The sequence below is a fragment of the Paramormyrops kingsleyae genome, chromosome 1 (genome assembly GCF_048594095.1).
Source record: "Paramormyrops kingsleyae isolate MSU_618 chromosome 1, PKINGS_0.4, whole genome shotgun sequence".
NCBI classification, from domain to species: Eukaryota; Metazoa; Chordata; class Actinopteri; order Osteoglossiformes; family Mormyridae; genus Paramormyrops; species Paramormyrops kingsleyae.
In genome coordinates this window covers 56284763-56573120 of record NC_132797.1, presented here as the reverse complement: position 1 = coordinate 56573120, position 288358 = coordinate 56284763, and the positions used below count along the sequence as shown (strand labels likewise).

Sequence of the window (288358 nt, the reverse complement as noted above, 5' to 3'; positions counted from 1 at the left end):
TTAACACGAAATGAAGATTTCATTATAACTTGAAATTCTGAGGTCATTTCATGAAACCTGAGCTTCCCCCATAAGAGTTCGACCTACCATTATAGGAAAATGTGTTTTCGTGAAGAAATCATGACAAACTAACACGAAATGAAGATTTCATTATAACTTGAAATTCTGAGTTCATTTCATGAAACCTGCGCTTCCCCTAAAGAGTTCGACCTACCATTATAGGAAAATGTGTTTACGTGAAGAAATCATGACAAACTAATACGAAATGAAGATTTCATTATAATTTGAAATTCTGAGTTCATTTCATGAAACCTGCGCTTCCCCTATAAGAGTTCGACCTACCATTATAGGAAAATGTGTTTACGTGAAGAAATCATGACAAACTAACACGAAATGAAGATTTCATTATAACTTGAAATTCTGAGTTCATTTCATGAAACCTGCGCTTCCCCTATAAGAGTTCGACCTACCATTATAGGAAAATGTGTTTACGTGAAGAAATCATGACAAACTAACACGAAATGAAGATTTCATTATAACTTGAAATTCTGAGTTCATTTCATGAAACCTGCGCTTCCCCCACAAGAGTTCGACCTACCATTATAGGAAAATGTGTTTTCGTGAAGAAATCATGACAAATTAACACGAAATGAAGATTTCATTATAACTTGAAATTCTGAGGTCATTTCATGAAACCTGAGCTTCCCCCATAAGAGTTCGACCTACCATTATAGGAAAATGTGTTTTCGTGAAGAAATCATGACAAACTAACACGAAATGAAGATTTCATTATAACATGAAATTCTGAGTTCATCTCATGAAACCTGCGCTTCCCCTATAATAGTTCGACCTACCATTATAGGAAAATGTGTTTACGTGAAGAAATCATGACAAACTAATACGAAATGAAAATTTCATTATAACTTGAAATTCTGAGTTCATTTCATGAAACCTGCGCTTCCCCCATAAGAGTTCGACCTACCATTATAGGAAAATGTGTTTTCGTGAAGAAATCATGACAAACTAACACGAAATGAAGATTTCACTATAACTTGAAATTCTGAGTTCATTTCATGAAACCTGCGCTTCCCCCATAAGAGTTCGACCTACCATTATAGGAAAATGTGTTTTCGTGAAGAAATCATGACAAACTAACACGAAATGAAGATTTCATTGTAACTTGAAATTCTGAGTTCATTTCATGAAACCTGCGCTTCCCCCATAAGAGTTCGACCTACCATTATAGGAAAATGTGTTTTCGTGAAGAAATCATGACAAACTAACACGAAATGAAGATTTCATTGTAACTTGAAATTCTGAGTTCATTTCATGAAACCTGCGCTTCCCCCATAAGAGTTCGACCTACCATTATAGGAAAATGTGTTTTCGTGAAGAAATCATGACAAACTAACACGAAATGAAGATTTCATTATAACTTGAAATTCTGAGTTCATTTCATGAAACCTGCGCTTCCCCTAAAGAGTTCGACCTACCATTATAGGAAAATGTGTTTACGTGAAGAAATCATGACAAACTAACACGAAATGAAGATTTCATTATAACTTGAAATTCTGAGTTCATTTCATGAAACCTGCGCTTCCCCTATAAGAGTTCGACCTTCCATTATAGGAAAATGTGTTTACGTGAAGAAATCATGACAAACTAACACGAAATGAAGATTTCATTATAACTTGAAATTCTGAGTTCATTTCATGAAACCTGCGCTTCCCCCACAAGAGTTCGACCTACCATTATAGGAAAATGTGTTTTCGTGAAGAAATCATGACAAATTAACACGAAATGAAGATTTCATTATAACTTGAAATTCTGAGGTCATTTCATGAAACCTGAGCTTCCCCCATAAGAGTTCGACCTACCATTATAGGAAAATGTGTTTTCGTGAAGAAATCATGACAAACTAACACGAAATGAAGATTTCATTATAACTTGAAATTCTGAGTTCATTTCATGAAACCTGCGCTTCCCCTAAAGAGTTCGACCTACCATTATAGGAAAATGTGTTTACGTGAAGAAATCATGACAAACTAATACGAAATGAAGATTTCATTATAACTTGAAATTCTGAGTTCATTTCATGAAACCTGCGCTTCCCCTATAAGAGTTCGACCTACCATTATAGGAAAATGTGTTTACGTGAAGAAATCATGACAAACTAACACGAAATGAAGATTTCATTATAACTTGAAATTCTGAGTTCATTTCATGAAACCTGCGCTTCCCCTATAAGAGTTCGACCTACCATTATAGGAAAATGTGTTTACGTGAAGAAATCATGACAAACTAACACGAAATGAAGATTTCATTATAACTTGAAATTCTGAGTTCATTTCATGAAACCTGCGCTTCCCCCACAAGAGTTCGACCTACCATTATAGGAAAATGTGTTTTCGTGAAGAAATCATGACAAATTAACACGAAATGAAGATTTCATTATAACTTGAAATTCTGAGGTCATTTCATGAAACCTGAGCTTCCCCCATAAGAGTTCGACCTACCATTATAGGAAAATGTGTTTTCGTGAAGAAATCATGACAAACTAACACGAAATGAAGATTTCATTATAACATGAAATTCTGAGTTCATCTCATGAAACCTGCGCTTCCCCTATAATAGTTCGACCTACCATTATAGGAAAAATGTGTTTACGTGAAGAAATCATGACAAACTAACACGAAATGAAGATTTCATTATAACTTGAAATTCTGAGTTCATCTCATGAAACCTGCGCTTCCCCTATAAGAGTTCAACCTACCATTATAGGAAAATGTGTTTACGTGAAGAAATCATGACAAACTAACACGAAATGAAGATTTCATTATAACTTGAAATTCTGAGTTCATTTCATGAAACCTGCGCTTCCCCCATAAGAGTTCGACCTACCATTATAGGAAAATGTGTTTACGTGAAGAAATCATGACAAACTAATACGAAATGAAAATTTCATTATAACTTGAAATTCTGAGTTCATTTCATGAAACCTGCGCTTCCCCCATAAGAGTTCGACCTACCATTATAGGAAAATGTGTTTACGTGAAGAAATCATGACAAACTAACACGAAATGAAGATTTCATTATAACTTGAAATTCTGAGTTCATTTCATGAAACCTGCGCTTCCCCTATAAGAGTTCGACCTACCATTATAGGAAAATGTGTTTTCGTGAAGAAATCATAACAGACTAATACGAAATGAAGATTTCATTATAACTTGAAATTCTGAGTTCATTTCATGAAACCTGCGCTTCGCCTATAAGAGTTCGACCTACCATTATAGGAAAATGTGTTTTCGTGAAGAAATCATGACAAACTAACACGAAATGAAGATTTCATTATAACATGAAATTCTGAGTTCATCTCATGAAACCTGCGCTTCCACTATAAGAGTTCGACCTACCATTATAGGAAAATGTGTTTACGTGAAGAAATCATGACAAACTAATACGAAATGAAAATTTCATTATAACTTGAAATTCTGAGTTCATTTCATGAAACCTGCGCTTCCCCCATAAGAGTTCGACCTACCATTATAGGAAAATGTGTTTACGTGAAGAAATCATGACAAACTAATACGAAATGAAGATTTCATTATAACTTGAAATTCTGAGTTCATTTCATGAAACCTGCGCTTCGCCTATAAGAGTTCGACCTACCATTATAGGAAAATGTGTTTTCGTGAAGAAATCATGACAAACTAACACGAAATGAAGATTTCATTATAACATGAAATTCTGAGTTCATTTCATGAAACCTGCGCTTCCCCTATAAGAGTTCGACCTACCATTATAGGAAAATGTGTTTACGTGAAGAAATCATGACAAACTAATACGAAATGAAAATTTCATTATAACTTGAAATTCTGAGTTCATTTCATGAAACCTGCGCTTCCCCCATAAGAGTTCGACCTACCATTATAGGAAAATGTGTTTACGTGAAGAAATCATGACAAACTAATACGAAATGAAAATTTCATTATAACTTGAAATTCTGAGTTCATTTCATGAAACCTGCGCTTCGCCTATAAGAGTTCGACCTACCATTATAGGAAAATGTGTTTTCGTGAAGAAATCATGACAGACTAAAACAAAATGAAGATATCATTATAACTTGAAATTCTGAGTTCATTTCATGAAACCTGCGCTTCGCCTATAAGAGTTCGACCAACCATTATAAGAAAATGTGTTTTCGTGAAGAAATCATGACAAACTAACACAAAATGAAGATTTCATTATAACATGAAATTCTGAGTTCATCTCATGAAACCTGCGCTTCCCCTATAAGAGTTCGACCTACCATTATAGGAAAATGTGTTTTCGTGAAGAAATCATGACAAACTGACACGAAATGAAGATTTCATTATAACTTGAAATTCTGACTTCATTTCATGAAACCTGCGCTTCCCCTATAAGAGTTCGACCTACCATTATAGGAAAATGTGTTTTCGTGAAGAAATCATGACAAACTAACACGAAATGAAGATTTCATTATAACATGAAATTCTGAGTTCATCTCATGAAACCTGCGCTTCCCCTATAACAGTTCGACCTACCATTATAGGAAAATGTGTTTTCGTGAAGAAATCATGACAAACTAACACGAAATGAAGATTTCATTATAACTTGAAATTCTGACTTCATTTCATGAAACCTGCGCTTCCCCTATAAGAGTTCGACCTACCATTATAGGAAAATGTGTTTTCGTGAAGAAATCATGACAAACTAACACGAAATGAAGATTTCATTATAACATGAAATTCTGAGTTCATCTCATGAAACCTGCGCTTCCCCTATAACAGTTCGACCTACCATTATAGGAAAATGTGTTTTCGTGAAGAAATCATGACAAACTAACACGAAATGAAGATTTCATTATAACTTGAAATTCTGACTTCATTTCATGAAACCTGCGCTTCCCCTATAAGAGTTCGACCTACCATTATAGGAAAATGTGTTTTCGTGAAGAAATCATGACAAACTAACACGAAATGAAGATTTCATTATAACATGAAATTCTGAGTTCATCTCATGAAACCTGCGCTTCCCCTATAAGAGTTCGACCTACCATTATAGGAAAATGTGTTTTCGTGAGGAAATCATGACAAACTAACACGAAATGAAGATTTCATTATAACTTGAAATTCTGACTTCATTTCATGAAACCTGCGCTTCCCCTATAAGAGTTCGACCTACCATTATAGGAAAATGTGTTTTCGTGAAGAAATCATAACAGACTAATACAAAATGAAGATTTCATTATAACTTGAAATTCTGAGTTCATTTCATGAAACCTGCGCTTCGCCTATAAGAGTTCGACCTACCATTATAGGAAAATGTGTTTTCGTGAAGAAATCATGACAAACTAATATGAAATGAAAATTTCATTATAACTTGAAATTATGAGTTCATTTCATGAAACCTGCGCTTCCCCTATAAGAGTTCGACCTACCATTATAGGAAAATGTGTTTTCGTGAAGAAATCATGACAGACTAAAACAAAATGAAGATATCATTATAACTTGAAATTCTGAGTTCATTTCATGAAACCTGCGCTTCGCCTATAAGAGTTCGACCTACCATTATAGGAAAATGTGTTTTCGTGAAGAAATCATGACAAACTAACACGAAATGAAGATTTCATTATAACTTGAAATTCTGACTTCATTTCATGAAACCTGCGCTTCCCCTATAAGAGTTCGACCTACCATTATAGGAAAATGTGTTTTCGTGAAGAAATCATGACAAACTAACACGAAATGAAGATTTCATTATAACATGAAATTCTGAGTTCATCTCATGAAACCTGCGCTTCCCCTATAAGAGTTCGACCTACCATTATAGGAAAATGTGTTTTCGTGAGGAAATCATGACAAACTAACACGAAATGAAGATTTCATTATAACTTGAAATTCTGACTTCATTTCATGAAACCTGCGCTTCCCCTATAAGAGTTCGACCTACCATTATAGGAAAATGTGTTTTCGTGAAGAAATCATAACAGACTAATACAAAATGAAGATTTCATTATAACTTGAAATTCTGAGTTCATTTCATGAAACCTGCGCTTCGCCTATAAGAGTTCGACCTACCATTATAGGAAAATGTGTTTTCGTGAAGAAATCATGACAAACTAATATGAAATGAAAATTTCATTATAACTTGAAATTCTGAGTTCATTTCATGAAACCTGCGCTTCCCCTATAAGAGTTCGACCTACCATTATAGGAAAATGTGTTTTCGTGAAGAAATCATGACAGACTAAAACAAAATGAAGATATCATTATAACTTGAAATTCTGAGTTCATTTCATGAAACCTGCGCTTCGCCTATAAGAGTTCGACCTACCATTATAGGAAAATGTGTTTTCGTGAAGAAATCATGACAAACTAACACGAAATGAAGATTTCATTATAACATGAAATTCTGAGTTCATCTCATGAAACCTGCGCTTCCCCTATAAGAGTTCGACCTACCATTATAGGAAAATGTGTTTTCGTGAAGAAATCATGACGAACTAACACGAAATGAAGATTTCATTATAACTTGAAATTCTGACTTCATTTCATGAAACCTGCGCTTCCCCTATAAGAGTTCGACCTACCATTATAGGAAACTGTGTTTACGTGATGAAATCATGACAAACTAATACGAAATGAAAAATTCATTATAACTTGAAATTCTGAGTTCATTTCATGAAACCTGCGCTTCCCCCATAAGAGTTCGACCAACCAATATAGGAAAATCTGTTTACGTGAAGAAATCATGACAAACTAACACGAAATGAAGATTTCATTATAACTTGAAATTCTGAGTTAATTTCATGAAACCTGCGCTTCCCCCATAAGAGTTCGACATACCATTATAGGAAATTGTGTTTACGTGAAGAAATCATGACAAACTAAAACGAAATGAAGATTTCATTATAACTTGAAATTCTGAGTTCATTTCATGAAACCTGCGCTTCCCCTATAAGAGTTCGACCTACCATTATTGGAAAATGTGTTTACGTGAAGAAATCATGACAAACTAACACGAAATGAAGATTTCATTATAACTTGAAATTCTGAGTTCATTTCATGAAACCTGCGCTTCCCCCATAAGAGTTCGACCTACCATTATAGGAAAATGTGTTTTCGTGAAGAAATCATGACAAACTAACACGAAATGAAGATTTCATTATAACTTGAAATTCTGAGTTCATTTCATGAAACCTGCGCTTCCCCTAAAGAGTTCGACCTACCATTATAGGAAAATGTGTTTACGTGAAGAAATCATGACAAACTAATACGAAATGAAGATTTCATTATAACTTGAACTTCTGAGTTCATTTCATGAAACCTGCGCTTCTTCCATAAGAGTTCGACCTACCAATATAGGAAAATGTGTTTACGTGAAGAAATCATGACAAACTAATATGAAATGAAAATTTCATTATAACTTGAAATTCTGAGTTCATTTCATGAAACCTGCGCTTCCCCTATAAGAGTTCGACCTACCATTATAGGAAAATGTGTTTACGTGATGAAATCATGACAAACTAATACGAAATGAAAATTTCATTATAACTTGAAATTCTGAGTTCATTTCATGAAACCTGCGCTTCCCCTATAAGAGATCGACCTACCATTATAGGAAAATGTGTTTACGTGAAGAAATCAAGACAAACTAATACGAAATGAAAATTTCATTATAACTTGAAATTCTGAGTTCATTTCATGAAACCTGCGCTTCCCCCATAAGAGTTCGACCTACCATTATAGGAAAATGTGTTTTCGTGAAGAAATCATGACAAACTAACACGAAATGAAGATTTCATTATAACTTGAAATTCTGAGTTCATTTCATGAAACCTGCGCTTCCCCTAAAGAGTTCGACCTACCATTATAGGAAAATGTGTTTACGTGAAGAAATCATGACAAACTAATACGAAATGAAGATTTCATTATAACTTGAACTTCTGAGTTCATTTCATGAAACCTGCGCTTCTTCCATAAGAGTTCGACCTACCAATATAGGAAAATGTGTTTACATGAAGAAATCATGACAAACTAATATGAAATGAAAATTTCATTATAACTTGAAATTCTGAGTTCATTTCATGAAACCTGCACTTCCCCTATAAGAGTTCGACCTACCATTATAGGAAAATGTGTTTATGTGATGAAATCATGACAAACTAATACGAAATGAAAATTTCATTATAACTTGAAATTCTGAGTTCATTTCATGAAACCTGCGCTTCCCCTATAAGAGATCGACCTACCATTATAGGAAAATGTGTTTACGTGAAGAAATCATGACAAACTAATACGAAATGAAAATTTCATTATAACTTGAAATTCTGAGTTCATTTCATGAAACCTGCGCTTCCCCCATAAGAGTTCGACCTACCATTATAGGAAAATGTGTTTTCGTGAAGAAATCATGACAAACTAACACGAAATGAAAATTTCATTATAACTTGAAATTCTGAGTTCATTTCATGAAACCTGCGCTTCCCCCATAAGAGTTCGACCTACCATTATAGGAAAATGTGTTTTCGTGAAGAAATCATGACAAACTAACACGAAATGAAGATTTCACTATAACTTGAAATTCTGAGTTCATTTCATGAAACCTGCGCTTCCCCCATAAGAGTTCGACCTACCATTATAGGAAAATGTGTTTTCGTGAAGAAATCATGACAAACTAACACGAAATGAAGATTTCATTGTAACTTGAAATTCTGAGTTCATTTCATGAAACCTGCGCTTCCCCCATAAGAGTTCGATCTACCTTTATAGGAAAATGTGTTTTCGTGAAGAAATCATAAGAAACTAACACGAAATGAAGATTTCATTATAACTTGAAATTCTGAGTTCATTTCATGAAACCTGCGCTTCCCCTAAAGAGTTCGACCTACCATTATAGGAAAATGTGTTTACGTGAAGAAATCATGACAAACTAACACGAAATGAAGATTTCATTATAACTTGAAATTCTGAGTTCATTTCATGAAACCTGCGCTTCCCCTATAATAGTTCGACCTACCATTATAGGAAAAATGTGTTTACGTGAAGAAATCATGACAAACTAACACGAAATGAAGATTTCATTATAACTTGAAATTCTGAGTTCATTTCATGAAACCTGCGCTTCCCCTATAAGAGATCGACCTACCTTTATAGGAAAATGTGTTTTCGTGAAGAAATCATGACAAACTAACACGAAATGAAGATTTCATTATAACTTGAAATTCTGAGTTCATTTCATGAAACCTGCACTTCCCCCATAAGAGTTCGACCTACCTTTATAGGAAAAATGTGTTTTCGTGAAGAAATCATAAGAAACTAACACGAAATGAAGATTTCATTATAACTTGAAATTCTGAGTTCATTTCATGAAACCTGCGCTTCCCCTATAAGAGTTCGACCTACCATTATAGGAAAATGTGTTTACGTGAAGAAATCATGACAAACTAACACGAAATGAAGATTTCATTATAACTTGAAATTCTGAGTTCATTTCATGAAACCTGCGCTTCCCCTATAATAGTTCGACCTACCATTATAGGAAAAATGTGTTTACGTGAAGAAATCATGACAAACTAACACGAAATGAAGATTTCATTATAACTTGAAATTCTGAGTTCATTTCATGAAACCTGCGCTTCCCCTATAAGAGATCGACCTACCTTTATAGGAAAATGTGTTTTCGTGAAGAAATCATGACAAACTAACACGAAATGAAGATTTCATTATAACTTGAAATTCTGAGTTCATTTCATGAAACCTGCACTTCCCCCATAAGAGTTCGACCTACCTTTATAGGAAAAATGTGTTTTCGTGAAGAAATCATAAGAAACTAACACGAAATGAAGATTTCATTATAACTTGAAATTCTGAGTTCATTTCATGAAACCTGCGCTTCCCCTATAAGAGTTCGACCTACCATTATAGGAAAATGTGTTTACGTGAAGAAATCATGACAAACTAACACGAAATGAAGACTTCATTATAACTTGAAATTCTGAGTTCATTAAATGAAACCTGCACTTCCCCTATAAGAGTTCAACCTACCATTATAGGAAAATGTGTTTACGTGAAGAAATCATGACAAACTAATACGAAATGAAAATTTCATTATAACTTGAAATTCTGAGTTCATTTCATGAAACCTGCCCTTCCCCCATAAGAGTTCGACCTACCATTATAGGAAAATGTGTTTTCGTGAAGAAATCATGACAAACTAACACGAAATGAAGATTTCACTATAACTTGAAATTCTGAGTTCATTTCATGAAACCTGCGCTTCCCCCATAAGAGTTCGACCTACCATTATAGGAAAATGTGTTTTCGTGAAGAAATCATGACAAACTAACACGAAATGAAGATTTCATTGTAACTTGAAATTCTGAGTTCATTTCATGAAACCTGCGCTTCCCCCATAAGAGTTCGACCTACCATTATAGGAAAATGTGTTTTCGTGAAGAAATCATGACAAACTAACACGAAATGAAGATTTCATTATAACTTGAAATTCTGAGTTCATTTCATGAAACCTGCGCTTCCCCTAAAGAGTTCGACCTACCATTATAGGAAAATGTGTTTACGTGAAGAAATCATGACAAACTAATACGAAATGAAGATTTCATTATAACTTGAAATTCTGAGTTCATTTCATGAAACCTGCGCTTCCCCTATAAGAGTTCGACCTACCATTATAGGAAAATGTGTTTACGTGAAGAAATCATGACAAACTAACACGAAATGAAGATTTCATTATAACTTGAAATTCTGAGTTCATTTCATGAAACCTGCGCTTCCCCTATAAGAGTTCGACCTACCATTATAGGAAAATGTGTTTACGTGAAGAAATCATGACAAACTAACACGAAATGAAGATTTCATTATAACTTGAAATTCTGAGTTCATTTCATGAAACCTGCGCTTCCCCCACAAGAGTTCGACCTACCATTATAGGAAAATGTGTTTTCGTGAAGAAATCATGACAAATTAACACGAAATGAAGATTTCATTATAACTTGAAATTCTGAGGTCATTTCATGAAACCTGAGCTTCCCCCATAAGAGTTCGACCTACCATTATAGGAAAATGTGTTTTCGTGAAGAAATCATGACAAACTAACACGAAATGAAGATTTCATTATAACATGAAATTCTGAGTTCATCTCATGAAACCTGCGCTTCCCCTATAATAGTTCGACCTACCATTATAGGAAAAATGTGTTTACGTGAAGAAATCATGACAAACTAACACGAAATGAAGATTTCATTATAACATGAAATTCTGAGTTCATCTCATGAAACCTGCGCTTCCCCTATAATAGTTCGACCTACCATTATAGGAAAAATGTGTTTACGTGAAGAAATCATGACAAACTAACACGAAATGAAGATTTCATTATAACTTGAAATTCTGAGTTCATCTCATGAAACCTGCGCTTCCCCTATAAGAGTTCAACCTACCATTATAGGAAAATGTGTTTACGTGAAGAAATCATGACAAACTAACACGAAATGAAGATTTCATTATAACTTGAAATTCTGAGTTCATTTCATGAAACCTGCGCTTCCCCCATAAGAGTTCGACCTACCATTATAGGAAAATGTGTTTACGTGAAGAAATCATGACAAACTAATACGAAATGAAAATTTCATTATAACTTGAAATTCTGAGTTCATTTCATGAAACCTGCGCTTCCCCCATAAGAGTTCGACCTACCATTATAGGAAAATGTGTTTACGTGAAGAAATCATGACAAACTAACACGAAATGAAGATTTCATTATAACTTGAAATTCTGAGTTCATTTCATGAAACCTGCGCTTCCCCTATAAGAGTTCGACCTACCATTATAGGAAAATGTGTTTTCGTGAAGAAATCATAACAGACTAATACGAAATGAAGATTTCATTATAACTTGAAATTCTGAGTTCATTTCATGAAACCTGCGCTTCGCCTATAAGAGTTCGACCTACCATTATAGGAAAATGTGTTTTCGTGAAGAAATCATGACAAACTAACACGAAATGAAGATTTCATTATAACATGAAATTCTGAGTTCATCTCATGAAACCTGCGCTTACACTATAAGAGTTCGACCTACCATTATAGGAAAATGTGTTTACGTGAAGAAATCATGACAAACTAATACGAAATGAAAATTTCATTATAACTTGAAATTCTGAGTTCATTTCATGAAACCTGCGCTTCCCCTATAAGAGTTCGACCTACCATTATAGGAAAATGTGTTTACGTGAAGAAATCATGACAAACTAATACGAAATGAAAATTTCCTTATAACTTGAAATTCTGAGTTCATTTCATGAAACCTGCGCTTCCCCCATAAGAGTTCGACCTACCATTATAGGAAAATGTGTTTTCGTGAAGAAATCATGACAAACTAACACGAAATGAAGATTTCATTATAACTTGAAATTCTGAGTTCATCTCATGAAACCTGCGCTTCCCCTATAAGAGTTCGACCTACCATTATAGGAAAATGTGTTTTCGTGAAGAAATCATAACAGACTAATACAAAATGAAGATTTCATTATAACTTGAAATTCTGAGTTCATTTCATGAAACCTGCGCTTCGCCTATAAGAGTTCGACCTACCATTATAGGAAAATGTGTTTTCGTGAAGAAATCATGACAAACTAACACGAAATGAAGATTTCATTATAACATGAAATTCTGAGTTCATCTCATGAAACCTGCGCTTCCCCTATAAGAGTTCGACCTACCATTATAGGAAAATGTGTTTACGTGAAGAAATCATGACAAACTAATATGAAATGAAAATTTCATTATAACTTGAAATTCTGAGTTCATTTCATGAAACCTGCGCTTCCCCTATAAGAGTTCGACCTAGCATTATAGGAAAATGTGTTTTCGTGAAGAAATCATGACAGACTAAAACAAAATGAAGATTTCATTATAACTTGAAATTCTGAGTTCATTTCATGAAACCTGCGCTTCGCCTATAAGAGTTCGACCTACCATTATAGGAAAATGTGTTTTCGTGAAGAAATCATGACAAACTAATACGAAATGAAGATTTCATTATAACTTGAAATTCTGAGTTCATTTCATGAAACCTGCGCTTCCCCCATAAGAGTTCGACCTACCTTTATAGGAAAATGTGTTTACGTGAAGAAATCATGACAAACTAACACGAAATGAAGGTTTCATTATAACTTGAAATTCTGAGTTCATTTCATGAAACCTGCGCTTCCCCCATAAGAGTTTGACCTACCTTTATAGGAAAATGTGTTTACGTGAAGAAATCATGACAAACTAACACGAAATGAAGATTTCATTATAACTTGAAATTCTGAGTTCATCTCATGAAACCTGCGCTTCCCCTATAAGAGTTCGACCTACCATTATAGGAAAATGTGTTTACGTGAAGAAATCATGACAAACTAACACGAAATGAAGATTTCATTATAACTTGAAATTCTGAGTTCATTTCATGAAACCTGCGCTTCCCCCATAAGAGTTCGACCTACCATTATAGGAAAATGTGTTTACGTGAAGAAATCATGACAAACTAATACGAAATGAAAATTTCATTATAACTTGAAATTCTGAGTTCATTTCATGAAACCTGCGCTTCCCCCATAAGAGTTCGACCTACCATTATAGGAAAATGTGTTTACGTGAAGAAATCATCACAAACTAATACGAAATGAAAATTTCATTATAACTTGAAATTCTGAGTTCATTTCATGAAACCTGCGCTTCGCCTATAAGAGTTCGACCTACCATTATAGGAAAATGTGTTTTCGTGAAAAAATCATGACAAACTAACACGAAATGAAGATTTCATTATAACATGAAATTCTGAGTTCATCTCATGAAACCTGCGCTTCCCCTATAAGAGTTCGACCTACCATTATAGGGAAATGTGTTTACGTGAAGAAATCATGACAAACTAATATGAAATGAAAATTTCATTATAACTTGAAATTCTGAGTTCATTTCATGAAACCTGCGCTTCGCCTATAAGAGTTCGACCTACCATTATAAGAAAATGTGTTTTCGTGAAGAAATCATGACAAACTAACACAAAATGAAGATTTCATTATAACATGAAATTCTGAGTTCATCTCATGAAACCTGCGCTTCCCCTATAAGAGTTCGACCTACCATTATAGGAAAATGTGTTTTCGTGAAGAAATCATGACAAACTAACACAAAATGAAGATTTCATTATAACTTGAAATTCTGACTTCATTTCATGAAACCTGCGCTTCCCCTATAAGAGTTCGACCTACCATTATAGGAAAATGTGTTTTCGTGAAGAAATCATGACAAACTAACACGAAATGAAGATTTCATTATAACATGAAATTCTGAGTTCATCTCATGAAACCTGCGCTTCCCCTATAACAGTTCGACCTACCATTATAGGAAAATGTGTTTTCGTGAAGAAATCATGACAAACTAACACGAAATGAAGATTTCATTATAACTTGAAATTCTGACTTCATTTCATGAAACCTGCGCTTCCCCTATAAGAGTTCGACCTACCATTATAGGAAAATGTGTTTTCGTGAAGAAATCATGACAAACTAACACGAAATGAAGATTTCATTATAACATGAAATTCTGAGTTCATCTCATGAAACCTGCGCTTCCCCTATAAGAGTTCGACCTACCATTATAGGAAAATGTGTTTTCGTGAGGAAATCATGACAAACTAACACGAAATGAAGATTTCATTATAACTTGAAATTCTGACTTCATTTCATGAAACCTGCGCTTCCCCTATAAGAGTTCGACCTAACATTATAGGAAATTGTGTTTTCGTGAAGAAATCATAACAGACTAATACAAAATGAAGATTTCATTATAACTTGAAATTCTGAGTTCATTTCATGAAACCTGCGCTTCGCCTATAAGAGTTCGACCTACCATTATAGGAAAATGTGTTTTCGTGAAGAAATCATGACAAACTAACACGAAATGAAGATTTCATTATAACATGAAATTCTGAGTTCATCTCATGAAACCTGCGCTTCCCCTATAAGAGTTCGACCTACCATTATAGGAAAATGTGTTTTCGTGAGGAAATCATGACAAACTAACACGAAATGAAGATTTCATTATAACTTGAAATTCTGACTTCATTTCATGAAACCTGCGCTTCCCCTATAAGAGTTCGACCTAACATTATAGGAAATTGTGTTTTCGTGAAGAAATCATAACAGACTAATACAAAATGAAGATTTCATTATAACTTGAAATTCTGAGTTCATTTCATGAAACCTGCGCTTCGCCTATAAGAGTTCGACCTACCATTATAGGAAAATGTGTTTTCGTGAAGAAATCATGACAAACTAACACGAAATGAAGACTTCATTATAACTTGAAATTCTGAGTTCATTAAATGAAACCTGCACTTCCCCTATAAGAGTTCAACCTACCATTATAGGAAAATGTGTTTACGTGAAGAAATCATGACAAACTAATACGAAATGAAAATTTCATTATAACTTGAAATTCTGAGTTCATTTCATGAAACCTGCCCTTCCCCCATAAGAGTTCGACCTACCATTATAGGAAAATGTGTTTTCGTGAAGAAATCATGACAAACTAACACGAAATGAAGATTTCACTATAACTTGAAATTCTGAGTTCATTTCATGAAACCTGCGCTTCCCCCATAAGAGTTCGACCTACCATTATAGGAAAATGTGTTTTCGTGAAGAAATCATGACAAACTAACACGAAATGAAGATTTCATTGTAACTTGAAATTCTGAGTTCATTTCATGAAACCTGCGCTTCCCCCATAAGAGTTCGACCTACCATTATAGGAAAATGTGTTTTCGTGAAGAAATCATGACAAACTAACACGAAATGAAGATTTCATTATAACTTGAAATTCTGAGTTCATTTCATGAAACCTGCGCTTCCCCTAAAGAGTTCGACCTACCATTATAGGAAAATGTGTTTACGTGAAGAAATCATGACAAACTAATACGAAATGAAGATTTCATTATAACTTGAAATTCTGAGTTCATTTCATGAAACCTGCGCTTCCCCTATAAGAGTTCGACCTACCATTATAGGAAAATGTGTTTACGTGAAGAAATCATGACAAACTAACACGAAATGAAGATTTCATTATAACTTGAAATTCTGAGTTCATTTCATGAAACCTGCGCTTCCCCTATAAGAGTTCGACCTACCATTATAGGAAAATGTGTTTACGTGAAGAAATCATGACAAACTAACACGAAATGAAGATTTCATTATAACTTGAAATTCTGAGTTCATTTCATGAAACCTGCGCTTCCCCCACAAGAGTTCGACCTACCATTATAGGAAAATGTGTTTTCGTGAAGAAATCATGACAAATTAACACGAAATGAAGATTTCATTATAACTTGAAATTCTGAGGTCATTTCATGAAACCTGAGCTTCCCCCATAAGAGTTCGACCTACCATTATAGGAAAATGTGTTTTCGTGAAGAAATCATGACAAACTAACACGAAATGAAGATTTCATTATAACATGAAATTCTGAGTTCATCTCATGAAACCTGCGCTTCCCCTATAATAGTTCGACCTACCATTATAGGAAAAATGTGTTTACGTGAAGAAATCATGACAAACTAACACGAAATGAAGATTTCATTATAACATGAAATTCTGAGTTCATCTCATGAAACCTGCGCTTCCCCTATAATAGTTCGACCTACCATTATAGGAAAAATGTGTTTACGTGAAGAAATCATGACAAACTAACACGAAATGAAGATTTCATTATAACTTGAAATTCTGAGTTCATCTCATGAAACCTGCGCTTCCCCTATAAGAGTTCAACCTACCATTATAGGAAAATGTGTTTACGTGAAGAAATCATGACAAACTAACACGAAATGAAGATTTCATTATAACTTGAAATTCTGAGTTCATTTCATGAAACCTGCGCTTCCCCCATAAGAGTTCGACCTACCATTATAGGAAAATGTGTTTACGTGAAGAAATCATGACAAACTAATACGAAATGAAAATTTCATTATAACTTGAAATTCTGAGTTCATTTCATGAAACCTGCGCTTCCCCCATAAGAGTTCGACCTACCATTATAGGAAAATGTGTTTACGTGAAGAAATCATGACAAACTAACACGAAATGAAGATTTCATTATAACTTGAAATTCTGAGTTCATTTCATGAAACCTGCGCTTCCCCTATAAGAGTTCGACCTACCATTATAGGAAAATGTGTTTTCGTGAAGAAATCATAACAGACTAATACGAAATGAAGATTTCATTATAACTTGAAATTCTGAGTTCATTTCATGAAACCTGCGCTTCGCCTATAAGAGTTCGACCTACCATTATAGGAAAATGTGTTTTCGTGAAGAAATCATGACAAACTAACACGAAATGAAGATTTCATTATAACATGAAATTCTGAGTTCATCTCATGAAACCTGCGCTTACACTATAAGAGTTCGACCTACCATTATAGGAAAATGTGTTTACGTGAAGAAATCATGACAAACTAATACGAAATGAAAATTTCATTATAACTTGAAATTCTGAGTTCATTTCATGAAACCTGCGCTTCCCCTATAAGAGTTCGACCTACCATTATAGGAAAATGTGTTTACGTGAAGAAATCATGACAAACTAATACGAAATGAAAATTTCCTTATAACTTGAAATTCTGAGTTCATTTCATGAAACCTGCGCTTCCCCCATAAGAGTTCGACCTACCATTATAGGAAAATGTGTTTTCGTGAAGAAATCATGACAAACTAACACGAAATGAAGATTTCATTATAACTTGAAATTCTGAGTTCATCTCATGAAACCTGCGCTTCCCCTATAAGAGTTCGACCTACCATTATAGGAAAATGTGTTTTCGTGAAGAAATCATAACAGACTAATACAAAATGAAGATTTCATTATAACTTGAAATTCTGAGTTCATTTCATGAAACCTGCGCTTCGCCTATAAGAGTTCGACCTACCATTATAGGAAAATGTGTTTTCGTGAAGAAATCATGACAAACTAACACGAAATGAAGATTTCATTATAACATGAAATTCTGAGTTCATCTCATGAAACCTGCGCTTCCCCTATAAGAGTTCGACCTACCATTATAGGAAAATGTGTTTACGTGAAGAAATCATGACAAACTAATATGAAATGAAAATTTCATTATAACTTGAAATTCTGAGTTCATTTCATGAAACCTGCGCTTCCCCTATAAGAGTTCGACCTAGCATTATAGGAAAATGTGTTTTCGTGAAGAAATCATGACAGACTAAAACAAAATGAAGATTTCATTATAACTTGAAATTCTGAGTTCATTTCATGAAACCTGCGCTTCGCCTATAAGAGTTCGACCTACCATTATAGGAAAATGTGTTTTCGTGAAGAAATCATGACAAACTAATACGAAATGAAGATTTCATTATAACTTGAAATTCTGAGTTCATTTCATGAAACCTGCGCTTCCCCCATAAGAGTTCGACCTACCTTTATAGGAAAATGTGTTTACGTGAAGAAATCATGACAAACTAACACGAAATGAAGGTTTCATTATAACTTGAAATTCTGAGTTCATTTCATGAAACCTGCGCTTCCCCCATAAGAGTTTGACCTACCTTTATAGGAAAATGTGTTTACGTGAAGAAATCATGACAAACTAACACGAAATGAAGATTTCATTATAACTTGAAATTCTGAGTTCATCTCATGAAACCTGCGCTTCCCCTATAAGAGTTCGACCTACCATTATAGGAAAATGTGTTTACGTGAAGAAATCATGACAAACTAACACGAAATGAAGATTTCATTATAACTTGAAATTCTGAGTTCATTTCATGAAACCTGCGCTTCCCCCATAAGAGTTCGACCTACCATTATAGGAAAATGTGTTTACGTGAAGAAATCATGACAAACTAATACGAAATGAAAATTTCATTATAACTTGAAATTCTGAGTTCATTTCATGAAACCTGCGCTTCCCCCATAAGAGTTCGACCTACCATTATAGGAAAATGTGTTTACGTGAAGAAATCATCACAAACTAATACGAAATGAAAATTTCATTATAACTTGAAATTCTGAGTTCATTTCATGAAACCTGCGCTTCGCCTATAAGAGTTCGACCTACCATTATAGGAAAATGTGTTTTCGTGAAAAAATCATGACAAACTAACACGAAATGAAGATTTCATTATAACATGAAATTCTGAGTTCATCTCATGAAACCTGCGCTTCCCCTATAAGAGTTCGACCTACCATTATAGGGAAATGTGTTTACGTGAAGAAATCATGACAAACTAATATGAAATGAAAATTTCATTATAACTTGAAATTCTGAGTTCATTTCATGAAACCTGCGCTTCGCCTATAAGAGTTCGACCTACCATTATAAGAAAATGTGTTTTCGTGAAGAAATCATGACAAACTAACACAAAATGAAGATTTCATTATAACATGAAATTCTGAGTTCATCTCATGAAACCTGCGCTTCCCCTATAAGAGTTCGACCTACCATTATAGGAAAATGTGTTTTCGTGAAGAAATCATGACAAACTAACACAAAATGAAGATTTCATTATAACTTGAAATTCTGACTTCATTTCATGAAACCTGCGCTTCCCCTATAAGAGTTCGACCTACCATTATAGGAAAATGTGTTTTCGTGAAGAAATCATGACAAACTAACACGAAATGAAGATTTCATTATAACATGAAATTCTGAGTTCATCTCATGAAACCTGCGCTTCCCCTATAACAGTTCGACCTACCATTATAGGAAAATGTGTTTTCGTGAAGAAATCATGACAAACTAACACGAAATGAAGATTTCATTATAACTTGAAATTCTGACTTCATTTCATGAAACCTGCGCTTCCCCTATAAGAGTTCGACCTACCATTATAGGAAAATGTGTTTTCGTGAAGAAATCATGACAAACTAACACGAAATGAAGATTTCATTATAACATGAAATTCTGAGTTCATCTCATGAAACCTGCGCTTCCCCTATAAGAGTTCGACCTACCATTATAGGAAAATGTGTTTTCGTGAGGAAATCATGACAAACTAACACGAAATGAAGATTTCATTATAACTTGAAATTCTGACTTCATTTCATGAAACCTGCGCTTCCCCTATAAGAGTTCGACCTAACATTATAGGAAATTGTGTTTTCGTGAAGAAATCATAACAGACTAATACAAAATGAAGATTTCATTATAACTTGAAATTCTGAGTTCATTTCATGAAACCTGCGCTTCGCCTATAAGAGTTCGACCTACCATTATAGGAAAATGTGTTTTCGTGAAGAAATCATGACAAACTAACACGAAATGAAGATTTCATTATAACATGAAATTCTGAGTTCATCTCATGAAACCTGCGCTTCCCCTATAAGAGTTCGACCTACCATTATAGGAAAATGTGTTTACGTGAAGAAATCATGACAAACTAATATGAAATGAAAATTTCATTATAACTTGAAATTCTGAGTTCATTTCATGAAACCTGCGCTTCCCCTATAAGAGTTCGACCTACCATTATAGGAAAATGTGTTTTCGTGAAGAAATCATGACAGACTAAAACAAAATGAAGATATCATTATAACTTGAAATTCTGAGTTCATTTCATGAAACCTGCGCTTCGCCTATAAGAGTTCGACCTACCATTATAGGAAAATGTGTTTTCGTGAAGAAATCATGACAAACTAACACGAAATGAAGATTTCATTATAACATGAAATTCTGAGTTCATCTCATGAAACCTGCGCTTCCCCTATAAGAGTTCGACCTACCATTATAGGAAAATGTGTTTTCGTGAAGAAATCATGACAAACTAACACGAAATGAAGATTTCATTATAACTTGAAATTCTGACTTCATTTCATGAAACCTGCGCTTCCCCTATAAGAGTTCGACCTACCATTATAGGAAACTGTGTTTACGTGATGAAATCATGACAAACAAATACGAAATGAAAAATTCATTATAACTTGAAATTCTGAGTTCATTTCATGAAACCTGCGCTTCCCCCATAAGAGTTCGACCTACCAATATAGGAAAATGTGTTTACGTGAAGAAATCATGACAAACTAACACGAAATGAAGATTTCATTATAACTTGAAATTCTGAGTTAATTTCATGAAACCTGCGCTTCCCCCATAAGAGTTCGACATACCATTATAGGAAATTGTGTTTACGTGAAGAAATCATGACAAACTAAAACGAAATGAAGATTTCATTATAACTTGAAATTCTGAGTTCATTTCATGAAACCTGCGCTTCCCCTATAAGAGTTCGACCTACCATTATAGGAAAATGTGTTTACGTGAAGAAATCATGACAAACTAACACGAAATGAAGATTTCATTATAACTTGAAATTCTGAGTTCATTTCATGAAACCTGCGCTTCCCCCATAAGAGTTCGACCTACCATTATAGGAAAATGTGTTTTTGTGAAGAAATCATGACAAACTAACACGAAATGAAGATTTCATTATAACTTGAAATTCTGAGTTCATTTCATGAAACCTGCGCTTCCCCTAAAGAGTTCGACCTACCATTATAGGAAAATGTGTTTACGTGAAGAAATCATGACAAACTAATACGAAATGAAGATTTCATTATAACTTGAACTTCTGAGTTCATTTCATGAAACCTGCGCTTCTTCCATAAGAGTTCGACCTACCAATATAGGAAAATGTGTTTACGTGAAGAAATCATGACAAACTAATATGAAATGAAAATTTCATTATAACTTGAAATTCTGAGTTCATTTCATGAAACCTGCGCTTCCCCTATAAGAGTTCGACCTACCATTATAGGAAAATGTGTTTACGTGATGAAATCATGACAAACTAATACGAAATGAAAATTTCATTATAACTTGAAATTCTGAGTTCATTTCATGAAACCTGCGCTTCCCCTATAAGACATCGACCTACCATTATAGGAAAATGTGTTTACGTGAAGAAATCATGACAAACTAATACGAAATGAAGATTTCATTATAACTTGAAATTCTGAGTTCATTTCATGAAACCTGCGCTTCTTCCATAAGAGTTCGACCTACCATTATAGGAAAATGTGTTTTCGTGAAGAAATCATGACAAACTAATATGAAATGAAAATTTCATTATAACTTGAAATTCTGAGTTCATTTCATGAAACCTGCGCTTCCCCTATAAGAGTTCGACCTACCATTATAGGAAAATGTGTTTACGTGATGAAATCATGACAAACTAATACGAAATGAAAATTTCATTATAACTTGAAATTCTGAGTTCATTTCATGAAACCTGCGCTTCCCCTATAAGAGATCGACCTACCATTATAGGAAAATGTGTTTACGTGAAGAAATCATGACAAACTAATACGAAATGAAAATTTCATTATAACTTGAAATTCTGAGTTCATTTCATGAAACCTGCGCTTCCCCCATAAGAGTTCGACCTACCATTATAGGAAAATGTGTTTTCGTGAAGAAATCATGACAAACTAACACGAAATGAAGATTTCATTATAACTTGAAATTCTGAGTTCATTTCATGAAACCTGCGCTTCCCCTAAAGAGTTCGACCTACCATTATAGGAAAATGTGTTTACGTGAAGAAATCATGACAAACTAATACGAAATGAAGATTTCATTATAACTTGAAATTCTGAGTTCATTTCATGAAACCTGCGCTTCTTCCATAAGAGTTCGACCTACCAATATAGGAAAATGTGTTTACATGAAGAAATCATGACAAACTAACACGAAATGAAGATTTCATTATAACCTGAAATTCTGAGTTCATTTCATGAAACCTGCGCTTCCCCCTAAAGAGTTCGACCTACCTTTATAGGAAAAATGTGTTTTCGTGAAGAAATCATAAGAAACTAACACGAAATGAAGATTTCATTATAACTTGAAATTCTGAGTTCATTTCATGAAACCTGCGCTTCCCCTATAAGAGTTCGACCTACCATTATAGGAAAATGTGTTTACGTGAAGAAATCATGACAAACTAACACGAAATGAAGACTTCATTATAACTTGAAATTCTGAGTTCATTAAATGAAACCTGCACTTCCCCTATAAGAGTTCGACCTACCATTATAGGAAAATGTGTTTACGTGAAGAAATCATGACAAACTAATACGAAATGAAAATTTCATTATAACTTGAAATTTTGAGTTCATTTCATGAAACCTGCGCTTCCCCCATAAGAGTTCGACCTACCATTATAGGAAAATGTGTTTTCGTGAAGAAATCATGACAAACTAACACGAAATGAAGATTTCACTATAACTTGAAATTCTGAGTTCATTTCATGAAACCTGCGCTTCCCCCATAAGAGTTCGACCTACCATTATAGGAAAATGTGTTTTCGTGAAGAAATCATGACAAACTAACACGAAATGAAGATTTCATTGTAACTTGAAATTCTGAGTTCATTTCATGAAACCTGCGCTTCCCCCATAAGAGTTCGACCTACCATTATAGGAAAATGTGTTTTCGTGAAGAAATCATGACAAACTAACACGAAATGAAGATTTCATTATAACTTGAAATTCTGAGTTCATTTCATGAAACCTGCGCTTCCCCTAAAGAGTTCGACCTACCATTATAGGAAAATGTGTTTACGTGAAGAAATCATGACAAACTAATACGAAATGAAGATTTCATTATAACTTGAAATTCTGAGTTCATTTCATGAAACCTGCGCTTCCCCTATAAGAGTTCGACCTACCATTATAGGAAAATGTGTTTACGTGAAGAAATCATGACAAACTAATACGAAATGAAGATTTCATTATAACTTGAAATTCTGAGTTCATTTCATGAAACCAGCGCTTCCCCTATAAGAGTTCGACCTACCATTATAGGAAAATGTGTTTACGTGAAGAAATCATGACAAACTAACACGAAATGAAGATTTCATTATAACTTGAAATTCTGAGTTCATTTCATGAAACCTGCGCTTCCCCTATAATAGTTCGACCTACCATTATAGGAAAAATGTGTTTACGTGAAGAAATCATGACAAACTAACACGACATGAAGATTTCATTATAACTTGAAATTCTGAGTTCATTTCATGAAACCTGCGCTTCCCCTATAAGAGATCGACCTACCTTTATAGGAAAATGTGTTTTCGTGAAGAAATCATGACAAACTAACACGAAATGAAGATTTCATTATAACTTGAAATTCTGAGTTCATTTCATGAAACCTGCACTTCCCCCATAAGAGTTCGACCTACCTTTATAGGAAAAATGTGTTTTCGTGAAGAAATCATAAGAAACTAACACGAAATGAAGATTTCATTATAACTTGAAATTCTGAGTTCATTTCATGAAACCTGCGCTTCCCCTATAAGAGTTCGACCTACCATTATAGGAAAATGTGTTTACGTGAAGAAATCATGACAAACTAACACGAAATGAAGACTTCATTATAACTTGAAATTCTGAGTTCATTTCATGAAACCTGCGCTTCCCCTATAAGAGATCGACCTACCTTTATAGGAAAATGTGTTTTCGTGAAGAAATCATGACAAACTAACACGAAATGAAGATTTCATTATAACTTGAAATTCTGAGTTCATTTCATGAAACCTGCACTTCCCCCATAAGAGTTCGACCTACCTTTATAGGAAAAATGTGTTTTCGTGAAGAAATCATAAGAAACTAACACGAAATGAAGATTTCATGAAACCTGCGCTTCCCCTATAAGAGTTCGACCTACCATTATAGGAAAATGTGTTTACGTGAAGAAATCATGACAAACTAACACGAAATGAAGACTTCATTATAACTTGAAATTCTGAGTTCATTAAATGAAACCTGCACTTCCCCTATAAGAGTTCAACCTACCATTATAGGAAAATGTGTTTACGTGAAGAAATCATGACAAACTAATACGAAATGAAAATTTCATTATAACTTGAAATTCTGAGTTCATTTCATGAACATTTCATGCGCTTCCCCTATAATAGTTCGACCTACCATTATAGGAAAAATGTGTTTACGTGAAGAAATCATGACAAACTAACACGAAATGAAGATTTCATTATAACTTGAAATTCTGAGTTCATCTCATGAAACCTGCGCTTCCCCTATAAGAGTTCAACCTACCATTATAGGAAAATGTGTTTTCGTGAAGAAATCATGACAAACTAACACGAAATGAAGATTTCATTATAACTTGAAATTCTGAGTTCATTTCATGAAACCTGCGCTTCCCCCATAAGAGTTCGACCTACCATTATAGGAAAATGTGTTTTCGTGAAGAAATCATGACAAACTAACACGAAATGAAGATTTCATTGTAACTTGAAATTCTGAGTTCATTTCATGAAACCTGCGCTTCCCCCATAAGAGTTCGACCTACCATTATAGGAAAATGTGTTTTCGTGAAGAAATCATGACAAACTAACACGAAATGAAGATTTCATTATAACTTGAAATTCTGAGTTCATTTCATGAAACCTGCGCTTCCCCTATAAGCGTTCGACCTACCATTATAGGAAAATGTGTTTTCGTGAAGAAATCATAACAGACTAATACGAAATGAAGATTTCATTATAACTTGAAATTCTGAGTTCATTTCATGAAACCTGCGCTTCGCCTATAAGAGTTCGACCTACCATTATAGGAAAATGTGTTTTCGTGAAGAAATCATGACAAACTAACACGAAATGAAGATTTCATTATAACATGAAATTCTGAGTTCATCTCATGAAACCTGCGCTTCCACTATAAGAGTTCGACCTACCATTATAGGAAAATGTGTTTACGTGAAGAAATCATGACAAACTAATACGAAATGAAAATTTCATTATAACTTGAAATTCTGAGTTCATTTCATGAAACCTGCGCTTCCCCTATAAGAGTTCGACCTACCATTATAGGAAAATGTGTTTACGTGAAGAAATCATGACAAATTAATACGAAATGAAAATTTCATTATAACTTGAAATTCTGAGTTCATTTCATGAAACCTGCGCTTCCCCCATAAGAGTTCGACCTACCATTATAGGAAAATGTGTTTACGTGAAGAAATCATGACAAACTAATACGAAATGAAAATTTCATTATAACTTGAAATTCTGAGTTCATTTCATGAAACCTGCGCTTCGCCTATAAGAGTTCGACCTACCATTATAGGAAAATGTGTTTTCGTGAAGAAATCATGACAAACTAACACGAAATGAAGATTTCATTATAACATGAAATTCTGAGTTCATCTCATGAAACCTGCGCTTCCCCTATAAGAGTTCGACCTACCATTATAGGAAAATGTGTTTACGTGAAGAAATCATGACAAACTAATATGAAATGAAAATTTCATTATAACTTGAAATTCTGAGTTCATTTCATGAAACCTGCGCTTCCCCTATAAGAGTTCGACCTACCATTATAGGAAAATGTGTTTTCGTGAAGAAATCATGACAGACTAAAACAAAATGAAGATATCATTATAACTTGAAATTCTGAGTTCATTTCATGAAACCTGCGCTTCGCCTATAAGAGTTCGACCTACCATTATAAGAAAATGTGTTTTCGTGAAGAAATCATGACAAACTAACACAAAATGAAGATTTCATTATAACATGAAATTCTGAGTTCATCTCATGAAACCTGCGCTTCCCCTATAAGAGTTCGACCTACCATTATAGGAAAATGTGTTTTCGTGAAGAAATCATGACAAACTAACACGAAATGAAGATTTCATTATAACTTGAAATTCTGACTTCATTTCATGAAACCTGCGCTTCCCCTATAAGAGTTCGACCTACCATTATAGGAAAATGTGTTTTCGTGAAGAAATCATGACAAACTAACACGAAATGAAGATTTCATTATAACATGAAATTCTGAGTTCATCTCATGAAACCTGCGCTTCCCCTATAACAGTTCGACCTACCATTATAGGAAAATGTGTTTTCGTGAAGAAATCATGACAAACTAACACGAAATGAAGATTTCATTATAACTTGAAATTCTGACTTCATTTCATGAAACCTGCGCTTCCCCTATAAGAGTTCGACCTACCATTATAGGAAAATGTGTTTTCGTGAAGAAATCATGACAAACTAACACGAAATGAAGATTTCATTATAACATGAAATTCTGAGTTCATCTCATGAAACCTGCGCTTCCCCTATAAGAGTTCGACCTACCATTATAGGAAAATGTGTTTTCGTGAGGAAATCATGACAAACTAACACGAAATGAAGATTTCATTATAACTTGAAATTCTGACTTCATTTCATGAAACCTGCGCTTCCCCTATAAGAGTTCGACCTACCATTATAGGAAAATGTGTTTTCGTGAAGAAATCATAACAGACTAATACAAAATGAAGATTTCATTATAACTTGAAATTCTGAGTTCATTTCATGAAACCTGCGCTTCGCCTATAAGAGTTCGACCTACCATTATAGGAAAATGTGTTTTCGTGAAGAAATCATGACAAACTAATATGAAATGAAAATTTCATTATAACTTGAAATTCTGAGTTCATTTCATGAAACCTGCGCTTCCCCTATAAGAGTTCGACCTACCATTATAGGAAAATGTGTTTTCGTGAAGAAATCATGACAGACTAAAACAAAATGAAGATATCATTATAACTTGAAATTCTGAGTTCATTTCATGAAACCTGCGCTTCGCCTATAAGAGTTCGACCTACCATTATAGGAAAATGTGTTTTCGTGAAGAAATCATGACAAACTAACACGAAATGAAGATTTCATTATAACATGAAATTCTGAGTTCATCTCATGAAACCTGCGCTTCCCCTATAAGAGTTCGACCTACCATTATAGGAAAATGTGTTTTCGTGAAGAAATCATGACAAACTAACACGAAATGAAGATTTCATTATAACTTGAAATTCTGACTTCATTTCATGAAACCTGCGCTTCCCCTATAAGAGTTCGACCTACCATTATAGGAAACTGTGTTTACGTGATGAAATCATGACAAACTAATACGAAATGAAAAATTCATTATAACTTGAAATTCTGAGTTCATTTCATGAAACCTGCGCTTCCCCCATAAGAGTTCGACCAACCAATATAGGAAAATCTGTTTACGTGAAGAAATCATGACAAACTAACACGAAATGAAGATTTCATTATAACTTGAAATTCTGAGTTAATTTCATGAAACCTGCGCTTCCCCCATAAGAGTTCGACATACCATTATAGGAAATTGTGTTTACGTGAAGAAATCATGACAAACTAAAACGAAATGAAGATTTCATTATAACTTGAAATTCTGAGTTCATTTCATGAAACCTGCGCTTCCCCTATAAGAGTTCGACCTACCATTATAGGAAAATGTGTTTACGTGAAGAAATCATGACAAACTAACACGAAATGAAGATTTCATTATAACTTGAAATTCTGAGTTCATTTCATGAAACCTGCGCTTCCCCCATAAGAGTTCGACCTACCATTATAGGAAAATGTGTTTTCGTGAAGAAATCATGACAAACTAACACGAAATGAAGATTTCATTATAACTTGAAATTCTGAGTTCATTTCATGAAACCTGCGCTTCCCCTAAAGAGTTCGACCTACCATTATAGGAAAATGTGTTTACGTGAAGAAATCATGACAAACTAATACGAAATGAAGATTTCATTATAACTTGAACTTCTGAGTTCATTTCATGAAACCTGCGCTTCTTCCATAAGAGTTCGACCTACCAATATAGGAAAATGTGTTTACGTGAAGAAATCATGACAAACTAATATGAAATGAAAATTTCATTATAACTTGAAATTCTGAGTTCATTTCATTAAACCTGCGCTTCCCCCATAAGAGTTCGACCTACCATTATAGGAAAATGTGTTTACGTGATGAAATCATGACAAACTAATACGAAATGAAAATTTCATTATAACTTGAAATTCTGAGTTCATTTCATGAAACCTGCGCTTCCCCTATAAGAGATCGACCTACCATTATAGGAAAATGTGTTTACGTGAAGAAATCATGACAAACTAATACGAAATGAAAATTTCATTATAACTTGAAATTCTGAGTTCATTTCATGAAACCTGCGCTTCCCCCATAAGAGTTCGACCTACCATTATAGGAAAATGTGTTTTCGTGAAGAAATCATGACAAACTAACACGAAATGAAGATTTCATTATAACTTGAAATTCTGAGTTCATTTCATGAAACCTGCGCTTCCCCTAAAGAGTTCGACCTACCATTATAGGAAAATGTGTTTACGTGAAGAAATCATGACAAACTAATACGAAATGAAGATTTCATTATAACTTGAACTTCTGAGTTCATTTCATGAAACCTGCGCTTCTTCCATAAGAGTTCGACCTACCAATATAGGAAAATGTGTTTACATGAAGAAATCATGACAAACTAATATGAAATGAAAATTTCATTATAACTTGAAATTCTGAGTTCATTTCATGAAACCTGCACTTCCCCTATAAGAGTTCGACCTACCATTATAGGAAAATGTGTTTATGTGATGAAATCATGACAAACTAATACGAAATGAAAATTTCATTATAACTTGAAATTCTGAGTTCATTTCATGAAACCTGCGCTTCCCCTATAAGAGATCGACCTACCATTATAGGAAAATGTGTTTACGTGAAGAAATCATGACAAACTAATACGAAATGAAAATTTCATTATAACTTGAAATTCTGAGTTCATTTCATGAAACCTGCGCTTCCCCCATAAGAGTTCGACCTACCATTATAGGAAAATGTGTTTTCGTGAAGAAATCATGACAAACTAACACGAAATGAAGATTTCACTATAACTTGAAATTCTGAGTTCATTTCATGAAACCTGCGCTTCCCCCATAAGAGTTCGACCTACCATTATAGGAAAATGTGTTTTCGTGAAGAAATCATGACAAACTAACACGAAATGAAGATTTCATTGTAACTTGAAATTCTGAGTTCATTTCATGAAACCTGCGCTTCCCCCATAAGAGTTCGATCTACCTTTATAGGAAAATGTGTTTTCGTGAAGAAATCATAAGAAACTAACACGAAATGAAGATTTCATTATAACTTGAAATTCTGAGTTCATTTCATGAAACCTGCGCTTCCCCTAAAGAGTTCGACCTACCATTATAGGAAAATGTGTTTACGTGAAGAAATCATGACAAACTAATACGAAATGAAGATTTCATTATAACTTGAAATTCTGAGTTCATTTCATGAAACCTGCGCTTCCCCTATAAGAGTTCGACCTACCATTATAGGAAAATGTGTTTACGTGAAGAAATCATGACAAACTAACACGAAATGAAGATTTCATTATAACTTGAAATTCTGAGTTCATTTCATGAAACCTGCACTTCCCCCATAAGAGTTCGACCTACCTTTATAGGAAAAATGTGTTTTCGTGAAGAAATCATAAGAAACTAACACGAAATGAAGATTTCATTATAACTTGAAATTCTGAGTTCATTTCATGAAACCTGCGCTTCCCCTATAAGAGTTCGACCTACCATTATAGGAAAATGTGTTTACGTGAAGAAATCATGACAAACTAACACGAAATGAAGACTTCATTATAACTTGAAATTCTGAGTTCATTAAATGAAACCTGCACTTCCCCTATAAGAGTTCGACCTACCATTATAGGAAAATGTGTTTACGTGAAGAAATCATGACAAACTAATACGAAATGAAAATTTCATTATAACTTGAAATTTTGAGTTCATTTCATGAAACCTGCGCTTCCCCCATAAGAGTTCGACCTACCATTATAGGAAGATGTGTTTTCGTGAAGAAATCATGACAAACTAACACGAAATGAAGATTTCACTATAACTTGAAATTCTGAGTTCATTTCATGAAACCTGCGCTTCCCCCATAAGAGTTCGACCTACCATTATAGGAAAATGTGTTTTCGTGAAGAAATCATGACAAACTAACACGAAATGAAGATTTCATTGTAACTTGAAATTCTGAGTTCATTTCATGAAACCTGCGCTTCCCCCATAAGAGTTCGACCTACCATTATAGGAAAATGTGTTTTCGTGAAGAAATCATGACAAACTAACACGAAATGAAGATTTCATTATAACTTGAAATTCTGAGTTCATTTCATGAAACCTGCGCTTCCCCTATAGAGTTCGACCTACCATTATAGGAAAATGTGTTTACGTGAAGAAATCATGACAAACTAATACGAAATGAAGATTTCATTATAACTTGAAATTCTGAGTTCATTTCATGAAACCTGCGCTTCCCCTATAAGAGTTCGACCTACCATTATAGGAAAATGTGTTTACGTGAAGAAATCATGACAAACTAATACGAAATGAAGATTTCATTATAACTTGAAATTCTGAGTTCATTTCATGAAACCTGCGCTTCCCCTATAAGAGTTCGACCTACCATTATAGGAAAATGTGTTTACGTGAAGAAATCATGACAAACTAACACGAAATGAAGATTTCATTATAACTTGAAATTCTGAGTTCATTTCATGAAACCTGCGCTTCCCCTATAAGAGTTCGACCTACCATTATAGGAAAATGTGTTTACGTGAAGAAATCATGACAAACTAACACGAAATGAAGATTTCATTATAACTTGAAATTCTGAGTTCATTTCATGAAACCTGCACTTCCCCCATAAGAGTTCGACCTACCTTTATAGGAAAAATGTGTTTTCGTGAAGAAATCATAAGAAACTAACACGAAATGAAGATTTCATTATAACTTGAAATTCTGAGTTCATTTCATGAAACCTGCGCTTCCCCTATAAGAGTTCGACCTACCATTATAGGAAAATGTGTTTACGTGAAGAAATCATGACAAACTAACACGAAATGAAGACTTCATTATAACTTGAAATTCTGAGTTCATTAAATGAAACCTGCACTTCCCCTATAAGAGTTCAACCTACCATTATAGGAAAATGTGTTTACGTGAAGAAATCATGACAAACTAATACGAAATGAAAATTTCATTATAACTTGAAATTCTGAGTTCATTTCATGAAACCTGCGCTTCCCCCATAAGAGTTCGACCTACCATTATAGGAAAATGTGTTTTCGTGAAGAAATCATGACAAACTAACACGAAATGAAGATTTCACTATAACTTGAAATTCTGAGTTCATTTCATGAAACCTGCGCTTCCCCCATAAGAGTTCGACCTACCATTATAGGAAAATGTGTTTTCGTGAAGAAATCATGACAAACTAACACGAAATGAAGATTTCATTATAACTTGAAATTCTGAGTTCATTTCATGAAACCTGCGCTTCCCCTAAAGAGTTCGACCTACCATTATAGGAAAATGTGTTTACGTGAAGAAATCATGACAAACTAATACGAAATGAAGATTTCATTATAACTTGAAATTCTGAGTTCATTTCATGAAACCTGCGCTTCCCCTATAAGAGTTCGACCTACCATTATAGGAAAATGTGTTTACGTGAAGAAATCATGACAAACTAACACGAAATGAAGATTTCATTATAACTTGAAATTCTGAGTTCATTTCATGAAACCTGCGCTTCCCCTATAAGAGTTCGACCTACCATTATAGGAAAATGTGTTTACGTGAAGAAATCATGACAAACTAACACGAAATGAAGATTTCATTATAACTTGAAATTCTGAGTTCATTTCATGAAACCTGCGCTTCCCCCACAAGAGTTCGACCTACCATTATAGGAAAATGTGTTTTCGTGAAGAAATCATGACAAATTAACACGAAATGAAGATTTCATTATAACTTGAAATTCTGAGGTCATTTCATGAAACCTGAGCTTCCCCCATAAGAGTTCGACCTACCATTATAGGAAAATGTGTTTTCGTGAAGAAATCATGACAAACTAACACGAAATGAAGATTTCATTATAACATGAAATTCTGAGTTCATCTCATGAAACCTGCGCTTCCCCTATAATAGTTCGACCTACCATTATAGGAAAAATGTGTTTACGTGAAGAAATCATGACAAACTAACACGAAATGAAGATTTCATTATAACTTGAAATTCTGAGTTCATCTCATGAAACCTGCGCTTCCCCTATAAGAGTTCAACCTACCATTATAGGAAAATGTGTTTACGTGAAGAAATCATGACAAACTAACACGAAATGAAGATTTCATTATAACTTGAAATTCTGAGTTCATTTCATGAAACCTGCGCTTCCCCCATAAGAGTTCGACCTACCATTATAGGAAAATGTGTTTACGTGAAGAAATCATGACAAACTAATACGAAATGAAAATTTCATTATAACTTGAAATTCTGAGTTCATTTCATGAAACCTGCGCTTCCCCCATAAGAGTTCGACCTACCATTATAGGAAAATGTGTTTACGTGAAGAAATCATGACAAACTAACACGAAATGAAGATTTCATTATAACTTGAAATTCTGAGTTCATTTCATGAAACCTGCGCTTCCCCTATAAGAGTTCGACCTACCATTATAGGAAAATGTGTTTTCGTGAAGAAATCATAACAGACTAATACGAAATGAAGATTTCATTATAACTTGAAATTCTGAGTTCATTTCATGAAACCTGCGCTTCGCCTATAAGAGTTCGACCTACCATTATAGGAAAATGTGTTTTCGTGAAGAAATCATGACAAACTAACACGAAATGAAGATTTCATTATAACATGAAATTCTGAGTTCATCTCATGAAACCTGCGCTTCCACTATAAGAGTTCGACCTACCATTATAGGAAAATGTGTTTACGTGAAGAAATCATGACAAACTAATACGAAATGAAAATTTCATTATAACTTGAAATTCTGAGTTCATTTCATGAAACCTGCGCTTCCCCTATAAGAGTTCGACCTACCATTATAGGAAAATGTGTTTACGTGAAGAAATCATGACAAACTAATACGAAATGAAAATTTCATTATAACTTGAAATTCTGAGTTCATTTCATGAAACCTGCGCTTCCCCCATAAGAGTTCGACCTACCATTATAGGAAAATGTGTTTTCGTGAAGAAATCATGACAAACTAACACGAAATGAAGATTTCATTATAACTTGAAATTCTGAGTTCATCTCATGAAACCTGCGCTTCCCCTATAAGAGTTCGACCTACCATTATAGGAAAATGTGTTTTCGTGAAGAAATCATAACAGACTAATACAAAATGAAGATTTCATTATAACTTGAAATTCTGAGTTCATTTCATGAAACCTGCGCTTCGCCTATAAGAGTTCGACCTACCATTATAGGAAAATGTGTTTTCGTGAAGAAATCATGACAAACTAACACGAAATGAAGATTTCATTATAACATGAAATTCTGAGTTCATCTCATGAAACCTGCGCTTCCCCTATAAGAGTTCGACCTACCATTATAGGAAAATGTGTTTACGTGAAGAAATCATGACAAACTAATATGAAATGAAAATTTCATTATAACTTGAAATTCTGAGTTCATTTCATGAAACCTGCGCTTCCCCTATAAGAGTTCGACCTAGCATTATAGGAAAATGTGTTTTCGTGAAGAAATCATGACAGACTAAAACAAAATGAAGATTTCATTATAACTTGAAATTCTGAGTTCATTTCATGAAACCTGCGCTTCCCCCATAAGAGTTCGACCTACCTTTATAGGAAAATGTGTTTACGTGAAGAAATCATGACAAACTAACACGAAATGAAGGTTTCATTATAACTTGAAATTCTGAGTTCATTTCATGAAACCTGCGCTTCCCCCATAAGAGTTTGACCTACCTTTATAGGAAAATGTGTTTACGTGAAGAAATCATGACAAACTAACACGAAATGAAGATTTCATTATAACTTGAAATTCTGAGTTCATCTCATGAAACCTGCGCTTCCCCTATAAGAGTTCGACCTACCATTATAGGAAAATGTGTTTACGTGAAGAAATCATGACAAACTAACACGAAATGAAGATTTCATTATAACTTGAAATTCTGAGTTCATTTCATGAAACCTGCGCTTCCCCCATAAGAGTTCGACCTACCATTATAGGAAAATGTGTTTACGTGAAGAAATCATGACAAACTAATACGAAATGAAAATTTCATTATAACTTGAAATTCTGAGTTCATTTCATGAAACCTGCGCTTCCCCCATAAGAGTTCGACCTACCATTATAGGAAAATGTGTTTACGTGAAGAAATCATCACAAACTAATACGAAATGAAAATTTCATTATAACTTGAAATTCTGAGTTCATTTCATGAAACCTGCGCTTCGCCTATAAGAGTTCGACCTACCATTATAGGAAAATGTGTTTTCGTGAAGAAATCATGACAAACTAACACGAAATGAAGATTTCATTATAACATGAAATTCTGAGTTCATCTCATGAAACCTGCGCTTCCCCTATAAGAGTTCGACCTACCATTATAGGGAAATGTGTTTACGTGAAGAAATCATGACAAACTAATATGAAATGAAAATTTCATTATAACTTGAAATTCTGAGTTCATTTCATGAAACCTGCGCTTCGCCTATAAGAGTTCGACCTACCATTATAAGAAAATGTGTTTTCGTGAAGAAATCATGACAAACTAACACAAAATGAAGATTTCATTATAACATGAAATTCTGAGTTCATCTCATGAAACCTGCGCTTCCCCTATAAGAGTTCGACCTACCATTATAGGAAAATGTGTTTTCGTGAAGAAATCATGACAAACTAACACGAAATGAAGATTTCATTATAACTTGAAATTCTGACTTCATTTCATGAAACCTGCGCTTCCCCTATAAGAGTTCGACCTACCATTATAGGAAAATGTGTTTTCGTGAAGAAATCATGACAAACTAACACGAAATGAAGATTTCATTATAACATGAAATTCTGAGTTCATCTCATGAAACCTGCGCTTCCCCTATAACAGTTCGACCTACCATTATAGGAAAATGTGTTTTCGTGAAGAAATCATGACAAACTAACACGAAATGAAGATTTCATTATAACTTGAAATTCTGAGTTCATTTCATGAAACCTGCACTTCCCCCATAAGAGTTCGACCTACCTTTATAGGAAAAATGTGTTTTCGTGAAGAAATCATAAGAAACTAACACGAAATGAAGATTTCATTATAACTTGAAATTCTGAGTTCATTTCATGAAACCTGCGCTTCCCCTATAAGAGTTCGACCTACCATTATAGGAAAATGTGTTTACGTGAAGAAATCATGACAAACTAACACGAAATGAAGACTTCATTATAACTTGAAATTCTGAGTTCATTAAATGAAACCTGCACTTCCCCTATAAGAGTTCAACCTACCATTATAGGAAAATGTGTTTACGTGAAGAAATCATGACAAACTAACACGAAATGAAGATTTCATTATAACTTGAAATTCTGAGTTCATTTCATGAAACCTGCGCTTCCCCTATAAGAGTTCGACCTACCATTATAGGAAAATGTGTTTACGTGAAGAAATCATGACAAACTAACACGAAATGAAGATTTCATTATAACTTGAAATTCTGAGTTCATTTCATGAAACCTGCGCTTCCCCCACAAGAGTTCGACCTACCATTATAGGAAAATGTGTTTTCGTGAAGAAATCATGACAAATTAACACGAAATGAAGATTTCATTATAACTTGAAATTCTGAGGTCATTTCATGAAACCTGAGCTTCCCCCATAAGAGTTCGACCTACCATTATAGGAAAATGTGTTTTCGTGAAGAAATCATGACAAACTAACACGAAATGAAGATTTCATTATAACATGAAATTCTGAGTTCATCTCATGAAACCTGCGCTTCCCCTATAAGAGTTCAACCTACCATTATAGGAAAATGTGTTTACGTGAAGAAATCATGACAAACTAACACGAAATGAAGATTTCATTATAACTTGAAATTCTGAGTTCATTTCATGAAACCTGCGCTTCCCCCATAAGAGTTCGACCTACCATTATAGGAAAATGTGTTTACGTGAAGAAATCATGACAAACTAATACGAAATGAAAATTTCATTATAACTTGAAATTCTGAGTTCATTTCATGAAACCTGCGCTTCCCCCATAAGAGTTCGACCTACCATTATAGGAAAATGTGTTTACGTGAAGAAATCATGACAAACAAACACGAAATGAAGATTTCATTATAACTTGAAATTCTGAGTTCATTTCATGAAACCTGCGCTTCCCCTATAAGAGTTCGACCTACCATTATAGGAAAATGTGTTTTCGTGAAGAAATCATAACAGACTAATACGAAATGAAGATTTCATTATAACTTGAAATTCTGAGTTCATTTCATGAAACCTGCGCTTCCCCCATAAGAGTTCGACCTACCATTATAGGAAAATGTGTTTTCGTGAAGAAATCATGACAAACTAACACGAAATGAAGATTTCATTATAACTTGAAATTCTGAGTTCATCTCATGAAACCTGCGCTTCCCCTATAAGAGTTCGACCTACCATTATAGGAAAATGTGTTTTCGTGAAGAAATCATAACAGACTAATACGAAATGAAGATTTCATTATAACTTGAAATTCTGAGTTCATTTCATGAAACCTGCGCTTCGCCTATAAGAGTTCGACCTACCATTATAGGAAAATGTGTTTTCGTGAAGAAATCATGACAAACTAATACGAAATGAAGATTTCATTATAACTTGAAATTCTGAGTTCATTTCATGAAACCTGCGCTTCCCCCATAAGAGTTCGACCTACCTTTATAGGAAAATGTGTTTTCGTGAAGAAATCATGACAAACTAACACGAAATGAAGATTTCATTATAACTTGAAATTCTGAGTTCATTTCATGAAACCTGCGCTTCCCCCATAAGAGTTCGACCTACCTTTATAGGAAAATGTGTTTACGTGAAGAAATCATGACAAACTAACACGAAATGAAGGTTTCATTATAACTTGAAATTCTGAGTTCATTTCATGAAACCTGCGCTTCCCCCATAAGAGTTTGACCTACCTTTATAGGAAAATGTGTTTACGTGAAGAAATCATGACAAACTAACACGAAATGAAGATTTCATTATAACTTGAAATTCTGAGTTCATCTCATGAAACCTGCGCTTCCCCTATAAGAGTTCGACCTACCATTATAGGAAAATGTGTTTACGTGAAGAAATCATGACAAACTAACACGAAATGAAGATTTCATTATAACTTGAAATTCTGAGTTCATTTCATGAAACCTGCGCTTCCCCCATAAGAGTTCGATCTACCATTATAGGAAAATGTGTTTACGTGAAGAAATCATGACAAACTAATACGAAATGAAAATTTCATTATAACTTGAAATTCTGAGTTCATTTCATGAAACCTGCGCTTCCCCCATAAGAGTTCGACCTACCATTATAGGAAAATGTGTTTACGTGAAGAAATCATGACAAACTAATACGAAATGAAAATTTCATTATAACTTGAAATTCTGAGTTCATTTCATGAAACCTGCGCTTCGCCTATAAGAGTTCGACCTACCATTATAGGAAACTGTGTTTACGTGATGAAATCATGACAAACTAATACGAAATGAAAAATTCATTATAACTTGAAATTCTGAGTTCATTTCATGAAACCTGCGCTTCCCCCATAAGAGTTCGACCTACCAATATAGGAAAATGTGTTTACGTGAAGAAATCATGACAAACTAACACGAAATGAAGATTTCATTATAACTTGAAATTCTGAGTTAATTTCATGAAACCTGCGCTTCCCCCATAAGAGTTCGACATACCATTATAGGAAATTGTGTTTACGTGAAGAAATCATGACAAACTAAAACGAAATGAAGATTTCATTATAACTTGAAATTCTGAGTTCATTTCATGAAACCTGCGCTTCCCCCATAAGAGTTCGACCTACCATTATAGGAAAATGTGTTTACGTGAAGAAATCATGACAAACTAACACGAAATGAAGATTTCATTATAACTTGAAATTCTGAGTTCATTTCATGAAACCTGCGCTTCCCCCATAAGAGTTCGACCTACCATTATAGGAAAATGTGTTTTCGTGAAGAAATCATGACAAACTAACACGAAATGAAGATTTCATTATAACTTTAAATTCTGAGTTCATTTCATGAAACCTGCGCTTCCCCCATAAGAGTTCGACCTACCTTTATAGGAAAATGTGTTTTCGTGAAGAAATCATAAGAAACTAACACGAAATGAAGATTTCATTATAACTTGAACTTCTGAGTTCATTTCATGAAACCTGCGCTTCTTCCATAAGAGTTCGACCTACCAATATAGGAAAATGTGTTTACGTGAAGAAATCATGACAAACTAATATGAAATGAAAATTTCATTATAACTTGAAATTCTGAGTTCATTTCATGAAACCTGCGCTTCCCCTATAAGAGTTCGACCTACCATTATAGGAAAATGTGTTTACGTGATGAAATCATGACAAACTAATACGAAATGAAAAATTCATTATAACTTGAAATTCTGAGTTTATTTCATGAAACCTGCGCTTCCCCTATAAGAGTTTGACCTACCATTATAGGAAAATGTGTTTACGTGAAGAAATCATGACAAACTAACACGAAATGAAGATTTCATTATAGCTTGAAATTCTGACTTCGTGTCATGAAACCTGCGCTTCCCCTATAAGAGTTCGACCTACCATTATAGGAAAATGTGTTTTCGTGAAGAAATCATGACAAACTAACACGAAATGAAGATTTCATTATAACATGAAATTCTGAGTTCATTTCATGAAACCTGCGCTTCCCCTATAAGAGTTCGACCTACCATTATAGGAAAATGTGTTTTCGTGAAGAAATCATGACAAACTAACACGAAATGAAGATTTCATTATAACTTGAAATTCTGAGTTCATTTCATGAAACCTGCGCTTCCCCCATAAGAGTTCGACCTACCATTATAGGAAAATGTGTTTACGTGAAGAAATCATGACAAAATTCTGCGCTTCCCCCATAAGAGTTCGACCTACCATTATAGGAAAATGTGTTTACGTGAAGAAATCAGGACAAACTAACAGAAAATGAAGATTTCATTATAACTTGATATTCTGAGTTCATTTCATGAAACCTGCGCTTCCCCCATAAGAGTTCGACCTACCATTATAGGAAAATGTGTTTTCGTGATGAAATCATGACAAACTAACACGAAATGAAGATTTCATTATAACTTGAAATTCTGAGTTAATTTCATGAAACCTGCGCTTCCCCCGTAAGAGTTCGATCTACCTTTATAGGAAAATGTGTTTTCGTGAAGAAATCATAAGAAACTAACACGAAATGAAGATTTCATTATAACTTGAAATTCTGAGATCATTTCATGAAACCTGCGCTTCTCCCATAATAGTTCGACCTACCAATATAGGAAAATGTGTTTACGTGAAGAAATCATGAAAAACTAACACGAAATGAAAATTTCATTATAACTTGAAATTCTGAGTTCATTTCATGAAACCTGCGCTTCCCCCATAAGAGTTCGACCTACCATTATAGGAAAATGTGTTTTCGTGAAGAAATCATGACAAACTAACACGAAATGAAGATTTCACTATAACTTGAAATTCTGAGTTCATTTCATGAAACCTGCGCTTCCCCCGTAAGAGTTCGATCTACCTTTATAGGAAAATGTGTTTTCGTGAAGAAATCATAAGAAACTAACACGAAATGAAGATTTCATTATAACTTGAAATTCTGAGATCATTTCATGGATCCTGCGCTTCTCCCATAATAGTTCGACCTACCAATATAGGAAAATGTGTTTACGTGAAGAAATCATGAAAAACTAACACGAAATGAAGATTTCATTATAACTTGAAATTCTGAGTTCATTTCATGAATCCTGCGCTTCCCCTATAATAGTTCGACCTACCAATATAGGAAAATGTGTTTACGTGAAGAAATCATGAAAAACTAACACGAAATGAAGATTTCATTATAACTTGAAATTCTGAGTTCATTTCATGAATCCTGCGCTTCCCCTATAAGAGTTCGACCTACCATTATAGGAAAATGTGTTTACGTGAAGAAATCATGACAAACTAATACGAAATGAAGATTTCATTATAACTTGAAATTCTGAGTTCATTTCATGAAACCTGCGCTTCCCCTATAAGAGTTCGACCTACCATTATAGGCAAATGTGTTTACGTGAAGAAATCATAACAAACTAACACGAAAGGAAGATTTCATTATAACTTGAAATTCTGAGTTTATTTCATGAAACCTGCGCTTCCCCCACAAGAGTTCGACCTACCATTATAGGAAAATGTGTTTACGTGAAGAAATCATGACAAACTAATACGAAATGAAGATTTCATTATAACTTGAAATTCTGAGTTCATTTCATGAAACCTGCGCTTCCCCTAAAAGAGTTCGACCTACCATTATAGGAAAATGTGTTTACGTGAAGAAATCATGACAAACTAATACGAAATGAAGATTTCATTATAACTTGAAATTCTGAGTTCATTTCATGAAACCTGCGCTTCCCCTATAAGAGTTCGACCTACCATTATAGGAAAATGTGTTTACGTGAAGAAATCATGACAAACTAACACGAAATGAAGATTTCATTATAACTTGAAATTCTGAGTTCATTTCATGAAACCTGCGCTTCCCCTATAAGAGTTCGACCTACCATTATAGGAAAATGTGTTTACGTGAAGAAATCATGACAAACCAACACGAAATGAAGATTTCATTATAACTTGAAATTCTGAGTTCATTTCATGAAACCTGCGCTTCCCCCACAAGAGTTCGACCTACCATTATAGGAAAATGTGTTTTCGTGAAGAAATCATGACAAATTAACACGAAATGAAGATTTCATTATAACTTGAAATTCTGAGGTCATTTCATGAAACCTGCGCTTCCCCCATAAGAGTTCGACCTACCATTATAGGAAAATGTGTTTTCGTGAAGAAATCATGACAAACTAACACGAAATGAAGATTTCATTGTAACTTGAAATTCTGAGTTCATTTCATGAAACCTGCGCTTCCCCCATAAGAGTTCGATCTACCTTTATAGGAAAATGTGTTTTCGTGAAGAAATCATAAGAAACTAACACGAAATGAAGATTTCATTATAACTTGAAATTCTGAGTTCATTTCATGAAACCTGCGCTTCCCCTAAAGAGTTCGACCTACCATTATAGGAAAATGTGTTTACGTGAAGAAATCATGACAAACTAATACGAAATGAAGATTTCATTATAACTTGAAATTCGGAGTTCATTTCATGAAACCTGCGCTTCCCCTATAAGAGTTCGACCTACCATTATAGGAAAATGTGTTTACGTGAAGAAATCATGACAAACTAACACGAAATGAAGATTTCATTATAACTTGAAATTCTGAGTTCATTTCATGAAACCTGCGCTTCCCCTATAAGAGTTCGACCTACCATTATAGGAAAATGTGTTTACGTAAAGAAATCATGACAAACTAATACGAAATGAAAATTTCATTATAACTTGAAATTCTGAGTTCATTTCATGAAACCTGCGCTTCCCCCATAAGAGTTCGACCTACCATTATAGGAAAATGTGTTTTCGTGAAGAAATCATGACAAACTAACACGAAATGAAGATTTCACTATAACTTGAAATTCTGAGTTCATTTCATGAAACCTGCGCTTCCCCCATAAGAGTTCGACCTACCATTATAGGAAAATGTGTTTTCGTGAAGAAATCATGACAAACTAACACGAAATGAAGATTTCATTGTAACTTGAAATTCTGAGTTCATTTCATGAAACCTGCGCTTCCCCCATAAGAGTTCGATCTACCTTTATAGGAAAATGTGTTTTCGTGAAGAAATCATAAGAAACTAACACGAAATGAAGATTTCATTATAACTTGAAATTCTGAGTTCATTTCATGAAACCTGCGCTTCCCCTAAAGAGTTCGACCTACCATTATAGGAAAATGTGTTTACGTGAAGAAATCATGACAAACTAATACGAAATGAAGATTTCATTATAACTTGAAATTCTGAGTTCATTTCATGAAACCTGCGCTTCCCCTATAAGAGTTCGACCTACCATTATAGGAAAATGTGTTTACGTGAAGAAATCATGACAAACTAACACGAAATGAAGATTTCATTATAACTTGAAATTCTGAGTTCATTTCATGAAACCTGCGCTTCCCCTATAAGAGTTCGACCTACCATTATAGGAAAATGTGTTTACGTAAAGAAATCATGACAAACTAATACGAAATGAAGATTTCATTATAACATGAAATTCTGAGTTCATCTCATGAAACCTGCGCTTCCCCTATAATAGTTCGACCTACCATTATAGGAAAAATGTGTTTTCGTGAAGAAATCATAAGAAACTAACACGAAATGAAGATTTCATTATAACTTGAACTTCTGAGTTCATTTCATGAAACCTGCCCTTCTCCCAGAAGAGTTCGACCTACCAATATAGGAAAATGTGTTTTCGTGAAGAAATCATGACAAACTAACACGAAATGAAGATTTCATTATAACATGAAATTCTGAGTTCATCTCATGAAACCTGCGCTTCCCCTATAAGAGTTCGACCTACCATTATAGGAAAATGTGTTTACGTGAAGAAATCATGACAAACTAACACGAAATGAAGATTTCATTATAACTTGAAATTCTGAGTTCATTTCATGAAACCTGCACTTCCCCCATAAGAGTTCGACCTACCAATATAGGAAAAATGTGTTTACGTGAAGAAATCATGACAAACTAACACGAAATGAAGATTTCATTATAACTTGAAATTCGGAGTTCATTTCATGAAACCTGCGCTTCCCCTATAAGAGATCGACCTACCATTATAGGAAAATGTGTTTACGTGAAGAAATCATGACAAACTAATACGAAATGAAAATTTCATTATAACTTGAAATTCTGAGTTCATTTCATGAAACCTGCGCTTCCCCCATAAGAGTTCGACCTACCATTATAGGAAAATGTGTTTTCGTGAAGAAATCATAAGAAACTAACACGAAATGAAGATTTCATTATAACTTGAAATTCTGAGTTCATTTCATGAAACCTGAGCTTCCCCCATAAGAGTTCGACCTACCATTATAGGAAAATGTGTTTTCGTGAAGAAATCATGACAAACTAACACGAAATGAAGATTTCATTATAACATGAAATTCTGAGTTCATTTCATGAAACCTGCGCTTCCCCCATAAGAGTTCGACCTACCATTATAGGAAAATGTGTTTACGTGAAGAAATCATGACAAACTAACACGAAATGAAGATTTCATTATAACATGAAATTCTGAGTTCATCTCATGAAACCTGCGCTTCCCCTATAATAGTTCGACCTACCATTATAGGAAAAATGTGTTTACGTGAAGAAATCATGACAAACTAACACGAAATGAAGATTTCATTATAACTTGAAATTCTGAGTTCATTTCATGAAACCTGCGCTTCCCCTATAAGAGATCGACCTACCTTTATAGGAAAATGTGTTTTCGTGAAGAAATCATGACAAACTAACACGAAATGAAGATTTCATTATAACTTGAAATTCTGAGTTCATCTCATGAAACCTGCGCTTCCCCTATAATAGTTCGACCTACCATTATAGGAAAAATGTGTTTACGTGAAGAAATCATGACAAACTAACACGAAATGAAGATTTCATTATAACTTGAAATTCTGAGTTCATTTCATGAAACCTGCGCTTCCCCTATAAGAGATCGACCTACCTTTATAGGAAAATGTGTTTTCGTGAAGAAATCATGACAAACTAACACGAAATGAAGATTTCATTATAACTTGAAATTCTGAGTTCATTTCATGAAACCTGCGCTTCCCCTATAAGAGATCGACCTACCTTTATAGGAAAATGTGTTTTCGTGAAGAAATCATAAGAAACTAACACGAAATGAAGATTTCATTATAACTTGAAATTCTGAGTTCATTTCATGAAACCTGCGCTTCCCCTATAAGAGTTCGACCTACCATTATAGGAAAATGTGTTTACGTGAAGAAATCATGACAAACTAACACGAAATGAAGATTTCATTATAACTTGAAATTCTGAGTTCATTTCATGAAACCTGCGCTTCCCCTATAAGAGTTCGACCTACCATTATAGGAAAATGTGTTTTCGTGAAGAAATCATGACAAACTAACACGAAATGAAGATTTCATTATAACATGAAATTCTGAGTTCATCTCATGAAACCTGCGCTTCCCCTTTAAGAGTTCGACCTACCATTATAGGAAAATATGTTTACGTGAAGAAATCATGACAAACTAACACGAAATGAAGATTTCATTATAACTTGAAATTCTGAGTTCATTTCATGAAACCTGCGCTTCCCCTATAAGAGTTCGACCTACCATTATAGGAAAATGTGTTTACGTGATGAAATCATGACAAACTATTACGAAATGAAAATTTCATTATAACTTGAAATTCTGAGTTCATTTCATGAAACCTGCGCTTCCCCCATAAGAGTTCGAACTACCTTTATAGGAAAATGTGTTTTCGTGAAGAAATCATAAGAAACTAACACGAAATGAAGATTTAATTATAACTTGAAATTCTGAGTTCATTTCATGAAACCTGCGCTTCCCCCATAAGAGTTCGACCTACCTTTATAGGAAAATGTGTTTTAGTGAAGAAATCATAAGAAACTAACACGAAATGAAGATTTAATTATAACTTGAAATTCTGAGTTCATTTCATGAAACCTGCGCTTCTCCCATAATAGTTCGACCTACCAATATAGGAAAATGTGTTTACGTGAAGAAATCATGACAAACTAACACGAAATGAAGATTTCATTATAACTTGAAATTCTGAGTTCATTTCATGAAACCTGCACTTCCCCCATAAGAGTTCGACCTACCTTTATAGGAAAAATGTGTTTACGTGAAGAAATCATAACAAACTAACAGGAAATGAAGATTTCATTATAACTTGAAATTCTGACTACATTTCATGAAACCTGCGCTTCCCCTATAAGAGTTCGACCTACCATTATAGGAAAATGTGTTTTCGTGAAGAAATCATGACAAACTAACACGAAATGAAGATTTCATTATAACATGAAATTCTGAGTTCATCTCATGAAACCTGCGCTTCCCCTATAAGAGTTCGACCTACCATTATAGGAAAATGTGTTTACGTGAAGAAATCATAAGAAACTAACACGAAATGAAGATTTCATTATAACTTGAAATTCTGAGTTCATTTCATGAAACCTGCGCTTCCCCTATAAGAGTTCGACCTACCATTATAGGAAAATGTGTTTTCGTGAAGAAATCATGACAAACTAACACGAAATGAAGATTTCATTATAACATGAAATTCTGAGTTCATCTCATGAAACCTGCGCTTCCCCTATAAGAGTTCGACCTACCATTATAGGAAAATGTGTTTACGTGAAGAAATCATGACAAACTAACACGAAATGAAGATTTCATTATAACTTGAAATTCTAAGTTCATTTCATGAAACCTGCGCTTCACCTATAACAGTTCGACCTACCATTATAGGAAAATGTGTTTACGTGATGAAATCATGACAAACTATTACGAAATGAAAATTTCATTATAACTTGAAATTCTGAGTTCATTTCATGAAACCTGCGCTTCCCCCATAAGAGTTCGACCTACCTTTATAGGAAAATGTGTTTTCGTGAAGAAATCATAGGAAACTAACACGAAATGAAGATTTAATTATAACTTGAAATTCTGAGTTCATTTCATGAAACCTGCGCTTCTCCCATAATAGTTCGACCTACCAATATAGGAAAATGTGTTTACGTGAAGAAATCATGACAAACTAACACGAAATGAAGATTTCATTATAACTTGAAATTCTGAGTTCATTTCATGAAACCTGCACTTCCCCCATAAGAGTTCGACCTACCTTTATAGGAAAAATGTGTTTACGTGAAGAAATCATAACAAACTAACACGAAATGAAGATTTCATTATAACTTGAAATTCTGAGTTCATTTCATGAAACCTGCGCTTCCCCTATAAGAGATCGACCTACCTTTATAGGAAAATGTGTTTTCGTGAAGAAATCATGACAAACTAACACGAAATGAAGATTTCATTATAACTTGAAATTCTGACTTCATTTCATGAAACCTGCGCTTCCCCTATAAGAGTTCGACCTACCATTATAGGAAAATGTGTTTTCGTGAAGAAATCATGACAAACTAACACGAAATGAAGATTTCATTATAACATGAAATTCTGAGTTCATCTCATGAAACCTGCGCTTCCCCTATAAGAGTTCGACCTACCATTATAGGAAAATGTGTTTACGTGAAGAAATCATGACAAACTAACACGAAATGAAGATTTCATTATAACTTGAAATTCTGAGTTCATTTCATGAAACCTGCGCTTCCCCTATAAGAGTTTGACCTACCATTATAGGAAAATGTGTTTACGTGATGAAATCATGACAAACTATTACGAAATGAAAATTTCATTATAACTTGAAATTCTGAGTTCATTTCATGAAACCTGCGCTTCCCCCATAAGAGTTCGAACTACCTTTATAGGAAAATGTGTTTTCGTGAAGAAATCATAAGAAACTAACACGAAATGAAGATTTAATTATAACTTGAAATTCTGAGTTCATTTCATGAAACCTGCGCTTCTCCCATAATAGTTCGACCTACCAATATAGGAAAATGTGTTTACGTGAAGAAATCATGACAAACTAACACGAAGTGAAGATTTCATTATAACTTGAAATTCTGAGTTCATTTCATGAAACCTGCGCTTCCCCCATAAGAGTTCGACCTACCTTTATAGGAAAAATGTGTTTACGTGAAGAAATCATAACAAACTAACACGAAATGAAGATTTCATTATAACTTGAAATTCTGAGTTCATCTCATGAAACCTGCGCTTCCCCTATAAGAGTTCGACCTACCATTATAGGAAAATGTGTTTACGTGAAGAAATCATGACAAACTAACACGAAATGAAGATTTCATTATAACTTGAAATTCTAAGTTCATTTCATGAAACCTGCGCTTCACCTATAACAGTTCGACCTACCATTATAGGAAAATGTGTTTACGTGATGAAATCATGACAAACTATTACGAAATGAAAATTTCATTATAACTTGAAATTCTGAGTTCATTTCATGAAACCTGCGCTTCCCCCATAAGAGTTCGACCTACCATTATAGGAAAATGTGTTTTCGTGAAGAAATCATAAGAAACTAACACGAAATGAAGATTTCATTATAACTTGAAATTCTGAGTTCATTTCATGAAACCTGAGCTTCCCCCATAAGAGTTCGACCTACCATTATAGGAAAATGTGTTTTCGTGAAGAAATCATGACAAACTAACACGAAATGAAGATTTCATTATAACATGAAATTCTGAGTTCATTTCATGAAACCTGCGCTTCCCCCATAAGAGTTCGACCTACCATTATAGGAAAATGTGTTTACGTGAAGAAATCATGACAAACTAACACGAAATGAAGATTTCATTATAACATGAAATTCTGAGTTCATCTCATGAAACCTGCGCTTCCCCTATAATAGTTCGACCTACCATTATAGGAAAAATGTGTTTACGTGAAGAAATCATGACAAACTAACACGAAATGAAGATTTCATTATAACTTGAAATTCTGAGTTCATTTCATGAAACCTGCGCTTCCCCTATAAGAGATCGACCTACCTTTATAGGAAAATGTGTTTTCGTGAAGAAATCATGACAAACTAACACGAAATGAAGATTTCATTATAACTTGAAATTCTGAGTTCATCTCATGAAACCTGCGCTTCCCCTATAATAGTTCGACCTACCATTATAGGAAAAATGTGTTTACGTGAAGAAATCATGACAAACTAACACGAAATGAAGATTTCATTATAACTTGAAATTCTGAGTTCATTTCATGAAACCTGCGCTTCCCCTATAAGAGTTCGACCTACCATTATAGGAAAATGTGTTTTCGTGAAGAAATCATGACAAACTAACACGAAATGAAGATTTCATTATAACATGAAATTCTGAGTTCATCTCATGAAACCTGCGCTTCCCCTTTAAGAGTTCGACCTACCATTATAGGAAAATATGTTTACGTGAAGAAATCATGACAAACTAACACGAAATGAAGATTTCATTATAACTTGAAATTCTGAGTTCATTTCATGAAACCTGCGCTTCCCCTATAAGAGTTCGACCTACCATTATAGGAAAATGTGTTTACGTGATGAAATCATGACAAACTATTACGAAATGAAAATTTCATTATAACTTGAAATTCTGAGTTCATTTCATGAAACCTGCGCTTCCCCCATAAGAGTTCGAACTACCTTTATAGGAAAATGTGTTTTCGTGAAGAAATCATAAGAAACTAACACGAAATGAAGATTTAATTATAACTTGAAATTCTGAGTTCATTTCATGAAACCTGCGCTTCTCCCATAATAGTTCGACCTACCAATATAGGAAAATGTGTTTACGTGAAGAAATCATGACAAACTAACACGAAATGAAGATTTAATTATAACTTGAAATTCTGAGTTCATTTCATGAAACCTGCGCTTCTCCCATAATAGTTCGACCTACCAATATAGGAAAATGTGTTTACGTGAAGAAATCATGACAAACTAACACGAAATGAAGATTTCATTATAACTTGAAATTCTGAGTTCATTTCATGAAACCTGCACTTCCCCCATAAGAGTTCGACCTACCTTTATAGGAAAAATGTGTTTACGTGAAGAAATCATAACAAACTAACAGGAAATGAAGATTTCATTATAACTTGAAATTCTGACTACATTTCATGAAACCTGCGCTTCCCCTATAAGAGTTCGACCTACCATTATAGGAAAATGTGTTTTCGTGAAGAAATCATGACAAACTAACACGAAATGAAGATTTCATTATAACATGAAATTCTGAGTTCATCTCATGAAACCTGCGCTTCCCCTATAAGAGTTCGACCTACCATTATAGGAAAATGTGTTTACGTGAAGAAATCATAAGAAACTAACACGAAATGAAGATTTCATTATAACTTGAAATTCTGAGTTCATTTCATGAAACCTGCGCTTCCCCTATAAGAGTTCGACCTACCATTATAGGAAAATGTGTTTTCGTGAAGAAATCATGACAAACTAACACGAAATGAAGATTTCATTATAACATGAAATTCTAAGTTCATTTCATGAAACCTGCGCTTCACCTATAACAGTTCGACCTACCATTATAGGAAAATGTGTTTACGTGATGAAATCATGACAAACTATTACGAAATGAAAATTTCATTATAACTTGAAATTCTGAGTTCATTTCATGAAACCTGCGCTTCCCCCATAAGAGTTCGACCTACCTTTATAGGAAAATGTGTTTTCGTGAAGAAATCATAGGAAACTAACACGAAATGAAGATTTAATTATAACTTGAAATTCTGAGTTCATTTCATGAAACCTGCGCTTCTCCCATAATAGTTCGACCTACCAATATAGGAAAATGTGTTTACGTGAAGAAATCATGACAAACTAACACGAAATGAAGATTTCATTATAACTTGAAATTCTGAGTTCATTTCATGAAACCTGCACTTCCCCCATAAGAGTTCGACCTACCTTTATAGGAAAAATGTGTTTACGTGAAGAAATCAGAAGAAACTAACACGAAATGAAGATTTCATTATAACTTGATATTCTGAGTTCATTTCATGAAACCTGCGCTTCCCCTATAAGAGTTCGACCTACCATTATAGGAAAATGTGTTTTCGTGAAGAAATCATGACAAATTAACACGAAATGAAGATTTCATTATAACATGAAATTCTGAGTTCATCTCATGAAACCTGCGCTTCCCCCATAAGAGTTCGACCTACCATTATAGGAAAATGTGTTTTCGTGAAGAAATCATGACAAACTAACACGAAATGAAGATTTCATTATAACATGAAATTCTGAGTTCATCTCATGAAACCTGCGCTTCCCCTATAATAGTTCGACCTACCATTATAGGAAAAATGTGTTTTCGTGAAGAAATCATGACAAACTAACACGAAATGAAGATTTCATTATAACATGAAATTCTGAGTTCAACTCATGAAACCTGCGCTTCCCCTATAAGAGTTCGACCTACCATTATAGGAAAATGTGTTTTCGTGAAGAAATCATAAGAAACTAACACGAAATGAAGATTTCATTATAACTTGAAATTCTGAGTTCATTTCATGAAACCTGCGCTTCCCCTATAAGAGTTCGACCTACCATTATAGGAAAATGTGTTTTCGTGAAGAAATCATAACAAACTAACAGGAAATGAAGATTTCATTATAACTTGAAATTCTGACTACATTTCATGAAACCTGCGCTTCCCCTATAAGAGTTCGACCTACCATTATAGGAAAATGTGTTTTCGTGAAGAAATCATGACAAACTAACACGAAATGAAGATTTCATTATAACATGAAATTCTGAGTTCATCTCATGAAACCTGCGCTTCCCCTATAAGAGTTCGACCTACCATTATAGGAAAATGTGTTTACGTGAAGAAATCATAAGAAACTAACACGAAATGAAGATTTCATTATAACTTGAAATTCTGAGTTCATTTCATGAAACCTGCGCTTCCCCTATAAGAGTTCGACCTACCATTATAGGAAAATGTGTTTTCGTGAAGAAATCATGACAAACTAACACGAAATGAAGATTTCATTATAACATGAAATTCTGAGTTCATCTCATGAAACCTGCGCTTCCCCTATAAGAGTTCGACCTACCATTATAGGAAAATGTGTTTACGTGAAGAAATCATGACAAACTAACACGAAATGAAGATTTCATTATAAATTGAAATTCTAAGTTCATTTCATGAAACCTGCGCTTCACCTATAACAGTTCGACCTACCATTATAGGAAAATGTGTTTACGTGATGAAATCATGACAAACTATTACGAAATGAAAATTTCATTATAACTTGAAATTCTGAGTTCATTTCATGAAACCTGCGCTTCCCCCATAAGAGTTCGACCTACCTTTATAGGAAAATGTGTTTTCGTGAAGAAATCATAGGAAACTAACACGAAATGAAGATTTAATTATAACTTGAAATTCTGAGTTCATTTCATGAAACCTGCGCTTCTCCCATAATAGTTCGACCTACCAATATAGGAAAATGTGTTTACGTGAAGAAATCATGACAAACTAACACGAAATGAAGATTTCATTATAACTTGAAATTCTGAGTTCATTTCATGAAACCTGCACTTCCCCCATAAGAGTTCGACCTACCTTTATAGGAAAAATGTGTTTACGTGAAGAAATCAGAAGAAACTAACACGAAATGAAGATTTCATTATAACTTGATATTCTGAGTTCATTTCATGAAACCTGCGCTTCCCCTATAAGAGTTCGACCTACCATTATAGGAAAATGTGTTTTCGTGAAGAAATCATGACAAATTAACACGAAATGAAGATTTCATTATAACATGAAATTCTGAGTTCATCTCATGAAACCTGCGCTTCCCCCATAAGAGTTCGACCTACCATTATAGGAAAATGTGTTTTCGTGAAGAAATCATGACAAACTAACACGAAATGAAGATTTCATTATAACATGAAATTCTGAGTTCATCTCATGAAACCTGCGCTTCCCCTATAATAGTTCGACCTACCATTATAGGAAAAATGTGTTTTCGTGAAGAAATCATGACAAACTAACACGAAATGAAGATTTCACTATAACTTGAAATTCTGAGTTCATTTCATGAAACCTGCGCTCCCCCCATAAGAGTTCGACCTACCATTATAGAAAAATGTGTTTACTTGAAGAAATCATGACAAACTAACACGAAATGAAGATTTCATTATAACTTGAAATTCTGAGTTCATTTCATGAAACCTGCGCTTCCCCCATAAGAGTTCGACCTACCTTTATAGGAAAATGTGTTTTCGTGAAGAAATCATAAGAAACTAACACGAAATGAAGATTTCATTATAACTTGAAATTCTGAGTTCATTTCATGAAACCTGCGCTTCCCCTATAAGAGTTCGACCTACCATTATAGGAAAATGTGTTTACGTGAAGAAATCATGACAAACTAACACGAAATGAAGACTTCATTATAACTTGAAATTCTGAGTTCATTAAATGAAACCTGCACTTCCCCTATAAGAGTTCGACCTACCATTATAGGAAAATGTGTTTACGTGAAGAAATCATGACAAACTAATACGAAATGAAAATTTCATTATAACTTGAAATTTTGAGTTCATTTCATGAAACCTGCGCTTCCCCCATAAGAGTTCGACCTACCATTATAGGAAGATGTGTTTTCGTGAAGAAATCATGACAAACTAACACGAAATGAAGATTTCACTATAACTTGAAATTCTGAGTTCATTTCATGAAACCTGCGCTTCCCCCATAAGAGTTCGACCTACCATTATAGGAAAATGTGTTTTCGTGAAGAAATCATGACAAACTAACACGAAATGAAGATTTCATTGTAACTTGAAATTCTGAGTTCATTTCATGAAACCTGCGCTTCCCCCATAAGAGTTCGACCTACCATTATAGGAAAATGTGTTTTCGTGAAGAAATCATGACAAACTAACACGAAATGAAGATTTCATTATAACTTGAAATTCTGAGTTCATTTCATGAAACCTGCGCTTCCCCTATAGAGTTCGACCTACCATTATAGGAAAATGTGTTTACGTGAAGAAATCATGACAAACTAATACGAAATGAAGATTTCATTATAACTTGAAATTCTGAGTTCATTTCATGAAACCTGCGCTTCCCCTATAAGAGTTCGACCTACCATTATAGGAAAATGTGTTTACGTGAAGAAATCATGACAAACTAATACGAAATGAAGATTTCATTATAACTTGAAATTCTGAGTTCATTTCATGAAACCTGCGCTTCCCCTATAAGAGTTCGACCTACCATTATAGGAAAATGTGTTTACGTGAAGAAATCATGACAAACTAACACGAAATGAAGATTTCATTATAACTTGAAATTCTGAGTTCATTTCATGAAACCTGCGCTTCCCCTATAAGAGTTCGACCTACCATTATAGGAAAATGTGTTTACGTGAAGAAATCATGACAAACTAACACGAAATGAAGATTTCATTATAACTTGAAATTCTGAGTTCATTTCATGAAACCTGCACTTCCCCCATAAGAGTTCGACCTACCTTTATAGGAAAAATGTGTTTTCGTGAAGAAATCATAAGAAACTAACACGAAATGAAGATTTCATTATAACTTGAAATTCTGAGTTCATTTCATGAAACCTGCGCTTCCCCTATAAGAGTTCGACCTACCATTATAGGAAAATGTGTTTACGTGAAGAAATCATGACAAACTAACACGAAATGAAGACTTCATTATAACTTGAAATTCTGAGTTCATTAAATGAAACCTGCACTTCCCCTATAAGAGTTCAACCTACCATTATAGGAAAATGTGTTTACGTGAAGAAATCATGACAAACTAATACGAAATGAAAATTTCATTATAACTTGAAATTCTGAGTTCATTTCATGAAACCTGCGCTTCCCCCATAAGAGTTCGACCTACCATTATAGGAAAATGTGTTTTCGTGAAGAAATCATGACAAACTAACACGAAATGAAGATTTCACTATAACTTGAAATTCTGAGTTCATTTCATGAAACCTGCGCTTCCCCCATAAGAGTTCGACCTACCATTATAGGAAAATGTGTTTTCGTGAAGAAATCATGACAAACTAACACGAAATGAAGATTTCATTATAACTTGAAATTCTGAGTTCATTTCATGAAACCTGCGCTTCCCCTAAAGAGTTCGACCTACCATTATAGGAAAATGTGTTTACGTGAAGAAATCATGACAAACTAATACGAAATGAAGATTTCATTATAACTTGAAATTCTGAGTTCATTTCATGAAACCTGCGCTTCCCCTATAAGAGTTCGACCTACCATTATAGGAAAATGTGTTTACGTGAAGAAATCATGACAAACTAACACGAAATGAAGATTTCATTATAACTTGAAATTCTGAGTTCATTTCATGAAACCTGCGCTTCCCCTATAAGAGTTCGACCTACCATTATAGGAAAATGTGTTTACGTGAAGAAATCATGACAAACTAACACGAAATGAAGATTTCATTATAACTTGAAATTCTGAGTTCATTTCATGAAACCTGCGCTTCCCCCACAAGAGTTCGACCTACCATTATAGGAAAATGTGTTTTCGTGAAGAAATCATGACAAATTAACACGAAATGAAGATTTCATTATAACTTGAAATTCTGAGGTCATTTCATGAAACCTGAGCTTCCCCCATAAGAGTTCGACCTACCATTATAGGAAAATGTGTTTTCGTGAAGAAATCATGACAAACTAACACGAAATGAAGATTTCATTATAACATGAAATTCTGAGTTCATCTCATGAAACCTGCGCTTCCCCTATAATAGTTCGACCTACCATTATAGGAAAAATGTGTTTACGTGAAGAAATCATGACAAACTAACACGAAATGAAGATTTCATTATAACTTGAAATTCTGAGTTCATCTCATGAAACCTGCGCTTCCCCTATAAGAGTTCAACCTACCATTATAGGAAAATGTGTTTACGTGAAGAAATCATGACAAACTAACACGAAATGAAGATTTCATTATAACTTGAAATTCTGAGTTCATTTCATGAAACCTGCGCTTCCCCCATAAGAGTTCGACCTACCATTATAGGAAAATGTGTTTACGTGAAGAAATCATGACAAACTAATACGAAATGAAAATTTCATTATAACTTGAAATTCTGAGTTCATTTCATGAAACCTGCGCTTCCCCCATAAGAGTTCGACCTACCATTATAGGAAAATGTGTTTACGTGAAGAAATCATGACAAACTAACACGAAATGAAGATTTCATTATAACTTGAAATTCTGAGTTCATTTCATGAAACCTGCGCTTCCCCTATAAGAGTTCGACCTACCATTATAGGAAAATGTGTTTTCGTGAAGAAATCATAACAGACTAATACGAAATGAAGATTTCATTATAACTTGAAATTCTGAGTTCATTTCATGAAACCTGCGCTTCGCCTATAAGAGTTCGACCTACCATTATAGGAAAATGTGTTTTCGTGAAGAAATCATGACAAACTAACACGAAATGAAGATTTCATTATAACATGAAATTCTGAGTTCATCTCATGAAACCTGCGCTTCCACTATAAGAGTTCGACCTACCATTATAGGAAAATGTGTTTACGTGAAGAAATCATGACAAACTAATACGAAATGAAAATTTCATTATAACTTGAAATTCTGAGTTCATTTCATGAAACCTGCGCTTCCCCTATAAGAGTTCGACCTACCATTATAGGAAAATGTGTTTACGTGAAGAAATCATGACAAACTAATACGAAATGAAAATTTCATTATAACTTGAAATTCTGAGTTCATTTCATGAAACCTGCGCTTCCCCCATAAGAGTTCGACCTACCATTATAGGAAAATGTGTTTTCGTGAAGAAATCATGACAAACTAACACGAAATGAAGATTTCATTATAACTTGAAATTCTGAGTTCATCTCATGAAACCTGCGCTTCCCCTATAAGAGTTCGACCTACCATTATAGGAAAATGTGTTTTCGTGAAGAAATCATAACAGACTAATACAAAATGAAGATTTCATTATAACTTGAAATTCTGAGTTCATTTCATGAAACCTGCGCTTCGCCTATAAGAGTTCGACCTACCATTATAGGAAAATGTGTTTTCGTGAAGAAATCATGACAAACTAACACGAAATGAAGATTTCATTATAACATGAAATTCTGAGTTCATCTCATGAAACCTGCGCTTCCCCTATAAGAGTTCGACCTACCATTATAGGAAAATGTGTTTACGTGAAGAAATCATGACAAACTAATATGAAATGAAAATTTCATTATAACTTGAAATTCTGAGTTCATTTCATGAAACCTGCGCTTCCCCTATAAGAGTTCGACCTAGCATTATAGGAAAATGTGTTTTCGTGAAGAAATCATGACAGACTAAAACAAAATGAAGATTTCATTATAACTTGAAATTCTGAGTTCATTTCATGAAACCTGCGCTTCCCCCATAAGAGTTCGACCTACCTTTATAGGAAAATGTGTTTACGTGAAGAAATCATGACAAACTAACACGAAATGAAGGTTTCATTATAACTTGAAATTCTGAGTTCATTTCATGAAACCTGCGCTTCCCCCATAAGAGTTTGACCTACCTTTATAGGAAAATGTGTTTACGTGAAGAAATCATGACAAACTAACACGAAATGAAGATTTCATTATAACTTGAAATTCTGAGTTCATCTCATGAAACCTGCGCTTCCCCTATAAGAGTTCGACCTACCATTATAGGAAAATGTGTTTACGTGAAGAAATCATGACAAACTAACACGAAATGAAGATTTCATTATAACTTGAAATTCTGAGTTCATTTCATGAAACCTGCGCTTCCCCCATAAGAGTTCGACCTACCATTATAGGAAAATGTGTTTACGTGAAGAAATCATGACAAACTAATACGAAATGAAAATTTCATTATAACTTGAAATTCTGAGTTCATTTCATGAAACCTGCGCTTCCCCCATAAGAGTTCGACCTACCATTATAGGAAAATGTGTTTACGTGAAGAAATCATCACAAACTAATACGAAATGAAAATTTCATTATAACTTGAAATTCTGAGTTCATTTCATGAAACCTGCGCTTCGCCTATAAGAGTTCGACCTACCATTATAGGAAAATGTGTTTTCGTGAAGAAATCATGACAAACTAACACGAAATGAAGATTTCATTATAACATGAAATTCTGAGTTCATCTCATGAAACCTGCGCTTCCCCTATAAGAGTTCGACCTACCATTATAGGGAAATGTGTTTACGTGAAGAAATCATGACAAACTAATATGAAATGAAAATTTCATTATAACTTGAAATTCTGAGTTCATTTCATGAAACCTGCGCTTCGCCTATAAGAGTTCGACCTACCATTATAAGAAAATGTGTTTTCGTGAAGAAATCATGACAAACTAACACAAAATGAAGATTTCATTATAACATGAAATTCTGAGTTCATCTCATGAAACCTGCGCTTCCCCTATAAGAGTTCGACCTACCATTATAGGAAAATGTGTTTTCGTGAAGAAATCATGACAAACTAACACGAAATGAAGATTTCATTATAACTTGAAATTCTGACTTCATTTCATGAAACCTGCGCTTCCCCTATAAGAGTTCGACCTACCATTATAGGAAAATGTGTTTTCGTGAAGAAATCATGACAAACTAACACGAAATGAAGATTTCATTATAACATGAAATTCTGAGTTCATCTCATGAAACCTGCGCTTCCCCTATAACAGTTCGACCTACCATTATAGGAAAATGTGTTTTCGTGAAGAAATCATGACAAACTAACACGAAATGAAGATTTCATTATAACTTGAAATTCTGAGTTCATTTCATGAAACCTGCGCTTCCCCTATAAGAGATCGACCTACCTTTATAGGAAAATGTGTTTTCGTGAAGAAATCATGACAAACTAACACGAAATGAAGATTTCATTATAACTTGAAATTCTGAGTTCATTTCATGAAACCTGCACTTCCCCCATAAGAGTTCGACCTACCTTTATAGGAAAAATGTGTTTTCGTGAAGAAATCATAAGAAACTAACACGAAATGAAGATTTCATTATAACTTGAAATTCTGAGTTCATTTCATGAAACCTGCACTTCCCCCATAAGAGTTCGACCTACCTTTATAGGAAAAATGTGTTTTCGTGAAGAAATCATAAGAAACTAACACGAAATGAAGATTTCATTATAACTTGAAATTCTGAGTTCATTTCATGAAACCTGCGCTTCCCCTATAAGAGTTCGACCTACCATTATAGGAAAATGTGTTTACGTGAAGAAATCATGACAAACTAACACGAAATGAAGACTTCATTATAACTTGAAATTCTGAGTTCATTAAATGAAACCTGCACTTCCCCTATAAGAGTTCAACCTACCATTATAGGAAAATGTGTTTACGTGAAGAAATCATGACAAACTAACACGAAATGAAGATTTCATTATAACTTGAAATTCTGAGTTCATTTCATGAAACCTGCGCTTCCCCTATAAGAGTTCGACCTACCATTATAGGAAAATGTGTTTACGTGAAGAAATCATGACAAACTAACACGAAATGAAGATTTCATTATAACTTGAAATTCTGAGTTCATTTCATGAAACCTGCGCTTCCCCCACAAGAGTTCGACCTACCATTATAGGAAAATGTGTTTTCGTGAAGAAATCATGACAAACTAACACGAAATGAAGATTTCATTATAACATGAAATTCTGAGTTCATCTCATGAAACCTGCGCTTCCCCTATAAGAGTTCAACCTACCATTATAGGAAAATGTGTTTACGTGAAGAAATCATGACAAACTAACACGAAATGAAGATTTCATTATAACTTGAAATTCTGAGTTCATTTCATGAAACCTGCGCTTCCCCCATAAGAGTTCGACCTACCATTATAGGAAAATGTGTTTACGTGAAGAAATCATGACAAACTAATACGAAATGAAAATTTCATTATAACTTGAAATTCTGAGTTCATTTCATGAAACCTGCGCTTCCCCCATAAGAGTTCGACCTACCATTATAGGAAAATGTGTTTACGTGAAGAAATCATGACAAACAAACACGAAATGAAGATTTCATTATAACTTGAAATTCTGAGTTCATTTCATGAAACCTGCGCTTCCCCTATAAGAGTTCGACCTACCATTATAGGAAAATGTGTTTTCGTGAAGAAATCATAACAGACTAATACGAAATGAAGATTTCATTATAACTTGAAATTCTGAGTTCATTTCATGAAACCTGCGCTTCGCCTATAAGAGTTCGACCTACCATTATAGGAAAATGTGTTTTCGTGAAGAAATCATGACAAACTAACACGAAATGAAGATTTCATTATAACATGAAATTCTGAGTTCATCTCATGAAACCTGCGCTTCCACTATAAGAGTTCGACCTACCATTATAGGAAAATGTGTTTACGTGAAGAAATCATGACAAACTAATACGAAATGAAAATTTCATTATAACTTGAAATTCTGAGTTCATTTCATGAAACCTGCGCTTCCCCTATAAGAGTTCGACCTACCATTATAGGAAAATGTGTTTACGTGAAGAAATCATGACAAACTAATACGAAATGAAAATTTCATTATAACTTGAAATTCTGAGTTCATTTCATGAAACCTGCGCTTCCCCCATAAGAGTTCGACCTACCATTATAGGAAAATGTGTTTTCGTGAAGAAATCATGACAAACTAACACGAAATGAAGATTTCATTATAACTTGAAATTCTGAGTTCATCTCATGAAACCTGCGCTTCCCCTATAAGAGTTCGACCTACCATTATAGGAAAATGTGTTTTCGTGAAGAAATCATAACAGACTAATACGAAATGAAGATTTCATTATAACTTGAAATTCTGAGTTCATTTCATGAAACCTGCGCTTCGCCTATAAGAGTTCGACCTACCATTATAGGAAAATGTGTTTTCGTGAAGAAATCATGACAAACTAATACGAAATGAAGATTTCATTATAACTTGAAATTCTGAGTTCATTTCATGAAACCTGCGCTTCCCCCATAAGAGTTCGACCTACCTTTATAGGAAAATGTGTTTTCGTGAAGAAATCATGACAAACTAACACGAAATGAAGATTTCATTATAACTTGAAATTCTGAGTTCATTTCATGAAACCTGCGCTTCCCCCATAAGAGTTCGACCTACCTTTATAGGAAAATGTGTTTACGTGAAGAAATCATGACAAACTAACACGAAATGAAGGTTTCATTATAACTTGAAATTCTGAGTTCATTTCATGAAACCTGCGCTTCCCCCATAAGAGTTTGACCTACCTTTATAGGAAAATGTGTTTACGTGAAGAAATCATGACAAACTAACACGAAATGAAGATTTCATTATAACTTGAAATTCTGAGTTCATCTCATGAAACCTGCGCTTCCCCTATAAGAGTTCGACCTACCATTATAGGAAAATGTGTTTACGTGAAGAAATCATGACAAACTAACACGAAATGAAGATTTCATTATAACTTGAAATTCTGAGTTCATTTCATGAAACCTGCGCTTCCCCCATAAGAGTTCGATCTACCATTATAGGAAAATGTGTTTACGTGAAGAAATCATGACAAACTAATACGAAATGAAAATTTCATTATAACTTGAAATTCTGAGTTCATTTCATGAAACCTGCGCTTCCCCCATAAGAGTTCGACCTACCATTATAGGAAAATGTGTTTACGTGAAGAAATCATGACAAACTAATACGAAATGAAAATTTCATTATAACTTGAAATTCTGAGTTCATTTCATGAAACCTGCGCTTCGCCTATAAGAGTTCGACCTACCATTATAGGAAACTGTGTTTACGTGATGAAATCATGACAAACTAATACGAAATGAAAAATTCATTATAACTTGAAATTCTGAGTTCATTTCATGAAACCTGCGCTTCCCCCATAAGAGTTCGACCTACCAATATAGGAAAATGTGTTTACGTGAAGAAATCATGACAAACTAACACGAAATGAAGATTTCATTATAACTTGAAATTCTGAGTTAATTTCATGAAACCTGCGCTTCCCCCATAAGAGTTCGACATACCATTATAGGAAATTGTGTTTACGTGAAGAAATCATGACAAACTAAAACGAAATGAAGATTTCATTATAACTTGAAATTCTGAGTTCATTTCATGAAACCTGCGCTTCCCCTATAAGAGTTCGACCTACCATTATAGGAAAATGTGTTTACGTGAAGAAATCATGACAAACTAACACGAAATGAAGATTTCATTATAACTTGAAATTCTGAGTTCATTTCATGAAACCTGCGCTTCCCCCATAAGAGTTCGACCTACCATTATAGGAAAATGTGTTTTCGTGAAGAAATCATGACAAACTAACACGAAATGAAGATTTCATTATAACTTTAAATTCTGAGTTCATTTCATGAAACCTGCGCTTCCCCCATAAGAGTTCGACCTACCTTTATAGGAAAATGTGTTTTCGTGAAGAAATCATAAGAAACTAACACGAAATGAAGATTTCATTATAACTTGAACTTCTGAGTTCATTTCATGAAACCTGCGCTTCTTCCATAAGAGTTCGACCTACCAATATAGGAAAATGTGTTTACGTGAAGAAATCATGACAAACTAATATGAAATGAAAATTTCATTATAACTTGAAATTCTGAGTTCATTTCATGAAACCTGCGCTTCCCCTATAAGAGTTCGACCTACCATTATAGGAAAATGTGTTTTCGTGAAGAAATCATGACAAACTAACACGAAATGAAGATTTCATTATAACTTGAAATTCTGAGTTCATTTCATGAAACCTGCGCTTCCCCCATAAGAGTTCGACCTACCATTATAGGAAAATGTGTTTACGTGAAGAAATCATGACAAAATTCTGCGCTTCCCCCATAAGAGTTCGACCTACCATTATAGGAAAATGTGTTTACGTGAAGAAATCAGGACAAACTAACAGAAAATGAAGATTTCATTATAACTTGATATTCTGAGTTCATTTCTTGAAACCTGCGCTTCCCCCATAAGAGTTCGACCTACCATTATAGGAAAATGTGTTTTCGTGATGAAATCATGACAAACTAACACGAAATGAAGATTTCATTATAACTTGAAATTCTGAGTTAATTTCATGAAACCTGCGCTTCCCCCGTAAGAGTTCGATCTACCTTTATAGGAAAATGTGTTTTCGTGAAGAAATCATAAGAAACTAACACGAAATGAAGATTTCATTATAACTTGAAATTCTGAGATCATTTCATGAAACCTGCGCTTCTCCCATAATAGTTCGACCTACCAATATAGGAAAATGTGTTTACGTGAAGAAATCATGAAAAACTAACACGAAATGAAAATTTCATTATAACTTGAAATTCTGAGTTCATTTCATGAAACCTGCGCTTCCCCCATAAGAGTTCGACCTACCATTATAGGAAAATGTGTTTTCGTGAAGAAATCATGACAAACTAACACGAAATGAAGATTTCACTATAACTTGAAATTCTGAGTTCATTTCATGAAACCTGCGCTTCCCCCGTAAGAGTTCGATCTACCTTTATAGGAAAATGTGTTTTCGTGAAGAAATCATAAGAAACTAACACGAAATGAAGATTTCATTATAACTTGAAATTCTGAGATCATTTCATGAAACCTGCGCTTCTCCCATAATAGTTCGACCTACCAATATAGGAAAATGTGTTTACGTGAAGAAATCATGAAAAACTAACACGAAATGAAGATTTCATTATAACTTGAAATTCTGAGTTCATTTCATGAATCCTGCGCTTCCCCTATAATAGTTCGACCTACCAATATAGGAAAATGTGTTTACGTGAAGAAATCATGAAAAACTAACACGAAATGAAGATTTCATTATAACTTGAAATTCTGAGTTCATTTCATGAATCCTGCGCTTCCCCTATAAGAGTTCGACCTACCATTATAGGAAAATGTGTTTACGTGAAGAAATCATGACAAACTAATACGAAATGAAGATTTCATTATAACTTGAAATTCTGAGTTCATTTCATGAAACCTGCGCTTCCCCTATAAGAGTTCGACCTACCATTATAGGCAAATGTGTTTACGTGAAGAAATCATAACAAACTAACACGAAAGGAAGATTTCATTATAACTTGAAATTCTGAGTTTATTTCATGAAACCTGCGCTTCCCCCACAAGAGTTCGACCTACCATTATAGGAAAATGTGTTTTCGTGAAGAAATCATGACAAACTAACATGAAATGAAGATTTCATTATAACTTGAAATTCTGAGTTCATTTCATGAAACCTGCGCTTCCCCTAAAAGAGTTCGACCTACCATTATAGGAAAATGTGTTTACGTGAAGAAATCATGACAAACTAATACGAAATGAAGATTTCATTATAACTTGAAATTCTGAGTTCATTTCATGAAACCTGCGCTTCCCCTAAAAGAGTTCGACCTACCATTATAGGAAAATGTGTTTACGTGAAGAAATCATGACAAACTAATACGAAATGAAGATTTCATTATAACTTGAAATTCTGAGTTCATTTCATGAAACCTGCGCTTCCCCTATAAGAGTTCGACCTACCATTATAGGAAAATGTGTTTACGTGAAGAAATCATGACAAACTAACACGAAATGAAGATTTCATTATAACTTGAAATTCTGAGTTCATTTCATGAAACCTGCGCTTCCCCTATAAGAGTTCGACCTACCATTATAGGAAAATGTGTTTACGTGAAGAAATCATGACAAACCAACACGAAATGAAGATTTCATTATAACTTGAAATTCTGAGTTCATTTCATGAAACCTGCGCTTCCCCCACAAGAGTTCGACCTACCATTATAGGAAAATGTGTTTTCGTGAAGAAATCATGACAAATTAACACGAAATGAAGATTTCATTATAACTTGAAATTCTGAGGTCATTTCATGAAACCTGCGCTTCCCCCATAAGAGTTCGACCTACCATTATAGGAAAATGTGTTTTCGTGAAGAAATCATGACAAACTAACACGAAATGAAGATTTCATTGTAACTTGAAATTCTGAGTTCATTTCATGAAACCTGCGCTTCCCCCATAAGAGTTCGATCTACCTTTATAGGAAAATGTGTTTTCGTGAAGAAATCATAAGAAACTAACACGAAATGAAGATTTCATTATAACTTGAAATTCTGAGTTCATTTCATGAAACCTGCGCTTCCCCTAAAGAGTTCGACCTACCATTATAGGAAAATGTGTTTACGTGAAGAAATCATGACAAACTAATACGAAATGAAGATTTCATTATAACTTGAAATTCGGAGTTCATTTCATGAAACCTGCGCTTCCCCTATAAGAGTTCGACCTACCATTATAGGAAAATGTGTTTACGTGAAGAAATCATGACAAACTAACACGAAATGAAGATTTCATTATAACTTGAAATTCTGAGTTCATTTCATGAAACCTGCGCTTCCCCTATAAGAGTTCGACCTACCATTATAGGAAAATGTGTTTACGTAAAGAAATCATGACAAACTAATACGAAATGAAAATTTCATTATAACTTGAAATTCTGAGTTCATTTCATGAAACCTGCGCTTCCCCCATAAGAGTTCGACCTACCATTATAGGAAAATGTGTTTTCGTGAAGAAATCATGACAAACTAACACGAAATGAAGATTTCACTATAACTTGAAATTCTGAGTTCATTTCATGAAACCTGCGCTTCCCCCATAAGAGTTCGACCTACCATTATAGGAAAATGTGTTTTCGTGAAGAAATCATGACAAACTAACACGAAATGAAGATTTCATTGTAACTTGAAATTCTGAGTTCATTTCATGAAACCTGCGCTTCCCCCATAAGAGTTCGATCTACCTTTATAGGAAAATGTGTTTTCGTGAAGAAATCATAAGAAACTAACACGAAATGAAGATTTCATTATAACTTGAAATTCTGAGTTCATTTCATGAAACCTGCGCTTCCCCTAAAGAGTTCGACCTACCATTATAGGAAAATGTGTTTACGTGAAGAAATCATGACAAACTAATACGAAATGAAGATTTCATTATAACTTGAAATTCTGAGTTCATTTCATGAAACCTGCGCTTCCCCTATAAGAGTTCGACCTACCATTATAGGAAAATGTGTTTACGTGAAGAAATCATGACAAACTAACACGAAATGAAGATTTCATTGTAACTTGAAATTCTGAGTTCATTTCATGAAACCTGCGCTTCCCCTATAAGAGTTCGACCTACCATTATAGGAAAATGTGTTTACGTAAAGAAATCATGACAAACTAATACGAAATGAAGATTTCATTATAACATGAAATTCTGAGTTCATCTCATGAAACCTGCGCTTCCCCTATAATAGTTCGACCTACCATTATAGGAAAAATGTGTTTTCGTGAAGAAATCATGACAAACTAACACGAAATGAAGATTTCACTATAACTTGAAATTCTGAGTTCATTTCATGAAACCTGCGCTCCCCCCATAAGAGTTCGACCTACCATTATAGAAAAATGTGTTTACTTGAAGAAATCATGACAAACTAACACGAAATGAAGATTTCATTATAACTTGAAATTCTGAGTTCATTTCATGAAACCTGCGCTTCCCCCATAAGAGTTCGACCTACCTTTATAGGAAAATGTGTTTTCGTGAAGAAATCATAAGAAACTAACACGAAATGAAGATTTCATTATAACTTGAACTTCTGAGTTCATTTCATGAAACCTGCCCTTCTCCCAGAAGAGTTCGACCTACCAATATAGGAAAATGTGTTTTCGTGAAGAAATCATGACAAACTAACACGAAATGAAGATTTCATTATAACATGAAATTCTGAGTTCATCTCATGAAACCTGCGCTTCCCCTATAAGAGTTCGACCTACCATTATAGGAAAATGTGTTTACGTGAAGAAATCATGACAAACTAACACGAAATGAAGATTTCATTATAACTTGAAATTCTGAGTTCATTTCATGAAACCTGCACTTCCCCCATAAGAGTTCGACCTACCAATATAGGAAAAATGTGTTTACGTGAAGAAATCATGACAAACTAACACGAAATGAAGATTTCATTATAACTTGAAATTCGGAGTTCATTTCATGAAACCTGCGCTTCCCCTATAAGAGATCGACCTACCATTATAGGAAAATGTGTTTACGTGAAGAAATCATGACAAACTAATACGAAATGAAAATTTCATTATAACTTGAAATTCTGAGTTCATTTCATGAAACCTGCGCTTCCCCCATAAGAGTTCGACCTACCATTATAGGAAAATGTGTTTTCGTGAAGAAATCATAAGAAACTAACACGAAATGAAGATTTCATTATAACTTGAAATTCTGAGTTCATTTCATGAAACCTGAGCTTCCCCCATAAGAGTTCGACCTACCATTATAGGAAAATGTGTTTTCGTGAAGAAATCATGACAAACTAACACGAAATGAAGATTTCATTATAACATGAAATTCTGAGTTCATTTCATGAAACCTGCGCTTCCCCCATAAGAGTTCGACCTACCATTATAGGAAAATGTGTTTACGTGAAGAAATCATGACAAACTAACACGAAATGAAGATTTCATTATAACATGAAATTCTGAGTTCATCTCATGAAACCTGCGCTTCCCCTATAATAGTTCGACCTACCATTATAGGAAAAATGTGTTTACGTGAAGAAATCATGACAAACTAACACGAAATGAAGATTTCATTATAACTTGAAATTCTGAGTTCATTTCATGAAACCTGCGCTTCCCCTATAAGAGATCGACCTACCTTTATAGGAAAATGTGTTTTCGTGAAGAAATCATGACAAACTAACACGAAATGAAGATTTCATTATAACTTGAAATTCTGAGTTCATCTCATGAAACCTGCGCTTCCCCTATAATAGTTCGACCTACCATTATAGGAAAAATGTGTTTACGTGAAGAAATCATGACAAACTAACACGAAATGAAGATTTCATTATAACTTGAAATTCTGAGTTCATTTCATGAAACCTGCGCTTCCCCTATAAGAGATCGACCTACCTTTATAGGAAAATGTGTTTTCGTGAAGAAATCATGACAAACTAACACGAAATGAAGATTTCATTATAACTTGAAATTCTGAGTTCATTTCATGAAACCTGCGCTTCCCCTATAAGAGATCGACCTACCTTTATAGGAAAATGTGTTTTCGTGAAGAAATCATAAGAAACTAACACGAAATGAAGATTTCATTATAACTTGAAATTCTGAGTTCATTTCATGAAACCTGCGCTTCCCCTATAAGAGTTCGACCTACCATTATAGGAAAATGTGTTTACGTGAAGAAATCATGACAAACTAACACGAAATGAAGATTTCATTATAACTTGAAATTCTGAGTTCATTTCATGAAACCTGCGCTTCCCCTATAAGAGTTCGACCTACCATTATAGGAAAATGTGTTTTCGTGAAGAAATCATGACAAACTAACACGAAATGAAGATTTCATTATAACATGAAATTCTGAGTTCATCTCATGAAACCTGCGCTTCCCCTTTAAGAGTTCGACCTACCATTATAGGAAAATATGTTTACGTGAAGAAATCATGACAAACTAACACGAAATGAAGATTTCATTATAACTTGAAATTCTGAGTTCATTTCATGAAACCTGCGCTTCCCCTATAAGAGTTCGACCTACCATTATAGGAAAATGTGTTTACGTGATGAAATCATGACAAACTATTACGAAATGAAAATTTCATTATAACTTGAAATTCTGAGTTCATTTCATGAAACCTGCGCTTCCCCCATAAGAGTTCGAACTACCTTTATAGGAAAATGTGTTTTCGTGAAGAAATCATAAGAAACTAACACGAAATGAAGATTTAATTATAACTTGAAATTCTGAGTTCATTTCATGAAACCTGCGCTTCCCCCATAAGAGTTCGACCTACCTTTATAGGAAAATGTGTTTTAGTGAAGAAATCATAAGAAACTAACACGAAATGAAGATTTAATTATAACTTGAAATTCTGAGTTCATTTCATGAAACCTGCGCTTCTCCCATAATAGTTCGACCTACCAATATAGGAAAATGTGTTTACGTGAAGAAATCATGACAAACTAACACGAAATGAAGATTTCATTATAACTTGAAATTCTGAGTTCATTTCATGAAACCTGCACTTCCCCCATAAGAGTTCGACCTACCTTTATAGGAAAAATGTGTTTACGTGAAGAAATCATAACAAACTAACAGGAAATGAAGATTTCATTATAACTTGAAATTCTGACTACATTTCATGAAACCTGCGCTTCCCCTATAAGAGTTCGACCTACCATTATAGGAAAATGTGTTTTCGTGAAGAAATCATGACAAACTAACACGAAATGAAGATTTCATTATAACATGAAATTCTGAGTTCATCTCATGAAACCTGCGCTTCCCCTATAAGAGTTCGACCTACCATTATAGGAAAATGTGTTTACGTGAAGAAATCATAAGAAACTAACACGAAATGAAGATTTCATTATAACTTGAAATTCTGAGTTCATTTCATGAAACCTGCGCTTCCCCTATAAGAGTTCGACCTACCATTATAGGAAAATGTGTTTTCGTGAAGAAATCATGACAAACTAACACGAAATGAAGATTTCATTATAACATGAAATTCTGAGTTCATCTCATGAAACCTGCGCTTCCCCTATAAGAGTTCGACCTACCATTATAGGAAAATGTGTTTACGTGAAGAAATCATGACAAACTAACACGAAATGAAGATTTCATTATAACTTGAAATTCTAAGTTCATTTCATGAAACCTGCGCTTCACCTATAACAGTTCGACCTACCATTATAGGAAAATGTGTTTACGTGATGAAATCATGACAAACTATTACGAAATGAAAATTTCATTATAACTTGAAATTCTGAGTTCATTTCATGAAACCTGCGCTTCCCCCATAAGAGTTCGACCTACCTTTATAGGAAAATGTGTTTTCGTGAAGAAATCATAGGAAACTAACACGAAATGAAGATTTAATTATAACTTGAAATTCTGAGTTCATTTCATGAAACCTGCGCTTCTCCCATAATAGTTCGACCTACCAATATAGGAAAATGTGTTTACGTGAAGAAATCATGACAAACTAACACGAAATGAAGATTTCATTATAACTTGAAATTCTGAGTTCATTTCATGAAACCTGCACTTCCCCCATAAGAGTTCGACCTACCTTTATAGGAAAAATGTGTTTACGTGAAGAAATCATAACAAACTAACACGAAATGAAGATTTCATTATAACTTGAAATTCTGAGTTCATTTCATGAAACCTGCGCTTCCCCTATAAGAGATCGACCTACCTTTATAGGAAAATGTGTTTTCGTGAAGAAATCATGACAAACTAACACGAAATGAAGATTTCATTATAACTTGAAATTCTGACTTCATTTCATGAAACCTGCGCTTCCCCTATAAGAGTTCGACCTACCATTATAGGAAAATGTGTTTTCGTGAAGAAATCATGACAAACTAACACGAAATGAAGATTTCATTATAACATGAAATTCTGAGTTCATCTCATGAAACCTGCGCTTCCCCTATAAGAGTTCGACCTACCATTATAGGAAAATGTGTTTACGTGAAGAAATCATGACAAACTAACACGAAATGAAGATTTCATTATAACTTGAAATTCTGAGTTCATTTCATGAAACCTGCGCTTCCCCTATAAGAGTTTGACCTACCATTATAGGAAAATGTGTTTACGTGATGAAATCATGACAAACTATTACGAAATGAAAATTTCATTATAACTTGAAATTCTGAGTTCATTTCATGAAACCTGCGCTTCCCCCATAAGAGTTCGAACTACCTTTATAGGAAAATGTGTTTTCGTGAAGAAATCATAAGAAACTAACACGAAATGAAGATTTAATTATAACTTGAAATTCTGAGTTCATTTCATGAAACCTGCGCTTCTCCCATAATAGTTCGACCTACCAATATAGGAAAATGTGTTTACGTGAAGAAATCATGACAAACTAACACGAAATGAAGATTTCATTATAACTTGAAATTCTGAGTTCATTTCATGAAACCTGCGCTTCCCCCATAAGAGTTCGACCTACCTTTATAGGAAAAATGTGTTTACGTGAAGAAATCATAACAAACTAACACGAAATGAAGATTTCATTATAACTTGAAATTCTGAGTTCATCTCATGAAACCTGCGCTTCCCCTATAAGAGTTCGACCTACCATTATAGGAAAATGTGTTTACGTGAAGAAATCATGACAAACTAACACGAAATGAAGATTTCATTATAACTTGAAATTCTAAGTTCATTTCATGAAACCTGCGCTTCACCTATAACAGTTCGACCTACCATTATAGGAAAATGTGTTTACGTGATGAAATCATGACAAACTATTACGAAATGAAAATTTCATTATAACTTGAAATTCTGAGTTCATTTCATGAAACCTGCGCTTCCCCCATAAGAGTTCGACCTACCATTATAGGAAAATGTGTTTTCGTGAAGAAATCATAAGAAACTAACACGAAATGAAGATTTCATTATAACTTGAAATTCTGAGTTCATTTCATGAAACCTGAGCTTCCCCCATAAGAGTTCGACCTACCATTATAGGAAAATGTGTTTTCGTGAAGAAATCATGACAAACTAACACGAAATGAAGATTTCATTATAACATGAAATTCTGAGTTCATTTCATGAAACCTGCGCTTCCCCCATAAGAGTTCGACCTACCATTATAGGAAAATGTGTTTACGTGAAGAAATCATGACAAACTAACACGAAATGAAGATTTCATTATAACATGAAATTCTGAGTTCATCTCATGAAACCTGCGCTTCCCCTATAATAGTTCGACCTACCATTATAGGAAAAATGTGTTTACGTGAAGAAATCATGACAAACTAACACGAAATGAAGATTTCATTATAACTTGAAATTCTGAGTTCATTTCATGAAACCTGCGCTTCCCCTATAAGAGATCGACCTACCTTTATAGGAAAATGTGTTTTCGTGAAGAAATCATGACAAACTAACACGAAATGAAGATTTCATTATAACTTGAAATTCTGAGTTCATCTCATGAAACCTGCGCTTCCCCTATAATAGTTCGACCTACCATTATAGGAAAAATGTGTTTACGTGAAGAAATCATGACAAACTAACACGAAATGAAGATTTCATTATAACTTGAAATTCTGAGTTCATTTCATGAAACCTGCGCTTCCCCTATAAGAGATCGACCTACCTTTATAGGAAAATGTGTTTTCGTGAAGAAATCATGACAAACTAACACGAAATGAAGATTTCATTATAACTTGAAATTCTGAGTTCATTTCATGAAACCTGCGCTTCCCCTATAAGAGTTCGACCTACCATTATAGGAAAATGTGTTTACGTGAAGAAATCATAAGAAACTAACACGAAATGAAGATTTCATTATAACTTGAAATTCTGAGTTCATTTCATGAAACCTGCGCTTCCCCTATAAGAGTTCGACCTACCATTATAGGAAAATGTGTTTTCGTGAAGAAATCATGACAAACTAACACGAAATGAAGATTTCATTATAACATGAAATTCTGAGTTCATCTCATGAAACCTGCGCTTCCCCTATAAGAGTTCGACCTACCATTATAGGAAAATGTGTTTACGTGAAGAAATCATGACAAACTAACACGAAATGAAGATTTCATTATAACTTGAAATTCTAAGTTCATTTCATGAAACCTGCGCTTCACCTATAACAGTTCGACCTACCATTATAGGAAAATGTGTTTACGTGATGAAATCATGACAAACTATTACGAAATGAAAATTTCATTATAACTTGAAATTCTGAGTTCATTTCATGAAACCTGCGCTTCCCCCATAAGAGTTCGACCTACCTTTATAGGAAAATGTGTTTTCGTGAATAAATCATAGGAAACTAACACGAAATGAAGATTTAATTATAACTTGAAATTCTGAGTTCATTTCATGAAACCTGCGCTTCTCCCATAATAGTTCGACCTACCAATATAGGAAAATGTGTTTACGTGAAGAAATCATGACAAACTAACACGAAATGAAGATTTCATTATAACTTGAAATTCTGAGTTCATTTCATGAAACCTGCACTTCCCCCATAAGAGTTCGACCTACCTTTATAGGAAAAATGTGTTTACGTGAAGAAATCATAACAAACTAACACGAAATGAAGATTTCATTATAACTTGAAATTCTGAGTTCATTTCATGAAACCTGCGCTTCCCCTATAAGAGATCGACCTACCTTTATAGGAAAATGTGTTTTCGTGAAGAAATCATGACAAACTAACACGAAATGAAGATTTCATTATAACTTGAAATTCTGACTTCATTTCATGAAACCTGCGCTTCCCCTATAAGAGTTCGACCTACCATTATAGGAAAATGTGTTTTCGTGAAGAAATCATGACAAACTAACACGAAATTAAGATTTCATTATAACATGAAATTCTGAGTTCATCTCATGAAACCTGCGCTTCCCCTATAAGAGTTCGACCTACCATTATAGGAAAATGTGTTTACGTGAAGAAATCATGACAAACTAACACGAAATGAAGATTTCATTATAACTTGAAATTCTGAGTTCATTTCATGAAACCTGCGCTTCCCCTATAAGAGTTTGACCTACCATTATAGGAAAATGTGTTTACGTGATGAAATCATGACAAACTATTACGAAATGAAAATTTCATTATAACTTGAAATTCTGAGTTCATTTCATGAAACCTGCGCTTCCCCCATAAGAGTTCGAACTACCTTTATAGGAAAATGTGTTTTCGTGAAGAAATCATAAGAAACTAACACGAAATGAAGATTTAATTATAACTTGAAATTCTGAGTTCATTTCATGAAACCTGCGCTTCTCCCATAATAGTTCGACCTACCAATATAGGAAAATGTGTTTACGTGAAGAAATCATGACAAACTAACACGAAATGAAGATTTCATTATAACTTGAAATTCTGAGTTCATTTCATGAAACCTGCGCTTCCCCCATAAGAGTTCGACCTACCTTTATAGGAAAAATGTGTTTACGTGAAGAAATCATAACAAACTAACACGAAATGAAGATTTCATTATAACTTGAAATTCTGAGTTCATCTCATGAAACCTGCGCTTCCCCTATAAGAGTTCGACCTACCATTATAGGAAAATGTGTTTACGTGAAGAAATCATGACAAACTAACACGAAATGAAGATTTCATTATAACTTGAAATTCTAAGTTCATTTCATGAAACCTGCGCTTCACCTATAACAGTTCGACCTACCATTATAGGAAAATGTGTTTACGTGATGAAATCATGACAAACTATTACGAAATGAAAATTTCATTATAACTTGAAATTCTGAGTTCATTTCATGAAACCTGCGCTTCCCCCATAAGAGTTCGACCTACCATTATAGGAAAATGTGTTTTCGTGAAGAAATCATAAGAAACTAACACGAAATGAAGATTTCATTATAACTTGAAATTCTGAGTTCATTTCATGAAACCTGAGCTTCCCCCATAAGAGTTCGACCTACCATTATAGGAAAATGTGTTTTCGTGAAGAAATCATGACAAACTAACACGAAATGAAGATTTCATTATAACATGAAATTCTGAGTTCATTTCATGAAACCTGCGCTTCCCCCATAAGAGTTCGACCTACCATTATAGGAAAATGTGTTTACGTGAAGAAATCATGACAAACTAACACGAAATGAAGATTTCATTATAACATGAAATTCTGAGTTCATCTCATGAAACCTGCGCTTCCCCTATAATAGTTCGACCTACCATTATAGGAAAAATGTGTTTACGTGAAGAAATCATGACAAACTAACACGAAATGAAGATTTCATTATAACTTGAAATTCTGAGTTCATTTCATGAAACCTGCGCTTCCCCTATAAGAGATCGACCTACCTTTATAGGAAAATGTGTTTTCGTGAAGAAATCATGACAAACTAACACGAAATGAAGATTTCATTATAACTTGAAATTCTGAGTTCATCTCATGAAACCTGCGCTTCCCCTATAATAGTTCGACCTACCATTATAGGAAAAATGTGTTTACGTGAAGAAATCATGACAAACTAACACGAAATGAAGATTTCATTATAACTTGAAATTCTGAGTTCATTTCATGAAACCTGCGCTTCCCCTATAAGAGATCGACCTACCTTTATAGGAAAATGTGTTTTCGTGAAGAAATCATGACAAACTAACACGAAATGAAGATTTCATTATAACTTGAAATTCTGAGTTCATTTCATGAAACCTGCGCTTCCCCTATAAGAGTTCGACCTACCATTATAGGAAAATGTGTTTACGTGATGAAATCATGACAAACTATTACGAAATGAAAATTTCATTATAACTTGAAATTCTGAGTTCATTTCATGAAACCTGCGCTTCCCCCATAAGAGTTCGAACTACCTTTATAGGAAAATGTGTTTTCGTGAAGAAATCATAAGAAACTAACACGAAATGAAGATTTAATTATAACTTGAAATTCTGAGTTCATTTCATGAAACCTGCGCTTCCCCCATAAGAGTTCGACCTACCTTTATAGGAAAATGTGTTTTAGTGAAGAAATCATAAGAAACTAACACGAAATGAAGATTTAATTATAACTTGAAATTCTGAGTTCATTTCATGAAACCTGCGCTTCTCCCATAATAGTTCGACCTACCAATATAGGAAAATGTGTTTACGTGAAGAAATCATGACAAACTAACACGAAATGAAGATTTCATTATAACTTGAAATTCTGAGTTCATTTCATGAAACCTGCACTTCCCCCATAAGAGTTCGACCTACCTTTATAGGAAAAATGTGTTTACGTGAAGAAATCATAACAAACTAACAGGAAATGAAGATTTCATTATAACTTGAAATTCTGACTACATTTCATGAAACCTGCGCTTCCCCTATAAGAGTTCGACCTACCATTATAGGAAAATGTGTTTTCGTGAAGAAATCATGACAAACTAACACGAAATGAAGATTTCATTATAACATGAAATTCTGAGTTCATCTCATGAAACCTGCGCTTCCCCTATAAGAGTTCGACCTACCATTATAGGAAAATGTGTTTACGTGAAGAAATCATAAGAAACTAACACGAAATGAAGATTTCATTATAACTTGAAATTCTGAGTTCATTTCATGAAACCTGCGCTTCCCCTATAAGAGTTCGACCTACCATTATAGGAAAATGTGTTTTCGTGAAGAAATCATGACAAACTAACACGAAATGAAGATTTCATTATAACATGAAATTCTAAGTTCATTTCATGAAACCTGCGCTTCACCTATAACAGTTCGACCTACCATTATAGGAAAATGTGTTTACGTGATGAAATCATGACAAACTATTACGAAATGAAAATTTCATTATAACTTGAAATTCTGAGTTCATTTCATGAAACCTGCGCTTCCCCCATAAGAGTTCGACCTACCTTTATAGGAAAATGTGTTTTCGTGAAGAAATCATAGGAAACTAACACGAAATGAAGATTTAATTATAACTTGAAATTCTGAGTTCATTTCATGAAACCTGCGCTTCTCCCATAATAGTTCGACCTACCAATATAGGAAAATGTGTTTACGTGAAGAAATCATGACAAACTAACACGAAATGAAGATTTCATTATAACTTGAAATTCTGAGTTCATTTCATGAAACCTGCACTTCCCCCATAAGAGTTCGACCTACCTTTATAGGAAAAATGTGTTTACGTGAAGAAATCAGAAGAAACTAACACGAAATGAAGATTTCATTATAACTTGATATTCTGAGTTCATTTCATGAAACCTGCGCTTCCCCTATAAGAGTTCGACCTACCATTATAGGAAAATGTGTTTTCGTGAAGAAATCATGACAAATTAACACGAAATGAAGATTTCATTATAACATGAAATTCTGAGTTCATCTCATGAAACCTGCGCTTCCCCCATAAGAGTTCGACCTACCATTATAGGAAAATGTGTTTTCGTGAAGAAATCATGACAAACTAACACGAAATGAAGATTTCATTATAACATGAAATTCTGAGTTCATCTCATGAAACCTGCGCTTCCCCTATAATAGTTCGACCTACCATTATAGGAAAAATGTGTTTTCGTGAAGAAATCATGACAAACTAACACGAAATGAAGATTTCACTATAACTTGAAATTCTGAGTTCATTTCATGAAACCTGCGCTCCCCCCATAAGAGTTCGACCTACCATTATAGAAAAATGTGTTTACTTGAAGAAATCATGACAAACTAACACGAAATGAAGATTTCATTATAACTTGAAATTCTGAGTTCATTTCATGAAACCTGCGCTTCTCCCATAAGAGTTCGACCTACCTTTATAGGAAAATGTGTTTTCGTGAAGAAATCATAAGAAACTAACACGAAATGAAGATTTCATTATAACTTGAACTTCTGAGTTCATTTCATGAAACCTGCCCTTCTCCCAGAAGAGTTCGACCTACCAATATAGGAAAATGTGTTTACGTGAAGAAATCATGACAAACTAACACGAAATGAAGATTTCATTATAACATGAAATTCTGAGTTCAACTCATGAAACCTGCGCTTCCCCTATAAGAGTTCGACCTACCATTATAGGAAAATGTGTTTTCGTGAAGAAATCATAAGAAACTAACACGAAATGAAGATTTCATTATAACTTGAAATTCTGAGTTCATTTCATGAAACCTGCGCTTCCCCTATAAGAGTTCGACCTACCATTATAGGAAAATGTGTTTTCGTGAAGAAATCATAACAAACTAACAGGAAATGAAGATTTCATTATAACTTGAAATTCTGACTACATTTCATGAAACCTGCGCTTCCCCTATAAGAGTTCGACCTACCATTATAGGAAAATGTGTTTTCGTGAAGAAATCATGACAAACTAACACGAAATGAAGATTTCATTATAACATGAAATTCTGAGTTCATCTCATGAAACCTGCGCTTCCCCTATAAGAGTTCGACCTACCATTATAGGAAAATGTGTTTACGTGAAGAAATCATAAGAAACTAACACGAAATGAAGATTTCATTATAACTTGAAATTCTGAGTTCATTTCATGAAACCTGCGCTTCCCCTATAAGAGTTCGACCTACCATTATAGGAAAATGTGTTTTCGTGAAGAAATCATGACAAACTAACACGAAATGAAGATTTCATTATAACATGAAATTCTGAGTTCATCTCATGAAACCTGCGCTTCCCCTATAAGAGTTCGACCTACCATTATAGGAAAATGTGTTTACGTGAAGAAATCATGACAAACTAACACGAAATGAAGATTTCATTATAACTTGAAATTCTAAGTTCATTTCATGAAACCTGCGCTTCACCTATAACAGTTCGACCTACCATTATAGGAAAATGTGTTTACGTGATGAAATCATGACAAACTATTACGAAATGAAAATTTCATTATAACTTGAAATTCTGAGTTCATTTCATAAAACCTGCGCTTCCCCCATAAGAGTTCGACCTACCTTTATAGGAAAATGTGTTTTCGTGAAGAAATCATAGGAAACTAACACGAAATGAAGATTTAATTATAACTTGAAATTCTGAGTTCATTTCATGAAACCTGCGCTTCTCCCATAATAGTTCGACCTACCAATATAGGAAAATGTGTTTACGTGAAGAAATCATGACAAACTAACACGAAATGAAGATTTCATTATAACTTGAAATTCTGAGTTCATTTCATGAAACCTGCACTTCCCCCATAAGAGTTCGACCTACCTTTATAGGAAAAATGTGTTTACGTGAAGAAATCAGAAGAAACTAACACGAAATGAAGATTTCATTATAACTTGATATTCTGAGTTCATTTCATGAAACCTGCGCTTCCCCTATAAGAGTTCGACCTACCATTATAGGAAAATGTGTTTTCGTGAAGAAATCATGACAAATTAACACGAAATGAAGATTTCATTATAACATGAAATTCTGAGTTCATCTCATGAAACCTGCGCTTCCCCCATAAGAGTTCGACCTACCATTATAGGAAAATGTGTTTTCGTGAAGAAATCATGACAAACTAACACGAAATGAAGATTTCATTATAACATGAAATTCTGAGTTCATCTCATGAAACCTGCGCTTCCCCTATAATAGTTCGACCTACCATTATAGGAAAAATGTGTTTTCGTGAAGAAATCATGACAAACTAACACGAAATGAAGATTTCACTATAACTTGAAATTCTGAGTTCATTTCATGAAACCTGCGCTCCCCCCATAAGAGTTCGACCTACCATTATAGAAAAATGTGTTTACTTGAAGAAATCATGACAAACTAACACGAAATGAAGATTTCATTATAACTTGAAATTCTGAGTTCATTTCATGAAACCTGCGCTTCCCCCATAAGAGTTCGACCTACCTTTATAGGAAAATGTGTTTTCGTGAAGAAATCATAAGAAACTAACACGAAATGAAGATTTCATTATAACTTGAACTTCTGAGTTCATTTCATGAAACCTGCCCTTCTCCCAGAAGAGTTCGACCTACCAATATAGGAAAATGTGTTTACGTGAAGAAATCATGACAAACTAACACGAAATGAAGATTTCATTATAACATGAAATTCTGAGTTCAACTCATGAAACCTGCGCTTCCCCTATAAGAGTTCGACCTACCATTATAGGAAAATGTGTTTTCGTGAAGAAATCATAAGAAACTAACACGAAATGAAGATTTCATTATAACTTGAAATTCTGAGTTCATTTCATGAAACCTGAGCTTCCCCCATAAGAGTTCGACCTACCATTATAGGAAAATGTGTTTTCGTGAAGAAATCATGACAAACTAACACGAAATGAAGATTTCATTATAACATGAAATTCTGAGTTCATTTCATGAAACCTGCGCTTCCCCCATAAGAGTTCGACCTACCATTATAGGAAAATGTGTTTACGTGAAGAAATCATGACAAACTAACACGAAATGAAGATTTCATTATAACATGAAATTCTGAGTTCATCTCATGAAACCTGCGCTTCCCCTATAATAGTTCGACCTACCATTATAGGAAAAATGTGTTTACGTGAAGAAATCATGACAAACTAACACGAAATGAAGATTTCATTATAACTTGAAATTCTGAGTTCATTTCATGAAACCTGCGCTTCCCCTATAAGAGATCGACCTACCTTTATAGGAAAATGTGTTTTCGTGAAGAAATCATGACAAACTAACACGAAATGAAGATTTCATTATAACTTGAAATTCTGAGTTCATCTCATGAAACCTGCGCTTCCCCTATAATAGTTCGACCTACCATTATAGGAAAAATGTGTTTACGTGAAGAAATCATGACAAACTAACACGAAATGAAGATTTCATTATAACTTGAAATTCTGAGTTCATTTCATGAAACCTGCGCTTCCCCTATAAGAGATCGACCTACCTTTATAGGAAAATGTGTTTTCGTGAAGAAATCATGACAAACTAACACGAAATGAAGATTTCATTATAACTTGAAATTCTGAGTTCATTTCATGAAACCTGCGCTTCCCCTATAAGAGATCGACCTACCTTTATAGGAAAATGTGTTTTCGTGAAGAAATCATAAGAAACTAACACGAAATGAAGATTTCATTATAACTTGAAATTCTGAGTTCATTTCATGAAACCTGCGCTTCCCCTATAAGAGTTCGACCTACCATTATAGGAAAATGTGTTTACGTGAAGAAATCATGACAAACTAACACGAAATGAAGATTTCATTATAACTTGAAATTCTGAGTTCATTTCATGAAACCTGCGCTTCCCCTATAAGAGTTCGACCTACCATTATAGGAAAATGTGTTTTCGTGAAGAAATCATGACAAACTAACACGAAATGAAGATTTCATTATAACATGAAATTCTGAGTTCATCTCATGAAACCTGCGCTTCCCCTTTAAGAGTTCGACCTACCATTATAGGAAAATATGTTTACGTGAAGAAATCATGACAAACTAACACGAAATGAAGATTTCATTATAACTTGAAATTCTGAGTTCATTTCATGAAACCTGCGCTTCCCCTATAAGAGTTCGACCTACCATTATAGGAAAATGTGTTTACGTGATGAAATCATGACAAACTATTACGAAATGAAGATTTCATTATAACTTGAAATTCTGACTACATTTCATGAAACCTGCGCTTCCCCTATAAGAGTTCGACCTACCATTATAGGAAAATGTGTTTTCGTGAAGAAATCATGACAAACTAACACGAAATGAAGATTTCATTATAACATGAAATTCTGAGTTCATCTCATGAAACCTGCGCTTCCCCTATAAGAGTTCGACCTACCATTATAGGAAAATGTGTTTACGTGAAGAAATCATAAGAAACTAACACGAAATGAAGATTTCATTATAACTTGAAATTCTGAGTTCATTTCATGAAACCTGCGCTTCCCCTATAAGAGTTCGACCTACCATTATAGGAAAATGTGTTTTCGTGAAGAAATCATGACAAACTAACACGAAATGAAGATTTCATTATAACATGAAATTCTGAGTTCATCTCATGAAACCTGCGCTTCCCCTATAAGAGTTCGACCTACCATTATAGGAAAATGTGTTTACGTGAAGAAATCATGACAAACTAACACGAAATGAAGATTTCATTATAACTTGAAATTCTAAGTTCATTTCATGAAACCTGCGCTTCACCTATAACAGTTCGACCTACCATTATAGGAAAATGTGTTTACGTGATGAAATCATGACAAACTATTACGAAATGAAAATTTCATTATAACTTGAAATTCTGAGTTCATTTCATGAAACCTGCGCTTCCCCCATAAGAGTTCGACCTACCTTTATAGGAAAATGTGTTTTCGTGAAGAAATCATAGGAAACTAACACGAAATGAAGATTTAATTATAACTTGAAATTCTGAGTTCATTTCATGAAACCTGCGCTTCCCCCATAAGAGTTCGACCTACCATTATAGGAAAATGTGTTTTCGTGAAGAAATCATAAGAAACTAACACAAAATGAAGATTTCATTATAACTTGAAATTCTGAGTTCATTTCATGAAACCTGAGCTTCCCCCATAAGAGTTCGACCTACCATTATAGGAAAATGTGTTTTCGTGAAGAAATCATGACAAACTAACACGAAATGAAGATTTCATTATAACATGAAATTCTGAGTTCATTTCATGAAACCTGCGCTTCCCCCATAAGAGTTCGACCTACCATTATAGGAAAATGTGTTTACGTGAAGAAATCATGACAAACTAACACGAAATGAAGATTTCATTATAACATGAAATTCTGAGTTCATTTCATGAAACCTGCGCTTCCCCCATAAGAGTTCGAACTACCTTTATAGGAAAATGTGTTTTCGTGAAGAAATCATAAGAAACTAACACGAAATGAAGATTTAATTATAACTTGAAATTCTGAGTTCATTTCATGAAACCTGCGCTTCCCCCATAAGAGTTCGACCTACCTTTATAGGAAAATGTGTTTTAGTGAAGAAATCATAAGAAACTAACACGAAATGAAGATTTAATTATAACTTGAAATTCTGAGTTCATTTCATGAAACCTGCGCTTCTCCCATAATAGTTCGACCTACCAATATAGGAAAATGTGTTTACGTGAAGAAATCATGACAAACTAACACGAAATGAAGATTTCATTATAACTTGAAATTCTGAGTTCATTTCATGAAACCTGCACTTCCCCCATAAGAGTTCGACCTACCTTTATAGGAAAAATGTGTTTACGTGAAGAAATCATAACAAACTAACAGGAAATGAAGATTTCATTATAACTTGAAATTCTGACTACATTTCATGAAACCTGCGCTTCCCCTATAAGAGTTCGACCTACCATTATAGGAAAATGTGTTTTCGTGAAGAAATCATGACAAACTAACACGAAATGAAGATTTCATTATAACATGAAATTCTGAGTTCATCTCATGAAACCTGCGCTTCCCCTATAAGAGTTCGACCTACCATTATAGGAAAATGTGTTTACGTGAAGAAATCATAAGAAACTAACACGAAATGAAGATTTCATTATAACTTGAAATTCTGAGTTCATTTCATGAAACCTGCGCTTCCCCTATAAGAGTTCGACCTACCATTATAGGAAAATGTGTTTTCGTGAAGAAATCATGACAAACTAACACGAAATGAAGATTTCATTATAACATGAAATTCTGAGTTCATCTCATGAAACCTGCGCTTCCCCTATAAGAGTTCGACCTACCATTATAGGAAAATGTGTTTACGTGAAGAAATCATGACAAACTAACACGAAATGAAGATTTCATTATAACTTGAAATTCTAAGTTCATTTCATGAAACCTGCGCTTCACCTATAACAGTTCGACCTACCATTATAGGAAAATGTGTTTACGTGATGAAATCATGACAAACTATTACGAAATGAAAATTTCATTATAACTTGAAATTCTGAGTTCATTTCATGAAACCTGCGCTTCCCCCATAAGAGTTCGACCTACCTTTATAGGAAAATGTGTTTTCGTGAAGAAATCATAGGAAACTAACACGAAATGAAGATTTAATTATAACTTGAAATTCTGAGTTCATTTCATGAAACCTGCGCTTCTCCCATAATAGTTCGACCTACCAATATAGGAAAATGTGTTTACGTGAAGAAATCATGACAAACTAACACGAAATGAAGATTTCATTATAACTTGAAATTCTGAGTTCATTTCATGAAACCTGCACTTCCCCCATAAGAGTTCGACCTACCTTTATAGGAAAAATGTGTTTACGTGAAGAAATCAGAAGAAACTAACACGAAATGAAGATTTCATTATAACTTGATATTCTGAGTTCATTTCATGAAACCTGCGCTTCCCCTATAAGAGTTCGACCTACCATTATAGGAAAATGTGTTTTCGTGAAGAAATCATGACAAATTAACACGAAATGAAGATTTCATTATAACATGAAATTCTGAGTTCATCTCATGAAACCTGCGCTTCCCCCATAAGAGTTCGACCTACCATTATAGGAAAATGTGTTTTCGTGAAGAAATCATGACAAACTAACACGAAATGAAGATTTCATTATAACATGAAATTCTGAGTTCATCTCATGAAACCTGCGCTTCCCCTATAATAGTTCGACCTACCATTATAGGAAAAATGTGTTTTCGTGAAGAAATCATGACAAACTAACACGAAATGAAGATTTCACTATAACTTGAAATTCTGAGTTCATTTCATGAAACCTGCGCTCCCCCCATAAGAGTTCGACCTACCATTATAGAAAAATGTGTTTACTTGAAGAAATCATGACAAACTAACACGAAATGAAGATTTCATTATAACTTGAAATTCTGAGTTCATTTCATGAAACCTGCGCTTCCCCCATAAGAGTTCGACCTACCTTTATAGGAAAATGTGTTTTCGTGAAGAAATCATAAGAAACTAACACGAAATGAAGATTTCATTATAACTTGAACTTCTGAGTTCATTTCATGAAACCTGCCCTTCTCCCAGAAGAGTTCGACCTACCAATATAGGAAAATGTGTTTACGTGAAGAAATCATGACAAACTAACACGAAATGAAGATTTCATTATAACATGAAATTCTGAGTTCAACTCATGAAACCTGCGCTTCCCCTATAAGAGTTCGACCTACCATTATAGGAAAATGTGTTTACGTGAAGAAATCATGACAAACTAACACGAAATGAAGATTTCATTATAACTTGAAATTCTGAGTTCATTTCATGAAACCTGCGCTTCCCCTATAAGAGTTCGACCTACCATTATAGGAAAATGTGTTTACGTGAAGAAATCATGACAAACTAATACGAAATGAAGATTTCATTATAACTTGAAATTCTGAGTTCATTTCATGAAACCTGGGCTTCCCCTATAAGAGTTCGACCTACCATTATAGGAAAATGTGTTTACGTGAAGAAATCATGACAAACTAATACGAAATGAAAATTTCATTATAACTTGAAATTCTGAGTTCATTTCATGAAACCTGCGCTTCCCCCATAAGAGTTCGACCTACCATTATAGGAAAATGTGTTTTCGTGAAGAAATCATGACAAACTAACACGAAATGAAGATTTCATTATAACATGAAATTCTGAGTTCATCTCATGAAACCTGCGCTTCCCCTATAAGAGTTCGACCTACCATTATAGGAAAATGTGTTTACGTGAAGAAATCATGACAAACTAACACGAAATGAAGATTTCATTATAACTTGAAATTCTGAGTTCATTTCATGAAACCTGCACTTCCCCCATAAGAGTTCGACCTACCAATATAGGAAAAATGTGTTTACGTGAAGAAATCATGACAAACTAACACGAAATGAAGATTTCATTATAACTTGAAATTCGGAGTTCATTTCATGAAACCTGCGCTTCCCCTATAAGAGATCGACCTACCATTATAGGAAAATGTGTTTACGTGAAGAAATCATGACAAACTAATACGAAATGAAAATTTCATTATAACTTGAAATTCTGAGTTCATTTCATGAAACCTGCGCTTCCCCCATAAGAGTTCGACCTACCATTATAGGAAAATGTGTTTTCGTGAAGAAATCATAAGAAACTAACACAAAATGAAGATTTCATTATAACTTGAAATTCTGAGTTCATTTCATGAAACCTGAGCTTCCCCCATAAGAGTTCGACCTACCATTATAGGAAAATGTGTTTTCGTGAAGAAATCATGACAAACTAACACGAAATGAAGATTTCATTATAACATGAAATTCTGAGTTCATTTCATGAAACCTGCGCTTCCCCCATAAGAGTTCGACCTACCATTATAGGAAAATGTGTTTACGTGAAGAAATCATGACAAACTAACACGAAATGAAGATTTCATTATAACATGAAATTCTGAGTTCATCTCATGAAACCTGCGCTTCCCCTATAATAGTTCGACCTACCATTATAGGAAAAATGTGTTTACGTGAAGAAATCATGACAAACTAACACGAAATGAAGATTTCATTATAACTTGAAATTCTGAGTTCATTTCATGAAACCTGCGCTTCCCCTATAAGAGATCGACCTACCTTTATAGGAAAATGTGTTTTCGTGAAGAAATCATGACAAACTAACACGAAATGAAGATTTCATTATAACTTGAAATTCTGAGTTCATCTCATGAAACCTGCGCTTCCCCTATAATAGTTCGACCTACCATTATAGGAAAAATGTGTTTACGTGAAGAAATCATGACAAACTAACACGAAATGAAGATTTCATTATAACTTGAAATTCTGAGTTCATTTCATGAAACCTGCGCTTCCCCTATAAGAGATCGACCTACCTTTATAGGAAAATGTGTTTTCGTGAAGAAATCATGACAAACTAACACGAAATGAAGATTTCATTATAACTTGAAATTCTGAGTTCATTTCATGAAACCTGCGCTTCCCCTATAAGAGATCGACCTACCTTTATAGGAAAATGTGTTTTCGTGAAGAAATCATAAGAAACTAACACGAAATGAAGATTTCATTATAACTTGAAATTCTGAGTTCATTTCATGAAACCTGCGCTTCCCCTATAAGAGTTCGACCTACCATTATAGGAAAATGTGTTTACGTGAAGAAATCATGACAAACTAACACGAAATGAAGATTTCATTATAACTTGAAATTCTGAGTTCATTTCATGAAACCTGCGCTTCCCCTATAAGAGTTCGACCTACCATTATAGGAAAATGTGTTTTCGTGAAGAAATCATGACAAACTAACACGAAATGAAGATTTCATTATAACATGAAATTCTGAGTTCATCTCATGAAACCTGCGCTTCCCCTTTAAGAGTTCGACCTACCATTATAGGAAAATATGTTTACGTGAAGAAATCATGACAAACTAACACGAAATGAAGATTTCATTATAACTTGAAATTCTGAGTTCATTTCATGAAACCTGCGCTTCCCCTATAAGAGTTCGACCTACCATTATAGGAAAATGTGTTTACGTGATGAAATCATGACAAACTATTACGAAATGAAAATTTCATTATAACTTGAAATTCTGAGTTCATTTCATGAAACCTGCGCTTCCCCCATAAGAGTTCGAACTACCTTTATAGGAAAATGTGTTTTCGTGAAGAAATCATAAGAAACTAACACGAAATGAAGATTTAATTATAACTTGAAATTCTGAGTTCATTTCATGAAACCTGCGCTTCCCCCATAAGAGTTCGACCTACCTTTATAGGAAAATGTGTTTTAGTGAAGAAATCATAAGAAACTAACACGAAATGAAGATTTAATTATAACTTGAAATTCTGAGTTCATTTCATGAAACCTGCGCTTCTCCCATAATAGTTCGACCTACCAATATAGGAAAATGTGTTTACGTGAAGAAATCATGACAAACTAACACGAAATGAAGATTTCATTATAACTTGAAATTCTGAGTTCATTTCATGAAACCTGCACTTCCCCCATAAGAGTTCGACCTACCTTTATAGGAAAAATGTGTTTACGTGAAGAAATCATAACAAACTAACAGGAAATGAAGATTTCATTATAACTTGAAATTCTGACTACATTTCATGAAACCTGCGCTTCCCCTATAAGAGTTCGACCTACCATTATAGGAAAATGTGTTTTCGTGAAGAAATCATGACAAACTAACACGAAATGAAGATTTCATTATAACATGAAATTCTGAGTTCATCTCATGAAACCTGCGCTTCCCCTATAAGAGTTCGACCTACCATTATAGGAAAATGTGTTTACGTGAAGAAATCATAAGAAACTAACACGAAATGAAGATTTCATTATAACTTGAAATTCTGAGTTCATTTCATGAAACCTGCGCTTCCCCTATAAGAGTTCGACCTACCATTATAGGAAAATGTGTTTTCGTGAAGAAATCATGACAAACTAACACGAAATGAAGATTTCATTATAACATGAAATTCTGAGTTCATCTCATGAAACCTGCGCTTCCCCTATAAGAGTTCGACCTACCATTATAGGAAAATGTGTTTACGTGAAGAAATCATGACAAACTAACACGAAATGAAGATTTCATTATAACTTGAAATTCTAAGTTCATTTCATGAAACCTGCGCTTCACCTATAACAGTTCGACCTACCATTATAGGAAAATGTGTTTACGTGATGAAATCATGACAAACTATTACGAAATGAAAATTTCATTATAACTTGAAATTCTGAGTTCATTTCATGAAACCTGCGCTTCCCCCATAAGAGTTCGACCTACCTTTATAGGAAAATGTGTTTTCGTGAAGAAATCATAGGAAACTAACACGAAATGAAGATTTAATTATAACTTGAAATTCTGAGTTCATTTCATGAAACCTGCGCTTCTCCCATAATAGTTCGACCTACCAATATAGGAAAATGTGTTTACGTGAAGAAATCATGACAAACTAACACGAAATGAAGATTTCATTATAACTTGAAATTCTGAGTTCATTTCATGAAACCTGCACTTCCCCCATAAGAGTTCGACCTACCTTTATAGGAAAAATGTGTTTACGTGAAGAAATCATAACAAACTAACACGAAATGAAGATTTCATTATAACTTGAAATTCTGAGTTCATTTCATGAAACCTGCGCTTCCCCTATAAGAGATCGACCTACCTTTATAGGAAAATGTGTTTTCGTGAAGAAATCATGACAAACTAACACGAAATGAAGATTTCATTATAACTTGAAATTCTGACTTCATTTCATGAAACCTGCGCTTCCCCTATAAGAGTTCGACCTACCATTATAGGAAAATGTGTTTTCGTGAAGAAATCATGACAAACTAACACGAAATGAAGATTTCATTATAACATGAAATTCTGAGTTCATCTCATGAAACCTGCGCTTCCCCTATAAGAGTTCGACCTACCATTATAGGAAAATGTGTTTACGTGAAGAAATCATGACAAACTAACACGAAATGAAGATTTCATTATAACTTGAAATTCTGAGTTCATTTCATGAAACCTGCGCTTCCCCTATAAGAGTTTGACCTACCATTATAGGAAAATGTGTTTACGTGATGAAATCATGACAAACTATTACGAAATGAAAATTTCATTATAACTTGAAATTCTGAGTTCATTTCATGAAACCTGCGCTTCCCCCATAAGAGTTCGAACTACCTTTATAGGAAAATGTGTTTTCGTGAAGAAATCATAAGAAACTAACACGAAATGAAGATTTAATTATAACTTGAAATTCTGAGTTCATTTCATGAAACCTGCGCTTCTCCCATAATAGTTCGACCTACCAATATAGGAAAATGTGTTTACGTGAAGAAATCATGACAAACTAACACGAAATGAAGATTTCATTATAACTTGAAATTCTGAGTTCATTTCATGAAACCTGCGCTTCCCCCATAAGAGTTCGACCTACCTTTATAGGAAAAATGTGTTTACGTGAAGAAATCATAACAAACTAACACGAAATGAAGATTTCATTATAACTTGAAATTCTGAGTTCATCTCATGAAACCTGCGCTTCCCCTATAAGAGTTCGACCTACCATTATAGGAAAATGTGTTTACGTGAAGAAATCATGACAAACTAACACGAAATGAAGATTTCATTATAACTTGAAATTCTAAGTTCATTTCATGAAACCTGCGCTTCACCTATAACAGTTCGACCTACCATTATAGGAAAATGTGTTTACGTGATGAAATCATGACAAACTATTACGAAATGAAAATTTCATTATAACTTGAAATTCTGAGTTCATTTCATGAAACCTGCGCTTCCCCCATAAGAGTTCGACCTACCATTATAGGAAAATGTGTTTTCGTGAAGAAATCATAAGAAACTAACACGAAATGAAGATTTCATTATAACTTGAAATTCTGAGTTCATTTCATGAAACCTGAGCTTCCCCCATAAGAGTTCGACCTACCATTATAGGAAAATGTGTTTTCGTGAAGAAATCATGACAAACTAACACGAAATGAAGATTTCATTATAACATGAAATTCTGAGTTCATTTCATGAAACCTGCGCTTCCCCCATAAGAGTTCGACCTACCATTATAGGAAAATGTGTTTACGTGAAGAAATCATGACAAACTAACACGAAATGAAGATTTCATTATAACATGAAATTCTGAGTTCATCTCATGAAACCTGCGCTTCCCCTATAATAGTTCGACCTACCATTATAGGAAAAATGTGTTTACGTGAAGAAATCATGACAAACTAACACGAAATGAAGATTTCATTATAACTTGAAATTCTGAGTTCATTTCATGAAACCTGCGCTTCCCCTATAAGAGATCGACCTACCTTTATAGGAAAATGTGTTTTCGTGAAGAAATCATGACAAACTAACACGAAATGAAGATTTCATTATAACTTGAAATTCTGAGTTCATCTCATGAAACCTGCGCTTCCCCTATAATAGTTCGACCTACCATTATAGGAAAAATGTGTTTACGTGAAGAAATCATGACAAACTAACACGAAATGAAGATTTCATTATAACTTGAAATTCTGAGTTCATTTCATGAAACCTGCGCTTCCCCTATAAGAGATCGACCTACCTTTATAGGAAAATGTGTTTTCGTGAAGAAATCATGACAAACTAACACGAAATGAAGATTTCATTATAACTTGAAATTCTGAGTTCATTTCATGAAACCTGCGCTTCCCCTATAAGAGATCGACCTACCTTTATAGGAAAATGTGTTTTCGTGAAGAAATCATAAGAAACTAACACGAAATGAAGATTTCATTATAACTTGAAATTCTGAGTTCATTTCATGAAACCTGCGCTTCCCCTATAAGAGTTCGACCTACCATTATAGGAAAATGTGTTTACGTGAAGAAATCATGACAAACTAACACGAAATGAAGATTTCATTATAACTTGAAATTCTGAGTTCATTTCATGAAACCTGCGCTTCCCCTATAAGAGTTCGACCTACCATTATAGGAAAATGTGTTTTCGTGAAGAAATCATGACAAACTAACACGAAATGAAGATTTCATTATAACATGAAATTCTGAGTTCATCTCATGAAACCTGCGCTTCCCCTTTAAGAGTTCGACCTACCATTATAGGAAAATATGTTTACGTGAAGAAATCATGACAAACTAACACGAAATGAAGATTTCATTATAACTTGAAATTCTGAGTTCATTTCATGAAACCTGCGCTTCCCCTATAAGAGTTCGACCTACCATTATAGGAAAATGTGTTTACGTGATGAAATCATGACAAACTATTACGAAATGAAAATTTCATTATAACTTGAAATTCTGAGTTCATTTCATGAAACCTGCGCTTCCCCCATAAGAGTTCGAACTACCTTTATAGGAAAATGTGTTTTCGTGAAGAAATCATAAGAAACTAACACGAAATGAAGATTTAATTATAACTTGAAATTCTGAGTTCATTTCATGAAACCTGCGCTTCCCCCATAAGAGTTCGACCTACCTTTATAGGAAAATGTGTTTTAGTGAAGAAATCATAAGAAACTAACACGAAATGAAGATTTAATTATAACTTGAAATTCTGAGTTCATTTCATGAAACCTGCGCTTCTCCCATAATAGTTCGACCTACCAATATAGGAAAATGTGTTTACGTGAAGAAATCATGACAAACTAACACGAAATGAAGATTTCATTATAACTTGAAATTCTGAGTTCATTTCATGAAACCTGCACTTCCCCCATAAGAGTTCGACCTACCTTTATAGGAAAAATATGTTTACGTGAAGAAATCATAACAAACTAACAGGAAATGAAGATTTCATTATAACTTGAAATTCTGACTACATTTCATGAAACCTGCGCTTCCCCTATAAGAGTTCGACCTACCATTATAGGAAAATGTGTTTACGTGAAGAAATCATAAGAAACTAACACGAAATGAAGATTTCATTATAACTTGAAATTCTGAGTTCATTTCATGAAACCTGCGCTTCCCCTATAAGAGTTCGACCTACCATTATAGGAAAATGTGTTTTCGTGAAGAAATCATGACAAACTAACACGAAATGAAGATTTCATTATAACATGAAATTCTGAGTTCATCTCATGAAACCTGCGCTTCCCCTATAAGAGTTCGACCTACCATTATAGGAAAATGTGTTTACGTGAAGAAATCATGACAAACTAACACGAAATGAAGATTTCATTATAACTTGAAATTCTAAGTTCATTTCATGAAACCTGCGCTTCACCTATAACAGTTCGACCTACCATTATAGGAAAATGTGTTTACGTGATGAAATCATGACAAACTATTACGAAATGAAAATTTCATTATAACTTGAAATTCTGAGTTCATTTCATGAAACCTGCGCTTCCCCCATAAGAGTTCGACCTACCTTTATAGGAAAATGTGTTTTCGTGAAGAAATCATAGGAAACTAACACGAAATGAAGATTTAATTATAACTTGAAATTCTGAGTTCATTTCATGAAACCTGCGCTTCTCCCATAATAGTTCGACCTACCAATATAGGAAAATGTGTTTACGTGAAGAAATCATGACAAACTAACACGAAATGAAGATTTCATTATAACTTGAAATTCTGAGTTCATTTCATGAAACCTGCACTTCCCCCATAAGAGTTCGACCTACCTTTATAGGAAAAATGTGTTTACGTGAAGAAATCATAACAAACTAACACGAAATGAAGATTTCATTATAACTTGAAATTCTGAGTTCATTTCATGAAACCTGCGCTTCCCCTATAAGAGATCGACCTACCTTTATAGGAAAATGTGTTTTCGTGAAGAAATCATGACAAACTAACACGAAATGAAGATTTCATTATAACTTGAAATTCTGACTTCATTTCATGAAACCTGCGCTTCCCCTATAAGAGTTCGACCTACCATTATAGGAAAATGTGTTTTCGTGAAGAAATCATGACAAACTAACACGAAATGAAGATTTCATTATAACATGAAATTCTGAGTTCATCTCATGAAACCTGCGCTTCCCCTATAAGAGTTCGACCTACCATTATAGGAAAATGTGTTTACGTGAAGAAATCATGACAAACTAACACGAAATGAAGATTTCATTATAACTTGAAATTCTGAGTTCATTTCATGAAACCTGCGCTTCCCCTATAAGAGTTTGACCTACCATTATAGGAAAATGTGTTTACGTGATGAAATCATGACAAACTATTACGAAATGAAAATTTCATTATAACTTGAAATTCTGAGTTCATTTCATGAAACCTGCGCTTCCCCCATAAGAGTTCGAACTACCTTTATAGGAAAATGTGTTTTCGTGAAGAAATCATAAGAAACTAACACGAAATGAAGATTTAATTATAACTTGAAATTCTGAGTTCATTTCATGAAACCTGCGCTTCTCCCATAATAGTTCGACCTACCAATATAGGAAAATGTGTTTACGTGAAGAAATCATGACAAACTAACACGAAATGAAGATTTCATTATAACTTGAAATTCTGAGTTCATTTCATGAAACCTGCGCTTCCCCCATAAGAGTTCGACCTACCTTTATAGGAAAAATGTGTTTACGTGAAGAAATCATAACAAACTAACACGAAATGAAGATTTCATTATAACTTGAAATTCTGAGTTCATCTCATGAAACCTGCGCTTCCCCTATAAGAGTTCGACCTACCATCATAGGAAAATGTGTTTACGTGATGAAATCATGACAAACTATTACGAAATGAAAATTTCATTATAACTTGAAATTCTGAGTTCATTTCATGAAACCTGCGCTTCCCCCATAAGAGTTCGACCTACCTTTATAGGAAAATGTGTTTTCGTGAAGAAATCATAGGAAACTAACACGAAATGAAGATTTAATTATAACTTGAAATTCTGAGTTCATTTCATGAAACCTGCGCTTCTCCCATAATAGTTCGACCTACCAATATAGGAAAATGTGTTTACGTGAAGAAATCATGACAAACTAACACGAAATGAAGATTTCATTATAACTTGAAATTCTGAGTTCATTTCATGAAACCTGCACTTCCCCCATAAGAGTTCGACCTACCTTTATAGGAAAAATGTGTTTTCGTGAAGAAATCATAAGAAACTAACACGAAATGAAGATTTCATCGTAACTTGAAATTCTGAGTTCATTTCATGAAACCGGCGCTTCCCCTATAAGAGATCGTCCTACCTTTAAGGAAAATGTGTTTTCGTGAAGAAATCATGACAAACTAACACGAAATGAAGATTTCATTATAACTTGAAATTCTGAGTTCATTTCATGAAACCTGCACTTCCCCCATAAGAGTTCGACCTACCAATATAGGAAAAATGTGTTTACGTGAAGAAATCATGACAAACTAACACGAAATGAAGATTTCAATATAACTTGAAATTCTGAGTTAATTTCATGAAACCTGCGCTTCCCCTATAAGAGATCGACCTACCATTATAGTAAAATGTGTTTACGTGAAGAAATCATGACAAACTAATACGAAATGAAAATTTCATTATAACTTGAAATTCTGAGTTCATTTCATGAAACCTGCGCTTCCCCCATATGAGTTCGACCTACCATTATAGGAAAATGTGTTTACGTGAAGAAATCAGGACAAACTAACTGAAAATGAAGATTTCATTATAACTTGAAATTCTGAGTTCATTTCATGAAACCTGCGCTTCCCCCATAAGAGTTCGACCTACCAATATAGGAAAAATGTGTTTACGTGAAGAAATCATGACAAACTAACACGAAATGAAGATTTCATTATAACTTGAAAATCTGACTTCATTTCATGAAACCTGCGCTTCCCCTATAAGAGATCGACCTACCATTATAGGAAAATGTGTTTACGTGAAGAAATCATGACAAACTAATACGAAATGAAAATTTCATTATAACTTGAAATTCTGAGTTCATTTCATGAAACCTGCGCTTCCCCCATAAGAGTTCGACCTACCATTATAGGAAAATGTGTTTTCGTGAAGAAATCATAAGAAACTAACACGAAATGAAGATTTCATTATAACTTGAAATTCTGAGTTCATTTCATGAAACCTGAGCTTCCCCCATAAGAGTTCGACCTACCATTATAGGAAAATGTGTTTTCGTGAAGAAATCATGACAAACTAACACGAAATGAAGATTTCATTATAACATGAAATTCTGAGTTCATCTCATGAAACCTGCGCTTCCCCTATAATAGTTCGACCTACCATTATAGGAAAAATGTGTTTACGTGAAGAAATCATGACAAACTAACACGAAATGAAGATTTCATTATAACTTGAAATTCTGAGTTCATTTCATGAAACCTGCGCTTCCCCCATAAGAGTTCGACCTACCTTTATAGGAAAAATGTGTTTACGTGAAGAAATCATAACAAACTAACACGAAATGAAGATTTCATTATAACTTGAAATTCTGAGTTCATTTCATGAAACCTGCGCTTCCCCTATAAGAGATTGACCTACCTTTATAGGAAAATGTGTTTTCGTGAAGAAATCATAAGAAACTAACACGAAATGAAGATTTCATTATAACTTGAAATTCTGAGTTCATTTCATGAAACCTGCGCTTCCCCCATAAGAGTTCGACCTACCATTATAGGAAAATGTGTTTTCGTGAAGAAATCATGACAAACTAACACGAAATGAAGATTTCATTATAACATGAAATTCTGAGTTCATCTCATGAAACCTGCGCTTCCCCTATAATAGTTCGACCTACCATTATAGGAAAAATGTGTTTACGTGAAGAAATCATGACAAACTAACACGAAATGAAGATTTCATTATAACTTGAAATTCTGAGTTCATTTCATGAAACCTGCGCTTCCCCTATAAGAGATCGACCTACCTTTATAGGAAAATGTGTTTTCGTGAAGAAATCATGACAAACTAACACGAAATGAAGATTTCATTATAACTTGAAATTCTGAGTTCATCTCATGAAACCTGCGCTTCCCCTATAATAGTTCGACCTACCATTATAGGAAAAATGTGTTTACGTGAAGAAATCATGACAAACTAACACGAAATGAAGATTTCATTATAACTTGAAATTCTGAGTTCATTTCATGAAACCTGCGCTTCCCCTATAAGAGATCGACCTACCTTTATAGGAAAATGTGTTTTCGTGAAGAAATCATGACAAACTAACACGAAATGAAGATTTCATTATAACTTGAAATTCTGAGTTCATTTCATGAAACCTGCACTTCCCCCATAAGAGTTCGACCTACCATTATAGGAAAAATGTGTTTTCGTGAAGAAATCATAACAAACTAACACGAAATGAAGATTTCATTATAACTTGAAATTCTGAGTTCATTTCATGAAACCTGCGCTTCCCCTATAAGAGTTCGACCTACCATTATAGGAAAATGTGTTTACGTGATGAAATCATGACAAACTATTACGAAATGAAAATTTCATTATAACTTGAAATTCTGAGTTCATTTCATGAAACCTGCGCTTCCCCCATAAGAGTTCGAACTACCTTTATAGGAAAATGTGTTTTCGTGAAGAAATCATAAGAAACTAACACGAAATGAAGATTTAATTATAACTTGAAATTCTGAGTTCATTTCATGAAACCTGCGCTTCTCCCATAATAGTTCGACCTACCAATATAGGAAAATGTGTTTACGTGAAGAAATCATGACAAACTAACACGAAATGAAGATTTCATTATAACATGAAATTCTGAGTTCAACTCATGAAACCTGCGCTTCCCCTATAAGAGTTCGACCTACCATTATAGGAAAATGTGTTTACGTGAAGAAATCATGACAAACTAACACGAAATGAAGATTTCATTATAACTTGAAATTCTGAGTTCATTTCATGAAACCTGCGCTTCCCCCATAAGAGTTCGACCTACCTTTATAGGAAAAATGTGTTTACGTGAAGAAATCATAACAAACTAACACGAAATGAAGATTTCATTATAACTTGAAATTCTGAGTTCATTTCATGAAACCTGCGCTTCCCCTATAAGAGATTGACCTACCTTTATAGGAAAATGTGTTTTCGTGAAGAAATCATAAGAAACTAACACGAAATGAAGATTTCATTATAACTTGAACTTCTGAGTTCATTTCATGAAACCTGCCCTTCTCCCAGAAGAGTTCGACCTACCAATATAGGAAAATGTGTTTACGTGAAGAAATCATGACAAACTAACACGAAATGAAGATTTCATTATAACATGAAATTCTGAGTTCAACTCATGAAACCTGCGCTTCCCCTATAAGAGTTCGACCTACCATTATAGGAAAATGTGTTTACGTGAAGAAATCATGACAAACTAACACGAAATGAAGATTTCATTATAACTTGAAATTCTGAGTTCATTTCATGAAACCTGCGCTTCCCCTATAAGAGTTCGACCTACCATTATAGGAAAATGTGTTTACGTGAAGAAATCATGACAAACTAATACGAAATGAAGATTTCATTATAACTTGAAATTCTGAGTTCATTTCATGAAACCTGGGCTTCCCCTATAAGAGTTCGACCTACCATTATAGGAAAATGTGTTTACGTGAAGAAATCATGACAAACTAATACGAAATGAAAATTTCATTATAACTTGAAATTCTGAGTTCATTTCATGAAACCTGCGCTTCCCCCATAAGAGTTCGACCTACCATTATAGGAAAATGTGTTTTCGTGAAGAAATCATGACAAACTAACACGAAATGAAGATTTCATTATAACATGAAATTCTGAGTTCATCTCATGAAACCTGCGCTTCCCCTATAAGAGTTCGACCTACCATTATAGGAAAATGTGTTTACGTGAAGAAATCATGACAAACTAACACGAAATGAAGATTTCATTATAACTTGAAATTCTGAGTTCATTTCATGAAACCTGCACTTCCCCCATAAGAGTTCGACCTACCAATATAGGAAAAATGTGTTTACGTGAAGAAATCATGACAAACTAACACGAAATGAAGATTTCATTATAACTTGAAATTCGGAGTTCATTTCATGAAACCTGCGCTTCCCCTATAAGAGATCGACCTACCATTATAGGAAAATGTGTTTACGTGAAGAAATCATGACAAACTAATACGAAATGAAAATTTCATTATAACTTGAAATTCTGAGTTCATTTCATGAAACCTGCGCTTCCCCCATAAGAGTTCGACCTACCATTATAGGAAAATGTGTTTTCGTGAAGAAATCATAAGAAACTAACACGAAATGAAGATTTCATTATAACTTGAAATTCTGAGTTCATTTCATGAAACCTGAGCTTCCCCCATAAGAGTTCGACCTACCATTATAGGAAAATGTGTTTTCGTGAAGAAATCATGACAAACTAACACGAAATGAAGATTTCATTATAACATGAAATTCTGAGTTCATTTCATGAAACCTGCGCTTCCCCCATAAGAGTTCGACCTACCATTATAGGAAAATGTGTTTACGTGAAGAAATCATGACAAACTAACACGAAATGAAGATTTCATTATAACATGAAATTCTGAGTTCATCTCATGAAACCTGCGCTTCCCCTATAATAGTTCGACCTACCATTATAGGAAAAATGTGTTTACGTGAAGAAATCATGACAAACTAACACGAAATGAAGATTTCATTATAACTTGAAATTCTGAGTTCATTTCATGAAACCTGCGCTTCCCCTATAAGAGATCGACCTACCTTTATAGGAAAATGTGTTTTCGTGAAGAAATCATGACAAACTAACACGAAATGAAGATTTCATTATAACTTGAAATTCTGAGTTCATCTCATGAAACCTGCGCTTCCCCTATAATAGTTCGACCTACCATTATAGGAAAAATGTGTTTACGTGAAGAAATCATGACAAACTAACACGAAATGAAGATTTCATTATAACTTGAAATTCTGAGTTCATTTCATGAAACCTGCGCTTCCCCTATAAGAGATCGACCTACCTTTATAGGAAAATGTGTTTTCGTGAAGAAATCATGACAAACTAACACGAAATGAAGATTTCATTATAACTTGAAATTCTGAGTTCATTTCATGAAACCTGCACTTCCCCCATAAGAGTTCGACCTACCATTATAGGAAAAATGTGATTTCGTGAAGAAATCATAACAAACTAACACGAAATGAAGATTTCATTATAACTTGAAATTCTGAGTTCATTTCATGAAACCTGCGCTTCCCCTATAAGAGTTCGACCTACCATTATAGGAAAATGTGTTTACGTGATGAAATCATGACAAACTATTACGAAATGAAGATTTCATTATAACTTGAAATTCTGAGTTCATTTCATGAAACCTGTGCTTCCCCCATAAGAGTTCGAACTACCTTTATAGGAAAATGTGTTTTCGTGAAGAAATCATAAGAAACTAACACGAAATGAAGATTTAATTATAACTTGAAATTCTGAGTTCATTTCATGAAACCTGCGCTTCTCCCATAATAGTTCGACCTACCAATATAGGAAAATGTGTTTACGTGAAGAAATCATGACAAACTAACACGAAATGAAGATTTCATTATAACATGAAATTCTGAGTTCAACTCATGAAACCTGCGCTTCCCCTATAAGAGTTCGACCTACCATTATAGGAAAATGTGTTTACGTGAAGAAATCATGACAAACTAACACGAAATGAAGATTTCATTATAACTTGAAATTCTGAGTTCATTTCATGAAACCTGCGCTTCCCCTATAAGAGTTCGACCTACCATTATAGGAAAATGTGTTTACGTGAAGAAATCATGACAAACTAATACGAAATGAAGATTTCATTATAACTTGAAATTCTGAGTTCATTTCATGAAACCTGCGCTTCCCCCATAAGAGTTCGACCTACCAATATAGGAAAAATGTGTTTACGTGAAGAAATCATGACAAACTAACACGAAATGAAGATTTCATTATAACTTGAAAATCTGACTTCATTTCATGAAACCTGCGCTTCCCCTATAAGAGATCGACCTACCATTATAGGAAAATGTGTTTACGTGAAGAAATCATGACAAACTAATACGAAATGAAAATTTCATTATAACTTGAAATTCTGAGATCATTTCATGAAACCTGCGCTTCCCCCATAAGAGTTCGACCTACCATTATAGGAAAATGTGTTTTCGTGAAGAAATCATAAGAAACTAACACGAAATGAAGATTTCATTATAACTTGAAATTCTGAGTTCATTTCATGAAACCTGAGCTTCCCCCATAAGAGTTCGACCTACCATTATAGGAAAATGTGTTTTCGTGAAGAAATCATGACAAACTAACACGAAATGAAGATTTCATTATAACATGAAATTCTGAGTTCATCTCATGAAACCTGCGCTTCCCCTATAATAGTTCGACCTACCATTATAGGAAAAATGTGTTTACGTGAAGAAATCATGACAAACTAACACGAAATGAAGATTTCATTATAACTTGAAATTCTGAGTTCATTTCATGAAACCTGCGCTTCCCCCATAAGAGTTCGACCTACCTTTATAGGAAAAATGTGTTTACGTGAAGAAATCATAACAAACTAACACGAAATGAAGATTTCATTATAACTTGAAATTCTGAGTTCATTTCATGAAACCTGCGCTTCCCCTATAAGAGTTCGACCTACCATTATAGGAAAATGTGTTTACGTGAAGAAATCATGACAAACTAACACGAAATGAAGATTTCATTATAACTTGAAATTCTGAGTTCATTTCATGAAACCTGCACTTCCCCCATAAGAGTTCGACCTACCAATATAGGAAAAATGTGTTTACGTGAAGAAATCATGACAAACTAACACGAAATGAAGATTTCATTATAACTTGAAATTCGGAGTTCATTTCATGAAACCTGCGCTTCCCCTATAAGAGATCGACCTACCATTATAGGAAAATGTGTTTACGTGAAGAAATCATGACAAACTAATACGAAATGAAAATTTCATTATAACTTGAAATTCTGAGTTCATTTCATGAAACCTGCGCTTCCCCCATAAGAGTTCGACCTACCATTATAGGAAAATGTGTTTTCGTGAAGAAATCATAAGAAACTAACACGAAATGAAGATTTCATTATAACTTGAAATTCTGAGTTCATTTCATGAAACCTGAGCTTCCCCCATAAGAGTTCGACCTACCATTATAGGAAAATGTGTTTTCGTGAAGAAATCATGACAAACTAACACGAAATGAAGATTTCATTATAACATGAAATTCTGAGTTCATTTCATGAAACCTGCGCTTCCCCCATAAGAGTTCGACCTACCATTATAGGAAAATGTGTTTACGTGAAGAAATCATGACAAACTAACACGAAATGAAGATTTCATTATAACTTGAAATTCTGAGTTCATTTCATGAAACCTGCGCTTCCCCTATAAGAGATCGACCTACCTTTATAGGAAAATGTGTTTTCGTGAAGAAATCATGACAAACTAACACGAAATGAAGATTTCATTATAACTTGAAATTCTGAGTTCATCTCATGAAACCTGCGCTTCCCCTATAATAGTTCGACCTACCATTATAGGAAAAATGTGTTTACGTGAAGAAATCATGACAAACTAACACGAAATGAAGATTTCATTATAACTTGAAATTCTGAGTTCATTTCATGAAACCTGCGCTTCCCCTATAAGAGATCGACCTACCTTTATAGGAAAATGTGTTTTCGTGAAGAAATCATGACAAACTAACACGAAATGAAGATTTCATTATAACTTGAAATTCTGAGTTCATTTCATGAAACCTGCACTTCCCCCATAAGAGTTCGACCTACCATTATAGGAAAAATGTGTTTTCGTGAAGAAATCATAACAAACTAACACGAAATGAAGATTTCATTATAACTTGAAATTCTGAGTTCATTTCATGAAACCTGCGCTTCCCCTATAAGAGTTCGACCTACCATTATAGGAAAATGTGTTTACGTGATGAAATCATGACAAACTATTACGAAATGAAAATTTCATTATAACTTGAAATTCTGAGTTCATTTCATGAAACCTGCGCTTCCCCCATAAGAGTTCGAACTACCTTTATAGGAAAATGTGTTTTCGTGAAGAAATCATAAGAAACTAACACGAAATGAAGATTTAATTATAACTTGAAATTCTGAGTTCATTTCATGAAACCTGCGCTTCTCCCATAATAGTTCGACCTACCAATATAGGAAAATGTGTTTACGTGAAGAAATCATGACAAACTAACACGAAATGAAGATTTCATTATAACATGAAATTCTGAGTTCAACTCATGAAACCTGCGCTTCCCCTATAAGAGTTCGACCTACCATTATAGGAAAATGTGTTTACGTGAAGAAATCATGACAAACTAACACGAAATGAAGATTTCATTATAACTTGAAATTCTGAGTTCATTTCATGAAACCTGCGCTTCCCCTATAAGAGTTCGACCTACCATTATAGGAAAATGTGTTTACGTGAAGAAATCATGACAAACTAATACGAAATGAAGATTTCATTATAACTTGAAATTCTGAGTTCATTTCATGAAACCTGCGCTTCCCCCATAAGAGTTCGACCTACCAATATAGGAAAAATGTGTTTACGTGAAGAAATCATGACAAACTAACACGAAATGAAGATTTCATTATAACTTGAAAATCTGACTTCATTTCATGAAACCTGCGCTTCCCCTATAAGAGATCGACCTACCATTATAGGAAAATGTGTTTACGTGAAGAAATCATGACAAACTAATACGAAATGAAAAATTCATTATAACTTGAAATTCTGAGTTCATTTCATGAAACCTGCGCTTCCCCCATAAGAGTTCGACCTACCATTATAGGAAAATGTGTTTTCGTGAAGAAATCATAAGAAACTAACACGAAATGAAGATTTCATTATAACTTGAAATTCTGAGTTCATTTCATGAAACCTGAGCTTCCCCCATAAGAGTTCGACCTACCATTATAGGAAAATGTGTTTTCGTGAAGAAATCATGACAAACTAACACGAAATGAAGATTTCATTATAACATGAAATTCTGAGTTCATCTCATGAAACCTGCGCTTCCCCTATAATAGTTCGACCTACCATTATAGGAAAAATGTGTTTACGTGAAGAAATCATGACAAACTAACACGAAATGAAGATTTCATTATAACTTGAAATTCTGAGTTCATTTCATGAAACCTGCGCTTCCCCCATAAGAGTTCGACCTACCTTTATAGGAAAAATGTGTTTACGTGAAGAAATCATAACAAACTAACACGAAATGAAGATTTCATTATAACTTGAAATTCTGAGTTCATTTCATGAAACCTGCACTTCCCCTATAAGAGATCGACCTACCATTATAGGAAAATGTGTCTACGTGAAGAAATCATGACAAACTAACACGAAATGAAGATTTCATTATAACATGAAATTCTGAGTTCATCTCATGAAACCTGCGCTTCCCCTATAATAGTTCGACCTACCATTATAGGAAAAATGTGTTTACGTGAAGAAATCATGACAAACTAACACGAAATGAAGATTTCATTATAACTTGAAATTCTGAGTTCATTTCATGAAACCTGCGCTTCCCCTATAAGAGATTGACCTACCTTTATAGGAAAATGTGTTTTCGTGAAGAAATCATAAGAAACTAACACGAAATGAAGATTTCATTATAACTTGAAATTCTGAGTTCATTTCATGAAACCTGCGCTTCCCCCATAAGAGTTCGACCTACCATTATAGGAAAATGTGTTTTCGTGAAGAAATCATGACAAACTAACACGAAATGAAGATTTCACTATAACTTGAAATTCTGAGTTCATTTCATGAAACCTGCGCTTCCCCCATAAGAGTTCGACCTACCATTATAGGAAAATGTGTTTTCGTGAAGAAATCATGACAAACTAACACGAAATGAAGATTTCATTATAACTTGAAATTCTGAGTTCATTTCATGAAACCTGCACTTCCCCCATAAGAGTTCGACCTACCTTTATAGGAAAAATGTGTTTACGTGAAGAAATCATAACAAACTAACACGAAATGAAGATTTCATTATAACTTGAAATTCTGAGTTCATTTCATGAAACCTGCGCTTCCCCTATAAGAGATCGACCTACCTTTATAGGAAAATGTGTTTTCGTAAAGAAATCAGAAGAAACTAACACGAAATGAAGATTTCATTATAACTTGAAATTCTGAGTTCATTTCATGAAACCTGCGCTTCCCCCATAAGAGTTCGACCTACCATTATAGGAAAATGTGTTTTCGTGAAGAAATCATGACAAATTAACACGAAATGAAGATTTCATTATAACATGAAATTCTGAGTTCATCTCATGAAACCTGCGCTTCCCCCATAAGAGTTCGACCTACCATTATAGGAAAATGTGTTTTCGTGAAGAAATCATGACAAACTAACACGAAATGAAGATTTCATTATAACATGAAATTCTGAGTTCATCTCATGAAACCTGCGCTTCCCCTATAATAGTTCGACCTACCATTATAGGAAAAATGTGTTTTCGTGAAGAAATCATGACAAACTAACACGAAATGAAGATTTCACTATAACTTGAAATTCTGAGTTCATTTCATGAAACCTGCGCTCCCCCCATAAGAGTTCGACCTACCATTATAGAAAAATGTGTTTACTTGAAGAAATCATGACAAACTAACACGAAATGAAGATTTCATTATAACTTGAAATTCTGAGTTCATTTCATGAAACCTGCGCTTCCCCCATAAGAGTTCGACCTACCTTTATAGGAAAATGTGTTTTCGTGAAGAAATCATAAGAAACTAACACGAAATGAAGATTTCATTATAACTTGAACTTCTGAGTTCATTTCATGAAACCTGCCCTTCTCCCAGAAGAGTTCGACCTACCAATATAGGAAAATGTGTTTACGTGAAGAAATCATGACAAACTAACACGAAATGAAGATTTCATTATAACATGAAATTCTGAGTTCAACTCATGAAACCTGCGCTTCCCCTATAAGAGTTCGACCTACCATTATAGGAAAATGTGTTTACGTGAAGAAATCATGACAAACTAACACGAAATGAAGATTTCATTATAACTTGAAATTCTGAGTTCATTTCATGAAACCTGCGCTTCCCCTATAAGAGTTCGACCTACCATTATAGGAAAAATGTGTTTACGTGAAGAAATCATGACAAACTAACACGAAATGAAGATTTCATTATAACTTGAAATTCTGAGTTCATTTCATGAAACCTGCGCTTCCCCTATAAGAGATCGACCTACCTTTATAGGAAAATGTGTTTTCGTGAAGAAATCATGACAAACTAACACGAAATGAAGATTTCATTATAACTTGAAATTCTGAGTTCATCTCATGAAACCTGCGCTTCCCCTATAATAGTTCGACCTACCATTATAGGAAAAATGTGTTTACGTGAAGAAATCATGACAAACTAACACGAAATGAAGATTTCATTATAACTTGAAATTCTGAGTTCATTTCATGAAACCTGCGCTTCCCCTATAAGAGATCGACCTACCTTTATAGGAAAATGTGTTTTCGTGAAGAAATCATGACAAACTAACACGAAATGAAGATTTCATTATAACTTGAAATTCTGAGTTCATTTCATGAAACCTGCGCTTCCCCTATAAGAGATCGACCTACCTTTATAGGAAAATGTGTTTTCGTGAAGAAATCATAAGAAACTAACACGAAATGAAGATTTCATTATAACTTGAAATTCTGAGTTCATTTCATGAAACCTGCGCTTCCCCTATAAGAGTTCGACCTACCATTATAGGAAAATGTGTTTACGTGAAGAAATCATGACAAACTAACACGAAATGAAGATTTCATTATAACTTGAAATTCTGAGTTCATTTCATGAAACCTGCGCTTCCCCTATAAGAGTTCGACCTACCATTATAGGAAAATGTGTTTTCGTGAAGAAATCATGACAAACTAACACGAAATGAAGATTTCATTATAACATGAAATTCTGAGTTCATCTCATGAAACCTGCGCTTCCCCTTTAAGAGTTCGACCTACCATTATAGGAAAATATGTTTACGTGAAGAAATCATGACAAACTAACACGAAATGAAGATTTCATTATAACTTGAAATTCTGAGTTCATTTCATGAAACCTGCGCTTCCCCTATAAGAGATCGACCTACCATTATAGGAAAATGTGTTTACGTGAAGAAATCATGACAAACTAATACGAAATGAAAATTTCATTATAACTTGAAATTCTGAGTTCATTTCATGAAACCTGCGCTTCCCCCATAAGAGTTCGACCTACCATTATAGGAAAATGTGTTTTCGTGAAGAAATCATAAGAAACTAACACAAAATGAAGATTTCATTATAACTTGAAATTCTGAGTTCATTTCATGAAACCTGAGCTTCCCCCATAAGAGTTCGACCTACCATTATAGGAAAATGTGTTTTCGTGAAGAAATCATGACAAACTAACACGAAATGAAGATTTCATTATAACATGAAATTCTGAGTTCATTTCATGAAACCTGCGCTTCCCCCATAAGAGTTCGACCTACCATTATAGGAAAATGTGTTTACGTGAAGAAATCATGACAAACTAACACGAAATGAAGATTTCATTATAACATGAAATTCTGAGTTCATCTCATGAAACCTGCGCTTCCCCTATAATAGTTCGACCTACCATTATAGGAAAAATGTGTTTACGTGAAGAAATCATGACAAACTAACACGAAATGAAGATTTCATTATAACTTGAAATTCTGAGTTCATTTCATGAAACCTGCGCTTCCCCTATAAGAGATCGACCTACCTTTATAGGAAAATGTGTTTTCGTGAAGAAATCATGACAAACTAACACGAAATGAAGATTTCATTATAACTTGAAATTCTGAGTTCATCTCATGAAACCTGCGCTTCCCCTATAATAGTTCGACCTACCATTATAGGAAAAATGTGTTTACGTGAAGAAATCATGACAAACTAACACGAAATGAAGATTTCATTATAACTTGAAATTCTGAGTTCATTTCATGAAACCTGCGCTTCCCCTATAAGAGATCGACCTACCTTTATAGGAAAATGTGTTTTCGTGAAGAAATCATGACAAACTAACACGAAATGAAGATTTCATTATAACTTGAAATTCTGAGTTCATTTCATGAAACCTGCGCTTCCCCTATAAGAGATCGACCTACCTTTATAGGAAAATGTGTTTTCGTGAAGAAATCATAAGAAACTAACACGAAATGAAGATTTCATTATAACTTGAAATTCTGAGTTCATTTCATGAAACCTGCGCTTCCCCTATAAGAGTTCGACCTACCATTATAGGAAAATGTGTTTACGTGAAGAAATCATGACAAACTAACACGAAATGAAGATTTCATTATAACTTGAAATTCTGAGTTCATTTCATGAAACCTGCGCTTCCCCTATAAGAGTTCGACCTACCATTATAGGAAAATGTGTTTTCGTGAAGAAATCATGACAAACTAACACGAAATGAAGATTTCATTATAACATGAAATTCTGAGTTCATCTCATGAAACCTGCGCTTCCCCTTTAAGAGTTCGACCTACCATTATAGGAAAATATGTTTACGTGAAGAAATCATGACAAACTAACACGAAATGAAGATTTCATTATAACTTGAAATTCTGAGTTCATTTCATGAAACCTGCGCTTCCCCTATAAGAGTTCGACCTACCATTATAGGAAAATGTGTTTACGTGATGAAATCATGACAAACTATTACGAAATGAAAATTTCATTATAACTTGAAATTCTGAGTTCATTTCATGAAACCTGCGCTTCCCCCATAAGAGTTCGAACTACCTTTATAGGAAAATGTGTTTTCGTGAAGAAATCATAAGAAACTAACACGAAATGAAGATTTAATTATAACTTGAAATTCTGAGTTCATTTCATGAAACCTGCGCTTCCCCCATAAGAGTTCGACCTACCTTTATAGGAAAATGTGTTTTAGTGAAGAAATCATAAGAAACTAACACGAAATGAAGATTTAATTATAACTTGAAATTCTGAGTTCATTTCATGAAACCTGCGCTTCTCCCATAATAGTTCGACCTACCAATATAGGAAAATGTGTTTACGTGAAGAAATCATGACAAACTAACACGAAATGAAGATTTCATTATAACTTGAAATTCTGAGTTCATTTCATGAAACCTGCACTTCCCCCATAAGAGTTCGACCTACCTTTATAGGAAAAATGTGTTTACGTGAAGAAATCATAACAAACTAACAGGAAATGAAGATTTCATTATAACTTGAAATTCTGACTACATTTCATGAAACCTGCGCTTCCCCTATAAGAGTTCGACCTACCATTATAGGAAAATGTGTTTTCGTGAAGAAATCATGACAAACTAACACGAAATGAAGATTTCATTATAACATGAAATTCTGAGTTCATCTCATGAAACCTGCGCTTCCCCTATAAGAGTTCGACCTACCATTATAGGAAAATGTGTTTACGTGAAGAAATCATAAGAAACTAACACGAAATGAAGATTTCATTATAACTTGAAATTCTGAGTTCATTTCATGAAACCTGCGCTTCCCCTATAAGAGTTCGACCTACCATTATAGGAAAATGTGTTTTCGTGAAGAAATCATGACAAACTAACACGAAATGAAGATTTCATTATAACATGAAATTCTGAGTTCATCTCATGAAACCTGCGCTTCCCCTATAAGAGTTCGACCTACCATTATAGGAAAATGTGTTTACGTGAAGAAATCATGACAAACTAACACGAAATGAAGATTTCATTATAACTTGAAATTCTAAGTTCATTTCATGAAACCTGCGCTTCACCTATAACAGTTCGACCTACCATTATAGGAAAATGTGTTTACGTGATGAAATCATGACAAACTATTACGAAATGAAAATTTCATTATAACTTGAAATTCTGAGTTCATTTCATGAAACCTGCGCTTCCCCCATAAGAGTTCGACCTACCTTTATAGGAAAATGTGTTTTCGTGAAGAAATCATAGGAAACTAACACGAAATGAAGATTTAATTATAACTTGAAATTCTGAGTTCATTTCATGAAACCTGCGCTTCTCCCATAATAGTTCGACCTACCAATATAGGAAAATGTGTTTACGTGAAGAAATCATGACAAACTAACACGAAATGAAGATTTCATTATAACTTGAAATTCTGAGTTCATTTCATGAAACCTGCACTTCCCCCATAAGAGTTCGACCTACCTTTATAGGAAAAATGTGTTTACGTGAAGAAATCATAACAAACTAACACGAAATGAAGATTTCATTATAACTTGAAATTCTGAGTTCATTTCATGAAACCTGCGCTTCCCCTATAAGAGATCGACCTACCTTTATAGGAAAATGTGTTTTCGTGAAGAAATCATGACAAACTAACACGAAATGAAGATTTCATTATAACTTGAAATTCTGACTTCATTTCATGAAACCTGCGCTTCCCCTATAAGAGTTCGACCTACCATTATAGGAAAATGTGTTTTCGTGAAGAAATCATGACAAACTAACACGAAATGAAGATTTCATTATAACATGAAATTCTGAGTTCATCTCATGAAACCTGCGCTTCCCCTATAAGAGTTCGACCTACCATTATAGGAAAATGTGTTTACGTGAAGAAATCATGACAAACTAACACGAAATGAAGATTTCATTATAACTTGAAATTCTGAGTTCATTTCATGAAACCTGCGCTTCCCCTATAAGAGTTTGACCTACCATTATAGGAAAATGTGTTTACGTGATGAAATCATGACAAACTATTACGAAATGAAAATTTCATTATAACTTGAAATTCTGAGTTCATTTCATGAAACCTGCGCTTCCCCCATAAGAGTTCGAACTACCTTTATAGGAAAATGTGTTTTCGTGAAGAAATCATAAGAAACTAACACGAAATGAAGATTTAATTATAACTTGAAATTCTGAGTTCATTTCATGAAACCTGCGCTTCTCCCATAATAGTTCGACCTACCAATATAGGAAAATGTGTTTACGTGAAGAAATCATGACAAACTAACACGAAATGAAGATTTCATTATAACTTGAAATTCTGAGTTCATTTCATGAAACCTGCGCTTCCCCCATAAGAGTTCGACCTACCTTTATAGGAAAAATGTGTTTACGTGAAGAAATCATAACAAACTAACACGAAATGAAGATTTCATTATAACTTGAAATTCTGAGTTCATCTCATGAAACCTGCGCTTCCCCTATAAGAGTTCGACCTACCATTATAGGAAAATGTGTTTACGTGAAGAAATCATGACAAACTAACACGAAATGAAGATTTCATTATAACTTGAAATTCTAAGTTCATTTCATGAAACCTGCGCTTCACCTATAACAGTTCGACCTACCATTATAGGAAAATGTGTTTACGTGATGAAATCATGACAAACTATTACGAAATGAAAATTTCATTATAACTTGAAATTCTGAGTTCATTTCATGAAACCTGCGCTTCCCCCATAAGAGTTCGACCTACCATTATAGGAAAATGTGTTTTCGTGAAGAAATCATAAGAAACTAACACGAAATGAAGATTTCATTATAACTTGAAATTCTGAGTTCATTTCATGAAACCTGAGCTTCCCCCATAAGAGTTCGACCTACCATTATAGGAAAATGTGTTTTCGTGAAGAAATCATGACAAACTAACACGAAATGAAGATTTCATTATAACATGAAATTCTGAGTTCATTTCATGAAACCTGCGCTTCCCCCATAAGAGTTCGACCTACCATTATAGGAAAATGTGTTTACGTGAAGAAATCATGACAAACTAACACGAAATGAAGATTTCATTATAACATGAAATTCTGAGTTCATCTCATGAAACCTGCGCTTCCCCTATAATAGTTCGACCTACCATTATAGGAAAAATGTGTTTACGTGAAGAAATCATGACAAACTAACACGAAATGAAGATTTCATTATAACTTGAAATTCTGAGTTCATTTCATGAAACCTGCGCTTCCCCTATAAGAGATCGACCTACCTTTATAGGAAAATGTGTTTTCGTGAAGAAATCATGACAAACTAACACGAAATGAAGATTTCATTATAACTTGAAATTCTGAGTTCATCTCATGAAACCTGCGCTTCCCCTATAATAGTTCGACCTACCATTATAGGAAAAATGTGTTTACGTGAAGAAATCATGACAAACTAACACGAAATGAAGATTTCATTATAACTTGAAATTCTGAGTTCATTTCATGAAACCTGCGCTTCCCCTATAAGAGATCGACCTACCTTTATAGGAAAATGTGTTTTCGTGAAGAAATCATGACAAACTAACACGAAATGAAGATTTCATTATAACTTGAAATTCTGAGTTCATTTCATGAAACCTGCGCTTCCCCTATAAGAGATCGACCTACCTTTATAGGAAAATGTGTTTTCGTGAAGAAATCATAAGAAACTAACACGAAATGAAGATTTCATTATAACTTGAAATTCTGAGTTCATTTCATGAAACCTGCGCTTCCCCTATAAGAGTTCGACCTACCATTATAGGAAAATGTGTTTACGTGAAGAAATCATGACAAACTAACACGAAATGAAGATTTCATTATAACTTGAAATTCTGAGTTCATTTCATGAAACCTGCGCTTCCCCTATAAGAGTTCGACCTACCATTATAGGAAAATGTGTTTTCGTGAAGAAATCATGACAAACTAACACGAAATGAAGATTTCATTATAACATGAAATTCTGAGTTCATCTCATGAAACCTGCGCTTCCCCTTTAAGAGTTCGACCTACCATTATAGGAAAATATGTTTACGTGAAGAAATCATGACAAACTAACACGAAATGAAGATTTCATTATAACTTGAAATTCTGAGTTCATTTCATGAAACCTGCGCTTCCCCTATAAGAGTTCGACCTACCATTATAGGAAAATGTGTTTACGTGATGAAATCATGACAAACTATTACGAAATGAAAATTTCATTATAACTTGAAATTCTGAGTTCATTTCATGAAACCTGCGCTTCCCCCATAAGAGTTCGAACTACCTTTATAGGAAAATGTGTTTTCGTGAAGAAATCATAAGAAACTAACACGAAATGAAGATTTAATTATAACTTGAAATTCTGAGTTCATTTCATGAAACCTGCGCTTCCCCCATAAGAGTTCGACCTACCTTTATAGGAAAATGTGTTTTAGTGAAGAAATCATAAGAAACTAACACGAAATGAAGATTTAATTATAACTTGAAATTCTGAGTTCATTTCATGAAACCTGCGCTTCTCCCATAATAGTTCGACCTACCAATATAGGAAAATGTGTTTACGTGAAGAAATCATGACAAACTAACACGAAATGAAGATTTCATTATAACTTGAAATTCTGAGTTCATTTCATGAAACCTGCACTTCCCCCATAAGAGTTCGACCTACCTTTATAGGAAAAATGTGTTTACGTGAAGAAATCATAACAAACTAACAGGAAATGAAGATTTCATTATAACTTGAAATTCTGACTACATTTCATGAAACCTGCGCTTCCCCTATAAGAGTTCGACCTACCATTATAGGAAAATGTGTTTTCGTGAAGAAATCATGACAAACTAACACGAAATGAAGATTTCATTATAACATGAAATTCTGAGTTCATCTCATGAAACCTGCGCTTCCCCTATAAGAGTTCGACCTACCATTATAGGAAAATGTGTTTACGTGAAGAAATCATAAGAAACTAACACGAAATGAAGATTTCATTATAACTTGAAATTCTGAGTTCATTTCATGAAACCTGCGCTTCCCCTATAAGAGTTCGACCTACCATTATAGGAAAATGTGTTTTCGTGAAGAAATCATGACAAACTAACACGAAATGAAGATTTCATTATAACATGAAATTCTGAGTTCATCTCATGAAACCTGCGCTTCCCCTATAAGAGTTCGACCTACCATTATAGGAAAATGTGTTTACGTGAAGAAATCATGACAAACTAACACGAAATGAAGATTTCATTATAACTTGAAATTCTAAGTTCATTTCATGAAACCTGCGCTTCACCTATAACAGTTCGACCTACCATTATAGGAAAATGTGTTTACGTGATGAAATCATGACAAACTATTACGAAATGAAAATTTCATTATAACTTGAAATTCTGAGTTCATTTCATGAAACCTGCGCTTCCCCCATAAGAGTTCGACCTACCTTTATAGGAAAATGTGTTTTCGTGAAGAAATCATAGGAAACTAACACGAAATGAAGATTTAATTATAACTTGAAATTCTGAGTTCATTTCATGAAACCTGCGCTTCTCCCATAATAGTTCGACCTACCAATATAGGAAAATGTGTTTACGTGAAGAAATCATGACAAACTAACACGAAATGAAGATTTCATTATAACTTGAAATTCTGAGTTCATTTCATGAAACCTGCACTTCCCCCATAAGAGTTCGACCTACCTTTATAGGAAAAATGTGTTTACGTGAAGAAATCATAACAAACTAACACGAAATGAAGATTTCATTATAACTTGAAATTCTGAGTTCATTTCATGAAACCTGCGCTTCCCCTATAAGAGATCGACCTACCTTTATAGGAAAATGTGTTTTCGTGAAGAAATCATGACAAACTAACACGAAATGAAGATTTCATTATAACTTGAAATTCTGACTTCATTTCATGAAACCTGCGCTTCCCCTATAAGAGTTCGACCTACCATTATAGGAAAATGTGTTTTCGTGAAGAAATCATGACAAACTAACACGAAATGAAGATTTCATTATAACATGAAATTCTGAGTTCATCTCATGAAACCTGCGCTTCCCCTATAAGAGTTCGACCTACCATTATAGGAAAATGTGTTTACGTGAAGAAATCATGACAAACTAACACGAAATGAAGATTTCATTATAACTTGAAATTCTGAGTTCATTTCATGAAACCTGCGCTTCCCCTATAAGAGTTTGACCTACCATTATAGGAAAATGTGTTTACGTGATGAAATCATGACAAACTATTACGAAATGAAAATTTCATTATAACTTGAAATTCTGAGTTCATTTCATGAAACCTGCGCTTCCCCCATAAGAGTTCGAACTACCTTTATAGGAAAATGTGTTTTCGTGAAGAAATCATAAGAAACTAACACGAAATGAAGATTTAATTATAACTTGAAATTCTGAGTTCATTTCATGAAACCTGCGCTTCTCCCATAATAGTTCGACCTACCAATATAGGAAAATGTGTTTACGTGAAGAAATCATGACAAACTAACACGAAATGAAGATTTCATTATAACTTGAAATTCTGAGTTCATTTCATGAAACCTGCGCTTCCCCCATAAGAGTTCGACCTACCTTTATAGGAAAAATGTGTTTACGTGAAGAAATCATAACAAACTAACACGAAATGAAGATTTCATTATAACTTGAAATTCTGAGTTCATCTCATGAAACCTGCGCTTCCCCTATAAGAGTTCGACCTACCATTATAGGAAAATGTGTTTACGTGATGAAATCATGACAAACTATTACGAAATGAAAATTTCATTATAACTTGAAATTCTGAGTTCATTTCATGAAACCTGCGCTTCCCCCATAAGAGTTCGACCTACCTTTATAGGAAAATGTGTTTTCGTGAAGAAATCATAGGAAACTAACACGAAATGAAGATTTAATTATAACTTGAAATTCTGAGTTCATTTCATGAAACCTGCGCTTCTCCCATAATAGTTCGACCTACCAATATAGGAAAATGTGTTTACGTGAAGAAATCATGACAAACTAACACGAAATGAAGATTTCATTATAACTTGAAATTCTGAGTTCATTTCATGAAACCTGCACTTCCCCCATAAGAGTTCGACCTACCTTTATAGGAAAAATGTGTTTTCGTGAAGAAATCATAAGAAACTAACACGAAATGAAGATTTCATCGTAACTTGAAATTCTGAGTTCATTTCATGAAACCGGCGCTTCCCCTATAAGAGATCGTCCTACCTTTAAGGAAAATGTGTTTTCGTGAAGAAATCATGACAAACTAACACGAAATGAAGATTTCATTATAACTTGAAATTCTGAGTTCATTTCATGAAACCTGCACTTCCCCCATAAGAGTTCGACCTACCAATATAGGAAAAATGTGTTTACGTGAAGAAATCATGACAAACTAACACGAAATGAAGATTTCAATATAACTTGAAATTCTGAGTTAATTTCATGAAACCTGCGCTTCCCCTATAAGAGATCGACCTACCATTATAGTAAAATGTGTTTACGTGAAGAAATCATGACAAACTAATACGAAATGAAAATTTCATTATAACTTGAAATTCTGAGTTCATTTCATGAAACCTGCGCTTCCCCCATATGAGTTCGACCTACCATTATAGGAAAATGTGTTTACGTGAAGAAATCAGGACAAACTAACTGAAAATGAAGATTTCATTATAACTTGAAATTCTGAGTTCATTTCATGAAACCTGCGCTTCCCCCATAAGAGTTCGACCTACCAATATAGGAAAAATGTGTTTACGTGAAGAAATCATGACAAACTAACACGAAATGAAGATTTCATTATAACTTGAAAATCTGACTTCATTTCATGAAACCTGCGCTTCCCCTATAAGAGATCGACCTACCATTATAGGAAAATGTGTTTACGTGAAGAAATCATGACAAACTAATACGAAATGAAAATTTCATTATAACTTGAAATTCTGAGTTCATTTCATGAAACCTGCGCTTCCCCCATAAGAGTTCGACCTACCATTATAGGAAAATGTGTTTTCGTGAAGAAATCATAAGAAACTAACACGAAATGAAGATTTCATTATAACTTGAAATTCTGAGTTCATTTCATGAAACCTGAGCTTCCCCCATAAGAGTTCGACCTACCATTATAGGAAAATGTGTTTTCGTGAAGAAATCATGACAAACTAACACGAAATGAAGATTTCATTATAACATGAAATTCTGAGTTCATCTCATGAAACCTGCGCTTCCCCTATAATAGTTCGACCTACCATTATAGGAAAAATGTGTTTACGTGAAGAAATCATGACAAACTAACACGAAATGAAGATTTCATTATAACTTGAAATTCTGAGTTCATTTCATGAAACCTGCGCTTCCCCCATAAGAGTTCGACCTACCTTTATAGGAAAAATGTGTTTACGTGAAGAAATCATAACAAACTAACACGAAATGAAGATTTCATTATAACTTGAAATTCTGAGTTCATTTCATGAAACCTGCGCTTCCCCTATAAGAGATTGACCTACCTTTATAGGAAAATGTGTTTTCGTGAAGAAATCATAAGAAACTAACACGAAATGAAGATTTCATTATAACTTGAAATTCTGAGTTCATTTCATGAAACCTGCGCTTCCCCCATAAGAGTTCGACCTACCATTATAGGAAAATGTGTTTTCGTGAAGAAATCATGACAAACTAACACGAAATGAAGATTTCATTATAACATGAAATTCTGAGTTCATCTCATGAAACCTGCGCTTCCCCTATAATAGTTCGACCTACCATTATAGGAAAAATGTGTTTACGTGAAGAAATCATGACAAACTAACACGAAATGAAGATTTCATTATAACTTGAAATTCTGAGTTCATTTCATGAAACCTGCGCTTCCCCTATAAGAGATCGACCTACCTTTATAGGAAAATGTGTTTTCGTGAAGAAATCATGACAAACTAACACGAAATGAAGATTTCATTATAACTTGAAATTCTGAGTTCATCTCATGAAACCTGCGCTTCCCCTATAATAGTTCGACCTACCATTATAGGAAAAATGTGTTTACGTGAAGAAATCATGACAAACTAACACGAAATGAAGATTTCATTATAACTTGAAATTCTGAGTTCATTTCATGAAACCTGCGCTTCCCCTATAAGAGATCGACCTACCTTTATAGGAAAATGTGTTTTCGTGAAGAAATCATGACAAACTAACACGAAATGAAGATTTCATTATAACTTGAAATTCTGAGTTCATTTCATGAAACCTGCACTTCCCCCATAAGAGTTCGACCTACCATTATAGGAAAAATGTGTTTTCGTGAAGAAATCATAACAAACTAACACGAAATGAAGATTTCATTATAACTTGAAATTCTGAGTTCATTTCATGAAACCTGCGCTTCCCCTATAAGAGTTCGACCTACCATTATAGGAAAATGTGTTTACGTGATGAAATCATGACAAACTATTACGAAATGAAAATTTCATTATAACTTGAAATTCTGAGTTCATTTCATGAAACCTGCGCTTCCCCCATAAGAGTTCGAACTACCTTTATAGGAAAATGTGTTTTCGTGAAGAAATCATAAGAAACTAACACGAAATGAAGATTTAATTATAACTTGAAATTCTGAGTTCATTTCATGAAACCTGCGCTTCTCCCATAATAGTTCGACCTACCAATATAGGAAAATGTGTTTACGTGAAGAAATCATGACAAACTAACACGAAATGAAGATTTCATTATAACATGAAATTCTGAGTTCAACTCATGAAACCTGCGCTTCCCCTATAAGAGTTCGACCTACCATTATAGGAAAATGTGTTTACGTGAAGAAATCATGACAAACTAACACGAAATGAAGATTTCATTATAACTTGAAATTCTGAGTTCATTTCATGAAACCTGCGCTTCCCCCATAAGAGTTCGACCTACCTTTATAGGAAAAATGTGTTTACGTGAAGAAATCATAACAAACTAACACGAAATGAAGATTTCATTATAACTTGAAATTCTGAGTTCATTTCATGAAACCTGCGCTTCCCCTATAAGAGATTGACCTACCTTTATAGGAAAATGTGTTTTCGTGAAGAAATCATAAGAAACTAACACGAAATGAAGATTTCATTATAACTTGAACTTCTGAGTTCATTTCATGAAACCTGCCCTTCTCCCAGAAGAGTTCGACCTACCAATATAGGAAAATGTGTTTACGTGAAGAAATCATGACAAACTAACACGAAATGAAGATTTCATTATAACATGAAATTCTGAGTTCAACTCATGAAACCTGCGCTTCCCCTATAAGAGTTCGACCTACCATTATAGGAAAATGTGTTTACGTGAAGAAATCATGACAAACTAACACGAAATGAAGATTTCATTATAACTTGAAATTCTGAGTTCATTTCATGAAACCTGCGCTTCCCCTATAAGAGTTCGACCTACCATTATAGGAAAATGTGTTTACGTGAAGAAATCATGACAAACTAATACGAAATGAAGATTTCATTATAACTTGAAATTCTGAGTTCATTTCATGAAACCTGGGCTTCCCCTATAAGAGTTCGACCTACCATTATAGGAAAATGTGTTTACGTGAAGAAATCATGACAAACTAATACGAAATGAAAATTTCATTATAACTTGAAATTCTGAGTTCATTTCATGAAACCTGCGCTTCCCCCATAAGAGTTCGACCTACCATTATAGGAAAATGTGTTTTCGTGAAGAAATCATGACAAACTAACACGAAATGAAGATTTCATTATAACATGAAATTCTGAGTTCATCTCATGAAACCTGCGCTTCCCCTATAAGAGTTCGACCTACCATTATAGGAAAATGTGTTTACGTGAAGAAATCATGACAAACTAACACGAAATGAAGATTTCATTATAACTTGAAATTCTGAGTTCATTTCATGAAACCTGCACTTCCCCCATAAGAGTTCGACCTACCAATATAGGAAAAATGTGTTTACGTGAAGAAATCATGACAAACTAACACGAAATGAAGATTTCATTATAACTTGAAATTCGGAGTTCATTTCATGAAACCTGCGCTTCCCCTATAAGAGATCGACCTACCATTATAGGAAAATGTGTTTACGTGAAGAAATCATGACAAACTAATACGAAATGAAAATTTCATTATAACTTGAAATTCTGAGTTCATTTCATGAAACCTGCGCTTCCCCCATAAGAGTTCGACCTACCATTATAGGAAAATGTGTTTTCGTGAAGAAATCATAAGAAACTAACACGAAATGAAGATTTCATTATAACTTGAAATTCTGAGTTCATTTCATGAAACCTGAGCTTCCCCCATAAGAGTTCGACCTACCATTATAGGAAAATGTGTTTTCGTGAAGAAATCATGACAAACTAACACGAAATGAAGATTTCATTATAACATGAAATTCTGAGTTCATTTCATGAAACCTGCGCTTCCCCCATAAGAGTTCGACCTACCATTATAGGAAAATGTGTTTACGTGAAGAAATCATGACAAACTAACACGAAATGAAGATTTCATTATAACATGAAATTCTGAGTTCATCTCATGAAACCTGCGCTTCCCCTATAATAGTTCGACCTACCATTATAGGAAAAATGTGTTTACGTGAAGAAATCATGACAAACTAACACGAAATGAAGATTTCATTATAACTTGAAATTCTGAGTTCATTTCATGAAACCTGCGCTTCCCCTATAAGAGATCGACCTACCTTTATAGGAAAATGTGTTTTCGTGAAGAAATCATGACAAACTAACACGAAATGAAGATTTCATTATAACTTGAAATTCTGAGTTCATCTCATGAAACCTGCGCTTCCCCTATAATAGTTCGACCTACCATTATAGGAAAAATGTGTTTACGTGAAGAAATCATGACAAACTAACACGAAATGAAGATTTCATTATAACTTGAAATTCTGAGTTCATTTCATGAAACCTGCGCTTCCCCTATAAGAGATCGACCTACCTTTATAGGAAAATGTGTTTTCGTGAAGAAATCATGACAAACTAACACGAAATGAAGATTTCATTATAACTTGAAATTCTGAGTTCATTTCATGAAACCTGCACTTCCCCCATAAGAGTTCGACCTACCATTATAGGAAAAATGTGATTTCGTGAAGAAATCATAACAAACTAACACGAAATGAAGATTTCATTATAACTTGAAATTCTGAGTTCATTTCATGAAACCTGCGCTTCCCCTATAAGAGTTCGACCTACCATTATAGGAAAATGTGTTTACGTGATGAAATCATGACAAACTATTACGAAATGAAGATTTCATTATAACTTGAAATTCTGAGTTCATTTCATGAAACCTGTGCTTCCCCCATAAGAGTTCGAACTACCTTTATAGGAAAATGTGTTTTCGTGAAGAAATCATAAGAAACTAACACGAAATGAAGATTTAATTATAACTTGAAATTCTGAGTTCATTTCATGAAACCTGCGCTTCTCCCATAATAGTTCGACCTACCAATATAGGAAAATGTGTTTACGTGAAGAAATCATGACAAACTAACACGAAATGAAGATTTCATTATAACATGAAATTCTGAGTTCAACTCATGAAACCTGCGCTTCCCCTATAAGAGTTCGACCTACCATTATAGGAAAATGTGTTTACGTGAAGAAATCATGACAAACTAACACGAAATGAAGATTTCATTATAACTTGAAATTCTGAGTTCATTTCATGAAACCTGCGCTTCCCCTATAAGAGTTCGACCTACCATTATAGGAAAATGTGTTTACGTGAAGAAATCATGACAAACTAATACGAAATGAAGATTTCATTATAACTTGAAATTCTGAGTTCATTTCATGAAACCTGCGCTTCCCCCATAAGAGTTCGACCTACCAATATAGGAAAAATGTGTTTACGTGAAGAAATCATGACAAACTAACACGAAATGAAGATTTCATTATAACTTGAAAATCTGACTTCATTTCATGAAACCTGCGCTTCCCCTATAAGAGATCGACCTACCATTATAGGAAAATGTGTTTACGTGAAGAAATCATGACAAACTAATACGAAATGAAAATTTCATTATAACTTGAAATTCTGAGATCATTTCATGAAACCTGCGCTTCCCCCATAAGAGTTCGACCTACCATTATAGGAAAATGTGTTTTCGTGAAGAAATCATAAGAAACTAACACGAAATGAAGATTTCATTATAACTTGAAATTCTGAGTTCATTTCATGAAACCTGAGCTTCCCCCATAAGAGTTCGACCTACCATTATAGGAAAATGTGTTTTCGTGAAGAAATCATGACAAACTAACACGAAATGAAGATTTCATTATAACATGAAATTCTGAGTTCATCTCATGAAACCTGCGCTTCCCCTATAATAGTTCGACCTACCATTATAGGAAAAATGTGTTTACGTGAAGAAATCATGACAAACTAACACGAAATGAAGATTTCATTATAACTTGAAATTCTGAGTTCATTTCATGAAACCTGCGCTTCCCCCATAAGAGTTCGACCTACCTTTATAGGAAAAATGTGTTTACGTGAAGAAATCATAACAAACTAACACGAAATGAAGATTTCATTATAACTTGAAATTCTGAGTTCATTTCATGAAACCTGCGCTTCCCCTATAAGAGTTCGACCTACCATTATAGGAAAATGTGTTTACGTGAAGAAATCATGACAAACTAACACGAAATGAAGATTTCATTATAACTTGAAATTCTGAGTTCATTTCATGAAACCTGCACTTCCCCCATAAGAGTTCGACCTACCAATATAGGAAAAATGTGTTTACGTGAAGAAATCATGACAAACTAACACGAAATGAAGATTTCATTATAACTTGAAATTCGGAGTTCATTTCATGAAACCTGCGCTTCCCCTATAAGAGATCGACCTACCATTATAGGAAAATGTGTTTACGTGAAGAAATCATGACAAACTAATACGAAATGAAAATTTCATTATAACTTGAAATTCTGAGTTCATTTCATGAAACCTGCGCTTCCCCCATAAGAGTTCGACCTACCATTATAGGAAAATGTGTTTTCGTGAAGAAATCATAAGAAACTAACACGAAATGAAGATTTCATTATAACTTGAAATTCTGAGTTCATTTCATGAAACCTGAGCTTCCCCCATAAGAGTTCGACCTACCATTATAGGAAAATGTGTTTTCGTGAAGAAATCATGACAAACTAACACGAAATGAAGATTTCATTATAACATGAAATTCTGAGTTCATTTCATGAAACCTGCGCTTCCCCCATAAGAGTTCGACCTACCATTATAGGAAAATGTGTTTACGTGAAGAAATCATGACAAACTAACACGAAATGAAGATTTCATTATAACTTGAAATTCTGAGTTCATTTCATGAAACCTGCGCTTCCCCTATAAGAGATCGACCTACCTTTATAGGAAAATGTGTTTTCGTGAAGAAATCATGACAAACTAACACGAAATGAAGATTTCATTATAACTTGAAATTCTGAGTTCATCTCATGAAACCTGCGCTTCCCCTATAATAGTTCGACCTACCATTATAGGAAAAATGTGTTTACGTGAAGAAATCATGACAAACTAACACGAAATGAAGATTTCATTATAACTTGAAATTCTGAGTTCATTTCATGAAACCTGCGCTTCCCCTATAAGAGATCGACCTACCTTTATAGGAAAATGTGTTTTCGTGAAGAAATCATGACAAACTAACACGAAATGAAGATTTCATTATAACTTGAAATTCTGAGTTCATTTCATGAAACCTGCACTTCCCCCATAAGAGTTCGACCTACCATTATAGGAAAAATGTGTTTTCGTGAAGAAATCATAACAAACTAACACGAAATGAAGATTTCATTATAACTTGAAATTCTGAGTTCATTTCATGAAACCTGCGCTTCCCCTATAAGAGTTCGACCTACCATTATAGGAAAATGTGTTTACGTGATGAAATCATGACAAACTATTACGAAATGAAAATTTCATTATAACTTGAAATTCTGAGTTCATTTCATGAAACCTGCGCTTCCCCCATAAGAGTTCGAACTACCTTTATAGGAAAATGTGTTTTCGTGAAGAAATCATAAGAAACTAACACGAAATGAAGATTTAATTATAACTTGAAATTCTGAGTTCATTTCATGAAACCTGCGCTTCTCCCATAATAGTTCGACCTACCAATATAGGAAAATGTGTTTACGTGAAGAAATCATGACAAACTAACACGAAATGAAGATTTCATTATAACATGAAATTCTGAGTTCAACTCATGAAACCTGCGCTTCCCCTATAAGAGTTCGACCTACCATTATAGGAAAATGTGTTTACGTGAAGAAATCATGACAAACTAACACGAAATGAAGATTTCATTATAACTTGAAATTCTGAGTTCATTTCATGAAACCTGCGCTTCCCCTATAAGAGTTCGACCTACCATTATAGGAAAATGTGTTTACGTGAAGAAATCATGACAAACTAATACGAAATGAAGATTTCATTATAACTTGAAATTCTGAGTTCATTTCATGAAACCTGCGCTTCCCCCATAAGAGTTCGACCTACCAATATAGGAAAAATGTGTTTACGTGAAGAAATCATGACAAACTAACACGAAATGAAGATTTCATTATAACTTGAAAATCTGACTTCATTTCATGAAACCTGCGCTTCCCCTATAAGAGATCGACCTACCATTATAGGAAAATGTGTTTACGTGAAGAAATCATGACAAACTAATACGAAATGAAAAATTCATTATAACTTGAAATTCTGAGTTCATTTCATGAAACCTGCGCTTCCCCCATAAGAGTTCGACCTACCATTATAGGAAAATGTGTTTTCGTGAAGAAATCATAAGAAACTAACACGAAATGAAGATTTCATTATAACTTGAAATTCTGAGTTCATTTCATGAAACCTGAGCTTCCCCCATAAGAGTTCGACCTACCATTATAGGAAAATGTGTTTTCGTGAAGAAATCATGACAAACTAACACGAAATGAAGATTTCATTATAACATGAAATTCTGAGTTCATCTCATGAAACCTGCGCTTCCCCTATAATAGTTCGACCTACCATTATAGGAAAAATGTGTTTACGTGAAGAAATCATGACAAACTAACACGAAATGAAGATTTCATTATAACTTGAAATTCTGAGTTCATTTCATGAAACCTGCGCTTCCCCCATAAGAGTTCGACCTACCTTTATAGGAAAAATGTGTTTACGTGAAGAAATCATAACAAACTAACACGAAATGAAGATTTCATTATAACTTGAAATTCTGAGTTCATTTCATGAAACCTGCACTTCCCCTATAAGAGATCGACCTACCATTATAGGAAAATGTGTCTACGTGAAGAAATCATGACAAACTAACACGAAATGAAGATTTCATTATAACATGAAATTCTGAGTTCATCTCATGAAACCTGCGCTTCCCCTATAATAGTTCGACCTACCATTATAGGAAAAATGTGTTTACGTGAAGAAATCATGACAAACTAACACGAAATGAAGATTTCATTATAACTTGAAATTCTGAGTTCATTTCATGAAACCTGCGCTTCCCCTATAAGAGATTGACCTACCTTTATAGGAAAATGTGTTTTCGTGAAGAAATCATAAGAAACTAACACGAAATGAAGATTTCATTATAACTTGAAATTCTGAGTTCATTTCATGAAACCTGCGCTTCCCCCATAAGAGTTCGACCTACCATTATAGGAAAATGTGTTTTCGTGAAGAAATCATGACAAACTAACACGAAATGAAGATTTCACTATAACTTGAAATTCTGAGTTCATTTCATGAAACCTGCGCTTCCCCCATAAGAGTTCGACCTACCATTATAGGAAAATGTGTTTTCGTGAAGAAATCATGACAAACTAACACGAAATGAAGATTTCATTATAACTTGAAATTCTGAGTTCATTTCATGAAACCTGCACTTCCCCCATAAGAGTTCGACCTACCTTTATAGGAAAAATGTGTTTACGTGAAGAAATCATAACAAACTAACACGAAATGAAGATTTCATTATAACTTGAAATTCTGAGTTCATTTCATGAAACCTGCGCTTCCCCTATAAGAGATCGACCTACCTTTATAGGAAAATGTGTTTTCGTAAAGAAATCAGAAGAAACTAACACGAAATGAAGATTTCATTATAACTTGAAATTCTGAGTTCATTTCATGAAACCTGCGCTTCCCCCATAAGAGTTCGACCTACCATTATAGGAAAATGTGTTTTCGTGAAGAAATCATGACAAATTAACACGAAATGAAGATTTCATTATAACATGAAATTCTGAGTTCATCTCATGAAACCTGCGCTTCCCCCATAAGAGTTCGACCTACCATTATAGGAAAATGTGTTTTCGTGAAGAAATCATGACAAACTAACACGAAATGAAGATTTCATTATAACATGAAATTCTGAGTTCATCTCATGAAACCTGCGCTTCCCCTATAATAGTTCGACCTACCATTATAGGAAAAATGTGTTTTCGTGAAGAAATCATGACAAACTAACACGAAATGAAGATTTCACTATAACTTGAAATTCTGAGTTCATTTCATGAAACCTGCGCTCCCCCCATAAGAGTTCGACCTACCATTATAGAAAAATGTGTTTACTTGAAGAAATCATGACAAACTAACACGAAATGAAGATTTCATTATAACTTGAAATTCTGAGTTCATTTCATGAAACCTGCGCTTCCCCCATAAGAGTTCGACCTACCTTTATAGGAAAATGTGTTTTCGTGAAGAAATCATAAGAAACTAACACGAAATGAAGATTTCATTATAACTTGAACTTCTGAGTTCATTTCATGAAACCTGCCCTTCTCCCAGAAGAGTTCGACCTACCAATATAGGAAAATGTGTTTACGTGAAGAAATCATGACAAACTAACACGAAATGAAGATTTCATTATAACATGAAATTCTGAGTTCAACTCATGAAACCTGCGCTTCCCCTATAAGAGTTCGACCTACCATTATAGGAAAATGTGTTTACGTGAAGAAATCATGACAAACTAACACGAAATGAAGATTTCATTATAACTTGAAATTCTGAGTTCATTTCATGAAACCTGCGCTTCCCCTATAAGAGTTCGACCTACCATTATAGGAAAATGTGTTTACGTGAAGAAATCATGACAAACTAATACGAAATGAAGATTTCATTATAACTTGAAATTCTGAGTTCATTTCATGAAACCTGGGCTTCCCCTATAAGAGTTCGACCTACCATTATAGGAAAATGTGTTTACGTGAAGAAATCATGACAAACTAATACGAAATGAAAATTTCATTATAACTTGAAATTCTGAGTTCATTTCATGAAACCTGCGCGTCCCCCATAAAAGTTCGACCTACCATTATAGGAAAATGTGTTTTCGTGAAGAAATCATAAGAAACTAACACGAAATGAAGATTTCATTATAACTTGAAATTCTGAGTTCATTTCATGAAACCTGAGCTTCCCCCATAAGAGTTCGACCTACCATTATAGGAAAATGTGTTTTCGTGAAGAAATCATGACAAACTAACACGAAATGAAGATTTCATTATAACATGAAATTCTGAGTTCATCTCATGAAACCTGCGCTTCCCCCATAAGAGTTCGACCTACCATTATAGGAAAATGTGTTTACGTGAAGAAATCATGACAAACTAACACGAAATGAAGATTTCATTATAACATGAAATTCTGAGTTCATCTCATGAAACCTGCGCTTCCCCTATAATAGTTCGACCTACCATTATAGGAAAAATGTGTTTACGTGAAGAAATCATGACAAACTAACACGAAATGAAGATTTCATTATAACTTGAAATTCTGAGTTCATTTCATGAAACCTGCGCTTCCCCTATAAGAGATCGACCTACCTTTATAGGAAAATGTGTTTTCGTGAAGAAATCATGACAAACTAACACGAAATGAAGATTTCATTATAACTTGAAATTCTGAGTTCATCTCATGAAACCTGCGCTTCCCCTATAATAGTTCGACCTACCATTATAGGAAAAATGTGTTTACGTGAAGAAATCATGACAAACTAACACGAAATGAAGATTTCATTATAACTTGAAATTCTGAGTTCATTTCATGAAACCTGCGCTTCCCCTATAAGAGATCGACCTACCTTTATAGGAAAATGTGTTTTCGTGAAGAAATCATGACAAACTAACACGAAATGAAGATTTCATTATAACTTGAAATTCTGAGTTCATTTCATGAAACCTGCACTTCCCCCATAAGAGTTCGACCTACCATTATAGGAAAAATGTGTTTACGTGAAGAAATCATAACAAACTAACACGAAATGAAGATTTCATTATAACTTGAAATTCTGAGTTCATTTCATGAAACCTGCGCTTCCCCTATAAGAGTTCGACCTACCATTATAGGAAAATGTGTTTACGTGATGAAATCATGACAAACTATTACGAAATGAAAATTTCATTATAACTTGAAATTCTGAGTTCATTTCATGAAACCTGCGCTTCCCCCATAAGAGTTCGAACTACCTTTATAGGAAAATGTGTTTTCGTGAAGAAATCATAAGAAACTAACACGAAATGAAGATTTAATTATAACTTGAAATTCTGAGTTCATTTCATGAAACCTGCGCTTCTCCTATAATAGTTCGACCTACCAATATAGGAAAATGTGTTTACGTGAAGAAATCATGACAAACTAACACGAAATGAAGATTTCATTATAACTTGAAATTCTGAGTTCATTTCATGAAACCTGCACTTCCCCCATAAGAGTTCGACCTACCTTTATAGGAAAAATGTGTTTTCGTGAAGAAATCATAAGAAACTAACACGAAATGAAGATTTCATTGTAACTTGAAATTCTGAGTTCATTTCATGAAACCTGCGCTTCCCCTATAAGAGATCGACCTACCTTTATAGGAAAATGTGTTTTCGTGAAGAAATCATAAGAAACTAACACGAAATGAAGATTTCATCATAACTTGAAATTCTGAGTTCATTTCATGAAACCTGCGCTTCCCCTATAAGAGTTCGACCTACCATTATAGGAAAATGTGTTTACGTGAAGAAATCATGACAAACTAATACAAAATGAAAATTTCATTATAACTTGAAATTCTGAGTTCATTTCATGAAACCTGCGCTTCCCCCATAAGAGTTCGACCTACGATTATAGGAAAATCTGTTTACGTGAAGAAATCATGACAAACTAACACGAAATGAAGATTTCATTATAACTTGAAATTCTGACTTCATTTCATGAAACCTGCGCTTCCCCTATAAGAGTTCGACCTACCATTATAGGAAAAATGTGTTTACGTGAAGAAATCATAACAAACTAACACGAAATGAAGATTTCATTATAACTTGAAATTCTGAGTTCATTTCATGAAACCTGCGCTTCCCCTATAAGAGTTCGACCTACCATTATAGGAAAATGTGTTTACGTGATGAAATCATGACAAACTATTACGAAATGAAAATTTCATTATAACTTGAAATTCTGAGTTCATTTCATGAAACCTGCGCTTCCCCCATAAGAGTTCGAACTACCTTTATAGGAAAATGTGTTTTCGTGAAGAAATCATAAGAAACTAACACGAAATGAAGATTTAATTATAACTTGAAATTCTGAGTTCATTTCATGAAACCTGCGCTTCTCCTATAATAGTTCGACCTACCAATATAGGAAAATGTGTTTACGTGAAGAAATCATGACAAACTAACACGAAATGAAGATTTCATTATAACTTGAAATTCTGAGTTCATTTCATGAAACCTGCACTTCCCCCATAAGAGTTCGACCTACCTTTATAGGAAAAATGTGTTTTCGTGAAGAAATCATAAGAAACTAACACGAAATGAAGATTTCATTGTAACTTGAAATTCTGAGTTCATTTCATGAAACCTGCGCTTCCCCTATAAGAGATCGACCTACCTTTATAGGAAAATGTGTTTTCGTGAAGAAATCATAAGAAACTAACACGAAATGAAGATTTCATCATAACTTGAAATTCTGAGTTCATTTCATGAAACCTGCGCTTCCCCTATAAGAGTTCGACCTACCATTATAGGAAAATGTGTTTACGTGAAGAAATCATGACAAACTAATACAAAATGAAAATTTCATTATAACTTGAAATTCTGAGTTCATTTCATGAAACCTGCGCTTCCCCCATAAGAGTTCGACCTACGATTATAGGAAAATCTGTTTACGTGAAGAAATCATGACAAACTAACACGAAATGAAGATTTCATTATAACTTGAAATTCTGACTTCATTTCATGAAACCTGCGCTTCCCCTATAAGAGTTCGACCTACCATTATAGGAAAATGTGTTTTCGTGAAGAAATCATGACAAACTAACACGAAATGAAGATTTCATTATAACATGAAATTCTGAGTTCATCTCATGAAACCTGCGCTTCCCCTATAAGAGTTCGACCTACCATTATAGGAAAATGTGTTTACGTGAAGAAATCATGACAAACTAACACGAAATGAAGATTTCATTATAACTTGAAATTCTGAGTTCATTTCATGAAACCTGCGCTTCCCCTATAAGAGTTCGACCTACCATTATAGGAAAATGTGTTTACGTGATGAAATCATGACAAACTATTACGAAATGAAAATTTCATTATAACTTGAAATTCTGAGTTCATTTCATGAAACCTGCGCTTCCCCCATAAGAGTTCGAACTACCTTTATAGGAAAATGTGTTTTCGTGAAGAAATCATAAGAAACTAACACGAAATGAAGATTTAATTATAACTTGAAATTCTGAGTTCATTTCATGAAACCTGCGCTTCTCCCATAATAGTTCGACCTACCAATATAGGAAAATGTGTTTACGTGAAGAAATCATGACAAACTAACACGAAATGAAGATTTCATTATAACTTGAAATTCTGAGTTCATTTCATGAAACCTGCACTTCCCCCATAAGAGTTCGACCTACCTTTATAGGAAAAATGTGTTTTCGTGAAGAAATCATAAGAAACTAACACGAAATGAAGATTTCATTGTAACTTGAAATTCTGAGTTCATTTCATGAAACCTGCGCTTCCCCTATAAGAGATCGACCTACCTTTATAGGAAAATGTGTTTTCGTGAAGAAATCATAAGAAACTAACACGAAATGAAGATTTCATCATAACTTGAAATTCTGAGTTCATTTCATGAAACCTGCGCTTCCCCTATAAGAGTTCGACCTACCATTATAGGAAAATGTGTTTACGTGAAGAAATCATGACAAACTAATACAAAATGAAAATTTCATTATAACTTGAAATTCTGAGTTCATTTCATGAAACCTGCGCTTCCCCCATAAGAGTTCGACCTACCATTATAGGAAAATCTGTTTACGTGAAGAAATCATGACAAACTAACACGAAATGAAGATTTCATTATAACTTGAAATTCTGACTTCATTTCATGAAACCTGCGCTTCCCCTATAAGAGTTCGACCTACCATTATAGGAAAATGTGTTTTCGTGAAGAAATCATGACAAACTAACACGAAATGAAGATTTCATTATAACATGAAATTCTGAGTTCATCTCATGAAACCTGCGCTTCCCCTATAAGAGTTCGACCTACCATTATAGGAAAATGTGTTTACGTGAAGAAATCATGACAAACTAACACGAAATGAAGATTTCATTATAACTTGAAATTCTGAGTTCATTTCATGAAACCTGCGCTTCCCCTATAAGAGTTCGACCTACCATTATAGGAAAATGTGTTTACGTGATGAAATCATGACAAACTATTACGAAATGAAGATTTCATTATAACTTGAAATTCTGAGTTCATTTCATGAAACCTGCACTTCCCCCATAAGAGTTCGACCTACCTTTATAGGAAAAATGTGTTTTCGTGAAGAAATCATAAGAAACTAACACGAAATGAAGATTTCATTGTAACTTGAAATTCTGAGTTCATTTCATGAAACCTGCGCTTCCCCTATAAGAGATCGACCTACCTTTATAGGAAAATGTGTTTTCTTGAAGAAATCATAAGAAACTAACAGGAAATGAAGATTTCATCATAACTTGAAATTCTCAGTTCATTTCATGAAACCTGCGCTTCCCCTATAAGAGATCGACCTACCTTTATAGGAAAATGTGTTTTCTTGAAGAAATCATAAGAAACTAACAGGAAATGAAGATTTCATCATAACTTGAAATTCTGAGTTCATTTCATGAAACCTGCGCTTCCCCTATAAGAGTTCGACCTACCATTATAGGAAAATGTGTTTACGTGAAGAAATCATGACAAACTAATACAAAATGAAAATTTCATTATAACTTGAAATTCTGAGTTCATTTCATGAAACCTGCGCTTCCCCCATAAGAGTTCGACCTACCATTATAGGAAAATCTGTTTACGTGAAGAAATCATGACAAACTAACACGAAATGAAGATTTCATTATAACTTGAAATTCTGACTTCATTTCATGAAACCTGCGCTTCCCCTATAAGAGTTCGACCTACCATTATAGGAAAATGTGTTTTCGTGAAGAAATCATGACAAACTAACACGAAATGAAGATTTCATTATAACATGAAATTCTGAGTTCATCTCATGAAACCTGCGCTTCCCCTATAAGAGTTCGACCTACCATTATAGGAAAATGTGTTTACGTGAAGAAATCAAGACAAACTAACACGAAATGAAGATTTCATTATAACTTGAAATTCTGAGTTCATTTCATGAAACCTGCGCTTCCCCTATAAGAGTTCGACCTACCATTATAGGAAAATGTGTTTACGTGATGAAATCATGACAAACTATTACGAAATGAAAATTTCATTATAACTTGAAATTCTGAGTTCATTTCATGAAACCTGCGCTTCCCCCATAAGAGTTCGAACTACCTTTATAGGAAAATGTGTTTTCGTGAAGAAATCATAAGAAACTAACACGAAATGAAGATTTAATTATAACTTGAAATTCTGAGTTCATTTCATGAAACCTGCGCTTCTCCCATAAGAGTTCGACCTACCAATATAGGAAAATGTGTTTACGTGAAGAAATCATGACAAACTAACACGAAATGAAGATTTCATTATAACTTGAAATTCTGAGTTCATTTCATGAAACCTGCGCTTCCCCTATAAGAGATCGACCTACCTTTATAGGAAAATGTGTTTTCGTGAAGAAATCATAAGAAACTAACACGAAATGAAGATTTCATTATAACTTGAAATTCTGAGTTCATTTCATGAAACCTGCGCTTCCCCCATAAGAGTTCGACCTACCATTTTAGGAAAATGTGTTTACGTGAAGAAATCATGACAAACTAACACGAAATGAAGACTTCATTATAACTTGAAATTCAGAGTTCATTTAATGAAACCTGCACTTCCCCTATAAGAGTTCGACCTACCATTATAGGAAAATTTGTTTACGTGAAGAAATCATGACAAACTAATACAAAATGAAAATTTCATTATAACTTGAAATTCTGAGTTCATTTCATGAAACCTGCGCTTCCCCCATAAGAGTTCGACCTACCATTATAGGAAAATGTGTTTTCGTGAAGAAATCATGACAAACTAACACGAAATGAAGATTTCATTATAACATGAAATTCTGAGTTCATCTCATGAAACCTGCGCTTCCCCTGTAAGAGTTCGACCTACCATTATAGGAAAATGTGTTTACGTGAAGAAATCAAGACAAACTAACACGAAATGAAGATTTCATTATAACTTGAAATTCTGAGTTCATTTCATGAAACCTGCACTTCCCCCATAAGAGTTCGACCTACCATTATAGGAAAATCTGTTTACGTGAAGAAATCATGACAAACTAACACGAAATGAAGATTTCATTATAACTTGAAATTCTGAGTTCATTTCATGAAACCTGCACTTCCCCCATAAGAGTTCGACCTACCTTTATAGGAAAAATGTGTTTTCGTGAAGAAATCATAAGAAACTAACACGAAATGAAGATTTCATTGTAACTTGAAATTCTGAGTTCATTTCATGAAACCTGCGCTTCCCCAATAAGAGATCGACCTACCTTTATAGGAAAATGTGTTTTCGTGAAGAAATCATAAGAAACTAACACGAAATGAAGATTTCATCATAACTTGAAATTCTGAGTTCATTTCAAGAAACCTGCGCTTCCCCTATAAGAGATCGACCTACCTTTATAGGAAAATGTGTTTTCGTGAAGAAATCATAAGAAACTAACACGAAATGAAAATTTCATTATAACTTGAAATTCAGAGTTCATTTAATGAAACCTGCACTTCCCCTATAAGAGTTCGACCTACCATTATAGGAAAATTTGTTTACGTGAAGAAATCATGACAAACTAATACGAAATGAAAATTTCATTATAACTTGAAATTCTGAGTTCATTTCATGAAACCTGCGCTTCCCCCATAAGAGTTCGACCTACCATTATAGGAAAATGTGTTTTCGTGAAGAAATCATGACAAACTAACACGAAATGAAGATTTCATTATAACATGAAATTCTGAGTTCATCTCATGAAACCTGCGCTTCCCCTGTAAGAGTTCGACCTACCATTATAGGAAAATGTGTTTACGTGAAGAAATCAAGACAAACTAACACGAAATGAAGATTTCATTATAACTTGAAATTCTGAGTTCATTTCATGAAACCTGCACTTCCCCCATAAGAGTTCGACCTACCATTATAGGAAAATCTGTTTACGTGAAGAAATCATGACAAACTAACACGAAATGAAGATTTCATTATAACTTGAAATTCTGAGTTCATTTCATGAAACCTGCGCTTCCCCCATAAGAGTTCGACCTACCTTTATAGGAAAAATGTGTTTACGTGAAGAAATCATAACAAACTAACACGAAATGAAGATTTCATTATAACTTGAAATTCTGAGTTCATTTCATGAAACCTGCGCTTCCCCTATAAGAGATTGACCTACCTTTATAGGAAAATGTGTTTTCGTGAAGAAATCATAAGAAACTAACACGAAATGAAGATTTCATTATAACATGAAATTCTGAGTTCATTTCATGAAACCTGCGCTTCCCCCATAAGAGTTCGACCTACCATTATAGGAAAATGTGTTTTCGTGAAGAAATCATGACAAACTAACACGAAATGAAGATTTCATTATAACTTGAAATTCTGAGTTCATTTCATGAAACCTGCGCTTCCCCTATAAGAGATCGACCTACCTTTATAGGAAAATGTGTTTTCGTGAAGAAATCATGACAAACTAACACGAAATGAAGATTTCATTATAACTTGAAATTCTGAGTTCATTTCATGAAACCTGCACTTCCCCCATAAGAGTTCGACCTACCTTTATAGGAAAAATGTGTTTACGTGAAGAAATCATAACAAACTAACACGAAATGAAGATTTCATTATAACTTGAAATTCTGAGTTCATTTCATGAAACCTGCGCTTCCCCTATAAGAGATCGACCTACCTTTATAGGAAAATGTGTTTTCGTGAAGAAATCATAAGAAACTAACACGAAATGAAGATTTCATTATAACTTGAAATTCTGAGTTCATTTCATGAAACCTGCGCTTCCCCTATAAGAGTTCGACCTACCATTATAGGAAAATGTGTTTTCGTGAAGAAATCATGACAAATTAACACGAAATGAAGATTTCATTATAACATGAAATTCTGAGTTCATCTCATGAAACCTGCGCTTCCCCCATAAAAGTTCGACCTACCATTATAGGAAAATGTGTTTTCGTGAAGAAATCATGACAAACTAACACGAAATGAAGATTTCATTATAACATGAAATTCTGAGTTCATCTCATGAAACCTGCGCTTCCCCTATAATAGTTCGACCTACCATTATAGGAAAAATGTGTTTACGTGAAGAAATCATGACAAACTAACACGAAATGAAGATTTCATTATAACTTGAAATTCTGAGTTCATTTCATGAAACCTGCACTTCCCCCATAAGAGTTCGACCTACCTTTATAGGAAAAATGTGTTTACGTGAAGAAATCATAACAAACTAACACGAAATGAAGATTTCATTATAACTTGAAATTCTGAGTTCATTTCATGAAACCTGCGCTTCCCCTATAAGAGATCGACCTACCTTTATAGGAAAATGTGTTTTCGTGAAGAAATCATAAGAAACTAACACGAAATGAAGATTTCATTATAACTTGAAATTCTGAGTTCATTTCATGAAACCTGCGCTTCCCCTATAAGAGTTCGACCTACCATTATAGGAAAATGTGTTTTCGTGAAGAAATCATGACAAACTAACACGAAATGAAGATTTCACTATAACTTGAAATTCTGAGTTCATTTCATGAAACCTGCGCTTCCCCCATAAGAGTTCGACCTACCATTATAGAAAAATGTGTTTACTTGAAGAAATCATGACAAACTAACACGAAATGAAGATTTCATTATAACTTGAAATTCTGAGTTCATTTCATGAAACCTGCGCTTCCCCCATAAGAGTTCGACCTACCTTTATAGGAAAATGTGTTTTCGTGAAGAAATCATAAGAAACTAACACGAAATGAAGATTTCATTATAACTTGAACTTCTGAGTTCATTTCATGAAACCTGCCCTTCTCCCAGAAGAGTTCGACCTACCAATATAGGAAAATGTGTTTACGTGAAGAAATCATGACAAACTAACACGAAATGAAGATTTCATTATAACATGAAATTCTGAGTTCAACTCATGAAACCTGCGCTTCCCCTATAAGAGTTCGACCTACCATTATAGGAAAATGTGTTTACGTGAAGAAATCATGACAAACTAACACGAAATGAAGATTTCATTATAACTTGAAATTCTGAGTTCATTTCATGAAACCTGCGCTTCCCCTATAAGAGTTCGACCTACCATTATAGGAAAATGTGTTTACGTGAAGAAATCATGACAAACTAATACGAAATGAAAATTTCATTATAACTTGAAATTCTGAGTTCATCTCATGAAACCTGCGCTTCCCCCATAAGAGTTCGACCTACCATTATAGGAAAATGTGTTTTCGTGAAGAAATCATGACAAACTAACACGAAATGAAGATTTCATTATAACATGAAATTCTGAGTTCATCTCATGAAACCTGCGCTTCCCCTATAAGAGTTCGACCTACCATTATAGGAAAATGTGTTTACGTGAAGAAATCATGACAAACTAACACGAAATGAAGATTTCATTATAACTTGAAATTCTGACTTCATCTTATGAAACCTGCGCTTCCCCTATAAGAGTTCGACCTACCATTATAGGAAAATGTGTTTTCGTGAAGAAATCATGACAAACTAACACGAAATGAAGATTTCATTATAACATGAAATTCTGAGTTCAACTCATGAAACCTGCGCTTCCCCTATAAGAGTTCGACCTACCATTATAGGAAAATGTGTTTACGTGAAGAAATCATGACAAACTAACACGAAATGAAGATTTCATTATAACTTGAAATTCTGAGTTCATTTCATGAAACCTGCGCTTCCCCTATAAGAGTTCGACCTACCATTATAGGAAAATGTGTTTACGTGAAGAAATCATGACAAACTAATACGAAATGAAGATTTCATTATAACTTGAAATTCTGAGTTCATTTCATGAAACCTGGGCTTCCCCTATAAGAGTTCGACCTACCATTACAGGAAAATGTGTTTACGTGAAGAAATCATGACAAACTAATACGAAATGAAAATTTCATTATAACTTGAAATTCTGAGTTCATTTCATGAAACCTGCGCTTCCCCCATAAGAGTTCGACCTACCATTATAGGAAAATGTGTTTTCGTGAAGAAATCATGACAAACTAACACGAAATGAAGATTTCATTATAACATGAAATTCTGAGTTCATCTCATGAAACCTGCGCTTCCCCTATAAGAGTTCGACCTACCATTATAGGAAAATGTGTTTACGTGAAGAAATCATGACAAACTAACACGAAATGAAGATTTCATTATAACTTGAAATTCTGACTTCATCTTATGAAACCTGCGCTTCCCCTATAAGAGTTCGACCTACCATTATAGGAAAATGTGTTTTCGTGAAGAAATCATGACAAACTAACACGAAATGAAGATTTCATTATAACATGAAATTCTAAGTTCATCTCATGAAACCTGCGCTTCCCCTATAAGAGTTCGACCTACCATTATAGGAAAATGTGTTTTCGTGAAGAAATCATGACAAACTAACACGAAATGAAGATTTCATTATAAGTTGAAATTCTGACTTCATTTCATGAAACCTGCGCTTCCCCTATAAGAGTTCGACCTACCATTATAGGAAAATGTGTTTTCGTGAAGAAATCATGACAAATTAACACGAAATGAAGATTTCATTATAACATGAAATTCTGAGTTCATCTCATGAAACCTGCGCTTCCCCTATAAGAGTTCGACCTACCATTATAGGAAAATGTGTTTACGTGAAGAAATCATGACAAACTAACACGAAATGAAGATTTCATTATAACTTGAAATTCTGAGTTCATTTCATGAAACCTGCACTTCCCCCATAAGAGTTCGACCTACCAATATAGAAAAAATGTGTTTACGTGAAGAAATCATGACAAACTAACACGAAATGAAGATTTCATTATAACTTGAAATTCTGAGTTAATTTCATGAAACCTGCGCTTCCCCTATAAGAGATCGACCTACCATTATAGTAAAATGTGTTTACGTGAAGAAATCATGACAAACTAATACGAAATGAAAATTTCATTATAACTTGAAATTCTGAGTTCATTTCATGAAACCTGCGCTTCCCCTATAAGAGATCGACCTACCTTTATAGGAAAATGTGTTTTCGTGAAGAAATCATGACAAACTAACACGAAATGAAGATTTCATTATAACTTGAAATTCTGACTTCATCTCATGAAACCTGCGCTTCCCCTATAAGAGTTCGACCTACCATTATAGGAAAATGTGTTTTCGTGAGGAAATCATGACAAACTAACACGAAATGAAGATTTCATTATAACTTGAAATGAAATTCTGACTTCATTTCATGAAACCTGCGCTTCCCCTATAAGAGTTCGACCTACCATTATAGGAAAATGTGTTTTCGTGAAGAAATCATGACAAACTAACACGAAATGAAGATTTCACTATAACTTGAAATTCTGAGTTCATTTCATGAAACCTGCGCTTCGCCCATAAGAGTTCGACCTACCATTATAGGAAAATGTGTTTTCGTGAAGAAATCATGACAAACTAACACGAAATGAAGATTTCATTGTAACTTGAAATTCTGAGTTCATTTCATGAAACCTGCGCTTCCCCCATAAGAGTTCGATCTACCTTTATAGGAAAATGTGTTTTCGTGAAGAAATCATAAGAAACTAACACGAAATGAAGATTTCATTATAACTTGAAATTCTGAGTTCATTTCATGAAACCTGCGCTTCCCCTAAAGAGTTCGACCTACCATTATAGGAAAATATGTTTACGTGAAGAAATCATGACAAACTAATACGAAATGAAGATTTCATTATAACTTGAAATTCTGAGTTCATTTCATGAAACCTGCGCTTCGCCCATAAGAGTTCGACCTACCATTATAGGAAAATGTGTTTTCGTGAAGAAATCATGACAAACTAACACGAAATGAAGATTTCATTGTAACTTGAAATTCTGAGTTCATTTCATGAAACCTGCGCTTCCCCCATAAGAGTTCGATCTACCTTTATAGGAAAATGTGTTTTCGTGAAGAAATCATAAGAAACTAACACGAAATGAAGATTTCATTATAACTTGAAATTCTGAGTTCATTTCATGAAACCTGAGCTTCCCCCATAAGAGGTCGACCTAACATTATAGGAAAATGTGTTTTCGTGAAGAAATCATGACAAACTAACACGAAATGAAGATTTCATTATAACATGAAATTCTGAGTTCATTTCATGAAACCTGCGCTTCCCCTATAAGAGTTCGACCTACCATTATAGGAAAATGTGTTTTCGTGAAGAAATCATGACAAACTAACACGAAATGAAGATTTCACTATAACTTGAAATTCTGAGTTCATTTCATGAAACCTGCGCTTCGCCCATAAGAGTTCGACCTACCATTATAGGAAAATGTGTTTTCGTGAAGAAATCATGACAAACTAACACGAAATGAAGATTTCATTGTAACTTGAAATTCTGAGTTCATTTCATGAAACCTGCGCTTCCCCCATAAGAGTTCGATCTACCTTTATAGGAAAAATGTGTTTACGTGAAGAAATCATGACAAACTAACACGAAATGAAGATTTCATTATAACATGAAATTCTGAGTTCATCTCATGAAACCTGCGCTTCCCCAATAATAGTTCGACCTACCATTATAGGAAAAATGTGTTTACGTGAAGAAATCATAACAAACTAACACGAAATGAAGATTTCATTATAACTTGAAATTCTGAGTTCATTTCATGAAACCTGCGCTTCCCCTATAAGAGATTGACCTACCTTTATAGGAAAATGTGTTTTCGTGAAGAAATCATAAGAAATTAACACGAAATGAAGATTTCATTATAACTTGAAATTCTGAGTTCATTTCATGAAACCTGCGCTTCCCCCATAAGAGTTCGACCTACCATTATAGGAAAATGTGTTTTCGTGAAGAAATCATGACAAACTAACACGAAATGAAGATTTCACTATAACTTGAAATTCTGAGTTCATTTCATGAAACCTGCGCTTCCCCCATAAGAGTTCGACCTACCATTATAGGAAAATGTGTTTTCGTGAAGAAATCATGACAAACTAACACGAAATGAAGATTTCATTATAACTTGAAATTCTGAGTTCATCTCATGAAACCTGCGCTTCCCCTATAAGAGTTCGACCTACCATTATAGGAAAATGTGTTTACGTGAAGAAATCATGACAAACTAATACGAAATGAAAATTTCATTATAACTTGAAATTCTGAGTTCATTTCATGAAACCTGCGCTTCCCCCATAAGAGATCGACCTACCTTTATAGGAAAATGTGTTTTCGTGAAGAAATCATGACAAACTAACACGAAATGAAGATTTCATTATAACTTGAAATTCTGACTTCATCTCATGAATCCTGCGCTTCCCCTATAAGAGTTCGACCTACCATTATAGGAAAATGTGTTTTCGTGAGGAAATCATGACAAACTAACACGAAATGAAGATTTCATTATAACTTGAAATGAAATTCTGACTTCATTTCATGAAACCTGCGCTTCCCCTATAAGAGTTCGACCTACCATTATAGGAAAATGTGTTTTCGTGAAGAAATCATGACAAACTAACACGAAATGAAGATTTCACTATAACTTGAAATTCTGAGTTCATTTCATGAAACCTGCGCTTCCCCCATAAGAGTTCGATCTACCTTTATAGGAAAATGTGTTTTCGTGAAGAAATCATAAGAAACTAACACGAAATGAAGATTTCATTATAACTTGAAATTCTGAGTTCATTTCATGAAACCTGCGCTTCCCCTAAAGAGTTCGACCTACCATTATAGGAAAATATGTTTACGTGAAGAAATCATGACAAACTAATACGAAATGAAGATTTCATTATAACTTGAAATTCTGAGTTCATTTCATGAAACCTGCGCTTCCCCTATAAGAGTTCGACCTACCATTATAGGAAAATGTGTTTACGTGAAGAAATCATGACAAACTAACACGAAATGAAGATTTCATTATAACTTGAAATTCTGAGTTCATTTCATGAAACCTGCGCTTCCCCTATAAGAGTTCGACCTACCATTATAGGAAAATGTGTTTTCGTGAAGAAATCATGACAAACTAACACGAAATGAAGATTTCATTATAACATGAAATTCTGAGTTCATTTCATGAAACCTGCGCTTCCCCCATAAGAGTTCGACCTACCATTATAGGAAAATGTGTTTACGTGAAGAAATCATGACAAACTAACACGAAATGAAGATTTCATTATAACTTGAAATTCTGAGTTCATTTCATGAAACCTGCGCTTCGCCCATAAGAGTTCGACCTACCATTATAGGAAAATGTGTTTTCGTGAAGAAATCATGACAAACTAACACGAAATGAAGATTTCATTGTAACTTGAAATTCTGAGTTCATTTCATGAAACCTGCGCTTCCCCCATAAGAGTTCGATCTACCTTTATAGGAAAATGTGTTTTCGTGAAGAAATCATAAGAAACTAACACGAAATGAAGATTTCATTATAACTTGAAATTCTGAGTTCATTTCATGAAACCTGCGCTTCCCCTAAAGAGTTCGACCTACCAATATAGGAAAAATGTGTTTACGTGAAGAAATCATGACAAACTAACACGAAATGAAGATTTCATTATAACTTGAAATTCTGAGTTCATTTCATGAAACCTGCGCTTCCCCTATAAGAGATCGACCTACCATTATAGGAAAATGTGTTTACGTGAAGAAATCATGACAAACTAATACGAAATGAAAATTTCATTATAACTTGAAATTCTGAGTTCATTTCATGAAACCTGCGCTTCCCCCATAAGAGTTCGACCTACCATTATAGGAAAATGTGTTTTCGTGAAGAAATCATAAGAAACTAACACGAAATGAAGATTTCATTATAACTTGAAATTCTGAGTTCATTTCATGAAACCTGAGCTTCCCCCATAAGAGGTCGACCTAACATTATAGGAAAATGTGTTTTCGTGAAGAAATCATGACAAACTAACACGAAATGAAGATTTCATTATAACATGAAATTCTGAGTTCATTTCATGAAACCTGCGCTTCCCCTATAAGAGTTCGACCTACCATTATAGGAAAATGTGTTTTCGTGAAGAAATCATGACAAACTAACACGAAATGAAGATTTCACTATAACTTGAAATTCTGAGTTCATTTCATGAAACCTGCGCTTCGCCCATAAGAGTTCGACCTACCATTATAGGAAAATGTGTTTTCGTGAAGAAATCATGACAAACTAACACGAAATAGAGATTTCATTGTAACTTGAAATTCTGAGTTCATTTCATGAAACCTGCGCTTCCCCCATAAGAGTTCGATCTACCTTTATAGGAAAAATGTGTTTACGTGAAGAAATCATGACAAACTAACACGAAATGAAGATTTCATTATAACATGAAATTCTGAGTTCATCTCATGAAACCTGCGCTTCCCCAATAATAGTTCGACCTACCATTATAGGAAAAATGTGTTTACGTGAAGAAATCATAACAAACTAACACGAAATGAAGATTTCATTATAACTTGAAATTCTGAGTTCATTTCATGAAACCTGCGCTTCCCCTATAAGAGATTGACCTACCTTTATAGGAAAATGTGCTTTCGTGAAGAAATCATAAGAAATTAACACGAAATGAAGATTTCATTATAACTTGAAATTCTGAGTTCATTTCATGAAACCTGCGCTTCCCCCATAAGAGTTCGACCTACCATTATAGGAAAATGTGTTTTCGTGAAGAAATCATGACAAACTAACACGAAATGAAGATTTCACTATAACTTGAAATTCTGAGTTCATTTCATGAAACCTGCGCTTCCCCCATAAGAGTTCGACCTACCATTATAGGAAAATGTGTTTTCGTGAAGAAATCATAAGAAACTAATACGAAATGAAAATTTCATTATAACTTGAAATTCTGAGTTCATTTCATGAAACCTGCGCTTCCCCCATAAGAGTTCGACCTACCATTATAGGAAAATGTGTTTTCGTGAAGAAATCATGACAAACTAACACGAAATGAAGATTTCATTATACAGAGGGAGCCACGTCAAATAGCCGCGGCCGTGTGAATGGCGTGCGAATGGCGTACGGCTGCCCTATGGACGGCGTAGTCCCCCCTCCCTCTCAAGCCAGATAGGCGTGTCAAGATTTCACAGTAAACACGCCTATTTATTCATTTACCTGGTGCCACCACTAGATGGAGCTTCGTTCTCAAGAACATGTTAACACAAGCCAGCAATCTAGCTGCGCTGAGTTGCAATCACGTGATTTTAACCACCCACCCCCGCCGAACTGACGCTATCAAACTGCACTACAGAAATGAAGATCGCGGCTTAATGGACTATTCGCGGTAAGTGGTGTTTTATTTTATAAAATTTGTTTGGGGTAGTTCACAGGTTACTTCCCAGTTTAGTTTTTTATTGGCCGTTTCGAAAATCACTGGCAGCAACAGCAGCGGTCAGATGTGACTTTAGATAACTTAATGATCTGTTTACCAAGTCTGGAGTTAACATTACAGCTTACTGTCAGTGTCACAAACTAACAATACAATGTCACTCCTCTTTTCCTCAAAAAGACGCTAAAGCTTCGAAAATACTATTAATGTCCCTATTACAAAAACTGCACTACTCGAGAAACATACAGTAAATGTGTTTGTGCTCTCTGAAAATGCATTTATTTATTCTTTGGGTAAGAGTTAATCTGCAGGTTATTTCTGTGACTGGAATATAATGTGATGTAGTTCATGAGGGACAGAAGATAAGGATAGTTGTACAGGAGCTAGCGAGCTAAACGCTCATAACCAGGTTTATATTTTTCCCATTTTTTGCATGGTAGTTTTGCAACGCATACTGTACAGTACAGTGTATATACTGCTCATATACAGTCTGAATGTTATATCGCTTAACTTATTTGTATAAAAAGCACATTAAGTAAATTCTCAGTTATTTTAATGCAGACGATAATACAAACAGTCAGTGGCTACTGTTAACAAAGTTCAATGGTTAACATTAGCGCAGGCAGTTTATTTACATTCCAGATTTCCCAAAACAGTATTTTACACACTCTGTGTTACATAGGTTTATTAGTATATTTTCTTTTTTTATCTTAACTAGATATTCTGTAAAGCGTATTTACAGTATCTTTTTCTTCACTAAATTCTCCTGTTCTCTTTAAGCAGAGCTCCGCTATGGAGGCTTGGGTCAGACGGGTGACGGCTGGCCTTTTGGAGCTACTGGAGGAGCCTGAACAAGCTGTTGAGGGAGCTGGAATGACGTCACAGTGCAACAGATCTAGAATGATGTTTGGTCAGATCTATATTCTGAACATAGAATTGCAAAACGTCTGACAGTTTGGCGGAAACAAAGACTTAAACTGTTGCATCTTTGATAGTTTTTTTTAAAATAATATTTTAGTATAAAAGAACCAGATAGAGACTAATCAGCAGATGGTGTTATCCGGGTATTTTAATGACCTTTAAGCAAAATGCAACATGTACTGTATTGTATGTTTTAGACAAATTACTGTTTTAACTCTGACTATTTTTGGAAGAATAAATTTTTAAGTCATGTTTGCGTGTTTTAATTGTTGGGGATTTTGTTGGGGTATTGAAAAAAAAAAACATTTACTTGAACCAACTACTTCAATGGGCAGAAAATGGGAGACATTCTTAAATTCAGTCTGTCTGAATCGTTATAAACGCCAAATTTGGGAACCATGTTTAACACTAGCATCCCTGAAAAAATCAAGCTCTCCTCACAAGGAACCCCCCCTCCCCCCTCACTCCCCACACAAGCTGCTCGCAGCCTCCTCAGCGCCGATCAACACTTATTGTTTTGCAAATGAAGCGAGTTTCACGGTTTCAACCTCGAGTGAGCACAGAGACGTTTTTCTAAGAGTGTGGTCTGAGGAATCATGAAATACAGGTTGTAATATATCGTACAATAATTTGAAATACAGTTCAATCCCCATTTCTCGTGATTCGGCAATTGCGATTTCAGTTTTCCCACCGTCAGCCAAATATATTACGGCGCAAACAGTGTAGACAGTGTTTATTTTGCTGACCATTACAAAACTGCCATGTCCACAAAACTCTTTTTATAAAGAGTGTCTCCAGCGAGGAGAGCGTCGCCCAGATATATATGCGGCCAGTGTGTTTTTGGCGCTATGCCCATTTGAAGCCTACCAGAGTTGGGCAAAGCAGGTAAACTGGGGTGGGACAAACGGCAAAGCCAAATTGCCCAACAATTTAAAAGACAAGGTGCAGGAGACTGTCATGCGGAGACTTCCGGATCTCACAGCGGACCACTGGTTCCGGATCAGAAATAAGATCAACGAACGACTGAGAAGTCCACGTAAAGTTGACCCTGAACAGTCACGGGCTGGCTATACTAGGACTTGATGTTTGTTTTCATTTTCATTTCATTTCAGTGTAGCTATATTTTTTGAATAAAACTTCATTTTTCATACAGCGTTGGCTTAATTTGTGATTGAGACAAATGGGTTTAATTGAAATAATTTATATTGGTAGGAGTAAATCAGGCTCTAGCAACCTTGGACAAATAAACCATGTTTAACACTAGCATCCCAGAAAAAATCAAGCTCCCTCACAAGGAGCCCCCGCCTCTCACTCCCCACACAAGCTGCTCGCAGCCTCGTCAGCGCCGATCAACACTTATTGTTTTGTAAATGAAGCGAGTTTCACGGTTTCAACATCGAGTCAGCACAGAGACGTTTTTCTAACAGTGTGGTCTAAGGAATATCTTAATTTGAAATACAATTCAACCCCATCTCTCGTGATTCGGCAATTGCAATTTCAGTTTCCCATCAGGCAAATATATTACGCCGCAAAAAACTTACTTTCGCATGTGTGTTCATGTGTCTCCATATCACATTCATTCGATTATAATTCTAATTATAAATATTGTGTGGGGAGTGAGGGGTGGTCCACCAAAGGTTCCGAAAAATTTCGTAGACCTCAGGAATGCCAGTGTTAACACTAGCATCCCTGAAAAAATCAAGCTCTCCGCACAAAGAGCGGAGCATTAAGCATGTCTTGAAAAATACTTCACTAACTACTGTAGTTTCATTAATTCATTATTTAATAATAAATAGCATAATCATCATGGGTTGTGTATTGAGTGATTTAACAAATCTGTTTTATTAATCAGTTTGTTGTTGTTTTTTTACCACGTCATCTATCTATGAAACTATGTTTGCAATAAAAGAACTGCCTGTACTGTACTGTATATTAAAGATACGGTGCAGTTAACTGTGCCAGTCAATGCTCCACCTGGCGGGATTATACAGCATTGCAACCATCTTTTTAGAAAGCGCATGGGGCGTTTATGGGGCGGGGCTTCGTTTACTGCGTCATCGCGGGGGATCACATTCCGTGCACGGATCGTGCATTGACCTTGCATGGTTCTGCCATGGACCCGTCACGCTCCAGGCGGCTATTTGACGTGGCTCCCTCTGTAACTTGAAATTCTGAGTTCATTTCATGAAACCTGCGCTTCCCCTATAAGAGATCGACCTACCATTATAGGAAAATGTGTTTACGTGAAGAAATCATGACAAACTAATACGAAATGAAAATTACATTATAACTTGACATTCTGAGTTGATTTCATGAAACCTGCGCTTCCCCTACAAGAGTTCGACCTACCATTATAGGAAAACGTGTTTTCGTGAAGAAATCATGACAAACTAACACGAAATGAAGATTTCATTATAACATGAAATTCTGAGTTCATCTCATGAAACCTGCGCTTCCCCTATAAGAGTTCGACCTACCATTATAGGAAAATGTGTTTACGTGAAGAAATCATGACAAACTAACACGAAATGAAGATTTCATTATAACTTGAAATTCTGAGTTCATTTCATGAAACCTGCACTTCCCCCATAAGAGTTCGACCTACCAATATAGGAAAAATGTGTTTACGTGAAGAAATCATGACAAACTAACACGAAATGAAGATTTCATTATAACTTGAATTTCTGAGTTCATTTCATGAAACCTGCGCTTCCCCTATAAGAGATCGACCTACCATTATAGGAAAATGTGTTTACGTGAAGAAATCATGACAAACTAATACGAAATGAAGATTTCACTATAACTTGAAATTCTGAGTTCATTTCATGAAACCTGCGCTTCCCCCATAAGAGTTCGACCTACCATTATAGGAAAATGTGTTTTCGTGAAGAAATCATGACAAACTAACACGAAATGAAGATTTCATTATAACATGAAATTCTGAGTTCATCTCATGAAACCTGCGCTTCCCCTATAAGAGTTCGACCTACCATTATAGGAAAATGTGTTTACGTGAAGAAATCATGACAAACTAACACGAAATGAAGATTTCATTATAACTTGAAATTCTGAGTTCATTTCATGAAACCTGCACTTCCCCCATAAGAGTTCGACCTACCAATATAGGAAAAATGTGTTTACGTGAAGAAATCATGACAAACTAACACGAAATGAAGATTTCATTATAACTTGAATTTCTGAGTTCATTTCATGAAACCTGCGCTTCCCCTATAAGAGATCGACCTACCATTATAGGAAAATGTGTTTTCGTGAAGAAATCATGACAAACTAACACGAAATGAAGATTTCATTGTAACTTGAAATTCTGAGTTCATTTCATGAAACCTGCGCTTCCCCCATAAGAGTTCGATCTACCTTTATAGGAAAATGTGTTTTCGTGAAGAAATCATAAGAAACTAACACGAAATGAAGATTTCATTATAACTTGAAATTCTGAGTTCATTTCATGAAACCTGCGCTTCCCCTAAAGAGTTCGACCTACCATTATAGGAAAATGTGTTTACGTGAAGAAATCATGACAAACTAATACGAAATGAAGATTTCATTATAACTTGAACTTCTGAGTTCATTTCATGAAACCTGCCCTTCTCCCATAAGAGTTCGACCTACCAATATAGGAAAATGTGTTTACGTGAAGAAATCATGACAAACTAACACGAAATGAAGATTTCATTATAACATGAAATTCTGAGTTCAACTCATGAAACCTGCGCTTCCCCTATAAGAGTTCGACCTACCATTATAGGAAAATGTGTTTACGTGAAGAAATCATGACAAACTAACACGAAATGAAGATTTCATTATAACTTGAAATTCTGAGTTCATTTCATGAAACCTGAGCTTCCCCCATAAGAGTTCGACCTACCATTATAGGAAAATGTGTTTACGTGAAGAAATCATGACAAACTAACACGAAATGAAGATTTCATTATAACTTGAAATTCTGAGTTCATTTCATGAAACCTGTACTTCCCCTATAAGAGATCGACCTACCATTATAGGAAAATGTGTTTACGTGAAGAAATCATGACAAACTAATACGAAATGAAGATTTCATTATAACTTGAACTTCTGAGATCATTTCATGAAACCTGCCCTTCTCCCATAAGAGTTCGACCTACCTTTATAGGAAAATGTGTTTTCGTGAAGAAATCATAAGAAACTAACACGATATGAAGATTTAATTATAACTTGAAATTCTGAGTTCATTTCATGAAACCTGCGCATCTCCCATAATAGTTCGACCTACCAATATAGGAAAATGTGTTTACGTGAAGAAATCATGACAAACTAACACGAAATGAAGATTTCATTATAACTTGAAATTCTGAGTTCATTTCATGAAACCTGCACTTCCCCTATAAGAGATCGACCTACCATTATAGGAAAATGTGTTTACGTGAAGAAATCATGACAAACTAATACGAAATGAAGATTTCATTATAACTTGAACTTCTGAGTTCATTTCATGAAACCTGCCCTTCTCCCATAAGAGATCGACCTACCTTTATAGGAAAATGTGTTTTCGTGAAGAAATCATGACAAACTAACACGAAATGAAGATTTCATTATAACTTGAAATTCTGACTTCATCTCATGAATCCTGCGCTTCCCCTATAAGAGTTCGACCTACCATTATAGGAAAATGTGTTTTCGTGAGGAAATCATGACAAACTAACACGAAATGAAGATTTCATTATAACTTGAAATGAAATTCTGACTTCATTTCATGAAACCTGCGCTTCCCCTATAAGAGTTCGACCTACCATTATAGGAAAATGTGTTTTCGTGAAGAAATCATGACAAACTAACACGAAATGAAGATTTCACTATAACTTGAAATTCTGAGTTCATTTCATGAAACCTGCGCTTCGCCCATAAGAGTTCGACCTACCATTATAGGAAAATGTGTTTTCGTGAAGAAATCATGACAAACTAACACGAAATGAAGATTTCATTGTAACTTGAAATTCTGAGTTCATTTCATGAAACCTGCGCTTCCCCCATAAGAGTTCGATCTACCTTTATAGGAAAATGTGTTTTCGTGAAGAAATCATAAGAAACTAACACGAAATGAAGATTTCATTATAACTTGAAATTCTGAGTTCATTTCATGAAACCTGCGCTTCCCCTAAAGAGTTCGACCTACCATTATAGGAAAATATGTTTACGTGAAGAAATCATGACAAACTAATACGAAATGAAGATTTCATTATAACTTGAAATTCTGAGTTCATTTCATGAAACCTGCGCTTCCCCTATAAGAGTTCGACCTACCATTATAGGAAAATGTGTTTACGTGAAGAAATCATGACAAACTAACACGAAATGAAGATTTCATTATAACTTGAAATTCTGAGTTCATTTCATGAAACCTGCGCTTCCCCTATAAGAGTTCGACCTACCATTATAGGAAAATGTGTTTTCGTGAAGAAATCATGACAAACTAACACGAAATGAAGATTTCATTATAACATGAAATTCTGAGTTCATTTCATGAAACCTGCGCTTCCCCCATAAGAGTTCGACCTACCATTATAGGAAAATGTGTTTACGTGAAGAAATCATGACAAACTAACACGAAATGAAGATTTCATTATAACTTGAAATTCTGAGTTCATTTCATGAAACCTGCGCTTCGCCCATAAGAGTTCGACCTACCATTATAGGAAAATGTGTTTTCGTGAAGAAATCATGACAAACTAACACGAAATGAAGATTTCATTGTAACTTGAAATTCTGAGTTCATTTCATGAAACCTGCGCTTCCCCCATAAGAGTTCGATCTACCTTTATAGGAAAATGTGTTTTCGTGAAGAAATCATAAGAAACTAACACGAAATGAAGATTTCATTATAACTTGAAATTCTGAGTTCATTTCATGAAACCTGCGCTTCCCCTAAAGAGTTCGACCTACCAATATAGGAAAAATGTGTTTACGTGAAGAAATCATGACAAACTAACACGAAATGAAGATTTCATTATAACTTGAAATTCTGAGTTCATTTCATGAAACCTGCGCTTCCCCTATAAGAGATCGACCTACCATTATAGGAAAATGTGTTTACGTGAAGAAATCATGACAAACTAATACGAAATGAAAATTTCATTATAACTTGAAATTCTGAGTTCATTTCATGAAACCTGCGCTTCCCCCATAAGAGTTCGACCTACCATTATAGGAAAATGTGTTTTCGTGAAGAAATCATAAGAAACTAACACGAAATGAAGATTTCATTATAACTTGAAATTCTGAGTTCATTTCATGAAACCTGAGCTTCCCCCATAAGAGGTCGACCTAACATTATAGGAAAATGTGTTTTCGTGAAGAAATCATGACAAACTAACACGAAATGAAGATTTCATTATAACATGAAATTCTGAGTTCATTTCATGAAACCTGCGCTTCCCCTATAAGAGTTCGACCTACCATTATAGGAAAATGTGTTTTCGTGAAGAAATCATGACAAACTAACACGAAATGAAGATTTCACTATAACTTGAAATTCTGAGTTCATTTCATGAAACCTGCGCTTCGCCCATAAGAGTTCGACCTACCATTATAGGAAAATGTGTTTTCGTGAAGAAATCATGACAAACTAACACGAAATAGAGATTTCATTGTAACTTGAAATTCTGAGTTCATTTCATGAAACCTGCGCTTCCCCCATAAGAGTTCGATCTACCTTTATAGGAAAAATGTGTTTACGTGAAGAAATCATGACAAACTAACACGAAATGAAGATTTCATTATAACATGAAATTCTGAGTTCATCTCATGAAACCTGCGCTTCCCCAATAATAGTTCGACCTACCATTATAGGAAAAATGTGTTTACGTGAAGAAATCATAACAAACTAACACGAAATGAAGATTTCATTATAACTTGAAATTCTGAGTTCATTTCATGAAACCTGCGCTTCCCCTATAAGAGATTGACCTACCTTTATAGGAAAATGTGCTTTCGTGAAGAAATCATAAGAAATTAACACGAAATGAAGATTTCATTATAACTTGAAATTCTGAGTTCATTTCATGAAACCTGCGCTTCCCCCATAAGAGTTCGACCTACCATTATAGGAAAATGTGTTTTCGTGAAGAAATCATGACAAACTAACACGAAATGAAGATTTCACTATAACTTGAAATTCTGAGTTCATTTCATGAAACCTGCGCTTCCCCCATAAGAGTTCGACCTACCATTATAGGAAAATGTGTTTTCGTGAAGAAATCATAAGAAACTAATACGAAATGAAAATTTCATTATAACTTGAAATTCTGAGTTCATTTCATGAAACCTGCGCTTCCCCCATAAGAGTTCGACCTACCATTATAGGAAAATGTGTTTTCGTGAAGAAATCATGACAAACTAACACGAAATGAAGATTTCATTATACAGAGGGAGCCACGTCAAATAGCCGCGGCCGTGTGAATGGCGTGCGAATGGCGTACGGCTGCCCTATGGACGGCGTAGTCCCCCCTCCCTCTCAAGCCAGATAGGCGTGTCAAGATTTCACAGTAAACACGCCTATTTATTCATTTACCTGGTGCCACCACTAGATGGAGCTTCGTTCTCAAGAACATGTTAACACAAGCCAGCAATCTAGCTGCGCTGAGTTGCAATCACGTGATTTTAACCACCCACCCCCGCCGAACTGACGCTATCAAACTGCACTACAGAAATGAAGATCGCGGCTTAATGGACTATTCGCGGTAAGTGGTGTTTTATTTTATAAAATTTGTTTGGGGTAGTTCACAGGTTACTTCCCAGTTTAGTTTTTTATTGGCCGTTTCGAAAATCACTGGCAGCAACAGCAGCGGTCAGATGTGACTTTAGATAACTTAATGATCTGTTTACCAAGTCTGGAGTTAACATTACAGCTTACTGTCAGTGTCACAAACTAACAATACAATGTCACTCCTCTTTTCCTCAAAAAGACGCTAAAGCTTCGAAAATACTATTAATGTCCCTATTACAAAAACTGCACTACTCGAGAAACATACAGTAAATGTGTTTGTGCTCTCTGAAAATGCATTTATTTATTCTTTGGGTAAGAGTTAATCTGCAGGTTATTTCTGTGACTGGAATATAATGTGATGTAGTTCATGAGGGACAGAAGATAAGGATAGTTGTACAGGAGCTAGCGAGCTAAACGCTCATAACCAGGTTTATATTTTTCCCATTTTTTGCATGGTAGTTTTGCAACGCATACTGTACAGTACAGTGTATATACTGCTCATATACAGTCTGAATGTTATATCGCTTAACTTATTTGTATAAAAAGCACATTAAGTAAATTCTCAGTTATTTTAATGCAGACGATAATACAAACAGTCAGTGGCTACTGTTAACAAAGTTCAATGGTTAACATTAGCGCAGGCAGTTTATTTACATTCCAGATTTCCCAAAACAGTATTTTACACACTCTGTGTTACATAGGTTTATTAGTATATTTTCTTTTTTTATCTTAACTAGATATTCTGTAAAGCGTATTTACAGTATCTTTTTCTTCACTAAATTCTCCTGTTCTCTTTAAGCAGAGCTCCGCTATGGAGGCTTGGGTCAGACGGGTGACGGCTGGCCTTTTGGAGCTACTGGAGGAGCCTGAACAAGCTGTTGAGGGAGCTGGAATGACGTCACAGTGCAACAGATCTAGAATGATGTTTGGTCAGATCTATATTCTGAACATAGAATTGCAAAACGTCTGACAGTTTGGCGGAAACAAAGACTTAAACTGTTGCATCTTTGATAGTTTTTTTTAAAATAATATTTTAGTATAAAAGAACCAGATAGAGACTAATCAGCAGATGGTGTTATCCGGGTATTTTAATGACCTTTAAGCAAAATGCAACATGTACTGTATTGTATGTTTTAGACAAATTACTGTTTTAACTCTGACTATTTTTGGAAGAATAAATTTTTAAGTCATGTTTGCGTGTTTTAATTGTTGGGGATTTTGTTGGGGTATTGAAAAAAAAAAACATTTACTTGAACCAACTACTTCAATGGGCAGAAAATGGGAGACATTCTTAAATTCAGTCTGTCTGAATCGTTATAAACGCCAAATTTGGGAACCATGTTTAACACTAGCATCCCTGAAAAAATCAAGCTCTCCTCACAAGGAACCCCCCCTCCCCCCTCACTCCCCACACAAGCTGCTCGCAGCCTCCTCAGCGCCGATCAACACTTATTGTTTTGCAAATGAAGCGAGTTTCACGGTTTCAACCTCGAGTGAGCACAGAGACGTTTTTCTAAGAGTGTGGTCTGAGGAATCATGAAATACAGGTTGTAATATATCGTACAATAATTTGAAATACAGTTCAATCCCCATTTCTCGTGATTCGGCAATTGCGATTTCAGTTTTCCCACCGTCAGCCAAATATATTACGGCGCAAACAGTGTAGACAGTGTTTATTTTGCTGACCATTACAAAACTGCCATGTCCACAAAACTCTTTTTATAAAGAGTGTCTCCAGCGAGGAGAGCGTCGCCCAGATATATATGCGGCCAGTGTGTTTTTGGCGCTATGCCCATTTGAAGCCTACCAGAGTTGGGCAAAGCAGGTAAACTGGGGTGGGACAAACGGCAAAGCCAAATTGCCCAACAATTTAAAAGACAAGGTGCAGGAGACTGTCATGCGGAGACTTCCGGATCTCACAGCGGACCACTGGTTCCGGATCAGAAATAAGATCAACGAACGACTGAGAAGTCCACGTAAAGTTGACCCTGAACAGTCACGGGCTGGCTATACTAGGACTTGATGTTTGTTTTCATTTTCATTTCATTTCAGTGTAGCTATATTTTTTGAATAAAACTTCATTTTTCATACAGCGTTGGCTTAATTTGTGATTGAGACAAATGGGTTTAATTGAAATAATTTATATTGGTAGGAGTAAATCAGGCTCTAGCAACCTTGGACAAATAAACCATGTTTAACACTAGCATCCCAGAAAAAATCAAGCTCCCTCACAAGGAGCCCCCGCCTCTCACTCCCCACACAAGCTGCTCGCAGCCTCGTCAGCGCCGATCAACACTTATTGTTTTGTAAATGAAGCGAGTTTCACGGTTTCAACATCGAGTCAGCACAGAGACGTTTTTCTAACAGTGTGGTCTAAGGAATATCTTAATTTGAAATACAATTCAACCCCATCTCTCGTGATTCGGCAATTGCAATTTCAGTTTCCCATCAGGCAAATATATTACGCCGCAAAAAACTTACTTTCGCATGTGTGTTCATGTGTCTCCATATCACATTCATTCGATTATAATTCTAATTATAAATATTGTGTGGGGAGTGAGGGGTGGTCCACCAAAGGTTCCGAAAAATTTCGTAGACCTCAGGAATGCCAGTGTTAACACTAGCATCCCTGAAAAAATCAAGCTCTCCGCACAAAGAGCGGAGCATTAAGCATGTCTTGAAAAATACTTCACTAACTACTGTAGTTTCATTAATTCATTATTTAATAATAAATAGCATAATCATCATGGGTTGTGTATTGAGTGATTTAACAAATCTGTTTTATTAATCAGTTTGTTGTTGTTTTTTTACCACGTCATCTATCTATGAAACTATGTTTGCAATAAAAGAACTGCCTGTACTGTACTGTATATTAAAGATACGGTGCAGTTAACTGTGCCAGTCAATGCTCCACCTGGCGGGATTATACAGCATTGCAACCATCTTTTTAGAAAGCGCATGGGGCGTTTATGGGGCGGGGCTTCGTTTACTGCGTCATCGCGGGGGATCACATTCCGTGCACGGATCGTGCATTGACCTTGCATGGTTCTGCCATGGACCCGTCACGCTCCAGGCGGCTATTTGACGTGGCTCCCTCTGTAACTTGAAATTCTGAGTTCATTTCATGAAACCTGCGCTTCCCCTATAAGAGATCGACCTACCATTATAGGAAAATGTGTTTACGTGAAGAAATCATGACAAACTAATACGAAATGAAAATTACATTATAACTTGACATTCTGAGTTGATTTCATGAAACCTGCGCTTCCCCTACAAGAGTTCGACCTACCATTATAGGAAAACGTGTTTTCGTGAAGAAATCATGACAAACTAACACGAAATGAAGATTTCATTATAACATGAAATTCTGAGTTCATCTCATGAAACCTGCGCTTCCCCTATAAGAGTTCGACCTACCATTATAGGAAAATGTGTTTACGTGAAGAAATCATGACAAACTAACACGAAATGAAGATTTCATTATAACTTGAAATTCTGAGTTCATTTCATGAAACCTGCACTTCCCCCATAAGAGTTCGACCTACCAATATAGGAAAAATGTGTTTACGTGAAGAAATCATGACAAACTAACACGAAATGAAGATTTCATTATAACTTGAATTTCTGAGTTCATTTCATGAAACCTGCGCTTCCCCTATAAGAGATCGACCTACCATTATAGGAAAATGTGTTTACGTGAAGAAATCATGACAAACTAATACGAAATGAAGATTTCACTATAACTTGAAATTCTGAGTTCATTTCATGAAACCTGCGCTTCCCCCATAAGAGTTCGACCTACCATTATAGGAAAATGTGTTTTCGTGAAGAAATCATGACAAACTAACACGAAATGAAGATTTCATTATAACATGAAATTCTGAGTTCATCTCATGAAACCTGCGCTTCCCCTATAAGAGTTCGACCTACCATTATAGGAAAATGTGTTTACGTGAAGAAATCATGACAAACTAACACGAAATGAAGATTTCATTATAACTTGAAATTCTGAGTTCATTTCATGAAACCTGCACTTCCCCCATAAGAGTTCGACCTACCAATATAGGAAAAATGTGTTTACGTGAAGAAATCATGACAAACTAACACGAAATGAAGATTTCATTATAACTTGAATTTCTGAGTTCATTTCATGAAACCTGCGCTTCCCCTATAAGAGATCGACCTACCATTATAGGAAAATGTGTTTTCGTGAAGAAATCATGACAAACTAACACGAAATGAAGATTTCATTGTAACTTGAAATTCTGAGTTCATTTCATGAAACCTGCGCTTCCCCCATAAGAGTTCGATCTACCTTTATAGGAAAATGTGTTTTCGTGAAGAAATCATAAGAAACTAACACGAAATGAAGATTTCATTATAACTTGAAATTCTGAGTTCATTTCATGAAACCTGCGCTTCCCCTAAAGAGTTCGACCTACCATTATAGGAAAATGTGTTTACGTGAAGAAATCATGACAAACTAATACGAAATGAAGATTTCATTATAACTTGAACTTCTGAGTTCATTTCATGAAACCTGCCCTTCTCCCATAAGAGTTCGACCTACCAATATAGGAAAATGTGTTTACGTGAAGAAATCATGACAAACTAACACGAAATGAAGATTTCATTATAACATGAAATTCTGAGTTCAACTCATGAAACCTGCGCTTCCCCTATAAGAGTTCGACCTACCATTATAGGAAAATGTGTTTACGTGAAGAAATCATGACAAACTAACACGAAATGAAGATTTCATTATAACTTGAAATTCTGAGTTCATTTCATGAAACCTGCCCTTCTCCCATAAGAGTTCGACCTACCAATATAGGAAAATGTGTTTACGTGAAGAAATCATGACAAACTAACACGAAATGAAGATTTCATTATAACATGAAATTCTGAGTTCAACTCATGAAACCTGCGCTTCCCCTATATGAGTTCGACCTACCATTATAGGAAAATGTGTTTACGTGAAGAAATCATGACAAACTAACACGAAATGAAGATTTCATTATAACTTGAAATTCTGAGTTCATTTCATGAAACCTGAGCTTCCCCCATAAGAGTTCGACCTACCATTATAGGAAAATGTGTTTACGTGAAGAAATCATGACAAACTAACACGAAATGAAGATTTCATTATAACTTGAAATTCTGAGTTCATTTCATGAAACCTGTACTTCCCCTATAAGAGATCGACCTACCATTATAGGAAAATGTGTTTACGTGAAGAAATCATGACAAACTAATACGAAATGAAGATTTCATTATAACTTGAACTTCTGAGATCATTTCATGAAACCTGCCCTTCTCCCATAAGAGTTCGACCTACCTTTATAGGAAAATGTGTTTTCGTGAAGAAATCATAAGAAACTAACACGATATGAAGATTTAATTATAACTTGAAATTCTGAGTTCATTTCATGAAACCTGCGCATCTCCCATAATAGTTCGACCTACCAATATAGGAAAATGTGTTTACGTGAAGAAATCATGACAAACTAACACGAAATGAAGATTTCATTATAACTTGAAATTCTGAGTTCATTTCATGAAACCTGCACTTCCCCTATAAGAGATCGACCTACCATTATAGGAAAATGTGTTTACGTGAAGAAATCATGACAAACTAATACGAAATGAAGATTTCATTATAACTTGAACTTCTGAGTTCATTTCATGAAACCTGCCCTTCTCCCATAAGAGTTCGACCTACCAATATAGGAAAATGTGTTTACGTGAAGAAATCATGACAAACTAACACGAAATGAAGATTTCATTATAACATGAAATTCTGAGTTCAACTCATGAAACCTGCGCTTCCCCTATAAGAGTTCGACCTACCATTATAGGAAAATGCGTTTACGTGAAGAAATCATGACAAACTAACACGAAATGAAGATTTCATTATAACTTGAAATTCTGACTTCATTTCATGAAACCTGCGCTTCCCCTATAAGAGTTCGACCTACCATTATAGGAAAATGTGTTTACGTGAAGAAATCATGACAAACTAACACGAAATGAAGATTTCATTATAACTTGAAATTCTGACTTAATTTCATGAAACCTGCGCTTCCCCTATAAGAGTTCGACCTACCATTATAGGAAAATGTGTTTACGTGAAGAAATCATGACAAACTAACACGAAATGAAGATTTCATTATAACTTGAAATTCTGACTTCATTTCATGAAACCTGCGCTTCCCCTATAAGAGTTCGACCTACCAATATAGGAAAATGTGTTTACGTGAAGAAATCATGACAAACTAACACGAAATGAAGATTTCATTATAACATGAAATTCTGAGTTCAACTCATGAAACCTGCGCTTCCCCTATAAGAGTTCGACCTACCATTATAGGAAAATGCGTTTACGTGAAGAAATCATGACAAACTAACACGAAATGAAGATTTCATTATAACTTGAAATTCTGACTTCATTTCATGAAACCTGCGCTTCCCCTATAAGAGTTCGACCTACCATTATAGGAAAATGTGTTTACGTGAAGAAATCATGACAAACTAACACGAAATGAAGATTTCATTATAACTTGAAATTCTGAGTTCATTTCATGAAACCTGCACTTCCCCCATAAGAGTTCGACCTACCATTATAGGAAAATGTGTTTACGTGAAGAAATCATGACAAACTAACACGAAATGAAGATTTCATTATAACTTGAAATTCTGAGTTCATTTCATGAATCCTGCACTTCCCCCATAAGAGTTCGACCTACCTTTATAGGAAAATGTGTTTTCGTGAAGAAATCATAAGAAACTAATACGAAATGAAAATTTCATTATAACTTGAAATTCTGAGTTCATTTCATGAAACCTGCGCTTCCCCTAAAGAGTTCGACCTACCATTATAGGAAAATGTGTTTTCGTGAAGAAATCATGACAAACTAACACGAAATGAAGATTTCATTATAACTTGAAATTCTGAGTTCATTTCATGAAACCTGCGCTTCCCCTATAAGAGATCGACCTACCATTATAGGAAAATGTGTTTACGTGAAGAAATCATGACAAACTAATACGAAATGAAAATTTCATTATAACTTGACATTCTGAGTTGATTTCATGAAACCTGCGCTTCCCCTACAAGAGTTCGACCTACCATTATAGGAAAACGTGTTTTCGTGAAGAAATCATGACAAACTAACACGAAATGAAGATTTCATTATAACATGAAATTCTGAGTTCATCTCATGAAACCTGCGCTTCCCCTATAAGAGTTCGACCTACCATTATAGGAAAATGTGTTTTCGTGAAGAAATCATAAGAAACTAATACGAAATGAAAATTTCATTATAACTTGAAATTCTGAGTTCATTTCATGAAACCTGCGCTTCCCCCATAAGAGTTCGACCTACCTTTATAGGAAAATGTGTTTTCGTGAAGAAATCATGACAAACTAACACGAAATGAAGATTTCATTATAACTTGAAATTCTGAGTTCATTTCATGAAACCTGCGCTTCCCCTATAAGAGATCGACCTACCATTATAGGAAAATGTGTTTACGTGAAGAAATCATGACAAACTAATACGAAATGAAAATTTCATTATAACTTGACATTCTGAGTTGATTTCATGAAACCTGCGCTTCCCCTACAAGAGTTCGACCTACCATTATAGGAAAACGTGTTTTCGTGAAGAAATCATGACAAACTAACACGAAATGAAGATTTCATTATAACATGAAATTCTGAGTTCATCTCATGAAACCTGCGCTTCCCCTATAAGAGTTCGACCTACCATTATAGGAAAATGTGTTTACGTGAAGAAATCATGACAAACTAATACAAAATGAAAATTTCATTATAACTTGAAATTCTGAGTTCATTTCATGAAACCTGCGCTTCCCCTATAAGAGTTCAACCTACCATTATAGGAAAATGTGTTTTCGTGAAGAAATCATGACAAACTAACACGAAATGAAGATTTCATTATAACATGAAATTCTGAGTTCATCTCATGAAACCTGCGCTTCCCCTATAAGAGTTCGACCTACCATTATAGGAAAATGTGTTTACGTGAAGAAATCATGACAAACTAACACGAAATGAAGATTTCATTATAACTTGAAATTCCGAGTTCATTTCATGAAACCTGCACTTCCCCCATAAGAGTTCGACCTACCAATATAGGAAAAATGTGTTTACGTGAAGAAATCATGACAAACTAACACGAAATGAAGATTTCATTATAACTTGAATTTCTGAGTTCATTTCATGAAACCTGCGCTTCCCCTATAAGAGATCGACCTACCATTATAGGAAAATGTGTTTACGTGAAGAAATCATGACAAACTAATACGAAATGAAAATTTCATTATAACTTGAAATTCTGAGTTCATTTCATGAAACCTGCGCTTCCCCCATAAGAGTTCGACCTACCATTATAGGAAAATGTGTTTTCGTGAAGAAATCATGACAAACTAACACGAAATGAAGATTTCACTATAACTTGAAATTCTGAGTTCATTTCATGAAACCTGCGCTTCCCCCATAAGAGTTCGACCTACCATTATAGGAAAATGTGTTTTCGTGAAGAAATCATGACAAACTAACACGAAATGAAGATTTCATTGTAACTTGAAATTCTGAGTTCATTTCATGAAACCTGCGCTTCCCCCATAAGAGTTCGATCTACCTTTATAGGAAAATGTGTTTTCGTGAAGAAATCATAAGAAACTAACACGAAATGAAGATTTCATTATAACTTGAAATTCTGAGTTCATTTCATGAAACCTGCGCTTCCCCTAAAGAGTTCGACCTACCATTATAGGAAAATGTGTTTACGTGAAGAAATCATGACAAACTAATACGAAATGAAGATTTCATTATAACTTGAACTTCTGAGTTCATTTCATGATACCTGCCCTTCTCCCATAAGAGTTCGACCTACCAATATAGGAAAATGTGTTTACGTGAAGAAATCATGACAAACTAACACGAAATGAAGATTTCATTATAACATGAAATACTGAGTTCAACTCATGAAACCTGCGCTTCCCCTATAAGAGTTCGACCTACCATTATAGGAAAATGTGTTTACGTGAAGAAATCATGACAAACTAACACGAAATGAAGATTTCATTATAACTTGAAATTCTGAGTTCATTTCATGAAACCTGCGCTTCCCCCATAAGAGTTCGATCTACCTTTATAGGAAAATGTGTTTTCGTGAAGAAATCATAAGAAACTAACACGAAATGAAGATTTCATTATAACTTGAAATTCTGAGTTCATTTCATGAAACCTGCGCTTCCCCTAAAGAGTTCGACCTACCATTATAGGAAAATGTGTTTACGTGAAGAAATCATGACAAACTAATACGAAATGAAGATTTCATTATAACTTGAACTTCTGAGTTCATTTCATGAAACCTGCCCTTCTCCCATAAGAGTTCGACCTACCAATATAGGAAAATGTGTTTACGTGAAGAAATCATGACAAACTAACACGAAATGAAGATTTCATTATAACATGAAATACTGAGTTCAACTCATGAAACCTGCGCTTCCCCTATAAGAGTTCGACATACCATTATAGGAAAATGTGTTTACGTGAAGAAATCATGACAAACTAACACGAAATGAAGATTTCATTATAACTTGAAATTCTGAGTTCATTTCATGAAACCTGCCCTTCTCCCATAAGAGTTCGACCTACCAATATAGGAAAATGTGTTTACGTGAAGAAATCATGACAAACTAACACGAAATGAAGATTTCATTATAACTTGAAATTCTGAGTTCATTTCATGAAACCTGAGCTTCCCCCATAAGAGTTCGACCTACCATTATAGGAAAATGTGTTTACGTGAAGAAATCATGACAAACTAATACGAAATGAAAATTTCATTATAACTTGAAATTCTGAGTTCATTTCATGAAACCTGCGCTTCTCCCATAATAGTTCGACCTACCAATATAGGAAAATGTGTTTACGTGAAGAAATCATGACAAACTAACACGAAATGAAGATTTCATTATAACTTGAAATTCTGAGTTCATTTCATGAAACCTGCACTTCCCCTATAAGAGATCGACCTACCATTATAGGAAAATGTGTTTACGTGAAGAAATCATGACAAACTAATACGAAATGAAGATTTCATTATATCTTGAACTTCTGAGTTCATTTCATGAAACCTGCCCTTCTCCCATAAGAGTTCGACCTACCTTTATAGGAAAATGTGTTTTCGTGAAGAAATCATAAGAAACTAACACGAAATGAAGATTTAATTATAACTTGAAATTCTGAGTTCATTTCATGAAACCTGCGCTTCTCCCATAATAGTTCGACCTACCAATATAGGAAAATGTGTTTACGTGAAGAAATCATGACAAACTAACACGAAATGAAGATTTCATTATAACTTGAAATTCTGAGTTCATTTCATGAAACCTGAGCTTCCCCCATAAGAGTTCGACCTACCATTATAGGAAAATGTGTTTACGTGAAGAAATCATGACAAACTAATACGAAATGAAAATTTCATTATAACTTGAAATTCTGAGTTCATTTCATGAAACCTGCGCTTCCCCCATAAGAGTTCGACCTACCTTTATAGGAAAATGTGTTTTCGTGAAGAAATCATAAGAAACTAACACGAAATGAAGATTTAATTATAACTTGAAATTCTGAGTTCATTTCATGAAACCTGCGCTTCCCCTATAAGAGTTCGACCTACCATTATAGGAAAATGTGTTTACGTGAAGAAATCATGACAAACTAACACGAAATGAAGATTTCATTATAACTTGAAATTCTGAGTTCATTTCATGAAACCTGCACTTCCCCCATAAGAGTTCGACCTACCAATATAGGAAAAATGTGTTTACGTGAAGAAATCATGACAAACTAACACGAAATGAAGATTTCATTATAACTTGAATTTCTGAGTTCATTTCATGAAACCTGCGCTTCCCCTATAAGAGATCGACCTACCATTATAGGAAAATGTGTTTACGTGAAGAAATCATGACAAACTAATACGAAATGAAAATTTCATTATAACTTGAAATTCTGAGTTCATTTCATGAAACCTGCGCTTCCCCCATAAGAGATCGACCTACCATTATAGGAAAATGTGTTTACGTGAAGAAATCATGACAAACTAATACGAAATGAAAATTTCATTATAACTTGAAATTCTGAGTTCATTTCATGAAACCTGCGCTTCCCCCATAAGAGTTCGACCTACCATTATAGGAAAATGTGTTTTCGTGAAGAAATCATGACAAACTAACACGAAATGAAGATTTCACTATAACTTGAAATTCTGAGTTCATTTCATGAAACCTGCGCTTCCCCCATAAGAGTTCGACCTACCATTATAGGAAAATGTGTTTTCGTGAAGAAATCATGACAAACTAACACGAAATGAAGATTTCATTGTAACTTGAAATTCTGAGTTCATTTCATGAAACCTGCGCTTCCCCCATAAGAGTTCGACCTACCTTTATAGGAAAATGTGTTTTCGTGAAGAAATCATAAGAAACTAACACGAAATGAAGATTTAATTATAACTTGAAATTCTGAGTTCATTTCATGAAACCTGCGCTTCTCCCATAATAGTTCGACCTACCAATATAGGAAAATGTGTTTACGTGAAGAAATCATGACAAACTAACATGAAATGAAGATTTCATTATAACTTGAAATTCTGAGTTCATTTCATGAAACCTGCACTTCCCCTATAAGAGATCGACCTACCATTATAGGAAAATGTGTTTACGTGAAGAAATCATGACAAACTAATACGAAATGAAGATTTCATTATAACTTGAACTTCTGAGTTCATTTCATGAAACCTGCCCTTCTCCCATAAGAGTTCGACCTACCAATATAGGAAAATGTGTTTACGTGAAGAAATCATGACAAACTAACACGAAATGAAGATTTCATTATAACATGAAATTCTGAGTTCAACTCATGAAACCTGCGCTTCCCCTATAAGAGTTCGACCTACCATTATAGGAAAATGTGTTTACGTGAAGAAATCATGACAAACTAACACGAAATGAAGATTTCATTATAACTTGAAATTCTGAGTTCATTTCATGAAACCTGCCCTTCTCCCATAAGAGTTCGACCTACCAATATAGGAAAATGTGTTTAAGTGAAGAAATCATGACAAACTAACACGAAATGAAGATTTCATTATAACATGAAATTCTGAGTTCAACTCATGAAACCTGCGCTTCCCCTATATGAGTTCGACCTACCATTATAGGAAAATGTGTTTACGTGAAGAAATCATGACAAACTAATACGAAATGAAGATTTCATTATAACTTGAAATTCTGAGTTCATTTCATGAAACCTGAGCTTCCCCCATAAGAGTTCGACCTACCATTATAGGAAAATGTGTTTACGTGAAGAAATCATGACAAACTAATACGAAATGAAAATTTCATTATAACTTGAAATTCTGAGTTCATTTCATGAAACCTGCGCTTCCCCCATAAGAGTTCGACCTACCTTTATAGGAAAATGTGTTTTCGTGAAGAAATCATAAGAAACTAACACGAAATGAAGATTTAATTATAACTTGAAATTCTGAGTTCATTTCATGAAACCTGCGCTTCTCCCATAATAGTTCGACCTACCAATATAGGAAAATGTGTTTACGTGAAGAAATCATGACAAACTAACACGAAATGAAGATTTCATTATAACTTGAAATTCTGAGTTCATTTCATGAAACCTGCGCTTCCCCTATAAGAGATCGACCTACCATTATAGGAAAATGTGTTTACGTGAAGAAATCATGACAAACTAATACGAAATGAAAATTTCATTATAACTTGAAATTCTGAGTTCATTTCATGAAACCTGCGCTTCCCCCATAAGAGTTTGACCTACCTTTATAGGAAAAATGTGTTTACGTGAAGAAATCATAACAAACTAACACGAAATGAAGATTTCATTATAACTTGAAATTCTGAGTTCATTTCATGAAACCTGCGCTTCCCCTATAAGAGATCGACCTACCTTTATAGGAAAATGTGTTTTCGTGAAGAAATCATAACAAACTAACACGAAATGAAGATTTCATTATAACTTGAAATTCTGAGTTCATTTCATGAAACCTGCGCTTCCCCTATAAGAGATCGACCTACCTTTATAGGAAAATGTGTTTTCGTGAAGAAATCATAACAAACTAACACGAAATGAAGATTTCATTATAACTTGAAATTCTGAGTTCATTTCATGAAACCTGCGCTTCCCCCATAAGAGTTCGACCTACCTTTATAGGAAAAATGTGTTTACGTGAAGAAATCAAAAGAAACTAACACGAAATGAAGATTTCATTATAACTTGAAATTCTGAGTTCATTTCATGAAACCTGCGCTTCCCCTAAAGAGTTCGACCTACCATTATAGGAAAATGTGTTTACGTGAAGAAATCATGACAAACTAATACGAAATGAAGATTTCATTATAACTTGAACTTCTGAGTTCATTTCATGAAACCTGCCCTTCTCCCATAAGAGTTCGACCTACCAATATAGGAAAATGTGTTTACGTGAAGAAATCATGACAAACTAACACGAAATGAAGATTTCATTATAACATGAAATACTGAGTTCAACTCATGAAACCTGCGCTTCCCCTATAAGAGTTCGACCTACCATTATAGGAAAATGTGTTTACGTGAAGAAATCATGACAAACTAACACGAAATGAAGATTTCATTATAACTTGAAATTCTGAGTTCATTTCATGAAACCTGCCCTTCTCCCATAAGATTTCGACCTACCAATATAGGAAAATGTGTTTACGTGAAGAAATCATGACAAACTAACACGAAATGAAGATTTCATTATAACATGAAATTCTGAGTTCAACTCATGAAACCTGCGCTTCCCCTATAAGAGTTCGACCTACCATTATAGGAAAATGTGTTTACGTGAAGAAATCATGACAAACTAACACGAAATGAAGATTTCATTATAACTTGAAATTCTGAGTTCATTTCATGAAACCTGCCCTTCTCCCATAAGAGTTCGACCTACCAATATAGGAAAATGTGTTTACGTGAAGAAATCATGACAAACTAACACGAAATGAAGATTTCATTATAACTTGAAATTCTGAGTTCATTTCATGAAACCTGAGCTTCCCCCATAAGAGTTCGACCTACCATTATAGGAAAATGTGTTTACGTGAAGAAATCATGACAAACTAATACGAAATGAAAATTTCATTATAACTTGAAATTCTGAGTTCATTTCATGAAACCTGCGCTTCTCCCATAATAGTTCGACCTACCAATATAGGAAAATGTGTTTACGTGAAGAAATCATGACAAACTAACACGAAATGAAGATTTCATTATAACTTGAAATTCTGAGTTCATTTCATGAAACCTGCGCTTCTCCCATAATAGTTCGACCTACCAATATAGGAAAATGTGTTTACGTGAAGAAATCATGACAAACTAACACGAAATGAAGATTTCATTATAACTTGAAATTCTGAGTTCATTTCATGAAACCTGCACTTCCCCTATAAGAGATCGACCTACCATTATAGGAAAATGTGTTTACGTGAAGAAATCATGACAAACTAACACGAAATGAAGATTTCATTATAACTTGAATTTCTGAGTTCATTTCATGAAACCTGCGCTTCCCCTATAAGAGATCGACCTACCATTATAGGAAAATGTGTTTACGTGAAGAAATCATGACAAACTAATACGAAATGAAAATTTCATTATAACTTGAAATTCTGAGTTCATTTCATGAAACCTGCGCTTCCCCCATAAGAGTTCGACCTACCATTATAGGAAAATGTGTTTTCGTGAAGAAATCATGACAAACTAACACGAAATGAAGATTTCACTATAACTTGAAATTCTGAGTTCATTTCATGAAACCTGCGCTTCCCCCATAAGAGTTCGACCTACCATTATAGGAAAATGTGTTTTCGTGAAGAAATCATGACAAACTAACACGAAATGAAGATTTCATTGTAACTTGAAATTCTGAGTTCATTTCATGAAACCTGCGCTTCCCCCATAAGAGTTCGACCTACCTTTATAGGAAAATGTGTTTTCGTGAAGAAATCATAAGAAACTAACACGAAATGAAGATTTAATTATAACTTGAAATTCTGAGTTCATTTCATGAAACCTGCGCTTCTCCCATAATAGTTCGACCTACCAATATAGGAAAATGTGTTTACGTGAAGAAATCATGACAAACTAACATGAAATGAAGATTTCATTATAACTTGAAATTCTGAGTTCATTTCATGAAACCTGCACTTCCCCTATAAGAGATCGACCTACCATTATAGGAAAATGTGTTTACGTGAAGAAATCATGACAAACTAATACGAAATGAAGATTTCATTATAACTTGAACTTCTGAGTTCATTTCATGAAACCTGCCCTTCTCCCATAAGAGTTCGACCTACCAATATAGGAAAATGTGTTTACGTGAAGAAATCATGACAAACTAACACGAAATGAAGATTTCATTATAACATGAAATTCTGAGTTCAACTCATGAAACCTGCGCTTCCCCTATAAGAGTTCGACCTACCATTATAGGAAAATGTGTTTACGTGAAGAAATCATGACAAACTAACACGAAATGAAGATTTCATTATAACTTGAAATTCTGAGTTCATTTCATGAAACCTGCCCTTCTCCCATAAGAGTTCGACCTACCAATATAGGAAAATGTGTTTAAGTGAAGAAATCATGACAAACTAACACGAAATGAAGATTTCATTATAACATGAAATTCTGAGTTCAACTCATGAAACCTGCGCTTCCCCTATATGAGTTCGACCAACCATTATAGGAAAATGTGTTTACGTGAAGAAATCATGACAAACTAACACGAAATGAAGATTTCATTATAACTTGAAATTCTGAGTTCATTTCATGAAACCTGAGCTTCCCCCATAAGAGTTCGACCTACCATTATAGGAAAATGTGTTTACGTGAAGAAATCATGACAAACTAATACGAAATGAAAATTTCATTATAACTTGAAATTCTGAGTTCATTTCATGAAACCTGCGCTTCCCCCATAAGAGTTCGACCTACCTTTATAGGAAAATGTGTTTTCGTGAAGAAATCATAAGAAACTAACACGAAATGAAGATTTAATTATAACTTGAAATTCTGAGTTCATTTCATGAAACCTGCGCTTCTCCCATAATAGTTCGACCTACCAATATAGGAAAATGTGTTTACGTGAAGAAATCATGACAAACTAACACGAAATGAAGATTTCATTATAACTTGAAATTCTGAGTTCATTTCATGAAACCTGCGCTTCCCCTATAAGAGATCGACCTACCATTATAGGAAAATGTGTTTACGTGAAGAAATCATGACAAACTAATACGAAATGAAAATTTCATTATAACTTGAAATTCTGAGTTCATTTCATGAAACCTGCGCTTCCCCCATAAGAGTTTGACCTACCTTTATAGGAAAAATGTGTTTACGTGAAGAAATCATAACAAACTAACACGAAATGAAGATTTCATTATAACTTGAAATTCTGAGTTCATTTCATGAAACCTGCGCTTCCCCTATAAGAGATCGACCTACCTTTATAGGAAAATGTGTTTTCGTGAAGAAATCATAACAAACTAACACGAAATGAAGATTTAATTATAACTTGAAATTCTGAGTTCATTTCATGAAACCTGCGCTTCTCCCATAATAGTTCGACCTACCAATATAGGAAAATGTGTTTACGTGAAGAAATCATGACAAACTAACACGAAATGAAGATTTCATTATAACTTGAAATTCTGAGTTCATTTCATGAAACCTGAGCTTCCCCCATAAGAGTTCGACCTACCATTATAGGAAAATGTGTTTACGTGAAGAAATCATGACAAACTAATACGAAATGAAAATTTCATTATAACTTGAAATTCTGAGTTCATTTCATGAAACCTGCGCTTCCCCCATAAGAGTTCGACCTACCTTTACAGGAAAATGTGTTTTCGTGAAGAAATCATAAGAAACTAACACGAAATGAAGATTTAATTATAACTTGAAATTCTGAGTTCATTTCATGAAACCTGCGCTTCCCCTATAAGAGTTCGACCTACCAATATAGGAAAAATGTGTTTACGTGAAGAAATCATGACAAACTAATACGAAATGAAAATTTCATTATAACTTGAAATTCTGAGTTCATTTCATGAAACCTGCGCTTCTCCCATAATAGTTCGACCTACCAATATAGGAAAATGTGTTTACGTGAAGAAATCATGACAAACTAACACGAAATGAAGATTTCATTATAACTTGAATTTCTGAGTTCATTTCATGAAACCTGCGCTTCCCCTATAAGAGATCGACCTACCATTATAGGAAAATGTGTTTACGTGAAGAAATCATGACAAACTAATACGAAATGAAAATTTCATTATAACTTGAAATTCTGAGTTCATTTCATGAAACCTGCGCTTCCCCCATAAGAGTTCGACCTACCTTTATAGGAAAATGTGTTTTCGTGAAGAAATCATAAGAAACTAACACGAAATGAAGATTTAATTATAACTTGAAATTCTGAGTTCATTTCATGAAACCTGCGCTTCTCCCATAATAGTTCGACCTACCAATATAGGAAAATGTGTTTACGTGAAGAAATCATGACAAACTAACATGAAATGAAGATTTCATTATAACTTGAAATTCTGAATTCATTTCATGAAACCTGCACTTCCCCTATAAGAGATCGACCTACCATTATAGGAAAATGTGTTTACGTGAAGAAATCATGACAAACTAATACGAAATGAAGATTTCATTATAACTTGAACTTCTGAGTTCATTTCATGAAACCTGCCCTTCTCCCATAAGAGTTCGACCTACCAATATAGGAAAATGTGTTTACGTGAAGAAATCATGACAAACTAACACGAAATGAAGATTTCATTATAACATGAAATTCTGAGTTCAACTCATGAAACCTGCGCTTCCCCTATAAGAGTTCGACCTACCATTATAGGAAAATGTGTTTACGTGAAGAAATCATGACAAAATAACACAAAATGAAGATTTCATTATAACTTGAAATTCTGAGTTCATTTCATGAAACCTGCCCTTCTCCCATAAGAGTTCGACCTACCAATATAGGAAAATGTGTTTAAGTGAAGAAATCATGACAAACTAACACGAAATGAAGATTTCATTATAAGATGAAATTCTGAGTTCAACTCATGAAACCTGCGCTTCCCCTATATGAGTTCGACCTACCATTATAGGAAAATGTGTTTACGTGAAGAAATCATGACAAACTAACACGAAATGAAGATTTCATTATAACTTGAAATTCTGAGTTCATTTCATGAAACCTGAGCTTCCCCCATAAGAGTTCGACCTACCATTATAGGAAAATGTGTTTACGTGAAGAAATCATGACAAACTAATACGAAATGAAAATTTCATTATAACTTGAAATTCTGAGTTCATTTCATGAAACCTGCGCTTCCCCCATAAGAGTTCGACCTACCTTTATAGGAAAATGTGTTTTCGTGAAGAAATCATAAGAAACTAACACGAAATGAAGATTTAATTATAACTTGAAATTCTGAGTTCATTTCATGAAACCTGCGCTTCTCCCATAATAGTTCGACCTACCATTATAGGAAAATGTGTTTACGTGAAGAAATCATGACAAACTAATACGAAATGAAAATTTCATTATAACTTGAAATTCTGAGTTCATTTCATGAAACCTGCGCTTCCCCCATAAGAGTTTGACCTACCTTTATAGGAAAAATATGTTTACGTGAAGAAATCATAACAAACTAACACGAAATGAAGATTTCATTATAACTTGAAATTCTGAGTTCATTTCATGAAACCTGCGCTTCCCCTATAAGAGATCGACCTACCTTTATAGGAAAATGTGTTTTCGTGAAGAAATCATAACAAACTAACACGAAATGAAGATTTCATTATAACTTGAAATTCTGGGTTCATTTCATGAAACCTGCGCTTCCCCCATAAGAGTTTGACCTACCTTTATAGGAAAATGTGTTTTCGTGAAGAAATCATAACAAACTAACACAAAATGAAGATTTCATTATAACTTGAAATTCTGAGTTCATTTCATGAAACCTGCGCTTCCCCCATAAGAGTTCGACCTACCTTTATAGGAAAAATGTGTTTACGTGAAGAAATCAAAAGAAACTAACACGAAATGAAGATTTCATTATAACTTGAAATTCTGAGTTCATTTCATGAAACCTGCGCTTCCCCTAAAGAGTTCGACCTACCATTATAGGAAAATGTGTTTACGTGAAGAAATCATGACAAACTATTACGAAATGAAGATTTCATTATAACTTGAACTTCTGAGTTCATTTCATGAAACCTGCCCTTCTCCCATAAGAGTTCGACCTACCAATATAGGAAAATGTGTTTACGTGAAGAAATCATGACAAACTAACACGAAATGAAGATTTCATTATAACATGAAATACTGAGTTCAACTCATGAAACCTGCGCTTCCCCTATAAGAGTTCGACCTACCATTATAGGAAAATGTGTTTACGTGAAGAAATCATGACAAACTAACACGAAATGAAGATTTCATTATAACTTGAAATTCTGAGTTCATTTCATGAAACCTGCCCTTCTCCCATAAGAGTTCGACCTACCAATATAGGAAAATGTGTTTACGTGAAGAAATCATGACAAACTAACACGAAATGAAGATTTCATTATAACATGAAATTCTGAGTTCAACTCATGAAACCTGCGCTTCCCCTATAAGAGTTCGACCTACCATTATAGGAAAATGTGTTTACGTGAAGAAATCATGACAAACTAACACGAAATGAAGATTTCATTATAACTTGAAATTCTGAGTTCATTTCATGAAACCTGCCCTTCTCCCATAAGAGTTCGACCTACCAATATAGGAAAATGTGTTTACGTGAAGAAATCATGACAAACTAACACGAAATGAAGATTTCATTATAACTTGAAATTCTGAGTTCATTTCATGAAACCTGAGCTTCCCCCATAAGAGTTCGACCTACCATTATAGGAAAATGTGTTTACGTGAAGAAATCATGACAAACTAATACGAAATGAAAATTTCATTATAACTTGAAATTCTGAGTTCATTTCATGAAACCTGCGCTTTCCCCATAAGAGTTCGACCTACCTTTATAGGAAAATGTGTTTCCGTGAAGAAATCATAAGAAACTAACACGAAATGAACATTTAATTATAACTTGAAATTCTGAGTTCATTTCATGAAACCTGCGCTTCCCCTATAAGAGTTCGACCTACCATTATAGGAAAATGTGTTTACGTGAAGAAATCATGACAAACTAACACGAAATGAAGATTTCATTATAACTTGAAATTCTGAGTTCATTTCATGAAACCTGCACTTCCCCCATAAGAGTTCGACCTACCAATATAGGAAAAATGTGTTTACGTGAAGAAATCATGACAAACTAACACGAAATGAAGATTTCATTATAACTTGAATTTCTGAGTTCATTTCATGAAACCTGCGCTTCCCCCATAAGAGTTCGACCTACCATTATAGGAAAATGTGTTTTCGTGAAGAAATCATGACAAACTAACACGAAATGAAGATTTCACTATAACTTGAAATTCTGAGTTCATTTCATGAAACCTGCGCTTCCCCCATAAGAGTTCGACCTACCAATATAGGAAAAATGTGTTTACGTGAAGAAATCATAACAAACTAACACGAAATGAATATTTCATTATAACTTGAAATTCTGAGTTCATTTCATGAAACCTGCGCTTCCCCTAAAGAGTTCGACCTACCATTATAGGAAAATGTGTTTACGTGAAGAAATCATGACAAACTAATACGAAATGAAGATTTCATTATAACTTGAACTTCTGAGTTCATTTCATGAAACCTGCCCTTCTCCCATAAGAGTTCGACCTACCAATATAGGAAAATGTGTTTACGTGAAGAAATCATGACAAACTAACACGAAATGAAGATTTCATTATAACATGAAATACTGAGTTCAACTCATGAAACCTGCGCTTCCCCTATAAGAGTTCGACCTACCATTATAGGAAAATGTGTTTACGTGAAGAAATCATGACAAACTAACACGAAATGAAGATTTCATTATAACTTGAAATTCTGAGTTCATTTCATGAAACCTGCCCTTCTCCCATAAGAGTTCGACCTACCAATATAGGAAAATGTGTTTACGTGAAGAAATCATGACAAACTAACACGAAATGAAGATTTCATTATAACATGAAATTCTGAGTTCAACTCATGAAACCTGCGCTTCCCCTATAAGAGTTCGACCTACCATTATAGGAAAATGTGTTTACGTGAAGAAATCATGACAAACTAACACGAAATGAAGATTTCATTATAACTTGAAATTCTGAGTTCATTTCATGAAACCTGCCCTTCTCCCATAAGAGTTCGACCTACCAATATAGGAAAATGTGTTTACGTGAAGAAATCATAAGAAACTAACACGAAATGAAGATTTAATTATAACTTGAAATTCTGAGTTCATTTCATGAAACCTGCGCTTCTCCCATAATAGTTCGACCTACCAATATAGGAAAATGTGTTTACGTGAAGAAATCATGACAAACTAACACGAAATGAAGATTTCATTATAACTTGAAATTCTGAGTTCATTTCATGAAACCTGCGCTTCCCCTATAAGAGATCGACCTACCATTATAGGAAAATGTGTTTACGTGAAGAAATCATGACAAACTAATACGAAATGAAAATTTCATTATAACTTGAAATTCTGAGTTCATTTCATGAAACCTGCGCTTCCCCCATAAGAGTTCGACCTACCATTATAGGAAAATGTGTTTTCGTGAAGAAATCATGACAAACTAACACGAAATGAAGATTTCACTATAACTTGAAATTCTGAGTTCATTTCATGAAACCTGCGCTTCCCCCAAAAGAGTTCGACCTACCATTATAGGAAAATGTGTTTTCGTGAAGAAATCATGACAAACTAACACGAAATGAAGATTTCATTGTAACTTGAAATTCTGAGTTCATTTCATGAAACCTGCGCTTCCCCCATAAGAGTTCGATCTACCTTTATAGGAAAATGTGTTTTCGTGAAGAAATCATAAGAAACTAACACGAAATGAAGATTTCATTATAACTTGAAATTCTGAGTTCATTTCATGAAACCTGCGCTTCCCCTAAAGAGTTCGACCTACCATTATAGGAAAATGTGTTTACGTGAAGAAATCATGACAAACTAATACGAAATGAAGATTTCATTATAACTTGAAATTCTGAGTTCATTTCATGAAACCTGCGCTTCCCCCATAAGAGTTCGACCTACCTTTATAGGAAAAATGTGTTTACGTGAAGAAATCAAAAGAAACTAACACGAAATGAAGATTTCATTATAACTTGAAATTCTGAGTTCATTTCATGAAACCTGCGCTTCCCCTAAAGAGTTCGACCTACCATTATAGGAAAATGTGTTTACGTGAAGAAATCATGACAAACTAATACGAAATGAAGATTTCATTATAACTTGAACTTCTGAGTTCATTTCATGAAACCTGCCCTTCTCCCATAAGAGTTCGACCTACCAATATAGGAAAATGTGTTTACGTGAAGAAATCATGACAAACTAACACGAAATGAAGATTTCATTATAACATGAAATACTGAGTTCAACTCATGAAACCTGCGCTTCCCCTATAAGAGTTCGACCTACCATTATAGGAAAATGTGTTTACGTGAAGAAATCATGACAAACTAACACGAAATGAAGATTTCATTATAACTTGAAATTCTGAGTTCATTTCATGAAACCTGCCCTTCTCCCATAAGATTTCGACCTACCAATATAGGAAAATGTGTTTACGTGAAGAAATCATGACAAACTAACACGAAATGAAGATTTCATTATAACATGAAATTCTGAGTTCAACTCATGAAACCTGCGCTTCCCCTATAAGAGTTCGACCTACCATTATAGGAAAATGTGTTTACGTGAAGAAATCATGACAAACTAACACGAAATGAAGACTTCATTATAACTTGAAATTCTGAGTTCATTTAATGAAACCTGCACTTCCCCTATAAGAGTTCGACCTACCATTATAGGAAAATGTGTTTACGTGAAGAAATCATGACAAACTAATACGAAATGAAAATTTCATTATAACTTGAAATTCTGAGTTCATTTCATGAAACCTGCGCTTCCCCCATAAGAGTTTGACCTACCTTTATAGGAAAAATATGTTTACGTGAAGAAATCATAACAAACTAACACGAAATGAAGATTTCATTATAACTTGAAATTCTGAGTTCATTTCATGAAACCTGCGCTTCCCCTATAAGAGATCGACCTACCTTTATAGGAAAATGTGTTTTCGTGAAGAAATCATAACAAACTAACACGAAATGAAGATTTCATTATAACTTGAAATTCTGGGTTCATTTCATGAAACCTGCGCTTCCCCTATAAGAGATCGACCTACCTTTATAGGAAAATGTGTTTTCGTGAAGAAATCATAACAAACTAACACAAAATGAAGATTTCATTATAACTTGAAATTCTGAGTTCATTTCATGAAACCTGCGCTTCCCCCATAAGAGTTCGACCTACCTTTATAGGAAAAATGTGTTTACGTGAAGAAATCAAAAGAAACTAACACGAAATGAAGATTTCATTATAACTTGAAATTCTGAGTTCATTTCATGAAACCTGCGCTTCCCCTAAAGAGTTCGACCTACCATTATAGGAAAATGTGTTTACGTGAAGAAATCATGACAAACTAATACGAAATGAAGATTTCATTATAACTTGAACTTCTGAGTTCATTTCATGAAACCTGCCCTTCTCCCATAAGAGTTCGACCTACCAATATAGGAAAATGTGTTTACGTGAAGAAATCATGACAAACTAACACGAAATGAAGATTTCATTATAACATGAAATACTGAGTTCAACTCATGAAACCTGCGCTTCCCCTATAAGAGTTCGACCTACCATTATAGGAAAATGTGTTTACGTGAAGAAATCATGACAAACTAACACGAAATGAAGATTTCATTATAACTTGAAATTCTGAGTTCATTTCATGAAACCTGCCCTTCTCCCATAAGAGTTCGACCTACCAATATAGGAAAATGTGTTTACGTGAAGAAATCATGACAAACTAACACGAAATGAAGATTTCATTATAACATGAAATTCTGAGTTCAACTCATGAAACCTGCGCTTCCCCTATAAGAGTTCGACCTACCATTATAGGAAAATGTGTTTACGTGAAGAAATCATGACAAACTAACACGAAATGAAGATTTCATTATAACTTGAAATTCTGAGTTCATTTCATGAAACCTGCCCTTCTCCCATAAGAGTTCGACCTACCAATATAGGAAAATGTGTTTACGTGAAGAAATCATGACAAACTAACACGAAATGAAGATTTCATTATAACTTGAAATTCTGAGTTCATTTCATGAAACCTGAGCTTCCCCCATAAGAGTTCGACCTACCATTATAGGAAAATGTGTTTACGTGAAGAAATCATGACAAACTAATACGAAATGAAAATTTCATTATAACTTGAAATTCTGAGTTCATTTCATGAAACCTGCGCTTCTCCCATAATAGTTCGACCTACCAATATAGGAAAATGTGTTTACGTGAAGAAATCATGACAAACTAATACGAAATGAAGATTTCATTATAACTTGAACTTCTGAGTTCATTTCATGAAACCTGCCCTTCTCCCATAAGAGTTCGACCTACCTTTATAGGAAAATGTGTTTTCGTGAAGAAATCATAAGAAACTAACACGAAATGAAGATTTAATTATAACTTGAAATTCTGAGTTCATTTCATGAAACCTGCGCTTCTCCCATAATAGTTCGACCTACCAATATAGGAAAATGTGTTTACGTGAAGAAATCATGACAAACTAACACGAAATGAAGATTTCATTATAACTTGAAATTCTGAGTTCATTTCATGAAACCTGAGCTTCCCCCATAAGAGTTCGACCTACCATTATAGGAAAATGTGTTTACGTGAAGAAATCATGACAAACTAATACGAAATGAAAATTTCATTATAACTTGAAATTCTGAGTTCATTTCATGAAACCTGCGCTTCCCCCATAAGAGTTCGACCTACCTTTATAGGAAAATGTGTTTCCGTGAAGAAATCATAAGAAACTAACACGAAATGAAGATTTAATTATAACTTGAAATTCTGAGTTCATTTCATGAAACCTGCGCTTCCCCTATAAGAGTTCGACCTACCATTATAGGAAAATGTGTTTACGTGAAGAAATCATGACAAACTAACACGAAATGAAGATTTCATTATAACTTGAACTTCTGAGTTCATTTCATGAAACCTGCCCTTCTCCCATAAGAGTTCGACCTACCAATATAGGAAAATGTGTTTACGTGAAGAAATCATGACAAACTAACACGAAATGAAGATTTCATTATAACATGAAATACTGAGTTCAACTCATGAAACCTGCGCTTCCCCTATAAGAGTTCGACCTACCATTATAGGAAAATGTGTTTACGTGAAGAAATCATGACAAACTAATACGAAATGAAAATTTCATTATAACTTGAAATTCTGAGTTCATTTCATGAAACCTGCGCTTCTCCCATAATAGTTCGACCTACCAATATAGGAAAATGTGTTTACGTGAAGAAATCATGACAAACTAACACGAAATGAAGATTTCATTATAACTTGAAATTCTGAGTTCATTTCATGAAACCTGCCCTTCTCCCATAAGAGTTCGACCTACCAATATAGGAAAATGTGTTTACGTGAAGAAATCATGACAAACTAACACGAAATGAAGATTTCATTATAACATGAAATTCTGAGTTCAACTCATGAAACCTGCGCTTCCCCTATAAGAGTTCGACCTACCATTATAGGAAAATGTGTTTACGTGAAGAAATCATGACAAACTAACACGAAATGAAGATTTCATTATAACTTGAAATTCTGAGTTCATTTCATGAAACCTGCCCTTCTCCCATAAGAGTTCGACCTACCAATATAGGAAAATGTGTTTACGTGAAGAAATCATGACAAACTAACACGAAATGAAGATTTCATTATAACATGAAATTCTGAGTTCAACTCATGAAACCTGCGCTTCCCCTATAAGAGTTCGACCTACCATTATAGGAAAATGTGTTTACGTGAAGAAATCATGACAAACTAACACGAAATGAAGATTTCATTATAACTTGAAATTCTGAGTTCATTTCATGAAACCTGCCCTTCTCCCATAAGAGTTCGACCTACCAATATAGGAAAATGTGTTTAAGTGAAGAAATCATGACAAACTAACACGAAATGAAGATTTCATTATAACATGAAATTCTGAGTTCAACTCATGAAACCTGCGCTTCCCCTATATGAGTTCGACCAACCATTATAGGAAAATGTGTTTACGTGAAGAAATCATGACAAACTAACACGAAATGAAGATTTCATTATAACTTGAAATTCTGAGTTCATTTCATGAAACCTGAGCTTCCCCCATAAGAGTTCGACCTACCATTATAGGAAAATGTGTTTACGTGAAGAAATCATGACAAACTAATACGAAATGAAAATTTCATTATAACTTGAAATTCTGAGTTCATTTCATGAAACCTGCGCTTCCCCCATAAGAGTTCGACCTACCTTTATAGGAAAATGTGTTTTCGTGAAGAAATCATAAGAAACTAACACGAAATGAAGATTTAATTATAACTTGAAATTCTGAGTTCATTTCATGAAACCTGCGCTTCTCCCATAATAGTTCGACCTACCAATATAGGAAAATGTGTTTACGTGAAGAAATCATGACAAACTAACACGAAATGAAGATTTCATTATAACTTGAAATTCTGAGTTCATTTCATGAAACCTGCGCTTCCCCTATAAGAGATCGACCTACCATTATAGGAAAATGTGTTTACGTGAAGAAATCATGACAAACTAATACGAAATGAAAATTTCATTATAACTTGAAATTCTGAGTTCATTTCATGAAACCTGCGCTTCCCCCATAAGAGTTTGACCTACCTTTATAGGAAAAATGTGTTTACGTGAAGAAATCATAACAAACTAACACGAAATGAAGATTTCATTATAACTTGAAATTCTGAGTTCATTTCATGAAACCTGCGCTTCCCCTATAAGAGATCGACCTACCTTTATAGGAAAATGTGTTTTCGTGAAGAAATCATAACAAACTAACACGAAATGAAGATTTAATTATAACTTGAAATTCTGAGTTCATTTCATGAAACCTGCGCTTCTCCCATAATAGTTCGACCTACCAATATAGGAAAATGTGTTTACGTGAAGAAATCATGACAAACTAACACGAAATGAAGATTTCATTATAACTTGAAATTCTGAGTTCATTTCATGAAACCTGAGCTTCCCCCATAAGAGTTCGACCTACCATTATAGGAAAATGTGTTTACGTGAAGAAATCATGACAAACTAATACGAAATGAAAATTTCATTATAACTTGAAATTCTGAGTTCATTTCATGAAACCTGCGCTTCCCCCATAAGAGTTCGACCTACCTTTATAGGAAAATGTGTTTCCGTGAAGAAATCATAAGAAACTAACACGAAATGAAGATTTAATTATAACTTGAAATTCTGAGTTCATTTCATGAAACCTGCGCTTCCCCTATAAGAGTTCGACCTACCATTATAGGAAAATGTGTTTACGTGAAGAAATCATGACAAACTAACACGAAATGAAGATTTCATTATAACTTGAACTTCTGAGTTCATTTCATGAAACCTGCCCTTCTCCCATAAGAGTTCGACCTACCAATATAGGAAAATGTGTTTACGTGAAGAAATCATGACAAACTAACACGAAATGAAGATTTCATTATAACATGAAATACTGAGTTCAACTCATGAAACCTGCGCTTCCCCTATAAGAGTTCGACCTACCATTATAGGAAAATGTGTTTACGTGAAGAAATCATGACAAACTAACACGAAATGAAGATTTCATTATAACTTGAAATTCTGAGTTCATTTCATGAAACCTGCCCTTCTCCCATAAGAGTTCGACCTACCAATATAGGAAAATGTGTTTACGTGAAGAAATCATGACAAACTAACACGAAATGAAGATTTCATTATAACATGAAATTCTGAGTTCAACTCATGAAACCTGCGCTTCCCCTATAAGAGTTCGACCTACCATTATAGGAAAATGTGTTTACGTGAAGAAATCATGACAAACTAACACGAAATGAAGATTTCATTATAACTTGAAATTCTGAGTTCATTTCATGAAACCTGCCCTTCTCCCATAAGAGTTCGACCTACCAATATAGGAAAATGTGTTTACGTGAAGAAATCATGACAAACTAACACGAAATGAAGATTTCATTATAACTTGAAATTCTGAGTTCATTTCATGAAACCTGAGCTTCCCCTATAAGAGTTCGACCTACCATTATAGGAAAATGTGTTTACGTGAAGAAATCATGACAAACTAACACGAAATGAAGATTTCATTATAACTTGAAATTCTGAGTTCATTTCATGAAACCTGCCCTTCTCCCATAAGAGTTCGACCTACCAATATAGGAAAATGTGTTTACGTGAAGAAATCATGACAAACTAACACGAAATGAAGATTTCATTATAACATGAAATTCTGAGTTCAACTCATGAAACCTGCGCTTCCCCTATAAGAGTTCGACCTACCATTATAGGAAAATGTGTTTACGTGAAGAAATCATGACAAACTAACACGAAATGAAGATTTCATTATAACTTGAAATTCTGAGTTCATTTCATGAAACCTGCCCTTCTCCCATAAGAGTTCGACCTACCAATATAGGAAAATGTGTTTAAGTGAAGAAATCATGACAAACTAACACGAAATGAAGATTTCATTATAACATGAAATTCTGAGTTCAACTCATGAAACCTGCGCTTCCCCTATATGAGTTCGACCAACCATTATAGGAAAATGTGTTTACGTGAAGAAATCATGACAAACTAACACGAAATGAAGATTTCATTATAACTTGAAATTCTGAGTTCATTTCATGAAACCTGAGCTTCCCCCATAAGAGTTCGACCTACCATTATAGGAAAATGTGTTTACGTGAAGAAATCATGACAAACTAATACGAAATGAAAATTTCATTATAACTTGAAATTCTGAGTTCATTTCATGAAACCTGCGCTTCCCCCATAAGAGTTCGACCTACCTTTATAGGAAAATGTGTTTTCGTGAAGAAATCATAAGAAACTAACACGAAATGAAGATTTAATTATAACTTGAAATTCTGAGTTCATTTCATGAAACCTGCGCTTCTCCCATAATAGTTCGACCTACCAATATAGGAAAATGTGTTTACGTGAAGAAATCATGACAAACTAACACGAAATGAAGATTTCATTATAACTTGAAATTCTGAGTTCATTTCATGAAACCTGCGCTTCCCCTATAAGAGATCGACCTACCATTATAGGAAAATGTGTTTACGTGAAGAAATCATGACAAACTAATACGAAATGAAAATTTCATTATAACTTGAAATTCTGAGTTCATTTCATGAAACCTGCGCTTCCCCCATAAGAGTTTGACCTACCTTTATAGGAAAAATGTGTTTACGTGAAGAAATCATAACAAACTAACACGAAATGAAGATTTCATTATAACTTGAAATTCTGAGTTCATTTCATGAAACCTGCGCTTCCCCTATAAGAGATCGACCTACCTTTATAGGAAAATGTGTTTTCGTGAAGAAATCATAACAAACTAACACGAAATGAAGATTTAATTATAACTTGAAATTCTGAGTTCATTTCATGAAACCTGCGCTTCTCCCATAATAGTTCGACCTACCAATATAGGAAAATGTGTTTACGTGAAGAAATCATGACAAACTAACACGAAATGAAGATTTCATTATAACTTGAAATTCTGAGTTCATTTCATGAAACCTGAGCTTCCCCCATAAGAGTTCGACCTACCATTATAGGAAAATGTGTTTACGTGAAGAAATCATGACAAACTAATACGAAATGAAAATTTCATTATAACTTGAAATTCTGAGTTCATTTCATGAAACCTGCGCTTCCCCCATAAGAGTTCGACCTACCTTTACAGGAAAATGTGTTTTCGTGAAGAAATCATAAGAAACTAACACGAAATGAAGATTTAATTATAACTTGAAATTCTGAGTTCATTTCATGAAACCTGCGCTTCCCCTATAAGAGTTCGACCTACCAATATAGGAAAAATGTGTTTACGTGAAGAAATCATGACAAACTAACACGAAATGAAGATTTCATTGTAACTTGAAATTCTGAGTTCATTTCATGAAACCTGCGCTTCCCCCATAAGAGTTCGACCTACCTTTATAGGAAAATGTGTTTTCGTGAAGAAATCATAAGAAACTAACACGAAATGAAGATTTAATTATAACTTGAAATTCTGAGTTCATTTCATGAAACCTGCACTTCCCCTATAAGAGATCGACCTACCATTATAGGAAAATGTGTTTACGTGAAGAAATCATGACAAACTAACACGAAATGAAGATTTCATTATAACTTGAATTTCTGAGTTCATTTCATGAAACCTGCGCTTCCCCTATAAGAGATCGACCTACCATTATAGGAAAATGTGTTTACGTGAAGAAATCATGACAAACTAATACGAAATGAAAATTTCATTATAACTTGAAATTCTGAGTTCATTTCATGAAACCTGCGCTTCCCCCATAAGAGTTCGACCTACCATTATAGGAAAATGTGTTTTCGTGAAGAAATCATGACAAACTAACACGAAATGAAGATTTCACTATAACTTGAAATTCTGAGTTCATTTCATGAAACCTGCGCTTCCCCCATAAGAGTTCGACCTACCATTATAGGAAAATGTGTTTTCGTGAAGAAATCATGACAAACTAACACGAAATGAAGATTTCATTGTAACTTGAAATTCTGAGTTCATTTCATGAAACCTGCGCTTCCCCCATAAGAGTTCGACCTACCTTTATAGGAAAATGTGTTTTCGTGAAGAAATCATAAGAAACTAACACGAAATGAAGATTTAATTATAACTTGAAATTCTGAGTTCATTTCATGAAACCTGCGCTTCTCCCATAATAGTTCGACCTACCAATATAGGAAAATGTGTTTACGTGAAGAAATCATGACAAACTAACATGAAATGAAGATTTCATTATAACTTGAAATTCTGAATTCATTTCATGAAACCTGCACTTCCCCTATAAGAGATCGACCTACCATTATAGGAAAATGTGTTTACGTGAAGAAATCATGACAAACTAATACGAAATGAAGATTTCATTATAACTTGAACTTCTGAGTTCATTTCATGAAACCTGCCCTTCTCCCATAAGAGTTCGACCTACCAATATAGGAAAATGTGTTTACGTGAAGAAATCATGACAAACTAACACGAAATGAAGATTTCATTATAACATGAAATTCTGAGTTCAACTCATGAAACCTGCGCTTCCCCTATAAGAGTTCGACCTACCATTATAGGAAAATGTGTTTACGTGAAGAAATCATGACAAAATAACACAAAATGAAGATTTCATTATAACTTGAAATTCTGAGTTCATTTCATGAAACCTGCCCTTCTCCCATAAGAGTTCGACCTACCAATATAGGAAAATGTGTTTAAGTGAAGAAATCATGACAAACTAACACGAAATGAAGATTTCATTATAAGATGAAATTCTGAGTTCAACTCATGAAACCTGCGCTTCCCCTATATGAGTTCGACCTACCATTATAGGAAAATGTGTTTACGTGAAGAAATCATGACAAACTAACACGAAATGAAGATTTCATTATAACTTGAAATTCTGAGTTCATTTCATGAAACCTGAGCTTCCCCCATAAGAGTTCGACCTACCATTATAGGAAAATGTGTTTACGTGAAGAAATCATGACAAACTAATACGAAATGAAAATTTCATTATAACTTGAAATTCTGAGTTCATTTCATGAAACCTGCGCTTCCCCCATAAGAGTTCGACCTACCTTTATAGGAAAATGTGTTTTCGTGAAGAAATCATAAGAAACTAACACGAAATGAAGATTTAATTATAACTTGAAATTCTGAGTTCATTTCATGAAACCTGCGCTTCTCCCATAATAGTTCGACCTACCAATATAGGAAAATGTGTTTACGTGAAGAAATCATGACAAACTAACACGAAATGAAGATTTCATTTTAACTTGAAATTCTGAGTTCATTTCATGAAACCTGCACTTCCCCTATAAGAGATCGACCTACCATTATAGGAAAATGTGTTTACGTGAAGAAATCATGACAAACTAATACGAAATGAAAATTTCATTATAACTTGAAATTCTGAGTTCATTTCATGAAACCTGCGCTTCCCCCATAAGAGTTCGACCTACCATTATAGGAAAATGTGATTTCGTGAAGAAATCATGACAAACTAACACGAAATGAAGATTTCACTATAACTTGAAATTCTGAGTTCATTTCATGAAACCTGCGCTTCCCCCATAAGAGTTCGACCTACCATTATAGGAAAATGTGTTTTCGTGAAGAAATCATGACAAACTAACACGAAATGAAGATTTCATTGTAACTTGAAATTCTGAGTTCATTTCATGAAACCTGCGCTTCCCCCATAAGAGTTCGATCTACCTTTATAGGAAAATGTGTTTTCGTGAAGAAATCATAAGAAACTAACACGAAATGAAGATTTCATTATAACTTGAAATTCTGAGTTCATTTCATGAAACCTGCGCTTCCCCTAAAGAGTTCGACCTACCATTATAGGAAAATGTGTTTACGTGAAGAAATCATGACAAACTAATACGAAATGAAGATTTCATTATAACTTGAAATTCTGAGTTCATTTCATGAAACCTGCGCTTCCCCTATAAGAGTTCGACCTACCATTATAGGAAAATGTGTTTACGTGAAGAAATCATGACAAACTAACACGAAATGAAGATTTCATTATAACTTGAAATTCTGAGTTCATTTCATGAAACCTGCGCTTCCCCTATAAGAGTTCGACCTACCATTATAGGAAAATGTGTTTACGTGAAGAAATCATGACAAACTAACACGAAATGAAGACTTCATTATAACTTGAAATTCTGAGTTCATTTAATGAAACCTGCACTTCCCCTATAAGAGTTCGACCTACCATTATAGGAAAATGTGTTTACGTGAAGAAATCATGACAAACTAACACGAAATGAAGATTTCATTATAACTTGAAATTCTGAGTTCATTTCATGAAACCTGCGCTTACCCTATAAGAGATCGACCTACCTTTATAGGAAAATGTGTTTTCGTGAAGAAATCATAACAAACTAACACGAAATGAAGATTTCATTATAACTTGAAATTCTGAGTTCATTTCATGAAACCTGCGCTTCCCCCATAAGAGATCGACCTACCTTTATAGGAAAATGTGTTTTCGTGAAGAAATCATAACAAACTAACACGAAATGAAGATTTCATTATAACTTGAAATTCTGAGTTCATTTCATGAAACCTGCGCTTCCCCCATAAGAGTTCGACCTACCTTTATAGGAAAAATGTGTTTACGTGAAGAAATCAAAAGAAACTAACACGAAATGAAGATTTCATTATAACTTGAAATTCTGAGTTCATTTCATGAAACCTGCGCTTCCCCTAAAGAGTTCGACCTACCATTATAGGAAAATGTGTTTACGTGAAGAAATCATGACAAACTAATACGAAATGAAGATTTCATTATAACTTGAACTTCTGAGTTCATTTCATGAAACCTGCCCTTCTCCCATAAGAGTTCGACCTACCAATATAGGAAAATGTGTTTACGTGAAGAAATCATGACAAACTAACACGAAATGAAGATTTCATTATAACATGAAATACTGAGTTCAACTCATGAAACCTGCGCTTCCCCTATAAGAGTTCGACCTACCATTATAGGAAAATGTGTTTACGTGAAGAAATCATGACAAACTAACACGAAATGAAGATTTCATTATAACTTGAAATTCTGAGTTCATTTCATGAAACCTGCGCTTCCCCTATAAGAGTTCGACCTATCATTATAGGAAAATGTGTTTACGTGAAGAAATCATGACAAACTAACACGAAATGAAGACTTCATTATAACTTGAAATTCTGAGTTCATTTAATGAAACCTGCACTTCCCCTATAAGAGTTCGACCTACCATTATAGGAAAATGTGTTTACGTGAAGAAATCATGACAAACTAATACGAAATGAAAATTTCATTATAACTTGAAATTCTGAGTTCATTTCATGAAACCTGCGCTTCCCCCATAAGAGTTTGACCTACCTTTATAGGAAAAATATGTTTACGTGAAGAAATCATAACAAACTAACACGAAATGAAGATTTCATTATAACTTGAAATTCTGAGTTCATTTCATGAAACCTGCGCTTCCCCTATAAGAGATCGACCTACCTTTATAGGAAAATGTGTTTTCGTGAAGAAATCATAACAAACTAACACGAAATGAAGATTTCATTATAACTTGAAATTCTGGGTTCATTTCATGAAACCTGCGCTTCCCCTATAAGAGATCGACCTACCTTTATAGGAAAATGTGTTTTCGTGAAGAAATCATAACAAACTAACACAAAATGAAGATTTCATTATAACTTGAAATTCTGAGTTCATTTCATGAAACCTGCCCTTCTCCCATAAGAGTTCGACCTACCAATATAGGAAAATGTGTTTACGTGAAGAAATCATGACAAACTAACACGAAATGAAGATTTCATTATAACTTGAAATTCTGAGTTCATTTCATGAAACCTGAGCTTCCCCCATAAGAGTTCGACCTACCATTATAGGAAAATGTGTTTACGTGAAGAAATCATGACAAACTAATACGAAATGAAAATTTCATTATAACTTGAAATTCTGAGTTCATTTCATGAAACCTGCGCTTCTCCCATAATAGTTCGACCTACCAATATAGGAAAATGTGTTTACGTGAAGAAATCATGACAAACTAATACGAAATGAAGATTTCATTATAACTTGAACTTCTGAGTTCATTTCATGAAACCTGCCCTTCTCCCATTAGAGTTCGACCTACCTTTATAGGAAAATGTGTTTTCGTGAAGAAATCATAAGAAACTAACACGAAATGAAGATTTAATTATAACTTGAAATTCTGAGTTCATTTCATGAAACCTGCGCTTCTCCCATAATAGTTCGACCTACCAATATAGGAAAATGTGTTTACGTGAAGAAATCATGACAAACTAACACGAAATGAAGATTTCATTATAACTTGAAATTCTGAGTTCATTTCATGAAACCTGAGCTTCCCCCATAAGAGTTCGACCTACCATTATAGGAAAATGTGTTTACGTGAAGAAATCATGACAAACTAATACGAAATGAAAATTTCATTATAACTTGAAATTCTGAGTTCATTTCATGAAACCTGCGCTTCCCCCATAAGAGTTCGACCTACCTTTATAGGAAAATGTGTTTCCGTGAAGAAATCATAAGAAACTAACACGAAATGAAGATTTAATTATAACTTGAAATTCTGAGTTCATTTCATGAAACCTGCGCTTCCCCTATAAGAGTTCGACCTACCATTATAGGAAAATGTGTTTACGTGAAGAAATCATGACAAACTAACACGAAATGAAGATTTCATTATAACTTGAAATTCTGAGTTCATTTCATGAAACCTGCACTTCCCCCATAAGAGTTCGACCTACCAATATAGGAAAAATGTGTTTACGTGAAGAAATCATGACAAACTAACACGAAATGAAGATTTCATTATAACTTGAATTTCTGAGTTCATTTCATGAAACCTGCGCTTCCCCCATAAGAGTTCGACCTACCATTATAGGAAAATGTGTTTTCGTGAAGAAATCATGACAAACTAACACGAAATGAAGATTTCACTATAACTTGAAATTCTGAGTTCATTTCATGAAACCTGCGCTTCCCCCATAAGAGTTCGACCTACCAATATAGGAAAAATGTGTTTACGTGAAGAAATCATAACAAACTAACACGAAATGAATATTTCATTATAACATGAAATTCTGAGTTCATTTCATGAAACCTGCGCTTCCCCTAAAGAGTTCGACCTACCATTATAGGAAAATGTGTTTACGTGAAGAAATCATGACAAACTAACACGAAATGAAGATTTCATTATAACTTGAACTTCTGAGTTCAACTCATGAAACCTGCGCTTCCCCTATAAGAGTTCGACCTACCATTATAGGAAAATGTGTTTACGTGAAGAAATCATGACAAACTAACACGAAATGAAGATTTCATTATAACTTGAAATTCTGAGTTCATTTCATGAAACCTGCCCTTCTCCCATAAGAGTTCGACCTACCAATATAGGAAAATGTGTTTACGTGAAGAAATCATGACAAACTAACACGAAATGAAGATTTCATTATAACATGAAATTCTGAGTTCAACTCATGAAACCTGCGCTTCCCCTATAAGAGTTCGACCTACCATTATAGGAAAATGTGTTTACGTGAAGAAATCATGACAAACTAACACGAAATGAAGATTTCATTATAACTTGAAATTCTGAGTTCATTTCATGAAACCTGCCCTTCTCCCATAAGAGTTCGACCTACCAATATAGGAAAATGTGTTTAAGTGAAGAAATCATGACAAACTAACACGAAATGAAGATTTCATTATAACATGAAATTCTGAGTTCAACTCATGAAACCTGCGCTTCCCCTATAAGAGTTCGACCTACCATTATAGGAAAATGTGTTTACGTGAAGAAATCATGACAAACTAACACGAAATGAAGATTTCATTATAACTTGAAATTCTGAGTTCATTTCATGAAACCTGCCCTTCTCCCATAAGAGTTCGACCTACCAATATAGGAAAATGTGTTTACGTGAAGAAATCATGACAAACTAACACGAAATGAAGATTTCATTATAACTTGAAATTCTGAGTTCATTTCATGAAACCTGAGCTTCCCCCATAAGAGTTCGACCTACCATTATAGGAAAATGTGTTTACGTGAAGAAATCATGACAAACTAATACGAAATGAAAATTTCATTATAACTTGAAATTCTGAGTTCATTTCATGAAACCTGCGCTTCTCCCATAATAGTTCGACCTACCAATATAGGAAAATGTGTTTACGTGAAGAAATCATGACAAACTAACACGAAATGAAGATTTCATTATAACTTGAAATTCTGAGTTCATTTCATGAAACCTGCACTTCCCCTATAAGAGATCGACCTACCATTATAGGAAAATGTGTTTACGTGAAGAAATCATGACAAACTAACACGAAATGAAGATTTCATTATAACTTGAATTTCTGAGTTCATTTCATGAAACCTGCGCTTCCCCTATAAGAGATCGACCTACCATTATAGGAAAATGTGTTTACGTGAAGAAATCATGACAAACTAATACGAAATGAAAATTTCATTATAACTTGAAATTCTGAGTTCATTTCATGAAACCTGCGCTTCCCCCATAAGAGTTCGACCTACCTTTATAGGAAAATGTGTTTTCGTGAAGAAATCATAAGAAACTAACACGAAATGAAGATTTAATTATAACTTGAAATTCTGAGTTCATTTCATGAAACCTGCGCTTCTCCCATAATAGTTCGACCTACCAATATAGGAAAATGTGTTTACGTGAAGAAATCATGACAAACTAACATGAAATGAAGATTTCATTATAACTTGAAATTCTGAATTCATTTCATGAAACCTGCACTTCCCCTATAAGAGATCGACCTACCATTATAGGAAAATGTGTTTACGTGAAGAAATCATGACAAACTAATACGAAATGAAGATTTCATTATAACTTGAACTTCTGAGTTCATTTCATGAAACCTGCCCTTCTCCCATAAGAGTTCGACCTACCAATATAGGAAAATGTGTTTACGTGAAGAAATCATGACAAACTAACACGAAATGAAGATTTCATTATAACTTGAAATTCTGAGTTCAACTCATGAAACCTGCGCTTCCCCTATAAGAGTTCGACCTACCATTATAGGAAAATGTGTTTACGTGAAGAAATCATGACAAAATAACACAAAATGAAGATTTCATTATAACTTGAAATTCTGAGTTCATTTCATGAAACCTGCCCTTCTCCCATAAGAGTTCGACCTACCAATATAGGAAAATGTGTTTAAGTGAAGAAATCATGACAAACTAACACGAAATGAAGATTTCATTATAAGATGAAATTCTGAGTTCAACTCATGAAACCTGCGCTTCCCCTATATGAGTTCGACCTACCATTATAGGAAAATGTGTTTACGTGAAGAAATCATGACAAACTAACACGAAATGAAGATTTCATTATAACTTGAAATTCTGAGTTCATTTCATGAAACCTGAGCTTCCCCCATAAGAGTTCGACCTACCATTATAGGAAAATGTGTTTACGTGAAGAAATCATGACAAACTAATACGAAATGAAAATTTCATTATAACTTGAAATTCTGAGTTCATTTCATGAAACCTGCGCTTCCCCCATAAGAGTTCGACCTACCTTTATAGGAAAATGTGTTTTCGTGAAGAAATCATAAGAAACTAACACGAAATGAAGATTTAATTATAACTTGAAATTCTGAGTTCATTTCATGAAACCTGCGCTTCTCCCATAATAGTTCGACCTACCAATATAGGAAAATGTGTTTACGTGAAGAAATCATGACAAACTAACACGAAATGAAGATTTCATTGTAACTTGAAATTCTGAGTTCATTTCATGAAACCTGCGCTTCCCCCATAAGAGTTCGATCTACCTTTATAGGAAAATGTGTTTTCGTGAAGAAATCATAAGAAACTAACACGAAATGAAGATTTCATTATAACTTGAAATTCTGAGTTCATTTCATGAAACCTGCGCTTCCCCTAAAGAGTTCGACCTACCATTATAGGAAAATGTGTTTACGTGAAGAAATCATGACAAACTAATACGAAATGAAGATTTCATTATAACTTGAAATTCTGAGTTCATTTCATGAAACCTGCGCTTCCCCTATAAGAGTTCGACCTACCATTATAGGAAAATGTGTTTACGTGAAGAAATCATGACAAACTAACACGAAATGAAGATTTCATTATAACTTGAAATTCTGAGTTCATTTCATGAAACCTGCGCTTCCCCTATAAGAGTTCGACCTATCATTATAGGAAAATGTGTTTACGTGAAGAAATCATGACAAACTAACACGAAATGAAGACTTCATTATAACTTGAAATTCTGAGTTCATTTAATGAAACCTGCACTTCCCCTATAAGAGTTCGACCTACCATTATAGGAAAATGTGTTTACGTGAAGAAATCATGACAAACTAATACGAAATGAAAATTTCATTATAACTTGAAATTCTGAGTTCATTTCATGAAACCTGCGCTTCCCCCATAAGAGTTTGACCTACCTTTATAGGAAAAATATGTTTACGTGAAGAAATCATAACAAACTAACACGAAATGAAGATTTCATTATAACTTGAAATTCTGAGTTCATTTCATGAAACCTGCGCTTCCCCTATAAGAGATCGACCTACCTTTATAGGAAAATGTGTTTTCGTGAAGAAATCATAACAAACTAACACGAAATGAAGATTTCATTATAACTTGAAATTCTGAGTTCATTTCATGAAACCTGCGCTTCCCCTATAAGAGATCGACCTACCTTTATAGGAAAATGTGTTTTCGTGAAGAAATCATAACAAACTAACACAAAATGAAGATTTCATTATAACTTGAAATTCTGAGTTCATTTCATGAAACCTGCGCTTCCCCCATAAGAGTTCGACCTACCTTTATAGGAAAAATGTGTTTACGTGAAGAAATCAAAAGAAACTAACACGAAATGAAGATTTCATTATAACTTGAAATTCTGAGTTCATTTCATGAAACCTGCGCTTCCCCTAAAGAGTTCGACCTACCATTATAGGAAAATGTGTTTACGTGAAGAAATCATGACAAACTAATACGAAATGAAGATTTCATTATAACTTGAACTTCTGAGTTCATTTCATGAAACCTGCCCTTCTCCCATAAGAGTTCGACCTACCAATATAGGAAAATGTGTTTACGTGAAGAAATCATGACAAACTAACACGAAATGAAGATTTAATTATAACTTGAAATTCTGAGTTCATTTCATGAAACCTGCGCTTCCCCTATAAGAGTTCGACCTACCATTATAGGAAAATGTGTTTACGTGAAGAAATCATGACAAACTAACACGAAATGAAGATTTCATTATAACTTGAAATTCTGAGTTCATTTCATGAAACCTGCACTTCCCCCATAAGAGTTCGACCTACCAATATAGGAAAATGTGTTTACGTGAAGAAATCATGACAAACTAACACGAAATGAAGATTTCATTATAACTTGAAATTCTGAGTTCATTTCATGAAACCTGAGCTTCCCCCATAAGAGTTCGACCTACCATTATAGGAAAATGTGTTTTCGTGAAGAAATCATGACAAACTAATACGAAATGAAGATTTCACTATAACTTGAAATTCTGAGTTCATTTCATGAAACCTGCGCTTCCCCCATAAGAGTTCGACCTACCTTTATAGGAAAATGTGTTTTCGTGAAGAAATCATAAGAAACTAACACGAAATGAAGATTTAATTATAACTTGAAATTCTGAGTTCATTTCATGAAACCTGCGCTTCTCCCATAATAGTTCGACCTACCAATATAGGAAAATGTGTTTACGTGAAGAAATCATGACAAACTAACACGAAATGAAGATTTCATTATAACTTGAAATTCTGAGTTCATTTCATGAAACCTGCGCTTCCCCTATAAGAGATCGACCTACCATTATAGGAAAATGTGTTTACGTGAAGAAATCATGACAAACTAATACGAAATGAAAATTTCATTATAACTTGAAATTCTGAGTTCATTTCATGAAACCTGCGCTTCCCCCATAAGAGATCGACCTACCATTATAGGAAAATGTGTTTTCGTGAAGAAATCATGACAAACTAACACGAAATGAAGATTTCACTATAACTTGAAATTCTGAGTTCATTTCATGAAACCTGCGCTTCCCCCATAAGAGTTCGACCTACCATTATAGGAAAATGTGTTTTCGTGAAGAAATCATGACAAACTAACACGAAATGAAGATTTCATTGTAACTTGAAATTCTGAGTTCATTTCATGAAACCTGCGCTTCCCCCATAAGAGTTCGATCTACCTTTATAGGAAAATGTGTTTTCGTGAAGAAATCATAAGAAACTAACACGAAATGAAGATTTCATTATAACTTGAAATTCTGAGTTCATTTCATGAAACCTGCGCTTCCCCTAAAGAGTTCGACCTACCATTATAGGAAAATGTGTTTACGTGAAGAAATCATGACAAACTAATACGAAATGAAGATTTCATTATAACTTGAAATTCTGAGTTCATTTCATGAAACCTGCGCTTCCCCCATAAGAGTTCGACCTACCTTTATAGGAAAAATGTGTTTACGTGAAGAAATCAAAAGAAACTAACACGAAATGAAGATTTCATTATAACTTGAAATTCTGAGTTCATTTCATGAAACCTGCGCTTCCCCTAAAGAGTTCGACCTACCATTATAGGAAAATGTGTTTACGTGAAGAAATCATGACAAACTAATACGAAATGAAGATTTCATTATAACTTGAACTTCTGAGTTCATTTCATGAAACCTGCCCTTCTCCCATAAGAGTTCGACCTACCAATATAGGAAAATGTGTTTACGTGAAGAAATCATGACAAACTAACACGAAATGAAGATTTCATTATAACATGAAATACTGAGTTCAACTCATGAAACCTGCGCTTCCCCTATAAGAGTTCGACCTACCATTATAGGAAAATGTGTTTACGTGAAGAAATCATGACAAACTAACACGAAATGAAGATTTCATTATAACTTGAAATTCTGAGTTCATTTCATGAAACCTGCCCTTCTCCCATAAGATTTCGACCTACCAATACAGGAAAATGTGTTTACGTGAAGAAATCATGACAAACTAACACGAAATGAAGATTTCATTATAACATGAAATTCTGAGTTCAACTCATGAAACCTGCGCTTCCCCTATAAGAGTTCGACCTACCATTATAGGAAAATGTGTTTACGTGAAGAAATCATGACAAACTAACACGAAATGAAGACTTCATTATAACTTGAAATTCTGAGTTCATTTAATGAAACCTGCACTTCCCCTATAAGAGTTCGACCTACCATTATAGGAAAATGTGTTTACGTGAAGAAATCATGACAAACTAATACGAAATGAAAATTTCATTATAACTTGAAATTCTGAGTTCATTTCATGAAACCTGCGCTTCCCCCATAAGAGTTTGACCTACCTTTATAGGAAAAATATGTTTACGTGAAGAAATCATAACAAACTAACACGAAATGAAGATTTCATTATAACTTGAAATTCTGAGTTCATTTCATGAAACCTGCGCTTCCCCTATAAGAGATCGACCTACCTTTATAGGAAAATGTGTTTTCGTGAAGAAATCATAACAAACTAACACGAAATGAAGATTTCATTATAACTTGAAATTCTGGGTTCATTTCATGAAACCTGCGCTTCCCCTATAAGAGATCGACCTACCTTTATAGGAAAATGTGTTTTCGTGAAGAAATCATAACAAACTAACACAAAATGAAGATTTCATTATAACTTGAAATTCTGAGTTCATTTCATGAAACCTGCGCTTCCCCCATAAGAGTTCGACCTACCTTTATAGGAAAAATGTGTTTACGTGAAGAAATCAAAAGAAACTAACACGAAATGAAGATTTCATTATAACTTGAAATTCTGAGTTCATTTCATGAAACCTGCGCTTCCCCTAAAGAGTTCGACCTACCATTATAGGAAAATGTGTTTACGTGAAGAAATCATGACAAACTAATACGAAATGAAGATTTCATTATAACTTGAACTTCTGAGTTCATTTCATGAAACCTGCCCTTCTCCCATAAGAGTTCGACCTACCAATATAGGAAAATGTGTTTACGTGAAGAAATCATGACAAACTAACACGAAATGAAGATTTCATTATAACATGAAATACTGAGTTCAACTCATGAAACCTGCGCTTCCCCTATAAGAGTTCGACCTACCATTATAGGAAAATGTGTTTACGTGAAGAAATCATGACAAACTAACACGAAATGAAGATTTCATTATAACTTGAAATTCTGAGTTCATTTCATGAAACCTGCCCTTCTCCCATAAGAGTTCGACCTACCAATATAGGAAAATGTGTTTACGTGAAGAAATCATGACAAACTAACACGAAATGAAGATTTCATTATAACATGAAATTCTGAGTTCAACTCATGAAACCTGCGCTTCCCCTATAAGAGTTCGACCTACCATTATAGGAAAATGTGTTTACGTGAAGAAATCATGACAAACTAACACGAAATGAAGATTTCATTATAACTTGAAATTCTGAGTTCATTTCATGAAACCTGCCCTTCTCCCATAAGAGTTCGACCTACCAATATAGGAAAATGTGTTTACGTGAAGAAATCATGACAAACTAACACGAAATGAAGATTTCATTATAACTTGAAATTCTGAGTTCATTTCATGAAACCTGAGCTTCCCCCATAAGAGTTCGACCTACCATTATAGGAAAATGTGTTTACGTGAAGAAATCATGACAAACTAATACGAAATGAAAATTTCATTATAACTTGAAATTCTGAGTTCATTTCATGAAACCTGCGCTTCTCCCATAATAGTTCGACCTACCAATATAGGAAAATGTGTTTACGTGAAGAAATCATGACAAACTAATACGAAATGAAGATTTCATTATAACTTGAACTTCTGAGTTCATTTCATGAAACCTGCCCTTCTCCCATAAGAGTTCGACCTACCTTTATAGGAAAATGTGTTTTCGTGAAGAAATCATAAGAAACTAACACGAAATGAAGATTTAATTATAACTTGAAATTCTGAGTTCATTTCATGAAACCTGCGCTTCTCCCATAATAGTTCGACCTACCAATATAGGAAAATGTGTTTACGTGAAGAAATCATGACAAACTAACACGAAATGAAGATTTCATTATAACTTGAAATTCTGAGTTCATTTCATGAAACCTGAGCTTCCCCCATAAGAGTTCGACCTACCATTATAGGAAAATGTGTTTACGTGAAGAAATCATGACAAACTAATACGAAATGAAAATTTCATTATAACTTGAAATTCTGAGTTCATTTCATGAAACCTGCGCTTCCCCCATAAGAGTTCGACCTACCTTTATAGGAAAATGTGTTTCCGTGAAGAAATCATAAGAAACTAACACGAAATGAAGATTTAATTATAACTTGAAATTCTGAGTTCATTTCATGAAACCTGCGCTTCCCCTATAAGAGTTCGACCTACCATTATAGGAAAATGTGTTTACGTGAAGAAATCATGACAAACTAACACGAAATGAAGATTTCATTATAACTTGAACTTCTGAGTTCATTTCATGAAACCTGCCCTTCTCCCATAAGAGTTCGACCTACCAATATAGGAAAATGTGTTTACGTGAAGAAATCATGACAAACTAACACGAAATGAAGATTTCATTATAACATGAAATACTGAGTTCAACTCATGAAACCTGCGCTTCCCCTATAAGAGTTCGACCTACCATTATAGGAAAATGTGTTTACGTGAAGAAATCATGACAAACTAACACGAAATGAAGATTTCATTATAACTTGAAATTCTGAGTTCATTTCATGAAACCTGCCCTTCTCCCATAAGAGTTCGACCTACCAATATAGGAAAATGTGTTTACGTGAAGAAATCATGACAAACTAACACGAAATGAAGATTTCATTATAACATGAAATTCTGAGTTCAACTCATGAAACCTGCGCTTCCCCTATAAGAGTTCGACCTACCATTATAGGAAAATGTGTTTACGTGAAGAAATCATGACAAACTAACACGAAATGAAGATTTCATTATAACTTGAAATTCTGAGTTCATTTCATGAAACCTGCCCTTCTCCCATAAGAGTTCGACCTACCAATATAGGAAAATGTGTTTACGTGAAGAAATCATGACAAACTAACACGAAATGAAGATTTCATTATAACTTGAAATTCTGAGTTCATTTCATGAAACCTGAGCTTCCCCTATAAGAGTTCGACCTACCATTATAGGAAAATGTGTTTACGTGAAGAAATCATGACAAACTAACACGAAATGAAGATTTCATTATAACTTGAAATTCTGAGTTCATTTCATGAAACCTGCCCTTCTCCCATAAGAGTTCGACCTACCAATATAGGAAAATGTGTTTACGTGAAGAAATCATGACAAACTAACACGAAATGAAGATTTCATTATAACATGAAATTCTGAGTTCAACTCATGAAACCTGCGCTTCCCCTATAAGAGTTCGACCTACCATTATAGGAAAATGTGTTTACGTGAAGAAATCATGACAAACTAACACGAAATGAAGATTTCATTATAACTTGAAATTCTGAGTTCATTTCATGAAACCTGCCCTTCTCCCATAAGAGTTCGACCTACCAATATAGGAAAATGTGTTTACGTGAAGAAATCATGACAAACTAACACGAAATGAAGATTTCATTATAACTTGAAATTCTGAGTTCATTTCATGAAACCTGAGCTTCCCCCATAAGAGTTCGACCTACCATTATAGGAAAATGTGTTTACGTGAAGAAATCATGACAAACTAATACGAAATGAAAATTTCATTATAACTTGAAATTCTGAGTTCATTTCATGAAACCTGCGCTTCTCCCATAATAGTTCGACCTACCAATATAGGAAAATGTGTTTACGTGAAGAAATCATGACAAACTAATACGAAATGAAGATTTCATTATAACTTGAACTTCTGAGTTCATTTCATGAAACCTGCCCTTCTCCCATAAGAGTTCGACCTACCTTTATAGGAAAATGTGTTTTCGTGAAGAAATCATAAGAAACTAACACGAAATGAAGATTTAATTATAACTTGAAATTCTGAGTTCATTTCATGAAACCTGCGCTTCTCCCATAATAGTTCGACCTACCAATATAGGAAAATGTGTTTACGTGAAGAAATCATGACAAACTAACACGAAATGAAGATTTCATTATAACTTGAAATTCTGAGTTCATTTCATGAAACCTGAGCTTCCCCCATAAGAGTTCGACCTACCATTATAGGAAAATGTGTTTACGTGAAGAAATCATGACAAACTAATACGAAATGAAAATTTCATTATAACTTGAAATTCTGAGTTCATTTCATGAAACCTGCGCTTCCCCCATAAGAGTTCGACCTACCTTTATAGGAAAATGTGTTTCCGTGAAGAAATCATAAGAAACTAACACGAAATGAAGATTTAATTATAACTTGAAATTCTGAGTTCATTTCATGAAACCTGCGCTTCCCCTATAAGAGTTCGACCTACCATTATAGGAAAATGTGTTTACGTGAAGAAATCATGACAAACTAACACGAAATGAAGATTTCATTATAACTTGAACTTCTGAGTTCATTTCATGAAACCTGCCCTTCTCCCATAAGAGTTCGACCTACCAATATAGGAAAATGTGTTTACGTGAAGAAATCATGACAAACTAACACGAAATGAAGATTTCATTATAACATGAAATACTGAGTTCAACTCATGAAACCTGCGCTTCCCCTATAAGAGTTCGACCTACCATTATAGGAAAATGTGTTTACGTGAAGAAATCATGACAAACTAACACGAAATGAAGATTTCATTATAACTTGAAATTCTGAGTTCATTTCATGAAACCTGCCCTTCTCCCATAAGAGTTCGACCTACCAATATAGGAAAATGTGTTTACGTGAAGAAATCATGACAAACTAACACGAAATGAAGATTTCATTATAACATGAAATTCTGAGTTCAACTCATGAAACCTGCGCTTCCCCTATAAGAGTTCGACCTACCATTATAGGAAAATGTGTTTACGTGAAGAAATCATGACAAACTAACACGAAATGAAGATTTCATTATAACTTGAAATTCTGAGTTCATTTCATGAAACCTGCCCTTCTCCCATAAGAGTTCGACCTACCAATATAGGAAAATGTGTTTACGTGAAGAAATCATGACAAACTAACACGAAATGAAGATTTCATTATAACTTGAAATTCTGAGTTCATTTCATGAAACCTGAGCTTCCCCTATAAGAGTTCGACCTACCATTATAGGAAAATGTGTTTACGTGAAGAAATCATGACAAACTAACACGAAATGAAGATTTCATTATAACTTGAAATTCTGAGTTCATTTCATGAAACCTGCCCTTCTCCCATAAGAGTTCGACCTACCAATATAGGAAAATGTGTTTACGTGAAGAAATCATGACAAACTAACACGAAATGAAGATTTCATTATAACATGAAATTCTGAGTTCAACTCATGAAACCTGCGCTTCCCCTATAAGAGTTCGACCTACCATTATAGGAAAATGTGTTTACGTGAAGAAATCATGACAAACTAACACGAAATGAAGATTTCATTATAACTTGAAATTCTGAGTTCATTTCATGAAACCTGCCCTTCTCCCATAAGAGTTCGACCTACCAATATAGGAAAATGTGTTTAAGTGAAGAAATCATGACAAACTAACACGAAATGAAGATTTCATTATAACATGAAATTCTGAGTTCAACTCATGAAACCTGCGCTTCCCCTATATGAGTTCGACCAACCATTATAGGAAAATGTGTTTACGTGAAGAAATCATGACAAACTAATACGAAATGAAAATTTCATTATAACTTGAAATTCTGAGTTCATTTCATGAAACCTGCGCTTCCCCCATAAGAGTTCGACCTACCTTTATAGGAAAATGTGTTTTCGTGAAGAAATCATAAGAAACTAACACGAAATGAAGATTTAATTATAACTTGAAATTCTGAGTTCATTTCATGAAACCTGCGCTTCTCCCATAATAGTTCGACCTACCAATATAGGAAAATGTGTTTACGTGAAGAAATCATGACAAACTAACACGAAATGAAGATTTCATTATAACTTGAAATTCTGAGTTCATTTCATGAAACCTGCGCTTCCCCTATAAGAGATCGACCTACCATTATAGGAAAATGTGTTTACGTGAAGAAATCATGACAAACTAATACGAAATGAAAATTTCATTATAACTTGAAATTCTGAGTTCATTTCATGAAACCTGCGCTTCCCCCATAAGAGTTTGACCTACCTTTATAGGAAAAATGTGTTTACGTGAAGAAATCATAACAAACTAACACGAAATGAAGATTTCATTATAACTTGAAATTCTGAGTTCATTTCATGAAACCTGCGCTTCCCCTATAAGAGATCGACCTACCTTTATAGGAAAATGTGTTTTCGTGAAGAAATCATAACAAACTAACACGAAATGAAGATTTAATTATAACTTGAAATTCTGAGTTCATTTCATGAAACCTGCGCTTCTCCCATAATAGTTCGACCTACCAATATAGGAAAATGTGTTTACGTGAAGAAATCATGACAAACTAACACGAAATGAAGATTTCATTATAACTTGAAATTCTGAGTTCATTTCATGAAACCTGAGCTTCCCCCATAAGAGTTCGACCTACCATTATAGGAAAATGTGTTTACGTGAAGAAATCATGACAAACTAATACGAAATGAAAATTTCATTATAACTTGAAATTCTGAGTTCATTTCATGAAACCTGCGCTTCCCCCATAAGAGTTCGACCTACCTTTACAGGAAAATGTGTTTTCGTGAAGAAATCATAAGAAACTAACACGAAATGAAGATTTAATTATAACTTGAAATTCTGAGTTCATTTCATGAAACCTGCGCTTCCCCTATAAGAGTTCGACCTACCATTATAGGAAAATGTGTTTACGTGAAGAAATCATGACAAACTAACACGAAATGAAGATTTCATTATAACTTGAAATTCTGAGTTCATTTCATGAAACCTGCGCTTCCCCCATAAGAGTTCGACCTACCATTATAGGAAAATGTGTTTTCGTGAAGAAATCATGACAAACTAACACGAAATGAAGATTTCATTGTAACTTGAAATTCTGAGTTCATTTCATGAAACCTGCGCTTCCCCCATAAGAGTTCGACCTACCTTTATAGGAAAATGTGTTTTCGTGAAGAAATCATAAGAAACTAACACGAAATGAAGATTTAATTATAACTTGAAATTCTGAGTTCATTTCATGAAACCTGCGCTTCTCCCATAATAGTTCGACCTACCAATATAGGAAAATGTGTTTACGTGAAGAAATCATGACAAACTAACATGAAATGAAGATTTCATTATAACTTGAAATTCTGAGTTCATTTCATGAAACCTGCGCTTCCCCCATAAGAGTTCGACCTACCATTATAGGAAAATGTGTTTACGTGAAGAAATCATGACAAACTAATACGAAATGAAAATTTCATTATAACTTGAAATTCTGAGTTCATTTCATGAAACCTGCGCTTCCCCCATAAGAGTTCGACCTACCTTTATAGGAAAATGTGTTTTCGTGAAGAAATCATAAGAAACTAACACGAAATGAAGATTTAATTATAACTTGAAATTCTGAGTTCATTTCATGAAACCTGCGCTTCTCCCATAATAGTTCGACCTACCAATATAGGAAAATGTGTTTACGTGAAGAAATCATGACAAACTAACACGAAATGAAGATTTCATTATAACTTGAAATTCTGAGTTCATTTCATGAAACCTGCGCTTCCCCTATAAGAGATCGACCTACCATTATAGGAAAATGTGTTTACGTGAAGAAATCATGACAAACTAATACGAAATGAAAATTTCATTATAACTTGAAATTCTGAGTTCATTTCATGAAACCTGCGCTTCCCCCATAAGAGTTTGACCTACCTTTATAGGAAAAATGTGTTTACGTGAAGAAATCATAACAAACTAACACGAAATGAAGATTTCATTATAACTTGAAATTCTGAGTTCATTTCATGAAACCTGCGCTTCCCCTATAAGAGATCGACCTACCTTTATAGGAAAATGTGTTTTCGTGAAGAAATCATAACAAACTAACACGAAATGAAGATTTCATTATAACTTGAAATTCTGAGTTCATTTCATGAAACCTGCGCTTCCCCTATAAGAGATCGACCTACCTTTATAGGAAAATGTGTTTTCGTGAAGAAATCATAACAAACTAACACGAAATGAAGATTTCATTATAACTTGAAATTCTGAGTTCATTTCATGAAACCTGCGCTTCCCCCATAAGAGTTCGACCTACCTTTATAGGAAAAATGTGTTTACGTGAAGAAATCAAAAGAAACTAACACGAAATGAAGATTTCATTATAACTTGAAATTCTGAGTTCATTTCATGAAACCTGCGCTTCCCCTAAAGAGTTCGACCTACCATTATAGGAAAATGTGTTTACGTGAAGAAATCATGACAAACTAATACGAAATGAAGATTTCATTATAACTTGAACTTCTGAGTTCATTTCATGAAACCTGCCCTTCTCCCATAAGAGTTCGACCTACCAATATAGGAAAATGTGTTTACGTGAAGAAATCATGACAAACTAACACGAAATGAAGATTTCATTATAACATGAAATACTGAGTTCAACTCATGAAACCTGCGCTTCCCCTATAAGAGTTCGACCTACCATTATAGGAAAATGTGTTTACGTGAAGAAATCATGACAAACTAACACGAAATGAAGATTTCATTATAACTTGAAATTCTGAGTTCATTTCATGAAACCTGCCCTTCTCCCATAAGATTTCGACCTACCAATATAGGAAAATGTGTTTACGTGAAGAAATCATGACAAACTAACACGAAATGAAGATTTCATTATAACATGAAATTCTGAGTTCAACTCATGAAACCTGCGCTTCCCCTATAAGAGTTCGACCTACCATTATAGGAAAATGTGTTTACGTGAAGAAATCATGACAAACTAACACGAAATGAAGATTTCATTATAACTTGAAATTCTGAGTTCATTTCATGAAACCTGCCCTTCTCCCATAAGAGTTCGACCTACCAATATAGGAAAATGTGTTTACGTGAAGAAATCATGACAAACTAACACGAAATGAAGATTTCATTATAACTTGAAATTCTGAGTTCATTTCATGAAACCTGAGCTTCCCCCATAAGAGTTCGACCTACCATTATAGGAAAATGTGTTTACGTGAAGAAATCATGACAAACTAATACGAAATGAAAATTTCATTATAACTTGAAATTCTGAGTTCATTTCATGAAACCTGCGCTTCTCCCATAATAGTTCGACCTACCAATATAGGAAAATGTGTTTACGTGAAGAAATCATGACAAACTAACACGAAATGAAGATTTCATTATAACTTGAAATTCTGAGTTCATTTCATGAAACCTGCACTTCCCCTATAAGAGATCGACCTACCATTATAGGAAAATGTGTTTACGTGAAGAAATCATGACAAACTAACACGAAATGAAGATTTCATTATAACTTGAATTTCTGAGTTCATTTCATGAAACCTGCGCTTCCCCTATAAGAGATCGACCTACCATTATAGGAAAATGTGTTTACGTGAAGAAATCATGACAAACTAATACGAAATGAAAATTTCATTATAACTTGAAATTCTGAGTTCATTTCATGAAACCTGCGCTTCCCCCATAAGAGTTCGACCTACCATTATAGGAAAATGTGTTTTCGTGAAGAAATCATGACAAACTAACACGAAATGAAGATTTCACTATAACTTGAAATTCTGAGTTCATTTCATGAAACCTGCGCTTCCCCCATAAGAGTTCGACCTACCATTATAGGAAAATGTGTTTTCGTGAAGAAATCATGACAAACTAACACGAAATGAAGATTTCATTGTAACTTGAAATTCTGAGTTCATTTCATGAAACCTGCGCTTCCCCCATAAGAGTTCGACCTACCTTTATAGGAAAATGTGTTTTCGTGAAGAAATCATAAGAAACTAACACGAAATGAAGATTTAATTATAACTTGAAATTCTGAGTTCATTTCATGAAACCTGCGCTTCTCCCATAATAGTTCGACCTACCAATATAGGAAAATGTGTTTACGTGAAGAAATCATGACAAACTAACATGAAATGAAGATTTCATTATAACTTGAAATTCTGAATTCATTTCATGAAACCTGCACTTCCCCTATAAGAGATCGACCTACCATTATAGGAAAATGTGTTTACGTGAAGAAATCATGACAAACTAATACGAAATGAAGATTTCATTATAACTTGAACTTCTGAGTTCATTTCATGAAACCTGCCCTTCTCCCATAAGAGTTCGACCTACCAATATAGGAAAATGTGTTTACGTGAAGAAATCATGACAAACTAACACGAAATGAAGATTTCATTATAACATGAAATTCTGAGTTCAACTCATGAAACCTGCGCTTCCCCTATAAGAGTTCGACCTACCATTATAGGAAAATGTGTTTACGTGAAGAAATCATGACAAAATAACACAAAATGAAGATTTCATTATAACTTGAAATTCTGAGTTCATTTCATGAAACCTGCCCTTCTCCCATAAGAGTTCGACCTACCAATATAGGAAAATGTGTTTAAGTGAAGAAATCATGACAAACTAACACGAAATGAAGATTTCATTATAAGATGAAATTCTGAGTTCAACTCATGAAACCTGCGCTTCCCCTATATGAGTTCGACCTACCATTATAGGAAAATGTGTTTACGTGAAGAAATCATGACAAACTAACACGAAATGAAGATTTCATTATAACTTGAAATTCTGAGTTCATTTCATGAAACCTGCCCTTCTCCCATAAGAGTTCGACCTACCAATATAGGAAAATGTGTTTACGTGAAGAAATCATGACAAACTAACACGAAATGAAGATTTCATTATAACTTGAAATTCTGAGTTCATTTCATGAAACCTGAGCTTCCCCCATAAGAGTTCGACCTACCATTATAGGAAAATGTGTTTACGTGAAGAAATCATGACAAACTAATACGAAATGAAAATTTCATTATAACTTGAAATTCTGAGTTCATTTCATGAAACCTGCGCTTCTCCCATAATAGTTCGACCTACCAATATAGGAAAATGTGTTTACGTGAAGAAATCATGACAAACTAATACGAAATGAAGATTTCATTATAACTTGAACTTCTGAGTTCATTTCATGAAACCTGCCCTTCTCCCATAAGAGTTCGACCTACCTTTATAGGAAAATGTGTTTTCGTGAAGAAATCATAAGAAACTAACACGAAATGAAGATTTAATTATAACTTGAAATTCTGAGTTCATTTCATGAAACCTGCGCTTCTCCCATAATAGTTCGACCTACCAATATAGGAAAATGTGTTTACGTGAAGAAATCATGACAAACTAACACGAAATGAAGATTTCATTATAACTTGAAATTCTGAGTTCATTTCATGAAACCTGAGCTTCCCCCATAAGAGTTCGACCTACCATTATAGGAAAATGTGTTTACGTGAAGAAATCATGACAAACTAATACGAAATGAAAATTTCATTATAACTTGAAATTCTGAGTTCATTTCATGAAACCTGCGCTTCCCCCATAAGAGTTCGACCTACCTTTATAGGAAAATGTGTTTCCGTGAAGAAATCATAAGAAACTAACACGAAATGAAGATTTAATTATAACTTGAAATTCTGAGTTCATTTCATGAAACCTGCGCTTCCCCTATAAGAGTTCGACCTACCATTATAGGAAAATGTGTTTACGTGAAGAAATCATGACAAACTAACACGAAATGAAGATTTCATTATAACTTGAACTTCTGAGTTCATTTCATGAAACCTGCCCTTCTCCCATAAGAGTTCGACCTACCAATATAGGAAAATGTGTTTACGTGAAGAAATCATGACAAACTAACACGAAATGAAGATTTCATTATAACATGAAATACTGAGTTCAACTCATGAAACCTGCGCTTCCCCTATAAGAGTTCGACCTACCATTATAGGAAAATGTGTTTACGTGAAGAAATCATGACAAACTAACACGAAATGAAGATTTCATTATAACTTGAAATTCTGAGTTCATTTCATGAAACCTGCCCTTCTCCCATAAGAGTTCGACCTACCAATATAGGAAAATGTGTTTACGTGAAGAAATCATGACAAACTAACACGAAATGAAGATTTCATTATAACATGAAATTCTGAGTTCAACTCATGAAACCTGCGCTTCCCCTATAAGAGTTCGACCTACCATTATAGGAAAATGTGTTTACGTGAAGAAATCATGACAAACTAACACGAAATGAAGATTTCATTATAACTTGAAATTCTGAGTTCATTTCATGAAACCTGCCCTTCTCCCATAAGAGTTCGACCTACCAATATAGGAAAATGTGTTTACGTGAAGAAATCATGACAAACTAACACGAAATGAAGATTTCATTATAACTTGAAATTCTGAGTTCATTTCATGAAACCTGAGCTTCCCCTATAAGAGTTCGACCTACCATTATAGGAAAATGTGTTTACGTGAAGAAATCATGACAAACTAACACGAAATGAAGATTTCATTATAACTTGAAATTCTGAGTTCATTTCATGAAACCTGCCCTTCTCCCATAAGAGTTCGACCTACCAATATAGGAAAATGTGTTTACGTGAAGAAATCATGACAAACTAACACGAAATGAAGATTTCATTATAACATGAAATTCTGAGTTCAACTCATGAAACCTGCGCTTCCCCTATAAGAGTTCGACCTACCATTATAGGAAAATGTGTTTACGTGAAGAAATCATGACAAACTAACACGAAATGAAGATTTCATTATAACTTGAAATTCTGAGTTCATTTCATGAAACCTGCCCTTCTCCCATAAGAGTTCGACCTACCAATATAGGAAAATGTGTTTAAGTGAAGAAATCATGACAAACTAACACGAAATGAAGATTTCATTATAACATGAAATTCTGAGTTCAACTCATGAAACCTGCGCTTCCCCTATATGAGTTCGACCAACCATTATAGGAAAATGTGTTTACGTGAAGAAATCATGACAAACTAACACGAAATGAAGATTTCATTATAACTTGAAATTCTGAGTTCATTTCATGAAACCTGAGCTTCCCCCATAAGAGTTCGACCTACCATTATAGGAAAATGTGTTTACGTGAAGAAATCATGACAAACTAATACGAAATGAAAATTTCATTATAACTTGAAATTCTGAGTTCATTTCATGAAACCTGCGCTTCCCCCATAAGAGTTCGACCTACCTTTATAGGAAAATGTGTTTTCGTGAAGAAATCATAAGAAACTAACACGAAATGAAGATTTAATTATAACTTGAAATTCTGAGTTCATTTCATGAAACCTGCGCTTCTCCCATAATAGTTCGACCTACCAATATAGGAAAATGTGTTTACGTGAAGAAATCATGACAAACTAACACGAAATGAAGATTTCATTATAACTTGAAATTCTGAGTTCATTTCATGAAACCTGCGCTTCCCCTATAAGAGATCGACCTACCATTATAGGAAAATGTGTTTACGTGAAGAAATCATGACAAACTAATACGAAATGAAAATTTCATTATAACTTGAAATTCTGAGTTCATTTCATGAAACCTGCGCTTCCCCCATAAGAGTTTGACCTACCTTTATAGGAAAAATGTGTTTACGTGAAGAAATCATAACAAACTAACACGAAATGAAGATTTCATTATAACTTGAAATTCTGAGTTCATTTCATGAAACCTGCGCTTCCCCTATAAGAGATCGACCTACCTTTATAGGAAAATGTGTTTTCGTGAAGAAATCATAACAAACTAACACGAAATGAAGATTTAATTATAACTTGAAATTCTGAGTTCATTTCATGAAACCTGCGCTTCTCCCATAATAGTTCGACCTACCAATATAGGAAAATGTGTTTACGTGAAGAAATCATGACAAACTAACACGAAATGAAGATTTCATTATAACTTGAAATTCTGAGTTCATTTCATGAAACCTGAGCTTCCCCCATAAGAGTTCGACCTACCATTATAGGAAAATGTGTTTACGTGAAGAAATCATGACAAACTAATACGAAATGAAAATTTCATTATAACTTGAAATTCTGAGTTCATTTCATGAAACCTGCGCTTCCCCCATAAGAGTTCGACCTACCTTTACAGGAAAATGTGTTTTCGTGAAGAAATCATAAGAAACTAACACGAAATGAAGATTTAATTATAACTTGAAATTCTGAGTTCATTTCATGAAACCTGCGCTTCCCCTATAAGAGTTCGACCTACCATTATAGGAAAATGTGTTTACGTGAAGAAATCATGACAAACTAACACGAAATGAAGATTTCATTATAACTTGAAATTCTGAGTTCATTTCATGAAACCTGCGCTTCCCCCATAAGAGTTCGACCTACCATTATAGGAAAATGTGTTTTCGTGAAGAAATCATGACAAACTAACACGAAATGAAGATTTCATTGTAACTTGAAATTCTGAGTTCATTTCATGAAACCTGCGCTTCCCCCATAAGAGTTCGACCTACCTTTATAGGAAAATGTGTTTTCGTGAAGAAATCATAAGAAACTAACACGAAATGAAGATTTAATTATAACTTGAAATTCTGAGTTCATTTCATGAAACCTGCGCTTCTCCCATAATAGTTCGACCTACCAATATAGGAAAATGTGTTTACGTGAAGAAATCATGACAAACTAACATGAAATGAAGATTTCATTATAACTTGAAATTCTGAGTTCATTTCATGAAACCTGCACTTCCCCTATAAGAGATCGACCTACCATTATAGGAAAATGTGTCTACGTGAAGAAATCATGACAAACTAATACGAAATGAAGATTTCATTATAACTTGAACTTCTGAGTTCATTTCATGAAACCTGCCCTTCTCCCATAAGAGTTCGACCTACCAATATAGGAAAATGTGTTTACGTGAAGAAATCATGACAAACTAACACGAAATGAAGATTTCATTATAACATGAAATTCTGAGTTCAACTCATGAAACCTGCGCTTCCCCTATAAGAGTTCGACCTACCATTATAGGAAAATGTGTTTACGTGAAGAAATCATGACAAACTAACACGAAATGAAGATTTCATTATAACTTGAAATTCTGAGTTCATTTCATGAAACCTGCCCTTCTCCCATAAGAGTTCGACCTACCAATATAGGAAAATGTGTTTAAGTGAAGAAATCATGACAAACTAACACGAAATGAAGATTTCATTATAACATGAAATTCTGAGTTCAACTCATGAAACCTGCGCTTCCCCTATATGAGTTCGACCTACCATTATAGGAAAATGTGTTTACGTGAAGAAATCATGACAAACTAATACGAAATGAAGATTTCATTATAACTTGAAATTCTGAGTTCATTTCATGAAACCTGAGCTTCCCCCATAAGAGTTCGACCTACCATTATAGGAAAATGTGTTTACGTGAAGAAATCATGACAAACTAATACGAAATGAAAATTTCATTATAACTTGAAATTCTGAGTTCATTTCATGAAACCTGCGCTTCCCCCATAAGAGTTCGACCTACCTTTATAGGAAAATGTGTTTTCGTGAAGAAATCATAAGAAACTAACACGAAATGAAGATTTAATTATAACTTGAAATTCTGAGTTCATTTCATGAAACCTGCGCTTCTCCCATAATAGTTCGACCTACCAATATAGGAAAATGTGTTTACGTGAAGAAATCATGACAAACTAACACGAAATGAAGATTTCATTATAACTTGAAATTCTGAGTTCATTTCATGAAACCTGCGCTTCCCCTATAAGAGATCGACCTACCATTATAGGAAAATGTGTTTACGTGAAGAAATCATGACAAACTAATACGAAATGAAAATTTCATTATAACTTGAAATTCTGAGTTCATTTCATGAAACCTGCGCTTCCCCCATAAGAGTTTGACCTACCTTTATAGGAAAAATGTGTTTACGTGAAGAAATCATAACAAACTAACACGAAATGAAGATTTCATTATAACTTGAAATTCTGAGTTCATTTCATGAAACCTGCGCTTCCCCTATAAGAGATCGACCTACCTTTATAGGAAAATGTGTTTTCGTGAAGAAATCATAACAAACTAACACGAAATGAAGATTTCATTATAACTTGAAATTCTGAGTTCATTTCATGAAACCTGCGCTTCCCCTATAAGAGATCGACCTACCTTTATAGGAAAATGTGTTTTCGTGAAGAAATCATAACAAACTAACACGAAATGAAGATTTCATTATAACTTGAAATTCTGAGTTCATTTCATGAAACCTGCGCTTCCCCCATAAGAGTTCGACCTACCTTTATAGGAAAAATGTGTTTACGTGAAGAAATCAAAAGAAACTAACACGAAATGAAGATTTCATTATAACTTGAAATTCTGAGTTCATTTCATGAAACCTGCGCTTCCCCTAAAGAGTTCGACCTACCATTATAGGAAAATGTGTTTACGTGAAGAAATCATGACAAACTAATACGAAATGAAGATTTCATTATAACTTGAACTTCTGAGTTCATTTCATGAAACCTGCCCTTCTCCCATAAGAGTTCGACCTACCAATATAGGAAAATGTGTTTACGTGAAGAAATCATGACAAACTAACACGAAATGAAGATTTCATTATAACATGAAATACTGAGTTCAACTCATGAAACCTGCGCTTCCCCTATAAGAGTTCGACCTACCATTATAGGAAAATGTGTTTACGTGAAGAAATCATGACAAACTAACACGAAATGAAGATTTCATTATAACTTGAAATTCTGAGTTCATTTCATGAAACCTGCCCTTCTCCCATAAGATTTCGACCTACCAATATAGGAAAATGTGTTTACGTGAAGAAATCATGACAAACTAACACGAAATGAAGATTTCATTATAACATGAAATTCTGAGTTCAACTCATGAAACCTGCGCTTCCCCTATAAGAGTTCGACCTACCATTATAGGAAAATGTGTTTACGTGAAGAAATCATGACAAACTAACACGAAATGAAGATTTCATTATAACTTGAAATTCTGAGTTCATTTCATGAAACCTGCCCTTCTCCCATAAGAGTTCGACCTACCAATATAGGAAAATGTGTTTACGTGAAGAAATCATGACAAACTAACACGAAATGAAGATTTCATTATAACTTGAAATTCTGAGTTCATTTCATGAAACCTGAGCTTCCCCCATAAGAGTTCGACCTACCATTATAGGAAAATGTGTTTACGTGAAGAAATCATGACAAACTAATACGAAATGAAAATTTCATTATAACTTGAAATTCTGAGTTCATTTCATGAAACCTGCGCTTCTCCCATAATAGTTCGACCTACCAATATAGGAAAATGTGTTTACGTGAAGAAATCATGACAAACTAACACGAAATGAAGATTTCATTATAACTTGAAATTCTGAGTTCATTTCATGAAACCTGCACTTCCCCTATAAGAGATCGACCTACCATTATAGGAAAATGTGTTTACGTGAAGAAATCATGACAAACTAACACGAAATGAAGATTTCATTATAACTTGAATTTCTGAGTTCATTTCATGAAACCTGCGCTTCCCCTATAAGAGATCGACCTACCATTATAGGAAAATGTGTTTACGTGAAGAAATCATGACAAACTAATACGAAATGAAAATTTCATTATAACTTGAAATTCTGAGTTCATTTCATGAAACCTGCGCTTCCCCCATAAGAGTTCGACCTACCATTATAGGAAAATGTGTTTTCGTGAAGAAATCATGACAAACTAACACGAAATGAAGATTTCACTATAACTTGAAATTCTGAGTTCATTTCATGAAACCTGCGCTTCCCCCATAAGAGTTCGACCTACCATTATAGGAAAATGTGTTTTCGTGAAGAAATCATGACAAACTAACACGAAATGAAGATTTCATTGTAACTTGAAATTCTGAGTTCATTTCATGAAACCTGCGCTTCCCCCATAAGAGTTCGACCTACCTTTATAGGAAAATGTGTTTTCGTGAAGAAATCATAAGAAACTAACACGAAATGAAGATTTAATTATAACTTGAAATTCTGAGTTCATTTCATGAAACCTGCGCTTCTCCCATAATAGTTCGACCTACCAATATAGGAAAATGTGTTTACGTGAAGAAATCATGACAAACTAACATGAAATGAAGATTTCATTATAACTTGAAATTCTGAATTCATTTCATGAAACCTGCACTTCCCCTATAAGAGATCGACCTACCATTATAGGAAAATGTGTTTACGTGAAGAAATCATGACAAACTAATACGAAATGAAGATTTCATTATAACTTGAACTTCTGAGTTCATTTCATGAAACCTGCCCTTCTCCCATAAGAGTTCGACCTACCAATATAGGAAAATGTGTTTAAGTGAAGAAATCATGACAAACTAACACGAAATGAAGATTTCATTATAAGATGAAATTCTGAGTTCAACTCATGAAACCTGCGCTTCCCCTATATGAGTTCGACCTACCATTATAGGAAAATGTGTTTACGTGAAGAAATCATGACAAACTAACACGAAATGAAGATTTCATTATAACTTGAAATTCTGAGTTCATTTCATGAAACCTGAGCTTCCCCCATAAGAGTTCGACCTACCATTATAGGAAAATGTGTTTACGTGAAGAAATCATGACAAACTAATACGAAATGAAAATTTCATTATAACTTGAAATTCTGAGTTCATTTCATGAAACCTGCGCTTCCCCCATAAGAGTTCGACCTACCTTTATAGGAAAATGTGTTTTCGTGAAGAAATCATAAGAAACTAACACGAAATGAAGATTTAATTATAACTTGAAATTCTGAGTTCATTTCATGAAACCTGCGCTTCTCCCATAATAGTTCGACCTACCAATATAGGAAAATGTGTTTACGTGAAGAAATCATGACAAACTAACACGAAATGAAGATTTCATTTTAACTTGAAATTCTGAGTTCATTTCATGAAACCTGCACTTCCCCTATAAGAGATCGACCTACCATTATAGGAAAATGTGTTTACGTGAAGAAATCATGACAAACTAATACGAAATGAAAATTTCATTATAACTTGAAATTCTGAGTTCATTTCATGAAACCTGCGCTTCCCCCATAAGAGTTCGACCTACCATTATAGGAAAATGTGATTTCGTGAAGAAATCATGACAAACTAACACGAAATGAAGATTTCACTATAACTTGAAATTCTGAGTTCATTTCATGAAACCTGCGCTTCCCCCATAAGAGTTCGACCTACCATTATAGGAAAATGTGTTTACGTGAAGAAATCATGACAAACTAATACGAAATGAAAATTTCATTATAACTTGAAATTCTGAGTTCATTTCATGAAACCTGCGCTTCCCCCATAAGAGTTCGACCTACCTTTATAGGAAAATGTGTTTTCGTGAAGAAATCATAAGAAACTAACACGAAATGAAGATTTAATTATAACTTGAAATTCTGAGTTCATTTCATGAAACCTGCGCTTCTCCCATAATAGTTCGACCTACCAATATAGGAAAATGTGTTTACGTGAAGAAATCATGACAAACTAACACGAAATGAAGATTTCATTATAACTTGAAATTCTGAGTTCATTTCATGAAACCTGCGCTTCCCCTATAAGAGATCGACCTACCATTATAGGAAAATGTGTTTACGTGAAGAAATCATGACAAACTAATACGAAATGAAAATTTCATTATAACTTGAAATTCTGAGTTCATTTCATGAAACCTGCGCTTCCCCCATAAGAGTTTGACCTACCTTTATAGGAAAAATGTGTTTACGTGAAGAAATCATAACAAACTAACACGAAATGAAGATTTCATTATAACTTGAAATTCTGAGTTCATTTCATGAAACCTGCGCTTCCCCTATAAGAGATCGACCTACCTTTATAGGAAAATGTGTTTTCGTGAAGAAATCATAACAAACTAACACGAAATGAAGATTTCATTATAACTTGAAATTCTGAGTTCATTTCATGAAACCTGCGCTTCCCCTATAAGAGATCGACCTACCTTTATAGGAAAATGTGTTTTCGTGAAGAAATCATAACAAACTAACACGAAATGAAGATTTCATTATAACTTGAAATTCTGAGTTCATTTCATGAAACCTGCGCTTCCCCCATAAGAGTTCGACCTACCTTTATAGGAAAAATGTGTTTACGTGAAGAAATCAAAAGAAACTAACACGAAATGAAGATTTCATTATAACTTGAAATTCTGAGTTCATTTCATGAAACCTGCGCTTCCCCTAAAGAGTTCGACCTACCATTATAGGAAAATGTGTTTACGTGAAGAAATCATGACAAACTAATACGAAATGAAGATTTCATTATAACTTGAACTTCTGAGTTCATTTCATGAAACCTGCCCTTCTCCCATAAGAGTTCGACCTACCAATATAGGAAAATGTGTTTACGTGAAGAAATCATGACAAACTAACACGAAATGAAGATTTCATTATAACATGAAATACTGAGTTCAACTCATGAAACCTGCGCTTCCCCTATAAGAGTTCGACCTACCATTATAGGAAAATGTGTTTACGTGAAGAAATCATGACAAACTAACACGAAATGAAGATTTCATTATAACTTGAAATTCTGAGTTCATTTCATGAAACCTGCCCTTCTCCCATAAGATTTCGACCTACCAATATAGGAAAATGTGTTTACGTGAAGAAATCATGACAAACTAACACGAAATGAAGATTTCATTATAACATGAAATTCTGAGTTCAACTCATGAAACCTGCGCTTCCCCTATAAGAGTTCGACCTACCATTATAGGAAAATGTGTTTACGTGAAGAAATCATGACAAACTAACACGAAATGAAGATTTCATTATAACTTGAAATTCTGAGTTCATTTCATGAAACCTGCCCTTCTCCCATAAGAGTTCGACCTACCAATATAGGAAAATGTGTTTACGTGAAGAAATCATGACAAACTAACACGAAATGAAGATTTCATTATAACTTGAAATTCTGAGTTCATTTCATGAAACCTGAGCTTCCCCCATAAGAGTTCGACCTACCATTATAGGAAAATGTGTTTACGTGAAGAAATCATGACAAACTAATACGAAATGAAAATTTCATTATAACTTGAAATTCTGAGTTCATTTCATGAAACCTGCGCTTCTCCCATAATAGTTCGACCTACCAATATAGGAAAATGTGTTTACGTGAAGAAATCATGACAAACTAACACGAAATGAAGATTTCATTATAACTTGAAATTCTGAGTTCATTTCATGAAACCTGCACTTCCCCTATAAGAGATCGACCTACCATTATAGGAAAATGTGTTTACGTGAAGAAATCATGACAAACTAACACGAAATGAAGATTTCATTATAACTTGAATTTCTGAGTTCATTTCATGAAACCTGCGCTTCCCCTATAAGAGATCGACCTACCATTATAGGAAAATGTGTTTACGTGAAGAAATCATGACAAACTAATACGAAATGAAAATTTCATTATAACTTGAAATTCTGAGTTCATTTCATGAAACCTGCGCTTCCCCCATAAGAGTTCGACCTACCATTATAGGAAAATGTGTTTTCGTGAAGAAATCATGACAAACTAACACGAAATGAAGATTTCACTATAACTTGAAATTCTGAGTTCATTTCATGAAACCTGCGCTTCCCCCATAAGAGTTCGACCTACCATTATAGGAAAATGTGTTTTCGTGAAGAAATCATGACAAACTAACACGAAATGAAGATTTCATTGTAACTTGAAATTCTGAGTTCATTTCATGAAACCTGCGCTTCCCCCATAAGAGTTCGACCTACCTTTATAGGAAAATGTGTTTTCGTGAAGAAATCATAAGAAACTAACACGAAATGAAGATTTAATTATAACTTGAAATTCTGAGTTCATTTCATGAAACCTGCGCTTCTCCCATAATAGTTCGACCTACCAATATAGGAAAATGTGTTTACGTGAAGAAATCATGACAAACTAACATGAAATGAAGATTTCATTATAACTTGAAATTCTGAATTCATTTCATGAAACCTGCACTTCCCCTATAAGAGATCGACCTACCATTATAGGAAAATGTGTTTACGTGAAGAAATCATGACAAACTAATACGAAATGAAGATTTCATTATAACTTGAACTTCTGAGTTCATTTCATGAAACCTGCCCTTCTCCCATAAGAGTTCGACCTACCAATATAGGAAAATGTGTTTAAGTGAAGAAATCATGACAAACTAACACGAAATGAAGATTTCATTATAAGATGAAATTCTGAGTTCAACTCATGAAACCTGCGCTTCCCCTATATGAGTTCGACCTACCATTATAGGAAAATGTGTTTACGTGAAGAAATCATGACAAACTAACACGAAATGAAGATTTCATTATAACTTGAAATTCTGAGTTCATTTCATGAAACCTGAGCTTCCCCCATAAGAGTTCGACCTACCATTATAGGAAAATGTGTTTACGTGAAGAAATCATGACAAACTAATACGAAATGAAAATTTCATTATAACTTGAAATTCTGAGTTCATTTCATGAAACCTGCGCTTCCCCCATAAGAGTTCGACCTACCTTTATAGGAAAATGTGTTTTCGTGAAGAAATCATAAGAAACTAACACGAAATGAAGATTTAATTATAACTTGAAATTCTGAGTTCATTTCATGAAACCTGCGCTTCTCCCATAATAGTTCGACCTACCAATATAGGAAAATGTGTTTACGTGAAGAAATCATGACAAACTAACACGAAATGAAGATTTCATTTTAACTTGAAATTCTGAGTTCATTTCATGAAACCTGCACTTCCCCTATAAGAGATCGACCTACCATTATAGGAAAATGTGTTTACGTGAAGAAATCATGACAAACTAATACGAAATGAAAATTTCATTATAACTTGAAATTCTGAGTTCATTTCATGAAACCTGCGCTTCCCCCATAAGAGTTCGACCTACCATTATAGGAAAATGTGATTTCGTGAAGAAATCATGACAAACTAACACGAAATGAAGATTTCACTATAACTTGAAATTCTGAGTTCATTTCATGAAACCTGCGCTTCCCCCATAAGAGTTCGACCTACCATTATAGGAAAATGTGTTTTCGTGAAGAAATCATGACAAACTAACACGAAATGAAGATTTCATTGTAACTTGAAATTCTGAGTTCATTTCATGAAACCTGCGCTTCCCCCATAAGAGTTCGATCTACCTTTATAGGAAAATGTGTTTTCGTGAAGAAATCATAAGAAACTAACACGAAATGAAGATTTCATTATAACTTGAAATTCTGAGTTCATTTCATGAAACCTGCGCTTCCCCTAAAGAGTTCGACCTACCATTATAGGAAAATGTGTTTACGTGAAGAAATCATGACAAACTAACACGAAATGAAGATTTCATTATAACTTGAAATTCTGAGTTCATTTCATGAAACCTGAGCTTCCCCCATAAGAGTTCGACCTACCATTATAGGAAAATGTGTTTACGTGAAGAAATCATGACAAACTAATACGAAATGAAAATTTCATTATAACTTGAAATTCTGAGTTCATTTCATGAAACCTGCGCTTCCCCCATAAGAGTTCGACCTACCTTTATAGGAAAATGTGTTTTCGTGAAGAAATCATAAGAAACTAACACGAAATGAAGATTTAATTATAACTTGAAATTCTGAGTTCATTTCATGAAACCTGCGCTTCTCCCATAATAGTTCGACCTACCAATATAGGAAAATGTGTTTACGTGAAGAAATCATGACAAACTAACACGAAATGAAGATTTCATTTTAACTTGAAATTCTGAGTTCATTTCATGAAACCTGCACTTCCCCTATAAGAGATCGACCTACCATTATAGGAAAATGTGTTTACGTGAAGAAATCATGACAAACTAATACGAAATGAAAATTTCATTATAACTTGAAATTCTGAGTTCATTTCATGAAACCTGCGCTTCCCCCATAAGAGTTCGACCTACCATTATAGGAAAATGTGATTTCGTGAAGAAATCATGACAAACTAACACGAAATGAAGATTTCACTATAACTTGAAATTCTGAGTTCATTTCATGAAACCTGCGCTTCCCCCATAAGAGTTCGACCTACCATTATAGGAAAATGTGTTTTCGTGAAGAAATCATGACAAACTAACACGAAATGAAGATTTCATTGTAACTTGAAATTCTGAGTTCATTTCATGAAACCTGCGCTTCCCCCATAAGAGTTCGATCTACCTTTATAGGAAAATGTGTTTTCGTGAAGAAATCATAAGAAACTAACACGAAATGAAGATTTCATTATAACTTGAAATTCTGAGTTCATTTCATGAAACCTGCGCTTCCCCTAAAGAGTTCGACCTACCATTATAGGAAAATGTGTTTACGTGAAGAAATCATGACAAACTAATACGAAATGAAGATTTCATTATAACTTGAAATTCTGAGTTCATTTCATGAAACCTGCGCTTCCCCTATAAGAGTTCGACCTACCATTATAGGAAAATGTGTTTACGTGAAGAAATCATGACAAACTAACACGAAATGAAGATTTCATTATAACTTGAAATTCTGAGTTCATTTCATGAAACCTGCGCTTCCCCTATAAGAGTTCGACCTACCATTATAGGAAAATGTGTTTACGTGAAGAAATCATGACAAACTAACACGAAATGAAGACTTCATTATAACTTGAAATTCTGAGTTCATTTAATGAAACCTGCGCTTCCCCTATAAGAGTTCGACCTACCATTATAGGAAAATGTGTTTACGTGAAGAAATCATGACAAACTAACACGAAATGAAGATTTCATTATAACTTGAAATTCTGAGTTCATTTCATGAAACCTGCGCTTCCCCTATAAGAGATCGACCTACCTTTATAGGAAAATGTGTTTTCGTGAAGAAATCATAACAAACTAACACGAAATGAAGATTTCATTATAACTTGAAATTCTGAGTTCATTTCATGAAACCTGCGCTTCCCCCATAAGAGATCGACCTACCTTTATAGGAAAATGTGTTTTCGTGAAGAAATCATAACAAACTAACACGAAATGAAGATTTCATTATAACTTGAAATTCTGAGTTCATTTCATGAAACCTGCGCTTCCCCCATAAGAGTTCGACCTACCTTTATAGGAAAAATGTGTTTACGTGAAGAAATCAAAAGAAACTAACACGAAATGAAGATTTCATTATAACTTGAAATTCTGAGTTCATTTCATGAAACCTGCGCTTCCCCTAAAGAGTTCGACCTACCATTATAGGAAAATGAGTTTACGTGAAGAAATCATGACAAACTAATACGAAATGAAGATTTCATTATAACTTGAACTTCTGAGTTCATTTCATGAAACCTGCCCTTCTCCCATAAGAGTTCGACCTACCAATATAGGAAAATGTGTTTACGTGAAGAAATCATGACAAACTAACACGAAATGAAGATTTCATTATAACATGAAATACTGAGTTCAACTCATGAAACCTGCGCTTCCCCTATAAGAGTTCGACCTACCATTATAGGAAAATGTGTTTACGTGAAGAAATCATGACAAACTAACACGAAATGAAGATTTCATTATAACTTGAAATTCTGAGTTCATTTCATGAAACCTGCCCTTCTCCCATAAGATTTCGACCTACCAATATAGGAAAATGTGTTTACGTGAAGAAATCATGACAAACTAACACGAAATGAAGATTTCATTATAACATGAAATTCTGAGTTCAACTCATGAAACCTGCGCTTCCCCTATAAGAGTTCGACCTACCATTATAGGAAAATGTGTTTACGTGAAGAAATCATGACAAACTAACACGAAATGAAGATTTCATTATAACTTGAAATTCTGAGTTCATTTCATGAAACCTGCCCTTCTCCCATAAGAGTTCGACCTACCAATATAGGAAAATGTGTTTACGTGAAGAAATCATGACAAACTAACACGAAATGAAGATTTCATTATAACTTGAAATTCTGAGTTCATTTCATGAAACCTGAGCTTCCCCCATAAGAGTTCGACCTACCATTATAGGAAAATGTGTTTACGTGAAGAAATCATGACAAACTAATACGAAATGAAAATTTCATTATAACTTGAAATTCTGAGTTCATTTCATGAAACCTGCGCTTCTCCCATAATAGTTCGACCTACCAATATAGGAAAATGTGTTTACGTGAAGAAATCATGACAAACTAACACGAAATGAAGATTTCATTATAACTTGAAATTCTGAGTTCATTTCATGAAACCTGCACTTCCCCTATAAGAGATCGACCTACCATTATAGGAAAATGTGTTTACGTGAAGAAATCATGACAAACTAACACGAAATGAAGATTTCATTATAACTTGAATTTCTGAGTTCATTTCATGAAACCTGCGCTTCCCCTATAAGAGATCGACCTACCATTATAGGAAAATGTGTTTACGTGAAGAAATCATGACAAACTAATACGAAATGAAAATTTCATTATAACTTGAAATTCTGAGTTCATTTCATGAAACCTGCGCTTCCCCCATAAGAGTTCGACCTACCTTTATAGGAAAATGTGTTTTCGTGAAGAAATCATAAGAAACTAACACGAAATGAAGATTTAATTATAACTTGAAATTCTGAGTTCATTTCATGAAACCTGCGCTTCTCCCATAATAGTTCGACCTACCAATATAGGAAAATGTGTTTACGTGAAGAAATCATGACAAACTAACATGAAATGAAGATTTCATTATAACTTGAAATTCTGAATTCATTTCATGAAACCTGCACTTCCCCTATAAGAGATCGACCTACCATTATAGGAAAATGTGTTTACGTGAAGAAATCATGACAAACTAATACGAAATGAAGATTTCATTATAACTTGAACTTCTGAGTTCATTTCATGAAACCTGCCCTTCTCCCATAAGAGTTCGACCTACCAATATAGGAAAATGTGTTTAAGTGAAGAAATCATGACAAACTAACACGAAATGAAGATTTCATTATAAGATGAAATTCTGAGTTCAACTCATGAAACCTGCGCTTCCCCTATATGAGTTCGACCTACCATTATAGGAAAATGTGTTTACGTGAAGAAATCATGACAAACTAACACGAAATGAAGATTTCATTATAACTTGAAATTCTGAGTTCATTTCATGAAACCTGAGCTTCCCCCATAAGAGTTCGACCTACCATTATAGGAAAATGTGTTTACGTGAAGAAATCATGACAAACTAATACGAAATGAAAATTTCATTATAACTTGAAATTCTGAGTTCATTTCATGAAACCTGCGCTTCCCCCATAAGAGTTCGACCTACCTTTATAGGAAAATGTGTTTTCGTGAAGAAATCATAAGAAACTAACACGAAATGAAGATTTAATTATAACTTGAAATTCTGAGTTCATTTCATGAAACCTGCGCTTCTCCCATAATAGTTCGACCTACCAATATAGGAAAATGTGTTTACGTGAAGAAATCATGACAAACTAACACGAAATGAAGATTTCATTATAACTTGAAATTCTGAGTTCATTTCATGAAACCTGCACTTCCCCTATAAGAGATCGACCTACCATTATAGGAAAATGTGTTTACGTGAAGAAATCATGACAAACTAATACGAAATGAAAATTTCATTATAACTTGAAATTCTGAGTTCATTTCATGAAACCTGCGCTTCCCCCATAAGAGTTCGACCTACCATTATAGGAAAATGTGATTTCGTGAAGAAATCATGACAAACTAACACGAAATGAAGATTTCACTATAACTTGAAATTCTGAGTTCATTTCATGAAACCTGCGCTTCCCCCATAAGAGTTCGACCTACCATTATAGGAAAATGTGTTTTCGTGAAGAAATCATGACAAACTAACACGAAATGAAGATTTCATTGTAACTTGAAATTCTGAGTTCATTTCATGAAACCTGCGCTTCCCCCATAAGAGTTCGATCTACCTTTATAGGAAAATGTGTTTTCGTGAAGAAATCATAAGAAACTAACACGAAATGAAGATTTCATTATAACTTGAAATTCTGAGTTCATTTCATGAAACCTGCGCTTCCCCTAAAGAGTTCGACCTACCATTATAGGAAAATGTGTTTACGTGAAGAAATCATGACAAACTAATACGAAATGAAGATTTCATTATAACTTGAAATTCTGAGTTCATTTCATGAAACCTGCGCTTCCCCTATAAGAGTTCGACCTACCATTATAGGAAAATGTGTTTACGTGAAGAAATCATGACAAACTAACACGAAATGAAGATTTCATTATAACTTGAAATTCTGAGTTCATTTCATGAAACCTGCGCTTCCCCTATAAGAGTTCGACCTATCATTATAGGAAAATGTGTTTACGTGAAGAAATCATGACAAACTAACACGAAATGAAGACTTCATTATAACTTGAAATTCTGAGTTCATTTAATGAAACCTGCACTTCCCCTATAAGAGTTCGACCTACCATTATAGGAAAATGTGTTTACGTGAAGAAATCATGACAAACTAATACGAAATGAAAATTTCATTATAACTTGAAATTCTGAGTTCATTTCATGAAACCTGCGCTTCCCCCATAAGAGTTTGACCTACCTTTATAGGAAAAATATGTTTACGTGAAGAAATCATAACAAACTAACACGAAATGAAGATTTCATTATAACTTGAAATTCTGAGTTCATTTCATGAAACCTGCGCTTCCCCTATAAGAGATCGACCTACCTTTATAGGAAAATGTGTTTTCGTGAAGAAATCATAACAAACTAACACGAAATGAAGATTTCATTATAACTTGAAATTCTGGGTTCATTTCATGAAACCTGCGCTTCCCCTATAAGAGATCGACCTACCTTTATAGGAAAATGTGTTTTCGTGAAGAAATCATAACAAACTAACACAAAATGAAGATTTCATTATAACTTGAAATTCTGAGTTCATTTCATGAAACCTGCGCTTCCCCCATAAGAGTTCGACCTACCTTTATAGGAAAAATGTGTTTACGTGAAGAAATCAAAAGAAACTAACACGAAATGAAGATTTCATTATAACTTGAAATTCTGAGTTCATTTCATGAAACCTGCGCTTCCCCTAAAGAGTTCGACCTACCATTATAGGAAAATGTGTTTACGTGAAGAAATCATGACAAACTAATACGAAATGAAGATTTCATTATAACTTGAACTTCTGAGTTCATTTCATGAAACCTGCCCTTCTCCCATAAGAGTTCGACCTACCAATATAGGAAAATGTGTTTACGTGAAGAAATCATGACAAACTAACACGAAATGAAGATTTCATTATAACATGAAATACTGAGTTCAACTCATGAAACCTGCGCTTCCCCTATAAGAGTTCGACCTACCATTATAGGAAAATGTGTTTACGTGAAGAAATCATGACAAACTAACACGAAATGAAGATTTCATTATAACTTGAAATTCTGAGTTCATTTCATGAAACCTGCCCTTCTCCCATAAGAGTTCGACCTACCAATATAGGAAAATGTGTTTACGTGAAGAAATCATGACAAACTAACACGAAATGAAGATTTCATTATAACATGAAATTCTGAGTTCAACTCATGAAACCTGCGCTTCCCCTATAAGAGTTCGACCTACCATTATAGGAAAATGTGTTTACGTGAAGAAATCATGACAAACTAACACGAAATGAAGATTTCATTATAACTTGAAATTCTGAGTTCATTTCATGAAACCTGCCCTTCTCCCATAAGAGTTCGACCTACCAATATAGGAAAATGTGTTTACGTGAAGAAATCATGACAAACTAACACGAAATGAAGATTTCATTATAACTTGAAATTCTGAGTTCATTTCATGAAACCTGAGCTTCCCCCATAAGAGTTCGACCTACCATTATAGGAAAATGTGTTTACGTGAAGAAATCATGACAAACTAATACGAAATGAAAATTTCATTATAACTTGAAATTCTGAGTTCATTTCATGAAACCTGCGCTTCTCCCATAATAGTTCGACCTACCAATATAGGAAAATGTGTTTACGTGAAGAAATCATGACAAACTAATACGAAATGAAGATTTCATTATAACTTGAACTTCTGAGTTCATTTCATGAAACCTGCCCTTCTCCCATTAGAGTTCGACCTACCTTTATAGGAAAATGTGTTTTCGTGAAGAAATCATAAGAAACTAACACGAAATGAAGATTTAATTATAACTTGAAATTCTGAGTTCATTTCATGAAACCTGCGCTTCTCCCATAATAGTTCGACCTACCAATATAGGAAAATGTGTTTACGTGAAGAAATCATGACAAACTAACACGAAATGAAGATTTCATTATAACTTGAAATTCTGAGTTCATTTCATGAAACCTGAGCTTCCCCCATAAGAGTTCGACCTACCATTATAGGAAAATGTGTTTACGTGAAGAAATCATGACAAACTAATACGAAATGAAAATTTCATTATAACTTGAAATTCTGAGTTCATTTCATGAAACCTGCGCTTCCCCCATAAGAGTTCGACCTACCTTTATAGGAAAATGTGTTTCCGTGAAGAAATCATAAGAAACTAACACGAAATGAAGATTTAATTATAACTTGAAATTCTGAGTTCATTTCATGAAACCTGCGCTTCCCCTATAAGAGTTCGACCTACCATTATAGGAAAATGTGTTTACGTGAAGAAATCATGACAAACTAACACGAAATGAAGATTTCATTATAACTTGAAATTCTGAGTTCATTTCATGAAACCTGCACTTCCCCCATAAGAGTTCGACCTACCAATATAGGAAAAATGTGTTTACGTGAAGAAATCATGACAAACTAACACGAAATGAAGATTTCATTATAACTTGAATTTCTGAGTTCATTTCATGAAACCTGCGCTTCCCCCATAAGAGTTCGACCTACCATTATAGGAAAATGTGTTTTCGTGAAGAAATCATGACAAACTAACACGAAATGAAGATTTCACTATAACTTGAAATTCTGAGTTCATTTCATGAAACCTGCGCTTCCCCCATAAGAGTTCGACCTACCAATATAGGAAAAATGTGTTTACGTGAAGAAATCATAACAAACTAACACGAAATGAATATTTCATTATAACTTGAAATTCTGAGTTCATTTCATGAAACCTGCGCTTCCCCTAAAGAGTTCGACCTACCATTATAGGAAAATGTGTTTACGTGAAGAAATCATGACAAACTAATACGAAATGAAGATTTCATTATAACTTGAACTTCTGAGTTCATTTCATGAAACCTGCCCTTCTCCCATAAGAGTTCGACCTACCAATATAGGAAAATGTGTTTACGTGAAGAAATCATGACAAACTAACACGAAATGAAGATTTCATTATAACATGAAATACTGAGTTCAACTCATGAAACCTGCGCTTCCCCTATAAGAGTTCGACCTACCATTATAGGAAAATGTGTTTACGTGAAGAAATCATGACAAACTAACACGAAATGAAGATTTCATTATAACTTGAAATTCTGAGTTCATTTCATGAAACCTGCCCTTCTCCCATAAGAGTTCGACCTACCAATATAGGAAAATGTGTTTACGTGAAGAAATCATGACAAACTAACACGAAATGAAGATTTCATTATAACATGAAATTCTGAGTTCATTTCATGAAACCTGCCCTTCTCCCATAAGAGTTCGACCTACCAATATAGGAAAATGTGTTTACGTGAAGAAATCATGACAAACTAACACGAAATGAAGATTTCATTATAACTTGAAATTCTGAGTTCATTTCATGAAACCTGCCCTTCTCCCATAAGAGTTCGACCTACCAATATAGGAAAATGTGTTTACGTGAAGAAATCATGACAAACTAACACGAAATGAAGATTTCATTATAACATGAAATTCTGAGTTCAACTCATGAAACCTGCGCTTCCCCTATAAGAGTTCGACCTACCATTATAGGAAAATGTGTTTACGTGAAGAAATCATGACAAACTAACACGAAATGAAGATTTCATTATAACTTGAAATTCTGAGTTCATTTCATGAAACCTGCCCTTCTCCCATAAGAGTTCGACCTACCAATATAGGAAAATGTGTTTACGTGAAGAAATCATGACAAACTAACACGAAATGAAGATTTCATTATAACTTGAAATTCTGAGTTCATTTCATGAAACCTGAGCTTCCCCCATAAGAGTTCGACCTACCATTATAGGAAAATGTGTTTACGTGAAGAAATCATGACAAACTAATACGAAATGAAAATTTCATTATAACTTGAAATTCTGAGTTCATTTCATGAAACCTGCGCTTCCCCCATAAGAGTTCGACCTACCTTTATAGGAAAATGTGTTTTCGTGAAGAAATCATAAGAAACTAACACGAAATGAAGATTTAATTATAACTTGAAATTCTGAGTTCATTTCATGAAACCTGCGCTTCTCCCATAATAGTTCGACCTACCAATATAGGAAAATGTGTTTACGTGAAGAAATCATGACAAACTAACACGAAATGAAGATTTCATTATAACTTGAAATTCTGAGTTCATTTCATGAAACCTGCGCTTCCCCTATAAGAGATCGACCTACCATTATAGGAAAATGTGTTTACGTGAAGAAATCATGACAAACTAATACGAAATGAAAATTTCATTATAACTTGAAATTCTGAGTTCATTTCATGAAACCTGCGCTTCCCCCATAAGAGTTCGACCTACCATTATAGGAAAATGTGTTTTCGTGAAGAAATCATGACAAACTAACACGAAATGAAGATTTCACTATAACTTGAAATTCTGAGTTCATTTCATGAAACCTGCGCTTCCCCCATAAGAGTTCGACCTACCATTATAGGAAAATGTGTTTTCGTGAAGAAATCATGACAAACTAACACGAAATGAAGATTTCATTGTAACTTGAAATTCTGAGTTCATTTCATGAAACCTGCGCTTCCCCCATAAGAGTTCGATCTACCTTTATAGGAAAATGTGTTTTCGTGAAGAAATCATAAGAAACTAACACGAAATGAAGATTTCATTATAACTTGAAATTCTGAGTTCATTTCATGAAACCTGCGCTTCCCCTAAAGAGTTCGACCTACCATTATAGGAAAATGTGTTTACGTGAAGAAATCATGACAAACTAATACGAAATGAAGATTTCATTATAACTTGAAATTCTGAGTTCATTTCATGAAACCTGCGCTTCCCGTATAAGAGATTGACCTACCTTTATAGGAAAATGTGTTTTCATGAAGAAATCAAAAGAAACTAACACGAAATGAAGATTTCATTATAACTTGAAATTCTGAGTTCATTTCATGAAACCTGCGCTTCCCCTATAAAAGTTCGACCTACCATTATAGGAAAATGTGTTTTCGTGAAGAAATCATGACAAACTAACACGAAATGAAGATTTCATTATAACATGAAATTCTGAGTTCATCTCATGAAACCTGCGCTTCCCCTATAAGAGTTCGACCTACCATTATAGGAAAATGTGTTTACGTGAAGAAATCATGACAAACTAACACGAAATGAAGACTTCATTATAACTTGAAATTCTGAGTTCATTTCATGAAACCTGCACTTCCCCTATAAGAGTTCGACCTACCATTATAGGAAAATGTGTTTACGTGAAGAAATCATGACAAACTAATACGAAATGAAAATTTCATTATAACTTGAAATTCTGAGTTCATTTCATGAAACCTGCGCTTCCCCCATAAGAGTTTGACCTACCTTTATAGGAAAAATATGTTTACGTGAAGAAATCATAACAAACTAACACGAAATGAAGATTTCATTATAACTTGAAATTCTGAGTTCATTTCATGAAACCTGCGCTTCTCCCATAATAGTTCGACCTACCAATATAGGAAAATGTGTTTACGTGAAGAAATCATGACAAACTAACACGAAATGAAGATTTCATTATAACTTGAAATTCTGAGTTCATTTCATGAAACCTGCGCTTCCCCTATAAGAGATCGACCTACCATTATAGGAAAATGTGTTTACGTGAAGAAATCATGACAAACTAATACGAAATGAAAATTTCATTATAACTTGAAATTCTGAGTTCATTTCATGAAACCTGCGCTTCCCCCATAAGAGTTCGACCTACCATTATAGGAAAATGTGTTTTCGTGAAGAAATCATGACAAACTAACACGAAATGAAGATTTCACTATAACTTGAAATTCTGAGTTCATTTCATGAAACCTGCGCTTCCCCCATAAGAGTTCGACCTACCATTATAGGAAAATGTGTTTTCGTGAAGAAATCATGACAAACTAACACGAAATGAAGATTTCATTGTAACTTGAAATTCTGAGTTCATTTCATGAAACCTGCGCTTCCCCCATAAGAGTTCGATCTACCTTTATAGGAAAATGTGTTTTCGTGAAGAAATCATAAGAAACTAACACGAAATGAAGATTTCATTATAACTTGAAATTCTGAGTTCATTTCATGAAACCTGCGCTTCCCCTAAAGAGTTCGACCTACCATTATAGGAAAATGTGTTTACGTGAAGAAATCATGACAAACTAATACGAAATGAAGATTTCATTATAACTTGAACTTCTGAGTTCATTTCATGAAACCTGCCCTTCTCCCATAAGAGTTCGACCTACCAATATAGGAAAATGTGTTTACGTGAAGAAATCATGACAAACTAACACGAAATGAAGATTTCATTATAACATGAAATACTGAGTTCAACTCATGAAACCTGCGCTTCCCCTATAAGAGTTCGACCTACCATTATAGGAAAATGTGTTTACGTGAAGAAATCATGACAAACTAACACGAAATGAAGATTTCATTATAACTTGAACTTCTGAGTTCATTTCATGAAACCTGCCCTTCTCCCATAAGAGTTCGACCTACCAATATAGGAAAATGTGTTTACGTGAAGAAATCATGACAAACTAACACGAAATGAAGATTTCATTATAACATGAAATTCTGAGTTCAACTCATGAAACCTGCGCTTCCCCTATAAGAGTTCGACCTACCATTATAGGAAAATGTGTTTACGTGAAGAAATCATGACAAACTAACACGAAATGAAGATTTCATTATAACTTGAAATTCTGAGTTCATTTCATGAAACCTGCCCTTCTCCCATAAGAGTTCGACCTACCAATATAGGAAAATGTGTTTACGTGAAGAAATCATGACAAACTAACACGAAATGAAGATTTCATTATAACTTGAAATTCTGAGTTCATTTCATGAAACCTGAGCTTCCCCCATAAGAGTTCGACCTACCATTATAGGAAAATGTGTTTACGTGAAGAAATCATGACAAACTAATACGAAATGAAAATTTCATTATAACTTGAAATTCTGAGTTCATTTCATGAAACCTGCGCGGAGAATAATAGTAATAATAATAGTTCGACCTACCAATATAGGAAAATGTGTTTACGTGAAGAAATCATGACAAACTAATACGAAATGAAGATTTCATTATAACTTGAACTTCTGAGTTCATTTCATGAAACCTGCCCTTCTCCCATAAGAGTTCGACCTACCTTTATAGGAAAATGTGTTTTCGTGAAGAAATCATAAGAAACTAACACGAAATGAAGATTTAATTATAACTTGAAATTCTGAGTTCATTTCATGAAACCTGCGCTTCTCCCATAATAGTTCGACCTACCAATATAGGAAAATGTGTTTACGTGAAGAAATCATGACAAACTAACACGAAATGAAGATTTCATTATAACTTGAAATTCTGAGTTCATTTCATGAAACCTGAGCTTCCCCCATAAGAGTTCGACCTACCATTATAGGAAAATGTGTTTACGTGAAGAAATCATGACAAACTAATACGAAATGAAAATTTCATTATAACTTGAAATTCTGAGTTCATTTCATGAAACCTGCGCTTCCCCCATAAGAGTTCGACCTACCTTTATAGGAAAATGTGTTTCCGTGAAGAAATCATAAGAAACTAACACGAAATGAAGATTTAATTATAACTTGAAATTCTGAGTTCATTTCATGAAACCTGCGCTTCCCCTATAAGAGTTCGACCTACCATTATAGGAAAATGTGTTTACGTGAAGAAATCATGACAAACTAACACGAAATGAAGATTTCATTATAACTTGAAATTCTGAGTTCATTTCATGAAACCTGCACTTCCCCCATAAGAGTTCGACCTACCAATATAGGAAAAATGTGTTTACGTGAAGAAATCATGACAAACTAACACGAAATGAAGATTTCATTATAACTTGAATTTCTGAGTTCATTTCATGAAACCTGCGCTTCCCCCATAAGAGTTCGACCTACCATTATAGGAAAATGTGTTTTCGTGAAGAAATCATGACAAACTAACACGAAATGAAGATTTCACTATAACTTGAAATTCTGAGTTCATTTCATGAAACCTGCGCTTCCCCCATAAGAGTTCGACCTACCAATATAGGAAAAATGTGTTTACGTGAAGAAATCATAACAAACTAACACGAAATGAATATTTCATTATAACTTGAAATTCTGAGTTCATTTCATGAAACCTGCGCTTCCCCTAAAGAGTTCGACCTACCATTATAGGAAAATGTGTTTACGTGAAGAAATCATGACAAACTAATACGAAATGAAGATTTCATTATAACTTGAACTTCTGAGTTCATTTCATGAAACCTGCCCTTCTCCCATAAGAGTTCGACCTACCAATATAGGAAAATGTGTTTACGTGAAGAAATCATGACAAACTAACACGAAATGAAGATTTCATTATAACATGAAATACTGAGTTCAACTCATGAAACCTGCGCTTCCCCTATAAGAGTTCGACCTACCATTATAGGAAAATGTGTTTACGTGAAGAAATCATGACAAACTAACACGAAATGAAGATTTCATTATAACTTGAAATTCTGAGTTCATTTCATGAAACCTGCCCTTCTCCCATAAGAGTTCGACCTACCAATATAGGAAAATGTGTTTACGTGAAGAAATCATGACAAACTAACACGAAATGAAGATTTCATTATAACATGAAATTCTGAGTTCAACTCATGAAACCTGCGCTTCCCCTATAAGAGTTCGACCTACCATTATAGGAAAATGTGTTTACGTGAAGAAATCATGACAAACTAACACGAAATGAAGATTTCATTATAACTTGAAATTCTGAGTTCATTTCATGAAACCTGCCCTTCTCCCATAAGAGTTCGACCTACCAATATAGGAAAATGTGTTTACGTGAAGAAATCATGACAAACTAACACGAAATGAAGATTTCATTATAACTTGAAATTCTGAGTTCATTTCATGAAACCTGAGCTTCCCCCATAAGAGTTCGACCTACCATTATAGGAAAATGTGTTTACGTGAAGAAATCATGACAAACTAATACGAAATGAAAATTTCATTATAACTTGAAATTCTGAGTTCATTTCATGAAACCTGCGCTTCTCCCATAATAGTTCGACCTACCAATATAGGAAAATGTGTTTACGTGAAGAAATCATGACAAACTAATACGAAATGAAGATTTCATTATAACTTGAACTTCTGAGTTCATTTCATGAAACCTGCCCTTCTCCCATAAGAGTTCGACCTACCTTTATAGGAAAATGTGTTTTCGTGAAGAAATCATAAGAAACTAACACGAAATGAAGATTTAATTATAACTTGAAATTCTGAGTTCATTTCATGAAACCTGCGCTTCTCCCATAATAGTTCGACCTACCAATATAGGAAAATGTGTTTACGTGAAGAAATCATGACAAACTAACACGAAATGAAGATTTCATTATAACTTGAAATTCTGAGTTCATTTCATGAAACCTGAGCTTCCCCCATAAGAGTTCGACCTACCATTATAGGAAAATGTGTTTACGTGAAGAAATCATGACAAACTAATACGAAATGAAAATTTCATTATAACTTGAAATTCTGAGTTCATTTCATGAAACCTGCGCTTCCCCCATAAGAGTTCGACCTACCTTTATAGGAAAATGTGTTTCCGTGAAGAAATCATAAGAAACTAACACGAAATGAAGATTTAATTATAACTTGAAATTCTGAGTTCATTTCATGAAACCTGCGCTTCCCCTATAAGAGTTCGACCTACCATTATAGGAAAATGTGTTTACGTGAAGAAATCATGACAAACTAACACGAAATGAAGATTTCATTATAACTTGAAATTCTGAGTTCATTTCATGAAACCTGCACTTCCCCCATAAGAGTTCGACCTACCAATATAGGAAAAATGTGTTTACGTGAAGAAATCATGACAAACTAACACGAAATGAAGATTTCATTATAACTTGAATTTCTGAGTTCATTTCATGAAACCTGCGCTTCCCCCATAAGAGTTCGACCTACCATTATAGGAAAATGTGTTTTCGTGAAGAAATCATGACAAACTAACACGAAATGAAGATTTCACTATAACTTGAAATTCTGAGTTCATTTCATGAAACCTGCGCTTCCCCCATAAGAGTTCGACCTACCAATATAGGAAAAATGTGTTTACGTGAAGAAATCATAACAAACTAACACGAAATGAATATTTCATTATAACTTGAAATTCTGAGGTCATTTCATGAAACCTGCGCTTCCCCTAAAGAGTTCGACCTACCATTATAGGAAAATGTGTTTACGTGAAGAAATCATGACAAACTAATACGAAATGAAGATTTCATTATAACTTGAACTTCTGAGTTCATTTCATGAAACCTGCCCTTCTCCCATAAGAGTTCGACCTACCAATATAGGAAAATGTGTTTACGTGAAGAAATCATGACAAACTAACACGAAATGAAGATTTCATTATAACATGAAATACTGAGTTCAACTCATGAAACCTGCGCTTCCCCTATAAGAGTTCGACCTACCATTATAGGAAAATGTGTTTACGTGAAGAAATCATGACAAACTAACACGAAATGAAGATTTCATTATAACTTGAAATTCTGAGTTCATTTCATGAAACCTGCCCTTCTCCCATAAGAGTTCAACCTACCAATATAGGAAAATGTGTTTACGTGAAGAAATCATGACAAACTAACACGAAATGAAGATTTCATTATAACATGAAATTCTGAGTTCAACTCATGAAACCTGCGCTTCCCCTATAAGAGTTCGACCTACCATTATAGGAAAATGTGTTTACGTGAAGAAATCATGACAAACTAACACGAAATGAAGATTTCATTATAACTTGAAATTCTGAGTTCATTTCATGAAACCTGCCCTTCTCCCATAAGAGTTCGACCTACCAATATAGGAAAATGTGTTTACGTGAAGAAATCATGACAAACTAACACGAAATGAAGATTTCATTATAACTTGAAATTCTGAGTTCATTTCATGAAACCTGAGCTTCCCCCATAAGAGTTCGACCTACCATTATAGGAAAATGTGTTTACGTGAAGAAATCATGACAAACTAATACGAAATGAAAATTTCATTATAACTTGAAATTCTGAGTTCATTTCATGAAACCTGCGCTTCCCCCATAAGAGTTCGACCTACCTTTATAGGAAAATGTGTTTACGTGAAGAAATCATGACAAACTAACACGAAATGAAGATTTCATTATAACATGAAATACTGAGTTCAACTCATGAAACCTGCGCTTCCCCTATAAGAGTTCGACCTACCATTATAGGAAAATGTGTTTACGTGAAGAAATCATGACAAACTAACACGAAATGAAGATTTCATTATAACTTGAAATTCTGAGTTCATTTCATGAAACCTGCCCTTCTCCCATAAGAGTTCGACCTACCAATATAGGAAAATGTGTTTACGTGAAGAAATCATGACAAACTAACACGAAATGAAGATTTCATTATAACATGAAATTCTGAGTTCAACTCATGAAACCTGCGCTTCCCCTATATGAGTTCGACCTACCATTATAGGAAAATGTGTTTACGTGAAGAAATCATGACAAACTAACACGAAATGAAGATTTCATTATAACTTGAAATTCTGAGTTCATTTCATGAAACCTGAGCTTCCCCCATAAGAGTTCGACCTACCATTATAGGAAAATGTGTTTACGTGAAGAAATCATGACAAACTAATACGAAATGAAAATTTCATTATAACTTGAAATTCTGAGTTCATTTCATGAAACCTGCGCTTCCCCCATAAGAGTTCGACCTACCTTTATAGGAAAATGTGTTTTCGTGAAGAAATCATAAGAAACTAACACGGAATGAAGATTTAATTATAACTTGAAATTCTGAGTTCATTTCATGAAACCTGCGCTTCTCCCATAATAGTTCGACCTACCAATATAGGAAAATGTGTTTACGTGAAGAAATCATGACAAACTAACACGAAATGAAGATTTCATTATAACTTGAAATTCTGAGTTCATTTCATGAAACCTGCGCTTCCCCTATAAGAGATCGACCTACCATTATAGGAAAATGTGTTTACGTGAAGAAATCATGACAAACTAATACGAAATGAAAATTTCATTATAACTTGAAATTCTGAGTTCATTTCATGAAACCTGCGCTTCCCCCATAAGAGTTCGACCTACCATTATAGGAAAATGTGTTTTCGTGAAGAAATCATGACAAACTAACACGAAATGAAGATTTCACTATAACTTGAAATTCTGAGTTCATTTCATGAAACCTGCGCTTCCCCCATAAGAGTTCGACCTACCATTATAGGAAAATGTGTTTTCGTGAAGAAATCATGACAAACTAACACGAAATGAAGATTTCATTGTAACTTGAAATTCTGAGTTCATTTCATGAAACCTGCGCTTCCCCTAAAGAGTTCGATCTACCTTTATAGGAAAATGTGTTTACGTGAAGAAATCATGACAAACTAATACGAAATGAAGATTTCATTATAACTTGAAATTCTGAGTTCATTTCATGAAACCTGCGCTTCCCCTATAAGAGTTCGACCTACCATTATAGGAAAATGTGTTTACGTGAAGAAATCATGACAAACTAACACGAAATGAAGATTTCATTATAACTTGAAATTCTGAGTTCATTTCATGAAACCTGCGCTTCCCCTATAAGAGTTCGACCTACCATTATAGGAAAATGTGTTTACGTGAAGAAATCATGACAAACTAACACGAAATGAAGACTTCATTATAACTTGAAATTCTGAGTTCATTTAATGAAACCTGCACTTCCCCTATAAGAGTTCGACCTACCATTATAGGAAAATGTGTTTACGTGAAGAAATCATGACAAACTAATACGAAATGAAAATTTCATTATAACTTGAAATTCTGAGTTCATTTCATGAAACCTGCGCTTCCCCCATAAGAGTTTGACCTACCTTTATAGGAAAAATGTGTTTACGTGAAGAAATCATAACAAACTAACACGAAATGAAGATTTCATTATAACTTGAAATTCTGAGTTCATTTCATGAAACCTGCGCTTCCCCTATAAGAGATCGACCTACCTTTATAGGAAAATGTGTTTTCGTGAAGAAATCATAACAAACTAACACGAAATGAAGATTTCATTATAACTTGAAATTCTGAGTTCATTTCATGAAACCTGCCCTTCTCCCATAAGAGTTCGACCTACCAATATAGGAAAATGTGTTTAAGTGAAGAAATCATGACAAACTAACACGAAATGAAGATTTCATTATAACATGAAATTCTGAGTTCAACTCATGAAACCTGCGCTTCCCCTATATGAGTTCGACCTACCATTATAGGAAAATGTGTTTACGTGAAGAAATCATGACAAACTAACACGAAATGAAGATTTCATTATAACTTGAAATTCTGAGTTCATTTCATGAAACCTGAGCTTCCCCCATAAGAGTTCGACCTACCATTATAGGAAAATGTGTTTACGTGAAGAAATCATGACAAACTAATACGAAATGAAAATTTCATTATAACTTGAAATTCTGAGTTCATTTCATGAAACCTGCGCTTCCCCCATAAGAGTTCGACCTACCTTTATAGGAAAATGTGTTTTCGTGAAGAAATCATAAGAAACTAACACGAAATGAAGATTTAATTATAACTTGAAATTCTGAGTTCATTTCATGAAACCTGCGCTTCTCCCATAATAGTTCGACCTACCAATATAGGAAAATGTGTTTACGTGAAGAAATCATGACAAACTAACACGAAATGAAGATTTCATTATAACTTGAAATTCTGAGTTCATTTCATGAAACCTGCGCTTCCCCTATAAGAGATCGACCTACCATTATAGGAAAATGTGTTTACGTGAAGAAATCATGACAAACTAATACGAAATGAAAATTTCATTATAACTTGAAATTCTGAGTTCATTTCATGAAACCTGCGCTTCCCCCATAAGAGTTCGACCTACCATTATAGGAAAATGTGTTTTCGTGAAGAAATCATGACAAACTAACACGAAATGAAGATTTCACTATAACTTGAAATTCTGAGTTCATTTCATGAAACCTGCGCTTCCCCATAAGAGTTCGACCTACCATTATAGGAAAATGTGTTTTCGTGAAGAAATCATGACAAACTAACACGAAATGAAGATTTCATTGTAACTTGAAATTCTGAGTTCATTTCATGAAACCTGCGCTTCCCCTATAAGAGTTCGACCTACCATTATAGGAAAATGTGTTTACGTGAAGAAATCATGACAAACTAACACGAAATGAAGACTTCATTATAACTTGAAATTCTGAGTTCATTTAATGAAACCTGCACTTCCCCTATAAGAGTTCGACCTACCATTATAGGAAAATGTGTTTACGTGAAGAAATCATGACAAACTAATACGAAATGAAAATTTCATTATAACTTGAAATTCTGAGTTCATTTCATGAAACCTGCGCTTCCCCCATAAGAGTTTGACCTACCTTTATAGGAAAAATATGTTTACGTGAAGAAATCATAACAAACTAACACGAAATGAAGATTTCATTATAACTTGAAATTCTGAGTTCATTTCATGAAACCTGCGCTTCTCCCATAATAGTTCGACCTACCAATATAGGAAAATGTGTTTACGTGAAGAAATCATGACAAACTAACACGAAATGAAGATTTCATTATAACTTGAAATTCTGAGTTCATTTCATGAAACCTGCGCTTCCCCTATAAGAGATCGACCTACCATTATAGGAAAATGTGTTTACGTGAAGAAATCATGACAAACTAATACGAAATGAAAATTTCATTATAACTTGAAATTCTGAGTTCATTTCATGAAACCTGCGCTTCCCCCATAAGAGTTCGACCTACCATTATAGGAAAATGTGTTTTCGTGAAGAAATCATGACAAACTAACACGAAATGAAGATTTCACTATAACTTGAAATTCTGAGTTCATTTCATGAAACCTGCGCTTCCCCCATAAGAGTTCGACCTACCATTATAGGAAAATGTGTTTTCGTGAAGAAATCATGACAAACTAACACGAAATGAAGATTTCATTGTAACTTGAAATTCTGAGTTCATTTCATGAAACCTGCGCTTCCCCCATAAGAGTTCGATCTACCTTTATAGGAAAATGTGTTTTCGTGAAGAAATCATAAGAAACTAACACGAAATGAAGATTTCATTATAACTTGAAATTCTGAGTTCATTTCATGAAACCTGCGCTTCCCCTAAAGAGTTCGACCTACCATTATAGGAAAATGTGTTTACGTGAAGAAATCATGACAAACTAATACGAAATGAAGATTTCATTATAACTTGAACTTCTGAGTTCATTTCATGAAACCTGCCCTTCTCCCATAAGAGTTCGACCTACCAATATAGGAAAATGTGTTTACGTGAAGAAATCATGACAAACTAACACGAAATGAAGATTTCATTATAACATGAAATACTGAGTTCAACTCATGAAACCTGCGCTTCCCCTATAAGAGTTCGACCTACCATTATAGGAAAATGTGTTTACGTGAAGAAATCATGACAAACTAACACGAAATGAAGATTTCATTATAACTTGAACTTCTGAGTTCATTTCATGAAACCTGCCCTTCTCCCATAAGAGTTCGACCTACCAATATAGGAAAATGTGTTTACGTGAAGAAATCATGACAAACTAACACGAAATGAAGATTTCATTATAACATGAAATTCTGAGTTCAACTCATGAAACCTGCGCTTCCCCTATAAGAGTTCGACCTACCATTATAGGAAAATGTGTTTACGTGAAGAAATCATGACAAACTAACACGAAATGAAGATTTCATTATAACTTGAAATTCTGAGTTCATTTCATGAAACCTGCCCTTCTCCCATAAGAGTTCGACCTACCAATATAGGAAAATGTGTTTACGTGAAGAAATCATGACAAACTAACACGAAATGAAGATTTCATTATAACTTGAAATTCTGAGTTCATTTCATGAAACCTGAGCTTCCCCCATAAGAGTTCGACCTACCATTATAGGAAAATGTGTTTACGTGAAGAAATCATGACAAACTAATACGAAATGAAAATTTCATTATAACTTGAAATTCTGAGTTCATTTCATGAAACCTGCGCTTCTCCCATAATAGTTCGACCTACCAATATAGGAAAATGTGTTTACGTGAAGAAATCATGACAAACTAATACGAAATGAAGATTTCATTATAACTTGAACTTCTGAGTTCATTTCATGAAACCTGCCCTTCTCCCATAAGAGTTCGACCTACCTTTATAGGAAAATGTGTTTTCGTGAAGAAATCATAAGAAACTAACACGAAATGAAGATTTAATTATAACTTGAAATTCTGAGTTCATTTCATGAAACCTGCGCTTCTCCCATAATAGTTCGACCTACCAATATAGGAAAATGTGTTTACGTGAAGAAATCATGACAAACTAACACGAAATGAAGATTTCATTATAACTTGAAATTCTGAGTTCATTTCATGAAACCTGAGCTTCCCCCATAAGAGTTCGACCTACCATTATAGGAAAATGTGTTTCCGTGAAGAAATCATGACAAACTAATACGAAATGAAAATTTCATTATAACTTGAAATTCTGAGTTCATTTCATGAAACCTGCGCTTCCCCCATAAGAGTTCGACCTACCTTTATAGGAAAATGTGTTTCCGTGAAGAAATCATAAGAAACTAACACGAAATGAAGATTTAATTATAACTTGAAATTCTGAGTTCATTTCATGAAACCTGCGCTTCCCCCATAAGAGTTCGACCTACCATTATAGGAAAATGTGTTTTCGTGAAGAAATCATGACAAACTAACACGAAATGAAGATTTCACTATAACTTGAAATTCTGAGTTCATTTCATGAAACCTGCGCTTCCCCCATAAGAGTTCGACCTACCAATATAGGAAAAATGTGTTTACGTGAAGAAATCATAACAAACTAACACGAAATGAATATTTCATTATAACTTGAAATTCTGAGTTCATTTCATGAAACCTGCGCTTCCCCTAAAGAGTTCGACCTACCATTATAGGAAAATGTGTTTACGTGAAGAAATCATGACAAACTAATACGAAATGAAGATTTCATTATAACTTGAACTTCTGAGTTCATTTCATGAAACCTGCCCTTCTCCCATAAGAGTTCGACCTACCAATATAGGAAAATGTGTTTACGTGAAGAAATCATGACAAACTAACACGAAATGAAGATTTCATTATAACATGAAATACTGAGTTCAACTCATGAAACCTGCGCTTCCCCTATAAGAGTTCGACCTACCATTATAGGAAAATGTGTTTACGTGAAGAAATCATGACAAACTAACACGAAATGAAGATTTCATTATAACTTGAAATTCTGAGTTCATTTCATGAAACCTGCCCTTCTCCCATAAGAGTTCGACCTACCAATATAGGAAAATGTGTTTACGTGAAGAAATCATGACAAACTAACACGAAATGAAGATTTCATTATAACATGAAATTCTGAGTTCAACTCATGAAACCTGCGCTTCCCCTATAAGAGTTCGACCTACCATTATAGGAAAATGTGTTTACGTGAAGAAATCATGACAAACTAACACGAAATGAAGATTTCATTATAACTTGAAATTCTGAGTTCATTTCATGAAACCTGCCCTTCTCCCATAAGAGTTCGACCTACCAATATAGGAAAATGTGTTTACGTGAAGAAATCATGACAAACTAACACGAAATGAAGATTTCATTATAACTTGAAATTCTGAGTTCATTTCATGAAACCTGAGCTTCCCCCATAAGAGTTCGACCTACCATTATAGGAAAATGTGTTTACGTGAAGAAATCATGACAAACTAATACGAAATGAAAATTTCATTATAACTTGAAATTCTGAGTTCATTTCATGAAACCTGCGCTTCTCCCATAATAGTTCGACCTACCAATATAGGAAAATGTGTTTACGTGAAGAAATCATGACAAACTAATACGAAATGAAGATTTCATTATAACTTGAACTTCTGAGTTCATTTCATGAAACCTGCCCTTCTCCCATAAGAGTTCGACCTACCTTTATAGGAAAATGTGTTTTCTTGAAGAAATCATAAGAAACTAACACGAAATGAAGATTTAATTATAACTTGAAATTCTGAGTTCATTTCATGAAACCTGCGCTTCCCCTAAAGAGTTCGACCTACCATTATAGGAAAATGTGTTTACGTGAAGAAATCATGACAAACTAATACGAAATGAAGATTTCATTATAACTTGAACTTCTGAGTTCATTTCATGAAACCTGCCCTTCTCCCATAAGAGTTCGACCTACCAATATAGGAAAATGTGTTTACGTGAAGAAATCATGACAAACTAACACGAAATGAAGATTTCATTATAACATGAAATACTGAGTTCAACTCATGAAACCTGCGCTTCCCCTATAAGAGTTCGACCTACCATTATAGGAAAATGTGTTTACGTGAAGAAATCATGACAAACTAACACGAAATGAAGATTTCATTATAACTTGAAATTCTGAGTTCATTTCATGAAACCTGCCCTTCTCCCATAAGAGTTCGACCTACCAATATAGGAAAATGTGTTTACGTGAAGAAATCATGACAAACTAACACGAAATGAAGATTTCATTATAACATGAAATTCTGAGTTCAACTCATGAAACCTGCGCTTCCCCTATAAGAGTTCGACCTACCATTATAGGAAAATGTGTTTACGTGAAGAAATCATGACAAACTAACACGAAATGAAGATTTCATTATAACTTGAAATTCTGAGTTCATTTCATGAAACCTGCCCTTCTCCCATAAGAGTTCGACCTACCAATATAGGAAAATGTGTTTACGTGAAGAAATCATGACAAACTAACACGAAATGAAGATTTCATTATAACTTGAAATTCTGAGTTCATTTCATGAAACCTGAGCTTCCCCCATAAGAGTTCGACCTACCATTATAGGAAAATGTGTTTACGTGAAGAAATCATGACAAACTAATACGAAATGAAAATTTCATTATAACTTGAAATTCTGAGTTCATTTCATGAAACCTGCGCTTCTCCCATAATAGTTCGACCTACCAATATAGGAAAATGTGTTTACGTGAAGAAATCATGACAAACTAATACGAAATGAAGATTTCATTATAACTTGAACTTCTGAGTTCATTTCATGAAACCTGCCCTTCTCCCATAAGAGTTCGACCTACCTTTATAGGAAAATGTGTTTCCGTGAAGAAATCATAAGAAACTAACACGAAATGAAGATTTAATTATAACTTGAAATTCTGAGTTCATTTCATGAAACCTGCGCTTCTCCCATAATAGTTCGACCTACCAATATAGGAAAATGTGTTTACGTGAAGAAATCATGACAAACTAACACGAAATGAAGATTTCATTATAACTTGAAATTCTGAGTTCATTTCATGAAACCTGAGCTTCCCCCATAAGAGTTCGACCTACCATTATAGGAAAATGTGTTTACGTGAAGAAATCATGACAAACTAATACGAAATGAAAATTTCATTATAACTTGAAATTCTGAGTTCATTTCATGAAACCTGCGCTTCCCCCATAAGAGTTCGACCTACCTTTATAGGAAAATGTGTTTCCGTGAAGAAATCATAAGAAACTAACACGAAATGAAGATTTAATTATAACTTGAAATTCTGAGTTCATTTCATGAAACCTGCGCTTCCCCTATAAGAGTTCGACCTACCATTATAGGAAAATGTGTTTACGTGAAGAAATCATGACAAACTAACACGAAATGAAGATTTCATTATAACTTGAAATTCTGAGTTCATTTCATGAAACCTGCACTTCCCCCATAAGAGTTCGACCTACCAATATAGGAAAAATGTGTTTACGTGAAGAAATCATGACAAACTAACACGAAATGAAGATTTCATTATAACTTGAATTTCTGAGTTCATTTCATGAAACCTGCGCTTCCCCCATAAGAGTTCGACCTACCATTATAGGAAAATGTGTTTTCGTGAAGAAATCATGACAAACTAACACGAAATGAAGATTTCACTATAACTTGAAATTCTGAGTTCATTTCATGAAACCTGCGCTTCCCCCATAAGAGTTCGACCTACCAATATAGGAAAAATGTGTTTACGTGAAGAAATCATAACAAACTAACACGAAATGAATATTTCATTATAACTTGAAATTCTGAGGTCATTTCATGAAACCTGCGCTTCCCCTAAAGAGTTCGACCTACCATTATAGGAAAATGTGTTTACGTGAAGAAATCATGACAAACTAATACGAAATGAAGATTTCATTATAACTTGAACTTCTGAGTTCATTTCATGAAACCTGCCCTTCTCCCATAAGAGTTCGACCTACCAATATAGGAAAATGTGTTTACGTGAAGAAATCATGACAAACTAACACGAAATGAAGATTTCATTATAACATGAAATACTGAGTTCAACTCATGAAACCTGCGCTTCCCCTATAAGAGTTCGACCTACCATTATAGGAAAATGTGTTTACGTGAAGAAATCATGACAAACTAACACGAAATGAAGATTTCATTATAACTTGAAATTCTGAGTTCATTTCATGAAACCTGCCCTTCTCCCATAAGAGTTCAACCTACCAATATAGGAAAATGTGTTTACGTGAAGAAATCATGACAAACTAACACGAAATGAAGATTTCATTATAACATGAAATTCTGAGTTCAACTCATGAAACCTGCGCTTCCCCTATAAGAGTTCGACCTACCATTATAGGAAAATGTGTTTACGTGAAGAAATCATGACAAACTAACACGAAATGAAGATTTCATTATAACTTGAAATTCTGAGTTCATTTCATGAAACCTGCCCTTCTCCCATAAGAGTTCGACCTACCAATATAGGAAAATGTGTTTACGTGAAGAAATCATGACAAACTAACACGAAATGAAGATTTCATTATAACTTGAAATTCTGAGTTCATTTCATGAAACCTGAGCTTCCCCCATAAGAGTTCGACCTACCATTATAGGAAAATGTGTTTACGTGAAGAAATCATGACAAACTAATACGAAATGAAAATTTCATTATAACTTGAAATTCTGAGTTCATTTCATGAAACCTGCGCTTCCCCCATAAGAGTTCGACCTACCTTTATAGGAAAATGTGTTTACGTGAAGAAATCATGACAAACTAACACGAAATGAAGATTTCATTATAACATGAAATACTGAGTTCAACTCATGAAACCTGCGCTTCCCCTATAAGAGTTCGACCTACCATTATAGGAAAATGTGTTTACGTGAAGAAATCATGACAAACTAACACGAAATGAAGATTTCATTATAACTTGAAATTCTGAGTTCATTTCATGAAACCTGCCCTTCTCCCATAAGAGTTCGACCTACCAATATAGGAAAATGTGTTTACGTGAAGAAATCATGACAAACTAACACGAAATGAAGATTTCATTATAACATGAAATTCTGAGTTCAACTCATGAAACCTGCGCTTCCCCTATATGAGTTCGACCTACCATTATAGGAAAATGTGTTTACGTGAAGAAATCATGACAAACTAACACGAAATGAAGATTTCATTATAACTTGAAATTCTGAGTTCATTTCATGAAACCTGAGCTTCCCCCATAAGAGTTCGACCTACCATTATAGGAAAATGTGTTTACGTGAAGAAATCATGACAAACTAATACGAAATGAAAATTTCATTATAACTTGAAATTCTGAGTTCATTTCATGAAACCTGCGCTTCCCCCATAAGAGTTCGACCTACCTTTATAGGAAAATGTGTTTTCGTGAAGAAATCATAAGAAACTAACACGGAATGAAGATTTAATTATAACTTGAAATTCTGAGTTCATTTCATGAAACCTGCGCTTCTCCCATAATAGTTCGACCTACCAATATAGGAAAATGTGTTTACGTGAAGAAATCATGACAAACTAACACGAAATGAAGATTTCATTATAACTTGAAATTCTGAGTTCATTTCATGAAACCTGCGCTTCCCCTATAAGAGATCGACCTACCATTATAGGAAAATGTGTTTACGTGAAGAAATCATGACAAACTAATACGAAATGAAAATTTCATTATAACTTGAAATTCTGAGTTCATTTCATGAAACCTGCGCTTCCCCCATAAGAGTTCGACCTACCATTATAGGAAAATGTGTTTTCGTGAAGAAATCATGACAAACTAACACGAAATGAAGATTTCACTATAACTTGAAATTCTGAGTTCATTTCATGAAACCTGCGCTTCCCCCATAAGAGTTCGACCTACCATTATAGGAAAATGTGTTTTCGTGAAGAAATCATGACAAACTAACACGAAATGAAGATTTCATTGTAACTTGAAATTCTGAGTTCATTTCATGAAACCTGCGCTTCCCCTAAAGAGTTCGATCTACCTTTATAGGAAAATGTGTTTACGTGAAGAAATCATGACAAACTAATACGAAATGAAGATTTCATTATAACTTGAAATTCTGAGTTCATTTCATGAAACCTGCGCTTCCCCTATAAGAGTTCGACCTACCATTATAGGAAAATGTGTTTACGTGAAGAAATCATGACAAACTAACACGAAATGAAGATTTCATTATAACTTGAAATTCTGAGTTCATTTCATGAAACCTGCGCTTCCCCTATAAGAGTTCGACCTACCATTATAGGAAAATGTGTTTACGTGAAGAAATCATGACAAACTAACACGAAATGAAGACTTCATTATAACTTGAAATTCTGAGTTCATTTCATGAAACCTGCCCTTCTCCCATAAGAGTTCAACCTACCAATATAGGAAAATGTGTTTACGTGAAGAAATCATGACAAACTAACACGAAATGAAGATTTCATTATAACATGAAATTCTGAGTTCAACTCATGAAACCTGCGCTTCCCCTATAAGAGTTCGACCTACCATTATAGGAAAATGTGTTTACGTGAAGAAATCATGACAAACTAACACGAAATGAAGATTTCATTATAACTTGAAATTCTGAGTTCATTTCATGAAACCTGCCCTTCTCCCATAAGAGTTCGACCTACCAATATAGGAAAATGTGTTTACGTGAAGAAATCATGACAAACTAACACGAAATGAAGATTTCATTATAACTTGAAATTCTGAGTTCATTTCATGAAACCTGAGCTTCCCCCATAAGAGTTCGACCTACCATTATAGGAAAATGTGTTTACGTGAAGAAATCATGACAAACTAATACGAAATGAAAATTTCATTATAACTTGAAATTCTGAGTTCATTTCATGAAACCTGCGCTTCCCCCATAAGAGTTCGACCTACCTTTATAGGAAAATGTGTTTACGTGAAGAAATCATGACAAACTAACACGAAATGAAGATTTCATTATAACATGAAATACTGAGTTCAACTCATGAAACCTGCGCTTCCCCTATAAGAGTTCGACCTACCATTATAGGAAAATGTGTTTACGTGAAGAAATCATGACAAACTAACACGAAATGAAGATTTCATTATAACTTGAAATTCTGAGTTCATTTCATGAAACCTGCCCTTCTCCCATAAGAGTTCGACCTACCAATATAGGAAAATGTGTTTACGTGAAGAAATCATGACAAACTAACACGAAATGAAGATTTCATTATAACATGAAATTCTGAGTTCAACTCATGAAACCTGCGCTTCCCCTATATGAGTTCGACCTACCATTATAGGAAAATGTGTTTACGTGAAGAAATCATGACAAACTAACACGAAATGAAGATTTCATTATAACTTGAAATTCTGAGTTCATTTCATGAAACCTGAGCTTCCCCCATAAGAGTTCGACCTACCATTATAGGAAAATGTGTTTACGTGAAGAAATCATGACAAACTAATACGAAATGAAAATTTCATTATAACTTGAAATTCTGAGTTCATTTCATGAAACCTGCGCTTCCCCCATAAGAGTTCGACCTACCTTTATAGGAAAATGTGTTTTCGTGAAGAAATCATAAGAAACTAACACGGAATGAAGATTTAATTATAACTTGAAATTCTGAGTTCATTTCATGAAACCTGCGCTTCTCCCATAATAGTTCGACCTACCAATATAGGAAAATGTGTTTACGTGAAGAAATCATGACAAACTAACACGAAATGAAGATTTCATTATAACTTGAAATTCTGAGTTCATTTCATGAAACCTGCGCTTCCCCTATAAGAGATCGACCTACCATTATAGGAAAATGTGTTTACGTGAAGAAATCATGACAAACTAATACGAAATGAAAATTTCATTATAACTTGAAATTCTGAGTTCATTTCATGAAACCTGCGCTTCCCCCATAAGAGTTCGACCTACCATTATAGGAAAATGTGTTTTCGTGAAGAAATCATGACAAACTAACACGAAATGAAGATTTCACTATAACTTGAAATTCTGAGTTCATTTCATGAAACCTGCGCTTCCCCCATAAGAGTTCGACCTACCATTATAGGAAAATGTGTTTTCGTGAAGAAATCATGACAAACTAACACGAAATGAAGATTTCATTGTAACTTGAAATTCTGAGTTCATTTCATGAAACCTGCGCTTCCCCTAAAGAGTTCGATCTACCTTTATAGGAAAATGTGTTTACGTGAAGAAATCATGACAAACTAATACGAAATGAAGATTTCATTATAACTTGAAATTCTGAGTTCATTTCATGAAACCTGCGCTTCCCCTATAAGAGTTCGACCTACCATTATAGGAAAATGTGTTTACGTGAAGAAATCATGACAAACTAACACGAAATGAAGATTTCATTATAACTTGAAATTCTGAGTTCATTTCATGAAACCTGCGCTTCCCCTATAAGAGTTCGACCTACCATTATAGGAAAATGTGTTTACGTGAAGAAATCATGACAAACTAACACGAAATGAAGACTTCATTATAACTTGAAATTCTGAGTTCATTTAATGAAACCTGCACTTCCCCTATAAGAGTTCGACCTACCATTATAGGAAAATGTGTTTACGTGAAGAAATCATGACAAACTAATACGAAATGAAAATTTCATTATAACTTGAAATTCTGAGTTCATTTCATGAAACCTGCGCTTCCCCCATAAGAGTTTGACCTACCTTTATAGGAAAAATGTGTTTACGTGAAGAAATCATAACAAACTAACACGAAATGAAGATTTCATTATAACTTGAAATTCTGAGTTCATTTCATGAAACCTGCGCTTCCCCTATAAGAGATCGACCTACCTTTATAGGAAAATGTGTTTTCGTGAAGAAATCATAACAAACTAACACGAAATGAAGATTTCATTATAACTTGAAATTCTGAGTTCATTTCATGAAACCTGCCCTTCTCCCATAAGAGTTCGACCTACCAATATAGGAAAATGTGTTTAAGTGAAGAAATCATGACAAACTAACACGAAATGAAGATTTCATTATAACATGAAATTCTGAGTTCAACTCATGAAACCTGCGCTTCCCCTATATGAGTTCGACCTACCATTATAGGAAAATGTGTTTACGTGAAGAAATCATGACAAACTAACACGAAATGAAGATTTCATTATAACTTGAAATTCTGAGTTCATTTCATGAAACCTGAGCTTCCCCCATAAGAGTTCGACCTACCATTATAGGAAAATGTGTTTACGTGAAGAAATCATGACAAACTAATACGAAATGAAAATTTCATTATAACTTGAAATTCTGAGTTCATTTCATGAAACCTGCGCTTCCCCCATAAGAGTTCGACCTACCTTTATAGGAAAATGTGTTTTCGTGAAGAAATCATAAGAAACTAACACGAAATGAAGATTTAATTATAACTTGAAATTCTGAGTTCATTTCATGAAACCTGCGCTTCTCCCATAATAGTTCGACCTACCAATATAGGAAAATGTGTTTACGTGAAGAAATCATGACAAACTAACACGAAATGAAGATTTCATTATAACTTGAAATTCTGAGTTCATTTCATGAAACCTGCGCTTCCCCTATAAGAGATCGACCTACCATTATAGGAAAATGTGTTTACGTGAAGAAATCATGACAAACTAATACGAAATGAAAATTTCATTATAACTTGAAATTCTGAGTTCATTTCATGAAACCTGCGCTTCCCCCATAAGAGTTCGACCTACCATTATAGGAAAATGTGTTTTCGTGAAGAAATCATGACAAACTAACACGAAATGAAGATTTCACTATAACTTGAAATTCTGAGTTCATTTCATGAAACCTGCGCTTCCCCATAAGAGTTCGACCTACCATTATAGGAAAATGTGTTTTCGTGAAGAAATCATGACAAACTAACACGAAATGAAGATTTCATTGTAACTTGAAATTCTGAGTTCATTTCATGAAACCTGCGCTTCCCCCATAAGAGTTCGATCTACCTTTATAGGAAAATGTGTTTTCGTGAAGAAATCATAAGAAACTAACACGAAATGAAGATTTCATTATAACTTGAAATTCTGAGTTCATTTCATGAAACCTGCGCTTCCCCTAAAGAGTTCGACCTACCATTATAGGAAAATGTGTTTACGTGAAGAAATCATGACAAACTAATACGAAATGAAGATTTCATTATAACTTGAAATTCTGAGTTCATTTCATGAAACCTGCGCTTCCCCTATAAGAGTTCGACCTACCATTATAGGAAAATGTGTTTACGTGAAGAAATCATGACAAACTAACACGAAATGAAGATTTCATTATAACTTGAAATTCTGAGTTCATTTCATGAAACCTGCGCTTCCCCTATAAGAGTTCGACCTACCATTATAGGAAAATGTGTTTACGTGAAGAAATCATGACAAACTAACACGAAATGAAGACTTCATTATAACTTGAAATTCTGAGTTCATTTCATGAAACCTGCGCTTCCCCTATAAGAGTTCGACCTACCATTATAGGAAAATGTGTTTACGTGAAGAAATCATGACAAACTAACACGAAATGAAGACTTCATTATAACTTGAAATTCTGAGTTCATTTCATGAAACCTGCGCTTCCCCTATAAGAGATCGATCTACCTTTATAGGAAAATGTGTTTTCGTGAAGAAATCATAACAAACTAACACGAAATGAAGATTTCATTATAACTTGAAATTCTGAGTTCATTTCATGAAACCTGCGCTTCCCCCATAAGAGTTCGACCTACCTTTATAAGAAAAATGTGTTTACGTGAAGAAATCAAAAGAAACTAACACGAAATGAAGATTTCATTATAACTTGAAATTCTGAGTTCATTTCATGAAACCTGCGCTTCCCGTATAAGAGATTGACCTACCTTTATAGGAAAATGTGTTTTCATGAAGAAATCAAAAGAAACTAACACGAAATGAAGATTTCATTATAACTTGAAATTCTGAGTTCATTTCATGAAACCTGCGCTTCCCCTATAAAAGTTCGACCTACCATTATAGGAAAATGTGTTTTCGTGAAGAAATCATGACAAACTAACACGAAATGAAGATTTCATTATAACATGAAATTCTGAGTTCATCTCATGAAACCTGCGCTTCCCCTATAAGAGTTCGACCTACCATTATAGGAAAATGTGTTTACGTGAAGAAATCATGACAAACTAACACGAAATGAAGATTTCATTATAACTTGAAATTCTGAGTTCATTTCATGAAACCTGCGCTTCCCCCATAAGAGTTCGACCTACCAATATAGGAAAAATGTGTTTACGTGAAGAAATCATAACAAACTAACACGAAATGAATATTTCATTATAACTTGAAATTCTGAGTTCATTTCATGAAACCTGCGCTTCCCCTAAAGAGTTCGACCTACCATTATAGGAAAATGTGTTTACGTGAAGAAATCATGACAAACTAATACGAAATGAAGATTTCATTATAACTTGAACTTCTGAGTTCATTTCATGAAACCTGCCCTTCTCCCATAAGAGTTCGACCTACCAATATAGGAAAATGTGTTTACGTGAAGAAATCATGACAAACTAACACGAAATGAAGATTTCATTATAACATGAAATACTGAGTTCAACTCATGAAACCTGCGCTTCCCCTATAAGAGTTCGACCTACCATTATAGGAAAATGTGTTTACGTGAAGAAATCATGACAAACTAACACGAAATGAAGATTTCATTATAACTTGAAATTCTGAGTTCATTTCATGAAACCTGCCCTTCTCCCATAAGAGTTCGACCTACCAATATAGGAAAATGTGTTTACGTGAAGAAATCATGACAAACTAACACGAAATGAAGATTTCATTATAACATGAAATTCTGAGTTCAACTCATGAAACCTGCGCTTCCCCTATAAGAGTTCGACCTACCATTATAGGAAAATGTGTTTACGTGAAGAAATCATGACAAACTAACACGAAATGAAGATTTCATTATAACTTGAAATTCTGAGTTCATTTCATGAAACCTGCCCTTCTCCCATAAGAGTTCGACCTACCAATATAGGAAAATGTGTTTACGTGAAGAAATCATGACAAACTAACACGAAATGAAGATTTCATTATAACTTGAAATTCTGAGTTCATTTCATGAAACCTGAGCTTCCCCCATAAGAGTTCGACCTACCATTATAGGAAAATGTGTTTACGTGAAGAAATCATGACAAACTAATACGAAATGAAAATTTCATTATAACTTGAAATTCTGAGTTCATTTCATGAAACCTGCGCTTCTCCCATAATAGTTCGACCTACCAATATAGGAAAATGTGTTTACGTGAAGAAATCATGACAAACTAACACGAAATGAAGATTTCATTATAACTTGAAATTCTGAGTTCATTTCATGAAACCTGAGCTTCCCCCATAAGAGTTCGACCTACCATTATAGGAAAATGTGTTTACGTGAAGAAATCATGACAAACTACTACGAAATGAAAATTTCATTATAACTTGAAATTCTGAGTTCATTTCATGAAACCTGCGCTTCCCCCATAAGAGTTCGACCTACCTTTATAGGAAAATGTGTTTCCGTGAAGAAATCATAAGAAACTAACACGAAATGAAGATTTAATTATAACTTGAAATTCTGAGTTCATTTCATGAAACCTGCGCTTCCCCTATAAGAGTTCGACCTACCATTATAGGAAAATGTGTTTACGTGAAGAAATCATGACAAACTAACACGAAATGAAGATTTCATTATAACTTGAAATTCTGAGTTCATTTCATGAAACCTGCACTTCCCCCATAAGAGTTCGACCTACCAATATAGGAAAAATGTGTTTACGTGAAGAAATCATGACAAACTAACACGAAATGAAGATTTCATTATAACTTGAATTTCTGAGTTCATTTCATGAAACCTGCGCTTCCCCCATAAGAGTTCGACCTACCATTATAGGAAAATGTGTTTTCGTGAAGAAATCATGACAAACTAATACGAAATGAAGATTTCATTATAACTTGAACTTCTGAGTTCATTTCATGAAACCTGCCCTTCTCCCATAAGAGTTCGACCTACCTTTATAGGAAAATGTGTTTTCGTGAAGAAATCATAAGAAACTAACACGAAATGAAGATTTAATTATAACTTGAAATTCTGAGTTCATTTCATGAAACCTGCGCTTCTCCCATAATAGTTCGACCTACCAATATAGGAAAATGTGTTTACGTGAAGAAATCATGACAAACTAACACGAAATGAAAATTTCATTATAACTTGAAATTCTGAGTTCATTTCATGAAACCTGCGCTTCCCCCATAAGAGTTCGACCTACCTTTATAGGAAAATGTGTTTCCGTGAAGAAATCATAAGAAACTAACACGAAATGAAGATTTAATTATAACTTGAAATTCTGAGTTCATTTCATGAAACCTGCGCTTCCCCTATAAGAGTTCGACCTACCATTATAGGAAAATGTGTTTACGTGAAGAAATCATGACAAACTAACACGAAATGAAGATTTCATTATAACTTGAAATTCTGAGTTCATTTCATGAAACCTGCACTTCCCCCATAAGAGTTCGACCTACCAATATAGGAAAATGTGTTTACGTGAAGTAATCATGACAAACTAACACGAAATGAAGATTTCATTATAACTTGAATTTCTGAGTTCATTTCATGAAACCTGCGCTTCCCCCATAAGAGTTCGACCTACCATTATAGGAAAATGTGTTTTCGTGAAGAAATCATGACAAACTAACACGAAATGAAGATTTCACTATAACTTGAAATTCTGAGTTCATTTCATGAAACCTGCGCTTCCCCCATAAGAGTTCGACCTACCAATATAGGAAAAATGTGTTTACGTGAAGAAATCATAACAAACTAACACGAAATGAATATTTCATTATAACTTGAAATTCTGAGTTCATTTCATGAAACCTGCGCTTCCCCTAAAGAGTTCGACCTACCATTATAGGAAAATGTGTTTACGTGAAGAAATCATGACAAACTAATACGAAATGAAGATTTCATTATAACTTGAACTTCTGAGTTCATTTCATGAAACCTGCCCTTCTCCCATAAGAGTTCGACCTACCAATATAGGAAAATGTGTTTACGTGAAGAAATCATGACAAACTAACACGAAATGAAGATTTCATTATAACATGAAATACTGAGTTCAACTCATGAAACCTGCGCTTCCCCTATAAGAGTTCGACCTACCATTATAGGAAAATGTGTTTACGTGAAGAAATCATGACAAACTAACACGAAATGAAGATTTCATTATAACTTGAAATTCTGAGTTCATTTCATGAAACCTGCCCTTCTCCCATAAGAGTTCGACCTACCAATATAGGAAAATGTGTTTACGTGAAGAAATCATGACAAACTAACACGAAATGAAGATTTCATTATAACATGAAATTCTGAGTTCAACTCATGAAACCTGCGCTTCCCCTATAAGAGTTCGACCTACCATTATAGGAAAATGTGTTTACGTGAAGAAATCATGACAAACTAACACGAAATGAAGATTTCATTATAACTTGAAATTCTGAGTTCATTTCATGAAACCTGCCCTTCTCCCATAAGAGTTCGACCTACCAATATAGGAAAATGTGTTTACGTGAAGAAATCATGACAAACTAACACGAAATGAAGATTTCATTATAACTTGAAATTCTGAGTTCATTTCATGAAACCTGAGCTTCCCCCATAAGAGTTCGACCTACCATTATAGGAAAATGTGTTTACGTGAAGAAATCATGACAAACTAATACGAAATGAAAATTTCATTATAACTTGAAATTCTGAGTTCATTTCATGAAACCTGCGCTTCTCCCATAATAGTTCGACCTACCAATATAGGAAAATGTGTTTTCGTGAAGAAATCATGACAAACTAACACGAAATGAAGATTTCATTGTAACTTGAAATTCTGAGTTCATTTCATGAAACCTGCGCTTCCCCCATAAGAGTTCGATCTACCTTTATAGGAAAATGTGTTTTCGTGAAGAAATCATAAGAAACTAACACGAAATGAAGATTTAATTATAACTTGAAATTCTGAGTTCATTTCATGAAACCTGCGCTTCTCCCATAATAGTTCGACCTACCAATATAGGAAAATGTGTTTACGTGAAGAAATCATGACAAACTAACATGAAATGAAGATTTCATTATAACTTGAAATTCTGAGTTCATTTCATGAAACCTGCACTTCCCCTATAAGAGATCGACCTACCATTATAGGAAAATGTGTTTACGTGAAGAAATCATGACAAACTAATACGAAATGAAGATTTCATTATAACTTGAACTTCTGAGTTCATTTCATGAAACCTGCCCTTCTCCCAAAAGAGTTCGACCTACCAATATAGGAAAATGTGTTTACGTGAAGAAATCATGACAAACTAACACGAAATGAAGATTTCATTATAACATGAAATTCTGAGTTCAACTCATGAAACCTGCGCTTCCCCTATAAGAGTTCGACCTACCATTATAGGAAAATGTGTTTACGTGAAGAAATCATGACAAACTAACACGAAATGAAGATTTCATTATAACTTGAAATTCTGAGTTCATTTCATGAAACCTGCGCTTCCCCTATAAGAGTTCGACCTACCATTATAGGAAAATGTGTTTACGTGAAGAAATCATGACAAACTAACACGAAATGAAGACTTCATTATAACTTGAAATTCTGAGTTCATTTCATGAAACCTGCGCTTCCCCTATAAGAGATCGATCTACCTTTATAGGAAAATGTGTTTTCGTGAAGAAATCATAACAAACTAACACGAAATGAAGATTTCATTATAACTTGAAATTCTGAGTTCATTTCATGAAACCTGCGCTTCCCCCATAAGAGTTCGACCTACCTTTATAGGAAAAATGTGTTTACGTGAAGAAATCAAAAGAAACTAACACGAAATGAAGATTTCATTATAACTTGAAATTCTGAGTTCATTTCATGAAACCTGCGCTTCCCGTATAAGAGATTGACCTACCTTTATAGGAAAATGTGTTTTCATGAAGAAATCAAAAGAAACTAACACGAAATGAAGATTTCATTATAACTTGAAATTCTGAGTTCATTTCATGAAACCTGCGCTTCCCCTATAAAAGTTCGACCTACCATTATAGGAAAATGTGTTTTCGTGAAGAAATCATGACAAACTAACACGAAATGAAGATTTCATTATAACATGAAATTCTGAGTTCATCTCATGAAACCTGCGCTTCCCCTATAAGAGTTCGACCTACCATTATAGGAAAATGTGTTTACGTGAAGAAATCATGACAAACTAACACGAAATGAAGATTTCATTATAACTTGAAATTCTGAGTTCATTTCATGAAACCTGCGCTTCCCCCATAAGAGTTCGACCTACCAATATAGGAAAAATGTGTTTACGTGAAGAAATCATAACAAACTAACACGAAATGAATATTTCATTATAACTTGAAATTCTGAGTTCATTTCATGAAACCTGCGCTTCCCCTAAAGAGTTCGACCTACCATTATAGGAAAATGTGTTTACGTGAAGAAATCATGACAAACTAATACGAAATGAAGATTTCATTATAACTTGAACTTCTGAGTTCATTTCATGAAACCTGCCCTTCTCCCATAAGAGTTCGACCTACCAATATAGGAAAATGTGTTTACGTGAAGAAATCATGACAAACTAACACGAAATGAAGATTTCATTATAACATGAAATACTGAGTTCAACTCATGAAACCTGCGCTTCCCCTATAAGAGTTCGACCTACCATTATAGGAAAATGTGTTTACGTGAAGAAATCATGACAAACTAACACGAAATGAAGATTTCATTATAACTTGAAATTCTGAGTTCATTTCATGAAACCTGCCCTTCTCCCATAAGAGTTCGACCTACCAATATAGGAAAATGTGTTTACGTGAAGAAATCATGACAAACTAACACGAAATGAAGATTTCATTATAACATGAAATTCTGAGTTCAACTCATGAAACCTGCGCTTCCCCTATAAGAGTTCGACCTACCATTATAGGAAAATGTGTTTACGTGAAGAAATCATGACAAACTAACACGAAATGAAGATTTCATTATAACTTGAAATTCTGAGTTCATTTCATGAAACCTGCCCTTCTCCCATAAGAGTTCGACCTACCAATATAGGAAAATGTGTTTACGTGAAGAAATCATGACAAACTAACACGAAATGAAGATTTCATTATAACTTGAAATTCTGAGTTCATTTCATGAAACCTGAGCTTCCCCCATAAGAGTTCGACCTACCATTATAGGAAAATGTGTTTACGTGAAGAAATCATGACAAACTAATACGAAATGAAAATTTCATTATAACTTGAAATTCTGAGTTCATTTCATGAAACCTGCGCTTCTCCCATAATAGTTCGACCTACCAATATAGGAAAATGTGTTTACGTGAAGAAATCATGACAAACTAATACGAAATGAAGATTTCATTATAACTTGAACTTCTGAGTTCATTTCATGAAACCTGCCCTTCTCCCATAAGAGTTCGACCTACCTTTATAGGAAAATGTGTTTTCGTGAAGAAATCATAAGAAACTAACACGAAATGAAGATTTAATTATAACTTGAAATTCTGAGTTCATTTCATGAAACCTGCGCTTCTCCCATAATAGTTCGACCTACCAATATAGGAAAATGTGTTTACGTGAAGAAATCATGACAAACTAACACGAAATGAAGATTTCATTATAACTTGAAATTCTGAGTTCATTTCATGAAACCTGAGCTTCCCCCATAAGAGTTCGACCTACCATTATAGGAAAATGTGTTTACGTGAAGAAATCATGACAAACTACTACGAAATGAAAATTTCATTATAACTTGAAATTCTGAGTTCATTTCATGAAACCTGCGCTTCCCCCATAAGAGTTCGACCTACCTTTATAGGAAAATGTGTTTCCGTGAAGAAATCATAAGAAACTAACACGAAATGAAGATTTAATTATAACTTGAAATTCTGAGTTCATTTCATGAAACCTGCGCTTCCCCTATAAGAGTTCGACCTACCATTATAGGAAAATGTGTTTACGTGAAGAAATCATGACAAACTAACACGAAATGAAGATTTCATTATAACTTGAAATTCTGAGTTCATTTCATGAAACCTGCACTTCCCCCATAAGAGTTCGACCTACCAATATAGGAAAAATGTGTTTACGTGAAGAAATCATGACAAACTAACACGAAATGAAGATTTCATTATAACTTGAATTTCTGAGTTCATTTCATGAAACCTGCGCTTCCCCCATAAGAGTTCGACCTACCATTATAGGAAAATGTGTTTTCGTGAAGAAATCATGACAAACTAATACGAAATGAAGATTTCATTATAACTTGAACTTCTGAGTTCATTTCATGAAACCTGCCCTTCTCCCATAAGAGTTCGACCTACCTTTATAGGAAAATGTGTTTTCGTGAAGAAATCATAAGAAACTAACACGAAATGAAGATTTAATTATAACTTGAAATTCTGAGTTCATTTCATGAAACCTGCGCTTCTCCCATAATAGTTCGACCTACCAATATAGGAAAATGTGTTTACGTGAAGTAATCATGACAAACTAACACGAAATGAAGATTTCATTATAACTTGAATTTCTGAGTTCATTTCATGAAACCTGCGCTTCCCCCATAAGAGTTCGACCTACCATTATAGGAAAATGTGTTTTCGTGAAGAAATCATGACAAACTAACACGAAATGAAGATTTCACTATAACTTGAAATTCTGAGTTCATTTCATGAAACCTGCGCTTCCCCCATAAGAGTTCGACCTACCAATATAGGAAAAATGTGTTTACGTGAAGAAATCATAACAAACTAACACGAAATGAATATTTCATTATAACTTGAAATTCTGAGTTCATTTCATGAAACCTGCGCTTCCCCTAAAGAGTTCGACCTACCATTATAGGAAAATGTGTTTACGTGAAGAAATCATGACAAACTAACACGAAATGAAGATTTCATTATAACTTGAAATTCTGAGTTCATTTCATGAAACCTGCCCTTCTCCCATAAGAGTTCGACCTACCAATATAGGAAAATGTGTTTACGTGAAGAAATCATGACAAACTAACACGAAATGAAGATTTCATTATAACATGAAATTCTGAGTTCAACTCATGAAACCTGCGCTTCCCCTATAAGAGTTCGACCTACCATTATAGGAAAATGTGTTTACGTGAAGAAATCATGACAAACTAACACGAAATGAAGATTTCATTATAACTTGAAATTCTGAGTTCATTTCATGAAACCTGCCCTTCTCCCATAAGAGTTCGACCTACCAATATAGGAAAATGTGTTTACGTGAAGAAATCATGACAAACTAACACGAAATGAAGATTTCATTATAACTTGAAATTCTGAGTTCATTTCATGAAACCTGAGCTTCCCCCATAAGAGTTCGACCTACCATTATAGGAAAATGTGTTTACGTGAAGAAATCATGACAAACTAATACGAAATGAAAATTTCATTATAACTTGAAATTCTGAGTTCATTTCATGAAACCTGCGCTTCTCCCATAATAGTTCGACCTACCAATATAGGAAAATGTGTTTTCGTGAAGAAATCATGACAAACTAACACGAAATGAAGATTTCATTGTAACTTGAAATTCTGAGTTCATTTCATGAAACCTGCGCTTCCCCCATAAGAGTTCGATCTACCTTTATAGGAAAATGTGTTTTCGTGAAGAAATCATAAGAAACTAACACGAAATGAAGATTTAATTATAACTTGAAATTCTGAGTTCATTTCATGAAACCTGCGCTTCTCCCATAATAGTTCGACCTACCAATATAGGAAAATGTGTTTACGTGAAGAAATCATGACAAACTAACATGAAATGAAGATTTCATTATAACTTGAAATTCTGAGTTCATTTCATGAAACCTGCACTTCCCCTATAAGAGATCGACCTACCATTATAGGAAAATGTGTTTACGTGAAGAAATCATGACAAACTAATACGAAATGAAGATTTCATTATAACTTGAACTTCTGAGTTCATTTCATGAAACCTGCCCTTCTCCCAAAAGAGTTCGACCTACCAATATAGGAAAATGTGTTTACGTGAAGAAATCATGACAAACTAACACGAAATGAAGATTTCATTATAACATGAAATTCTGAGTTCAACTCATGAAACCTGCGCTTCCCCTATAAGAGTTCGACCTACCATTATAGGAAAATGTGTTTACGTGAAGAAATCATGACAAACTAACACGAAATGAAGATTTCATTATAACTTGAAATTCTGAGTTCATTTCATGAAACCTGCCCTTCTCCCATAAGAGTTCGACCTACCAATATAGGAAAATGTGTTTAAGTGAAGAAATCATGACAAACTAACACGAAATGAAGATTTCATTATAACATGAAATTCTGAGTTCAACTCATGAAACCTGCGCTTCCCCTATATGAGTTCGACCTACCATTATAGGAAAATGTGTTTACGTGAAGAAATCATGACAAACTAACACGAAATGAAGATTTCATTATAACTTGAAATTCTGAGTTCATTTCATGAAACCTGAGCTTCCCCCATAAGAGTTCGACCTACCATTATAGGAAAATGTGTTTTCGTGAAGAAATCATGACAAACTAACACGAAATGAAGATTTCATTGTAACTTGAAATTCTGAGTTCATTTCATGAAACCTGCGCTTCCCCCATAAGAGTTCGATCTACCTTTATAGGAAAATGTGTTTTCGTGAAGAAATCATAAGAAACTAACACGAAATGAAGATTTCATTATAACTTGAAATTCTGAGTTCATTTAATGAAACCTGCACTTCCCCTATAAGAGTTCGACCTACCATTATAGGAAAATGTGTTTACGTGAAGAAATCATGACAAACTAATACGAAATGAAAATTTCATTATAACTTGAAATTCTGAGTTCATTTCATGAAACCTGCGCTTCCCCCATAAGAGTTTGACCTACCTTTATAGGAAAAATGTGTTTACGTGAAGAAATCATAACAAACTAACACGAAATGAAGATTTCATTATAACTTGAAATTCTGAGTTCATTTCATGAAACCTGCGCTTCCCCTATAAGAGATCGACCTACCTTTATAGGAAAATGTGTTTTCGTGAAGAAATCATAACAAACTAACACGAAATGAAGATTTCATTATAACTTGAAATTCTGAGTTCATTTCATGAAACCTGCGCTTCCCCTATAAGAGATCGACCTACCATTATAGGAAAATGTGTTTACGTGAAGAAATCATGACAAACTAATACGAAATGAAAATTTCATTATAACTTGAAATTCTGAGTTCATTTCATGAAACCTGCGCTTCCCCCATAATAGTTCGACCTACCATTATAGGAAAATGTGTTTTCGTGAAGAAATCATGACAAACTAACACGAAATGAAGATTTCACTATAACTTGAAATTCTGAGTTCATTTCATGAAACCTGCGCTTCCCCCATAAGAGTTTGACCTACCATTATAGGAAAATGTGTTTTCGTGAAGATATCATGACAAACTAACACGAAATGAAGATTTCATTGTAACTTGAAATTCTGAGTTCATTTCATGAAACCTGCGCTTCCCCCATAAGAGTTCGATCTACCTTTATAGGAAAATGTGTTTTCGTGAAGAAATCATAAGAAACTAACACGAAATGAAGATTTCATTATAACTTGAAATTCTGAGTTCATTTCATGAAACCTGCGCTTCCCCTAAAGAGTTCGACCTACCATTATAGGAAAATGTGTTTACGTGAAGAAATCATGACAAACTAATACGAAATGAAGATTTCATTATAACTTGAAATTCTGAGTTCATTTCATGAAACCTGCGCTTCCCCTATAAGAGTTCGACCTACCATTATAGGAAAATGTGTTTACGTGAAGAAATCATGACAAACTAACACGAAATGAAGATTTCATTATAACTTGAAATTCTGAGTTCATTTCATGAAACCTGCGCTTCCCCTATAAGAGTTCGACCTACCATTATAGGAAAATGTGTTTACGTGAAGAAATCATGACAAACTAACACGAAATGAAGACTTCATTATAACTTGAAATTCTGAGTTCATTTAATGAAACCTGCACTTCCCCTATAAGAGTTCGACCTACCATTATAGGAAAATGTGTTTACGTGAAGAAATCATGACAAACTAATACGAAATGAAAATTTCATTATAACTTGAAATTCTGAGTTCATTTCATGAAACCTGCGCTTCCCCCATAAGAGTTTGACCTACCTTTATAGGAAAAATGTGTTTACGTGAAGAAATCATAACAAACTAACACGAAATGAAGATTTCATTATAACTTGAAATTCTGAGTTCATTTCATGAAACCTGCGCTTCCCCTATAAGAGATCGACCTACCTTTATAGGAAAATGTGTTTTCGTGAAGAAATCATAACAAACTAACACGAAATGAAGATTTCATTATAACTTGAAATTCTGAGTTCATTTCATGAAACCTGCGCTTCCCCTATAAGAGATCGACCTACCTTTATAGGAAAATGTGTTTTCGTGAAGAAATCATAACAAACTAACACGAAATGAAGATTTCATTATAACTTGAAATTCTGAGTTCATTTCATGAAACCTGCGCTTCCCCCATAAGAGTTCGACCTACCTTTATAGGAAAAATGTGTTTACGTGAAGAAATCAAAAGAAACTAACACGAAATGAAGATTTCATTATAACTTGAAATTCTGAGTTCATTTCATGAAACCTGCGCTTCCCGTATAAGAGATTGACCTACCTTTATAGGAAAATGTGTTTTCATGAAGAAATCAAAAGAAACTAACACGAAATGAAGATTTCATTATAACTTGAAATTCTGAGTTCATTTCATGAAACCTGCGCTTCCCCTATAAAAGTTCGACCTACCATTATAGGAAAATGTGTTTTCGTGAAGAAATCATGACAAACTAACACGAAATGAAGATTTCATTATAACATGAAATTCTGAGTTCATCTCATGAAACCTGCGCTTCCCCTATAAGAGTTCGACCTACCATTATAGGAAAATGTGTTTACGTGAAGAAATCATGACAAACTAACACGAAATGAAGATTTCATTATAACTTGAAATTCTGAGTTCATTTCATGAAACCTGCGCTTCCCCCATAAGAGTTCGACCTACCAATATAGGAAAAATGTGTTTACGTGAAGAAATCATAACAAACTAACACGAAATGAATATTTCATTATAACATGAAATTCTGAGTTCAACTCATGAAACCTGCGCTTCCCCTATAAGAGTTCGACCTACCATTATAGGAAAATGTGTTTACGTGAAGAAATCATGACAAACTAACACGAAATGAAGATTTCATTATAACTTGAAATTCTGAGTTCATTTCATGAAACCTGCCCTTCTCCCATAAGAGTTCGACCTACCAATATAGGAAAATGTGTTTACGTGAAGAAATCATGACAAACTAACACGAAATGAAGATTTCATTATAACTTGAAATTCTGAGTTCATTTCATGAAACCTGAGCTTCCCCCATAAGAGTTCGACCTACCATTATAGGAAAATGTGTTTACGTGAAGAAATCATGACAAACTAATACGAAATGAAAATTTCATTATAACTTGAAATTCTGAGTTCATTTCATGAAACCTGCGCTTCTCCCATAATAGTTCGACCTACCAATATAGGAAAATGTGTTTACGTGAAGAAATCATGACAAACTAACACGAAATGAAGATTTCATTATAACTTGAAATTCTGAGTTCATTTCATGAAACCTGCACTTCCCCTATAAGAGATCGACCTACCATTATAGGAAAATGTGTTTACGTGAAGAAATCATGACAAACTAATACGAAATGAAGATTTCATTATAACTTGAACTTCTGAGTTCATTTCATGAAACCTGCCCTTCTCCCATAAGAGTTCGACCTACCTTTATAGGAAAATGTGTTTACGTGAAGAAATCATGACAAACTAACACGAAATGAAGATTTAATTATAACTTGAAATTCTGAGTTCATTTCATGAAACCTGCGCTTCTCCCATAATAGTTCGACCTACCAATATAGGAAAATGTGTTTACGTGAAGAAATCATGACAAACTAACACGAAATGAAGATTTCATTATAACTTGAAATTCTGAGTTCATTTCATGAAACCTGAGCTTCCCCCATAAGAGTTCGACCTACCATTATAGGAAAATGTGTTTACGTGAAGAAATCATGACAAACTAATACGAAATGAAAATTTCATTATAACTTGAAATTCTGAGTTCATTTCATGAAACCTGCGCTTCCCCTATAAGAGATCGACCTACCTTTATAGGAAAATGTGTTTTCGTGAAGAAATCATAACAAACTAACACGAAATGAAGATTTCATTATAACTTGAAATTCTGAGTTCATTTCATGAAACCTGCCCTTCTCCCATAAGAGTTCGACCTACCAATATAGGAAAATGTGTTTACGTGAAGAAATCATGACAAACTAACACGAAATGAAGATTTCATTATAACTTGAAATTCTGAGTTCATTTCATGAAACCTGCACTTCCCCCATAAGAGTTCGACCTACCAATATAGGAAAAATGTGTTTACGTGAAGAAATCATGACAAACTAACACGAAATGAAGATTTCATTATAACTTGAATTTCTGAGTTCATTTCATGAAACCTGCGCTTCCCCTATAAGAGATCGACCTACCATTATAGGAAAATGTGTTTACGTGAAGAAATCATGACAAACTAATACGAAATGAAAATTTCATTATAACTTGAAATTCTGAGTTCATTTCATGAAACCTGCGCTTCCCCTATAAGAGATCGACCTACCATTATAGGAAAATGTGTTTACGTGAAGAAATCATGACAAACTAATACGAAATGAAGATTTCATTATAACTTGAATTTCTGAGTTCATTTCATGAAACCTGCGCTTCCCCTATAAGAGATCGACCTACCATTATAGGAAAATGTGTTTTCGTGAAGAAATCATGACAAACTAACACGAAATGAAGATTTCATTGTAACTTGAAATTCTGAGTTCATTTCATGAAACCTGCGCTTCCCCCATAAGAGTTCGATCTACCTTTATAGGAAAATGTGTTTTCGTGAAGAAATCATAAGAAACTAACACGAAATGAAGATTTCATTATAACTTGAAATTCTGAGTTCATTTCATGAAACCTGCGCTTCCCCTAAAGAGTTCGACCTACCATTATAGGAAAATGTGTTTACGTGAAGAAATCATGACAAACTAATACGAAATGAAGATTTCATTATAACTTGAAATTCTGAGTTCATTTCATGAAACCTGCGCTTCCCCTATAAGAGTTCGACCTACCATTATAGGAAAATGTGTTTACGTGAAGAAATCATGACAAACTAACACGAAATGAAGATTTCATTATAACTTGAAATTCTGAGTTCATTTCATGAAACCTGCGCTTCCCCTATAAGAGTTCGACCTACCATTATAGGAAAATGTGTTTACGTGAAGAAATCATGACAAACTAACACGAAATGAAGACTTCATTATAACTTGAAATTCTGAGTTCATTTAATGAAACCTGCACTTCCCCTATAAGAGTTCGACCTACCATTATAGGAAAATGTGTTTACGTGAAGAAATCATGACAAACTAATACGAAATGAAAATTTCATTATAACTTGAAATTCTGAGTTCATTTCATGAAACCTGCGCTTCCCCCATAAGAGTTTGACCTACCTTTATAGGAAAAATGTGTTTACGTGAAGAAATCATAACAAACTAACACGAAATGAAGATTTCATTATAACTTGAAATTCTGAGTTCATTTCATGAAACCTGAGCTTCCCCCATAAGAGTTCGACCTACCATTATAGGAAAATGTGTTTACGTGAAGAAATCATGACAAACTAATACGAAATGAAAATTTCATTATAACTTGAAATTCTGAGTTCATTTCATGAAACCTGCGCTTCCCCCATAAGAGTTCGACCTACCTTTATAGGAAAATGTGTTTCCGTGAAGAAATCATAAGAAACTAACACGAAATGAAGATTTAATTATAACTTGAAATTCTGAGTTCATTTCATGAAACCTGCGCTTCCCCTATAAGAGTTCGACCTACCATTATAGGAAAATGTGTTTACGTGAAGAAATCATGACAAACTAACACGAAATGAAGATTTCATTATAACTTGAAATTCTGAGTTTATTTCATGAAACCTGCCCTTCTCCCATAAGAGTTCGACCTACCAATATAGGAAAATGTGTTTACGTGAAGAAATCATGACAAACTAACACGAAATGAAGATTTCATTATAACATGAAATTCTGAGTTCAACTCATGAAACCTGCGCTTCCCCTATAAGAGTTCGACCTACCATTATAGGAAAATGTGTTTACGTGAAGAAATCATGACAAACTAATACGAAATGAAAATTTCATTATAACTTGAAATTCTGAGTTCATTTCATGAAACCTGCGCTTCTCCCATAATAGTTCGACCTACCAATATAGGAAAATGTGTTTACGTGAAGAAATCATGACAAACTAACACGAAATGAAGATTTCATTATAACTTGAAATTCTGAGTTCATTTCATGAAACCTGCACTTCCCCTATAAGAGATCGACCTACCATTATAGGAAAATGTGTTTACGTGAAGAAATCATGACAAACTAACACGAAATGAAGATTTCATTATAACTTGAATTTCTGAGTTCATTTCATGAAACCTGCGCTTCCCCTATAAGAGATCGACCTACCATTATAGGAAAATGTGTTTACGTGAAGAAATCATGACAAACTAACACGAAATGAAGATTTCATTATAACATGAAATTCTGAGTTCATTTCATGAAACCTGCGCTTCCCCTATATGAGTTCGACCTACCATTATAGGAAAATGTGTTTACGTGAAGAAATCATGACAAACTAACACGAAATGAAGATTTCATTATAACTTGAAATTCTGAGTTCATTTCATGAAACCTGAGCTTCCCCCATAAGAGTTCGACCTACCATTATAGGAAAATGTGTTTACGTGAAGAAATCATGACAAACTAATACGAAATGAAAATTTCATTATAACTTGAAATTCTGAGTTCATTTCATGAAACCTGCGCTTCTCCCATAATAGTTCGACCTACCAATATAGGAAAATGTGTCTACGTGAAGAAATCATGACAAACTAACACGAAATGAAGATTTCATTATAACTTGAAATTCTGAGTTCATTTCATGAAACCTGCGCTTCCCCTATAAGAGATCGACCTACCATTATAGGAAAATGTGTTTACGTGAAGAAATCATGACAAACTAATACGAAATGAAAATTTCATTATAACTTGAAATTCTGAGTTCATTTCATGAAACCTGCGCTTCCCCCATAATAGTTCGACCTACCATTATAGGAAAATGTGTTTACGTGAAGAAATCATGACAAACTAACACGAAATGAAGATTTCATTATAACATGAAATTCTGAGTTCAACTCATGAAACCTGCGCTTCCCCTATAAGAGTTCGACCTACCATTATAGGAAAATGTGTTTACGTGAAGAAATCATGACAAACTAACACGAAATGAAGATTTCATTATAACTTGAAATTCTGAGTTCATTTCATGAAACCTGCGCTTCCCCCATAAGAGTTCGACCTACCTTTATAGGAAAAATGTGTTTACGTGAAGAAATCAAAAGAAACTAACACGAAATGAAGATTTCATTATAACTTGAAATTCTGAGTTCATTTCATGAAACCTGCGCTTCCCGTATAAGAGATTGACCTACCTTTATAGGAAAATGTGTTTTCATGAAGAAATCAAAAGAAACTAACACGAAATGAAGATTTCATTATAACTTGAAATTCTGAGTTCATTTCATGAAACCTGCGCTTCCCCTATAAAAGTTCGACCTACCATTATAGGAAAATGTGTTTTCGTGAAGAAATCATGACAAACTAACACGAAATGAAGATTTCATTATAACATGAAATTCTGAGTTCATCTCATGAAACCTGCGCTTCCCCTATAAGAGTTCGACCTACCATTATAGGAAAATGTGTTTACGTGAAGAAATCATGACAAACTAACACGAAATGAAGATTTCATTATAACTTGAAATTCTGAGTTCATTTCATGAAACCTGCGCTTCCCCCATAAGAGTTCGACCTACCAATATAGGAAAAATGTGTTTACGTGAAGAAATCATAACAAACTAACACGAAATGAATATTTCATTATAACTTGAAATTCTGAGTTCATTTCATGAAACCTGCGCTTCCCCTAAAGAGTTCGACCTACCATTATAGGAAAATGTGTTTACGTGAAGAAATCATGACAAACTAATACGAAATGAAGATTTCATTATAACTTGAACTTCTGAGTTCATTTCATGAAACCTGCCCTTCTCCCATAAGAGTTCGACCTACCAATATAGGAAAATGTGTTTACGTGAAGAAATCATGACAAACTAACACGAAATGAAGATTTCATTATAACTTGAAATTCTGAGTTCATTTCATGAAACCTGCGCTTCCCCTATAAGAGATCGATCTACCTTTATAGGAAAATGTGTTTTCGTGAAGAAATCATAACAAACTAACACGAAATGAAGATTTCATTATAACTTGAAATTCTGAGTTCATTTCATGAAACCTGCGCTTCCCCCATAAGAGTTCGACCTACCTTTATAGGAAAAATGTGTTTACGTGAAGAAATCAAAAGAAACTAACACGAAATGAAGATTTCATTATAACTTGAAATTCTGAGTTCATTTCATGAAACCTGCGCTTCCCGTATAAGAGATTGACCTACCTTTATAGGAAAATGTGTTTTCATGAAGAAATCAAAAGAAACTAACACAAAATGAAGATTTCATTATAACTTGAAATTCTGAGTTCATTTCATGAAACCTGCGCTTCCCCTATAAAAGTTCGACCTACCATTATAGGAAAATGTGTTTTCGTGAAGAAATCATGACAAACTAACACGAAATGAAGATTTCATTATAACATGAAATTCTGAGTTCATCTCATGAAACCTGCGCTTCCCCTATAAGAGTTCGACCTACCATTATAGGAAAATGTGTTTACGTGAAGAAATCATGACAAACTAACACGAAATGAAGATTTCATTATAACTTGAAATTCTGAGTTCATTTCATGAAACCTGCGCTTCCCCCATAAGAGTTCGACCTACCAATATAGGAAAAATGTGTTTACGTGAAGAAATCATAACAAACTAACACGAAATGAATATTTCATTATAACTTGAAATTCTGAGTTCATTTCATGAAACCTGCGCTTCCCCTAAAGAGTTCGACCTACCATTATAGGAAAATGTGTTTACGTGAAGAAATCATGACAAACTAATACGAAATGAAGATTTCATTATAACTTGAACTTCTGAGTTCATTTCATGAAACCTGCCCTTCTCCCATAAGAGTTCGACCTACCAATATAGGAAAATGTGTTTACGTGAAGAAATCATGACAAACTAACACGAAATGAAGATTTCATTATAACATGAAATACTGAGTTCAACTCATGAAACCTGCGCTTCCCCTATAAGAGTTCGACCTACCATTATAGGAAAATGTGTTTACGTGAAGAAATCATGACAAACTAACACGAAATGAAGATTTCATTATAACTTGAAATTCTGAGTTCATTTCATGAAACCTGCCCTTCTCCCATAAGAGTTCGACCTACCAATATAGGAAAATGTGTTTACGTGAAGAAATCATGACAAACTAACACGAAATGAAGATTTCATTATAACATGAAATTCTGAGTTCAACTCATGAAACCTGCGCTTCCCCTATAAGAGTTCGACCTACCATTATAGGAAAATGTGTTTACGTGAAGAAATCATGACAAACTAACACGAAATGAAGATTTCATTATAACTTGAAATTCTGAGTTCATTTCATGAAACCTGCCCTTCTCCCATAAGAGTTCGACCTACCAATATAGGAAAATGTGTTTACGTGAAGAAATCATGACAAACTAACACGAAATGAAGATTTCATTATAACTTGAAATTCTGAGTTCATTTCATGAAACCTGAGCTTCCCCCATAAGAGTTCGACCTACCATTATAGGAAAATGTGTTTACGTGAAGAAATCATGACAAACTAATACGAAATGAAAATTTCATTATAACTTGAAATTCTGAGTTCATTTCATGAAACCTGCGCTTCTCCCATAATAGTTCGACCTACCAATATAGGAAAATGTGTTTACGTGAAGAAATCATGACAAACTAACACGAAATGAAGATTTCATTATAACTTGAAATTCTGAGTTCATTTCATGAAACCTGCGCTTCTCCCATAATAGTTCGACCTACCAATATAGGAAAATGTGTTTACGTGAAGAAATCATGACAAACTAACACGAAATGAAGATTTCATTATAACTTGAAATTCTGAGTTCATTTCATGAAACCTGAGCTTCCCCCATAAGAGTTCGACCTACCATTATAGGAAAATGTGTTCACGTGAAGAAATCATGACAAACTAATACGAAATGAAAATTTCATTATAACTTGAAATTCTGAGTTCATTTCATGAAACCTGCGCTTCCCCCATAAGAGTTCGACCTACCTTTATAGGAAAATGTGTTTCCGTGAAGAAATCATAAGAAACTAACACGAAATGAAGATTTAATTATAACTTGAAATTCTGAGTTCATTTCATGAAACCTGCGCTTCCCCTATAAGAGTTCGACCTACCATTATAGGAAAATGTGTTTACGTGAAGAAATCATGACAAACTAACACGAAATGAAGATTTCATTATAACTTGAAATTCTGAGTTTATTTCATGAAACCTGCCCTTCTCCCATAAGAGTTCGACCTACCAATATAGGAAAATGTGTTTCCGTGAAGAAATCATGACAAACTAACACGAAATGAAGATTTCATTATAACATGAAATTCTGAGTTCAACTCATGAAACCTGCGCTTCCCCTATAAGAGTTCGACCTACCATTATAGGAAAATGTGTTTACGTGAAGAAATCATGACAAACTAACACGAAATGAAGATTTCATTATAACTTGAAATTCTGAGTTCATTTCATGAAACCTGCCCTTCTCCCATAAGAGTTCGACCTACCAATATAGGAAAATGTGTTTACGTGAAGAAATCATGACAAACTAACACGAAATGAAGATTTCATTATAACATGAAATTCTGAGTTCAACTCATGAAACCTGCGCTTCCCCTATAAGAGTTCGACCTACCATTATAGGAAAATGTGTTTACGTGAAGAAATCATGACAAACTAACACGAAATGAAGATTTCATTATAACTTGAAATTCTGAGTTCATTTCATGAAACCTGCCCTTCTCCCATAAGAGTTCGACCTACCAATATAGGACAATGTGTTTACGTGAAGAAATCATGACAAACTAACACGAAATGAAGATTTCATTGTAACTTGAAATTCTGAGTTCATTTCATGAAACCTGAGCTTCCCCCATAAGAGTTCGACCTACCATTATAGGAAAATGTGTTTACGTGAAGAAATCATGACAAACTAATACGAAATGAAAATTTCATTATAACTTGAAATTCTGAGTTCATTTCATGAAACCTGCGCTTCTCCCATAATAGTTCGACCTACCAATATAGGAAAATGTGTTTACGTGAAGAAATCATGACAAACTAACACGAAATGAAGATTTCATTATAACTTGAAATTCTGAGTTCATTTCATGAAACCTGCACTTCCCCTATAAGAGATCGACCTACCATTATAGGAAAATGTGTTTACGTGAAGAAATCATGACAAACTAACACGAAATGAAGATTTCATTATAACTTGAATTTCTGAGTTCATTTCATGAAACCTGCGCTTCCCCTATAAGAGATCGACCTACCATTATAGGAAAATGTGTTTACGTGAAGAAATCATGACAAACTAACACGAAATGAAGATTTCATTATAACATGAAATTCTGAGTTCATTTCATGAAACCTGCGCTTCCCCTATATGAGTTCGACCTACCATTATAGGAAAATGTGTTTACGTGAAGAAATCATGACAAACTAACACGAAATGAAAATTTCATTATAACTTGAAATTCTGAGTTCATTTCATGAAACCTGCGCTTCTCCCATAATAGTTCGACCTACCAATATAGGAAAATGTGTTTACGTGAAGAAATCATGACAAACTAACACGAAATGAAGATTTCATTATAACTTGAAATTCTGAGTTCATTTCATGAAACCTGCGCTTCTCCCATAATAGTTCGACCTACCAATATAGGAAAATGTGTTTACGTGAAGAAATCATGACAAACTAACACGAAATGAAGATTTCATTATAACTTGAAATTCTGAGTTCATTTCATGAAACCTGAGCTTCCCCCATAAGAGTTCGACCTACCATTATAGGAAAATGTGTTTACGTGAAGAAATCATGACAAACTAACACGAAATGAAGATTTCATTATAACTTGAAATTCTGAGTTCATTTCATGAAACCTGAGCTTCCCCCATAAGAGTTCGACCTACCATTATAGGAAAATGTGTTCACGTGAAGAAATCATGACAAACTAATACGAAATGAAAATTTCATTATAACTTGAAATTCTGAGTTCATTTCATGAAACCTGCGCTTCCCCCATAAGAGTTCGACCTACCTTTATAGGAAAATGTGTTTCCGTGAAGAAATCATAAGAAACTAACACGAAATGAAGATTTAATTATAACTTGAAATTCTGAGTTCATTTCATGAAACCTGCGCTTCCCCCATAAGAGTTCGACCTACCAATATAGGAAAATGTGTTTACGTGAAGAAATCATGACAAACTAACACGAAATGAAGATTTCATTATAACTTGAAATTCTGAGTTCATTTCATGAAACCTGAGCTTCCCCCATAAGAGTTCGACCTACCATTATAGGAAAATGTGTTTACGTGAAGAAATCATGACAAACTAATACGAAATGAAAATTTCATTATAACTTGAAATTCTGAGTTCATTTCATGAAACCTGCGCTTCTCCCATAATAGTTCGACCTACCAATATAGGAAAATGTGTTTACGTGAAGAAATCATGACAAACTAACACGAAATGAAGATTTCATTATAACTTGAAATTCTGAGTTCATTTCATGAAACCTGCGCTTCTCCCATAATAGTTCGACCTACCAATATAGGAAAATGTGTTTACGTGAAGAAATCATGACAAACTAACACGAAATGAAGATTTCATTATAACTTGAAATTCTGAGTTCATTTCATGAAACCTGAGCTTCCCCCATAAGAGTTCGACCTACCATTATAGGAAAATGTGTTTACGTGAAGAAATCATGACAAACTAACACGAAATGAAGATTTCATTATAACTTGAAATTCTGAGTTCATTTCATGAAACCTGAGCTTCCCCCATAAGAGTTCGACCTACCATTATAGGAAAATGTGTTCACGTGAAGAAATCATGACAAACTAATACGAAATGAAAATTTCATTATAACTTGAAATTCTGAGTTCATTTCATGAAACCTGCGCTTCCCCCATAAGAGTTCGACCTACCTTTATAGGAAAATGTGTTTCCGTGAAGAAATCATAAGAAACTAACACGAAATGAAGATTTAATTATAACTTGAAATTCTGAGTTCATTTCATGAAACCTGCGCTTCCCCTATAAGAGTTCGACCTACCATTATAGGAAAATGTGTTTACGTGAAGAAATCATGACAAACTAACACGAAATGAAGATTTCATTATAACTTGAAATTCTGAGTTTATTTCATGAAACCTGCCCTTCTCCCATAAGAGTTCGACCTACCAATATAGGAAAATGTGTTTCCGTGAAGAAATCATGACAAACTAACACGAAATGAAGATTTCATTATAACATGAAATTCTGAGTTCAACTCATGAAACCTGCGCTTCCCCTATAAGAGTTCGACCTACCATTATAGGAAAATGTGTTTACGTGAAGAAATCATGACAAACTAACACGAAATGAAGATTTCATTATAACTTGAAATTCTGAGTTCATTTCATGAAACCTGCCCTTCTCCCATAAGAGTTCGACCTACCAATATAGGAAAATGTGTTTACGTGAAGAAATCATGACAAACTAACACGAAATGAAGATTTCATTATAACATGAAATTCTGAGTTCAACTCATGAAACCTGCGCTTCCCCTATAAGAGTTCGACCTACCATTATAGGAAAATGTGTTTACGTGAAGAAATCATGACAAACTAACACGAAATGAAGATTTCATTATAACTTGAAATTCTGAGTTCATTTCATGAAACCTGCCCTTCTCCCATAAGAGTTCGACCTACCAATATAGGACAATGTGTTTACGTGAAGAAATCATGACAAACTAACACGAAATGAAGATTTCATTGTAACTTGAAATTCTGAGTTCATTTCATGAAACCTGAGCTTCCCCCATAAGAGTTCGACCTACCATTATAGGAAAATGTGTTTACGTGAAGAAATCATGACAAACTAATACGAAATGAAAATTTCATTATAACTTGAAATTCTGAGTTCATTTCATGAAACCTGCGCTTCTCCCATAATAGTTCGACCTACCAATATAGGAAAATGTGTTTACGTGAAGAAATCATGACAAACTAACACGAAATGAAGATTTCATTATAACTTGAAATTCTGAGTTCATTTCATGAAACCTGCACTTCCCCTATAAGAGATCGACCTACCATTATAGGAAAATGTGTTTACGTGAAGAAATCATGACAAACTAACACGAAATGAAGATTTCATTATAACTTGAATTTCTGAGTTCATTTCATGAAACCTGCGCTTCCCCTATAAGAGATCGACCTACCATTATAGGAAAATGTGTTTACGTGAAGAAATCATGACAAACTAACACGAAATGAAGATTTCATTATAACATGAAATTCTGAGTTCATTTCATGAAACCTGCGCTTCCCCTATATGAGTTCGACCTACCATTATAGGAAAATGTGTTTACGTGAAGAAATCATGACAAACTAACACGAAATGAAGATTTCATTATAACTTGAAATTCTGAGTTCATTTCATGAAACCTGAGCTTCCCCCATAAGAGTTCGACCTACCATTATAGGAAAATGTGTTTACGTGAAGAAATCATGACAAACTAATACGAAATGAAAATTTCATTATAACTTGAAATTCTGAGTTCATTTCATGAAACCTGCGCTTCTCCCATAATAGTTCGACCTACCAATATAGGAAAATGTGTCTACGTGAAGAAATCATGACAAACTAACACGAAATGAAGATTTCATTATAACTTGAAATTCTGAGTTCATTTCATGAAACCTGCGCTTCCCCTATAAGAGATCGACCTACCATTATAGGAAAATGTGTTTACGTGAAGAAATCATGACAAACTAATACGAAATGAAAATTTCATTATAACTTGAAATTCTGAGTTCATTTCATGAAACCTGCGCTTCCCCCATAATAGTTCGACCTACCATTATAGGAAAATGTGTTTTCGTGAAGAAATCATGACAAACTAACACGAAATGAAGATTTCACTATAACTTGAAATTCTGAGTTCATTTCATGAAACCTGCGCTTCCCCCATAAGAGTTCGACCTACCATTATAGGAAAATGTGTTTTCGTGAAGAAATCATGACAAACTAACACGAAATGAAGATTTCATTGTAACTTGAAATTCTGAGTTCATTTCATGAAACCTGCGCTTCCCCCATAAGAGTTCGATCTACCTTTATAGGAAAATGTGTTTTCGTGAAGAAATCATAAGAAACTAACACGAAATGAAGATTTCATTATAACTTGAAATTCTGAGTTCATTTCATGAAACCTGCGCTTCCCCTAAAGAGTTCGACCTACCATTATAGGAAAATGTGTTTACGTGAAGAAATCATGACAAACTAATACGAAATGAAGATTTCATTATAACTTGAAATTCTGAGTTCATTTCATGAAACCTGCGCTTCCCCTATAAGAGTTCGACCTACCATTATAGGAAAATGTGTTTACGTGAAGAAATCATGACAAACTAACACGAAATGAAGATTTCATTATAACTTGAAATTCTGAGTTCATTTCATGAAACCTGCGCTTCCCCTATAAGAGTTCGACCTACCATTATAGGAAAATGTGTTTACGTGAAGAAATCATGACAAACTAACACGAAATGAAGACTTCATTATAACTTGAAATTCTGAGTTCATTTCATGAAACCTGCCCTTCTCCCATAAGAGTTCGACCTACCAATATAGGACAATGTGTTTACGTGAAGAAATCATGACAAACTAACACGAAATGAAGATTTCATTGTAACTTGAAATTCTGAGTTCATTTCATGAAACATGAGCTTCCCCCATAAGAGTTCGACCTACCATTATAGGAAAATGTGTTTACGTGAAGAAATCATGACAAACTAATACGAAATGAAAATTTCATTATAACTTGAAATTCTGAGTTCATTTCATGAAACCTGCGCTTCTCCCATAATAGTTCGACCTACCAATATAGGAAAATGTGTTTACGTGAAGAAATCATGACAAACTAACACGAAATGAAGATTTCATTATAACTTGAAATTCTGAGTTCATTTCATGAAACCTGCACTTCCCCTATAAGAGATCGACCTACCATTATAGGAAAATGTGTTTACGTGAAGAAATCATGACAAACTAACACGAAATGAAGATTTCATTATAACTTGAATTTCTGAGTTCATTTCATGAAACCTGCGCTTCCCCTATAAGAGATCGACCTACCATTATAGGAAAATGTGTTTACGTGAAGAAATCATGACAAACTAACACGAAATGAAGATTTCATTATAACATGAAATTCTGAGTTCATTTCATGAAACCTGCGCTTCCCCTATATGAGTTCGACCTACCATTATAGGAAAATGTGTTTACGTGAAGAAATCATGACAAACTAACACGAAATGAAGATTTCATTATAACTTGAAATTCTGAGTTCATTTCATGAAACCTGAGCTTCCCCCATAAGAGTTCGACCTACCATTATAGGAAAATGTGTTTACGTGAAGAAATCATGACAAACTAATACGAAATGAAAATTTCATTATAACTTGAAATTCTGAGTTCATTTCATGAAACCTGCGCTTCTCCCATAATAGTTCGACCTACCAATATAGGAAAATGTGTCTACGTGAAGAAATCATGACAAACTAACACGAAATGAAGATTTCATTATAACTTGAAATTCTGAGTTCATTTCATGAAACCTGCGCTTCCCCTATAAGAGATCGACCTACCATTATAGGAAAATGTGTTTACGTGAAGAAATCATGACAAACTAATACGAAATGAAAATTTCATTATAACTTGAAATTCTGAGTTCATTTCATGAAACCTGCGCTTCCCCCATAATAGTTCGACCTACCATTATAGGAAAATGTGTTTTCGTGAAGAAATCATGACAAACTAACACGAAATGAAGATTTCACTATAACTTGAAATTCTGAGTTCATTTCATGAAACCTGCGCTTCCCCCATAAGAGTTCGACCTACCATTATAGGAAAATGTGTTTTCGTGAAGAAATCATGACAAACTAACACGAAATGAAGATTTCATTGTAACTTGAAATTCTGAGTTCATTTCATGAAACCTGCGCTTCCCCCATAAGAGTTCGATCTACCTTTATAGGAAAATGTGTTTTCGTGAAGAAATCATAAGAAACTAACACGAAATGAAGATTTCATTATAACTTGAAATTCTGAGTTCATTTCATGAAACCTGCGCTTCCCCTAAAGAGTTCGACCTACCATTATAGGAAAATGTGTTTACGTGAAGAAATCATGACAAACTAATACGAAATGAAGATTTCATTATAACTTGAAATTCTGAGTTCATTTCATGAAACCTGCGTTTCCCCTATAAGAGTTCGACCTACCATTATAGGAAAATGTGTTTACGTGAAGAAATCATGACAAACTAACACGAAATGAAGATTTCATTATAACTTGAAATTCTGAGTTCATTTCATGAAACCTGCGCTTCCCCTATAAGAGTTCGACCTACCATTATAGGAAAATGTGTTTACGTGAAGAAATCATGACAAACTAACACGAAATGAAGACTTCATTATAACTTGAAATTCTGAGTTCATTTAATGAAGCCTGCACTTCCCCTATAAGAGTTCGACCTACCATTATAGGAAAATGTGTTTACGTGAAGAAATCATGACAAACTAATACGAAATGAAAATTTCATTATAACTTGAAATTCTGAGTTCATTTCATGAAACCTGCGCTTCCCCCATAAGAGTTTGACCTACCTTTATAGGAAAAATGTGTTTACGTGAAGAAATCATAACAAACTAACACGAAATGAAGATTTCATTATAACTTGAAATTCTGAGTTCATTTCATGAAACCTGCGCTTCCCCTATAAGAGATCGACCTACCTTTATAGGAAAATGTGTTTTCGTGAAGAAATCATAACAAACTAACACGAAATGAAGATTTCATTATAACTTGAAATTCTGAGTTCATTTCATGAAACCTGCGCTTCCCCTATAAGAGATCGACCTACCTTTATAGGAAAATGTGTTTTCGTGAAGAAATCATAACAAACTAACACGAAATGAAGATTTCATTATAACATGAAATTCTGAGTTCATCTCATGAAACCTGCGCTTCCCCTATAAGAGTTCGACCTACCATTATAGGAAAATGTGTTTACGTGAAGAAATCATGACAAACTAACACGAAATGAAGATTTCATTATAATTTGAAATTCTGAGTTCATTTCATGAAACCTGCGCTTCCCCCATAAGAGTTCGACCTACCAATATAGGAAAAATGTGTTTACGTGAAGAAATCATAACAAACTAACACGAAATGAATATTTCATTATAACTTGAAATTCTGAGTTCATTTCATGAAACCTGCGCTTCCCCTAAAGAGTTCGACCTACCATTATAGGAAAATGTGTTTACGTGAAGAAATCATGACAAACTAATACGAAATGAAGATTTCATTATAACTTGAACTTCTGAGTTCATTTCATGAAACCTGCCCTTCTCCCATAAGAGTTCGACCTACCAATATAGGAAAATGTGTTTACGTGAAGAAATCATGACAAACTAACACGAAATGAAGATTTCATTATAACATGAAATACTGAGTTCAACTCATGAAACCTGCGCTTCCCCTATAAGAGTTCGACCTACCATTATAGGAAAATGTGTTTACGTGAAGAAATCATGACAAACTAACACGAAATGAAGATTTCATTATAACATGAAATTCTGAGTTCATCTCATGAAACCTGCGCTTCCCCTATAAGAGTTCGACCTACCATTATAGGAAAATGTGTTTACGTGAAGAAATCATGACAAACTAACACGAAATGAAGATTTCATTATAACTTGAAATTCTGAGTTCATTTCATGAAACCTGCGCTTCCCCCATAAGAGTTCGACCTACCTTTATAGGAAAAATGTGTTTACGTGAAGAAATCAAAAGAAACTAACACGAAATGAAGATTTCATTATAACTTGAAATTCTGAGTTCATTTCATGAAACCTGCGCTTCCCGTATAAGAGATTGACCTACCTTTATAGGAAAATGTGTTTTCATGAAGAAATCAAAAGAAACTAACACGAAATGAAGATTTCATTATAACTTGAAATTCTGAGTTCATTTCATGAAACCTGCGCTTCCCCTATAAAAGTTCGACCTACCATTATAGGAAAATGTGTTTTCGTGAAGAAATCATGACAAACTAACACGAAATGAAGATTTCATTATAACATGAAATTCTGAGTTCATCTCATGAAACCTGCGCTTCCCCTATAAGAGTTCGACCTACCATTATAGGAAAATGTGTTTACGTGAAGAAATCATGACAAACTAACACGAAATGAAGATTTCATTATAACTTGAAATTCTGAGTTCATTTCATGAAACCTGCGCTTCCCCCATAAGAGTTCGACCTACCAATATAGGAAAAATGTGTTTACGTGAAGAAATCATAACAAACTAACACGAAATGAATATTTCATTATAACTTGAAATTCTGAGTTCATTTCATGAAACCTGCGCTTCCCCTAAAGAGTTCGACCTACCATTATAGGAAAATGTGTTTACGTGAAGAAATCATGACAAACTAATACGAAATGAAGATTTCATTATAACTTGAACTTCTGAGTTCATTTCATGAAACCTGCCCTTCTCCCATAAGAGTTCGACCTACCAATATAGGAAAATGTGTTTACGTGAAGAAATCATGACAAACTAACACGAAATGAAGATTTCATTATAACATGAAATACTGAGTTCAACTCATGAAACCTGCGCTTCCCCTATAAGAGTTCGACCTACCATTATAGGAAAATGTGTTTACGTGAAGAAATCATGACAAACTAACACGAAATGAAGATTTCATTATAACTTGAAATTCTGAGTTCATTTCATGAAACCTGCGCTTCCCCTATAAGAGATCGACCTACCTTTATAGGAAAATGTGTTTTCGTGAAGAAATCATAACAAACTAACACGAAATGAAGATTTCATTATAACTTGAAATTCTGAGTTCATTTCATGAAACCTGCGCTTCCCCCATAAGAGTTCGACCTACCTTTATAGGAAAAATGTGTTTACGTGAAGAAATCAAAAGAAACTAACACGAAATGAAGATTTCATTATAACTTGAAATTCTGAGTTCATTTCATGAAACCTGCGCTTCCCGTATAAGAGATTGACCTACCTTTATAGGAAAATGTGTTTTCATGAAGAAATCAAAAGAAACTAACACGAAATGAAGATTTCATTATAACTTGAAATTCTGAGTTCATTTCATGAAACCTGCGCTTCCCCTATAAAAGTTCGACCTACCATTATAGGAAAATGTGTTTTCGTGAAGAAATCATGACAAACTAACACGAAATGAAGATTTCATTATAACATGAAATTCTGAGTTCATCTCATGAAACCTGCGCTTCCCCTATAAGAGTTCGACCTACCATTATAGGAAAATGTGTTTACGTGAAGAAATCATGACAAACTAACACGAAATGAAGATTTCATTATAACTTGAAATTCTGAGTTCATTTCATGAAACCTGCGCTTCCCCCATAAGAGTTCGACCTACCAATATAGGAAAAATGTGTTTACGTGAAGAAATCATAACAAACTAACACGAAATGAATATTTCATTATAACTTGAAATTCTGAGTTCATTTCATGAAACCTGCGCTTCCCCTAAAGAGTTCGACCTACCATTATAGGAAAATGTGTTTACGTGAAGAAATCATGACAAACTAATACGAAATGAAGATTTCATTATAACTTGAACTTCTGAGTTCATTTCATGAAACCTGCCCTTCTCCCATAAGAGTTCGACCTACCAATATAGGAAAATGTGTTTACGTGAAGAAATCATGACAAACTAACACGAAATGAAGATTTCATTATAACATGAAATACTGAGTTCAACTCATGAAACCTGCGCTTCCCCTATAAGAGTTCGACCTACCATTATAGGAAAATGTGTTTACGTGAAGAAATCATGACAAACTAACACGAAATGAAGATTTCATTATAACTTGAAATTCTGAGTTCATTTCATGAAACCTGCCCTTCTCCCATAAGAGTTCGACCTACCAATATAGGAAAATGTGTTTACGTGAAGAAATCATGACAAACTAACACGAAATGAAGATTTCATTATAACATGAAATTCTGAGTTCAACTCATGAAACCTGCGCTTCCCCTATAAGAGTTCGACCTACCATTATAGGAAAATGTGTTTACGTGAAGAAATCATGACAAACTAACACGAAATGAAGATTTCATTATAACTTGAAATTCTGAGTTCATTTCATGAAACCTGCCCTTCTCCCATAAGAGTTCGACCTACCAATATAGGAAAATGTGTTTACGTGAAGAAATCATGACAAACTAACACGAAATGAAGATTTCATTATAACTTGAAATTCTGAGTTCATTTCATGAAACCTGAGCTTCCCCCATAAGAGTTCGACCTACCATTATAGGAAAATGTGTTTACGTGAAGAAATCATGACAAACTAATACGAAATGAAAATTTCATTATAACTTGAAATTCTGAGTTCATTTCATGAAACCTGCGCTTCTCCCATAATAGTTCGACCTACCAATATAGGAAAATGTGTTTACGTGAAGAAATCATGACAAACTAACACGAAATGAAGATTTCATTATAACTTGAAATTCTGAGTTCATTTCATGAAACCTGCGCTTCCCGTATAAGAGATTGACCTACCTTTATAGGAAAATGTGTTTTCATGAAGAAATCAAAAGAAACTAACACGAAATGAAGATTTCATTATAACTTGAAATTCTGAGTTCATTTCATGAAACCTGCGCTTCCCCTATAAAAGTTCGACCTACCATTATAGGAAAATGTGTTTTCGTGAAGAAATCATGACAAACTAACACGAAATGAAGATTTCATTATAACATGAAATTCTGAGTTCATCTCATGAAACCTGCGCTTCCCCTATAAGAGTTCGACCTACCATTATAGGAAAATGTGTTTACGTGAAGAAATCATGACAAACTAACACGAAATGAAGATTTCATTATAACTTGAAATTCTGAGTTCATTTCATGAAACCTGCGCTTCCCCCATAAGAGTTCGACCTACCAATATAGGAAAAATGTGTTTACGTGAAGAAATCATAACAAACTAACACGAAATGAATATTTCATTATAACTTGAAATTCTGAGTTCATTTCATGAAACCTGCGCTTCCCCTAAAGAGTTCGACCTACCATTATAGGAAAATGTGTTTACGTGAAGAAATCATGACAAACTAATACGAAATGAAGATTTCATTATAACTTGAACTTCTGAGTTCATTTCATGAAACCTGCCCTTCTCCCATAAGAGTTCGACCTACCAATATAGGAAAATGTGTTTACGTGAAGAAATCATGACAAACTAACACGAAATGAAGATTTCATTATAACATGAAATACTGAGTTCAACTCATGAAACCTGCGCTTCCCCTATAAGAGTTCGACCTACCATTATAGGAAAATGTGTTTACGTGAAGAAATCATGACAAACTAACACGAAATGAAGATTTCATTATAACTTGAAATTCTGAGTTCATTTCATGAAACCTGCCCTTCTCCCATAAGAGTTCGACCTACCAATATAGGAAAATGTGTTTACGTGAAGAAATCATGACAAACTAACACGAAATGAAGATTTCATTATAACATGAAATTCTGAGTTCAACTCATGAAACCTGCGCTTCCCCTATAAGAGTTCGACCTACCATTATAGGAAAATGTGTTTACGTGAAGAAATCATGACAAACTAACACGAAATGAAGATTTCATTATAACTTGAAATTCTGAGTTCATTTCATGAAACCTGCCCTTCTCCCATAAGAGTTCGACCTACCAATATAGGAAAATGTGTTTACGTGAAGAAATCATGACAAACTAACACGAAATGAAGATTTCATTATAACTTGAAATTCTGAGTTCATTTCATGAAACCTGAGCTTCCCCCATAAGAGTTCGACCTACCATTATAGGAAAATGTGTTTACGTGAAGAAATCATGACAAACTAATACGAAATGAAAATTTCATTATAACTTGAAATTCTGAGTTCATTTCATGAAACCTGCGCTTCTCCCATAATAGTTCGACCTACCAATATAGGAAAATGTGTTTACGTGAAGAAATCATGACAAACTAACACGAAATGAAGATTTCATTATAACTTGAAATTCTGAGTTCATTTCATGAAACCTGCGCTTCTCCCATAATAGTTCGACCTACCAATATAGGAAAATGTGTTTACGTGAAGAAATCATGACAAACTAACACGAAATGAAGATTTCATTATAACTTGAAATTCTGAGTTCATTTCATGAAACCTGAGCTTCCCCCATAAGAGTTCGACCTACCATTATAGGAAAATGTGTTCACGTGAAGAAATCATGACAAACTAATACGAAATGAAAATTTCATTATAACTTGAAATTCTGAGTTCATTTCATGAAACCTGCGCTTCCCCCATAAGAGTTCGACCTACCTTTATAGGAAAATGTGTTTCCGTGAAGAAATCATAAGAAACTAACACGAAATGAAGATTTAATTATAACTTGAAATTCTGAGTTCATTTCATGAAACCTGCGCTTCCCCTATAAGAGTTCGACCTACCATTATAGGAAAATGTGTTTACGTGAAGAAATCATGACAAACTAACACGAAATGAAGATTTCATTATAACTTGAAATTCTGAGTTCATTTCATGAAACCTGCCCTTCTCCCATAAGAGTTCGACCTACCAATATAGGAAAATGTGTTTACGTGAAGAAATCATGACAAACTAACACGAAATGAAGATTTCATTATAACATGAAATTCTGAGTTCAACTCATGAAACCTGCGCTTCCCCTATAAGAGTTCGACCTACCATTATAGGAAAATGTGTTTACGTGAAGAAATCATGACAAACTAACACGAAATGAAGATTTCATTATAACTTGAAATTCTGAGTTCATTTCATGAAACCTGCCCTTCTCCCATAAGAGTTCGACCTACCAATATAGGAAAATGTGTTTACGTGAAGAAATCATGACAAACTAACACGAAATGAAGATTTCATTATAACATGAAATTCTGAGTTCATCTCATGAAACCTGCGCTTCCCCTATAAGAGTTCGACCTACCATTATAGGAAAATGTGTTTACGTGAAGAAATCATGACAAACTAACACGAAATGAAGATTTCATTATAACTTGAAATTCTGAGTTCATTTCATGAAACCTGCGCTTCCCCCATAAGAGTTCGACCTACCAATATAGGAAAAATGTGTTTACGTGAAGAAATCATAACAAACTAACACGAAATGAATATTTCATTATAACTTGAAATTCTGAGTTCATTTCATGAAACCTGCGCTTCCCCTAAAGAGTTCGACCTACCATTATAGGAAAATGTGTTTACGTGAAGAAATCATGACAAACTAATACGAAATGAAGATTTCATTATAACTTGAACTTCTGAGTTCATTTCATGAAACCTGCCCTTCTCCCATAAGAGTTCGACCTACCAATATAGGAAAATGTGTTTACGTGAAGAAATCATGACAAACTAACACGAAATGAAGATTTCATTATAACATGAAATACTGAGTTCAACTCATGAAACCTGCGCTTCCCCTATAAGAGTTCGACCTACCATTATAGGAAAATGTGTTTACGTGAAGAAATCATGACAAACTAACACGAAATGAAGATTTCATTATAACTTGAAATTCTGAGTTCATTTCATGAAACCTGCCCTTCTCCCATAAGAGTTCGACCTACCAATATAGGAAAATGTGTTTACGTGAAGAAATCATGACAAACTAACACGAAATGAAGATTTCATTATAACATGAAATTCTGAGTTCAACTCATGAAACCTGCGCTTCCCCTATAAGAGTTCGACCTACCATTATAGGAAAATGTGTTTACGTGAAGAAATCATGACAAACTAACACGAAATGAAGATTTCATTATAACTTGAAATTCTGAGTTCATTTCATGAAACCTGCCCTTCTCCCATAAGAGTTCGACCTACCAATATAGGAAAATGTGTTTACGTGAAGAAATCATGACAAACTAACACGAAATGAAGATTTCATTATAACTTGAAATTCTGAGTTCATTTCATGAAACCTGAGCTTCCCCCATAAGAGTTCGACCTACCATTATAGGAAAATGTGTTTACGTGAAGAAATCATGACAAACTAATACGAAATGAAAATTTCATTATAACTTGAAATTCTGAGTTCATTTCATGAAACCTGCGCTTCTCCCATAATAGTTCGACCTACCAATATAGGAAAATGTGTTTACGTGAAGAAATCATGACAAACTAACACGAAATGAAGATTTCATTATAACTTGAAATTCTGAGTTCATTTCATGAAACCTGCGCTTCTCCCATAATAGTTCGACCTACCAATATAGGAAAATGTGTTTACGTGAAGAAATCATGACAAACTAACACGAAATGAAGATTTCATTATAACTTGAAATTCTGAGTTCATTTCATGAAACCTGAGCTTCCCCCATAAGAGTTCGACCTACCATTATAGGAAAATGTGTTCACGTGAAGAAATCATGACAAACTAATACGAAATGAAAATTTCATTATAACTTGAAATTCTGAGTTCATTTCATGAAACCTGCGCTTCCCCCATAAGAGTTCGACCTACCTTTATAGGAAAATGTGTTTCCGTGAAGAAATCATAAGAAACTAACACGAAATGAAGATTTAATTATAACTTGAAATTCTGAGTTCATTTCATGAAACCTGCGCTTCCCCTATAAGAGTTCGACCTACCATTATAGGAAAATGTGTTTACGTGAAGAAATCATGACAAACTAACACGAAATGAAGATTTCATTATAACTTGAAATTCTGAGTTCATTTCATGAAACCTGCCCTTCTCCCATAAGAGTTCGACCTACCAATATAGGAAAATGTGTTTACGTGAAGAAATCATGACAAACTAACACGAAATGAAGATTTCATTATAACATGAAATTCTGAGTTCAACTCATGAAACCTGCGCTTCCCCTATAAGAGTTCGACCTACCATTATAGGAAAATGTGTTTACGTGAAGAAATCATGACAAACTAACACGAAATGAAGATTTCATTATAACTTGAAATTCTGAGTTCATTTCATGAAACCTGCCCTTCTCCCATAAGAGTTCGACCTACCAATATAGGAAAATGTGTTTACGTGAAGAAATCATGACAAACTAACACGAAATGAAGATTTCATTATAACATGAAATTCTGAGTTCAACTCATGAAACCTGCGCTTCCCCTATAAGAGTTCGACCTACCATTATAGGAAAATGTGTTTACGTGAAGAAATCATGACAAACTAACACGAAATGAAGATTTCATTATAACTTGAAATTCTGAGTTCATTTCATGAAACCTGCCCTTCTCCCATAAGAGTTCGACCTACCAATATAGGACAATGTGTTTACGTGAAGAAATCATGACAAACTAACACGAAATGAAGATTTCATTGTAACTTGAAATTCTGAGTTCATTTCATGAAACCTGAGCTTCCCCCATAAGAGTTCGACCTACCATTATAGGAAAATGTGTTTACGTGAAGAAATCATGACAAACTAATACGAAATGAAAATTTCATTATAACTTGAAATTCTGAGTTCATTTCATGAAACCTGCGCTTCTCCCATAATAGTTCGACCTACCAATATAGGAAAATGTGTTTACGTGAAGAAATCATGACAAACTAACACGAAATGAAGATTTCATTATAACTTGAAATTCTGAGTTCATTTCATGAAACCTGCACTTCCCCTATAAGAGATCGACCTACCATTATAGGAAAATGTGTTTACGTGAAGAAATCATGACAAACTAACACGAAATGAAGATTTCATTATAACTTGAATTTCTGAGTTCATTTCATGAAACCTGCGCTTCCCCTATAAGAGATCGACCTACCATTATAGGAAAATGTGTTTACGTGAAGAAATCATGACAAACTAACACGAAATGAAGATTTCATTATAACATGAAATTCTGAGTTCATTTCATGAAACCTGCGCTTCCCCTATATGAGTTCGACCTACCATTATAGGAAAATGTGTTTACGTGAAGAAATCATGACAAACTAACACGAAATGAAGATTTCATTATAACTTGAAATTCTGAGTTCATTTCATGAAACCTGAGCTTCCCCCATAAGAGTTCGACCTACCATTATAGGAAAATGTGTTTACGTGAAGAAATCATGACAAACTAATACGAAATGAAAATTTCATTATAACTTGAAATTCTGAGTTCATTTCATGAAACCTGCGCTTCTCCCATAATAGTTCGACCTACCAATATAGGAAAATGTGTCTACGTGAAGAAATCATGACAAACTAACACGAAATGAAGATTTCATTATAACTTGAAATTCTGAGTTCATTTCATGAAACCTGCGCTTCCCCTATAAGAGATCGACCTACCATTATAGGAAAATGTGTTTACGTGAAGAAATCATGACAAACTAATACGAAATGAAAATTTCATTATAACTTGAAATTCTGAGTTCATTTCATGAAACCTGCGCTTCCCCCATAATAGTTCGACCTACCATTATAGGAAAATGTGTTTTCGTGAAGAAATCATGACAAACTAACACGAAATGAAGATTTCACTATAACTTGAAATTCTGAGTTCATTTCATGAAACCTGCGCTTCCCCCATAAGAGTTCGACCTACCATTATAGGAAAATGTGTTTTCGTGAAGAAATCATGACAAACTAACACGAAATGAAGATTTCATTGTAACTTGAAATTCTGAGTTCATTTCATGAAACCTGCGCTTCCCCCATAAGAGTTCGATCTACCTTTATAGGAAAATGTGTTTTCGTGAAGAAATCATAAGAAACTAACACGAAATGAAGATTTCATTATAACTTGAAATTCTGAGTTCATTTCATGAAACCTGCGCTTCCCCTAAAGAGTTCGACCTACCATTATAGGAAAATGTGTTTACGTGAAGAAATCATGACAAACTAATACGAAATGAAGATTTCATTATAACTTGAAATTCTGAGTTCATTTCATGAAACCTGCGCTTCCCCTATAAGAGTTCGACCTACCATTATAGGAAAATGTGTTTACGTGAAGAAATCATGACAAACTAACACGAAATGAAGATTTCATTATAACTTGAAATTCTGAGTTCATTTCATGAAACCTGCGCTTCCCCTATAAGAGTTCGACCTACCATTATAGGAAAATGTGTTTACGTGAAGAAATCATGACAAACTAACACGAAATGAAGACTTCATTATAACTTGAAATTCTGAGTTCATTTAATGAAACCTGCACTTCCCCTATAAGAGTTCGACCTACCATTATAGGAAAATGTGTTTACGTGAAGAAATCATGACAAACTAATACGAAATGAAAATTTCATTATAACTTGAAATTCTGAGTTCATTTCATGAAACCTGCGCTTCCCCCATAAGAGTTTGACCTACCTTTATAGGAAAAATGTGTTTACGTGAAGAAATCATAACAAACTAACACGAAATGAAGATTTCATTATAACTTGAAATTCTGAGTTCATTTCATGAAACCTGCGCTTCCCCTATAAGAGATCGACCTACCTTTATAGGAAAATGTGTTTTCGTGAAGAAATCATAACAAACTAACACGAAATGAAGATTTCATTATAACTTGAAATTCTGAGTTCATTTCATGAAACCTGCGCTTCCCCTATAAGAGATCGACCTACCTTTATAGGAAAATGTGTTTTCGTGAAGAAATCATAACAAACTAACACGAAATGAAGATTTCATTATAACATGAAATTCTGAGTTCATCTCATGAAACCTGCGCTTCCCCTATAAGAGTTCGACCTACCATTATAGGAAAATGTGTTTACGTGAAGAAATCATGACAAACTAACACGAAATGAAGATTTCATTATAATTTGAAATTCTGAGTTCATTTCATGAAACCTGCGCTTCCCCCATAAGAGTTCGACCTACCAATATAGGAAAAATGTGTTTACGTGAAGAAATCATAACAAACTAACACGAAATGAATATTTCATTATAACTTGAAATTCTGAGTTCATTTCATGAAACCTGCGCTTCCCCTAAAGAGTTCGACCTACCATTATAGGAAAATGTGTTTACGTGAAGAAATCATGACAAACTAATACGAAATGAAGATTTCATTATAACTTGAACTTCTGAGTTCATTTCATGAAACCTGCCCTTCTCCCATAAGAGTTCGACCTACCAATATAGGAAAATGTGTTTACGTGAAGAAATCATGACAAACTAACACGAAATGAAGATTTCATTATAACATGAAATACTGAGTTCAACTCATGAAACCTGCGCTTCCCCTATAAGAGTTCGACCTACCATTATAGGAAAATGTGTTTACGTGAAGAAATCATGACAAACTAACACGAAATGAAGATTTCATTATAACTTGAAATTCTGAGTTCATTTCATGAAACCTGCCCTTCTCCCATAAGAGTTCGACCTACCAATATAGGAAAATGTGTTTACGTGAAGAAATCATGACAAACTAACACGAAATGAAGATTTCATTATAACATGAAATTCTGAGTTCAACTCATGAAACCTGCGCTTCCCCTATAAGAGTTCGACCTACCATTATAGGAAAATGTGTTTACGTGAAGAAATCATGACAAACTAACACGAAATGAAGATTTCATTATAACTTGAAATTCTGAGTTCATTTCATGAAACCTGCCCTTCTCCCATAAGAGTTCGACCAAC

The 288358-nt window shown here is 34.2% G+C and overlaps 2 long non-coding RNA genes across 2 annotated transcripts; both read left to right on the top strand.

Moving 5' to 3' along the window:
• Positions 1 to 142112: 142112 nt before the first annotated feature.
• Positions 142113 to 143642, top strand: LOC140592697 (uncharacterized). The gene is made up of 2 exons (XR_011993106.1): positions 142113 to 142425; positions 143254 to 143642. It is a non-coding gene; the product is annotated as an uncharacterized lncRNA (long non-coding RNA).
• Positions 143643 to 150811: 7169 nt separating this feature from the next.
• LOC140592693 (uncharacterized) lies at positions 150812 to 152341 on the top strand. The gene is made up of 2 exons (XR_011993102.1): positions 150812 to 151124; positions 151953 to 152341. It is a non-coding gene; the product is annotated as an uncharacterized lncRNA (long non-coding RNA).
• Positions 152342 to 288358: the final 136017 nt, after the last annotated feature.